This window comes from Dryas octopetala, chromosome 1 (assembly GCF_963921425.1).
Source record: "Dryas octopetala chromosome 1, drDryOcto1.1, whole genome shotgun sequence".
Taxonomy (NCBI): Eukaryota; Viridiplantae; Streptophyta; class Magnoliopsida; order Rosales; family Rosaceae; genus Dryas; species Dryas octopetala.
Genome location: NC_141366.1, coordinates 10,699,860 through 10,938,597, shown reverse-complemented (window position 1 = coordinate 10,938,597; position 238,738 = coordinate 10,699,860). Strand labels below are relative to the sequence as shown.

Here is a 238,738-nt window from a genome sequence, read left to right as displayed (position 1 = left end):
ATTTCATTTATATTTTTTCTTTAATTTTAGTCACTTATATCACATTGAGAGAAAGAAAAAAAAAAGGTGGTGGGTTATCATTTTTACCTTTCAAAAATAGGCTTACATGTTTGGCACGTGATTAAAATTGATAAAAAAAAAAAGTTGATGAAATTGATATAATGGACTTAAGTGATATACGGATGAAAGTTCGCCAACTATAGAATTCAAAAAACAAGTTTGTAGACCAAAGTGATATTAAGAGTGAAGTTCGAGGACCATTATTATAATTTGCTCTCAAAACTTATTTTTATATAATCCTCTCATTTATTATGTTTAAAATAATATTTTTGATTTTGTAATGGAGTAATTTGATAACAAGCACTCAAATTAAATGCTTTGCAAGTGATGAGAATATCAAAACCCAATGAAGTTTAAGGGTTTGAAATTTCCCCTTTCATGGGTAATTGAGTATCTTACACAGTTACACCCATTAAAAGGTAACACATTCTGACATTCTCACAAGTGTGTTTACTAAACATGGGAGTAGAATATCATTCCTATTATCAATCCCCCAACCCGCGAACAAACGGAGCCATAAGAAATGACTTAATTTACCCTTTTGGACAATTTTTGGGATACAAGCATTTAGGGTTTCATGGGCTTGTAGCGTGGCCCATTATATTGATCCAATTAAAGGCTTTGAATTTGACTTTCAATGTCGGTGTGATGAATTTTGGCTTATTTGTCAACCATGGCAATAAAAATATCAGTTTTACTATTATTAGATTAAACCAAGGAATAAAATTTCGGGTTTCGAGGAAATTTCGATGGAAATTTCGATGGAAATTTCGACGGAAATTTCGAAGATTTTTAAATTTCGACAAAAATTCGACGGAAACGACGGAAATTACTATCAAAATACGGAAATTTTGAATGAAACTTTACCATATGTTTATTTAACATATTATCTACTACATTGATAAAAAACATTGAAAAAACCAAATTATATGGTAGGTTTCATGTGATATGTGATGAATATAATGTGCGCTGGAGGCAAATACTGTTAAAAAAATGCTTCACTAATTAATAATTACTTCAATAACACCTCAATTTTATTTTTACTACAATATTGCCACATGAATTACAAAAGTAATCAATACCACATAGAGTTTTTAGGAGGTTCAAAATTTTCGCTGTCTTCAATATCATCATATCAGTATATCACCAAGAAATTAATATCATATTAGTTATTACTAATTACTAATTTCATATCATATTGATATTACCAATTGACAATTCTATATTACTGCTTTAGGCTTATCAATTGTATAATTGTAAATTGTCTAATAGATTTAGAATTATTAGTAAATTGTAAATTGTAAATTTGGGACCCATTTAGGCTTTACTGCTTTAGCCGTGATAAATTGATAATATACAGTATACTTACAATTGTTAATAGTCTCATATAACTTTCTCATTTTTGCAGTCTTTATCCACCATTCATTTGTTTATGAAAACATCAATTTATTTACCGATTATATTGTGTGATATATTGACTTGGTGTTACATATTTACACATATTATAATTTAGTTTAGTCTATACACTATGCTAATAGTGTGTGTTAGTGTGACACATAAAAATTTGAGTGCTACTATTATGACCACTCCAAAATACTTTCTTGACCACCCTCCTCATTTAAGAAAGGCTGAAAGGGTATACCATAATTGCATTAAATATTTAAAAGAAAAAAATCTCAAATATTCTCGGTTTAAATCACATACTGTATTTAAGAAAAATTAGGAAACGAGACGGAATTGCCCTTGGCTCCAATCTCCTTATTTGTCTTGATGAGTTGATGCCTAGTCTGTTAAGGACCACTAATAATTTATATTAAAGTTAAATTGTAATATTAATTGAAATTCTTAAAATAATTAGTTATTTGTCACTAGATAATGATCACCAAATTTATCTAAACAAAACTAATCAATTTTGTTAAACTTTCTGATTGATCAAGTGGTACATGTGGTGTCAGGAAGGGCTTAGAGTCCAAATATTTCTTTCTAACAATTAATAGGATAACAGAGTTTGTGTGGTGAGGAAGTCTCTAAGTTGATTAATCATCATTTCTTTTGGGAATGCCCAAATTGAGAAGAAAAAGACTCAAATGCCCTTAAATCAAAAACTCTTCAAAAACCAATCCTTTTCAGATTCTCTCCTCCGGTCCTCCCTCAAATCAAAGTCTTCACTTCTCAGTTCTCACGTTCTCTCCCCCTTCCTCACTGCAGATCTCTTTCTCACCTACGGTATAAAGATTAACATTCTTCTGTAATTTGAAACCAAAGATTAATTTAGTAACTTAAGACTTAAGAGAGAGAGAGGCCGAAGGCTGAGAGGTGGCCGGAGTTGGTGAGAAGACAGAGAAGTTCGAGAAGCCGAGAAGCCGAGAACAGAACAGAATCAGTGAGAAGAGAGAGAGATGAGTCCAGTCCAGCAAGCCAAGGAGAAGACGGAGAAGACGGAGGAGAGAGGAGAGAGCGGCGCGCGCTGCAGATCGAGTGAGATCGAGAAGGCCGAAGGCGTCACTGCGTGAGGATTCGGCGATTCGCTGGGCTGGGTTGGGTAAGTGTCGAAATTTCGCTAAATTTCGACGAAATTTGAGCGAAATTTCGACGAAATTCAAAAAAATTTGGTTGTTAGGGTGTTCTAAATTTCGCCCGAAATTTCGACGAAATTTCGGCGAAATTTCGAATATTTCGTCGAAATATTCCGAAATTTTGTCGAATCAGTGTTAAAATTTCGGACCCCCTCAAAATCGAAATTTTCGGCGAAATTTCGCCGAAAATTTCGAAATTTAAACCCTTGGATTAAACAATTTTAATATATAATTTAAAAATTAAAGTTGTTATAGTAATTAACATTTCCACACATTAAACCTACTTGCTCTCTTCCATACACGGTGGAAAGAGCAAGCTTGAAATAGTGTATGGGTTTAACAGTAATTAGCTATTTACCAAAAAAACCATGCCCTATTTATCAAGGTCTGATTAGCTTGGGGGCAAATCGGCTCGGACCAAAGCCAATCAGAACTAGACATTAGACATAGAATTCAATTCAATTCAATTCACATCGAATTGAATTGACTATTGAGTGTTTGTTTGATTAATGGTTTTAAATCGATGGCCATCAAATTGACTTTTTATCTATCATAATTGTAACCTATTCCGCCACACTTCCTTCACATCTGCTTAGTTTCATTAGGTGGAACTTTAGTTGGTTGTAGAGAACTAGAGATTAGGATTTGGCCCTCAACCCCAAGTCAAGTGGAGTTGAGTTACTCTCCTGGGGCTTGTGCTCGTCAATGCCACGTGTCTTCAAATAATAGGAGTTGAAAATGTACCCCACAAATCCAGTATTTGCTTCCCTGGCCACATGGCCCACATAACTGGGAACTCTCTATATATATATATATATATATATATATAAAACAAGCTTTGCTCTATTCAACTACTTGTTCCATTGTCTACTTTTATTTTCTAGGTCATAGACTCATAGTGGGCAAATGCTTAGCCAAACCAAACAATGGCTTATTACTTTACATAAATACTAATTAGTTAGCTAGCTAGTTTGCTTCACGAGGCATTGTGACTTCTTGAACCACTCGAATCAATTCAACTCCTTAACTTTCACATATTATATTGCCAACCCCTTTGATAATTGATGCATCCTCTCCTCCTTTTTATGCTTTGATACCTACCTTATCATTCTGTGACGTCTGTCATGCTTGTCTGATACAGTGATACACAAAAATATGTTACATGTCACATGTCACATGCACTATAATTGAAATGTTTTTTTAGTGGAAAATTCACAAGGATGGCGGCATTCAAAACAACAACAACAACAACAAAGAAAATCTACTAAAAAAATCTTTTTTTTTTGGTAAGAAAATCTATTATCAATGTACTTATATCATGGTTTATTGTTATTATTATGACTTTAAACTTTATGGTAGTGTCATTGTCCAGAACAGGATTTGTAGTAATGATTTGTACCTGTGAGGGCATTGAGTCTGATGAGACCACCCTAAAGGGGCAGGACCCTTACATTGTCCACCAAAAGGTGTGCCTGAAAGTGTTTGATAATTTATTTTGTTCAACAAACAAAAAGCACCCCATTAACTTTCTTTTTTCTGGTATAAAAAAAGGGTTTAGATAAGGAGGCTTTGATGGAATATGAGAGAGAGAGAGAGAGAGAGAGAGAGAGAGAGAGAGGTGTGTGGTGTGGGCACTGGGGATCACCCTAGTAGTTAAGCTGGGCCAGTGCGATATGCCATTAAAGCCAAATTGAGGGAGGTAGATAATGAAGAATTTGCTTCAAAGAGACCAAAGGGTAAGGGGAGATAATTAATTTAAGAACAAATTACACAAAAGTATTTCAAGTATACCCTATATTTCAATTTGGTAGCTTAAATTTAAAAAGTTGCATTTCGATACCTCAATTTTAATTTCGTGACAACCACATATCTCCGTCAAGTTTTCCGTCTGAGAGATCGTTAATTGGCTACGTGGCACACTGACGTGGCTTTAAAAAATGCTACATAGACAAAAAAAATAATAAAAAAATCATTAAACTTTTAAAAATAAAATAATTGAAAAAAAACACACAAAAAAATTATGCAAGTTCACCCCAACTCGTAGCCCACCTCCCTCCCTCCCTCCCTCCCTCCCTCCCCACCATCTCCACCTTCACCTGCAAATAAAAAAACCAAACCTAGATTCCGCCCTAATCCACAACCCTCCCCTCTCTCCAGCCACCCACCCCGCCACTGAACCCACCATCGACGACAAACCCAACACACCACTGACGGAAACCCCTCACATGCAAAAAACAAAAATATCAAAAAAATCAACACAAAATCAACAGTAAACCACCACCCCACTGCTGAACCACACCCCAAAACCATTAGTCACCACCCGAGACCCACCCCAACCCATAACCACCCGAGACTGAGATCAACCCCAACATCACACACTCTCGGACCCAATCTAAGCCCATCCCCCTTGCGCCCCCAGCCACCCATCTTCCCTCCCTCAACCTCGTTTTCTCATCTTCAATGACATTGGATCTCCCAGCGTTGCACGATGGGGAAGGAGGAGAAGATGATGGACTGGGTCGATGATGACAGAGTTGTCGCAATCTTGACGGAGCTGTTGAAGTCGATGAGGAAGGAGGAGAAGATGATGTACTGGGTCGTTAGGGTCCTTGTGAGATTGGATCTTGGCAGAGGGGTGGGTGGCTGGGAGGGAGTGAAGGGTTGTGGGTTGGGGTGGTTGTGGAAGCCGGAGCTTTTCCGACGACTTCTTTGATAGGATTAGACGACGGTGAGGGGGAGCTGTGGGGCTGTTGGGGTTGCTCGGGTTGGGGGGGCTGCAAGCTGCTAAGTGGGGAAAGAGGGCGGTGTTGGATTTTTGATGAATTTTTGTTTGTTTTTTTTTATTTTTATAATTATTTCATTTTTAAAAGTTTATTGATTTTTTTTTGTCTATGAAGCATTTTTTAAAGCCACGTCAGTATGCCACATAGACGGTTAACGGTCTCAGAGACTGGAAAACTTGACGAAGGTATGTGGTTGTAACGAAATGAAAGTTGAGGAATCAAAATATAATTTTTTAAACTTGAGGTACCAAGTTAAAATAAATAATATACTTAGGATACTTTTATGTAATTTGACCTTAATTTAAAGTCCCAGCAAATTGCAGAGTTACAGTAGTACATGATTTCTTTGGTCTGAACAGTAGTACATGATAAGATTTGCAATTGTTTGTATGTAACTTTTCCTTTTTCTGGCATGTGGCCTGAAGACAGAAAGTTTAATTTCAGTGTTTCTCTGATCAGTGATTCAGTTCATCATGGATTTATGGAACACTTTTTAATTTTGTTATTTTATTTATTATCATCTCTTGGAAGAAGCCTCAATTGCTGCAATTCCCATATATTTGCTGAAAAGGATAATAATGAGCTCCACCCCTATGAATGTGCTATGTTTTAGACCACATAAACATTGGGCATAGTACTTAATTGTTTTATAGGGCAACTCAGTACTCAAAAGTCATTGATTCCTAATATTTGTAGCAATGCCAATTCCAATGCCCAAAAGACTAAACTCCATTAAATGTGTTTGACCAAAACCTGCAGGCTACATAGAGCTAGGCTAGGCTATTGGGTGTCACTTTTAGTACTTGAAGTGCACTTCAATACCAAATTAGCAATTGGGTGTCAAAGTGTGTAATGCATTGAGGTCTATTTGAAATTTTTTTGCATATTCTGATGGGTGGTGCAATTTTAGTTATGTGTTTGGATTTTCTGATTCTGCTGCAATCTGTAGGTTTTGTACTGGCTGAGGCAAAGCTGCAGTAGCTGTTTTGACTGCATTGGTGAAGAGGAAGAGAGGGTGGGGCTTAAAGCTCAGTGATCTCAGAGCCTCACAGATGCCCCTCCAGGCCCTCACTCTCTCTCCCCCGCCAGCTATTCAAACCCTAAGCGTGGCTTGATAGGATTGATTTGAACCCTTTTTGTTTTCAAGTGTGTGTGATAGGGCATTAGCTACTGTAACAGTACTGTTGTTGCTGCTGTTGGTTTTGTTGTTGTTGTCACCTTCTTCTGATTTGTCACGTGATCATTTACCATCATTTCCACAACAATATCAATGGCTCTCATTTCACTCTGCATTTTCCCACAAACAAATTGTGCAACAAGTTATATTCCTTGCCATTTAAGGCATGTGCCCTTTGTCTTCTTGCACTTAAATTTTATTATTTTACTATTTTCATCCAATTATTCTTCTTCTTTCAAGAACCAATATCTAAGAAGAAGAATTTGAATTCAAAGAGAGATCTCACCCAAGAAAAAAAAAAAAAAAGAGAGAAGGCTGAGATTTGAATGGTGAAAAAACGTTTGTTTTACTATTATATATGTCGGAAAAAAAGAATATATAGTAAGATATGCTAGGGTCATGTACAAATTTCCTTGGTTTCTCTTTTCAACATAAATTAGACTGTTTAAAAGGACATAAATAATAATTTTAAAACTGAAAATTGTATGATAATTGTAGACCACTTCTTTCTTTTTTGGTACAAGACCACTTCATTTTTCTTTGTTTCTTACTTTCACTCATTCTCTACATACACTTATTTTTCGGACATATATTGCATGTGATAATTTTTTTTTTTTTTTTTAAATAATGATTATAGGATTACACATTTTCTTTTCGTCACAATTCTAGAAATTTTTTTGCCTACAACCGTTAGACTATATTAGCTTTGAAAATAAGCTTTAGCAATCGGCTAGCTCGAGGCCTTGGAAGGACTTGGTAGACTTCCACTGGGTTGGGCTCAGATAGTGGCTCGAGCCTACCAGGCTCTGTTTTTCATAACCATATAAGAATATGGGCCAGGGTACCTCATTATGCAGATAAAATAAATTGGGCTTCTACTATTGTTTGTGTGACCCAAAGAGACCCCATGATATTAGTCATGATGGCCTAAATGGTCACTACGAAGGGAAGAGAGAACTGCAAATTAAATCACATCTCTCAAAGTTTATCTAAATTTGAATTGGACCGGATTCTCTACCCATTTGTCTACCTATTTACAGGGGTGTGCAAAAATACCAAAAAATCGAGTTTTGAACCGAATTAAACATTGGTTTGGTTTGGTTTTTTTTGTTTTTTGTTTTTGTTTTTGGATAACAAACTAAACCAAACCAATGATAAGCGATTTGGTTTTGGTTTTCAATATTGAAATTTTCAGTTTTAACCGAACCGAACCACCACTTATAATATATTCATTTTTATATATTAATTTGTTTATATATAATTTTAATACCTATTATAGAGTAAACCAAATTTCCTATTATAGTTTATATATATTTGTATATGTTTATTATAGTTTATAGTATATGTTATACTTTATAGGATTAGTCTATAATTTATAGTTTGTATATACTATACTACTAGGATATATATATACTAAAACAATTATAGTTAAAGGTATATGGTTTAGGGTATATGAGTATAATAGTATAGGTAATTGGTATAAAGTATACTAATATATAGTATATGAGTATATGCGATAAGGTATAGGGTATAGGGTATGGCTTAGGCCAGACTTGGTTTGGTTTTGGTTAATCGATATTCTTGGTTAACCAAACCAATTGGCTTGAATCAGGCTTGGTTTGGTTTTGGTTCTCAAATTGGCTATTTCAAAAATATTGGTTTAGTTACGGTTATATTTTTGTAATTCGGTGGTTCAGTTTTTCAAACTATGCACACTCCTACCAATTTCCCTACCATGTTTTTAATGTTCCAAATTACCCATAATCTTGGCCAAATTACCTAGACTTGTGTTTGAATCTATGTTATCATAATCACTATATTCTAAATGATATAATATATGAGTGTTTGTTCTTCATTTGACAAAAATAATTTTCAATTTTTTTTATCAGAATATCGATATTTTTCATCATTTCAATTTAGAAAAATAGTGTAGTTTCCACTTTTACAAATTGATCCCAATTCCGCCGATAATTTAGATTTTACAACTTGGGTTTTAGGCCTTCCAATTGAGATGGGCTTGTTCCGGCAACATGTCGATTCCAATCCTTAAAAGGAGCTAAACAAAACCTTGCACTGCATTCAGAAGTATGACAAGCACACCAAGTCCTAAATCCCAAAACTTAACATTTTTATTTTATTTTTTTGAATACTAATAAATTTTGAAAATTTAAGATGTTTTTAAGAAGCTGAAATCTTTGGATGCATCACTAGACACTAGCAATAACAGAATTAATGATTGGGAAAGTAGTATTAGGCCATAAACCAAAATCGATCAATTCAAACAAAAAATTACAAGGAAGAAAAATAAAAAACAGAAAGGAATGTAAGCAGGGATTAAGTAACAGAATGCTTATGATTGAAGAGTCAAAAAGCAAGCTGTGTCGCAAGACCTGTTTTGGAAATCCATTTGGCCCATGAATTACGAAATGCCCAGCCACAGCAAAACAAAAAATTTATTGATTTAAGTCTGGGCATCAGATACCAATGGGCTTCAATAGATAACAATGAAATTTATGAACACATGAATTTTTAAAAATCAGAAGAACAAAAAAAAAGAGCAAGGCTTTATGTTTTGGTGCAAGTGAGATCAGATGGTAGTGCATGTAATTTGGTTTTAATCATCACACAAATTTGATTTTCAGGATGATTCAATGGATAAGTATCATCACACCTCCTTGCTTTTGCATATACAGAAGAAACTAAGAGAAAAAAAAAAAAAGATGGGAAATTGGTAGAAATTATTTTTAAGAGAGGAATCAGAAAGAGAGTCAATCACCACCAAGCATCAATTAGATGCTAGTAAGACTGGGGCGACAAAGCTTCTCATCATTTTCCTCCTAATGGCTAAAACACTAATTATTATAAAAGAACACAAACATAAACACAGTCGCAGACACAAACACAAAAGAGAACATGGAGAATAGGGTGAGCAAGACAGTGTCTTTTATAGGCTGATATTAGGGTTTGGTTTTCTGTTTTTCTTTCTTCTGGTCTGGGTCTAAAATCCAGGACGGCCCAATATTTAAGGCCCAAGCAAGTTTTAAGATGGGCTCTGACTAAAGTGTCTTCTGTCGGCCCATTTTTAACCATTCTAGTAAGAAAAAAAATATATGTTAATGGCAGATCATGCTAAAGTAACACTAGAGTTACAAAATTTGTTTATTTAAATTTACTCACCAAATGATGTGTCTGAACACGTTAATGAAACATATGTTAGTATATCTTTCTTTTTGTCAATGAAACAATGACACATTATTTGGTTATTTGGTCAACAAAATTTGATAAACAAATTTAGTGTGAAGTAATATTCATTAATTATCAATCCATATGCCTAGAAGTTAATTGTTAGGGATAGATTGATAGATACAACAGTTTTTGAGTGGAAGTAACTTCCCCATCAGATAACTTGTTTAAGTATTCAAAAAGTGGAAAAATGCTCAAGTGGACCACCTTGCTCACATTATGATGAACAACACACACTGTTTAAAATTCAAGCACATAGCCAATCTACCCAAACTGGCTTGAAAGGTAGGAAGAATCAAAGAACACAAGCAATAATTATTACTTTTTGAAACTAAGATACAACAAATGAAGAAAACAGATCTCATCTCTTAATCAAGATCAAAATATAGGGGACGGTGCCAACTTTAGCAAGCTTCCATTGTTATCTACCCAAACAACCACCATTCAACCCATTGAAACCCAAACAGCTACCCACTAATGCTCAATGTCCATAGCCACAGCCCACCATCCAAATAATCTCCTTCACTGTGCCACGATTCTGAATTCAAGCTCTACTTTCAGGTAATGTGTGTGTTCCAAATGACAAAGCATCCTTGTGGCTTTTCAGACTCCTCATATTCCGCCCAAGATGGCAAAATTCTTATTCAAGTGCCGACAAGGCAACACTCTAAGGTTGTCCCGTGCAGTCCCAATCTATGCTTGATCTTTTCTGGAGATAACTTGAACTAAAACGAAACCATACAACAGTTAATACTTCAGATAATGAGATATAGATTACGAATGAATACATTGCTTTCTTTAGAAGTCCAAGGGCCTACAAAACAATAACAAAAACTAACTTATACTCAATTACATCAGTTCTTCAGTTCTTTTTCCATCATGAGACCACCTTTTGTATTTTTAATCTATATATGATTAAGCACAGAGAATAACAAAAGGTCTCACCATTTTATCATCTAAGAAGAGAAAACGAAAGTTGTATTCTCTTGGAGCCAATCAACTTGAACATCATTAAAGACTCAACTGCCTCAGTTACATGCACTCATGCATGCATGCATGTACAACTGAATCCAGCATTACATTGTTTTAGTTTGAGCGTCCAGGCAGTCAATGTAATATTTATCACTGTTCATCCATTCCAACGATTATCTATAACTTATTGATGATTGTTAGCATGCAACACAAATATTTGTGCAAAATTCTAAGTTAATATTTTATAGTTGTCTTTTCCATAAGAAAGAAGAAATGTCTAGTACCTTCAAGACACAACTATGTTACTGTATCCCTGAATGTTCTGTGGCTGTCTTATCTGCAAATTAGAGCTAGATTTTTCAGCCACAATCATAAGTAGAGCAATGATGCAAATGTTGAAGCATAAAAATGTTTACCAATACATACACATGCCATTAGACCTTCCTATTCTAGTTTCATGCAAATTTCACCACACACACACACCAGAGTTCTGCAAATTAATTTTAGACACTCATCCAAAAAACAAGTTATGTACTTAAACAGCAAGTTAGACCCATGTTATGTAAAGCCAAAACATTAATTGCTTAAGCATATTGAAAGTCTCAAACTACTCCCAGTGGGAGCTTTATTAGGTACATGTACATGTCTATGACTCTATGGCACACAAATTAGGTATACAGATCAAAATTTCGAAGTGAGAAATCCTGAATGTAACTTTTCTATTCTTACACAATACTGACATGGATTATAACTATATAAGTATATAGCTAGCAGAAAATAGCATATTAATATTGATCACCATTTGCCAAAGACAAATTGAGAAAATCACAGATTTGTATGACCTATGTCTCTTTTGTTCTTTTTGATAAGTCACTTGTATGACCTGTGTCAGAATTTATTAGCTTCAAAATGTTTCAAAGTTCGGGTCCACATAAATTTTAGATACTCTGGAAGTTGTACTAATAGAAATGTGAACCTCAAATCAAATCAATCAACTTGTCTAATTAAGTTCTTAATCTAACTATCTAACCACATCTGTCCACACCCTTAACTTGATCACACAAGTCCCTCTTTCTACTTTTCTTCCATTACAACTCAATTATCCCAAGCAGACACATAGACGACAAGTTTTAAAAAGGGACAAATTTTTGTACCATAAAAGATGGCCTCCCAACGAATATCTGATATTTTGACTTTGAGTATTATCGCCTCTCTATATTATGACATAAATACAGTCTGCCCCTACTTAAAAGTTGTAGAAGCAGGACTGCTAAGGCCCTGATAAGAATGAAAGAATATCTGATAATAGCGACTCAGATTGTACTGAGAAAATGTAGAAATTTTGGACTCAATGTATGAAATAGTAGCAAATACATAATAACAAATCCTTAGGTTCCCAGTATAAGGGAAAAGAACAACAACACTTTTGTGTGCCTAAATTTAGAGGGTAAGTGCTGAAAGCTCAAGCAAGGACTTGAAACTCTTAATAAAACCAAATTGTTAACTTTAAGCATTACTAGAAGATGAAGATTTATAGCAATACCATGTTGATGGTGATGTTGGACCCCCACAGATAGCATGCGGTCTATATTATCAAGACGGCGCTGTACGGACTTGAGAACTGAATTCAGAGACGAAACTCTCTTCCTAACCACAGAAATCTTGGCCGCGTGCTGCATTATGAATGGCAAGGGCGCATCTTCTAATAGCTTATCAAGTTCTGTCCACAATGTTTCAATGTTCAGCTCAAAATAATTGCAAAAAAAAAAAAAAAAACAAGAAGATGAAGTTACCGCGGGTTAGGCGATCGAGCGCTTGAGTGAGGTGGTCTTGGCTTGTGAGGGTTTGCTGAGCTTTGGAATCGAAGTCTTTAATGACATTGCCCAGCGTCGAAGATAGTGCCTTTGCCAAAGCCTCCGATTCTAATAATCTCTTGTCATTCTCGTTCGAATTCACATTCACACTCACACTCTTCTCCTCCGATGACTCGCAGGCGCTTTCCATTTTTATCAGACTCACTCAGATTGATTCAGCTCTCGAGTACTAATTTCTTCACCCTCACTTTCCTACGTTTTCTCGCCAACCAAACAGAGAAACGGGTATTGATTGTTTTGGTTATCGGGCTTCTCTAGTTGGGCCTCGGGACACTTTCGCGCGAGCCCACTTAACCGCAATGGGGCCGCTCGGGCTGCCCGACCCGGCCCGGCCCATGTCTATATATATAAATAATGCAAGCCGCGCACAATTTTAGGGTTCCGAAGTTTGCATTCTGGTGACATCGGCCGTCGTTATCGAAGATGAGAGCCAAGGTAAAATTCTTATCTGGTTCTTCAATTCCCTTTCCCATCTTTGCGTCTGAGCTTTGAATGTTAAATCTTTTGGATGATACCATTAAACTGATTTGTTGTTTTTAACACTGTTTCAGTGGAAGAAGAAGCGCATGAGGAGGCTGAAGAGGAAGCGCCGAAAGATGAGACAGAGATCAAAGTAGGCTGGCACTTTTGCTCCTTCATCTGCATCAACTTGTGCCAATGTGCCATGGCATGTACTATGTCAAGTTTTGTACACTGGAGGATTCTACTATGTATTTTGGTTTTTCCTAGTTTTGGATTAAAACTCTGTTTCTGTTAAATGTTTTTTTTTTTGGTCAAGTTTACTTTGCATCTAATTGCATAATTTAAAGTCTTTTGCGTGTTTAAAACTGAATGGCTTACTTGTTGTGGCTCTACTTGTGGGATGTGTTTATGCAATTATATGAATAAAAAGTTGATTAGGTTGAGCAAATGCAGACATAATTTTTTAATTTGAATAAAAAGTTGAGCAAAAATGAGTAGATGAATTTTCGAGTTGGGTTGTAGAAATATTGTCCGGTTTTTGCTCAATCCTTAAACCTGCGCAATTCATTCAAGATATCATAAGTTGGGCAATCTAAGAAAATCCCAAGAATCAGTGGCCAAAACAAAGAAAAAGAAACTCCCAAGAATCTGATAAACTAATTTGGACAATACCTTTTATGACTTCCTCAAGTTCTTCAGGTAAAGTGAACAACCCTCCCAAACAAAAATGTTTTAACAAGGATGAGTTCTTGATAAGTTGTTCAATTCTTCCATGGCCCTGTAGTCTTAATGCTTCATCTAGCATTCCTACTGTGCACAACGCTCTCAAGTCTCAAACAAGAATGAATCTTAACATCTCTACTACACGCATTTTTGTCCCGAAGATATATGCATTCTGTTCTAAGTTCTAACTTTTATTGTTATAATACTTGGTCAGTTCCTAAAAGCACTGTTAATGATTACTCAAGTTCTCTACTAACAAGGAAACAAGTTTTGAGAATCAAAATCACCTAAATGATATTCAATATATTTACATCTGCAGTCAGTCCGAATAATAGAAACCAAGTACACAATCTCCAGAGCTATTTACACTTCAAAAGCAATCATGGTGATTTTTGAAGCTAGCAATAAAATGAGGAAAAATTTGAGAACCAATTTCTGAGTTTTTTTTCTCCTCCAAATGATAATAACAATTTTAGTTTGAACAAGTAACCAGGAATATAGTGTTAAAAATGGCGTTTATATCAGCTTTAAGGAAGAAGCTGAACCACCAAATATCTAATCAGTTGTTAGACTAACTTTACAAAACAAATTTGAAGAATTCAAGTTCGCTACAAAGTTACAGTCTTTTTCTTCTTTTTTTTTCTTGGTTCATACAAAGGTACAGTCTTTCACTAACAAAATAATTAACTTGAAGAAGATAAAGAAATAGTATAGAGCAAAACTTCTGGTGCTTGAACTTGTTCCATGCCCAGTTCCAAACTCTGCAAATATCAGTATTCATAAGGAGTGCTTTTTCTTTCATTCGCCCAATGATGATCTACAAAACACATGATTGAACAGCACTCTGGAACTGATTTGCTAAAGCTTCTTGGTCATAGAAATCACTTGTTCACTAATCTTGTTTGTTTTGCTTTCCTTTATAGTATTTCTTTTTGTTTTCCCCCATATTTCTATACTGGTAAATCCTCAAGGTCATACTGCATAACAAGTCTTTCCACTGTATTTGGACTCATAACCTGTCTCCGGTGCAACTCTTTCAAAACTTTGGCTGCCAGCTCCATTTCTCCTTCATGCGCAAGCCCTTCTACAAAAATGGTATAGGTCATTTCATTAGGCATACGCCCTTTCTCGATCATCATCTCAAAAACCTGGAAGGACAAATCTGTTCTTCGGGACTTGCAAAACCCAAGTATAAGGGCATTGAAATTGTCGGTATCAGGCCTAAGGTTATTTTCTTCCATTACCTTGAAAATCTCCATGGCTTCATCTAGCATACCCTCCAAACACAACCCTCTGATCAAAGATGAATATGTATAAGAATCTGGAGTGAAACCATACTTGGTCATTTCATACAAAATCTGAAATGCTGGATATGTGTTCCCTTTCCTACACATGCTTGTAATCACGTTTTTGTAGAACTCATTTGTGGAGAACTTTTGCTTATTACCGAGGCTTTGAATTATAGAGTATGCCTCTTGCACCATCCCTTGCTCACAGAGCACAGCAAGGGCATTGTATGTTCCCTCATTAGGATTACATCGTCGAAAAATCATTTGGTCTAGACACTTAACCACAAGATCCACTTTCCCCTTTTTGCAGAGATGAGCAATTATCGGATTGTAGCTGGCAGCAGTGGGCTTGAACCGACCTCTCACCATTTCATCCAAAACTTCAAGAGCATGCTCAGTTCTACCATGAAGGGCAAGTGAACTAATTAAGATATTATATGTAACTATGGAGGGGGACCGATCCTCACCAACCATCTCAGCCAGAAGTGCATTTGCCTCTTCCCACCTACCCTCATAACACAAGCTCCTCAGTACAATGTTATAACTTACAACATTCGGATGGAACCCCATCGAAGGCAAATTCCTAAAGAACTGCATTGCCTCATCAATCCTACCTTCCTTGCACAAGCCAGTTAGCAAAACATTGTAACTAACCAAATTTGGCTTTCCACCTTTAGAAATTATCTCTTCCAGGAGCTTCATGGCTTCATTGACCCCTCTTTCCTTATAAGCAGCTTCAAGCAAGAAAGAGTAAGTATATACATTTGGGACCAGCCCCTTCTGTATTAGTCTATCCAAAAGTTGCAAGCTCTGATTCAAGTTTCCGCGCACACAAAGCCCTCTAACAAGCGAATTATAGGTAATAGTATTGGTTGGGTAGCCATATTCCTCCATTTTTTCAACCAACTGCATTGCATATCCAATATTGCCTCTTTTACACAAATAATTCACCAAGAAAGTATAAGAAGCTGCATCAGGTATAATGCCTGAAGCAACCATCATTTCGATCACTCTGACAGCTTTTCTCATCTTATTTGCCTTGCAGAGGTCATATAAGAGCTGGGTTGCTTGAACCACATCAGGCTTTTGGCCCTTCCCTACCATAGACTCTAAGTGCAGAAAGGCATCAATTAGTCTGAGTTCCCTACTTCTTCTGTCATTCTTGGCAGACCTCCAGTTGGGCAAGGTGAAAACTGTGTCTTTTGGAGAAATGGTGATCTGGGTAGATGCCAATACTCTAGAAAATCCCTTGTTCAGGGTCAGGGAATGGATTTGCCGAATGTGGGAAAAGAACCCACAACCCTTTCTAGTACTTTCTGGTGATGGGTGTGCAATAGGAGACACAGAATTTACAAGAATTGCCATGGACAGAGCTAAATAGTTTTGCTACTGAGGCTTAATCAAATATACTGCTCAAAACTTGAGATTATTAAAACAAGTCTCCAATCAGAGACATGTTTCTAACATGAAGCAATCAAGAAACTAAGAGATAAAAAAAGAAAGGGACAGAAAAGAATCAACATACACTGGATATCACTTGTTGGGTTTTGTTGGTTTCAAGAATGGTTGGCTGGTCCATTTGCTCTCCCACAGCTAAAGAAAGACGGAAACAGTTCCTGTTTTTCCTGTTTCTAATTCGGTAATTGGTGTATATAAATTTTCATTTGTTAATATTTTGCAACTCCATTTGGCCTTTCTCCACCCTCCACTGTCATCACTCCAGTCCCGTCCACTACCATGTTTTGTTATCCAAGACGTTGAGGCGTTGCTTATGTCCACGCGCATTTGACCAGCTTGGGTAACACTCTCTCTTAATTGAATGGGCTTGGGCCGCTTGGCTTACTTGATCCAGAGCTTATTGGGCTGAAGGATTTTAATTTTGTTGAAATAAATTCAACTAGAATTCTTGTATGAGTGGGGCTATACAGACCACTCTTAACTGTTAAGTTGACTATCTTAACATATTTTTTCTAACTTTTTTCCTATTTTACTCTTTATTGCAAAAACATGATAAAATCACTCAGATCCATTCGGCGGTCATCTACCGAAACATCCACCAATGTTCGGCAGATAAGTGTCGAATAAATACAAATATTTTGACAGATAACTGTCGAATGCTTTTTTCATTTCTGTTCGGTAGTTATCCACCGAATAATCCACCAATGTTCAGCAGATAACTGTCGAATAACCATAAATATTTCGATAGATAACTGTCGAATAACCCGACAAACAAAATTAAAATTTTTTGTTTTAAGGGTAAAGTTGAAATTTTAAAATAGGGTGGTCGAAATAGCATTTTTCTTCTTGTATCCACAAGCAGGATGTTATTATGTGATCCGTATGAAATCTCATTCGAGTAATATATAAACGACCAATACTATATGCCAATCTGATGTCTATATGTATACATTGGTTTGGCATATAAAATTATCGTATTGCTGGTATAGAATTGCCTGTATAAAATTTTAAATGGATCATATATGAATGACCATGTGTGGATGCAAGAATTACACCTCTACAACAACCCAAAATGTGACCAAAATTAAAAGCAGCGAACAAGATGATAATCTAGAGAATAACCCAAGAAAGCCAACCATCAGCTACACAATTTTTGAGTTCCTTTGTACAATCCATATGCAATCAAAATCAAGAAAACAATACTATATATTTTTTTGGCCAATAAGAAAACAATACTATAATTCTATAATAATTTATAAAATACTATATCAAGAAATAGAAAAGGTACACAAAAGAATCATTTTCTTCAATAAGTACTTGTTAAATAGGTTTGTCTCGTCAAAATTAGGATATTTGTGTTCAACACTAATAGTCTAATTCGATCAATTTATTAGTCAACTAGTATATCATGTCATTAAAAATTCTATCAATCAAGCAACAATGAACAATCTAACCATCATTCAATACCCTGAATTCTAAAAATCACCAAAAATCTCGACAAGAACAATCCCCATCACTGAAATGGTGAAACCTCAAGGAGTCTCTGACTATAATCTGCACACCAACAATCTTGGCCATAAACTTGATGGCATTATGGCAGTCACCACATATCCTCAAATTCTTAAACACCCGAATTGTTGATTGCCCATTCAAATTCAGTATCCCAAAAGCAACAGCAAGCTTCTCACTGTGGTTGCAAAGACTCCCCACTTTCTCCTCTTGATCCACGTCTTGCAGAACAAAATCAGTGTTGGGCACATACCCTGCAATTCTCATCTTCTCACCCATATCATCCAAAAACTTGTATATCTCTTCACTATGTTCATTGCTCCTATCACCAGCAACAAAAGAGTAGACTCTATTTCTCAGCTGAACCCAAGAACACCCTGGTGTTTTTGTGATTCCTCTGTCTCTCATCAACTTCCTAGTCTCTGAAGCTTCTTCCCATCGTTTGGCAGTGACCAAAATGTTGGACAACAGCACATAGTTACCAGGGTTATCTGGTTCAATCTCAAACAGCCTGTTGGCTGCAAGTTTTGCCAACTCCACGTTTTTATGCACTCTACAAGCACCAAGCAATGCTCCCCAAGCACCAGCAGTAGGTTCCATTGGCATTCTCTGTATGAACTGATATGCCTCTTCTAGGCGACTGGCACGGCTAAGCACATCAACCATGCATGAGTAGTGATCTGCATCAGGTTCTACTGAGTAATCCCTCCTCATTGAATCGAAAACCATGATGCCTTCGTCAACCAGCTGTGAATGGCTACAACCACACAAAACACCAGTGAAAGTAACAGAATTGGGCTTCACCCCGGAGTCCAACATTTTTCTGAATAACAACAAGGCTTCTTCTCCATTCCCATGCATTGAGTTTCCAATGATCATTGTATTCCAAGCAACTGTATCCTTCCTCGGCATCATATGGAAGACTCTCCGCGAAAGTTCCAACTCACCACATTTTGCATACATGAAAACCAGAGCTGTTGTGGTTGCCAAATCCTCCATCAAACAATTCCTAAAGATGTAACTATGAACCTCTTTGCCTGCCCTCAAGCTCTCCAAATCTTTGCAAGCTGGTAACAAACTGGTAACTGTTATCTGATTGGGCTTAAATCCCGACTCTTGCATTTGCCCAAGCATCTTCAACGCCTGCTCGGTTTGCCCATTATTCAGGCACCCCCCAATAACAGCATTCCATGAAGCACCATCCAATCTGACACCTTCCTTTCTCATCCGAAGAAACAGATCAATACCCTTTTGGCATTCTCCGTTAAAGAAATAAGCTGTTAAAAGTGCATTCCAGGACACAACATCTCGTTGAGACATCATGTCAAACACCAGTTGAGCTTGCTTGATGCTTAGGCAACTAGCATAGATGTTCACAAGCGCGCTGCTGACAAATACATTCTCTGCCATTGCATGTTTTACCACATACCCATGAATCTCTCTTCCCGAATTCAAATCTTTCAATTCCGAGCAAGCGGGTAGGATAGAAGACACGGTCACCGCATTGGGTCTCACTCCATTCAACCCCATCTCGCGGAAAGCCACCAAACCTTGTCTGGGTAGCCCACAGTTGACATAAGAAGAACACAGAGAGGTCCACGAAACCACATCTTTCACAGGCATGTCATCAAATACCTGTCTTGCCGCATCAACATGTTTACATTTCCCAAACATATCAACCAAAGCATTGCCCAAAGCGATATCGGAACGAAACCCCAATCGAATTGCTTCGTCATGGAATTCTTCAGCATTTCTACGATCACCCAGAGCGGCACAAGCCTTAGCAACCGAGAGAAGTAGAAGATTATCGGGAACAATGTTGCGAGCTCTCAGTGAAGTGTAAAGCTTTATGGACTCCTTGAAGAACCCAAGTCGCGTGTGGGCTGAAATGAGCACGGTCCATACACGTAGGTCTGGATCGGGAATTTGATCGAACAGGTGACGGGCACGTTGTAAATCGCCGGAATTACAGTAAACTTTCAGGAACCTTAGGGTCAGGTGAGGTGGGAGATTGGTGGGTATCTTTGAAAGCATGTCGAAGTTTACTAGTGTCTTATTGAAAGGCTCAATTTCTTTGTGCCACGACAGGTAAAAATGGTAACATGACTGTTTTGCTATTACCACTCTGCGTCAGTTTGGTAGCTCATAGAGGCCTCAAATGAATTAAATTGTGTCTCACTATATTTACTATTACCACTCATGCGTAGGGGCAGTTCTAGCACAGTTGAATTTCAGTTGAGCTTGAGCTGAGTTAATGCTTGACACTAGCTAACTGCTAAGCTCATCATCGTCTTTTTCGTAAGATCGAGCTTGAGAATTTGTGATATAGTTCTAATTGATAATTACAATATGCATAAACCCTTGGGGTACATGTTAGCCCAAGTGGTAAGCATAGGTAGGGTAATGAATTATGATTAAGTTGAGTCGAGTTTGATTCCCTCCAATGTAACAAAAAACAAAATACTATATGCATGGCAAAATCCAGCTTTCATGGAAATATTACTATTTCCAAAGCTGAAATTGTTGTGGCCCAGAGCAAGTATGCGTGTGAGGGTTGTACTTAATACTTATACTCTGGCATGTAAAATTGTGTTCTACAAATAATGTTTCCAAAGCTTTCATTCGTGAACCAAAATCCATTTTTGATTTGGTCAATATGTTTACAGGAAGACATACATAGGATTTTCTGAAACACAAGTGAAGCTTCATAGCAGCTGGGAGAGGATAAAAACTTGCATGGGACGGTGTATATGCCTCTCCTACTCCTGGGAGAGGTCTTTGTCATATGAGTTCCCTTGAAAATTCTCGAAGGCTTTTTGGCAGCCCACTTTTGTTGTTCTGGTAAATTTATCAGCCTGTCAATTTCATTTAGTCTTCCTCTTGTGAACAACATGTCTATTAGTTTATGAATTTATGAGTTTATTTCAATGAAAAGATTTTTAAACCAAGGTGTCATGTCATTCAAGAAACCCAAGTCTGAAAATAGATTTAATAGCCCTGAAAGAAAAGACACTTGAAAGAGACATATAAAAAGAAGCATATTAATAGTTGACAAATGATCATCAGTAGGTAAACCAGTGACTAAACATATTGCGTCTTAAATTTCTATTTCATTGGCAATCTAGAGTACTGTCTGGTAGAAGCATCCTCTGAAAGAAAATTGGTAAAACGCATGCCGTACTCCTCTATAATTTTCACATTAGTATGAAGAATATATGCAAATAAAAGTACATCTACAGGTAAAGATGAAAATAAAAAAGGTAGGGCCTTATCATGGTTACTTTTAAATAGTATTTATAGAGACTAAGCCAAGCTAATAGACCAATCAAAAGCTTAAGATTTTCCATTTTTACTTCCTCCAACTCCTCTGCATATATTATGTATTACTTTCTTTCAATAAGACAGACTATAAGGCTACGTTTGGCACGCTGGACTGTGTTGGATTGGACTATTCTTATGGATTATGCTGGATAGTGTTGGACTGGAGTAAGCTGGACTAATGTTATCCTGTGTTTGGTGTTGTGTCGGACTATGAAGTTGGATAAACTAAATAACATTATCCTGTGTTTGGTGTATGGTCGGACTAAGTTATAATTATATTAATTTATAAATAAATAAAATATATTAATTATCAAAATAAATTTTATTAATTTTAATGCCTAAAAATATAAATTTATTTATGTATTTTATTAAAAAAATATGCTTTTATAACAAAAGTCTCACTCCCAAGACACTACCATTTCAGATAACAAATTGTAATTGATAACAAATAAGAAGGCAAAGCAAATAGAAAAACTCACTCCCAACCTCCCAGGCCGTCACTCTCACTCCCTCCCTCATTTATCTCTATTTCCCTCTCCCCAACGCCATCCTTCATCTCCTTCTTATCTCACTCAAGCAAAAAACCAAAACCATCATCTCTTTCTTCTTTCTGTCTCTCTCTCTCTCTCAATCTCTCTTTCTCTCCGCGCCATCTTCTCCTCCTATGTCTGCTGATGATGGCGTTTCAAAATCGGAGAAGTCGACGACCTCCGCTGTCGACCATTCTTTTTCGGCGACGTCGTGAGTCCCCGTTGGTACCAGCTTCTTCCTCTCATCGAGCTGGACCCAAAGGTGGCTTTTGATCATTCATCGGACCACCACAATTGCCGAATCGAAGCTCCAAAGCCACGACCTCCCTCTGCCGATCTCCGGCGACTCCGACGGCGGATGGCGACGATCTTCAATGGGCTTTTATCCTCTCTTTCTGCTCTTTCCATTGGTGTAAATGCATGTGGTCAATTGTGCTCAAATCAAAAAGCCCCAAATTGCAGGAACCAATTTTGGTATTCTGATTTGCAGGAACCAGTTAATCAACAAATCAATTGCCTCTGTTTTGGTCTTTCTGAGTTGCAGGAACAAGTTCTTAGATAGCGAGGTTCCTTTAGCGTTAATCCGGTTCTTAGATAGCGAGGTGTTTTCATCCCTCGCTATTTACCAACCCGGTGTTTTAGAAGAAGCGGTGCTAGATAGTCTCATTTAAAATAATACCGGGCCTTACCAAACGTGGGTTTACTGTGTTATTTAACACAATCCTAGCTAGCACCGGCTAGCACGGTGAAACAAACGTAGCCTAAGAGATATACATTCTGATCAGAAATCAGAATATCAATGCAAGCCTTGAGAATCCTTTTTGTGTGCTCGCTCTTATTCTCCTTCTTTACAATTTCAACTACAAATACATTAAACACAATCACTTCAAGTCAATATATTAGAGATGGTGAAAGTACTCTAGTTTCAGCAGGTGGAAGCTTTGAACTAGGATTCTTTACCCCTGGTAAATTAAAAGGCCGATACTTGGGAATATGGTACACTATTTCTACTGAGACAATTGTATGGGTAGCCAACAGAGAAACACCACTTGAAGATTTTTCAGGGGTTTTAAAGGTCACTGATCAAGGAGTTCTAGTCCTTCTCAATAGCTCAAACAGCATCATATGGTCATCCAATTCATCAAGAACTGCTGAGAATCCAGTATCACAACTCTTGGATTCGGGAAATCTTGTTGTTAAAGATGGAAATGAACCTAACCCTGATAACTTCTTGTGGCAGAGTTTTGATTATCCTTGTGACACACTCCTACCAGAAATGAAGCTTGGTTGGAACTTAGTTACTGGTTTAGAAAGGTATATATCGTCTTGGAAGAGTGCAGAAGAAGATCCTGCTCAAGGAGAGTTTTCACTACGGTTGGATCCTCATGGTTTCCCACAGATTTTTGTAATGAACGGAGCAAAGATACAGACTAGAGCAGGGTCATGGAACGGCCTTGAATTAACAGGATATGTAAGACGGCCAAACCCAATATCTGAGTTTGAATTTGTGTTGAGTAGGGATGAGGTCTATTATGAGTACATACTCCTGAACAGGTTGATGTTCTCGAGATATGTATTGAACCCATATGGCATTGCACAGTGGTTCACATGGAATAACCACACACGTAGTTGGGAACTTTTCTTTACAACCCAAGCAGATCAGTGTGAAAAATATGCCTTGTGTGGTCCATATGCTAGCTGCAACGTCAGTAACAATCCCCAATGTGCATGCTTGAAAGGATTCGTACCAAAATCTCCAAAAGATTGGAATTCAGGATATTGGTCTGATGGGTGTGTTCGAAAGACTCCGTTAGCTTGCAGCAATAGAGATGGCTTCTTTACGTACAGTAGAGTTAAATTTCCAGACACTTCTTCTTCCTGGTATGATAAGAGCTTGAACCTCAAGGAATGCAAGGGATTATGTTTGGGAAACTGCTCATGTACGGCATATGCAAATTTAGATGTCAGGGAGGGCGGAAGTGGCTGCTTGCTTTGGTTTGGAATCCTCACTGACATAAGAGCATTCACCTCTGATGCTCAAGACATCTATGTACGAATCGCTGCTTCAGAACTAGGTAGCTTTTACAATTTTATCTTATCTTCTTTTTGTTTTTCTTTCCAATAGTGGATAACATTATCACAATATTTTCTGAATTTAAGGGAAAATGAGTTTTTCTTCTATTTTTTTGTCTTTTTGTTTTTTCTTTTGGAGGTGGGGTTGAGGGGGCAGCAGTTAGGAGCAGTGTGGTAAAAATTAATGAGTTTTCCTAGATCTAGGCTCATAAGCAAGCAGAACTTTGTGTTCTTGTAGCCACAAGTAATACCATGAAAACCAGAAGTGGAGGTTGGTTCTGCAGTTGGACATGATGCTTAATTGGCAGTTATGCAAAGTATGGCCAGAATAAGTTAGTTTAGAGTCATAATTAACTGCAATATGAGAAATTGCTCCAAATCACATGCAAAGTTTATTTTACTTGTGATCTTTCAGATAATATTGAGAAAAGGAGCAAGTTCAAAAAGGAAAAGCAAGCTGCAATTTTAATCAGCTCCGCAGTTTTTCTCATGGGAATGCTAATTGTTGGATTGGTCTTGTATATAAGGAAGAAGAAATTCAGAAATCAAGGTAAATTTCTCAGACACAATACATGTTTGCAAGATTCTGGCACAAAAGTCTAAATCAAGGTATTTTGACTATGAAAAATGGATAAATAAGGTGGTCAATATTTAATTTCAATAGTGCAGCTGTCCACAGCTAGTTATTCATGCTGAAGAGACCTCCTACTATTTCAGGAGTCAAAAGACAGGATTACCTTGAAGAAGACAGGGAAGACATGGAGTTACCACTATTTGACTTGACAACAGTAGCTAATGCCACTAATGACTTTTCAAGCAGAAACAAGGTGGGAGAGGGTGGTTTTGGAACTGTGTACAAGGTAACATAAATTGGTGCAATTAAAATGAGCTATTTTGTGATTCAAAATTTATGACTTTTCTGAATGAATATCCATAGGGTACATTGATAGGAGGGCAAGAAATTGCAGCAAAGAGGCTTTCAAAGAATTCTGGACAAGGGATGAGAGAGTTCAAAAATGAAGTTATACTGATAGCCAAACTTCAGCATCGCAATCTTGTAAATCTTCTGGGTTGTTGCACTCAAGAAGATGAAAAAATCTTAATATATGAATTCATGCCCAACAGAAGCTTGAACTTCTTTATTTTCGGTATGATCCTCTCCAAATTCAACCACATGGCCTTTAATTCATAGCATCCTTCTTTTTTAAAATTATTCTACTAGGATTGAATGTGGCATTTAACTAATTAACATGCTAAAAAATTGTTTAGACGACGAAAGAAAAAAATTGCTAGACTGGCCCAAGTGCTTCCACATTATTGACGGAATTGCTCGAGGGGTTCTTTATCTTCACCAAGACTCTAGATTAAGGATTATCCATAGAGATCTGAAAGCTAGCAATATATTGCTAGATAACGATATGAACCCAAAGATTTCAGACTTTGGCCTGGCAAAAACATTTGGCAGTGATCAAAGTCATGCCAATACAAATAGAGTTGTTGGAACGTAGTAAGTATATATTATTAGACTTGTTTTATGGTTTATGTTTTACATTGTGCTGTTTTTGGAATTCCTTCTCACTGCAATTTTGTTACGCAGTGGTTATATGCCTCCTGAATATGCAGTAGATGGAATTTTCTCAACGAAATCTGATGTATTTAGCTTCGGAGTTGTACTGCTAGAGATATTGAGTAGAAGGAGGAACAGGGGATTTTGCCATCCAGATCATCACCTTAACCTTCTTGGACATGTAAGTATAAAGAATGAGATATACTGTTTTACTTTGAAGAAACTAGTGAATTAGACGGTGCAAACCAAGCAACCTCCTGCAATGGCATGACATATAACACTATAGAGAGTATGTAACATTGCTCTGTTTGTTATTTACATAGAGGGATACAGACATGGATCCATCCTACTAACATATATGTTTCAATTTTTTAAGGCATGGACACTATGGAACCAAAATAAACCACTGGAACTGATTGATAAGGCGTTATTTGACTCCTGCACCAAATCCGAAGTGTTAAGGTGTCTTCATGTGGGTCTGTTGTGTGTGCAACGAGTACCAGAAGACAGACCAAGCATGTCATCTGTGGTTATAATGTTGAGCAGTGAGATTATGTTGCCTCTACCAAAGCAGCCTGGTTTTTACACTGAACGGAGTCTCCCCGAATCACCATCAAGGATGCGTGACCCCTGTTCAGCGAATAATTTCAGCATTACGTTGCTAGAGGCTCGGTAGATCCTCATTCTGGTGCTTGTTAATGCTTTTGTCTACCATCACAAAGATGTGTTTGTCAGGTTGACTTGAACCTTGTAGGCTTAGATGGGACACAATGACTTGAGATTACTCATAAACATTTCTTTAATTATAAGTTTGGAGAAGTTCCTACAGTACAGCAAACAGAAAAGAAAGGATTTGGGATTCTTGGGTTATGGAAGAAAATTTAATGGCAATAGGCTTTGCCATTTAGTTTACCTGGCTCTGTTCTAATCACCCAGGGATAGTGGTAACAAACAACCAGAAAATTTGTGAATTGAAAAATAATGTGAGAGATTTAATCCATTTAGGTAATTTTATGTTTGTTTTGTTGAATTCATATTGGAGTTCTATTGCTTGATCGGTTTTCACTTTTCTATTGTTCCCTTAAAGTGAACAATGATGAGAAAATAAAACAACTTCTATTAAAGGTCTAATCTATGCTGAGTTCTGACTGCTGTCATTTTAGCTCTCAAAATGTGGGATTGAAAACATACCAAGCTGCCATCAAAGATACTAGCCTCCCATATTCTTTTAAATTTTTATTATTAACCTTGTAAGTTATATAATCAAAGTCTTCATTAAATTTGTGAATTGAAACTAAAGTTAGCACGGACCATGCATGTAGGTCTGGTTCGGGAGTTTGATTGAACAAGCATGTTGTAAATCGCCGGAATTACAATAAACATTCAGGAACCAAAGACTCAGGTGAGATGGGAGGTTGGTAGGTGTCTTTGAAAGCATGTCATTATTGATGAGCCAGTTTGCTAGCTCACATAGGCCTCAAATGAAATTAAATTGTTTCTCACTGTATTTACCATTACCACTCTGTGTACCGCAGTTCTAGCACAGTTGAAGTTCAATTTAAGTTCATTATTAAGTGGTGAATCCGATTTGCACAGCCAAAACAAGCTTTCATGGAAATATTTTTTCCAAAGCTGAAATTATTATGGTTTGGCCAGAGCAAGTATGCATATGAGGGCTGTACTTATACACAGGAGGATTGTAAAATGCTCTGGCAAGTAACAATTTCTGCTCTAGAATTAATGTTTCTGAGGCTTTCATTCTTCAATAAAAGTCAAATTTTGATTTGAAAATCTAGTCATTTATCTTGACAATCACGAGCATGACTGATCCTTTGTCCACACAATATTTGACATGATGGTGATCTTTGACTCTTTCAGGTTGAAAAGGTCAATATTGTGCATGAGTGAAGCTTCATTGCAGCTGGGAGAGAGGTATTTTTCATGAGTTTCTTTGAAAATTCTGAAAGGCTTCCATGCAATCCACCTCTGGTGTTTTTGTCAATTTCATTGAGTCTTTCCTTGTGTGAACATGTCTAATGGACTCATTGAGGGTCCAGTGTCGGCAGTTGTACTTGTCCCTCTCACAATTTGGTCCACTTCCCAACTTTCTCTAATGAACTATACTGTCTGTCTATAGTCCATGAAAGAAACAAGTTTTCAAACCCAAGTGTCAGGTCATTCAAGAAGCCCAAGTCAACAAAAGTACAAAACACTTTTAAGTTTTAATAGCCTTGAAAGAAAAGACATTTGAAAGGGAACTAAACGCCAAAACTGACATATAGAGGCATATTTTAGATTTATAGTTGCCAATTTAAACCAGAGTAACTATATTTCTTAGTTTTACTCTTTAGTTCTCCCAAGTTCTCTGCAAAAGTTATGTCTTACTTTCACAGGATAAAGATATACAGTCTCAGAAAATCAATGCAAATCTTGAGAACACTTTTTGTTTGCTCTTTCAATTTCTCCTTCCTAAGAACCTCAACGACCAATACATTAGACAATATTACTCCAAGTCAATATATTAGAGATGGTGAAACTCTAGTTTCAGCAGGTGGAAGCTTTGAACTGGGATTCTTTAGCCCTGGTCAGTCAAAAGGCCGATACTTGGGAATATATATGGTACACTCTGTCAATGAGACAGTTGTATGGGTAGCTAACAGAGAAACGCCACTTATTGATTCTTCAGGAGTTTTAAAGGTCACTAATCAAGGAGTTCTAGTACTTCTTCTCAATAGCTCAAACAGCATTGTCTGGTCATCCAATTCAACAAGAACTGCAGTAAATCCAGTATCACAACTCTTGGATTCGGGAAATCTTGTTGTGAAAGATGGAACCAACCTCTATAACTTCTTGTGGCAGAGTTTTGATTATCCTTGTGACACATATCTACCAGAAATGAAGATTGGTTGGAACTTTGTTACTGGTTTGGATCGGTATACCTCGTCTTGGAAGAGCACAGAAGATCCTGCTCCAGGAGATTTTTCACTGCGGATGAATCCTCGCGGTCTCCCACAGATTGTTGTCATGAAGGGAGGTAAGATACAGGCTAGAGGAGGGTCATTGAACGGTCTTCGGTTAACAGGATATCCAAGACAACCAAACCCAATACCTGAGTATGAATTTTTGTTGAATAAGGATGAGGTCTATTATGAGTACAGACTCCTAAACAGGTCATTGTTGTCGATATATACATTGAACCCATTAGGCATTGCACAACGGTTCACATGGGTGGACCAAACACACAGTTGGGAACTTTCCTCTACATTCCAAGCAGATCAGTGTGAAAATTATGCCTTGTGTGGTGCATTTACAAGTTGCAATATCAATAACTCTCCCTTATGTGCATGCTTGAAGGGATTTGTACCAAAATCTCCAAAAGATTGGAATTCAGGATATTGGTCTGATGGGTGTGTTCGAAAGACTCCATTGGCTTGCAGCTATGGAGATGGTTTCCTAAAGCAAACTAGGGTTAAATTGCCAGACACATCTTCTTCACAGTTTGACAAGAGCCTGAGCCTCAAGGAATGCAAGGGATTGTGTTTGGAAAACTGCTCATGTACGGCATATGCAAATTTAGATATCAGGGAAGGAGGAAGTGGCTGCTTGCTTTGGTTTGGTAACCTCACTGACATAAGAGAATTCGCTCCTAGTAGTGGTCAAGATATCTATATACGGATGGCAGCTTCAGAACTAGGTAGCTTTTAAACTTTTATTTGCAGTTATGCAAAGTATGGCTGAAATAAGTTATGTTAGAATCACAATTAACTGCAATATGAGAAATTGCTCTCCAACTCACATATAAATTTTATTTTGTGTGATCTTTCAGATCAAATTAAGAAAAAGAGCAAATTCAACAAGAAAAAGCAAGTTGGAATCCTAATCAGCTCTGCAGTTTTTCTGGTGGGAATGCTAATAGTTGGATTGATCTTGTACAAACGGAAGAAGAAACTCGGAAATCAAGGTTAATTTCTCAACAGTATGAAAAATAGATTGGATAAGGTGTTAGTATTTAATCATGATAGTGTAGCTGTTCACATCTTGTTTTCCTTGCAGAAGTCAGAAGAAAGGATTACTTTGGAGAAGACAGGGAAGACATGGAGTTACCACTATTTGACTTGACCAAAATAGCTAATGCCACTAATGACTTTTCAAGCAGCAACAAGCTGGGAGAAGGTGGTTTTGGACCCGTCTACAAGGTAACAATGTAACATAAACTTATGCAACTAAATTGAGTTATTTTGTGATGAAAAGTTCTATGCATTTTTCTGACTGATTATACATAGGGTACTTTGATAGGAGGGAAAGAATTTGCGGTAAAGAGGCTTTCAAAGAATTCTGGACAAGGAATGATAGAGTACAAAAATGAAGTTATACTCATAGCCAAACTTCAGCATCGCAATCTTGTAAAGCTTCTAGGCTGTTGCTTTCAAGAAGATGAGAAAATGTTAATATATGAATTCATGCCCAACGGAAGTTTGGACTACTTTATTTTTGGTATGATCTTCTTCAAAGCCAACCACATAAGTAATATCATTCTCCTTTTTGAACTAATCCTACTAGGATTCAATATGGCATTGAACTAAGTAATCTGCTTAAAAATTGTTCAGACCAGGAAAGAAAAAAATTGCTCGACTGGCCTAAGTGCTTCCACATTATTGACGGAATTGCTCGAGGGCTTCTTTATCTTCACCAAGACTCTAGATTAAGGATTATCCATAGAGATCTGAAAGCTAGCAATATTTTGCTTGATCATATTATTATCCCAAAGATTTCAGACTTCGGCCTGGCTAAAATATTTAGCGGTGATCAAAGTCAGGCCAATACAAATAGAGTGGTCGGAACATAGTAAGTATATATGCTTTAATGCTTAGAATTGCTTTATGGTTTTACATTTTACATTGTGGGGTTTTGAAATTCTTTCTCACTGCAATTTTATTTTGCAGTGGTTATATGTCTCCTGAATATGCAGTAGATGGAATTTACTCAACGAAATCTGATGTATTTAGCTTTGGAGTTATACTGCTAGAGATACTGAGTAGGAAGAAGAACAGGGGATTTTGTCATCCGGATCACCACCTTAACCTTCTTGGACATGTAAGTATTTTTCCCTCAGCCCTTTATACAACTCCTCCAATGAAATGCCGTGTAACAGTATAGAGGGTGTGTAATGCTTCATTTGTTATTTACATAGAAGGATAGAGATATGGAACCCTTCCTACTAACATATTTTTCAATTTGTTTAAGGCATGGATACTCTGGATCCAAAATAAACCACTGGAACTGATTGATGAGACATTAAGTGACTCGTGCACCATATCCGAAGTGTTAAGGTGTCTTCATGTGGGTCTGTTATGTGTGCAACGAGTACCTGAAGATAGACCAACCATGTCATCTGTGGTTCTAATGTTGAGCAGTGAAATTACATTGCCTCCACCAAAGGAGCCTGGCTTTTACACCGAACGAAGTCTCCTTGAATCACCATCAAGGATGCATGACTCTTGTTCAGAAAATAATTTCACCATTACATTGTTGGCTCGGTACTTCATCGATCATTCTGGTGCATGTTAAACTGTTAATGCCTCCTCTACCATCACAAAACGTGTTTGGCAGGTTGACTTGAAGCCTGTAGGCTTATCTGGGAAAGAATGAATTGAGAGTATTCCTTTTGGTTATTTTTTTAAGAATATGTTAAATAGTAACTTTTTTATTATTAAATAGTAACTTAGTAAGCTATATAATCAAGGATTTCAATAGATTTATAAATTGAAATTAAGTTCTCATAAATGTAATAGATGTTAAAAATGAAGAGGAAGATCTGACTTTTTTTTTTGGCCAAAGAGGAAGATCTGACTTTGATTGAGAAGGAAAGTAGTTCATACATCGGCACACAGGTGGCAGGAGAGCCAAAGAAGGACCCTCCTCCTGCAACTTGCTTGCAGACACTCAGACAGTCTGTAGAATGTATATTTGCATGGTTGATTGATTATAATATAATACTTTAACAAAAAAAAACTTATTTTCGAAAATTTATTTGGATTTGCATTTTATGGGACAGACCCGACAGTACAAGATCATGACCTAATAATGCAAGACAAACTATTGTTGTCTACATTGGCAGCAACTTGTGTGAATGATTAGTTGATTGTAATGAAAATTTGCAAACTTTTAATTTTTTAATTTTTTTATGGAATTATAGAAAGCTGAATCTTCATGAAAAGTATATGCGTATTTCTAGCATAATATACACTAGGCAAAAGGTTACAGAACCAATAATTCAACCAAGAACATCAGATAGCTAGACCCAAAATTCTAAGCTCTAAAATTGGGCAACTCAACAGAACCAACAACAAAATATGAGAAATTTAAAGAGCAGACTTCACTGCAATGGGTCCTGAGACAGTTGGATTTATAAAAGCAAATGCAAGAAGCTCCTGATCCTGTTCAAAAGCTGCCATGTCTTCCTCACTCAAAGTCACCCAAGCCTCTATGCCATCATCCTCTCTTGTACCCACCAAAGAGGCAACATTATTGTTTGAAGCACTTGGGATATTACTGAGCCAAATTGGCTTTCCCCACCCAAAATTTACCTCATATAATAACTTATAATTACACAAACCTGTGCACATATAGAAGTCTATGTCATCTCTTCTGATCAAATTATCAGCCACTTTTGAAGACTCACAGATCACCTGCAATGCCTGATCGCCTTGAAGTCTTTTGGCATAATTACAGCTCAATTCTTTGATTCCTTTCCTTAGTTGAGCAACCAAGCTTTGCAGCTCCAACTCCTTCTCATCTGTCTGTGCAGCAAAGTACCCTACAAGGTTCCCAATAGAGTCCTCTGACAATGACGGCGTGACCCTTCTGCGAATGTCCACAGATTGGGACAGGACAGACAGCTTGGAAGTCTGCAGTGAGTTTGATCTTGACGCTGCAGCTACTGCACATCTCCAAATAAGGGCTGTGACAGCTTCGGCATGTGTAGGTTGCTGCACACTTGCACTTGCTGCTTTAGTCCTCAGAGCCGTTATATTTGATGCATCAAACACAAACCTCTTTGTGACACAGTTCACTCTCTTCGAGGTCTTCATATCCCCTGCAGGCTGCTGGACAGTGGAATCTATTGGTGGGAATCGAAATGATGCAGTGAAATCCGGAAGCAGTGCTTGACTAAACCCGAGAGCGGTGGCTGCCCAGGCCATAATGAATGTGCTCAAAGAGGCTGCATCACCCAACTTATGTGACATACACACACCAATTGCCAACCCACCACAACCAAAGAAGCTGGCCTGAACAAGAAGCAGAGGCCCAAAACCTGCTTCAGGGGACTCAATCTCTATTGGAAGGAGTTGTCTCAGTGTCTCAGCATCAGGTTGTGCCAAAAGGGTAGAGAGAAGGCCACTGACTCTAGCTTCCACATAGTCAACCCCACCATCATTGCATTGGATGGAGATGTTATCTTTGATTCTTCCAGCAAGTGGGTAGAAGTGAGTCAAGGTTTTGGACAGTGATTTCTTCATCAAGAGGGAGCTTTTGGGGGCTGTAATGGTGATATCATTGTTGTTGGGGTAGAAGAGGACCAAGGGTTCATAAGCAACAGGACCAAGTTGATCCAAAAGGGAAAGCTTGAAGTTTCTGAGATAATGGGGGGTTGGAGAGGATGGTTTTATGGTTTCTCGCTTGATTATCTCAATCTTCATCTTCATCCTCTGGGCTAGTACTATTTGGTTGATCGCAAATATACTAGTTTGTAGAATTGGGTGGCATATATGATGTGGATGGTGCTCATAAGAAGAAGTTGGCTGACAGATGTGTGTGCGTTGTGTAGTTTGACTGTGAAAAGCAAGCAACAGTTGGGTGGCATGAAGAGCTGTAGCAATGCGTCTACAATATATTATGCAGTCGGCTGAATAAAGGTCAAAAGCTACCAAACGATGCTGCCATGGCGGGCTGGTGCGCAGAGTAAAAACGCTTTCGAAAAGTTGGAAACTCCCCAAAGGCAAGATGGTAGTTTATAAAATTGGATTTGGATTCTCTGCTATACTTAACTGGCCATTCCATTAATTAGTATCTTACTCTCAGAGTATACCAATATGTATATGTTCTATGCATGCACTACATAAACATATTTTTGTTTTCTAGTACAACATTAAAATATTTGTTTGGGTATAATATAATACATCCGTGGCAAGAAAACAGCAATACCTGCATTTTTATATGTTACATTAATACCTGTAACATATCCATTGGGATAACTTTTGATACCTCCTTCCCTTAGTCATCATACAATAATGCAGAATTGGAATACGACTTTGATTAATTGTCACCTTCATATGAGAAGTTATGTAGAAGAAAATTGAGGGTGTCTAAGATTTTAGTTAAATTAGCAAACTGCCCTCATAAACTTAAAGCGTGTTTTGTGAAATAAGCATCGTTTACATAAAATCGTGAATAAGCACTGTTTAGGGTTGAATATTAATCATCATGCAAATAAAATATTAAATAAAGTTTAGCTGAAGTCGTGCCCGTGTGTCTGTTTCTTTAGAGTTTGTATCAGTATCATTAGCTTTCTGAATAAATAAGATTATCAATTACCCATGGAGTACATTTTGTCTAACATATATCCTTAAGCTAATTGACTAGATCATTTAAGACAAATGTAGAAGTTGGGACATGATAAGGAAAGAAATGGCGTCGAATACGACTGTATAAACAACAGTTCTGATAAACAGAATTGAAAATTAAAAACTTCACAATAGGTTAATTTTGGTAAGACATTTGTGGGATTTGGTTGGAAGAAGCTAAACGGGATCTGTATAACTATAAATGCTTAATAATCAAATTGGAACGAAATAAAATCCTCTGCATATGTTTTAAATGAGGTCTAAAACGACATAGTTTTGGACATAAGCAAAATATATAGTAGAACAAATATCAATCAGCCTAGACTTTGAAATCAATGGAGACTGAATATATGTTGCAATATTGCTGTTATTACACTTCCAGAGTAAATTTTTTCTAAGGACACAATAAACAATGGCAGAGGAGGCTCTTTATCAGTAGTTGACACTAGGATTCAAAGAAGCATATGCAAGCAACTGTGTGTTGGTTTCAAATAAGGCCATGCTTTCTGCACTCAGAGTCAACCATGCTTCTATTTGATTGCAATCCCTTTTATCCATCAAAACAATTAAATTCTTAATTGCAATACTAGCAATGCTCACCCAAGATGGCTTTCCCCATCCAAAATCGGCTTCATAATAAGGTAACCTACACCAACTTGTGCAGCTATAATTCTCTATGTCATCAGTTTTTTTCTTTCTTTGCTTCTCTTCGATCCCTTGCCATGCCTCATTAGAATCAGATGGTATAGCATAATTTTCTTGCACTTGTTCAATCCCTTTCCTCAGTTTAGAAACCAAGTCTTTTAGATCTACCACACTCTCTTCAGTCTTTGATGTAAAATTACCCACAACATTCCCTGCAAAGTTCTGTGGCAAAGGTGGCACAACCCTTTTACGCAAGTTCACAGCTACACAAAACAGAGATGGCCTTAGAGGAGACCCCAATTGCAAGTTTGATGATCTGGATGATGCTTCCACTGCACATTTCCAAATGAGGGCAGAAACTGCTTCTACGCGTGTAGGTTTCGGCACAGCTGAACTGGCTACTTCAGATTGGAGAGCTGCAATCTTTGAGGCATCAAACACAAACCTCCTTGTTATGCACCTTTCTGCTTTGACAACTTCCCTGGCTGGTGGCTGTGAGTTAGAGAAGTCAATTGGTGGGAAAAGAGATGCAGCACCAAATTCAGGAAGTGTTACCTCACTGGAGTGAAGGGCTGTTTGGGACCAACAATTGATGAATGTGCATACTGTGGATGCATCAGCAATCTTATGTGAAAGGTTCAACCCAATTGCCATTCCCCCACACTCAAACATGTTGACTTGTACAAGCAGCAATGGGCCTGTGCTTGCTTCTTTGGATTCAATTTCAATTGGAAGGAACCGATTTAAAATATGGGCATGTGGGTGCTCCAAAATCTCTGATAATGAACAGTTGACTTGAGCTTGGATAAATTCAGCTCCATCATCATTACAATCGACCACGGCGTTTCCTTTAATTGTTCCTGCTAAAGGGTAGAAGTGAGTGAGAGTTTTAGCTAATGACTGTGTTAGATGCTCACATCTTTCATTAAACATGGCTTGGTGGCGATTCATCAGCTTACTAGTACTTGTAATGGGATAGAAGAGAAGGAGAGGAATGTAAATTGCAAAAGCCATCTGGTCGAAAATAGAGAGCTTAAAACTTGTAAGGTCATGAGGAGTTGGGGAAGATGGCTTAATTATTTGCCTCTGTATGATTTCAACCTTCATTTCTGTGCCCATCTTGCTTCATCTGATGCAGTCTACAATATCATGTGAACACTTATAATGAAGAGGATTCTACATGGAACAACAGCTTCTAGGCAAAATCTACAGGGCAGTCAACTTGACCATATCCTTCAAATATATTATTCTATGCGATTATTCTCTAACTAATTCGAACTATTTTCAAGTATTGTGGTCATTGATTAGATAAAAGAGAAAAAATAAATTGATTGATAGAAGAAAGAATGCCTTTTGCCACTCTTTTGGACTATTGGAGAGAAGAAACAGACTAAGTTAGACTTTGATAGATAGAGCCTCCCTCTTCAACGTGTTGCAGTTTCTTTCTTTTTTGGTTTTGATGGAGATGAAGAACGTTCAATTCTTTCAACAACAACCCCACAATTTGATTGTATTGAGTAATTATAGATAATAAATTGATAATATAAAATCTTAATACAAGTAAGAATTACTATTATTGGTTTTGTGATGGGTAAGATCGTCTTTCAATAAAAAATAATTTTCATTTGATATTGTAAATTAATAGTAATGTGTATAATCACATAAAATTAAGGGAGACTTAGAGTGCAGTCCATTTTATGAGTTTTTCTTAGACTAAGACCGGTAGTGATTTAAGGTTTTTAATTAAGTCCTTTTATTTTTTTTCTTTGATGGTTTTAGGTTTTAACTCCAAGATTTTGGGCTCCAGAGTTAAAACCTAATATGCAGCCTCTACAAAGCCCACTCTACACCCTAGAAGGGGAAATACCCTTTAAATAGAGGGAAATACCCTTCAAATCGAGGGAGGACTTTATTATGAATTAAAATAATTTTTTTATAAATTAAAAGGACTTTATTATAAATTAAAAGAATTTTTTTATAAATTATTATGAATTAAAAGGATTTTCTTATAAATTTTAAAACATCTCCAGTCTCCATCTAAAAACTGTTTTTCTAAAAGACTTAAGCCTAATTATCTCTAAAATTAATTAGTGATGTGTATTAATTAATTTTACCGCATAGGATTGAGGCACAAATTAAGGCACAATCATTGAGGCCCCAAATCTTTTCCCATGCATTAAGCCACATAGGATTAAGGCACAAATTAAGCACAAAATATTATAAATATGGTGGTCTTATTTAGACTGTCCCTTGTTTATTTGCAAATTAAAACTTTGCCTCTCCCCTTCTTGATCTCTAGCTTTGGTTGCAGAGGACGGCAAGGATCTACAATTAATCAGACAGCTCATTTTGTTTAAGGAATCCATTTGGCTAACTCGTTTAAAGCTTAAATCCAGCCGATCATTTCCAAGCAAATTAAAAATCCAACTCTCTGTCACACTACTACAACTACCTACAACAAGAACAATAATAATATACCGTACCTAAAACATTAAGTATTATCAAACCATTTGTCTTTTGGAGAAATTCTCACATCAGCACCTGATCATGAGGACCTCGTTCAGATTCGGATACTATATCACGATACATGATGCCCATTCTATACACAACATCCCTATATGGCGATACATGGTGCACATCCTATACATGCAAGAAAACATTCTCGTATAGGATGAGCATCATCATGAACGGACTCATATTAGGGCGAGTGTAGGCAATTGCCCCCACTCCCCCTCTCTTCCCACCCATTAAAATCTCATGCTCTTTAAATTTTTATTTTGATGTTTTCTTTAGAGATGGGGGCAACCTGTTTATTGAAATGCCTCAATGCAGGAGCAACAAGGGCAAGCATCAAGCTAGTCATTTTTTTAACTTTTTGATGTTGGAAACATTAGTCAATGTCTACCGTCTATTGGAGAAAAAATAAATTGATTGATAGAAGAAAGAATGCCTTTTGCCACTCTTTTGGACTATTGGAGAGAAGAAACAGACTAAGTTAGACTTTGATAGATAGAGCCTCCCTCTTCAACGTGTTGCAGTTTCTTTCTTTTTTTCTTTTTTGGTTTTGATGGAGATGAAGAACGTTCAATTCTTTAAACAACAACCCCACAATTTGATTGTATTGAGTAATTATAGATAATAAATTGATAATATAAAATCTTAATACAAGTAAGAATTTCTGTCATTGGTTTTGTGATGGGTAAGATCGTCTTTCAATAAAAAATAATTTTAATTTGATATTGTAAATTAATAGTAATGTGTATAATCACATAAAATTAATTAGTGATGTGTACTAATTAATTTTACCACATAGGATTGAGGCACAAATTAAGGCACAATCATTGAGGCCCCAAATCTTCTCCCATGCATTAAGCCACATAGGATTAAGGCACAATTAAAGCACAAAATATTATAAATATGGTGGTCTTATTTAGACTGTCCCTTGTTTATTTGCAAATTAAAACTTTGCCTCTCCCTTCTTGATCTCTAGCTTTGGTTGCAGAGGACGGCAAGGATCTACAATTAATCAGACAGCTCATTTTGTTTAAGGAATCCATTTGGCCAACTCGTTAAAGCTTAAATCCAGCCGATCATTTCCAAGCAAATTAAAAATCCAACTCTCTGTCACACTACTACAACTATCTACAACAAGAACAATAATAATATACTGTACCTAAAACATTAAGTATTATCAAACCATTTGTCTTTTAGAGAAATTCTCACATCAGCACCCGATCATGAGGACCTCGTTCAGATTCGGATACTATATCACGATACATGATGCCCATTCTATACACAACATTCCTATATGGCGATACATGGTGCACATCCTATACATGCATGAAAACATTCTCGTATAGGATGAGCATCATCATGAGCGGACTCATATTAGGGCGAGTGTAGGCAATTGCCCCCACTCCCCTCTCTTCCCACCCATTAAAATCTCATGCTCTTATAAATTTTTATTTTGATGTTTTCCTTAGAGATGGGGGCAACCTGTTTGTTGAAATGCCTCAATCAAGGAGCAACAAGGGCAAGCATCAAGCTAGTCATTTTTTTAACTTTTGATGTCAGAAACATTAGTCAATGTCTACTGTCTTTCCCCCACGAAGAAAAATTTATGGGTCCGCCACTGAGCATCATGTATCGCTGTACATAGATGTTTTGGTATAGGATGGGTGTCATGTATTGTTGTATAGTATCCGAATCCAGACCAGGTCTTGACGACCAGGTGCTCAAGAGAGAATGCCCCATTCCTGTTACTCTGCTATTAAGTTTCCCAACCTCTAAAATATGTTGAATTTCACATGTTCAGCTCTAGTCTTGTAAAATGGTTTCTGTGTTTGAGATTTTAGGAATTATATAATCGTAAACCAAAAAAATTTATTTATCTACAAGATTGCAAACATCAAACAGTGAGAGATCATCAAAGCTCCAACATTCATCTAAGAAGCACAAGAGGAAGCTTTTTTTTCTTTTTCCTTTTGCATAATGCATGCTAATTAAATGACAGTTGGCTTAAGAGAAGCATATGCAAGCAGCTCCTTATTGGTTTCAACTATGGCCATGTCTGCTTCTTTCAATGTCAAGGACGCTTCTATGCCCTCACCATCTCTTGAATCCATCAATAGAATTGCATTCTTGAATTCTACACTAGGGACACTCATCCATGATGGCTTTCCCCATCCAAAGTCGACTCCATAGAAGGGAAACCTGCACCAACTGCTGCAACTATAGTTGTCTATCTCATCATTCATCATGAGGTTCCCAGACTCTTTGATGGTTTGAAATATATCGTCCCCACTAACTCCATTAGCATAATTCACTTTGAATTCCTCTATGCTCTTCCTGAATTTAGCAACAAAGCTTTGAACATCTACTTCACTTTCTCCGAAACTGTTTGATGCAAAGTACCACACAAGATTCCCCAACAAGTTCTCTGTCAAGAGCTGCCCTGATCTTTTCCGCATGTTCACCACTTGGACCCACACGGATGGCTTAATAAAACCCAAGTTTGCTCTTGATGCTTCCATTGCACACTTCCAAATGAGCGCTGACACTACTTCAACCCGGGTTGGGTTTGGCACGGTGGCACTGGCAGCCTTGGACTTAAGAGCAGCAATCTTTGAGGAATCAAACACAAATCTCCTAGTAGTACAATTTTCTTTGAGGTTCATTTCAGCGACCGGTTGGGATGAGTTGAAGAAATCTTGTGGTGGGAAAAGGGAAGCTGCAGCACCAAATTCTGCAGCTGGAAGCACAACATCAATGGAGGCAGAGGCAATTGCAGCCCAAGTATTAATGAACGTGGTGAGTGTTGTGGCATCAGCAACCTTATGTAAAATGCTGACTCCAACTGCCATTCCACCACACTCAAAGAAGTTGGCCTGGACAAGTAGAATATAACCTGTGACTGCTTGTGTGGATGCCGTATGAGCCTGAAGCAATTTTTTTAGCATTTCGAGATCTGGTTTATCAAAAACCTTTGATATGGGACAGTTAACCTTGGCTTCAATAAATGCAGCTCCATTGTCATTGCAAGAGATTGAAACATTGTATTGGAATTTTCCAGCAAAGGGATAAAAGTGAGTGAGGGCTTCAGATAGTGATGTTTTTAGAAGTTTGGATCTCTCAGCAACCGAAGAATGGTGATTGCTTACCTCACTACTGCTATTTCCGGGATAGAAGAGAAGTATTGGGACATAAATTTCAGGAGAAACTTGATCAAAAACAGAGAGGTTGGAAGTTTTAAGGTGGTGAGGAGTTGGAGAGGATGGTTTAATTGTGTCCTTGTGAAAGACTTCAACCTTGATCTCTGATGGACCCATTTTGCTCCAATCTTGACTTTAATTCATAGCAAAGACCCTCCATATAAAGGCGAGGATTCACTATGTAAGGACATTAAACAATGACCAGCCTTAGTACCTTCTCCTTGTAATTGTCAACTCTATTCAGATTACTGTACTGTCCAAATGATATATGGAGAAGGCATTAAAACAATAACTGAAAATGAGCTTTGGTATTACCCACTAATCACTATACATGATTTTCTTTTTCTATCGCCAATGGTCCAGATAATCATTTAGTATTTATATTTAGGGTGATGTTAGGGGGCCTTAGTCGAGACTATATTTTGTGCCATAATCGCATGGTTTGTCTTTTGTTTGATTCCAAGTATAATTCTAACCAATGGCAAGGATGGATGTGCCTGAAGCGTTTGACAGAAAAATAAGGTGTGGCTGAACTGGTACCATCTAATTAAAGTTAATTAGTAGAGCTCTGCTATTAAGTTTCCCAAACACTTAAATATGTTGAATTTCAAGCTGGTAGCATTAAAGAGGCCAATCTATTTGAGCTTTTAGGAATTAAAATAATGGTAAACCGGCCAACAAACTTTATTTCTCAAACACGATTACAAACATTAAAACAATGAGAGATCATCAAAGCTCCAACATTCATCTAAGAAGCGCAAGAGGAGGCTTCTTTTTTCTTTCTTGGGTACTAACTTAAATGATAGACGGATTCAGAGAAGCATATGCAAGCAGCTCCTCATTGGTTTCAACTATGGCCATGTATTCTTCTTTGAAAGTAAAGAATGCTTCTATGCCTTCACCATCCCTTGCATCCATCAACAGAATTGTATTTTTGAATTCTGCGCTAGGGACACTCAACCATGATGGCTTTCCCCATCCAAAATCGACTTCATAGAAGGGAAACCTGCACCAACTGCTGCAGTTATAGTTGTCTATATCATCCTTCATCATGAGATTCCCAGACTCTTTGATGGTTTGACATATATCCTCCCCACTAACTCCATTAGCATATTTCACTTTGAATTCCTCAATGCTTTTCCTGAATTTAGCAACCAAGCTTTGAACCTCTATTTCACTTTCTCCGAAACTGTTTGCTGCAAAGTACCACACAAAATTCCCCAATAAGTTCTCCGTCAAGAGCTGCCCTGATCGTTTACGCATGTTCACCACTTGGACCCACACGGATGGCTTTATAAAGCCCAAGTTTGATCTCGATGCTTCCATTACACACTTCCAAATGAGTGCTGACACTGCTTCAACGCGCGTGGGGTTTGGCACGGTGGCACTGGCAGCTTTGGACTTAAGAGCAGCAATCTTTGAGGCATCAAACACAAACCTCCTTGTTGTACATCTTTCTTTGACGTTCATTTCCACGACAGGTTGCGGTGAGTTGAAGAAATCTTGTGGTGGGAAAAGGGAAGCTGCAGCACCAAATTCTGTAGCTGGAAGCACTACATGATCAGTAGTAGTAGTAGTGGAGTCAAAGGCAATTGCAGCCCAGGTATTAATGAATTTGCTGAGTGTAGTTGCATCAGCAAGCTTATGTGAAAGGTTGACTCCAATTGCCATTCCACCACACTCAAAGAAATTAGCCTGGACAAGTAAATAATAGCCTGTGACTGCTTGTGTAGATCCAATATCAGCTGGAAGCAATTGTTTTAGCATCCCAAGATCTGGTTTATCGAAAATTTTCGATATGGGACAGTTGACCCGGGCTTCAATGAATTCAGCCCCATGGTCATTGCAAGAGATTGAAACATTATATTAGAATTTTCCTGCAAAGGGATAGAAGTGAGTGAGGGCTTCAGATAGTGATGTTTTTAGAAGCTTGCATCTCTCAGCAGCCGAAGAATGGTGATCACTGACCTCACTACAGCTTTTTCCGGGATAGAAGAGCAGTAGTGGGACATAAATTTCAGGAGAAAATTGATCAAAAACAGAGAGGTTGCAAGTTTTAAGGTGGTGAGGAGTTGGAGAGGATGGTTTAATTGTTTCCTTGTGAAAGATTTCAACCTTCATCTCTGAACCCATCTTGCTCCAAACTTGAGTTTAATTCATGACAAAGAACTTCCATATAAAGGCGCAGATCCACTATACAAGGACATTAAACAATGACTGATTAGAAAGTTCATGACATCAAACAATGTAATGGTCAACTCTATTCAGATTGCTGTATTAAACAACGACCCAAAATGAGATTTCGTGCTACCCACCGGACATTTTTTTCTTTTAATATCGCCAATGATGTTAGGGGGCCTTAGTAATTTAATTGCATGGTTTGCCACGTTTTAATTAATAGAAATATTTAACATTTGTGGTGGAGTGTGATGCGCTGGCTGCAGTTTGATGCTTTCTCTCCCTTGCATGTTCCTCTTGCTTGTAACTTCGTACTCCGTAGTCCATGTTTTGGCACTGGCTGGTTTAGATTGTGAAAAAGGTTTACTTTTGATTGGAGATCGAGCCTCTTTGGCTTTCTCCCTACCTTTAGCATGACGTAATCTCTTGGTTGAAGTTTAATGCATAAGTAGCCTATTGGAATTATCCCCAAAAAAAAAAAAAAAAAAAAAAAAAATATATATATATATATAGTTGTGCTTGTGCATTAATGTAAATCTTTTATTTGTAAGTTGATATGGATGCTCAGCTCAGACATAGAAATGAGACGTAAATAGAGGATTTCTGCAAATACAATAGAGCATGGCAGAGGAAAGGCTCTTTGTCATGATCAGAGCTCATTGGCACTTGGATTGAGAGAAGCATATGCAAGCATGCAGCTCCGAGTTGCTCTCAAATAAGGCCATGCTTTCTTCAGTCAAGGTCAACCATGCTTCTATTCCATTGCCATCTCTTTTATCCATTAAAACAAATATAGTCTTGATTCCCACGCTCCCCCATGATGGCTTTCCCCATCCAAAATCGGCTTCATAAAATGGAAACCTACACCAACTTGTGCAGCCATTGCTGTCTATGTCACCCTTTTTGTTCATGATTCTGTACTCATTCAACTCTTGCCATGCGTTGGAATCAAGTACTAGTTTTGTAGCATAATTTTCTTTCACTTCTTCAACACATTTCCTGAATTTAGCAACTAAGTCTTTTACATCTGCCACATAGTTCTCTTAAGCCATTGATAAGAAAAACCCATACTTTTCTGCCAATAAGGGCTGAAGCCCCAATATTCTATTCCACAAGTTCACCACTTGACACCACGCAGATGGCCTTAGAGAACCTAAGTTTGATCTTGAGGCTTCCATTGCACATTTCCAAATGAGCGCAGACACTACTTCAACACGCATGGAGTTTGGCACAGTGGACTGGCAGCTTTGGACTTGAGAGCATCAATCTGTGCAGCATCAAACACAAAACTCCTTGTATGCACTTCTCTTTCATAACAAATTTCCCAGCAGGGCGTTGTGGTGAGTTGAGGAAATCCAGTGGTAGGAAAAGAGTAGCTGCAGCAGTAAATGCTGCAGCTGCAAGCACTACAGGATCAGTAGTAGTGGAGGCAAAGGCAATTCTAGCCCAGCTATTAATGAATGTGCGGAGTGTAGACGCATCAGTGACCTTATGTGAAATGCTGACCCAATTGCCATTCCACCACATTCAAACAAGTTGGCCTGGACAAGTAGAAGATGGCCTGCGACTGCTTGTGAGGATGGTACGTATATCAATTGGAAGAAATTGTTTAGTATAAGGGACATATTCACTCTGGCTTGAACCAATGCATCCCCATGGTCATTGCAACAGATTGAAACATTGTATTGGAAAGTTCCTGCAAAGGGATAGAAGTGAGTGAGGGATTTAGATAGTGATGTTTTTAGAAGCTTGGATCTCTCAGAAACCAAAGAATGAAGATCATTAATGACCACATTATTACTTGGATAGAAGAGAAGAAGTGGGACATATTTCAGGGGTGAGCTGATCAGAAACATAGAGGTTGGAAGTTCTAAGGTGGTGAAGAGTTTGAGAGGATGGTCTAATTGTTTCCTTGTGAATGATTTCAACTTTGATCTCTAATGAAGCCATCTAATCTTGTTATATAAAGACCCACGCAGATTCAACAGATTCAGTTTTTACTGTATTGTCCAAATAGTAAAAGAAAAAGTACCATGGTAATGTGAAGGAATCTAGGCATCAATCCCAAAATCAATTGGCAAATGGAGGAGTAGCCCAAACCCGTATAAGCCACTATACAATGCCTCACATTTTCAACATGTGATCTTTCTCTCAACATGCCCCCCCACGTGTGGCATCACTCAAGCCTAACACGTGGACAATTCATATTGGGTGATGTGAAAGCACATGTGGCCATTTGACACAACACGTGGATAGCCTGCTCTGATACCATGAAGGAATCTAGGACAATTCTATAACTAATTTGAACTATTTTCAAGTATTGTGTGTTGGAATTTTGAAGACCTGATACCAAATTGGAATTGCTTTGATACTAAGTTCGAATTTATGACCTGCAATTTAGTATCTAATCACTAGTTTATGAAAGAAAAGAATTTGCATAAAATATCTTAACTCATGGTGTGATGATTCATTGTCATCTACAACTCATAGAGGATTTTTTTTTTTTTTTTTTAATCATATATCATCGATTATGATTATCGATTGTTATGTGAAGCTTAGGACAAGTCCCTAAGTCTACAACATAAAGATCTCAACTTATGATGTGATGATCCATTGTCATCTATATATAACTCATGGAGGTGATGATCTCATGTTATCTACAGCTCACAGTGCATCTCGATCTGTCTATGTCTCTCTCTCTCTACTTCTACCATCATCTAAGTGATATTTATATCAAGTTGCATAGCACTTGACAACATAAATATCTTGAGGAGGTTTATCTCAGCCAATTACATGAGCTTGAGTATGAAACCTTCCTACTTAGCTTTAATAACATAAATATCTACGGTAATGATCTCAACCATCAATTATGAGCTTGAGTGTCAAATCATCTAACATATAAGTCAAAGCAAAAAACAAAACAGTAAAAGATATTTTTTGTCAAAGTTGGCTTAACGATCGATTGTTAGTGTCTTGACGATTGATTGTTCTCCTAACTTCCAGTTTTTTGGAAAAGTTGGCTTGAGCCACATTTTTTTCAGAATTTTTGCCTTTGTAGTCCTCCATGTGATGGTCACTATTTTTAGATTACTGTGTTGATCTAATAATAGTATTTGGAGAAGGCATTCAGGTTCGAACGCACGTTGGGAGGTAGGGGATCGGGCGACCCTCCAACACCGGATCTCCTAGCGATGAACCTCTTTTCCCAGCCGCCAGTGACCCCCCAAACCTCTGGATGGCTACCCCTCGACCTCTGGCCGGTGACCCCTCGCTGCCCACTCGCCCACCACCTGCTTGATGAAAAGCCTCAGTGGTTGCTGAACTTTCTCTCCATTTTCTCTTCTCTCCTCTTCCTCTCTTGGTTTCTCTCTCTTTCTTCTCCTCTGTTTTCTTTGTCTCGGGTAATATGGGGTTTGCCACACACCATTGCCTAGCACGCACACACACACACACACACACTGACACACATACACACACCTTACTCCCAACCATTCACAAGCTAGGAAAGCTCACACAAACGTAACCCCAACCGTTTTTCTGTTTTTGTTTTTAATAAATATATGTATATATAACATAAGTTTATATATATATATATACTATAACATAATTAAAATGTAATTAAAATTAATACTAATAAACACAACAGTAATGTTACACTTACCACATTTTCATACCATCTTACATGGTATTTATACATTGGACACTACAAATTAAAAAATAAAACCTAAAAAAGAAAAAGGAAATACCCTTCCAGTAAAGTAATGACACATCAGGTGGGATACAAATGTGGGAAAAAAATGTGGTACAACTAGCATTATTGTAAACACAAATATCAATATAAATAAATAATAATTTAAGTAATTAAATATAAATAAATATAAAGATAAGTAATTATTATAATAAAAAAACTTTTTTTAAAATTTAAAAATTAGGTTATTATATGTAGCTTGTAATATTGTTTATCATTTAATTTTTTATTGTTATTGTTGTCCAATTTTTTTTTTTTTTTTTGCTTTTACACTATAACCCCCCGGTTAGAGATCTTGGATCCATCACTGAAGGCATTAAACAATGACCCAAAAATGACACCTAATTTTTTTAACGTATTGCTCCACTAACACTACTTTGTAATTCTTAGAGGTCCAATACTTTATAAACAGTGGACTCCCTGTCAACATGTTACGGCTCCTTATCGATTTGTTATGGGCTGGATATTTAAACAAGAGATAGCTCAGCATTGATGATATTAAAATGTGTCATTTTGGGTCATTCTCAAAATTTATATATAAAATAGGATGGAACTGTTTTTGTTTATATATGGCTGGATATTTAAACAAGAGATAGCTCAGCATTGGTGATATTAAAATGTGTCATTTTGGGTCATTCTAAAAAATTATATATATGAAATAGGATGGAACTGTTTTTGTTTCGGTGCTCATCTTTTACATGCATATACTAATCCGGCCATGGAACTGTTTTTGTTTCGTGTTGGAGTCGGTGTACGTACCTACCCACTATACATTTTTTTTCTTTTAATATGGCCAAAAATCCAGATAGTTTTTGTACTTATATTTAGAATGACGTTATAGTTTGCAAAGACTATTTTATCCTTTGTATCTCCATACTTGGATAATTGTTTTTCTCCTAAAAGACGTAAATTTAGTGCAATTAATGATTTTTCAAGGACATCACAAGCTATTTTTACCAAAAAGAAAATAAGAAGAAAAGGCATCACATATTATTGCATAAGAGAAATATGTAGTTCTGATTGCATGTGCATTGATCTAAATCGTTTATTTGTATCAGTTGATATGGATGCTGAGCTCACACATATATAGAAATGAAACGTAAATAGAGGATGTCTGCTGATACAATAGAGCATGGCAGAGGAGAGGGTCTTAATTTGTCATGTTCATAACTAATTGGCACTTGGATTCAGAGAAGCATATGCAAGCAGCTCCATGGTCATTGCAACAGATTGAAACATTGTATTGGAACTTCCTGCAAAGGGATAGAAGTGAGTGAGCTAGGGCTTCAAATAGTGATTTTTTTAGAAGCTTGAATCTCTCAGCAACCAAAGAATGGTGATCATCAATGATCTCACTATTTGACGTAGGACGGATAGTGAAAATCGACTAGTAGAAATCATGGGCCACGAGGTTGGAATCGCGTGAACTTTGATAGGTTGATTGGGATCGACGAGTTGACCAAAGAATGGTTTGGGCCCTCAAATTAGCGATTTTGTCAATTTTTCCTTATTTGGTAATTTTTAAGACTTTTAAGAACCTTGTTATTTTTTGCCCTAAAAAATAGATTATAATTTCGTTATTTTGTTATCTTTGACATTATCAATATTCAGAAAATCGAGAATTTCTCTCAAAGTTGTGTTTTTGTTTCTAGTGGATTCTAGAGTTTATGGGATTTCGATGTTTGTTGGATCCTGAAGTAGTGAGACAAAAATTTCAGAGGTGAGCTGATTAAAAACAGAGAGGTGGGCAGGAGTTGGAGAGGATGGTCTAATTGTTTCCTGGTGAATGATATCAACTTTAATTCATAACAAGCAGCCTCCATATAAAGACCTGCGCAGATTCACCGGATTCAGTTTTTACTGTATTACCATAGTATACAACGGCACCATCAAAGCAATATGGTAATTATATATTGGCACAAACTTGGAAAACATGTGCTTTCTTGGTTTTATGTTGCAATGAGCCAGATAATTTTAATATCTATATTTGTCTAGCTAGGCTTGTAGCTTATTTTTTTATGCTCTTGGCCGCAGTATAATATGATACCACACATTAATGGGATAGACTGACAGTCTAGAACGATAACATGACACAAATGACCAAGTGGAGGGTTATGGACACTTCTTTATTAGTTTTTGTTCTTTTAATCTCATTCTATCACTTAAAATTTACCCTTAATTACTTTTAACATTATAGAATAGGACAATTGTTTCTTTTCATTACATCTTTAAGTCCAAATATCAAAATTTAATTATCTCAATTCTAGGAATAATAGATACATGCCAATTTACACATTGTTTAATTAACATGCATGATCTCATTACATCTTTTACCTTTTACAAACATTATTTATCAAACACAATTACAAACATCAAAACAATATTAAAGGTCCAGCATAAGTATTCATGTAGGAAGCACAACTGCACAAGAGAAGGTGGCTTCTTCTGGTACTAACTTAAATGACAGATGGATTCAGAGATGCATATGCAAGCAGCTCTTCATTGGTTTCAAGTATGGCCATGTCTTTATCTTTGAATGTAAAGAAGGCTTCTATGCCTTCGCCATCTCTTGCATCCATGAATTGAATTATATTCTTGAACTCTGAACTAGGAATACTCATCCATGATGGCTTCCCCATCCAAAATCGACTTCGTAGAAGGGAAATCTGCACCAACTGCTGCAGTTGTAGCCGTCTATATCATCCTTCATCATGACGTTCCCAGAATCTTTGATGGCTTGACATATTTCCTCCCCACTAATTCCATTAGCATATTTCACTTTGAATTCCTCAATGCCCTTTCTGAATTTAGCAACCAAGCTCTGAACATCAACTTCACTTTCTCCGAAACTGTTTGATATGAAGCACCAAATGAAATTCCCCAATAAGTTTTCTGCCAAGGGCTGCCCTGCAGACCTTTTCCGAATGTTCACAACTTGACACCACACGGACGGCTTCATAAAACCCAAGTTTGATCTCGATGCTTCCATTGCACATTTCCAAAAGAGCTTAGACACTACTTCAACGCGTGTGGGGTTTGGCACGGTGGCACTTGCAGGTTTGGACTTAAGAGCTGCAATCTTTGAGGCATCAAACACAAACCTCCTTGTTGTACACTTTTCTTTGAGGTTCATTTCCACAACGGGTTGGGGTGAGTTGAAGAAATCTTGTGGTGGGAAAAGGGAAGCTGCAGCACAAAATTCTGAAGGAAGCACAACATCAGTGGAGCCAGAGGCAATTGCATGCAAGGTATTAATGAATGTAGTGAGTGTATTGGCATCAGCAACCTTACTCAAATAAGTTGGCCTGAACAAGTAGAAGATAGCCTGTGAGTGCTTGTGTGGATCCAATATCAGCTGGAAGCAATTGTTTTAGCATCCCAAGATCTGGTTCATCGAAAATCGTTGATATGGGACAGTTGACCTTTGCTTCAATAAATTTAGCTCCGTTGTCATTGCAAGATATTGAAACATTAATTGTATTGGAATTTTCCGGCAAAGGGATAGAAGTGAGTGAGGGTTTCAGATAATGATGTTTTTAGAAGCTTGCATCTTTCAGCAAACAAAGAATGGTGATCATCATCATCGACCACACTGTTGCTATTACTGGGAAAGAAGAGAAGCAGTGGGATGTAAATTTCAGGAATAAACTGATCAAAGAGAGAGAGGGTGGAAGTTGTAAGGTTGTGAGGAGTTGGAGAGGAAGGTTTAATTGTTTCCTGGTGAAGGATTTCAACCTCGATCTCTGATGAAGCCATTTATTAATTCTTTCTCCACACTGGAGGAGTTCAATTCAAACATACACCCTCCATAAAAAGACCCGGGTAGACCAACCATACCAGGACAGTTCCTGTGTAATCAAAGTCGATCAACTTTACTCTGCTTATTGCGCATTGTCCAATTATATTATACCATAGTATACAACGTACGACACTAAGCATTGTACTAATTATATATTGTTACAACTTGGAGATCGAAACATGTTTATTTGTTTCTTTGTTGTTGGCCAAAGCATCCATGTGATATATATATTGATGGTTTAGAACTTCGATTGACACGCACTCTAAAAAGATAACATATATCAGATATATGATCACACAATAACCAGCAGGAGGGTGGGATATAGTCTATAGCCTAATTTTTCTAAATATAATTTATATATTTGTGATTTTTTAATACTTAACCAGCTAGCCCAAGTGCCCAACCTTTTGTTTAAACTTTTAATATTAGCCAATCGAATCTGCTCGTTAATTAATCTTTTATTTAAAAAAAAATTAAATATCTGCTTCGACTAACAAACAAATGAATACAACTATATTAATTAATAATGAATTAGGCTTCCAAATTAAAGAACTACATGAAAACTTGGATACAAGGAACTGTCTAAAAACATAAATTTCAAAATTCCAACTTCACCGAAAAATAATTGTATACGTCAATCAACTGAATTAATGAAAATATAATTTTACATTAATTCAATAACTTAAGAAACACGAGAGAAAAATCTAGCCATGGCGATTTTGGTGATAGTGACGGCATGCATACTGGAACAATAATAAAACAACCATAAAGAAATAATACTAGAGGCACCGATCAACTGTTATTCTAATTTTTTAGATCTTGATAAATAAAAGTTGGGATAATAATTAGTGTCTCTATACTATTATAATTGTAATAATGATAGTTTATTTGTATGATTGAATTGATAATTAAGCTCATACATAGAAATGACATGTCTGCACAAACGAGTAATTAATACTATTAATTTGTACACACTTAATAAACCACACTAGATGACCACCTTATGTGGCAGCTAATAGCATTATTCCATACAATACAGATCATGGCAGAGGATAGGCTTTTTGTCATGACCCTAGCTAACTAATGGCACTTGGATTTAAAGAGGCATATGCAAGCAGATCAGGGTTGCTCTCAAATAAGGCCATGTTTTCTTGGGTGAGAGTCAACCACGCTTCTATTCCTTTGCCATCTCTTTTATCCATCAAAACAAATAGATTCTTGATTTCAAAAAAAGCGCTCGTCCATGATGGCTTTCCCCATCCAAAGTTGGCTTCATGAAATGGAAACCTACACCAACTTGTGCACGCATAATTGTCTATGTCACTTTTTTTAATTAGGTTTCTGTACTCTTTCAGCTCTTCCCATACCTCGTCGGAGCCAAACCCTAGTTTTTTAGCATAACTTTCTTTCGCTTGTTGAACACCTTTCCTGAATTTAGCAACAAAGTCTTTCACATCTATCACGTACCTCTCTTCAGCCATTGATATGGAGAACCCCATAAGATTCCCCATGAAGTTCTTTTCTGCCAAGGCCTCCCCCAGACTGTTCCGCAAGTTCACCACTTGACACCACCCAGATGGCCTTACGTAACCTGAGTTTGATCTTGATGCTTCGGTTGCACATTTCCAAATGAGTGCGCACACTACTTCAACGCGTGACGGGTTTGGCACCGTTTCACTGGAAGCTTTGGACTTGAGAGTGGCAATCTTGGAAGCGTCGAACACAAACCTCCTTGTTTCACACTTGTCTTTCATAACAAAACTCGCAGCAGCAGGCCTTTGCGGCGGGCTAAGGAAATCCAAAGGTGGAAAAAGAGAAGCTGCAACGCCAACTGGATCTGTAGGAAGCACAACACGATGAGTAGTTGTGCCAATGGAAATAGCAGCCCAGGTATTGACGAATGTGCCGATTGTAGACGCATCAGCGACCTTATGTGAAATGCTGACCCCAAGTGCCATTCCACCACATTCAAAGAAGGTGGCTTGCACTAGTAGGAGATAGCCTGTGTCTGGTTGTGTGGAATATTTCATGTCATCTGGAAGCAAATGTTTTAGAATTCCAAGATCTGGTTTCTCCAAAATCTTCGATATGGGGCAGTTCGCTCGGGCTTCAACAAATGCAGCCCCATGGTCATCGCAACAGATTGAGATGTTGTATTGGAAAGTTCCTGCAAAGGGGTAGAAGTGAGTGAGGGCTTCAGATAGTGATGTTTTTAGAAGCTTACATCTCTCAGAAACCAAAGAGTGGTGATCAATGACCACACTATTATTGGGATAGAAGAGAAGAAGTGGGACATAAATTTCAGGAGTAAGCTGATCAAAAACAGAGAGGCTTGAAAATCTAAGGTGGTGAGGAGTTGGAGAGGAGGGTGTGATTGTTTCCTCATGAATGACTTCAATCTTAATAAGGTTGATCTGATCCTCATGATCTGAACCCATCTGATTATCACAACCCAATCTTAATTGCTTTACACTAGCTAGCTTGATGAGTTTTATAACATGCACAAACCTTCTATATAAAGAGGCAAAGTCACCATAAAACGACAGCTCTTGTGGAATGAAAGTCAATTAGAAACTCCAATGCTTTACGGAAGAACTTAACTGCACGGCACCTGCTATCCCTATTCCCCCCGCTCTCTCTCTCTCTCTCTCTCTCTCTCTCTCTCTCTCTCTCTCTCTCTTGTGATACCACCTATCCCCCAACACGGGATAGGTAAGTTATTTTCTTACGGAACACATGAGAAACCTGGACAGCTGCCATATATATCTCCAACTGGGCCATCAAATGTTGAATATCCATGACAATCAATTTGAGACACCAAGGTGTGTGGACTCTCAATCAGTTCCACGAGTTGCATGCATGCATGCAATCCTTTCTTTGGGAATTTTCCAATGAAAATTGTAGTAAACTTTTTCATTAAAAAGAGTATTATTACACTCATCAAATTTGTATATTAAATTTATGAATAATAATAAAGCTGTATTCGATCTTGTTTATTCAAATAGAACTCACTCTAATTCTCATAGATTTATTTCTAAAAAGGGTGAAAACTGATATATTTACCCACAATCATTTGCAAACAAATTTTAAAATTTAGTAGCTACGATATTATTGGTGTGGGCCACTCTGTGTGGAATCTACAAGTCGACAACCGACTAAAGACTAGCTATGTTGACAAAACTTGTATACAAACAAGCTAGCTTCCGCATTTGTGTGGGCCATGATCCAACAACTTGTCCACAGTGAAAGACAAAAAGTGTGACGGTCCATTTTTGGAAAATTTCATTAAATATACCTTTTTAATATCAAAATAACTTCCACAAAAAGTTGCTGGATATACATTAACCCATCCACAGCTGATCCAAGTCAAAAATTATAGAAGCCAAAAGTTGCCAAAACAGTACTATGCATCAATGAGAAGAAACAGTATTGTTCCAAAAGTTGCCCACGATTTGGAGATTTAGGAATCAGAGAAACCATGGTTTCGAAGAAGATCAAGGACAGAATCTGGTCTTTCTAGGGTTCCAAAGCTTACTTTCTTGTACACGGAGATAGCTTTTACTGGGAAGATAAAACACTGACGGCGGATCTGTGGAGAAGAAGATCGAAGATGATGGGTGGAAGAGAGAGAATTCTGAAAATTTGGGGAGAGAGAAGAGACATGTATATTAGGGGCATTTTTGTGTGCAAATGGACCAAGGTATTAAAAAAGTATATTTAATAAAATTACCCAAAAATTTATTATTTATTAAAAAGTGTGCACATCTGATATATACAAGGAATAAAATTTCGGGTTTCGACAGAAATTTCGAAGATTTTTAAATTTCGACAAAAATTAGACAGAAACGATATAAATTGCTATCAAAATATGGAAATTTTAAATGAAACTTTACCATATGTTTATTTAACATATTATCTACTAAATTGATAAAAAATATTGAAGAAACCAAATTATATAATAGGTTTCATGTAATATAAGATGAATATAATGCGCGCTGGAGACAAATACTGTTAAATAAAATTAGTATAATGAATAAATGAAATTAGTATATTCTTTATACTCTATAATCTATACACTAAATCCTAATACTAAACCTATATACTCTATATACATAAATACTCTTTATATTCTATAATCTATACATCAAACCATATATACTCTATAATTTATACTCTGTATTGTTTAGGATATGATATAGGATATTAGAGTTTAGGTCCTTTAGGATATATATTTTTAATTATTCTTTATATAGAAATGTATTAAGGTTTAAAAATAGTTAAACAAAACTCCAAAACGGCCAACGAAAACCCAAATTTTTTTTTTTCCAAATTTCCAATTGCCCAAAGGCTCTAAACCCTAAATTATACACTCCAAAGATACTTTTCTATGCTCATGATGTTCAAATCATGTTTTTCAAATAAAATATTATGTAAGAAATAAATAATAAAAAATAAATTGAAATTCATTGTGGGCCTTGTGGCATAGAAACTGACATTATAAATAAGTCCATTCAACATTTTAATTTGAATAAAATACCATTTAAATTATGGAATAAAGGCAACTTGTAAGCAAGGAATGAAATTTCGAAAATTTCGGCGAAGTTTCGCCGAAATTTTCGTTTTTTTGAGGTCCCGAAATTTTATCACGGATCCATTATTTTTCGGTATTATTTCGGCGAAATTTCGCTTAAATTTCGCCCGAAATTTCGCTTAAATTTCGCCCGAAATTTCGAACTCAGAATATGTTTATTTTTGTAAAATTTCGCCAAATTTCGTCGAAATTTCGCCCAGCCACAAACTGAGATCTTTCCCCCAAACTCAGATCAGCCCCAAATCTTCCCCAAACTCAGATCTCTTTCTCACTTGGGAGTTGAGGCCGTGGAGGGAGGAAGAAAAGAAGGGAGGAATAGAAGAGGGGCTGGGTTTTCGGTGGGTTTCGACGGCGGGGGGCGGTGGCAGAGGCGAGATGAGGGTGATGGTGGGCTGGTGATGGGGATGCCGAGAGAGAGAGAGTGAGACAGTGAGAGAGTGAGAGAGAGAGAGAAAGAGAGAAGCACGGGGTGGAGTCTGTGGAGAGAAAGGGAAAGAAGAAAAAAAAAAAAGAAAAAAAAGGGGAAATGGGGAATGGAGGAGCTGGAGGCTGGAGCAGTTTTACTGTGAGACTGTGAGTTTTTTGATTGCTATCAAAATAAAGAGCAAGAGGCTAAAATCCCAAGGCTGCCGCATGTCAAGCCCAAGCAATGGTGATCGATCACCAACATCTTTCGTAAAGCCTTGTCGCCAATAATGGTTTATATTTATTGTTTTTTTTTTTTTTTTTTCTATAATGATTCCAAACTTCCAATAAACTTTCTCTTGATACAGTACAAGTGTGGCTGACTCCTCCAAACAAATATCTAGCCAAATTGAGTATGAATTCTGAATAGTCATTATATAAAACCAAAATATCTAGCTATTACAGTAATTTGGCAGTTGGACGCAATTGTGTGAATGTGGGGTATCAAACAATATCAACCAAGTGTTTATTTACTTCACTAATTGGATATTATAAATTTATATATATATTTGGGCTGGATGATATATAATAATATTCCAACATCCAATAAGGCAATATCTAATATCTAATATTAGAGAGCTTGCCTATAGGCTCCTCACTATTAATATAGCAATGTGAGTGATATTGTCCTTTTTTTTTTTTTTTGGTAAAAGATATTGCCCTTCTTTAATTTTAAGTATAAAATAAAAACAAATAATTTGGAAAACAATGAAAAGGAAAAAAAAAAAAAAAAGGTTTAGAGTTGATTGAGGTTTGGGAACTTTGGGCAATTGGAAAGAAAAAAAAAAAGTTTCGGATTTCATTTGGCCATTTTTGTGTTTCATTTAATTGTTTTTAACCCTTATATATTTATATATAAAAAATAATTAAAAATATCCTAAAGGGCCTAAATACTAATATCCTATACGGTTATACCATATCTTAAACAATATAGAGAATAGATTATAGAGTATATAGGGTTTAGTCTATAAATTATAGAGTATAAAAAGTATTAAGGTATATAGAGTATATAGGGTTTAGTATTAGGATTTAGTCTATAGATTATAGAGTATAAAGAATATACTAATTTCATTTATTCATTATACTAATTTTATTTAACAGTATTTGTCCAGCGCGCATTATATTTACCTTATATCATATGAAACCTACTATATAATTTGGTTTCTTCAATGTTTTTTATAAATGTAATAGATAATATGTTAAATAAACATATGGTCAAGTTTCATTCAAAATTTCCGTATTTTGATAGCAATTTCCATCGTTTTTGTCTAATTTTATCGAAATCGAAATTTTAATCGAAATTTCCGCGAAAATTTCTGTCGAAATTTTCATCGAAAATTTCCTCGAAACCAAAATTTTACTCCTTGCTTGTAAGTAGTTGACTAGTAGTACACTAGTACGTGAGCATAATGTGGTTGGTGGGGGTGGGATCAAAGGACATGAAATTAGTTTGATTAACTAATGACATGATTGAGCCCGAGAGCCCAGCCAACCAAGAAGTCTAATATATCTAATCACTGGGAGTTGTAGGCTTTTCAGTAAGCTTCCTCTTTTCTTTTCTTTTTGTTTCTTTTCTTTTTTTTTTCCTTTCCTTTCATTCCCCGTGACTCCCCACTCCCCAGTACCCACTCTCCTATTCCTCTCAGTTCTTCTCATTTTCTCTTTCTCCCTCCCAGTACGCCTTCACTCCCTCCCTCCCTGATCTCTTCTTTCTCCTCTCTCTCCCTCCCAGATCTGTTCCTCCTTTCTCCTTCCCCAATCTCCCTCTCTTCCTCCTCTCCCTCCCCAATCTCTTTTCTCCCCCGATTTCTTTTCTCTCTAATCTCTTCTCGCCCCCTTTCTTCCCCAGTCAATAAAAACACCTCTCCTTCCCAGAACCTTTAAGGGAAAATGGACGATCTCTTCTCTCCACTGGGCGGATGACTGGGTTTATGAATTTGATCGAAATTTCGCTCAAATTCACCAAAAGATGCCGTAAAGATGCCTCGAAATTTCGGCACTCAAAATTTCGATAATTTTGGCGAAATTTGACGAAAAATGGATAAACATGTGATAAAATTTTCATGGCCCTGAAAAACGAAATTTTTGGCGAAATTTTGCCGAAAATTTTGAAATTTAACTCCTTGGTTATATACAAGGAATTAAATTTCGAATTTCGAGAAAATTTTAAAGGTTTAAAAATTTAAAAATTTCAAAAGAATTTTCAATTTTGTTGAAAATTTAAACTAAAACAATTAAAGCTTTTAACAAAATTTTAATAATTTCGTTTTGATAATATTTCGAAACTTCAAAAAAATGAAAAATTTGGAAGAAATTTGAAATTTAATTTCATGGTTATATAAGAGTTTTTCTCGTCATATAGGACTTCTTTCTCACGAAATTGATAAAATCCACATCTATATGTATTATGAGAGGTAGGTGACATCGACTGTTACGTACAAAAATTTGTAGAAGGAATGATCTAGCCATAGCTCATTAGCTCCGGCCATGTGAAGTGGCCCACCTTTCATTGATTATGAAATTGTTGGATACGCGCCCAATGCTCAAGGGCCTGCCCCTCTTTAAAGTATATATGACAAAGCGCAATCAATAAGGGCCACGACTCATTTTAACGTCGTGGAAACCAGCACAGGCACACACAATAAGTCCATTATACGTGGACATACATTCACTTAAGTCCAAGTTTCAGATGATGAACCAAACAAATTAAACAATAAGAAATCATCATCAAACTATCAAAGAATAAGAAGAGGAGTGGCTATTTGTACACACTTAATAAACCACATTAGCTCCTGGCCAAAAAAAAAATACCACGACCACGACCACCTTATGTGGCAGCTGATAGCATTATTCCATACAATACAGAGCATGACAGAGAATAGGCTCTTTGTCATGATCCTAGCTAACTAATGGCACTTGGATTTAGAGAGGCATAAGCAAGCAGATCAGGGTTGCTCTCAAATAAGGCCATGTTTTCTTGGGTGAGAGTCAACCACGCTTCTATTCCATTGCCATCTCTTGCATCCATCAAAACAAATAGATTCTTGATTTCAAAAAAAGCGCTCGCCCATGATGGCTTTCCCCATCCAAAGTTGGCTTCATGAAATGGAAACCTACACCAACTTGTGCACCCATAACTGTCTATGTCATTGTTTTTAATCAGGTTTCTGTACTCTTTCATCTCTTCCCATGCCTCGTTCGAACCAAACCCTAGTTTTTTAGCATAACTTTGTTTCGCTTGTTCAACACCTTTCCTGAATTTAGCAACAAAGTCTTTCACATCTATCACATACCTCTCTTCTGCCATTGATATGGAGAACCCCATAAGATTACCCATGAAGTCCTTTTCGGCCAAGGCCTGCCCCAGTCTGTTCCGCAAGTTGACCACTTGACACCACACGGATGGCCTCACGTAACCCGAGTTTGATCTTGATGCTTCCGTTGCACATTTCCAAATGAGCGCGGACACTACTTCAACGCGTGACGGGTTTGGCACGGTTGCACTGGCAGCTTTGGACTTGAGAGTGGCAATCTTGGAAGCATCGAACACAAACCTCCTTGTTTCACACTTGTCTTTCATAACAAATCTTGCAGCAGCAGGCCTTTGCGGCGGGCTAAGGAAATCCAAAGGTGGAAAAAGAGAAGCTGCAACGCCAACTTGATATGTAGGAAGCACAACAGGATGAGTAGTGGTGCCAAGGGAAATAGCAGCCCAGGTATTGACGAATGTGCCGAGTGTAGACGCATCAGCGACCTTATGTGAAATGCTGACCCCAAGTGCCATTCCACCACATTCAAAGAAGGTGGCTTGCACTAGTAGGAGATAGCCTGTGTCTGGTTGTGCGGAATATTCCATGTCAGCTGGAAGCAAATGATTTAGAATCCCAAGATCTGGTTTCTCCAAAATCTTCGATATGGGGCAGTTCGCTCGGGCTTCAACAAATGCAGCCCCATGGTCATCGCAACAGATTGAGATGTTGAATTGGAAAGTTCCTGCAAAGGGGTAGAAGTGAGTGAGGGCTTCAGATAGTGATGTTTTTAGAAGCTTACATCTCTCAGAAACCAAAGAGTGGTGATCAATGACCACACTATTATTGGGATAGAAGAGAAGAAGTGGGACATAAATTTCAGGAGTAAGCTGATCAAAAACAGAGAGGCTTGAAAATCTAAGGTGGTGAGGAGTTGGAGAGGAGGGTGTGATTGTTTCCTCATGAATGACTTCAATCTTAGTAAGGTTGATCTGATCCTCATGATCTGAACCCATCTGATTATCACAACCCATATCTTGCTTTACACTAGCTAGCTTGATGAGTTTTATAACATGCACAAACCCTCTATATAAAGAGGCAAAGTCACCATAAAACGACAGCTCTTGTGGAATGAAAGTCAATTAGAAACTCCAATGCTTTACGGAACACATGAGAAACCGGCCTGGACAGCAGCCACCTTCCAACTGGGCCATCAAATGTTGAATATCTATGACAATCAATTAATTTGAGACACCAAGGTGTGTGGGCTCTGAATCAGTTCCACGAGTTGCATGCATGCAATCCTTTCTTTGGGAATTTTCCAATGAAAATTGTAGTAAAAAGAGTATTATTACACTCATCAAATTTGTATATTAAATTTATGAATAATAATAAAGCTGTAATATTCTTGTTTATTCAAATAGAACTCGATCACTCTAATTCTCATAGATTTATTTCTAAAAAGGGTGAAAACTGATATATTTACTCCCAATCATTTGACAAACAAATTTTAGTAGCTACAAAGCCTACAATATATATTATTGGTTTGGAAAAGGAGATAATGTATTTGGACTAGCTTGAACAAAAAGAAAAGGCAATAATGTGTTTTTTTGTGGATGAAACTTTCCAGTAGAAGAAGCAAATTTATCTCGAGATATCAATTCATTTTGGAATTATTACTCTCAAGTCCACTCTGTGTGGAATCTAGCTACAACCGACTAATTAAAGATCAAGCTATCAGCTATGTTGACAAAACTTGTATACATACAAGCTGGCTTCGCATTCTCACCAACAAAAGATATAGAAAGAGAAGCTGGCTTTCGCATTTGTGTGATACCATGATCCCACCAATATATCTAACATAACCCAACTCCCTTCGACCAAAAAAAAAAAAAAAACCCAACTCCACATGAGAAATGAATTTTGTATGTGACGTTCCTATCAAAAAGTGCGCAAATCGGTTATGTGAGAGTTTTTCTTTTCTCACGATATAGAACCCACCTATATGAGAGGTACAAAAATTTCTAGAAGGAATGTTCCAGCCATAGCTCCGGCCATGTGAAGTGGCCCACCTTTCATTGATTATGAAATGTTGGATACGCGCAATGCTTTAAAGTATGACAAAGCGCAATCAATAAGGGCCACGACCCATTTAAAAACGTCGTGGAAACCAGCACAGGCACACACAAGAAGTCCATTATACGTGGACATCCATTCACTTAAGCCCAACAAGGTCAGTACTAAACTAAACTATATCAATTACTATGACAATTGACAATTTAATAATAATAAAAACATCACCTCCTACGGATGCAAAAATGTTGTCACTTTAATTAGCATTGATCCTCCATGACAATCGGATTCATAGAAGCATATGCAAGCAGCTGCTTATTGCTTTCAATTATTGCCATGTCTTCTGCCTTGAAAGTCAAGCAAGCTTCTATGCTAGTATCCATCAATACAATTATATTCTTGAATTCCATACTGGGTGTTGATGCAAATTTCCGTAAGAAAGTTACAACAACTTAGGGGTGATGACTTGGCTGATCAGAAGCCTTGCCGGATGATGACGTGGATGTTGATTGAGATCTTCCTGTAGACAAACACAAGATCAAAGGAGATGGACCGGTGTGGTACCAGCCAAACACGCTCCGATGATGAAGTCAGTGATGTGTGTTTGATGGTGTTTGAATGGAAGTGAGGAAGAACATGTGATGAACTTGGGAGAATGGGAAGAACAAGGCAAATGTTCTGGGTTTATTCTCAGCAAGTCCAAGTGTGTTTTTGGTAAGCCAAAGTTTGTGCAAGTGTTTGCTTTGTGATGGCTGGGTGGATGGGATTCTGGCTTTGTGCATATAAGTTGGTTTATATAGACAAGGGAAGGTGTGGAGAGTAAGTTACCTGCATGTGATTGAGTGGCTGAGAGAGATCCACGCGTTCGGTCATAACTAATAGCATGCAAAGCTACTCACCTCCTTTGCATTCAATGCTGCATTGAATGCAAGGATAGAAGATCAGGTGGAATGCCCCAATAGTCATGGCTGTGAGCTGGAATGTCTTATCTGTCAGAGAGTCACGTCAAGTGCACTTGAGTATGGCGGTTCGTCCCAACGTGATCTTCTTTAGGATGGCGGTGGGAGGCCGAGCCGATCCGAACATATGTCCTCACGTGTAGACGTGAAACCCATGTGTGATCGGATCGGATTTAGACAAGTCGGCCAAGCCGATCAGGTGGGTAGTGCAGTGATCCCCTCAAGTGAAATCCGGCCGCAACTAGGTTTTGAGATGACGATCACCAAAGCCGAGCCGATCCGAACTGGGAATGGAATGGACTGAGTTGATGTGGTGATGTGGAGATCCACGTCTGATCGTGATCGATCATTGGTCCGGGCCGAGCCGAACCAATGGTTGAGATGATCAGGTGGTGACAAGATTGTCGAAGCACGTCTGATCGTGATCGGTCATTGGGCCGGGCCGAGCCGAACCAATGGTTGAGATGATCAGGTGGTGACAAGATTGTCGAAGCACGTCTGATCGTAATCGGTCATTGGTCCGGGCCGAGCCGAACCAATGGTTGAGATGATCAGGTGCTGACAAGATTGTCGCAGCACGTCTGATCGTGATCGGTCATTGGTCCGGGCCGAGCCGAACCAATGGTTGAGATGATCAGGTGGTGACAAGATTGTCGAAGCACGTCTGATCGTGATCGGTCATTGGTCCGGGCCGAGCCGAGCCGAACCAATGGTTGAGATGATCAGGTGCTGACAAGATTGTCGAAGCACGTCTGATCGTGATCGGTCATTGGTCCGGGCCGAGCCGAACCAATGGTTGAGATGATCAGGTGCTGACAAGATTGTCGAAGCACGTCTGATCGTGATCGGTCATTGGTCCGGGCCGAGCCGAACCAATGGTTGAGATGATCAGGTGCTGACAAGATTGTCGAAGCACGTCTGATCGTGATCGGTCATTGGTCCGGGCCGAGCCGAACCAATGGTTGAGATGATCAGGTGCTGACAAGATTGTCGAAGCACGTCTGATCGTGATCGGTCATTGGTCCGGGCCGAGCCGAACCAATGGTTGAGATGATCAGGTGCTGACAAGATTGTCGAAGCACGTCTGATCGTGATCGGTCATTGGTCCGGGCCGAGCCGAGCCGAACCAATGGTTGAGATGATCAGGTGCTGACAAGATTGTCGAAGCACGTCTGATCGTGATCGGTCATTGGTCCGGGCCGAGCCGAACCAATGGTTGAGATGATCAGGTGGTGACAAGATTGTCGAAGCACGTCTGATCGTGATCGGTCATTGGTCCGGGCCGAGCCGAACCAATGGTTGAGATGATCAGGTGCTGACAAGATTGTCGAAGCACGTCTGATCGTGATCGGTCATTGGTCCGGGCCGAGCCGAACCAATGGTTGAGATGATCAGGTGCTGACAAGATTGTCGAAGCACGTCTGATCGTGATCGGTCATTGGTCCGGGCCGAGCCGAGCCGAACCAATGGTTGAGATGATCAGGTGCTGACAAGATTGTCGAAGCACGTCTGATCGTGATCGGTCATTGGTCCGGGCCGAGCCGAACCAATGGTTGAGATGATCAGGTGCTGACAAGATTGTCGAAGCACGTCTGATCGTGATCGGTCATTGGTCCGGGCCGAGCCGAGCCGAACCAATGGTTGAGATGATCAGGTGCTGACAAGATTGTCGAAGCACGTCTGATCGTGATCGGTCATTGGTCCGGGCCGAGCCGAGCCGAACCAATGGTTGAGATGATCAGGTGCTGACAAGATTGTCGAAGCACGTCTGATCGTGATCGGTCATTGGTCCGGGCCGAGCCGAGCCGAACCAATGGTTGAGATGATCAGGTGCTGACAAGATTGTCGAAGCACGTCTGATCGTGATCGGTCATTGGTCCGGGCCGAGCCGAACCAATGGTTGAGATGTGACTGGAGAAAGATGATCTCCAGATCTGAGCCGAACTGATGGTGTTCGAAAAAGATAATCTCTCGAATTCCTGGTGGATCTCAATGTCGGTTCGGATCGGACATGGGTAACCCGGAGGTAAGAGCCGATCTCAGATGTACATGTTGTTGGCATTTGCTGAGCTAAGATGATGACACAGATGGCTGGGTCTGACCAAGTTGACCATCAAAGAGTCTGAGCAAAAATGGGACTTGGTGTGCCACGTGTTGGTCTGTGATTTGGCCATTGAATCCATGTGGATTTATCCACAAACAGGAGTCCCCCAACTTCCGGTCCGAGCAGACTTGTGATGGATTGGAAGTTGAAAAAAGTGATGACCTGTAAGAAGTGACATTCGGCCTGACTTGGCCATTATGATAAAATGCAATGATAACTCTCAATTTATTTTCGGATCAGTCTGATGAGCATGACGAAAATAAGAAGAAACTATAAATCCCTGATGATCTCAGATGGGTTTGATGTGTCCATTGAGATATTAGGAATTTTGTTTTTGAGAAAAATATTCAAACTTACTTTCAGATCGGCTCGGTATGCACGATAAAAGTTTTGAGCTTGAAAATATTTTTCTTTTTGGAAATATCCTGTCGAACGTTAGGACTGTAGAAAGTCACTTCGGCTCGGCCAGGGATTTTTATAGACCTTTGAGTCTTTTCCTGTTGGGCGCCGGGACTGTAGCCAGTCGCTCCGGCTTGGACCAGGTGTTTTTAGAGACCTTTGAGTCTTTTCCTGTTGGGCGCCGGGACTGTGGCCAGTCGCACCGGCTTGGACCAGGTGTTTTTAGAGACCTTTGAGTCTTTTCCTGTTGGGCGCCGGGACTGTGGCCAGTCGCTCCGGCTTGGACCAGGTGTTTTTAGAGATCTTTGAGTCTTTTCCTGTTGGGCGCCGGGACTGTGGCCAGTCGCTCCGGCTTGGACCAGGTGTTTTTAGAGACCTTTGAGTCTTTTCCTGTTGGGCGCCGGGACTGTGGCCAGTCGCACCGGCTTGGACCAGGTGTTTTTTAGAGACCTTTTGAGTCTTTTCCTGTTGGGCGCCGGGACTGTGGCCAGTCGCTCCGGCTTGGACCAGGTGTTTATAGCTTCAAAATCTGAGAATCAATGTGGATCTAGATGTGTTCATCTATATTTGTCGAAAGAAGATCGGATCGGATAGTCCCCGATCTTGATCAAGTCAGAGGAAATGTTCAGAACACCATTGTAGAACCAGGCGAACACTTCAGTATTTGTGCGTAGGTATGCAAGTGCGTTTGAGCACTGAGCCGAGCTGATCTGAGTCTTGAGCCGATCCGAACAGGTTGGTCCGATTTCTCCTCGAAAAAACCGGGACTTCTTCCCAATCCCTAACAGGAAGAGGCCGAACCGATCAGGCGGATCATGCAGTAGTCCTTTCAAGTGAAATCCGGCCGTGACTAGGATTTGAAATGATGATCACCAAAGCCGAGCCGAGCCGAGCTGGGATAACTAAGAAAAGATGAACACTCAATTCTTAGAAGATTCTCAGATCGGGTCGGATTGGATGTAGGGGATCCACCGGGATGATCCGACCCGATCTGAAGGGCCAGAGGCGAAGTCGAAGATCTCAGCCCTCAACCAATATGAGCATCTCTGGTTTCAACGGTGTTGGTGGTCCTCCTTGGGTCAGTGATCTTCACCCTTGGGGTTCCGGTCAAGAACTGATTAATCTTGCCAGCGCAGGCGAGAGTCTCTATTGCGTCGCGAAGAGAGTAGCAGTTGTTCGTGATGTGACCATGGTTGGGCCGAGCCGATCCCGTGTAGGTTGTCTGCCGGTCTGGGTGCTGGAAGAGGAAAGTTCGGGCTCTTCTTCCGGGATTACGTTCGGCTGCGGACCAAGTCTACTCCTGGTTGGAGTTCTTTATTCGGCCGATCCGGTCCGTATTGGGTTTCCGAGTAGAGTCCCCAGTCTGGTTCGGATCGGCGATCTCGGTTCCTCGCTCGGATCATCACGGTAGCTTCCGGGAGGTGAAGTAGAGCCTCTGACATAGGCCTGGCGTTTTTGTTGGATGATCTGCCGAGCATCTAAGAACTCGAGCTGATCAATCAAGGGCATACTCTCGAAGCCAGGGAATGAGCAATCGATGTTCCGTCGGCAAGGGTGATTGTCGATGTCAGCCTGAGTGACTTGTGGGGGACGAGCTGGAGAAAGAACCTCGGGATCAGCTCGGGTCATTCTCGTGTTATTGCCGATCCGAACACTCATCCCTTGCTGAGCTCGGAGGCGTTGCAGTTCGGCGGTCTGTTCTGCCTGTTTGGTCAAAAGCTCATTGTTCTGCCTAAGAAGTTCGTTCCCAGCAGAAAGTTGTTCTTGATTTACCCTTCTCAAGAGCCTATTGGTAGCTCTGAGATTGGCTGGGTCATTGCTGATCCCAGCTCTTCCAGAGGGATTGGCTCTTCTCGTCTTTTCAGGTGTCTCAGGCTGATGTTGTTCATCATTCTGGGATCCTCCTGAGGAAGAGCTACTGTCGCGAAAGATGGTAGTCATGATGACTTGTGTGAAGGAAGAGCTTAGCACCTATGGTGATGAACACAACGGCTGAAGTCGATCTTCCCACAGACGGCGCCAATCTGTTGATGCAAATTTCCGTAAGAAAGTTACAACAACTTAGGGGTGATGACTTGGCTGATCAGAAGCCTTGCCGGATGATGACGTGGATGTTGATTGAGATCTTCCTGTAGACAAACACAAGATCAAAGGAGATGGACCGGTGTGGTACCAGCCAAACACGCTCCGATGATGAAGTCAGTGATGTGTGTTTGATGGTGTTTGAATGGAAGTGAGGAAGAACATGTGATGAACTTGGGAGAATGGGAAGAACAAGGCAAATGTTCTGGGTTTATTCTCAGCAAGTCCAAGTGTGTTTTTGGTAAGCCAAAGTTTGTGCAAGTGTTTGCTTTGTGATGGCTGGGTGGATGGGATTCTGGCTTTGTGCATATAAGTTGGTTTATATAGACAAGGGAAGGTGTGGAGAGTAAGTTACCTGCATGTGATTGAGTGGCTGAGAGAGATCCACGCGTTCGGTCATAACTAATAGCATGCAAAGCTACTCACCTCCTTTGCATTCAATGCTGCATTGAATGCAAGGATAGAAGATCAGGTGGAATGCCCCAATAGTCATGGCTGTGAGCTGGAATGTCTTATCTGTCAGAGAGTCACGTCAAGTGCACTTGAGTATGGCGGTTCGTCCCAACGTGATCTTCTTTAGGATGGCGGTGGGAGGCCGAGCCGATCCGAACATATGTCCTCACGTGTAGACGTGAAACCCATGTGTGATCGGATCGGATTTAGACAAGTCGGCCAAGCCGATCAGGTGGGTAGTGCAGTGATCCCCTCAAGTGAAATCCGGCCGCAACTAGGTTTTGAGATGACGATCACCAAAGCCGAGCCGATCCGAACTGGGAATGGAATGGACTGAGTTGATGTGGTGATGTGGAGATCCACGTCTGATCGTGATCGATCATTGGTCCGGGCCGAGCCGAACCAATGGTTGAGATGATCAGGTGGTGACAAGATTGTCGAAGCACGTCTGATCGTGATCGGTCATTGGGCCGGGCCGAGCCGAACCAATGGTTGAGATGATCAGGTGGTGACAAGATTGTCGAAGCACGTCTGATCGTGATCGGTCATTGGTCCGGGCCGAGCCGAACCAATGGTTGAGATGATCAGGTGCTGACAAGATTGTCGCAGCACGTCTGATCGTGATCGGTCATTGGTCCGGGCCGAGCCGAACCAATGGTTGAGATGATCAGGTGGTGACAAGATTGTCGAAGCACGTCTGATCGTGATCGGTCATTGGTCCGGGCCGAGCCGAGCCGAACCAATGGTTGAGATGATCAGGTGCTGACAAGATTGTCGAAGCACGTCTGATCGTGATCGGTCATTGGTCCGGGCCGAGCCGAACCAATGGTTGAGATGATCAGGTGCTGACAAGATTGTCGAAGCACGTCTGATCGTGATCGGTCATTGGTCCGGGCCGAGCCGAACCAATGGTTGAGATGATCAGGTGCTGACAAGATTGTCAAAGCACGTCTGATCGTGATCGGTCATTGGTCCGGGCCGAGCCGAACCAATGGTTGAGATGATCAGGTGCTGACAAGATTGTCGAAGCACGTCTGATCGTGATCGGTCATTGGTCCGGGCCGAGCCGAGCCGAACCAATGGTTGAGATGATCAGGTGCTGACAAGATTGTCGAAGCACGTCTGATCGTGATCGGTCATTGGTCCGGGCCGAGCCGAACCAATGGTTGAGATGATCAGGTGCTGACAAGATTGTCGAAGCACGTCTGATCGTGATCGGTCATTGGTCCGGGCCGAGCCGAACCAATGGTTGAGATGATCAGGTGCTGACAAGATTGTCGAAGCACGTCTGATCGTGATCGGTCATTGGTCCGGGCCGAGCCGAACCAATGGTTGAGATGATCAGGTGCTGACAAGATTGTCGAAGCACGTCTGATCGTGATCGGTCATTGGTCCGGGCCGAGCCGAGCCGAACCAATGGTTGAGATGATCAGGTGCTGACAAGATTGTCGAAGCACGTCTGATCGTGATCGGTCATTGGTCCGGGCCGAGCCGAACCAATGGTTGAGATGATCAGGTGCTGACAAGATTGTCGAAGCACGTCTGATCGTGATCGGTCATTGGTCCGGGCCGAGCCGAGCCGAACCAATGGTTGAGATGATCAGGTGCTGACAAGATTGTCGAAGCACGTCTGATCGTGATCGGTCATTGGTCCGGGCCGAGCCGAGCCGAACCAATGGTTGAGATGATCAGGTGCTGACAAGATTGTCGAAGCACGTCTGATCGTGATCGGTCATTGGTCCGGGCCGAGCCGAGCCGAACCAATGGTTGAGATGATCAGGTGCTGACAAGATTGTCGAAGCACGTCTGATCGTGATCGGTCATTGGTCCGGGCCGAGCCGAACCAATGGTTGAGATGTGACTGGAGAAAGATGATCTCCAGATCTGAGCCGAACTGATGGTGTTCGAAAAAGATAATCTCTCGAATTCCTGGTGGATCTCAATGTCGGTTCGGATCGGACATGGGTAACCCGGAGGTAAGAGCCGATCTCAGATGTACATGTTGTTGGCATTTGCTGAGCTAAGATGATGACACAGATGGCTGGGTCTGACCAAGTTGACCATCAAAGAGTCTGAGCAAAAATGGGACTTGGTGTGCCACGTGTTGGTCTGTGATTTGGCCATTGAATCCATGTGGATTTATCCACAAACACTGGGGATACTCTGGCTCACCCGAGCTGGCTTTTGTTAAGAGTAGTGATGTGTCATATCATCTAAGCAAAAGCTGGGAAATTAATAAATTAAAACTGTAATGAAAGAACTCGTTTTTATTTTTATTTTTGGTCATGTGTGCTAGGTTAATTTAGAGAAGACAAACAAAGCAAGCATTGATCAAAAACTGAAGCACAAACAAGAGGAGGCTTTTCTTTTTGTACTAATTAAATGACAGTGTGATATTTCAGAGAAGCATAAGCAAGCAGCTCCTTATTGCTTTCAGTTATGGTCATGTCTTCCTCTTTCAAACTCAACAGGCTTCTATGCCATCCCCATCTATTATATCCATCAATACAATCATATTGCTGAGCTCCATACTCTGACTCATCCAAGATGGCTTTCCCCATCCAAAATTGGCTGCGTAGAAGGGAAACCTGCACCAACTGCTGCAACTATAGATGTCTATATCATCCTTTCTTGTCTGGTTCCTATTCTCTTTTAACTTTTCGCATATATCCTCCACACTATCTCCCTCATTAACACAATTGTCCTTAAATTCCTCAATGCCCTGCCTCAATTTAGTAACCAAGCTTTGAAGTACATCATCGACTTCAGTACTTTCTAAACCTGTCTTTGCTAAATAGAACCCCACAAAATTCCCCAGTATGTTTTTATCTGCCAAGGGTCGCAGTGGCACCAGTATTTTCCGCATGTTAACTACTTGACACCATGCGGATGGCCTTATTGAACCCGAGTTTGATCTTGATGCTTCCGTTGCACATTTCCAAATGAGCGCTGACACTACTTCAACGCGTGTGGGCTTTGGCACGGTGGCACAGGCAGCTTTGGACTTGAGAGCAGCAATCTTTGAGGCATCGAACACAAATCTCCTTGTTCTGACCTTTGATTCAACAAATTCCACGGCGGTAGTTGGGGGTGAGTTGAGGACTTCTAGTGGTGGGAAAAGAGAAGCTGCAGCCCCAAATTCAACAAATTCCACGGAAGTAGTTGGGAGTGAATTTGGGAAATCCAGTGATGGTGGGAAAAGAGAAGCTGCAGCAGGAAGCAGTGCATGATCAGTAGTGGTGCCAAGGGCAATTGCAGCCCAGGTATTAAAGAATGTGCTGAGCGTAGATGCATTAGCGACCTTATGTGAAATGCTGACTCCAATTGTGATTCCACCACATTCAAAGAAGGTGGCTTGCACTAGTAGAAGATGTCCTGTGACTGCTTGTGTGGAACCTGGATCGGTTGGAAGCAATTGGCTCAGCATCTCAACATCAGGATTGTCCAAAATCTTGGATATGGGACAGTTCACTCTGGCTTCAATAAATGCAGCCCCATGGTCATTGCAAGAGATTGAAACATTGTATTGGAATTTTCCTGCAAATGGATAGAAGTGAGTGAGGGTTTCAGATAATGATGTTTTTAGAAGCTTGGATCTTTCAGCAACCAAAGAATGGTGATCAATGACCTCACTATTGCTATCACTGGGATAGAAGAGAAGTAGTGGGACATATATTTCACGCATAAGCTGGTCAAAAAAAGAGAGGTTAGAGCTTCTAAGGTGGTGAGGAGTTGGAGAGGAAGGTCTAATTGTTTCCTCCTGATGATTTCAACCTTGATCTCTGAAACCATCTTGCTCGGTCAATTGAGTTTCATACCAAAGACCCTCAACAGAAATAGTTAAATACATGGATATTTGAACATAAAGGACAGCTCATGTGCAATGGTCAACCTTTATTCAGTTTATTGCATTGTCCAAATAGTATGCCATAGTATACAACGGCATTAAGCAATATACTAATTGTATTTTGGCACAACCTAACATGTTTATTTGTTTCTTTGTTGTTGGCCAAAGTATCCACACAACCGCTTCTGTGAAATCAAAGTCAAGTTTGTTCATGAGTTTATTGTATTATCCAAATAGTTTACCATATGAAAACAAGAAAATTGGGCTAAAAGGCCAAGAGAGAATAGACAATAGCCAGTACAGAAAACCAAAATGCCCAGCAAATTAAGAATGGTCAATAGTCTAATGGTATGCATTTATTGAAAAAGATGGGGGAAGGGTTGGCGTGGTCACTACTGGTCTACAAGCAGCTCCGCCACGACAAGGAAGCATATGCAAGAAGCTCCTTATTGGTTTCAATTATGGCCATATCTTCTTCTTTGAAGGTCAAAGACGCTTCTATGCCATCACCATCTCTGCTATCCATCAATAAAATTATATTCTTGAATTCTGAAGTAGGATTACACACCCACGATGGCTTTCCCCATCCAAAATTGGCTCCATAGAAGGGAAACCTGCACAGACTTGTACAACCATAGTTGTCTATATCACCCCTTTTCATAAGGTTCCCAAACTTGATGAACATTTCACATACATCATCCGCACTAACTCCATTGAGCTCCTCACTACCTATCCTGAGTTTAGCAACCAAGCTCTGGACATCTACTTCACTTTCTTGGTCAGCCTTTGCTGCAAAGAATCCCACAAAATTTCCCAGTAAGTTTTCTGCCAAAGGCTGCCCCAATATTTGCCGTATGTTCACTGTTTGCCACCACACGGATGGCCTTACAGAACCCAAGTTTGATCTCGATGCTTCCATTGCACATTTCCAAATGAGCGCCGACACTACTTCAACGCGTGTGGGGTTTGGCACGGTGGCACTGGCAGCTTTGGACTTGAGAGCAGCAATCTTCGAGGCATTAAACACAAATCTCGTTGTTCTGAACTTTGTTTCAACAAATTCCAAGGCGGTAGTTGGGAGTGAGTTGAGGACTTCTAGTGGTGGGAAAAGAGAAGCTGCAGCCCCAAATTCTGCCGCAGGAAGCACTACATGATGATCAGTAGTAGTGGAAGCAAGGGCAATCGAAGCCCAACTAGTGATGAATGTGCCGAGTGTAAACCCATCAGTGATTTTATGTGAAACGCTGACCCCAATTGCCATTCCACCACATTCAAACAAGTTGGCCTGGACAAGTAGAAGATGGCCTGCCTCTGCTTGTGTGGATTGGATATCAGTTGGAAGCAATTGCTTTAGCATCCCAAGATTTGGATTGTCCAAAATCTTGGATATGGGACAGTTGACTCGGGCTTCGATAAATTGAACCCCATGATCATTGCAACAGATTGAAACATTATGTTGGTAACTTCCTGCTAAAGGATAGAAGTGAGTGAGGGCTTTAGATAATGATGTTTTTAAAAGCTTGGATCTCTCAGGAACCAAAGAATGGTGATCACTGACCTCACTAGTGCTATTTCTGGGATAGAAGAGAAGTAGTGGGACATAAAGTTCAGGGATAAGTTGATCAAAAACAGAGAGGTTATAACTTCTAAGGTGGTGAGGAGTTGGAGAGGATGGTCTAATTGTTTCCTTCTGAATGACTTCAACTCTGATGTCAGAAGCCATCCTCTTGCTCTTGCTCTTGCTCCCTGCTTGAATTGCATTACAAAGGCGACCCTCCATATAAAGACTCACAAGGAAAACTCCTGCGCGATGAAAGCCAAACTTCTGTTTGATTATTTTAAATGTGTATACTAATTAGGTTTGACAAATTTTCACAAGACTTGGACCCAAGAGGTTCATCATTACTTAACATGCACGCATATATGACCGGACCCAAAAACATAAATAATAAGAGATATATAATTACACGTTTAGTCAACTTATTATTTCATAATTTCCGTGTTGGTTTACGAATTTTTTTAAGTGCCAAATAAGTCCACGAATTAGTTGACGTTTACCATGCACCTTAGCGCATTCCATCAAAATATCTCAAACGGACGTCAAGTTTAGTCACGTAGGAAGCACATGGAAGTGCATAAGGGAGAGGAGGGGACATGAAATCACTGATTTGCCCCTCCATGTGCCCCCCCACGTGACAAAACTTAACACCCGTTTGGGGTATTTTGACGGAATGGACTAAGGTGCATGGTAAACGTCAGCTAATTCGTGGACTTGGATTTAACTCACAAGGATAACTTCTGCCAGATATATAAAAGTCAACTTTCTATTTGATTATTTTAAATGTGTATAATAATTAGGTTTGATCACAAGATTTGAACCCAAGAGGTTGATCATTACTTAACATGATCACATATATGACAGGACCCACAAACATAAATAATAAATAGGTCAGTGTGATACATACATACTTGCTTAAGTAGTATTGTTTGAAGAATATGACATTTTAATTTTCTAATTTTTAATAGGTCTGGTTGACATAATTATCTGTGTACCTTTGTTTTATGCCAAAAGGAATCTTTGGTTCCTATATTCCTTTTATATTTTGCTATAGTTAATTCATGTTCACACCTCAAATTGTAATAATAATGAGAAAGGCTCAAATAAGTTTTAACTCCAACTGCAAGGAGCCTCATAATTGGATTGGAGCACTGCATGTGTTTGTGTCTATTTGAATGGATGGCATTGGCAACCATTGTTGGTCTTCAATTTGCAGCTGATTTAGGCCTTCAATTTGTACCCACTAAACATTTTTTAGATTGGGATCATCCAAATAACTTTATTACTTAACTCTCTTGAATTGTTTTGTTTAGTATGTATTCGCTTTGCAGATGGTTTTTTTGGTTTTTCTGTTTTATGCCAAAAGGTATCTTTTTCTTTTTGTTCCATTTCATTTGTGCAAGTTAAAAGCATGTTTCACATTCACACTTCAAATTAGACAAGCCACATATAACTCCAACTTGTCCGACCAAATGATAATAAAATAAGAAGAAGAAAAGTCACACCATTAGCACATCTATTTACTCCCATAAAATAATATTACCAGCAATTATGAAGTTATGAACATTATGCATGTGTCCAGACGCTATAATATTAATTTTTTCTCTCTTAACTTCTTTCCCACACTCTCTCTCATCTCTCCCTTGTCATGACAGCTACTTCAAATTTATTTACAGTAAAAAACTAAAAATCATCTCTAAATAATAAATAGGTCCGGCCGGTCATCTCCATACATAATACTTGTTTAAGTAGTAGATATATTGTTTGAAGAAAATGACATTTTACATTTCTAATTTTTAATAGGTCTAGCTGGTTAGCTTGATTATCTGTTTACCATTGTTTCATGCCAAAACGAATCTTTTATACTTATATTCCTTTCATACTGTGCTAGAGTTGATTCATGTTCACACCTCAAATTGTAATAATAATAATATATAATAATAATAATAATGAGAAAAGCTCAAATAAGTTTAGCTCCAACTGCAAGGAGCCTCACTATTTGGATTGGAGCACTGTGTTTGTGTTTATTTGAATTGATGGCATTGGCAGCCATTGCTGGTCTTCAATTTGCAGCAGACTTAGGCCTTCATGATGTTATATTGGAGATGGATGCTGCAGGGGCGGTAATATATGTTAATGACCCAACTTTCTGTTTCACGAAGGATGGAGTCCTCGTTGATCCAGACTAATGTAATGAAAGCACCAGACTTCAATTTATTTGTACCGAAAAAAAAAAAAAAAAAGATATCATATATCAGAGACATGACACAATAACCAGGAGGATGGGGTATAGTATGTCTATAGCCTAATTTTTCTAAATATAAGAGTTAATTACACTTACACCCCTTGAGGTTTATCGTTTTTTCATATACACCTCCTGAGATTTTAATAATTACACTTACACCCCCTGAGGTTTCAAAATTATTACAAATAACCCCATAAAAGAAAAAACACCAATAACAGACGTGACTAAACTAACTAAAATACTGAAATACCCTTACGGTGTTATAAGACTGTTTGGATACTATTCACCTTGTTTCCTATAACCATCGGACAAGAAAAAAAAAAAAAAACTCTCCATCTTCCCCTTATGAGAACTCGTTGGCAGGAGGATGGGGTATAGTACGTCTATAGCCTAATTTTTCTAAATATAATTTACGTACATATTTGTTATTTTTTAATACTTAACCAGCCCAACCTTTTGTTTAACCTTTTAATATTAGCCGATCGAATTACAAAATTAATTAATCTTTTGTAATTTTTTAATATTTGTTGGGCTCGTTAATTAATCTTTTCTTTTTTAACAAAATTAATTATCTGGCTTCCACGTCTAACAAATTAATGAATACAACTATATTAATTAATAATATATGAATAAGGCTTCCAAATTAAAGAACTACATGAAAAAACTAGGATATATACAAGGAACTGTCTAACAACATAAATTTCAAACTTACAACTTTTCCGTAAAACAATTGTATACGTCAATCAACTGAATTAATAAAAATATAATTTTACATTCAATGGCTTAAGAAACACGAGTGAAAAATCTAGCCATGCATGTTGATTTTGGTGATAGTGACGGCATGCATGCATGCTGGAACAATAAAACAACCATCCATAAAGAAACAATACTAAAGGCATCAACTGTTATTTTAATTTTCTAGATCTTGGTAAATAAAAGTTGAGATAATCATTAGTGTTTCTACTATTATTGTAATAATGGTCGTTTATTTGTATGATTGAATTGATAAGCTCACACATAGAAATGAGATGTTTGCACAAATGGGTAATATTGCTATTTGTACACACTTTATAAACCAAATTAGCTCTGGCCGACAAAAATAAAATAAACCACATTAGCTGACCACCTTATGTGGCAGCTGATAGCATTATTCCATACAATACAGAGCATGGCAGAGAATAGGCTCTTTGTCATGATCCTAGCTAACTAATGGCACTTGGATTTAGAGACGCATATGCAAGCAGATCAGGGTTGCTCTCAAATAAGGCCATGTTTTCTTGGGTGAGAGTCAACCACGCTTCTATTCCATTGCCATCTCTTGCATCCATCAAAACAAATAGATTCTTGATTTCAAAAAAAGCGCTCGCCCATGATGGCTTTCCCCATCCAAAGTTGGCTTCATGAAATGGAAACCTACACCAACTTGTGCACCCATAACTGTCTCTGTCATTGTTTTTAATCAGGTTTCTGTACTCTTTCATCTCTTCCCATGCCTCGTCGGAACCAAACCCTAGTTTTTTAGCATAACTTTGTTTCGCTTGTTCAACACCTTTCCTGAATTTAGCAACAAAGTCTTTCACATCTATCACATACCTCTCTTCAGCCATTGATATGGAGAACCCCATAAGATTCCCCATGAAGTCCTTTTCGGCCAAGGCCTGCCCCAGTCTGTTCCGCAAGTTGACCACTTGACACCACACGGATGGCCTCACGTAACCCGAGTTTGATCTTGATGCTTCCGTTGCACATTTCCAAATGAGCGCGGACACTACTTCAACGCGTGACGGGTTTGGCAGGGTTGCACTGGCAGCTTTGGACTTGAGAGTGGCAATCTTGGAAGCATCGAACACAAACCTCCTTGTTTCACACTTGTCTTTCATAACAAATCTCGCAGCAGCAGGCCTTTGTGGCGGGCTAAGGAAATCCAAAGGTGGAAAAAGAGAAGCTGCAACGCCAACTGGATCTGTAGGAAGCACAACACGATGAGTAGTGGTGCCAAGGGAAATAGCAGCCCAGGTCTTGACGAATGTGCCAAGTGTAGACGCATCAGCGACCTTATGTGAAATGCTGACCCCAAGTGCCATTCCACCACATTCAAAGAAGGTGGCTTGCACTAGTAGGAGATAGCCTGTGTCTGGTTGTGTGGAATATTCCATGTCAGCTGGAAGCAAATGTTTTAGAATTCCAAGATCTGGTTTCTCCAAAATCTTCGATATGGGGCAGTTCGCTCGGGCTTCAACAAATGCAGCCCCATGGTCATCGCAACAGATTGAGATGTTGAATTGGAAAGTTCCTGCAAAGGGGTAGAAGTGAGTGAGGGCTTCAGATAGTGATGTTTTTAGAAGCTTACATCTCTCAGAAACCAAAGAGTGGTGATCAATGACCACACTATTATTGGGATAGAAGAGAAGAAGTGGGACATAAATTTCAGGAGTAAGCTGATCAAAAACAGAGAGGCTTGAAAATCTAAGGTGGTGAGGAGTTGGAGAGGAGGGTGTGATTGTTTCCTCATGAATGACTTCAATCTTAATAAGGTTGATCTGATCCTCATGATCTGAACCCATCTGATTATCACAACCCATATCTTGCTTTACACTAGCTAGCTTGATGAGTTTTATAACATGCACAAGCCCTCTATATAAAGAGGCAAAGTCTCCATAAAACGACAGCTCTTGTGGAATGAAAGTCAACCAGCAGAAACTCCAATGCTTTACGGAACACATGAGAAACCGGCCTGGACAGCTGCCACCTTCCAACTGGGCCATCAAATGTTGAATATCTATGACAATCAATTAATTTGAGACACCAAGGTGTACGTGTGGGCTCTGAATCAGTTCCACGAGTTGCATGCATGCAATCCTTTCTTTGGGAATTTTCCAATGAAAATTGTAGTAAACTTTTTCATTAAAAAGAGTATTTTTACACTCATCAAATTTGTATATTAAATTTATGAATAATAATAAAGCTGTAATATTCTTGTTTATTCAAATAGAACTCGATCACTCTAATTCTCATAGATTTATTTCTAAAAAGGGTGAAAACTGATATATTTACTCCCAATCATTTGACAAACAAATTTTAGTAGCTAAAAAGCCTACAATATTATTGGTTTGGAAAAAGAGATAATGTATTTTGACTAGCTTGAACAAAAAGAAAAGGCAATAATGTGTTTTTTTGTGGATGAAACTTTCCAGTAGAAGAAGCAAATTTATCTCGAGATATCAATTCTTTTTGGAATTATTGCTCAAAAAGTCCACTTTGTGTGGAATCTACAACCGACTAACGATCGAGCTATCAGCTATGTTGACAAAACTTGTATACATACAAGCTGGCTTCGCATTCTCACCAACAAAAGATATAGAAAGAGAAGCTGGCTTCCGCATTTGTGTGGGACCATGATCCCACCAATATATCTAACATAAGTACATAACCCAACTCCAAATGAGAAATGAATTTTGTATGTGACGTTCCAGAAAACTTATTATTTATCAAAAAGTGCGCAAATCGGTTATGTGAGAGTTTTTCTTTTCTCACGATATAGAACCCACCTATATGAGAGGTACGAAAATTTGTAGAAGGAATGTTCCAGCCATAGCTCCGGCCATGTGAAGTGGCCCACCTTCCGTTGATTATGAAATGACTTTTTAGTGAGATATATACCCACCTGAACTTTGACTCGATTTACATATTACCACCTAAATTAAAAATTGAAGCAAATTGCCCTCTGAATTAAATTTTGTTTGCAAGTTACCACCTCCATCCAAATCCTCATAGGTTTTTTGGTCTTTTCATATAGAAGAACTTGGGTGGGGAAACTTTTGCCACCTCACCTTGCTGAGTGGCAAGGCTCAACCAATTACAGGTGGCCACATGTACAACTATTTTTTTATTTCTCTTTTCCTATTTTTACAAACTTTGAAAATTAATTAAAAATAGTTCCGAACTCAGAAAAATACACAGAAAATTCTTACGGACTTGTATTGACTAATAGTAATTTACTATGGAGTCAAATTATCAATTTGCCCTCTGAGATTTTCCAGAAAATTTAGGAAGTCCAAAGTTATTTCTAAAAAATTAAAATACTCTGGATTCTTTAAAAATTCATAGGATAATCTCCCGAACTCCAAAAAATACAAGGTCTGCATCATTAAGGTCTTCTAAAAACTAACACTACCTTTCTCGTGAACACTTGCTTCAACGGGTGTGGGCTTTGGCACGGTGGCACAGGCAGCTTTGGACTTGAGAGCAGCAATCTTTGAGGCATCAAATATAAATCTCCTTGTTATAACCTTTGGTTTTACAGCAAATGCCACGGAAGTAGTTGGGGGTGAATTTGGGAAATCCAGTGATGGCGGGAAAAGAGAAGATGCAGCACCATATTCTGCAGCAGGAAGCAGTGCATGATCAATAGTGGTGCCAAGGGCAATTGCAGCCCAGGTATTAATGAATGTGCTTAGCGTAGATGCATCAGCGACCTTATGTGAAATGCTGACTCCAATTGTGATTCCACCACATTCAAAGAAGGTGGCTTGCACTAGTAGAAGATGTCCTGTGACTGCTTGTGTGGAACCTGGATCGGTTGGAAGCAATTGGCTCAGCATCTCAACATCAGGATTGTCCAAAATCTTGGATATGGGACAGTTCACTCTGGCTTCAATAAATGCAGCCCCATGGTCATTGCAAAAGATTGAAACATTGTATTGGAATTTTCCTGCAAATGGATAGAAGCTAGTGAGTGAGGGTTTCAGATAATGATGTTTTTAGAAGCTTGGATCTTTCAGCAACCAAAGAATGGTGATCAATGACCTCACTATTGCTATCACTGGGATAGAAGAGAAGTAGTGGGACATATATTTCACGCATAAGCTGGTAAAAAAAAGAGAGGTTAGAGCTTCTAAGGTGGTGAGGAGTTGGAGAGGAAGGTCTAATATATTGTTTCCTCCTGAATGATTTCAACCTTGATCTCTGAAACCATCTTGCTCGGTCAATTGAGTTTCATACCAAAGACCCTCAACATAAATAGTTAAATACACAAATATTTGAACATAAAGGACAGCTCCTGTGCAATGGTCAACCTTTATTCAGTTTATTGCATTGTCCAAATAGTATGCCATAGTATACAACGGCATTAAGCAATATACTAATTGTATTTTGGCACAACCTAATTGGAAAAACATGTTTATTTGTTTCTTTGTTGTTGGCCAAAGTATCCACACAACCGCTTCTGTGAAATCAAAGTCAAGTTTGTTCATGAGTTTATTGTATTATCCAAATAGTTTACCATATGAAAACAAGAAAATTGGGCTAAAAGCCCAAGAGAGAATAGACACACTACAAGAAAAAACACTTTGGGTGATGAACTGATTTTGTCACCCAAAGTCCAATTTCGTCGCCCAAGATTTTGGGCGACGAAATCAGTTCGTCGAGACTTTGGTCGCCTAAACCATGACACCCAAGACTTTGGGCGACGAACATATCATTTTTGTCGCCCAAAGCTACCTGGGGAGACGAATTTGGTTCGTCTCTTGAAGTGACTTTGGGCGACGAACCACATATTCGTCGCCCAAAGTATGTTTAGGCGACGAAATTGTTCGAAAAAATTAAAATTTTTTTTTTATCCCAAAAACTATATAACAAAAATGTATTAATAAATTTTTATATTTACAAAATTTATAAATAGCAAAATGTATTAATAAATTTATAAATAAATGTATTACACAAAGAAACAAAATGTATAAATAAATTTATTCAACCGCTTTGACCAATGAGCGAGGTCGGTCCAATATTGACATCTTTGTTTGCTTAAAATTCGTGTAGTACACATGTCATAATCATCTTCTCCATATGGATGATTTTTTGCAGAGATGATCTTTGAGTATGGAACTAAAAAATGAACGGTTTTGATCGTTGTAAACACGATCAAGATATGCCCATCTACATATAAATGAACGGTTTCAACACTTGATGAGTATAATTCTATTAATTCTTTCGACGACAAGGTTTCAATAATTGTGAAGACCACAATGTGATTTCAACGATCATAGCCGTTCATTTTCCATGTTCATACTCAAAGATCATCTCTGCAAAAATCAACCAAATCGAAATTCAGCTAGTTGTTGAATTATCATTATTAAACCCACTATCGTTCATTAATTTGAGCACCGTTACCTAACTTTTACATTTTCAATTGAGCTAAATTTTTATAAGGATGATCATTGAGTAGGGAACTAAAAAATGAACGGTTTAGATCGTTGAAAATACGATCGCATCGTATTCTTATACCTAAATATAAATGCAAATAAAAAATGAACTGGACTTTGGGCGAGGAATCTAGATTTATCTCCCAAAGTGACTTTGGGCGAGGAATATATAGATTCGTCGCCCAAAGTCATTTAGTTTAGTAGATGGTCCTGAATTAAAATTCATGAATAACAATTGATTAATCCAAAAAAAAATTCATTTTGTTCATATCTTTCTACACTGATTCTACATATCTTTTTACACTGATTCTCTTCATAATCAATTTCATTTTGTTCCATCACGCTGCATCAATATTCTTTGTTCCATGTACGCAACAGCTAGCATGCGCAGCTCCAGTGCAATGAAAATGAATTTTGTTGAGTTTATTGTATTTGTCCAAATATACATATATCATTTGCTGCCATATGGCATTAATTTGATTTATATATCCAAATTCCAATTATTGTGTTTGTATATTAAAGATAAGATGAAAATTTGATGAAAAAGTCTAATTAACACAATTGTAAGAAGGCAAGCAAGGTCAAACAATCAACAGTAGGTGGTGTCCATCCTCTTCCTCTTTGCCCTTCTTGAAGGTCGTGTCTTGTCATGCCTTTGCACGCATGCGTGATTCAAGGAAAAGTTAATCAAAAACAGAGAGCTAGGTTGGAAGTTGTAAGGTGGTGAGGAGCTAGAGAGGATCGGATGGTCTAATTTGGATTGTTGCCAATGGGGAAACCACATTTTAATTTTAATTTAAGGCTCAAACACATTTAATCCTAGCAGTTCCTTAATTACACATGCATCTCTGCTTGTGGAATATACAGCTAGGATCTGCCACATTTAATCCTACGTACAGCATTAGATATAGATCCTTGCCACCCCTTTACTAATATAATGAAAGCACCCCGACTTTTAATTTTATTTATGCTCCACAAGCCTCAAAACAAAGAGAGGTCGTCAAAGGTCCAGCATAGAATTGATCTAGTAAAAAACACAGGAGGCTTTATTATACAGAAAAAACACACACACACACTGACACACACAAGAGGCATTTTGTTTTTTTGGTACTAAATGATATTTGGATTCATACAAGCATAAGCAAGCAGGTCCTTGTTGGTTTCAATTATGGCCATGTCTTCTTCTTTGAAGGTCAAAGACGCTTCTACGCCAACACCATCTCTACTATCAATCAATAAAAATGTATGGTTGAATTGGGCAATAGGAGCACACACCCATAATGGCTTTCCCCATCCAAAATTAGCTCCATAGAAGGAAAACCTGCACCAACTTGTACATCTATAGTTGTCTATATCACCCCTTTCCATAAGGTTCCCAAACTCCTGGAGGCTTTCACATAGATCTTCCCCACTAACTCCATTAGCATAGTGTTCTTTGATTTCCTCAATGCCTTTCCTAAGTTTAGCAACCAAGCTCTGGACATCTACTTCACTTTCTTGGTCAGCCTTTGCTGCAAAGAATCCCACAAAATTTCCCAATAAGTTTTCTGCCAAGGGCTGCCCCAATCTTTTACGCAGGTTCACAGTTTGACACCACACGGATGGCCTTACAGAACCCAAGTTTGATCTTGATGCTTCCATTGCACATTTCCAAATGAGCGCCGACACTACTTCAACGCGTGTGGGGTTTGGCACGGTGGCACTGGCAGCTTTGGACTTGAGAGCAGCAATCTTCGAGGCATCAAACACAAATCTCCTTGTTCTGACCTTTGATTCAACAAATTCCACGGCGGTAGTTGGGGGTGAGTTGAGGACTTCTAGTGGTGGGAAAAGAGAAGCTGCAGCCCCAAATTCAGCAGCAGGAAGCACTACATGATGATCAGTAGTAGTGGAAGCAAGGGCAATCGAAGCCCAGCTAGTGATGAATGTGCTGAGTGTAAACACATCAGTGATCTTATGTGAAATGCTGACCCCAATTGCCATTCCACCACATTCAAACAAGTTGGCCTGGACAAGTAGAAGATGGCCTGCTTCTGCTTGTGTGGATTGGTTATCAGTTGCAAGGAATTGTTTTAGCATCCCAAGATCTGGATTGTCCAAAATCTTGGATAAGGGACAGTTGACTCGGGCTTCGATAAATTGAACCCCATGGTCATTGCAACAGATTGAATCATTATATTGGTAACTTCCTGCTAAAGGATAGAAGTGAGTGAGGGCTTCAGATAATGATGTTTTTAGAAGCTTGGATCTCTCAGCAACCAATGAATGGTGATCACTTTCCTTACTAGTGCTATTTCTGGGATAGAAGAGAAGTAGTTGGACATAAGTTTCAGGTGTAAGTTGATCAAAAACAGAGAGGTTATAACTTCTAAGGTGGTGAGGAGTTGGAGATGATGGTCTAATTGTTTCCTTCTGAATGACTTCAATTCTGATGTCAGAAGCCATCCTCTTGCTCTTGCTCCCTGCTTGAATTGCATTACAAAGGCGACCCTCCATATAAAGACTCACAAGGAAAACTCATGCGCGATGAAAGCCAAACTTCTGTTTGATTATTTTAAATGTGTATACTAATTAGGTTTGACAAATTTTCACAAGACTTCCTACCCAAAAACATAGTGTCCTATTTTTCCATCCACCCTATAAGTTCACCCCCTTTTAAATTTTAAATTTTAAGAAATAATAATCCTCTTTTTTCACCCCCCCAATGTCTCTAAAATACATTTACTAATAAACACTATTTCTACCCAATTTCTTCCATAAACCTTAAATTCTATTCACCCACCAAATTTTGAACTCATATACAACCTCATATAGTCATACATATTCTTAGATCATATAGGAAGAGAGTGAGAGAGAAGGGGGCAGGGTTAAATCAACTCATATATTGTAACTTTATAATATGCCCAAGAACTTCTATGTTAGGGTGAGATTGTGAATAAGTGAATAAATCAAACAAAACAATTAAAAAAATAAGGGGGATTTGGGAATATGAATGATGGAGACAAAACCAAATATTGAAAACAATATCTTAGAGTCAGATTGTGAATAAACTTTTGCAGAAAAAAAAAATTAATTATTGTTCATGAATCCAAAGTGGTTTTCTTTGTTTATGAATTACGTGGGTGTAGAAAAGTGGGTAGGTAGAGTAACTTTTTGTTTACAGGAGTCTTTAAAGGTTATTTCGCAAAAATTAAACAAGTGATTAATATTTTTATGAAGTAGTGGGTGGAAAAAGGACATAGGGTGGGAATAGTAGCACTCAAAACATAAATAATAACCCGTGTTGGATTAAACACGTTTGGTCCACTTATTGTTTAATAGTAGCACTCAAAATTAAGCACGTTTGGTCCACGTACTTATTGTTTAATAGTAGCACTCAAAATTAAACACGTTTGGTCCACTTATTGTTTCATAATTCTCATGTTGGTCCACAAATTTTTTTAAGTGCCAAATGAGTCTACGAATTAACTGAAGTTTATCAACCTAGTCTATTCCCTTAAAATATCACAAACATACATCAATTTTGGTCACATAGAGAGCACATGGAAGTGCATAAGGTAGAGAAGAGGACATGAATTCACCGATTTGCCCCTCCATGTGCACCCCACTTGACAAAACTTAATGCATGTTTAGGGTATTTTGATAGAATTGACTAAGGTGGTAAACGTCAGTTAATTCATGTCCTATCCCTGTTAAATACCCTATACCCTAAACATAATTAATACTCTAACCCTTTATATATTAATACCCTAAACCCTAAACTCTATACCCTATCATAACCCCTATACATATACCCTATACTTTAAACTCTATACTAGTGTACTCTATTCCCTATACCATATACTAGTATACTCTAAAGTCTAAGCCCTATACTAGTATACTATATACCCGATCTATACCATATACTAGTATACTCTAAAGTCTAAACCCTATATTAATATACTCTATACCCTATACCATATAGTATTATAAACTATATACAATATAAACTACAGGAAATTACAAATTTGGTCTACTTATTTTATACCTAGTTCAGTTTTGGTCCATGATCTTTTTTAAGTTATAATTTTAAATCCTTTTGGTTGTGTTTTCTTCAATTATAAGTTATATTTCATCATTTCTTAGTCATAGGAACCAATTTGGAGTATTAGAATCAAAGAGATCGAATTGAAGTTTGGTGAAGTTTGAAAATCTAAAAATTTTGTAGGAAAAGTTGGTAGTTTCGGGTACCCTACTTTGGGGCCAATTATCTTGAGTTTTAGAACTCCGATTTGAATGATCTTTATATAGTTGTAAAGATGATATGCATAACTTTAAAACAAGTATATGTTTGTTGAATTTGGCTGAGATTTGATAGGATAAAAGATGAGACAAATTTGAGAAAACAAATATGAACTTTTATTAAACAAGTGGATCAAAACAGAACTTAAAAAAGATCGTGGACCAAAATTGAACTAGGTATAAAATAAGTTGACTAAATCTGTAATTTCTTCTATAAACTATAAATAATAAATTATAAACTATAATAAACATATACAAACTATAATAGGGGGTTTGATTTTTTCTATAATAGGTATTAAAACCATATATAAAATCATATGACTAGGTTAGGTAGAAAAGTACTTATATTTGCTGGAGTAAAATAATTGAAACCTTATAAATATATTATTTGTCACTAAATGAACAAGTAGTGAAATCAGTTCAGGTGGGTGAGTGCTTCTATTTCACCTTGGAGGTCAGTAGTTCGCCACAATCACACTTCTTTATCCTTTTTAATTGAACAGTTAATTAAAAGTAAGTCCAATTTTGGAGAGTCATTCACACTAAAACCATATGAGAATTTAGATTTGTACTTAAATATAATCCAATTTTTAAGGCTAAGGTCCAAAAAATGAACTTTTTAAAAATTTTGACTCATATTTTCTCTTAAAATTAAGATAATTAATATGAATTAATTTTAAAAATTATGAAAGATAATATCCGTTAGGACATTTTTTTAATTAAAACATTTAAGATTATCTAGTTTTTATGTTTTATAATTTAAAATAATAAAAGATAATATTGTTTAAATTATACAAATATAAAAAACTGCATTAACCCAAAAAATATAAAATAATCAAACAAGTAAGAAAAAAGTATATATAGGTACATTTCAATTGTACCAATACCTAGGTTTATATATATAGGTACATTTCAATTGTACCTATATCTGGGTTGGTGTATGTGTGTATATATATATATATATATATATATACATGTTCATTTAGGTGCGCACCAACGAATATACGCACTTGATCCGAACGCTCAGTTTTTGCTGCTAATCACTCGGCAATATTGCTTCCTTCCCCAAGTTTTGAGGGTAAATCCTCATCTTTTCACCTCATCCCCTCTTAAGGTATAGAATGAGCTTGGTAGAGTCGTTATGTTAGGGTTTAACTCTGAGATTTTGCCCAAAATTCCAAAATTAAACCATAACAAAACGCTGACAAATCATCAATCGACTGGCACAATTGAAACGTACCTATAAATTTTTTTTTTTAGGAAATTTCAAATTTGGTCTACTTATTTTATACCTAGTTTAATTTTGGTTCACTTATTTTATACTTAATTCAATTTTGGTCCACGATCCTTTTTAAATTATGATTTAAAATCATTTTGATTGTGTTTTCTTCAATTATAATTGAAGTATAAGTTATATTTTATCATTTCTTAGTCATAGAAACCAATTTGAAGTATTAGAATTAAAGAGAATTGAAGTTTGGTTGAGTGTGATGAAAAATCTGAAAATTTTCTATGAAAAATTGGTAGTTTCAGGTACCCTACTTTTGAGACAATTATCTTGAGTTTTAAAACTCCGATTTGAATGATCTTTATATAGTTGTAAAGAGGAGATGCATAGCTTTAAAACAAGTATATGTTTGCTGAATTTGGCTGAGATTTGATAAGGTAAAAGGCGAGACAAATTTAAGAAAACAAATCTAGACCTTTATTGAACGAGTAAAACAATTAATGGACCAAAACAAAACTTAAAAAAAATCATGGACCAAAATTGAACTATGTATAAAATTATTTGACCAAATTTGTAATTTCCTCATTTTTTTTTTCTTATTTGATTGTATTTTCTATTTTATTTGCTGATGCATTTTTATTATATTTATATAATTTAAATCTCACAATTAATTTTAGGATAATATGATAATATTAGTAAAGATAAGATGAAAATTTGATGAAAAAGTCTAATTAACACAATTGTAAGAAGGCAAGCAAGGTCAAACAATCAACAGTAGGTGGTGTCCATCCTCTTCCTCTTTGCCCTTCTTGAAGGTCGTGTCTTGTAGTTCTAGACTTCTAGTGCCTTTCCACGCATGCGCAAAAACAGAGAGCTAGGTTGGAAGTTGTAAGGTGGTGAGGAGCTGGAGAGGATCAGATGGTCTAATTTGGATTGTTGCAAATGGGGAAACCACATTTTAATTTTAATTTAAGGCTCAAACACATTTAATACTAGCAGTTCCTTAATTACACATGCATCTCTGCTTGTGGAATATATTGCTAGGATCTGCCACTAGTCACTACCCAGTATCTCCTACGTACAGCATCAGATATTGATCCTTGCCACCCCTTTACTAATATAATGAAAGCACCCTGACTTTTAATTTTATTTATGGTATAAAATGAGTGTACAAGCATCAGAACAAAGAGAGGTCGTCAAAGGTCCAGCATAGAATTGATCTAGTAAAAAACACAGGAGGCTATACAGAAAAAACACACACACTGACACACACAAGAGACATTTTGTTTTTTTGGTACTAAATGATAGTTGGATTCATAGAAGCATAAGCAAGCAGGTCCTTATTGGTTTCAATTATGGCCATGTCTCCTTCTTTGAAGACCAAAGACGCTTCTATGCCCACACCATCCCTACTATCAATCAATAAAAATGAATGGTTGAATGGTGCATTAGGAAAACACACCCATAATGGCTTTCCCCATCCAAAATTAGCTCCATAGAAGGAAAACCTGCACCAACTTGTACATCTATAGTTGTCTATATCACCCCTTTCCATATGGTTCCCATACTCCTGGAAGCTTTCACATAGATCTTCCCCACTAACTCCATTAGCATAGTGTTCTTTGATTTCCTCAATGCCTTTCCTGAGTTTAGCAACCAAGCTCTGGACATGTACTTCACTTTCTTGGTCAGCCTTTGCTGCAAAGAATCCCACAAAATTTCCCAATAAGTTTTCGGCCAAGGGCTGCCCCAATCTTTTACGCAGGTTCACTGTTTGCCACCACACGGATGGCCTTACAGAACCCAAGTTTGATCTTGATGCTTCCATTGCACATTTCCAAATGAGCGCCGACACTACTTCAACGCGTGTGGGGTTTGGCACGGTGGCACTGGCAGCTTTGGACTTGAGAGCAGCAATCTTCGAGGCATCAAACACAAATCTCCTTGTTCTGACCTTTGATTCAACAAATTCCAAGGAGGTAGTTGGGAGTGATTTGAGGACTTCTAGTGGTGGGAAAAGAGAAGCTGCAGCCCCAAATTCTGCCGCAGGAAGCACTACATGATGATCAGTAGTAGTGGAAGCAAGGGCAATAGAAGCCCAACTAGTGATGAATGTGCTGAGTGTAAACCCATCAGTGATCTTATGTGAAATGCTGACCCCAATTGCCATTCCACCACATTCAAACAAGTTGGCCTGGACAAGTAGAAGATGGCCTACCTCTGCTTGTGTGGATTGGATATCAGTTGGAAGCAATTGCTTTAGCATCCCAAGATCTGGATTGTCCAAAATCTTGGACATGGGACAGTTGACTCGGGCTTCGATAAATTGAACCCCATGATCATTGCAACAGATTGAAACATTATGTTGGTAACTTCCTGCTAAAGGATAGAAGTGAGTGAGGGCTTCAGATAATGATGTTTTTAGAAGCTTGGATCTCTCTGGAACCAAAGAATGGTGATCACTGACCTCACTAGTGCTATTTCTGGGATAGAAGAGAAGTAGTGGGACATAAAGTTCAGGGAAAAGTTGATCAAAAACAGAGAGGTTATAACTTCTAAGGTGGTGAGGAGTTGGAGAGGATGGTCTAATTGTTTCCTTCTGAATGACTTCAACTCTGATGTCAGAAGCCATCCTCTTGCTCTTGCTCTTGCTCCCTGCTTGAATTCCATTACAAAGGCGACCCTCCATATAAAGACTCACAAGGAAAACTCCTGCGCGATGAAAGCCAAACTTCTGTTTGATTATTTTAAATGTGTATACTAATTAGGTTTGACAAATTTTCACAAGACTTGGACCCATGAGGTTCATCATTACTTAACATGCACGCATATATGACCGGACCCAAAAACATAAATAATAAGAGATATATAATTACACGTTTAGTCAACTTATTATTTCATAATTTCCGTGTTGGTTTACGAATTTTTTTAAGTGCCAAATGAGTCCACGAATTAGCTGACGTTTACCATGCACCTTAGTCCATTCCATCAAAATATCTCAAACGGACGTCAAGTTTGGTCAAGTAGGAAGCACATGGAAGTTCATAAGGGAGAGGCATGAAATCACTGATTTGCCCCTCCATGTGCCCCCTCACGTGACAAAACTTAACACCCGTTTGGGGTATTTTGACGGAATGGACTAAGGTACATGGTAAACGTCAACTAATTCGTGGACTCAGATTTAACTCGCAAGGATAACTTCTGTGAGATATATAAAAGTCAACTTTCTGTTTGATTATTTTAAATGTGTATAATAATTAATTAGGTTTGATCACAAGATTTGAACCCAAGAGGTTGATCATTACTTAACAGAGAGACTCTTCGGTGGGGCGTGCCCCATACAAGATTTAGTCTTACTTAACATGATCACATATATGACAGGACCCACAAACATAAATAATAAATAGGTCAGTGTCATACATACATACTTGCTTAAGTAGTATTGTTTGAAGAATATGACATTTTAATTTTCTAATTTTTAATAGGTCTGGTTGACATAATTATCTGTGTACCTTTGTTTTATGCCAAAAGGAATCTTTGATTCCTATATTCCTTTTATATTTTGCTATAGTTAATTCATGTTCACACCTCAAATTGTAATAATAATGAGAAAGGCTCAAATAAGTTTTAACTCCAACTGCAAGGAGCCTCATAATTTGGATTGGAGCACTGTGTTTGTGTCTATTTGAATGGATGGCATTGGCAACCATTGTTGGTCTTCAATTTGCAGCTGACTTGGGCCTTCAATTTGTACCCACTATGCATTTTTTAGATTGGGATCATCCAAATAATTTTATTACTTAACTCTCTTGAATTGTTTTGTTTAGTATGTATTCGCTATGCAGATGGTTTTTTTGGTTTTTCTATTTTATGCCAAAAGGCATCTTTTTTCGTTTTGTTCCATTTCATTTGTGCGAGTTAAAAGCATGTTTCACATTCACACTTCAAATTATAAAAGCCACATATAACTTCAACTTGTCCGACCAAATGATAATAAAATAAGAAGAAGAAAAGTCACACCATTAGCACATCTATTTACTCCCATAAAATAATATTACCAGCAATTATGAAGTTATGAACATTATGCATGTGTCCAGACGCTATAATATTAATTTTTTCTCTCTTAACTTCTTTCCCACACTCTCTCTCATCTCTCCCTTGTCATGACAGCTACTTCAAATTTATTTACAGTAAAAAACTAAAAATCATCTCTAAATAATAAATAGGTCCGGTCATCTCCATACATAATACTTGTTTAAGTAGTAGATATATTGTTTGAAGAAAATGACATTTTACATTTCTAATTTTTAATAGGTCTGGTTAGCTTGATTATCTGTTTACCATTGTTTCATGCCAAAAGGAATCTTTTATACTTATATTCCTTTCATACTGTGCTAGAGTTGATTCATGTTCACACCTCAAATTGTAATAATAATAATAATAATGAGAAAAGCTCAAATAAGTTTAGCTCCAACTGCAAGGAGCCTCATTATTTGGATTGGAGCACTGTGTTTGTGTTTATTTGAATTGATGGCATTAGCAGCCATTGCTGGTCTTCAATTTGCAGCAGACTTAGACAAAATAAATAAATAAATAAAAGAAAAAAGCAACATTACCTCTACGTCAGGAATCAAGAATTAAACAACCAAAACCCACTAATTACAATTTACAAACACTAAAAAATAATAGAAAAGTACAATGAGAGAAACTGAAAATAAATTGACAGTAAAACACATGCATACACTAAATTGAAAGTAATGCATACACATTTATTGTATTCAACACAGAATTGCTGGCCAATCGATACACCAAATAAAAACATATATATTCACCATTATCATTAGGCTATCAAAAGAGTGCAGCGACTCCCATCCCAATCAATTAATATATTTAGAAAATGCAAACCTGAATACAAATGTTGGATGATCTCTATGCCAACCAACAATCCAAAATCATCATGTGATTCCTGGCCAACCAATACGCTCTGTAATCACTTTTACTTTTACTCGATTCTGCTTCCAACACCACAAAATTTAGAACAATGCAACATGGGTAAGTCATAAAATAGAATTCATTTTTTAAAACAAAAGATGTGGGAATGACTTTGCAGACCAATTCTAAGCTTTATTTGATCATGGATTTTATAAATGGAGGAAAAGAAATACCACCACAAGTTACCTCAGATGCTTTTGTAATTTTCCATTTCTTGCATGAATATTTCAAGATAATGAAGTAACCATTCCCACAAATCTATGTTGCCATTCAGTTAAGTGCATGCATTGTCACCTATTTTAACAATTTTCCAAGAAGCATCACAAACTTCCTTTTGACAGTTAACCAAGCTACAATCTTTTAACACCTATTTATGTTACCCATGCATCATCGTCTACTGAGCTGTCACTGATGGCAACATGCAAGCCATGACATTGCCAAAGGCTCCTATATTAGCAGGGACTAATTATCACAGTTGTTAAGAATTAGATCAAAAGGAGAGGTATTTCATACAAAAGTTATGCTCTCTGAGAGGACCATCACAAATTAAAATTACAAAATTATTTTGGGTAAGTCATCTTTTTACCTGCCCAGATAGCATCTCAAACAAAAGTATACCAATGCTCCACCAATATGCATCTTTGTTATGGCCTTTAGACAGCAAAATTTCAGGAGGCATGTATTCGGTGGTTCCACACATTGAATTTGATCTGCTAGCTTCATCAATTTCCTTTGCTAGTCCAAAATCAGTTAGCATGACCTGTATCATATGTATCAACTTCAGAAAAGATAGATATCCTAGCAAGAAAAAGGATAATCTGTTTTTCATGTATGTTCCTACAACAGAAGTGAATGAATAAGATGTGAAACAGCACTTGTGAAGATGTGAAACAGCAGATATAATCTCAGCAGTATAAAATCTTGCCTGGTCCTCACTACTCAAGAAACATCCAAAGCCGAAATTAAAAACAGAGGAGCATATACAGTGATCATAAATTTTAGAATATTCAAAGCCAAATTACCTGAAGAGTCTCTGCCTGTATAAATGAAAGAAGAGATGCCCTCCATTAATAAAATTCATGATCAAATAAAGCTTAGAGTTGGTCTACAAAGTTAGAGAACATAATGCAACATAATGCAACAGCCCCTATACCAGGGGGAGTTTGATAAGATAAATATTTGGAGAGAAAATTATTAATCATAAAATAGAATTCATTTTTTTAAAACAAAATATGTAGGCAGTGCTCTGCTTCCAATATAAACCTCTGCCTCCACAGTCAAATGCTCGAACCGAACTTCAATTGTTGGCACATCAAGTCCAACCCAGCATTTAAATTTGGAAAAAACAGAGAAAGACCAACAGAAACACCTCAGTGGCTCATTTTAGCTTGGAAGTTGTCCAAAAACACCCAAGAACACCCCCCAAATTCGAATTCCAAAGGGAACCCGAAATGGGTTCTTAAACCACAAAATCAAAATCCTCAAAATCTAACAATCCACCAATAATTTCATATGGGTTTTGAAGCCCATGAAAATAGGAGAAGAAACCACCTGAAATCGCGTAAATTCGACGCCGGAGGTGGCCGGAATGGAGGAGAGAAGCGGCGGCAGTCACGGGCTTTCCGGCGTCGATTCTCTTCCCTGGGTGGTCAGCCGGCGAAAAGCATCAGATATTGATCCTTGCCACCCCTTTACTAATATAATGAAAGCACCCTGACCTTTAATTTTATTTATGGTATAAAATGAGTGTACAAGCATCAGAACAAAGAGAGGTCGTCAAAGGTCCAGCATAGAATTGATCTAGTAAAAAACACAGGAGGCTTTATTATACAGAAAAAACACACACACACTGACACACACAAGAGACATTTTGTTTTTTTGGTACTAAATGATAGTTGGATTCATAGAAGCATAAGCAAGCAGGTCCTTATTGGTTTCAATTATGGCCATGTCTTCTTCTTTGAAGGCCAAAGACGCTTCTATGCCCACACCATCTCTACTATCAATCAATAAAAATGTATGGTTGAATGGTGCACTAGGAGCACCCACCCATAATGGCTTTCCCCATCCAAAATTAGCTTCATAGAAGGAAAACCTGCACCAACTTGTACATCTATAGTTGTCTATATCACCCCTTTCCATAAGGTTCCCATACTCCTTGTGGCTTTCACATAGATCTTCCCCACTAACTCCATTAGCATAGTGTTCTTTGATTTCCTCAATGCCTTTCCTGAGTTTAGCAACCAAGCTTTGAACATCTTCTTCACTTTCTTCAGTCTTTGCTGCAAAGTACCCCACAATATTTCCCAGTAAGTTTTCTACCAAGGGCTGCCCCAATCTTTTACGCAGGTTCACTGTTTGACACCACACGGATGGCCTTACAGAACCCAAGTTTGATCTCGATGCTTCCATTGCACATTTCCAAATGAGCGCCGACACTACTTCAACGCGTGTGGGGTTTGGCACGGTGGCACTGGCAGCTTTGGACTTGAGAGCAGCAATCTTCGAGGCATCAAACACAAATCTCGTTGTTCTGACCTTTGATTCCACAAATTCCAAGGCGGTAGTTGGGGGTGAGTTGAGGACTTCTAGTGGTGGGAAAAGAGAAGCTGCAGTCCCAAATTCTGCCGCAGGAAGCACTACATGATGATCAGTAGTAGTGGAAGCAAGGGCAATCGAAGCCCAGCTAGTGATGAATGTGCTGAGTGTAAACCCATCAGTGATCTTATGTGAAATGCTGACCCCAATTGCCATTCCACCACATTCAAACAAGTTGGCCTGGACAAGTAGAAGATGGCCTGCCTCTGCTTGTGTGGATTGTTTATCAGTTGCAAGGAATTGTTTTAGCATCCCAAGATCTGGATTGTCCAAAATCTTGGATATGGGACAGTTGACTCGGGCTTCGATAAATTGAACCCCATGGTCATTGCAACAAATTGAAACATTATATTGGTAACTTCCTGCTAAGGGATAGAAGTGAGTGAGGGCTTCAGTTAATGATGTTTTTAGAAGCTTGGATCTCTCAGCAACCAATGAATGGTGATCGCTTTCCTCACTAGTGCTATTTCTGGGATAGAAGAGAAGTAGTGGGACATAAATTTCAGGGATAAGTTGATCAAAAACAGAGAGGTTATAACTTCTAAGGTGGTGAGGAGTTGGAGAGGATGGTCTAATTGTTTCCTTCTGAATGACTTCAATTCTGATATCAGAAGCCATCATCTTGCTCTTGCTCCCTGCTTGAATCCATTACAAAGGCGACCCTCCATATAAAGACTCACAAGGAAAACTCCTGCGCGATGAAAGCCAAACTTCTGTTTGATTATTTTAAATGTGTATACTAATTAGGTTTGACAAATTTTCACAAGACTTGGACCCAAGAGGTTCATCATTACTTAACATGCACGCATATATGACAGGACCCAAAAACATAAATAATAAGAGATATATAATTACACGTTTAGTCAACTTATTATTTCATAATCTCCGTGTTGGTTCACAAATTTTTGTAAGTGCCAAATGAGTCCGTGAATTAACTGAAGTTTACCACCTTAATCCATTCCGTCAAAATATGCAAATGGACGTCAAGTTTGGTCACATAGGGAGCACATGGAAGTGCATAAGGGAGAGGAGGGGACATGAAATCATTGATTTGCCCCTCCATGTGCGCCCCCACGTGACAAAACTTAACGCACGTTTGGGGTATTTTGATGGAATGGACTAAGGTGCATGGTAAATGTCAGGTAATTCATGGACTCATTTGGCACTTAAAAAAATCCGTAAACCAACACGGTAATTATGAAATAATAAGTAAACCAACCATGTAATTATCTCTAAATAATAAATAGGTCCGGTCATCTCCATTCATAATACTTGTTTAAGTAGTAGATATATTGTTTGAAGAAAATGACATTTTACTTTTCTAATTTTTAATAGGTCTGATTAGCTTGATTATCTGTTTACCATTGTTTCATGCCAAAAGGAATCTTTTATACTTATATTCCTTTCATACTGTGCTAGAGTTGATTCATGTTCACACCTCAAATTGTAATAATAATAATAATAATAATAATGAGAAAAGCTCAAATAAGTTTAGCTCCAACTGCAAGGAGCCTCACTATTTGGATTGGAGCACTGTGTTTGTGTTTATTTGAATTGATGGCATTGGCAGCCATTGCTGGTCTTCAATTTGCAGCAGACTTAGGCCTTCATGATGTTATATTGGAGATGGATGCTGCAGGGGCGGTAATATATGTTAATGACCCAACTTTCTGTTTCACGAAGGATGGAGTGAGTCCTCGTTGATCCAGACTAATGTAATGAAAGCACCAGACTTCAATTTATTTGTACCGAAAAAAAAAAAAAAAAAAAAAAAAAAAAAAAAACACACACACACACACATACACACACAAGATGCCTTTTTCTTTTAGGTACTAAATGATAGTTGGATTCAGAGAAGCATACACAAGCAGCTCCTTATTGGTTTCAATTATGGCCATGTCTTCTTCTTTGAAGGTCAAAGATGCTTCTATACCATCACCATCTCTACTATCAATCAATACAATTATATGCTTGAACTGTGCACTAGGAGCACACACCCATGAAGGCTTTCCCCATCCAAAATTAGCTTCATAGAAGGAAAACCTGCACCAACTTGTACATTGATAATTGTTTATATCACCCCTTTTCATAAGGTTCCCATACTCCTTGATCCTTTCGTATAGATCTTCCCCACTAACTCCATTAGCATAATGTTCTTTGAGTTCCTCAATGCCTTTCCTGAGTTTAGCAACCAAGCTTTGAACATCTTCTTCACTTTCTTCAGTCTTTGCTGCAAAGTACCCCACAATATTTCCCAGTAAGTTTTCTGCCAAGGGCTGCCCCAATCTTTTACGCAGGTTCACTGATAGACACCACACGGATGGCCTTACAGAACCCAAGTTTGATCTCGATGCTTCCATTGCACATTTCCAAATGAGCGCCGACACTACTTCAATGCTCGTGGGGTTTGGCACGGTGGCACTGGCAGCTTTGGACTTGAGAGCAGCAATCTTCGAGGCATCAAATACAAATCTCCTTGTTCTGACCTTTGATTTAACAAATTCCACTGCGGTAGTTGGGGATGAGTTGAGGACTTCTTGTGGTGGGAAAAGAGAAGCTGCAGCCCCAAATTCAGCAGCAGGAAGCACTACATGATGATCAGTAGTTGTGGAGGCAAGGGCAATAGAAGCCCAGCTAGTGATGAATGTGTTGAGTGTAAACCCATCAGTGATCTTATGTGAAATGCTGACCCCAATTGCCATTCCACCACATTCAAACAAGTTGGCCTGGACAAGTAGAAGATGGCCTGCCTCTGCTTGTGTGGATTTTGTATCAGTTGCAAGGAATTGTTTTAGCATCCCAAGATCTGGATTGTTCAAAATCTTGGATATGGGACAGTTGACTCGGGCTTCGATAAATTGAACCCCATGATCATTGCAACAAATTGAAACATTATGTTGGTAACTTCCTGCTAAAGGATAGAAGTGAGTGAGGGCTTCAGATAATGATGTTTTTAGAAGCTTGGATCTCTCAGGAACCAAATAATGGTGATCACTGACCTCACTAATGCTATTTCTGGGATAGAAGAGAAGTAGTGGGACATAAAGTTCAGGGATAAGTTGATCAAAAACAGAGAGGTTATAACTTCTAAGGTGGTGAGGAGTTGGAGAGGATGGTCTAATTGTTTCCTTCTGAATGACTTCAACTCTGATGTTAGAAGCCATCCTCTTGCTCTTGCTCCCTGCTTGACTTGCATTACAATGACGACCCTTCATTTAAAGACTCGGATTTAACTCACAAGGATAACTTCTGCGAGATAAAAGCCAAACTTATGTTTGATTATTTTAAATGTGTATAATAATTAGGTTTGATCACAAGATTTGAACCCAAGAGGATGATCATTAGTTAACATGAACACATATATGACAGGAGCCACAAACATAAATAATAAATAGGTCAGTGTCATACATAAATACTTGCTTAAGTAGTATTGTTTGAAGAATATGACATTTTAACTTTCTAAGTTTTAATAGGTCTGGTTAGCTTAATTATCTGTTTACCTTTGTTTTATGCCAAAAGGAATCTTTGATACTTATATTCCTTTTATATTGTGCTATAGTTAATTCATGTTCACACCTCAAATTGTAATAATAATGAGAAAGGCTCAAATAAGTTTAACTCCAACTGCAAGGAGCCTCATAATTTGGATTGGACTATGGAGCACTGTGTTTGTGTCTATTTGAATGGATGGCATTGGCAACCATTGTTGGTCTTCAGTTTGCAGCTGGCTTAGGCCTTCATGATGTTATATTGGAGATAGATGCTGCAGAGGCGGTAAATTATGTTGATGACCCATCTTTCTGTTTGGCGACGGATGGAGTCCTCATTGATAAAATTCTAACTCTTACTCTCCAAAAAAAAAAAAAAGTTGCTGGTATATATGTTTGCTGATGGAGAAAGAACATTTTAATTTTAAATTTAATCCTAGCAGTTCCTTGATTATAAATCACTGCTTGTGGAATACACAGCTAGGATCTGCCACTATACCCTGCATCTACTAGAGCATCAGATTGATCCTTGCCACCCCTTTACTAATGTAATGAAAGCATGTACCGGACTTTAATTTATTTGTACAAACTGAGTGTACAAGCATCAAAACAATGAGAGATCATCAAAGGTCCAGCATAACATTTGATCTAGCAAGAAACACAAGAGGCATTGTTCTTTTGGGTACTAAATGATAGTTGGATTAAGACAAGCATATGCAAGCAGCTCCTTATTGGTTTCAATTATGGCCATGTCTTCTTCTTTGAAAGTCAAAGACGCGTCTATGCCATCACCATCTCTACTATCAATCAATATAATCATATGCTTGAACTGTAGACTTGGAACAGTCACCCATGATGGCTTTCCCCATCCAAAATTGGCTCCATAGAAGGAAAACCTGCACCAACTGGTGCAATTATAGTTGTCTATATCACCCCTTTTCATGAGGTTCCCAAATTCCGTGAAGATTTCACATACATCACCCCCACTTACTCCATTAGCATAATGTTCTTTGAATTCCTCAATGCCTTCCCTGAGTTTAGCAACCAAGCTCTGAACATCTACTTCACTTTCTTCATCAGTCTTTCCTGCAAAGAACCCCACAAGATTTCCCAATAAGTTCTCTGCTAAGGGCTGGCCCAGTTTTTTCCGCATGTCCACCAGTTGACACCACGCAGATGGCCTCACGGAACCCAAGTTTGATCTTGATGCTTCCATTGCACATTTCCAAATGAGTGCGGACACTGCTTCAACGCGTGTGGGGTTTGGCACGGTGGCACTGGCAGCTTTGGACTTGAGAGCAGCAATCTTCGAGGCATCAAACACAAACCTCCTTGTTAGAACCTTTGCTCTAACAAATTCCACAGCTGTAGTTGGGGGTGAGTTGAGGAATTCTAGTGGTGGGAAAAGAGATGCTGCAGCACCAAAATCTGCAGCAATAGGAGGTGGTTCATGATGATCAGTAGTAGTGGAGGCAAGGGCAATGGAAGCCCAGCTATTGATGAATGTGCTGAGTGTAAACCCATCAGTGATCTTATGTGAAATGCTGACCCCAATTGCCAATCCACCACATTCAAACAAGTTGGCCTGGACAAGTAGAAGATGGCCTGCCTCTGCTTGTGTGGATTGGATATCAGTTGGAAGCAATTGCTTTAGCATCCCAAGGTCTGGCGTGTCCAAAATCTTGGATATGGGACAGTTGACTCTGGCTTCAATAAATGCAGCCCCATGGTCATTGCAACAGATTGAAACATTATATTGGTAACTTCCTGCTAAAGGATAGAAGTGAGTGAGGGCTTCAGATAGTGATGTTTGTAGAAGCTTGGATCTGTCAGCAACCAAAGAATGATGATCCAGGACCTCACTATTTCTGGGATAGAAGAGAAGAAGTGGGACATAAATTTCAGGAGTAAGCTGATCAAAAACAGAGAGGTTGGTAATTTTAAGGTGATCAGGAGTTGGAGAGGATGGTCTAATTGTAACCTCTTGTATGATTTCAACTTTGATCTCAGGACCCATCTCAGAACCCATCTTGATCTTGCTTGCTTCAACACTTACTGAGTTTCATGATAAAGACCCTGCATATAAAGAAACAGAGTTCCCACACAAGGACAGCCCCCTTGCGCAATGAAGTTTATTCTATTTGGCTTATTGTCTAAATTATACATTATGTATGTACCCACTATGCATTTTTTAGATTGGGATCATCCAAATAATTTTATTACTTAACTCTCTTGAATTGTTTGTTTAGTATGTATTCGCTATGCAGATGGTTTGTTTGGTTTTTTTGTTTTATGCCAAAAGGCATCTTTTTCTTTTTGTTCCATACTTCCATTTCATTTGTGCGAGCTAAAAGCCTGTTTCACATTCACACTTCAAATTAGAAAAGCCACATATAACTCCAACTTGTCCGATCAAATGGTAATAAAATAAGAAGAAGAAAAGTCACACCATTAGCACATTCATTTACTCCCATAAATAATATTACCAGCAATTATGAAGTTATGAACATTATGCATGTGTCCATTCCAGACGCTATAATATTTTTTTTTCTCTCAACTTCTTTCCCACACTCTCATCTCTCCCTTGTCATGACAGCTACTTCAAATTTATTTACAGTAAAAATCATCAATCAAATATATCCAGAAATATCATAATCATATATAGTTCACTTCAAACAATTATTTATTTCCAGATTAGTAGTTGGGAGTTGAGGTGTTTTCTTTGAGATATTCTATTTATACTTTTTTTAAAGGGTGGGGCAAAAACTGTTTGATAAAATGTCTTAAAGAGATTAGTCATCGCGAAGACAATTTTATGGCTCCGCCTTTTACCCAGGTTTCAAAAAATGCAGCCCCATGGTCATTGCAACGAAAAAACTTTTATGGGACATTTTTTAGTGCGGTGGAATGGCAATTGGGTCAAGCTAGCAATTCACATAAGGTTGCTGATGCATCCACAGTCGGCACATTCGTCAATATATTGTTGGGCCACAACAGCCCTTCGCTTCTAGAATTTGGTGCTGCATCGCTTTTTCCACCGCTAGATATCTCTAACTCACTGCCAGCAGCCAAGGCAGTCGTCAAAGAGAACTGCAAAACAACGATTTCGATTAAATGACTTTGGTGGATCATCCTTAAGAAATACTGTGGTCAGACTTTGACTAGGGGCTGGACTAATAAAAAAAACATGAAATTAGGGGGTGGCAACTGTGGTCAAACAGGCAGGGGGGTTTGCACTAGAAACGTATATCTTTTTTTAATTGGTGAACACTAGTAAAGTATTTCATTGGATAATTTCAAACCTAATGTACGTGTACGTACGTATGTTATATTCCATATGCATGTACAATTATGTTGGTATAAATAGGACAATTCACAACTATTGTGTACATAATCTCTAGACGTATATAGTTAGAGATTAGAGTACCTAAAGATGGCCACAGAAATGATGAAGGTTGAAATCATTGAGAGGCAAACAATCAAACCATCGTCCAAAACTCCTCATCACCTTAGAAGTTTTAAGCTCTCTATTTTCGATCAGATCATTGCTGCTGAAGCTTACATCCCACTCCTCCTCTTCTATCCCAATCCTACTACTTCTAGTAAGTTCATTGCTCAAGCTACCCACCATGCCATGGCCAACAAATTTAGATGTCAGCATCTAATAGACTCATTAGCCAAAACTCTCACTCACTTCTACCCTTTGGCAGGAAGATCAATTAAAGGTAATAATGTCATGATCGAATGCAACGATGATGGAGCCGAATTTGTCCAAGCACAAGTCAATTGTTCCTTATCAGAGATTTTGGAACACCCAGATGCCAAAATGTTGAAACGTTTCCTTCCAATTGAAGTCAAGTCTAGAGACGCAGCAGGCACGAGTCCACTGGTGCTTGTACAAGCCAACATGTTTGAGTGTGGTGGAATGGCAATTGGGTTGAACATTTCACATAAGGTTGTTGATGCCTCCACCCTATGCACGTTCATGAATTGTTGGGCCCAAATAACCCTTCACTACTCCAAAGATATTGATCAGCTAAGGCTTCCTGAATTTGGTGCTTCATCTCGTTTTCCACCAATAGATTTCTCCAAGTACTCCTCACAGCTACCAACCATGAAATTCGTTACACAAAAGTGCACAGCGAGGCGGTATGTGTTTGATGCCTCAAAGATTGCGGCTCTCCAATCTAAAGCAGCCTGTTCAGCCGTGCCCAAACCTTCGCGGGTAGAAGCAGTTTCGGCCCTCATTTGGAAATGCGCAATGGAAGCCTCTCTAAAGCCATCTTCTGTGTTCTGTCACTCCGTGAACTTGCGTGACAAAGTTGTGCCGCCATTGCCAAAAAACTTGGTTGGGAATGTTGTGGCTTTTTTAACAACAAAGGTTGATCATCATGAAGACTGTAGTGTGATAGATGATGATCTGAAAGACTTGGTTGCTAAATTCAGGAAAGGGATTGAAGGAGTGAAAGAAAATTATGCTACAAAAGTAGTATTTGATTCTAATGAGGCATGGCAAGAGATGAAGGACTATACGAAGCTTATGAGAAATGATGAGACAGACAATTATAGCTGCACAAGTTGGTGTAAGTTTCCTTTCTATGAAATCGATTTCGGATGGGGAAAACCAACTTGGGTTAGCTTTGCTAGTATGGGCAAGAAGAATGTGATTAATTTGATAGACAAGAGAGATGGCAATGGAATAGAAGCATGGTTCACTATGAGCAAAGAAAGCATGGCCTTATTTGAAAGCAACACAGAGCTGCTTGCATATGCTTCTCTGAATCCGAGTGTGTCATGTACTGACAAATAGTCTCCTGAAATGCTATATATTAATTGTTTGTTGCGTGAACTTGGTAATAAAAAAAATTGTTTATTGTGTATTCCTAAATAAAATTGATAGGCTTTTGATGATACCTTAATTTTCTTGCCCAGCACAGGAAAAAGGAAAAATCATAGCTTATTGTATGATCTTGTCTTTGTACATGTGTAATATATAGGAATTTTGTTATTTTTGTCCCTCGCACTTCATATATCTAGATTAAAACTTTATTGCTTTTTATTTCTTGACTAAAGTTCGTTTTTTAATTAAATATTTGCCACGTTATTTTTCTGCTGATGATCACATAGTTGATAGTTGGTTAGAGTGTTGGTCTTCCTTTACGTTTCCATTTGTCCAGTACTCCTCCTCCCTCTATTTTTACTATTTTAGATAATAACCTCCTAGGTTTGGGCAGGGTTTGTGTTGTGTAGTTTTTGTTTTTTTCGGGGTTAGCCCGCCATATTACCAAAAAAAAAAGAAAAAAGATTACTCCTTGTATCATTTAATAAAAGAGAAAATTACAGACTTAGTCCACTTATTTTATACCTAGTTCAATTTTGGTTCACAATTTTTTTTAAGTTTTGTTTTGGTCCACTAATTGTTTCACTTGTTCAATAAAGGTCCAGATTTGTTTTCTCAAATTTGGCATGCCTTTTACCCTATCAAATCTCACCCAAATTCAGCAAACATATATTTGTTTTAAATCTATGCATTTCTTCTTTACAACCATATAAAGATTATTTAAATTGGAGTTTTAAAACTCAAGATAATTGACCCCAAAATAGGGTACTCAAAACTGCCAATTTTTTCAAATTTCACCCAATCTTAATTCTCTTAGATTCTAATACTCCAAATTGTTTTTTTTATTAAGAAATGATGAAATATAACTTATACTTCAATTATAATTGAAGAAAACACAACTCAAAGGATTTAAAGTCACAAATCTAGACGTACCTTTATTGAACAAATGAAACAATTAGTGGACCAAAACAGAATTTAAAAAAGATCATAACCAAAATTGAACTAGGTATAAAATAAGTGAACCAAATATGTAATTTCCTTTTTAATACAATACCTATGGATAAATATCAATTCCAAATAAAGAAATTAGGTTGTGGAAAGAAGCTAGGAAGTCAGATTGACAAAATATACCCATATTTTATGGTTATAAACAATGTACTCCTAAAAATATGGGGACATACAATTGCAATAACAATGTTAAAAGAGAAACTCCTTAAAATTAGTAAAGTATGAAGATGAGTGAGATAAATGATTAGGATATCAGGATTAGGATAGGTCATGATTGATTCTTTCCAATTAATTAAGCAAAAAAAAAACACAATAGTAAAAGAAAAGCCTAAAAATTCAATAGAAAAATAATAACGGGTACGCAATTGAAGCAACAAAGTCCCAGAAAAACTTTATTAAAATCTTCTACTACAATTAATTAAGCCGCAAATGATGTAAAAGACCTCAAGGACAGAATGTAATAGCATAGTTAGGGCCACCACTACATGTGAAAGTGCTAGAACTATCATCATAAGCATAACTATAAGCCTGGGGACACTGGGTCTTGAAGATCTTTGAATAGTCAGTAGGAGGGCATGTAGTTGCAGAACCATAGTCACCAGTGCAGCAGTACTGTGGCGTACTGAAAGCCAAACAAGCACTTTTGCAAGCAATCACACCCCCATCTGACTCTTTCACTGACAACTCCGGAGGGCAGACCGCATTGACATTGGCGGGGCAGCTTGTGGAGCTGCACCCGTCAGACCCGCCCTGCGGGGTTATCATAACGGGCAAGTTGAAGCCATCAACGAGACTAACGTCGTAAAAATCTTTGCCTCCATTGGGCGCTAGGGTAAATTCCACCAGGGATGTTGGTGGAATTGCACCAGCGCCATTGCATGCAATTTGACCAGAGGCACAATCTCCAGTGGCGCAGTTGAACTTTCCTGAGGAGTCCGTGGAGCATAGGGTCCGGCCCCAGAAGCGGCCGGACCATGGAGCGGGGACGTCCAAAGATGACGAAGCATGGGATGGTAACTCGAATCCGGTGGACGACAATTGTGGGCTACCGCCGCCGGTTAAGGTCCCTGGCCATACTGTGAAGGGACAGTTGTTTGTGAATGTGAATGTGGCCGAGTGAGCCCCTGCATGCATGTGTATATACATGTCATGCAATACATAAGTAAGATCAATTAATATTGGTTTTATGCATGGCGAATTAATTAATTGATGACAATGATCATAAGGATACAAATTAATAATGCTTGCCTGAGAAGAAGATCAATGCAAGGCCGATAAACGCTTGAAATCTCATGTTGAGCGCTCTGGTTGCTTTTGGCTCTGATTTTCTTGTTTCTGACTGATAAATAATTGATGCTCTTGGGTTATGGTTTTAAGACATATATATATATTGGTGCGTACATAGCAAAAGATGAGTATAAGGCAAATCCAAAATTTTAATTACATGTACATTGTATCTTATGCCAGTAAATTCAAATCTGCAAATGAAGCTTTTTAGATGTACTATTCTAGCCATTGGCTGACCAAGGAACTAAAAAGGAAAGAAACCAATTAATGCTTCTTTTTTTTTTTTCCCTTTTTGATAACAATTAATGCTTTTCAATGGATAAACATGGTATTTTCGTTTTTTTAGATAAACACCTATGATATCCATATGGGATTTGGATCCTCTCCAGCCTAACCTCGATCCATTATCTCCTAATCTAGTTAATCTTTTAATTATAAAGTGTCATGTGTTAATTATAAGATTTCATGATTCAGATTCATTTGGGGCTATAATTTCAAAAGAAAAAAATTTAAAAAATAAGAAATGTCAGAGAAAAAAACTTCTGACTGACTTTTTTTTTTCTTTTCTGAACATGAGTTCATCTCCTCCAAAATTCTTTCTTTGTCTACCATACGTTGTTTTTTCTCTGCAAGTTTATAATTAAGAGACAAAAAGCTGTGGATAATAGAGATGACTCTCTCCCTTACAATTTATAATTTGTATTGTGTACAAATTTTTTTTTTCCTGTTGTACCTCTTGGTTGTTTGGTTGATCTTTTAATTCTTTGGTCATTTCTTTGTTCGGACTAATTGGTTGCTCTTTTGGAAAGAGAGGCACTTTATCTGCCATGGTGACCATATCGCCATATGCTTAATTTCAATTAGATCATTCAAATTGCAAAAAAAGTAGTGTGAGATATATGGAGATCGAGATATCAGATCAGAGAGTTATTAAGTAAGGCGTCTATGGCCTCCTTATATAACAGTCACTGAGAGAGAGAGCCTACAGATACAGAGAAAACATGGCTGCCAAGGGGTTGGTTCGCAGGAGAAAACTCACGTTTCTGATTTTAAGTTTTCTTTTTTCTGAAGCTAAACTCATGTTTTACAAATTAAATGAAAGACAAAGCCTAGCTAGAACGATTGTAGACCATAGAATTTAAAAATGTACACATGACATTTTATGATAAAAAGCTTAGCAAAATTAGGAGATTAGCTAGGTTCGGAGGGGATCCAAATCCATTTAGCCATGCCTAACTCGATCATCAATTCATCGGAAAAAACAACACACCAATCGTGTTTTTAAACCTTATTAGCAAACCACATTATACCATGTAAAGTTTTAATTTATAGTTGTTTAGCATGACTCAAATATCGTATATTTTTTAAATTTGTATCTCAATATACCATTTTATTCTCAACCTAATAATTCGGTCGAATCTTCAATATGATGTACAAAAGAGTTCACATTTTAAACTTAGACTATAAGATAGTGTCCTTTTGTAATGTGGGATTGAATTTTGAGTAGCATGATTAATTTGTTAACCGTTCAAATAAAAATCATGTTAATTAGAAGAGGTCTCAAGTTTAATTTTCTTTCTTAGATTAAAAACCTTAACTTTTAAATCCTTTAGGAGTAGATCAAGTGATGAACGTGAGTGGGAGAATGAGTTAAAATTAGGAATAGATCTAAATTTTCATTATTTGGAAATTGGAATGTAACAAAAAAATATCTAAATCTAGAACCCATAAAACAACCAGGCCTGGTTGCAAAAAATCGGTACCAAGCCAGTCCTCCTGGTAGTCGAAGTTGTTGAGAAGAGTAAAGCCGCCGTCTTTGACAAAGAAGAGGGATTTGGAGTGGTCGAAGTCTGGGGTACGTACGAAACTGGGTTGAAATACAAGCAAATGAACTTTTGGTCGGCGGTGACTAGAAATCTGTAAGAAAATTTGACGCGGGAAAGCCGAGTGATGGGGTACGGTACTTTATTGGCAGGGGTAGAGGAGGTCGGAGTGCTTCTCGAACAAGGGATGTGGTGTTGGTTTGGTGGACTTCAGAGGGGGAAAGTTTTTGAGTTGATATCTCCATTCCAACTTGTTATCGTATAAGTTGAATTTGTTGCCATAATAGCCACAATTAATTGTGATATCATCTACATGAGTGTATGGGGAATCGTCGGCCACGTGGACGATGAGGATGTGGAGGGAAAGAAAAGTGTTCATGTTGATTGACAGTGATAATTAATTATTAACTGTTACTGTTTGACAGTGACAATCATTATTACTATAGGACAGTAACTATTTAAATTGCTAAAAAACTCTATTAATTGTCACTGTTTGATAGTGGCAATCATTGCAGCGACATAGCCGGACAGTGCGACAGTGATAATTTGTTTAGTTTTTTTTTTTTTTAATTCATAGAAAAAAACATAATGTGAACTTTATTTGTACAAAGTAGACTTATTTATCATTTCAACTTTTTAGGTGGGTTTTTATTTGTATAAAAGGCTCTAAAATGGATTTTTTGTAATTTATTAAAAAAAAAAACCCACTTTTATTTTTTTGGAGGAATTAGTAATTACCCACTTAAACAACTAAGCACATAGGACCCCATGGAACCATGGAAGGTGTGAGAACTTTATCAGCCCGAAAAGACTTCTAGGCCCAACTGATTTCGGACCGTACGGATCAGGTCACCCGACCCGTTTTACAGCCTTTTTCACTTCATAGTCCTTTACTTCCAGGGTTTCAATAAACCTTTCCGTCTCGGTGTTTCCCTCGCAACATTCCTCTGCAGCGTCTCAACCCTTCTTCTTCCCTCTTCCGTACACTCGATAGCTTTAAACAGATCCGAACATCACCATGCAATCTCCAGTACTCGTTCTCAGTAAGCTTTCCTCTCCCTTTTCTTCTGTTTTCCCTTTATAGTGTTTGATTACTTTGAAGTTCAGATTTTGTAACCTTCATTTTGGGTATGTGAAAAGCTTATGCTTGGTGTTGTTTGCTGATTTTTTGATTGAGATTTAAGTTCTATGAAACCCATTTGCTTGGTTTCACTGATTTGTTTGTTTGAACTGATTTGAGCAGAAGACTCTTTGAAGCGTGAGTCTGGGAGGAAGGTACAACATGCTAATATCCAGGCATCAAAGGTAAGATAAAGGCCATTTCCTTTTATGAATCCAAACCTTAATTTTTACTACAATGTAAATCCCATATAGGTTTCTTTGTTTACGGAAAATGATATTTGTAGTGATGAAGTTTTGGAGAGAACTTTCTTGAAGGATCTTCTAATTTGTTAATCGGTTTGGCTTTTTTATGTTTATGGAGAAAATTAATTTGGAAAATTTCTTCTTCTTTTTTTGGCCAAAATTTGGAAAAACTCTTTAAGAGTATAGTTTTGTACATGTGCTGTGGTATGTGGGCCTTGTTTTTGTCTTGTATGCGTCTGTCTAGCTCAGTATTGGGTGAAAGATGCTGTGCCGTCTCTACATGCTTTATGAACAAGGATAGCTGAAACTGAGTTGAAATGAAATTCATCTGAAAATGCATGTTTAAGTATTTGTTTCGAATGTAATTTAATTTTTGGTTAATTTGACATGAGTGTTAGCCTTCTACATTTGGAATTCTAATTGGTAGATATACATGGATGTGCCCCCTTTAATGTTTTTGAGCGGAATATGTTTCTAGAAAGCTATGTAACAGAGATATAGAAGAGATGTGGGTAATTTATGATTTGAGTACATCAATATGAAAAGTAGAATAGCTTTTTATGAGAAAATACTAAGCATTTTGTCATAAAAAGTTATAAGCATCTAGGGCCTCATTGTGGATAATTTTTATGAGAAAATATGGTTATGTTTCATTTGTGTGTACCTTTTTTATTATTAGTATTTAGGATCTCAGGACCATAGAAAAGTTAAGCATTTTGATAATCGCAGGCTGTTGCTGACATAATCCGTACAACCTTGGGCCCTCGATCCATGTTGAAGATGCTACTAGATGCTGGTGGAGGTAATCCTTTTTCCCTTGGTGGATGGATTTATTTGTTTTGATCTGTATCTTAGAACAAGAAATAGAATATAATGCTTTATCTTCCCTCAAATGTTTAGGACCCAAAAATGCCCTTGTAGTAAGTGACAGTATGTTTGTTACTGCCATTGCATTATTTTGTATCAAAGAGGTTCTTTTTCTTTTTCTATTTTTTTTACAGGACATGGTACTATTTTCAAATAAATAATTACGAATTTGATATTACTGGTAGCAGCATCTACGTGTTTCATGTGCTTATGATATCCCCACAGCTTCTGTTTTGGGTGTTAATGAGTTTGCAGTACACTAACGAAGTTGTTACCCTGTTTGCTAACAGGAATTGTAGTGACAAATGATGGAAATGCAATTCTGCGTGAACTGGATCTTGCACACCCAGCAGCGAAGGTATGATATTTTTCTCAAACTGTTCCTTTCTGGATACTTTATCCTTTAATTCATTTCTTTCAGTTTAGCTCTTGCCTAAAAATTATAATTTCTGCTTCTTTTCCCCTTTATTTTAGCTTTTTTTTTTTCTTCCTTATCTTTTACTTTTTTATGCCCTACCCTCCCCACTTTCTTTTTCTTTGTTATTCTAACATTTTCTCTTTTAAAATTTGTGCTGATAGTCAATGATTGAATTAAGTCGCACACAAGATGAAGAAGTAGGTGATGGAACAACATCTGTCATTGTCCTTGGTATGGTTTGCGCCTTAATTACCTAAGACCAATTCACTGTTCATTTATAGGCTATAATATATTTGTTACTTATTGGCTAATGTCATCTGTCATCTTTGAAGCTGGTGAGATGCTCCATGTTGCGGAAGCATTTATTGACAAAAATTATCATCCTACTGTCATTTGCCGAGGTAACTTGAAAGACTTATGATAACATATTTCCTTCCGATTTTTCCTTCAATTATGGGTTTGGATTTGCGTTTGGTTTATGATTTCTTTTTCTAATTTGTTTTTTACTGTTTGGGTTCTAGCCTACAATAAAGCTCTGGAGGATGCTATTGCTGTGCTTGACAAAATAGCAATGACCATTGATGTAAAGGATCGTAAGTTTCTTTAATTCTTGTCTACGTACATTGTATTTGTATTTGGTATTCAGACTAGATCTCAAGCTCCCAGTTAATCTACTTATGAGTGTGTTATGCTTAATTTTAGAATATATAAATAAATTCACGCTGCTACTCCCTGTGCTCAATCAGATTCCTTTTGGGTTTGATGTTGCAGCCTTAGCTTTTTCTTATTATAAACTAGGCATAGCTTAGCTTTCCGACATATGGCACCAAAAGGGAAAAAGTCAAGCTGGTCACATAATACTATGTCCATTTGCAATTTTGGGTGTAACCTCTCATGTATAATGAATTATAAATTCAAATTGTGACTGAATTATCAAAATGATACCAAAACAGCATAAATGGTTTAGAACTGCAGAACAATACTCTCAGTGACAGTTCTTACTGATGATAATAGAAATTGTTGTTATCAAACTTATCGTTGCATACCTTTCCTTTGGACTTGAATGCGCTACTTGAAAGAACAATCTGCTTAAATAATAATTATTTGAAATGTTAAGTTTGTACTTCTGTCACCCAACTTATGCATGCATTACATGGCAGGTGCAACAATGTTGGGGCTGGTCAAAAGTTGTATCGGTACAAAGTTCACTAGTCAATTCGGGGATTTAATTGCTGTAAGTACTTTGTTTATATGAAGGTTTTGCGTTTAGGTTTTTCTTCTCATTTATAGGTGTCCAAGTGTTATGCTTCTTCATCTAGGAAGGCTATGGCATTGATTTCCAATTTTTTTCTAGAGCATTCAAGTTAGAAACACATGTATTAATTTATTTGTTGGGTTTTTTTTTTTGATAAAACTTAGGATTTAGCCCTTGATGCCACCACAATAGTTGGGGTGGACCTTGGCCAGGGTCTGCGAGAAGTCGATATTAAAAAGTACATTAAGGTTGAGAAGGTTCCTGGTGGCCAGTTGGAAGACTCCAAAGTTCTGAAAGGAGTCATGATTAACAAAGATGTCATTGCACCGGGAAAAATGAGAAGAAAGATTGTCAACCCCCGAATCATTCTTCTTGACTGTCCTCTTGAGTATAAGAAAGGCGAGAACCAAACAAATGCTGAGTTACTTAAAGAAGAAGATTGGGGAGTCCTGCTAAAATTGGAAGAAGAATACATTGAGAACCTCTGCGTGCAGATACTGAAGTTTAAACCAGATATTGTTATCACAGAAAAGGGGCTTAGTGACTTGGCATGCCATTACCTGAGCAAGGCTGGCGTCACTGCAATCAGGAGGTTGCGGAAAACAGATAATAACAGAATTGCCAAGGCTTGTGGGGCTGTTATTGTTAACAGACCAGATGAATTGCAAGAGTCTGACGTCGGTACTGGGGCTGGGTTATTTGAGGTTAAGAAAATCGGGGATGAGTTTTTTGCGTTCTTTGTTGATTGCAAAGATCCCAAAGCATGTTCTATACTCTTAAGAGGCCCTAGTAAGGATCTCTTAAATGAAGTGGAGAGGAATTTGCAGGTATATTTGAAGTTTTTTTTTCCCAATTACATAGAAGTAAATTATAGTACGCTGAAATTCCTAATTTTTTATTATATGGTCATAGGATGCCATGTCGGTTGCAAGAAATATTCTCAAGAATCCAAAACTTGTTCCTGGTGGTGGTGCTACAGAGTTAACTGTATCTGCTACATTGAAGCAAAAGAGTTCATCTGTAGAAGGTATCGAAAAGGTAAAAGTTCTTTTCCTAATCCAAAATTTGGTATTTCTTGTGTGAAGGTGATCCAAGAATCTGGAAATTATCTGTGGCTTTAATCACATGCTGTTTGACATACCAAATATTAAGAATTAGCTGTGGCTTCACTTTACATTCTTTTGGAAGAAGTTTTGTGGTTACATTTGTGTTTTGATGGTAAAACAGTGGCCATATGAAGCTGCTGCTGTAGCTTTTGAGGCTATACCAAGAACTTTGGCTCAGAATTGTGGGGTTAATGTGATCAGAACAATGACGGCCCTGCAAGGAAAGGTTTGAATCTCTGCTCTTTGGATTTGCTCTGTTTTGCTATCACTTATATACGTTCTAATACATCATTTATATTCTGACCACAATATTTTCCATAGCATGCTAGTGGTGAAAATGCATGGATTGGCATAGATGGTAACACTGGTGCGATAACTGACGTGAAAGAGAAAAAGGTAAGTGGATATACTTTGTTTTCTCATAGTCTTAACATTCTAGTGGTGCTCTCTTCTCTTTCTCCTAAGCCGTTCTACTCTCTTAATATTTTGAGTTGGTTGGGCGATTGGTATATATTTCAACAGTTTCTCATGTGACACAAACTGCTCTCTGAAGTTTCCATGTTTCACCAGCCATCCCCAGTTTATTACTTCAACGCTCTGTTTTACTGTCGTAGTCTTAACATGGTGTTAATTGCTTATACTTGTTATGTCAGATCTGGGATGCCTACAATGTGAAGGCTCAGACCTTTAAGACAGCCATAGAAGCTGCTTGCCTACTTCTCAGAATTGATGACATTGTAAGTGGGATTAAGAAGAAACAGCCTCCCGGTAGCAAAGCTCCTTCGAAGCCTCAAGTTGAGACAGAAGGCGATGCAGATAATGAGCAAATAATTCCTGAGTGAGTATGGAGAACATTTGGGTTAGCATGCTTCTAGATTTGACTTAGGTTTTGCTTTAAAGAAAGAAAAGAGGAACATTATGAGTTTGAAAGACGTTTTGTTGGCTTTGTATTATCACTTTGACGTGGGTGTAGTATGCGTGTGTCGTCTCTTCTTTCTTTCTCAATCCACGATGGATGGGGAAAGAAGAGAGGTTTTGATGGAGATGCTATCTTAGTTTGCCATGTTGTCATCTATGGATTTCAGTTTATATATGTGGGATTTACAGTGAGATTCATATGCAGCAACAGTTAACATGCAACAATTTTCCTTAATTTGTTTTACTTTTCAATTCTTGCTCATCTTTTGCAATCTTCAATTTCTCGCCCGTCTTTGTCTGACTAAAATAATTACAATATGGAAATAAATAACTTGTATGTATATATAATCTCACGCTTAACTAATATATTTTATATAAACAAGAACCATCCAAATATATAAGAAGTCTAAGGCTTAATCTTCAATCTTCATCTTGGATTGATGGCAAGGATTAATGTAGGCCTGTGATTTTAACTTGATGGGAAAGATTTGTCCTAGCTGTCGGGTTTTAAATTGGAAAGCAAGATAAATCCAGGCCATTCATTTAGGAAGCGAGGCTTGATCTTGGTCATTCATTAAGAGAGGGATTTCATATGTGAAGAATGATCACAGATAGAGATCAATAAAGTGGGAACAAATGGAGACAGCAAAACATGAGCACGCGTCAAGTTGATGATACACTTGTCACCCTCATCTGAAGCCAATCTGCCACGTAAACATAAAACATACAAATAGAGAGCTCAGCTCATATATAAATGAAAGCAGAGAACTCACACTGACTACAAAGAGAGAGAGAGAGAGAGAGAGAGAGAGAGAGTATGGGACTGCACAGGCGAGGCTGAACGAAGATGAGGCTGTGAGGACTGCATACAAGCATGGCACACCGCACACCTCTTGAAGGGGGCAAGATTGCAGAATCTGAGCCTGTTGATCTATTCCCCACTGCTCATAACATTTCCAGCTCATAACAGAATCTAAGACTGTTGATCTTTTCCCCACAGCTCATAAGATTTGGACAATAATCAGTCCCAGATGCAACGTCACATCTCTGAAAGCAGTAGACAAGGTGCTCCAGAATCCACCACCAACAGTGCTAAGTTTCCCAAGAAAACTCCACCTGTGCTCAATACTAAATAGATCATAGTCATGCACTTTTTCTTTTTCTTTTTCTTTTCACCTAATTATGTTTCTGCCTTCATTTCTTTGTGTTGTCAGCCTTCAGTTGTAAGTTGTAACTGTGAGTTGAATTTCATATGTGAGCAATATTACAAGGACAAAACTCAAACTGAAAAAATAAAGGCTGCAGGAATGGAGATTCTTCAAAGTTCAAAGAACAATCATTCATATTTTTAGAAAAATGAACTTGTCCAAGATTGCTATGAATTTTTATGCTAATATATATGCAACATGATCCCTCACTTCAGCCTCTTGACTACATTATCAATGGAGCATGTCTATACTCTTTTCCAAGGCACATATATCCTGGTCCTCCACCAAATGGGACATATCATGTGTAAAAGGCATTTGTACATGTTTCCTTCATATCTTGTGGGATCAAACTAATTATTTTCTGGGTTGGGAAGGTATTATTCTGCAGGGTTCTTATTTGTAGAACTAATGACCAATATATATCTAAACAAGGCAAAACTAATGTTCAGTATATATCTAAACTAGGCAAATAAGCAATAAATTAGTTGCTTGAGATCTTGTTAAACATTAAAAGTTGGTGAAAACTATTAATTTCTTGCAAGGTGACAATTGCAAAGATGAAAAATGTCATTTTTTGTTCACACCATATTGTTAAGACAGTTTCCCCCCAACTCAAAAAAAAAAAAAAAAAATATTGTCACAGTTAATTAGAATGGTATAATCATATGTCTGAACCTAAATTATTAATCATATTAATTCATATATGATATCATATATATTTGAATGTGTGATTCAAATTATCAACTCATTAATCGTATACAATCATATTTTTAGTTTTTATTTATAATTAAAGATGGGGAAGGATCATAGATGTGATGAAAATATGAGAAAACGTATGTGCAATAAAAGAGTCGAAAGACAGAAAAAGATAAATAGTTTTCTTAGTATAAAGGACCTAAAGGTCCTAAAGGTGTATGTTTTATGTGACTTCTGTCTAATTTGATAATTTTACATGGGCAAATGTCCTTCACATCTTCCATAAGTCATATCTCATCTCCTATCATAGAGATAGCAAAAATCAACCAAATTAGATATTATCATATTATTTAGCCTATTTATTATAGCCAATATTATTTCAATTTTATTTGACAAATTGTATTCATCTTCTGGAATATTATTTCAATTTTATTTGACAAAATGTATTTGTCTTTTGGCTGTTATAGAGATGATCCTTGAAGAACATGAACAGTTCCGATTATAAAATTACACTGCTAGGTGATACCCATAGAAGATGTTCTTACTTCTCTTAAAGTAAGGACATGCTTATTTGAATGAAACTATATACCCAAAAATGCTAAAGAATTAACTGGTTAGTAAAATAATAAACGCTAACTATTTTTTTGGACTTACAACACAACATAATTTCATAATTTGAACAATTAATTTTTTAAGTCCTCATTCAAAGATTATCATTGTAAAAAATTATTTATATAAAAAATTATTTAGTCATTCGATTATTATTACAATTACTTCAATGTTTTATAAAACGCTACATTCGTCAATTTATATAAGCAGAATAACTTATTAATAGTTGATTAAATAATTTTTCCATTTAATTAAACTTTTTGCAATAATGATTGTTAAATTGGGATCTAAAAATGATGCTGATGTGTAGACTTTGTTTCGGGTTTAGGCTTGTCCTTTTTTGGGCCTTCGGGTCTTCCAATTTCCATGTACCAAAAACAGTTCAAAACAGTTAAAAAGGGTTATAAAATTTTCCGGGAAAAAAAAAAACAGAGCTGTGGGAGGAGTTGGCGGTAGCGGTTCAGCAAATTCGAGAAACGTTAGACGCTTTCAAATTGGGCATCTCTCCTTCTAAAGACAAGAGAAAGATGGGACCGTCAAAACACGGAACAGAGAACAATCGGTGCATCAGTGGACACACATACACCCTCCATCAGCGTCTCAATCATGCTCTCAACCTCGGTACCAGGTCTGCCTCACACCCCTTTACATTCCCTTTTCAAATCCTTCAGTTTCATGCTTCGTTTTTTCTTCCATGGAATTAGAATGAATACAAGCTCTACCCTTTTTTTCTTTTTCTTTTTTTCTTTTTGGGTTTTGTTGAAAGCTCAAGGTTCTAAGCATGATGTGTTGTGTGAATCAAATTTAATCAAAGTTTACGTACTGTGTTAAACATGTGTGGCTTGTGTCTTGCAGATTTTCTGGTGACAAAGCAAGGAAATGGCAGTGTCTGGATATTGAGATACAAAGACATGTGGTCCGCTCAATAGCTTCATTTCTTGATTCTGTTTCTGGGGATGTGCTGCACCATCCACTTGTAAAGGTATAGGGTCCTCCTCCCTAATTGAATTTCTTTACAAAACATCATGTTAATTCTGTAATGTCTCATTTTAATGTGTATCAGTCTGAGCTGTGTCTGTTTCCACTTCAAAATATTATCATCATTTTTTTCCACCCATTTTCAGGATTCAGTTGCCGATATCGTAGGGGCATTGGTTTGGATTCTTCAATCTAACAATGGGGCCATGTTGAGCATGGCAGCAAATGTGACAGTAAAATTAGTCAGCATTTTACCCAAATCAACACTGCAGCTTTATGTAGTAGACCTTGTTAATCCTTTGCCATCCTTGTTATCTTCCCATCAAATAGAAGTTGCTATATTAGGTGCCACAGCATTGAATCTTATTCTTTCAAATCTCAGAACCAAGAGTGAGAAAGAAGTTTGGGATATCCTTAAGAAAACTGAAAGTGTATCTCAAGTTGTCAGTAACTTGCGGTGTTTTTCTGGATGTGCAAAGCCATTTGAATATTTCCAACAGATGGCTTCACTTTTGAGTACAATACTATGGTGGTGGCCTTCATCTAGGTTTTCTGTTTGGAGTGATGCTAAGCTGATGAAAGCTTTACATGATATGCTTATAAAGCTGGAAATTCATGGCAAAGTTGCCGTTTTGAAGCTGTATTCTGCTTTAGGTACTAAACCTTTAATCTTGAAAAACATCATTGTCCATGTTGAAAATCTATGTAGATTATATTCTAGAATATTTGGATTAAGTTGCTCTTACTTTTTCCAGCTTTATGTGGTAATGGGGCCAAGAAACTTTTAGAAAGTGGAGAAGCCCTTCTAGAACAGATGGTGCAATGCATGGACAACTCCCATCCTCATTCTGTTCGAATTGAAGGATTCAAGCTAGCCCAGTGTTTAACGGTGCTAATTCTAACTTAGTCTCCTTACAAGATATCCTGTTGCAGTAGTTAAAGTGGCATAACAATGTATTAATTCAATATTTCTTTTTTGCGGTTTTTTCTTTTTCAGATGAATGAACAAAAATGCTTACAAATGATGAGCTTATGTTGCAAACCTATTATTAAAGCCATAATTTCTGGAATGAGTGAGTGGAGATCACATTCTAGAAAGGTCACCAATGACCAGATGTTATTGCTAGTGGAGGCATGTCGCTTGGCTCTGATTACTCGTTGGGCAGGGGAGCATCACATTTATTTCTGGAAACAAGGGATTGACAAAATTCTTCTTGATCTTGTCCTTGAAAATTTTCACAACCAGCCATATCAACATTCCATGTCATTGGATGAGCTGATAGCTACTGCTAAGGAGGGTCTCAATGCCAATTATCTTTTTGTTCTGAGGGGTTACATCTGGGATATTCTTGGATGGCTTGCAATACATTGTGGGGAGGATTTCAACCCTAGAAGTGAACTCTACATTAACATCCTTATTACATGTGCATGGTAAGGTTTCATCCTTGAACAACCTTCCTCATTTTCCAGTTTTTTATTGTAAAAAATTGTCTACTGCAATTCTCTTTTGGATTTAACGTATTGTTTATATCTGGTGATCCAACAGTTATCATTTTACTCAATATCTTATTGATGGTTGTTACTTTTTTCTGACTGTTATTCTCCATATTCTTTGATAGCTTGACCTTTGTTGATGCAATTCAAAAATGGCATAAAATATCCGAAAATGATATTTCTGTTGCCTTCAAAAGTGAGTCAGCGACGAGGGCAGTTCTTATGATGATTTATTCTCCCTGCAAATACATTGCATCAAAGACCAGATTCATATTGTCCGAAATACTAGAGCCAAATGGCTTGGAGTATCTGAAACTCTTACTGCGTTTTCTAAGTAATCTGTCACCTGGGAATGATTTTGGAATGCCAAATAAACTCCAAACTATCATTTATTTAATGGGATTCACATGCTATTCAGGTTTGCCACAGTACCAAAGTTGGGTAGTCAAACATCATGGGGTAAAGATACTATTGGATTTTATGAGGTGGTGCTTAAGCAATAATTTCCATGTAGAAAGATTGAGCTGTGCTCCTCATTTGCATAAGACATTCCATGAGAGAATTTGTTGTTGGGTTTCTGCAGAAGACTGGGAAGGCAAAGATGTTATTTTGTTTTATAGTCTGTGGGGGCTTGCTGAGTTGATACAGCATTCTGTATGTGTAAGGGATAACCTAGACAGAATTGCTCCGGAGATGACATATATTGAAGCTGAATTAGTTAGCAAACTTCAGGAAATCTGTACTGACAATTGTACTCCTGGGCTGCAATGGTATGCTGCATATATTCTTAGTTATTTTGGATTGTATGGTTTTCCAAGTAAACTTACAAAAAGGATTGGTGATGCACTTAATGAGAAGGATTATGCTGAGATACAACTCATTCTCACAAATGGGGAATGCTTGAGTGTTCACGGTGTGGTTCTTGCAATTCAATGTCCATCATTGTTGCCTCCTGACGGACTGCTTCCTAGTAAGGTAATGTCTGATGATTCTTCAGTGACAGGCTCGATGATCTGTAGAGGGTTTCAGAAAGACATCAGATTATCTGCTCATGTTGATCACCAGGCATTGGCGATGTTATTGGAGTATATCTACTTGGGATATCTACAAGCAGGAGAAGAACTTGCAAAGAAGTTGAAGACTCTTGCCAAACGTTGTAATCTACAGCCTCTGTTACAGATGCTTTGTAGAAAACGTCCAAAGTGGGGCAGTGCTTTCCCCAGCCTTGATCTTAGTGCAGCTCTTGGTCCATCTGGGCATCGTTTCTCGTATGTTTGCCTGCTTTATTATCTACTTAAGAATATATTTTGTTGCTTCACATCAACATTATTATTCTTTTCCCTTTCTCTACCTAGTTCTGTGTTTCACATTTGTCTCCATTAGGAACAGTACAGTACTGTAGACAGTAGAGGAATCTGAGTGTCTCTTGAAATTGTTGAAATAGAAGGCAGTCTTGCTTTGACAATGCAATGAACAATTTGCAATCAAGCCAGTAAACATTTAAGTTTCTTAGTGCATATAGATATTTATGCTTGAAATATCATTCCGAACTGTCCATAAGAATTCTAAAAGCTAAAGGCCATTTTGGTAAATTTTTTGGTTTTTTTTTTTTTTTAAATAAATAAATAGAGAGGGCAGAGGGAGATGAGAAGGAGAAAATAATATATAGAATGGTTTTGAAATAAAACTAGAAATAGTTTTTAGTTCCAATATTATTTACTCCCACTCTTTTTTTCCTCACTTCTTTCATCTTTCGTCCGTCTCTCTCATTTCTCTCCTCCCTCGCCTATAATGTAAAAGGCAGAAAACTATAAAAATGTTATCCTTAAATGGGCCTTAAATTTTTTGAATGTTTTTGGCCCACCCATTATCAGCATTTTTCTTCCCAAGTATTCCAGTCTAAAGGGTCTCCTCTTATTGGGTGGAGTATTTTGGTGAATACCATGCATGATGAGGGGAACTGTTTCTCTAATGAGGGGGAAATGGTTTCTAGTTGAGAACATATTTTATATTATAAATTCATCTATTAATTAGTTTTCCAAATATGTAATATTAGTTTGTTTTATGCTTCAGGGATGTCATCTTAGAAGCTAAAGCGACTGAGCTTTTGGGTTGGACATGTGGTGTTTGCTCTCTTTCAGTGCCACATATGCATGTTCACAAAGTTGTATTGTCATCAAGTTGTGATTATTTGCAGGCCATGTTTAAGTCTGGAATGCAGGAGAGGTGCTTGGAAATATCTCTATCTCTCTCTCTCTCTCTCTCTATCTATATATATATGTGTGTGTGTGTGTGTGTGTGTGTGTGTGTGTGTCTATAAGCGCACGGACACACACATTTTTATTGAAAGCGTCGAAGCATATAGTTTCTTAATAATTTAATAATATAACAGAGATTTTTCTTGTTTATCTTGCATGTAGAAGTTTTAAAAAGTGATTTTTAACATTGGCTAATGGTAAAAATGGTTGCCAGTAGTTACTGGCATCTTTGCTAGGATGTGGTATAATGTTGTAATGTGCTGTCCCATACATAAAATTGTTTATAATGTTGGATGCATATTTATATAATGAACTTTCTCTTATTTTTATACCTTGAAATGTTCTTATTTAGGGCATATTATTATATGTCTATCATCTTATCGGTAATACTGTTTAAATTGTTAGATGCATGTCGTATTACCTTTTCTGTTTCTTTAGGAAAAGAAAGGATTGCCATTAAGAAATAGGTGGAAAGTGAGAGGTATGGCATTCACCAGATTTTGCAGCTATCGTTTGCTCTTATTATGAGGAAACAACATTTGGCCTTTGATTGCAATTGCATCTCTGGGGATTTAAGTGTGACACAATTACATGGAAGTGCTTGTGTGTTTTCTCTGTACCTTTTGTCATGGGTTGGGTTTTGGATTATTTATAATTAGTTTCACATTTGGAGTACAATTTATGATCAATTTATTTTATTTCATCAGTTTCGACTTTAGATGCTAGTTTCTTCTATCACTTGAATAAAAACAATAATATATCCTTTTCTTTCTTCCAGTACTTTCAGCTGTTTTTGTTTATATGTCACAATATATCGCTCTCCCTTAAATGGTTTTTCATTCTTGCAGCCATTCACAAACCATAAAGGTCCATGTTAGTTGGGAAGCAATGGTTAAACTAGTCTACTGGTTCTATTCCAGTAAGCTGCCAAAGCCTCCCTCTGGATGTTTATGGAATAATATGGATGCTGAAGAAAAGTTACATGAGCTACAGCCATATGTAGAGCTTTGTTGGCTTGCTGAGTTCTGGGTCATGGAAGATGTTCAGGAAGCATGCTCCGATGTGATCATATCATGTCTTGATTCTGCCAGAGAGTTGTCTATTAAAATATTGCATATTACTGCCAATTTCTCTCTGTGGAAGTTGGCCGAAGTTGCAGCAACTTATGTGGCCCCTTTATATCGCCAGCTATGTGATTCTGGTGAACTGGAAGCACTTGATGAAATGCTGGTTGAAATGGTTCGTGCCGCCTCTGTTCGACTCTCTCAACAGGGTGGTAATCACTCTTGGTGATTTAATATAATTCAGATGATTGAAAAGATTTGAAACTGTGATGAGTCGATAATTAAGAGTTTGCAGTGCAACAGAATGGAATGTCAGGTATATATGTTAATTTTGCTTGTGTCTCATGTTGTTCCTGGTGTTTTCACAGAGCAAACTTTTACTGTCACCTGAACATGTCTACTTCTAGAATATCTATGTTTTTTGTTACTAATGCATATGTCGCCAAGCAGGCCACTAGTAGAGACGACAACAAATGTCTAAAATTTCCAGTCCTCCATCTGGCACTCAGAGATCGCCCCTATGCACTAGGGACAATGTAGACTGTAGAGGATGATATACCTCTAGTCGTAGAAGAAACTTCATCCCATCAGCCTTGACTTTTTTCATCTGGTGACTCTTCTAAGTTCATTACTTTTTTTTCTCCTGCAAAAGAAATAATTCATAGCAAAAAGATACAGAGAAACAGAGTAATCTTCCACCTGCCTTTTTTGCAGGCATGATCATTTCTCTTGAAGTGAAATTAGCCTCAATGATCTTGTGTTAGATTGCAGCTCTCAACAATCAGGTACGTGTCCGTCATTTCTCATCAGGTTGAAGCTCAGATTCTCAATAAACTTGTTTTAAAACTTTTTCTTTTGGGAAATTTATCAAAATATAGATTTTAAAGGTTTCGAAAAACACAAGTTATGTAGTCATTTTATTCAATATTTTCCCAAAATCTGTGAATTTTTTAGCAAATGAAAACCCTTGATCTTGTTTTGATAACACAGACAAATCTATCGAAAAAACAGATCCAATTAGTTCAATTGAATGTCTACGAGATCAAGCAAACTATGTAAAACACATATCATTGTTATTAACTCAAAGCTCTGCAAAGAAAAAGAAAAAACATAGAGGTTTCTAAATAATTCCGTGCCAAGTTACTTCTATGTCAATGGTAATCCCGACATGAATGCTGGGGGAAAGAGATGGCGCTCGGTCTGCATTCTTAAATGATTGAACAAATAATTTGCTCTCCTAGCTTACACTTTCATAAGTAAATATGGTACATTTATCATTACACTTACAGATTTTCACTTTTTTTACAACTGCGCATAATAACTCAAGCCAAGAAATCAAATGGCAGGGGAGACACTGAAGGACAGGAGAGCCGAGAGCCCAAACCAAAGAAAGAGCCAATGATGCCCCTCCAACAAATAGATACCCATCAGCAGTTAAAGAAGGGGGCTTTGTGTAGCAATGAGCGTTTAGGGGATGTTGAGAATTCTGGTGAACCCATTTTTAAGAAAACAATTAGGGCCTCTCTGTGAAAGAGTACTGGTAGGAGTGGTAGTGCCTTAGTTACCTGCTATCTGTGTACGCTGTAAACTTTTTAAGTACTTAGAACACAGATTGTAAGCTAGAAGGTGCAGTAGTACCAAATGCCGGTACCTTCGCTGCTTTATGGATTATCAACATCGATAGTAGCTACTTCGGAAGCACTATTTCTTGAACATGCAGAGATCCAATTATGAAATGGTAATCTTGCATAATTTACTATATTTAATGGTGAATACAAGTCACTAGGTATAACCAAAATGTGATAGACAGATACAACTAAAAATCTAAGTAATATTTATACCTATTTTACAAATCTGTCCCACAAGAATACACCCCAGACAAAAATTGCCAACTTCATGCCCTTGAATGGGACATTTTGCTGGGTGACTTGGCATATCCAAAGTAACATGCAACAGGAAGTGTAATCATCACAAACTTTCTTTTGAAAAAAAAAACATAATCACAAACCCATACACTTGAAAAGTAAAGAATTGGCATTAATATCTGTTAACATAAGCGTCTGTTAGATGGGAATGTGTACCTAACAATCAGAACCAGGTAGCAATTTAAGGCATCTCCTTCACCCCAACTATTAAGAACAATAACCCAAAAATCATCTAACCCACAGCCACAGGTGATTCAATTTGGCATTCTATTGAACAAAATCATTTATTTTTCAGTTCAAGTTGGTATTCAGTTGTACAGGCTAAATTGATGTTAAAGCACGTTATCAACCCAACCCACCTCACCAACCAAAATAATAATAAATAAACAAACTTCCAAAACTACGGCAATGAAGGCTCGCAATCAATGCGTTGCTGTGAGCCTGTGACTTGGTTGGCTTGTGGGTATCCAGTAGAATGGAGGTGGCATTGTGATGGGAATGGGCATCAAAGAAGTTGTGGTTGTGGAATGGACTCATGGAGTGTGAGGAGTTTGACTGAGACTGAGCTTCATTTGATTTGTCACTAATTAAGGCGCTTTTAGCGACAGAATTGGTGTTTCTTGGCGGCTATTTTGGAGACCTGGCCTGACTAGTGACCCTGAGGCCCCTGACATTGAAATTCATGAGGACCATTAACTTTCAAATTTTGACTCTTAGCATGAGTGGGTCAAGCGCCACTAATTAAGGCCATTCCTAATACCCGGTTTCATGGGTGGTGTTACTGGTGTTTCAAGGATTCAAGGAAGGATAAAGTGCCTTTGAAATTTGAAGTATTTTGGGGTCTAATTCTTTTTCCCCATATTATGAGATTTCAAAGTACGTGCAGATAAAAACTATTGTAACAACAATTGCAATGTTAATAAAATTTTAACATTACAATTATTATGGTCGTTAAATTTTAGATATTCTCTGATATTTATTTCTAGACGTTCAAGTGAGTTTCATTATATAAAATTCATGTAAAGTTATTTTATATTATATAATTGAAAAAAGATTATAAAAAAACAAAAACAAAATTGAGAAAAGAGTCATGTTTTCTTTTATTTTTTTATATATTTTATATTTTCTACTTTTACGCATTTGCTTATTGAGTCTTGAGATCTTTTCTCTCACCATACTCAATCTCATGTCACTTTAGAGAAAGGAAGAGCTACCAACTTTAAGCATCTTGGTGCAAATTAAATTATTGTGACAAGCGGAAAAGTCTTTAAAATGGAGGGAACACAAAATCAAGGAAGCACAATTCCAACCATAATGTACACTTCAACGTTCTTTACTCACATAGCCATTCTTAAAGAGAGAAGAAGAGGAAAAAAAATCAGGCCACTACAAAGAGCATTATTTAAGTAGTAAAAACTACATACATATAGATAAAATGAAGAAGACATGTGCTTTTCAGTGTTGTTTGCTGATGATCATTGACCAAGACTGAGAGAAGCTAATATTGAGCATGACATTTATGTAGATTTAGATGCTCCAACCTAGTAAATATCTAGCATCTAACCCAGGAAATTTGTCTAAGAACCCAACTTCTCAACATAATCAAGGAGCATCTAAGTGCACTCAGACCCAAACAAAGTTTCCCTACATATTTACACATTCTTCTTTTTCCAAAAGCAAAAGCACAAATTGCACAAAAGACATTCAAAAACCACTCAAGCAGGGAAATCAAATGGCAGGGGAGACACCAAAGCTGAGTTGAGTAGGTCTGGATGCACAAACCCAAATCTCCTAAGCACTTGATTATCTGCAAAATTCAAAGCTTTTTGCATCCCATTCCAACAAGCTTTCCAAGTGTAAGTTGGGTTGTGCTCCCCACTGCATGGCTCACACCCAGTGAAGTGTGTCACAAAAGGCCTTCTGAAGTACTCTTTCCAAAATCCCATGTCCTTGAGATACTGCTCTCTCATGGCTCCATAGAACACACTCACCTTCTCTGCATGCCTCCTCCTCAAAATACCCACTTCTCTGTCAATCTCCATGTACCCTTTGGTGATGTTATCAAGCCCATCCACTATTCCCAACCAGTACCCTTCGAAGTTGTACTCACCCTCCAAGTAAACCTTGTCTGCCCATTTTTCTTTCTGTTTTAGAAGAAGATAAATCAGAGCAGACTGATCATCTGACCCCGGATATAACTTGTCTTGGAGCAATGACTTCTGGATCCGGCCCCATTTTTCATGGTCTGGGCTCTGTGGGCCCATTCTGGCCCATTCCTCTATGAGGTCCATGGACCACTGGCAGTTCCTGATCAAGAAGACCCCAGCATTCAGACTGGTCCAGCTCTGCTTGTATATCTCGTGCCACCAGCCATGTACAACCAAGTTGTGGTCTTTGTACCTCTCCAGTGGAAGCTTGAACTCCATGTCTGTGAAAACTGCATCCGAGTCGACCCACCAGATCCACTCGGCCTCCGGATGGGCCAACATGGCAGCTCTTAGAAGTGGGTATTTGGCCCAGAACCCTTTCCCTTTTGGATTCAACAAAACATTGTTGTAAAAGATGTCATAGCCATGGATTCTACAGTAGTCCACTTTGTTCTTGAACAGCCTCAGCTGCAAGTGATCACCAACTGGGTTTTTACACACAGAAGGCTGAGACCCAGTTACGAGGAGGACCCGATCACCTGCAGCACCGGCAGCAAAAGAAGGGTGGAGCTTCAGCCACTCTCTGCGCTTCCCATCCCAGTCCTCCACTGGTTGCCCCATGGAGTAGCTGAGATTTGGGTCGTCATAGAATGTGGGCTCAGATGGGTCATGGCCCAAGTCAAGGCCTCGAGTACCTGTGTTCCAGGTGATGATGGAGTCGAACCTTGTGGTGGGGTTTATGAAGGTGAGCAGAGCCCAAACCAGAGAAAGAGCCAGAGATGCACCTCCAACAAATAGAAACCCATCAGCGATTAGAGAAGGGACTTTGTGTATGGCTGAGCGTTTTGGGGATGCTTGAAACAGAGGGTAATCTGATGAACCCATCTTCAAGAAAACTACTAGAGCCTCTCTGTGAAAGAGTACTACTAGTACTAGTAGTGGTAGATTGCTATCTGTTTAAGTGCCTAGAAGGCTTGAACAGAGAGAGTGTAAGCTGGAAGGTGCATATTAATAGCAAGAGTAGTAAAGTGCTGCTCTTATTGTTTACTTATTTAATTACTCGTCTCTCTCAAACAGTACTGTGCGGCCCTAATACTACGTAACATATTTAATATTATACTACTAATTTATTTAAATATAAGACATATATAAATTTAAAGAGTATTATTTTAGAGTTTAAAATTTTAGATATTAATAATTGTGTAAGCATTATGATTTGAATATATTGGTAATACGACATAGTGTTATGATCACATAAAATAATTTTTTGTATTTTATTTATTCATATTAAATTAATTTTGAAGCACATTTATTTCTAATAAGTAATATACCACATGCATATTTGTATACTGATACATTATTTAATAAACCAATTAGATGAACAAATTTAGTTACTTTAGCATTATCAGTAAGATCAAGAGTTTGTTTATTGGTTGCTAAACTTAGATTTGTTTATTTGTTGATATTGTAGGTTGATCTTAACACGTAGAAAGAATACAATTAATAATTTACATTGAGCAACTTTTGGGCTAAAGTTTAATGGGTGGAGTCTAATTAATTAATCAATGCATACTTTGTTTACTCTTCTCTTTTTACGCTTGAGTGTCGGCTTTAATTTGACTAGTGAGAGTGTGAGACAAGTTGATGTCCCTTTATCTGTTTTAAAGTGGCACATTAGTTTCAAGATAATTACACAGCCAAGATTGAACAATGTGATTGGTGGCCAAGATTTTAAAAAACAAAGTTAGATCTCCAATATTTTGAAGCTAGCATGGACTTTTTTTCTTCTCATTAATTTCTTGTTTCTTGGGAGCAACAGCCATTCTATATTTAATCTAAAGTATATAAATTTAGCATGTCACGTAGACCATGCTTTATGTAATTTAATGTTTTCTTTTGCATTTCGTATGGAACTTGCACATGATGCTAATAAATGCAATGTTTTATCTTCTTTTTCTTTGTCCTCACTTCTTTTATTTTCAATCTTCGTGGCAGATTCTGAGTGATGTGTAGTACTATAACTTTTTTGAGGGCTTGAAATAGTCAAAAGAATGAAAAGGTAAAGAAAAAAACAAAAGTGCTTGGGTTGTATTCTTTGCAGAATGTACAAGTTTGCTAACCAACAATGGTTGTAAAGCATGCACTAAGTTTATTCGATTTGGCATTCATGCATACTAGTTCATAATTGGGGCCTTTAAGATACTAAGATAGTAAACTTTTGGAGTCTTAAGTTAAACTTGAAGACACCAAAAGTTGGTGTAGAGTGCTAAACAAAGATATGAGAACTTAAACAGTTAACTAGGACAAAAAGGAGAACAAAGGGGGCCTAAACCAATTGCCCAGTAAACAAATGGGACATACTTTTTCATATTTTTCAACCTGCACAGAAGTCTGCATATATGAAACATATGAAGAAAATATGATGATGCTTTGATTACTCAATGAACAAATGGAACATTGTGATGCTCTTGACGCATTGAGTAATTGATGACAATCTTCAAATTGGTCGCAATCTCTTAAGGTGTTTAGGCTACTAAAATCAAGTTCATGCTTTATTTATTTTTAATCTTAAGCTTATAATGTTATAGAAGATTTAAAATTTATCTTTAAATTTGGAATTTTAGTCTTTCGGAAAATATAACCATGATTAATTTAATTAAATTAAAAGAAAGAATACAAAGTCCATGTAAGTTAAGTTAGACTCATATCTTCAAGTACTTCTTTAGAATCGTGAGACTTGGTTCGTGTAATAGTGAATTTTTATAAATTCAGTTGCATTACTTTCTCATCTGTGTGGACACACAAATTAATCTCACTTGCTTAGGGCATATTTCTTGTGATATTGAATATTTAATATTTTGACATAAATGATAAATCTGAATTCAAGTCTGGGAAATCAACTGCTGCACCACGTCACCCTTTTTTTACAAGACTGGGAAATCAACTGCACTGAACAATGTACATACCCTTCCTACATCTCTATTTTAAGAATTCCACAACAGAGGATCAAAATAAGCCCTCCTACATCTCTATTTTTTAGAATTCCACAACAGAGCATCAAATAAGCTCCTAAGTCGAGGAACATCATCTACCCCATCCTTCCCCAAAAATATAAAAAGGTAACCTGTACCATCCACGGATTAAAAGGATTACAATGAGAGGCTTGCTTACAAGTTTTTCCAGAGAAGAAACATGAAATTAAGTAAAAACAATGTGAACCTAAAATACTAAAACTTACCCGAATCATATATGTGCCTTTAAACACCCACTTTATTCGCTTAAGATGTTGCATTCACTCACAAGGAAAAGCACAAGTAGAAAAAAACCCAACAACTTTGCAGTCCAATAGAATGCCCGCACTCTCAGCTGCCAAAATAGCATATCCTCACATGGTTTAGCATCAACTCAGCACAGACTCTGAACTCATGTGAGCACCATTTCCCCCATCTTGACTGTTGGATCCTCCAACGGGCATGGACCTCTGCGTGAAATCCAACAACAGCTGTCTCTGGTGCTCATCAGTGTGAGGAAGGCTTGCCCGCAACAGCTCAACTGGCATTTCATGACTAATAGCTCTGGCTGCATCTGAGCCAAGACCCTGCATTATCAGTGTCTGCGTTATACTATCATATTTATTTACACAATACTTGGTCAGAAGACCAAAGAATTCGTCAAAGGAGGCCTGCCAGAGTGCCCGATTGGTCATATTGTAGTTGCTGGCAGCATGAGGATCAGTTAAGAGATCAGTTGCCCTCTCAAGAACTGAATTAAGAATGAGGGAGGCCCCATCACCTGCAATGCTTCCAAGTGGACGAAGTGGGGGTTGCTCTGAAGAACAAACCACTGCTGCAAGACAGGCACTAAGTGCACCAAGGTCCATACCTCGAACACATGATGAAACAACCCTAGCAAGATTATTCGTAGTTTCTGCAGCCCTTGGATCAGAAGGAAGGCTACCAAACAAGAACCTTAAATGACGAAAGATGGCCATGCAGACTATTCGCATGAGCTCACCACCTGGAAAAAGGAGCTGAAGGTACTTCGCAAGGAGCTTCCGGCCCTTGGGTAGAGAGACTAACCTTAGAAACACAAGATCATCCTTAGGAACAAGCCCAACGGTGTGGCCATTTTTGCCAAGTGGATCTACCAATTGAAGAGATGATGCGAGCCCTTCCAACAAGGCCTGTCGCCTACGTCTCAATTGAGTTCCACCATCTTGGAGCTGATTGAACTGTAGAAAACGATCAATGTCATCCACATCCAGGAGAAGACAAAGCCCATCCTCAATTGTAACCCTAGCAGCAAGCATTGGCTCCTGCTCTAGCGGCTTCTCACTAACCTTTTGTTCAGTGTTGCCAGGACTAGATGAATTTGGAGGCTCAACTTCAAGAAGAGGACGAGGCCTACGTATAGAAGAGAAGGGAACCCTCCCAAGAGCATCAACCTGGAGAAAAGCATGTGGTTCAGTATTAGCTCGTGCTCGAGCAGGAAGATCCCTTAAGTGAGTTGGGCAGAAATGATGTCTCAACTTCGCCCCAGCAGATTTTCTTGCAAGGCAATACTGGTGGTAATAATCATCCACATATGGGTCATTGCTGTGTGTTGCAGCCAGCTGCATTCGAAGGATACTCTCAATTTCATCAGATGTCATATACTTGGACCTAAACTGTGGCCACCCACCATCACTCTTCTGGCTACCTGTATCAAATCCATGTTGAGGAAAATGCATATTCTGCCTACCTTTCTGAGCTGATTTTGGCCTTTGATCTCTAAGATCAGCCAAACCGAGCATTGCTTCAAACTTGTTCATCGAGGGCGGAGATGGAGAAAGACGGGGATTAAATAGTTGAGATTGCATCATCGACAAATGGTTAAATGATGGCTGAACTGGATGGTGCATTCTAGGATGCTGTGGCTGTGGCTGCGGCTGATGCATCAATTGTGGAGACACTAAACCATTCTGATGAGATAACTGTTGTTGCAATAGATTGTTTAAAAGACTAGAATGATCTCCATATATACCACCTTGGTTGGCCCATTGCTTTACGGGTCGGCTATTAACAGAGAGACCAGGAGTAATCTGAGGCAAATTTCCGCCGAAGTGTGATCCATGAGGTAATCCAGTCATTTGAAGTGGAGAGTTAGAGTAGGGAGAGAGGTTTGGTGAAGATAATCCCCCCTGGGGTCCACCAGCAAGATATGGGTTCAGGTGGCTTGATTGGCGGTTTGGCGAAGCCTGCTGAGATCTACCTGGAGGGGGATATGAAGTGAAAGAAGATTTTGGCACCAGAATTGGTTCGCTGGAAAAGTGTTGATGGTGTTGTTGTTGTTGCTGCTGCTGCTGCTGCTGCTGCTGCTGTTGGGGCTCAGGATATGAAGAAGTTCTATACAAAGGCATTGATTCTGCAGGACGAGCAGAAGAAGAAAATGGTTGCGAAGACCACCGTTTCCCATCCTGAATGCTTTCAGCATCAAATATCTCTTCATCAATCCAGTTAGGAAAACTTTCCTGCGCCCACTCAGCAGCAGATGAACCTGAAAGAAACTTGTCATAATTAGAAAAATTATCTGCTCATCCAGTGAACCAAAACCAGAAACAGAACAAAAAGGAAAAAAAAAAAAACATTATCAAAGTTTGTACAACATGATTTACAAAATGAAGGTGAGGGGAAATACAATAATTAAGATAGTAAAATACTCCCAAGACTCCTCAAAAAATGCTCAGGATTTCAATTATCACTGGACAGCAACACTGATGTACACCAGAACAGCATATTGCAGTAGATGACAAGATGTTACATTAACACAAATTATGTGTTGGTCCAAAGGGAAGAATGACATTCTTACAATGTTTCACTCAATTTCACTAGACTTGGAGAATTCCTATTTCCCATTACTTACAACTCTTCCTAAGTTTTGTAACCATATTAACTACTTATGTCAGAAATGAATACAAATCTATGATATATGTTACGGAAACATCCCAAAATCCTTCTATTTAAGTCCAATATGCATAGCAGCAGAAATAATTAGAAGATTGCAACTTTTTTTCATAAGAAACAAAAATTTTATAGAAGGAAAGATGTATCACTACAAATACCTTATGACAGAAACCAAAAACCTCAATCCATCACCATTGGACTTCAACTCATTAAAGCTTAAATACATAAGAATAACTTTTCAAAGGATAGAATGATGTACATGTCAAAAACAAAAAGTCAACAGAAAATATTTCACTTCTAGGTTTTGCACTGTAATATGGCATAAGATCCATCCAACAGGAACTTCTTGAATATCGCTAGCTATATCTATACCTTACATCGCTAGGTTTCAGCCACAAAAAGTATATAAAATAAATTTGGTTAGAGTAGAATAAAAACAAATAAAGTCTTTGCAATCAAGTGAAAAAGAATTATGAGTCTCGAAATGACCAGGTTTGAGGCACGGTTCAATAACGACAGCAAAATAACAGAAAGAAATACACAACATTTGCACTCACTTTCTCTAGATCCTCTATCACCAATTACTCCAGAACTCCTTATTCCACTTACATCCTTGTTCAACTGCAACAAAATAGAAACTTAGAACACAAAACAAAAAAGCCTCAAGATATACTAACAACAATGGGGAAACAGCCATGTGCATAATCATCATCAAAACAGTCGATAAAATTTTACTGCATAAACTTCCAACCGTAGACTAGCACAGAAGCAGAATGCTTGGACTAATATCAGATGTCAATTCAATCTCTACAAAAACATATTGATTTGGTAAAAAATTTTGAAAAAAATAAATAATTTCTATTACCAGGTGGCTACGTAGCATTATGTCAATACTATATGGTAATTTAAAACATTAGCAAGAAAAATGCCAAGGATAGCAGCCGCTATTTTTTGGGACAAGGTTGTCATGACCATAAGAGTAACACAAAGAATCTAAACCATGCAAATGTCGCATATAGTGCAAAAACAAGGCGAGATATTTTGGACATAACACCAGTCATAAAACCACACTTGGTTCTTTTATGTAAACAATTCCGAAAACATAACAATCATATTAACTAGAGCCAAGCCTATTTACTCCGGCTACAAGTCTACAGCAAGAAACCAATAAGGCTATATTTTATCCAACTATAAAATAATTTTTGGACAAATTTAAAAAAATATAACAAAAATAAATTGTGAGAGGTGGGAGAAGTAGGAGGGTGGAGTGAGTAGCTTTGGGGGAAACAATAGTGCCACTCTTCATGCTGTTTCTCAACATACACAAAATAACCGTCAAATTATTCAAATCCTTATTTTACCAACTGAATGGTCAGAATGTTGTGAGAAACTCTCGAGGAGAAATTTAACACTCATTGAGATAAAGACAGGCATGTGGGAGATGTTAAACACCATTTCCCCACATTTCTCTAGGCTCCCAACATAGGCAGATAACGTTGAGGCCATTATTTTACGTGTATTTAGTTGCACTCCATGTATATAGTTAGTAAGATTTCAAAACAGAAAATAGGACACAAATGATAACATTGAGCATCCAAAAGAAATTGACAAGTAACATTAAACAGAATTCATTTACAACGCGCTTCATCTTAATCCAGTATATAAATAAAAATCGTTCATCTTTACCACATGCATCCTCATATCTGTAGTAAACTAACCTTTTCAAAGGTTAAAGACAGATCATCAATATCAGATAGAGATACATCACCCTGCCAATAAGAAAAGAACAGTCAGTTATACCAATTGAAATTTCTTGCACTTGAGCACTCTCAATCAATATCAGAATGTACAACTGCATTTCCTACTATTGATACCTACTAAAGTGCAATTTTAGGAAGAGAAAAGGGACATGGGGAGAGGGGGAGGGAGAAGGGGAGGGAGAAGGGGAAGGAGAGAGGGAGAGAGGGAGAGAGGGAGAGAGGGAGAGAGGGAGAGAGGGAGAACCGACAACTCTTTTCCCATGCTGAAGCCCCATGTAATATCTAACTTATAAAAGTTATAAAGTAAAATACACCAGCATGTAAATTGGCCCAGAAGTCTGGTGTACCAAATACCTTAGCCAAAGCAGCTCGTCTAACAAGACACTATTCATCCAGTTCATTTATTAAATTGAAGCTTAGCCATCTGCTGAATGCATAATTAACTTGCCGAGATCACCCAGAGGGACTAGCTATAATGACAACACGAGACATACCAAAAAGCTATGTATGGCACACAGCTAACAGTATATGCATACGTTCTGTTTAAAAGATTTTTTTTTTTTTTAAAAGGTTGCACATGTATATTCCAAAGGGATTATCATAAACATCATACTAAAAAGACAATAAATCAAGAGATCAAAAGAAACAAGGACAAAGAAAAGGTGTATAACCTCTTCTTTATCATATAGAAACTCCTCCTCACCAAACCCAACCGCAGCCTCCTCTTCTTCTTCTAAGCCTCCCAACTCAACTTCCTCAACTGAATCTTTACCAAAAAATGCATATTGCGATGCATCAAATACCGCAACTTCTGCATAAAGGAAGAACACAAATCAACTTCAAATAATTACATCAATGAAGGGGAAAAATCACCTTTATAATAAAGCACCATCCAACTATATATTCAATGGGCCACAAAACTCATGAAGGATTACTGCTAAACACACATTTGGGCGTAGAATTGAAACTTGCATGCAATTCATTACATAATTAATGATGTTATGGTTTTCTTCTTTTAAGAGGAACTTTTTATGAAGTATGGAGACCTCAGATTGACTGTGAGTTTACTATAATTCTTTTGATTTAAAAGACATTCTTTTCTCTGTAGGACTATAAATTTTTTTATTTGAAAGCCATTCTAAATAGTCTAATCAAATCATATTAATACGGCTCAAGTATTGTCTGCAACTAGATACAGGTGAGCACGAGATTATATTATACCATCGTCCAAAATTTATTCCAAACCTAAGCTGAACCAAAAAGTAGTTAATAACTACATTCAAACATCCACGCATCAAAGAATGGTCCAATCACCAAATTGAACAACACATCAGAGGGTTACCGAAAACCCTTTAAAACATTCAACAATCTACACTCTTCCATTTGGTTTCTAGAAATAAGTTGCAAATTTTTCAATACCCAATTCACAGTTCAAAATTTCTCACTTTGATTCGTCAGTTTTCACAGCAGCTAAACACAACCCAGATCTATAAATAGACTATAAAACCAAATAATCAAAGCAAAACGTTAAATAAATAATACAAGAATCCCAGAAAGCTAAAAGAAGCGGACCTGATGAATTAAGTCGGCTGAGATCTTGAGGGATAGAACAGGGAGCCTCATGAATACTAGCCCCACTCTCGAACCCCTCCATATCCTACACTCCTCTATATATAATATCTATTATATATTTAGAAAACAGAACAGAACCCAGTAACTAAAAACCTAACAATAATCAACACCTGAATCCCCAAAGCAAAACTGTACCTAAATAATGAAGAAGCAAAAACCCTTTAAGCTGAAATTGTTGTGGGGTTTCTGCTAAGATGGAAATAGGAAGCTGGTGAGAAGATCTGTATAGTGGTTTGGGTTCACTTATTCATGGTTTTGGCAAAGCCTTCCTTTAGGGGTTGGATTTGTGAGATGAGAGAAAGAGAGAACCCTAGGCAGGGGATAAAGATTGAGATTTTTTTTTTTTGATATATATGTTTTTGGTTTATTAAGTGGAAGTTGGATCGATGGATTGATAAAATAAAGAGACGACGGTGAGGTGACTATATATTTATATTTTTCTGAAAATGGTTATTGGTTAAAAAATTTGTTGAAAATGTTTTTTTTTTTTTTTTCAAAATAAATAAAGAAGCAAAGGGCAGGTTGTAGAACTGTGGTAAGCAATTTTTTGTGGTTTTGTTGTATGCCCACAATTATGGGAGGGTGGTGGTGGCTTGCTTTCTATGCAAAGAGGAAAAGGGCAGGTTTGAAAAGGAGATGCATCCATCTGTCTATTTTTTACTTTTTTTTATTAATGGGTTCTCTTGTATATATGTTCTTATTTTATATGGATAAAAGTACAGATGATGAGATGTATGATGATAAGGAGACCAACAGTAGCGCTTAGGTGTAGAAATGATATTGCAATGAAAAATAAAATAAAGATATGAATTGACTAGAATCAAAATAAAAATGGAATGCTGAGGAGGTTTTTTTTTTTTTTTTTTTTTTTTGTTGCTATAGATGGAATGGTTAGAGTTGAGAAAAGTAAGTTTGAAATTTAAGGTATGGCGGGAAGTTTATGTACACTTTTATAACGTAACGTATGTCGTGTAAGTAAAAATATACTTGAATTGATATGTAAGAAGTACGAGAGTGAAATATGTGTTCAAAAAAATGAGAAATTATCAACTAATTATTAATATAGTGGTATTTATCTTTATAATATTAAAGAAATTTCAAATTCAAATATCCTCATACCCCTCTTAATTCAAAACACCTCATTTGTATGATGTACTTCTACTTAATAACATTTTTATTAATTTACACCATTTAAAAAAATTCATTCAAAACCTAATGGCTTCTCATGTTTCTACTATATAATTTCAAGTGCGTTGCACAGTATGGCAAGCAAATCATATATGGACTTGGGCTGCATAAGGTCATATTTAACAAGTTTTTTAGACATCATAATATCAACACACATGGAAAGTCTTTCGATTTATAGCAATTACAAATGAAAATACCATGAACATAAATTATTAATTTAATATATTATATCACATTAGAATTTATTGGAGAGAATCGAACTATTGACTTATCTTAGAGCATCTCAAACTATTCCTAAAACATATAAAATTTGAACGTTGAAAATTTGGGAGAGTTTAGAGTACCATTTGGAGAAACTTTTAGCGAAATCTCAAATTATGAGAGGTTTATGGGGGGAAGAGTTAGAGTTGCGTTTTATGTCATTTTCTCTAAATTTGGGGAGAATTTATGAAGATGCTTTTAATTCTAACATATTGCACTTCTCTTAATCCTAACAAGTTACACCTCCACATCAACTATTATATTTATATCTTTAGACATTTTTTTTTTACTTTAATGCATTTTATTTTGTATCTTAATATTTACCATTTTACATTGTTACATTTCTACAAATGTACCATTCTAATTAGAATTGTAGACTTGTAGTAATGTGTAAAAGTGTTATCGTTAATCGAATAAGCTAAAATATTGTAATTTTTTTGTGTCACACTTGTATATTTAGTCATCTCATTTTTTACTTTAATACATTACCTTTCATACCTTATTACACCAACAACTTTGCCATTGAAAATAAACTTATAGTGCTTACCAAAAGAAAACAAAATTATAGTAATGTGTAGGCATATAATTTCTATAGTACTATTCTAATACTATAAACATGCACTATTATTTTAATTTTTTTAGATTTTAACTATTTTTCTGTTTTTAGGTTTTCAATTTATGGGCTCTTTAAAAAAATAATAATGGGGCTAAAAGAAAAAATAGGCTCCATTTTTGCATACACACATAAAATAAGCCAAATGAAAATTCAATATAAAAAAAATATATAAAAAAGGATAGCAAAACGGAAAAATAATTTTTTCATTTTCCCTCTTAATATTTATACAATCATACGTCTCCCCGCAAACAGATAAATTGAACTGTGCTTTACTGCTTTCTCTCAGTCTCGTTCTCAATCTCTGTGGTTCCCAACTCCAATGGCTCGAACAGCACTATGCAGTCAGCTAATTCCGTCTCTGCTTGTTCCACTGAAGCAGAGGACTCATTATCAGCTCATGGGAGTCATAGGGACTGGTTTAAGCAGAGGGCGGCGATTCTCTGCTTCCTCGTCCAAGATAAGCATGAGCCTCAAAGCCGGCATCGTTGGCCTCCCTAATGTCGGCAAGTCCACTCTCTTCAACGCCGTCGTATGTCCCACCAACCCTCTTTCTCTGTTTGGTTACTGGGATACTGATAGCAGATAGTTCTATTTGGATTTGATATGTTTTCTGTTTGTCTGTGCACTCTTTTGAAATAGCATTGCACTAACTGTTTGGATGGTGTTGTGAACTTAATGAATTTCATTTTAAGATACACTGAGCTGCTATAACATGTTTTTCTTACATTCCCAAAATCTTAGACATGAAACAAAAACAAGCACCAAGCACATTCTGTTTTGGGGCTAAAAGATTATATTTTTAATCTTTCATTGCAGACTTGGCATCAATAGTTATGTACCCTTTTCATCTTTTCAGCCAAGAAAAAGGAGTGTTCAATTTTTCACATAAGTTTACTGACAACATTGTGTTGGATGGCTTTTTCATATCACTGTCTTCTATTACTGTTATAAGTAACACATAGTATTGATATATAAAGGATTTTTTATGAGTGTAGGTTGAGAATGGGAAGGCTCAAGCTGCCAATTTTCCTTTTTGCACGATAGAGCCAAACGTAGGAATTGTCGGAGTTCCAGATCCGCGTCTCAACGTGCTTTCGGATCTCAGCAAATCTCAGCGAGCAGTCCCAGCATCTATAGAACTTGTAGATATAGCTGGCCTTGTCAAGGGAGCCAGTCAAGGGGAGGTGACATAGCATAATCATTATAATTTTTTTTTTCTTTCTTTCCTTTTTCATGTTCTGTCTTTAAGTTCTATAGTAAATATGTTAGAATGCATCAGCTTTATTTTATTTTATTTTCATTACTGCAGGGTTTAGGGAATAAATTTTTATCAAATATTCGTGAGGTGGACTCCATACTTCAGGTTTCTATCCATTAATTTTTTTTTTGGTGTTACTTTGCGATTACCATCCTTTTCTTTACTGAAAATCCTGCATGTCCTAGTGCAGTTGTTTGTTATGTTGCTTAATATATGTGTGTGAGTGTGTTTGTGTGTGTGTGTGTGTGTGTGAGAGAGAGAGAGAGAGAGAGGTAGGGAGCACAGCTTCTGCTCTATGTTTAACTTAATATAATCACTATTTGCATTGTATGAGTAGGGAAGTGAATTACCATGTCTCTACATAGGTGTTTGAGGATTCTCCTTGTCTGTGCAATGGATGTGGCTTTTGTAAAAGAAAATTTCAAATTAATTTAAGAACACATTTTTTTTTGTTTTTTTTTTTTCTGTTAATTGAAGGACTACTGAGTTGTAAAATCTTTTATAAGTTCGAATCTAGAGTGGAAGGACCATGTTTTGGAAATCCTTCATATCTTTTTGTTAAGTATGCAATAGTGCTTTTTGTCAGTACTTCTCAGCTCAGCTCAGCTCTACATTATTATTGGCTGATTGTTGTTTCAGGTTGTTCGTTGTTTTGAAGATAATGATATTGTTCATGTAAATGGGAAAGTAGATCCTAAGTCTGATATTGAAGTTATCAACTTGGAGCTTATTTTCTCAGATCTTGACCAGGTTTGCTAATTAACATTGCTCTACACAGTTAAACTGTCTTTCTTGTGAAAGTTTTAGTGCTCATTTACCTGTTTCTTGTGATGTGGTACGCCCTGATTTATTGTTCGCTTTGGAAGTGTTGATTGATTCCACCTCCCAACTGAGAACTTTCTGGATATTAATCTTTGTTACATTGTTTTATAATAAATCAGTTGGTCTTTTGGCCATTGGAGCTTAGACTCCAATTGATTTGAATTGGCATGCATGATGGGTACAAGGACTCATAATCCATTCGTGAGCTTGTTAATTTATGATTTATGAGAAGTTCTTTAGGTGAACTATCAGAGAGCTTATCCTAGCTGTAGATGGCCTCCTTATAGTTGTTTTCGGTTTAAGCAATCTATACCGTCCAAATGCCCGACCATTTTATGGTTCAAAGTTGTTGATGTACTTAACATTTTTTTTTGATGCCTCAGGAGCACCTTTGCTTTTAGATACACTGTTTGAAAGTTCCTTGTCCTGATATAATCTCTTATTTGTCTTTAATGAACAGTAAAAAAGCTTAGAATGAGATGAGCTGATTGAACTAAATTGTATTATTCACAAGAAATGCAGATTGAGAAAAGAATGGAGAAGCTCAAGAAAAGCAAGGCAAAAGATTCACAATCCAAACTTAAGGTATGGTATTATCCCATGCTATGAACTTACTGTATGTACAGTGTACAAGTATGTGCCATCATCTCCCTATGTCTCCATTTTTTTCTCCTTCATTTAAAATATATTAGCCAGAAGTATTATGGTTGTCTAAAACTCATAGAAACAAAGTATTCTCATTTCAGGAGGATGCAGAAAGGTCTGCCTTGGACAGAATTCAGCATGCACTCATGGACGGAAAACCAGCACGATCAGTCGCTTTAACAGATTTGGAAAAGGATGCTGTAAAGCAACTTTGCTTGCTCACAATGAAACCTGTTATATATGTTGCTAATGTTGCAGAATCTGATCTTGCTGAACCTGGATATAATCCTCATGTCAAAGAAGTGATGAATCTTGCTTCTGAGTTGCAATCTGGACTAGTCACAATTTCAGCACAGGTTTGGTGATACATAAGAACAGAAGTATTACAGTTTGAACTTGAGCTATTTTTTCACAGCATGTGCCTGTCTCTCTGCATGTAAAGTTTGATAGGGTTTTAATGCTACCTTGTTTTAGACTAGCAGATTTGGCTTCCTACTATTTTGTGAGCCTTAATTATCACTCTAGGCATGTGAACTAGGAAGTTTGCACTTGCAGGTTGAGTCTGAGCTTACTGAACTACCATGGGAAGAAAGAACAGAATTTTTGCAATCTCTTGGTGTTAGTGAAAGTGGTCTTGGAAACCTTATCAGAGCAACATATAGCGTTTTGGGGCTCCGCACTTACTTTACAACCGGAGAGAAGGTGAAAAAGATGAGTTTGTGAATTTTTTTTGAATGTGATGAATGTATTCCATTGTATTAAGAAGATTGTTCTCATGTTGTACACAGGAAACAAAAGCATGGACTATACTTGCAGGTGAGCTTTGCTTGTGTTAAATATAAAATGTGTATTATATTGTATAGAGATATGGTAAAATACCTCTGACTGGACCTTGAAATGCTTCAAGCAAGTGCTAGCAGAGGCTATGCTGTTCTTTAATGGATTCATTTTTGCTCACCACCACCTTTTTGTGGTGAGCAAAAATGGACTTGTTCTTTATATCATATTTGGCAACATGTTTTCATAGAATTCATTTGACTGAGGGTTGTAGGCAAGAAAAATTTATGTTTTCAATTTTCTTTGCTATCTTTCTTTCTTTTGGATGGAAAAGAAGTTTCCTTGGTGCCATGAAGTAAACGTAGATAGGTTAAAAAGTATGATGGACAACTTTTTCATTATATCATGTTATTCTCTGAATTTTGTTCTCTGTTGATTTAGGAATGTCTGCACCTCAAGCTGCTGGGGTCATCCACTCTGACTTTGAGAAAGGTTTCATTCGAGCTGAGACAGTAAGCATCATAGATAGAAGTTTTAATTTTCTTTTGATTTTTTTTTTTTATGAGAAGATTTGATAATATTAATATTCTTGCAACTTTGAGCAATGCAACTCTGATAATCATGATTCATGAAATTTTTTGGTGTCTAGGTTCTTGATATGCTACCACTTTAACAATATTGATATAAAGTATAGTGAACAACTTTCCATTTGGGGGGAAGGGGGTGGGAGAGTTTACTAAAGTATGAGAAATTGAAATAATTCAAATCTTTGTTTTTCTTCATGTTTGTCCATCTCTGTGTGGCTTGGTGATCCTCTATGGAGGAGCACTTACTTTGACATCCTATAACTATTGGTAATAGCTGTTTAATTAAAGAATTGATCTTAATTTCTTCAATAGAACTGAGCTTCAGAGTTCAGACCACCCAATTCTATATAAATTTTGTTCAATATTGAAGACAGCATAATCAGTTAATTTGGAGAACTCATCTATAATGATGGAGTGCTAAAATGCTAATTTTATTTTCTTGTTCTTTTTAAAGATGTAAATCACTATTAAAATAGTGGGATCTTCGCTGTTGATTAAAGTAACTGACAATGTTACTGGAACTAAGAGATCATGCCCTTGCACCTTTAAATGATACCTGGAAAATTCAAAAATAAATTCTATTTTTGTCCTTTAATTTTTAGGTGGCTTATGATGATTTTGTTGCTGCTGGCTCACTTGCTGCAGCAAGGGAAAGAGGACTTGTAAGTTGGCTGCTTTATTACTTACTAGCTTTAATTAGAATACCATGTACATGCATACTTTTTTTTCCCTGATCAAATAGAGGTGCAAAACAGTCTCTTTCCCCATGGTTTCATTCTAGATGAAACCAATTCACCTAAGCTACTTTGATTTTTGCAGTTGAGATCTGAGGGTAAAGAATACATTGTGCAAGAAGGAGATGTGATGCTGTTTCGTTTTAACGTATAACAGCTCATAGGAAGCAGCTTATTTCTAAGTCGGGGAAACAATTAGATGTAGCTCGCTTCACAAGATGGTTTTTGATTTGCATGGAAGTCCTGAATATGGGATGATAAATTATTCCTTTGTTACAGCCAAGAATACTATAAAAAATTTTGCTTGTCGAGTAAATAGCTCAAGTGATTGTTGACATTATTGGAAACTTGATTTTGAAATTCAACATGTTGAAGAAAGCGAGGTGGAAATTAAAGGACAAGGAGGTGACCATATGTCACTAAGCCTTTCTCTATTTAAGGGATATCATTGTATCTGTAACCTTTCCATATACAGATAGACGAATTGGAAAGTGTTTATAGGCAATTTTCAAATACTATAATTAAATTAAAATTTTGCTAATGTTTTGCATTTCTTGCCATGCTATTGTGTTTATAGGCAGTGTAAGATTCTGTAATATTGTATTCTTAAGAATGTGAGGTACTTTGTAAATTTTATATGAAAGTGTAATTAAAATCTTCAACTCCAATTGAGAATTGGTAAAGAATTAAGGGGCAGCCGTACTGCAAAAATCCTTGATTAGTAAGCAACGAAGATCAGATGTCTCTATCTACAAATAAGCATAATTTGTCTTGATTTTGGGATCAATGGGACAAGGATTTAATTATGTTGGCAAAAAACGAGCTGTTTCAACACTTCATTATGTGATAGATGATATGCTTTTGCTTCTAAGCAAGTGAAGACCAGCTGCTTTCACTTGGAACCGACAGTTGGAGAAAAGGTTCATTGTTCTCCACTAGCACACTCTTAGCAGGGTTTGCCATCGCCAGGTCCCACTTGTGCTAATTATTTGATGTCGACCAAGTGGGTTTATAGGTGATAATTTTTTTGCATAACATAATAATACAATTGAAATCGACACAAAATTAACATATTAGTAGTGAACATCATAGTGTTTGTGTAATTAGAACTGTGCTGGCACAATTAACACGATTTATAAATAATTTGTGTTTTGGATCTACGCACTTAACTCAAAAATGAAACGAACTGATTGTATTGATCCAATAATTAGTCGAATGCTTATATCTCAACCTAACACCAATGCAACACACTAACATCAATTGTTGCCCCTAAATAGTTTTTGAAAAAAAAAAGTCCCCTGAAATGCATTTTATTATCATAATTTATTCTCCAACTACACAAGAATGTAGGTAGTATAGCAGATAAGATACTTAATGTGACATTATCACCAACAAGCTTTGTCCATATACTGGAGTGAGATCATACTAGTGATTTCAGCAGGATGATAAGATCCTCAAGAAATGGTGTGGCTGAGCATGTTTTCTGGAATTAAGAGTCAGCAAGAAGCAGTTTTCGACATTGCCATTTCACAAACAAGACAGCAGCGCTGTTGGCAGCTAGCTAGCTATATATGACCATATGTAGCTAAGAAAATATATGATGACACTGCTGCATTTGTCATTCATTACCAATGCAAGCTCATAGTTTAGGTGTCTTGACTAGTGCAGACTACAGGACATTAGGCTACTAACATTACATATGCATATGGGTGCCTTGACTAGCCAGTGACAGAAGCTTGTGCTTTTCTGTCTGTTGTGAAAAGCCTCGACCAGGCACACCATTACATACATATTCACAAAACAAAGAAAAGAAAAGATGACTTGTTTATGTCACTGAAAAACGTTTCGGTTGCTACTTAGACCCCACACTTTCTAGCACCGGAAAACAACGACTTTACACCAACCCAACCCCTCACTGCTTCAAACACACTTTTAACATTTGTGTTGAATTTGTGAGTGTACTTCAAGCCTCCTATATATGCCAACCCTCTTAATTTCTCTGCATCATAATCAATAAACCCATCTCCCTCTTTTTCTTCTCTCTGCTCTCTCTGCAGAAAAAGATAAGGATCGATGAAGAAGATCAATTTGCTGCTGAGGAAGTGCAAGAGCTTGTCAAGGCAGCTAGGGAGGTCCTCATCATATAGTAGCCTACGGTCCAAATCCATTAGGGACGATTTATGGGGTACTAGTACTACTGGCCACGGTCATGACATGCATGAAAATCATCATCATCTTCATCACCAAACTATAATATTTGTGGGAAGCACAAGAAAGCGTTATGTGATTAGCTCCAAGTACCTGAACCATCCTTTGTTAAATGCCTTGATCGACAAGTCGAAGCAAAACAAGCAAGGAGCTGAGGGTGATGATCATGATCATATCTTGGTGAAGTGTGAGGTGGTTCTGTTTGATCACTTGTTATGGATGCTGGAGAACGCAGATCCAAGCTTTGTTACATCGGAGTCTTTGGAGGAATTGGCTGCACTCTACGTGTTCTAATAAGGCTAGCTGCTGGGGCATCATGTTTGATATGATAGCAAATTCAAAGCTGATATATGGAATCATATATGATATATATATATATATATATATATGCGCTAGCTAGGTTGAGAAAGCATATATGATCTTGAAACCTGTAATCCTTGGTTTCTGTTTAATTAATTCTTTTTTTTTGTTCTGACCCATTTCGTTTAATTTGATGGATCATGCTAATATATGATCATATTTGTAATTGATCATCATGGGGTTGCACTGTTGTGTTTTATGATCCTTGATATTCTTATATGAATAAATAAATGTCCCTAAGGGTCTCCTTGGAAAGGCTGTAAGTTTTTTTTACATATTTCAGACATTTTAGGTATTTATGTTATTCTTTTCTTCTAATCAGTACCCTACTTGTAAGTATCATATTCATTTCCAAGTGACAAAGTATGATACTTAGGTTAAAGATACAAATTCTGATACTTTAGGTTTGGGTACAAAAGTCTGGTACTAGGATTTATTGTGTGCAATGAGACTTCATTGGAAACAAACTTTGATACCTGTTTTTTAGGCCTTTTTGCACATATACCATCCTAGTACCAATTTATGTTGTATTTTAATAATCGGAGTCGTCTATTTTTTAGATTTATATTTATATATAATCTCTGCAAAAAATTAGAGAAATTGAAAATCGTTAGTATATCTAATTTGTTCCAAATAAATAGACAAACAATATTCAATTTATCTAATTTTTTTTATAAAAATGATTTTTAAATGAATAATTAGAAAATAGACAGTTCCTATTGTTGACTTATAATACGGATTGGATCTCATAAAGAATCATCTATTTACCCTTAAATGAGAAGGATCCTTCATTAGGAGGGGTTTGATATATATTATAAAGAGAAATGTTATTCACTTTCTTCAATCTACCTTCTCAACTGAATTTCTCCTATATTATTTTTATTCCGTAATGTATTTTTATAATCTGAACCGTTCATTTTTTATTATTCACCGTTTGTTTATTTGATAATAATTACATAATCAAACGATTTATGATTTAATTAATTTTTACAGAGATGATTTTTAAATAATGATCTAAAAAATGAACAATTTTGATCATAAAAATACATTACGGAATGAGAATAATAAAGAAAAAAATTAGTGGAGAAGGTAGATTAAAGAAAATGGATAATATTTTCCTATTATAAATATATATACACAAAATTGAAAGTCTGAAATTATTTAAATTTGTATAGGAGTGTAAGTGTGTAACAGTGTAAAAGTTGTAATTTGCCCAAAAATAAAAAATTACATATGATTTTAGCCTAGAAATAGAAAGTTCAAAGGATTGGAATAAAAAAACCTAAAAAAAAAAAAAGTTCAATAAATTCCCTTGCTTGCGCGTGGGAATAATGGTGGGATTCGTCGTGGAGTTTTTTCGCAGAATTAATCGCACACATGTTTTTTTTCCTTCGCACACGTCACCGAAGACCCCCAATTTGTTGACTTCATTTCTACTTCTCTGAGAGAGAGAGAGAGAGAGAGAGAGAGAGAGGAGATAGTCCCGATAGAATGAGTATTGGCAGTGCCAATTGAGCTCGAAGAAGAAGCAGACCAACCAACCCAAGCTACGAGGTGGGAGACTGTCACCGTCGGTGGATTTACATTTTCTAAACCGCAGAGGCCAGAGGGCTATTGATTTCTGGGTATTATTGCTATTTCAATACATTTTGTAGCTATGAGCCTATGACTCCTTTTTTTTTTTTTTTTGGAAATCTTTCGCTTAGTTTCTTTATGAAAATGGGCTTTCTTAAATTATATTTATGTGGGTTAACATTTTTTTCTGCTATTATAAAGGTTCTTAATTTCTTATATATGGGTACGTAATATTAGAAAGTTACAGACTTTTACAGACCCATGCTTATTAGTACCTGATTTAGAATTCAAGCTTGTGTATTTGCAGTCTTGGAATATTACATTCACATTTATCCTTGTGGAGTATTCAATCTTGTGAACATGGGTGTTGTGTACTTGTGTTGATGTCCAAACCCATAACAAGGGATAATTGCTTTATGATAAATACTCTTCTTTTTACCATGGTTTATTATTATTATTTTTATATCAATTTTTACAATGGTTTATCATTTATGTAAAAGAGTTGAGAAAAAACTAAGAAGAGAAAGACCAGCATTTTATGATAAAGTCATGGATTTGTATATGGTGGGTCAAGATTAATTTCTGATGGTATGCTCCTTTCTCCACAAAGAGATGATTTAGTAGTTTATTCTTAGAATGTTAATGGTGGCATGAAGAATAAAGTGAGGGAATTTTGTGTGTGTGAAAATTCTTTCCTATTTAATGCAAAAGTAGAAAATGTTGGGTATGAAAATTAGTTAGGAATTGGTAAATAACTGATTTTGCTTACTTGTTTGGGCTTTGGTGCATACCAGATTTAGGTGGCTCAAAGTTACTCACATCTGATATCGCAATGTCAAATGAAGTAGGCATGCCAGACCTTTCACCAGATATCATTGTGGACATACTCTCTCGGCTTCCTGTCAAGTCTGTGTGTCGATTCAGGTGTGTGTCGAAGTCATGGCTCCATCTTACAACTGAACCCCACTTCATCGAAACCCATCTCAACCGAACCCAGAGGCAGAAAATCATTCTCAGTTCTAATAATTCTCTCTTCTCCTTGGACCATGAAGCACCTATAGATGATGATATGTTGCCCGTGGAGCTTGATTTTCCACTCAAGGGCGAGCCCTGCCCTAGGTGGGTTCAAATGTTGGGTTCCTGTAATGGTTTGGTCTGCATCATGCCTGTACCAGAAAACATCTTTATATTCAATCCTTCCACTGGAGAGTCCATGAGAGTACCAGATTGCCCCATGCCAATCCAGGATGGGGATCCACCAGTAGATTTTGATGTACACAGTTTTGGTTATGCTCCTTCTATCAATGATTACAAGTTCATCAAGATTACTTGTGGATGCTTTTTATTCATCTTTTCGTTGAAAAACAATTCTTGGAAAAGGCTTGGAGACTTTCCTTACAAATACCTTTCGGATGATTCAGGGACGGTTCTCAACAGGGCTGTTCACTGGTTATGTGAGTGCCCTGGAGGTCCCTGTGTCATTGTTGCTTTTGATTTAGCAGAGGAGAAGTTCTCAGAGTTGCCCCCACCTGAATCTGTCACAGATCATAAAAAATTTACAACTGGCATTTTGAGAGGGTGTCTTTGTTTACTACACCAGCATGATAATTGGAAGCGTTCATTTTGGGTTATGAAAGAGTATAATGTGAAGGAGTCTTGGACTACGATTTGGATAACCGACTCATATTTTGCTTTGAAGCCATTGTGTTACTGGAAGAATACCAAGATATTACTGGCGAGAAATCAAAAACAATTGCTTCTGTGTAATCCAAAGGATGGAACTTGTAAAAAGTTAGTGGCAAATGGCCTTCCTGTTCCATTCTATGCTATTACGTATGTGGAGAGCCTCGTCTCTCCAAACTTTCTCAGCAGAACTAATGGTTGTATTTAATCTGGTGTATACCTTTCTACTTCTATGCATATGCACTACTTAATTCTTGTTATGAACTGAGCAGACTTTATATCTTGTGGTTAATGAAGTTGTTCCCTTGTGTATGATTCTTCACTTAGTTTTGGTGGAATTCTCTGCTGATTTGATGGTGGAGAATAAAGCAGGTGATTTGTTATTACTTGTTATGTGATTAGTTCATTTGTACACAAATTTGGTAATTGCTTTGTAGTTGTTGAGGTTCAAGAATGACAATGACTCTATGAAGCATACTTACTTAGTTGTCTAAAGTTCAAGTGTGGTTCAGGTTGAGCTAGGACTGTTCAAAAATCCAATTCAATCCATCAAATTTAACCAGTTCAATAACTTCAACAGACGAAATTGGATTTGATCTCTAAATTCAAAAATTGACATATTTAGATCGGTTGAGGGATTTTCAGTGAAAATTCAATCTAAGCTGGAGGTGTGACCGTGTGAGTATACAATATAGTATATAACCATCTATATGTTATATGTATCATTATTCATTAGTGATTAACAAATGCATACGAGCATACCGCATACGTGGCCTAGGAGTATAGGATTTCTTGGGTTGTTGAAGAGAAGAAGAAATAGATGAAAATCAGAACCCCTTGGAACCAACTTTAGCCCATTAAGAGTAATAAAAAAGAATCCACAGTAGCTGAAAACCCATATTCTCCTTAAATATTTGGATCTAATCTCCAACATTTACTTAAAACGAGTGACATTACATTTATAAAAATATATTATTTCATGACGTGACACCGACAAGTATTCTATTCGGTACTCCGTAGGCGCGAATGTGATGCTACGTACGGAAATACAACAGCTCAGACCCAAGAGAGACACCTCTTTGGGTATTTGCATATAGCCCCTTACACAATGCATTATTTCCCACCAAACTCCTCTTCCCCATAAACACAATAAAGTTCATTAAAATAAGCGCACAAGCTGCTTACTTTACCAGACTAATTTTATGGGTTTTTATAGCAACGACAACCACTCTGCTGCATTCGAGCAAAGTGGCAATCCCAGTGGCTTTTGACCAGATTCTTGCTCTAATTTGGCTGAATTGCTATGTGGGTTTGTTTGTTTTGGGGTGTTCAGTGACTGTGAGGTGCCTGCAAAAGAACCCATATAGTATTTACTTTCTTCTACACCACCTCTACCATTGCTGACCAGTGAGCTTTCTTCTTTCTAACCCATTTTAAGTCTTTGCGTTTTTGTTCAAGTTATTTTATGCATGAAATTATGACTGTAGACTGTAGTTCTCATATCTGAAAAAAGTTTGGTTTTTTGGTTTCTGCTGGGTTTTTCTTTTTTCTTATATACATGAGCTTAATGAATTCCCTGTTGTGTGTTGCCTTTGTGATTGGATTTTGGGTATCCATTAAACACCGTTTGGAAATAAGTTTTTTCTATTCGGAGTAAAAACTGAAACATTTCGATCGTAAGTTACAAAGTATTCATAGCACCTGGGCTTTCAGCTAGCCTCCAAGGCCTCTGCTATGTTTGGCTGGTGAGACATAAGAGGACAATGGAATGTAGAAGATGTTCTTTTGTTTTTCTTAGATTTCAACAGTGAATGTCTAAGTGAATCTTTGTTTAACATTATTTTTGAGAGCTAGAAAACGGAAGATTTTAGATTATTTTTTTCTTCATTTCCTCCATTTTCTAGGCAACTACATAATTGGGGAGGATAATCATTACTTCGTCAAATCTCATGATTTCATTTTAGGAATTTTTTGTTTTAGTCTTCAGATGATGCTAAAAGTTGTTTAGGGTTTAGAGAATGCCTTTCTTTATGTGTAGTGGAAAACATCATAATTATGAATTATTTTAACTTTTTAAGTTTATTATCCCTGCTGTTACTGTAGAAGGACTTTCCACTTTTTTTTTTTATTTTTAATTTTTTTTAATGTATAAATCAAGCAAGGAAGTTGTATTGCTATTTGTTGCAAATTTGTAATCCCGATCTCTCCCTTTGTTCCACCTGTTCATAAGTTGTAATATTAAGACCTTAGTATTGGCTTCCTTCAGTTTTTTTCTCAATGTTATCGTGCTAGGTGAACTGAAAATATGGAGCGGACCAGATTTAATATGAGGATTCGTTGTTCTGGTTCAACACCATCAGAGGAGTCAGCTTTAGATCTTGAGAGAAACTGTTGCAGTCATTCTAATTTGCCTTCGTTAAGTCCACCAACACTTCAACCTTTTGCGTCAGCTGGACAGCATTGTGAGACTAGTGCTGCTTACTTCTCATGGCCTACCTCAAGCCGATTGAATGATGCTGCTGAAGAGAGGGCAAACTATTTCACAAATCTACAGAAAGGGGTCCTGCCTGAAACTCTTGGTCAGTTGCCAAAAGGGCAGCAAGCAACTACATTGCTTGAACTGATGACTATAAGGGCATTTCATAGCAAGATTTTGCGGTGTTACAGTCTTGGAACAGCAATAGGGTTTCGTATTCGACGGGGTGTGTTAACAGACATACCAGCTATTCTTGTTTTTGTTTCCAGAAAAGTTCACAAGCAATGGCTCAGCCCGTTACAGTGTTTACCCACTGCCCTAGAGGTCAGCAAATAATGCTAACAATAATTTGATTTCTCGTTCATTTTTTTTATTCAACAATTATTGTTTGGGGGTTACTGGTGCCTGTTCTATCTGATTTTACTTGTGTTTTAAATTTTAATTGAAATGACTCTTTTTAACTTAATCAGGGGCCAGGAGGTGTATGGTGTGATGTGGATGTGGTAGAATTCTCATATTTTGGGGCACCTGAGCCAGCTCCCAAAGAACAGTTGTACACAGAAATTGTAGATGACTTGCGTGGAGGTGATCCATGCATTGGCTCAGGTTCTCAGGTTACCTTCCGACCTTACCTTCTTTCTATGAACTAATTTATCAAATGGGAAATTGGGAATGCACTAGATTTAATTTCGTACAAAACATGTGCATCATTTTTGGTGGAATTCCTAATATATAATGATAATTAATCGCAATATGGAGACTAGTTAATTATTTCCAGCCTTGATTGAGGTTTCATATTCTTCTATCTCATGTACCATGTCATTTTTAAGTCTTTAATCTTTTATCAAAGTCAATGGCTCAGACCAAAAGAGAAAAAAAAAAAAAAAAAAACAAAGTCAATGGCATATAGGGCAAGGCAAGAGCCATTAGCTTGTAAGTTTCAACTTAGCCTTCTGATTTCTCTCAAGACTCACTTTAATATGTTGGAAACACATAGTTGGCACTCTATTGAATTGCCACACTACTAAAATCTGGTACACCATTGTTAGGTACTTAGTAAATCCATGTCTTATTCTGTTACTGTCTACCGCATCACTGTTATCCTGCCTTATTCAGGGAATTTTTCTAATCTGAATGCTGGTAAGTACACTGTTGAATGTTTCTATTGCTTGTATTCAGGTGGCAAGCCAGGAGACATATGGAACCTTGGGTGCTATAGTAAGGAGCCAAACAGGCAATCGCCAAGTTGGTTTTCTCACTAATCGGCATGTTGCGGTTGACTTAGACTACCCAAATCAAAAGATGTTTCATCCCCTACCCCCTTCACTTGGACCTGGGGTGTATCTTGGTGCAGTGGAGAGAGCTACCTCATTTATCACAGACGAACTCTGGTATGGCATATTTGCTGGAATTAACCCAGGTAATGAGGATTCAAAAGTTGGTAATGTAACTTACATTGCTTTTGAATATGGATTTGATAATACTCTTTTCTTGAGAGTGTTCTTCAAATTTGAGTAGCTTGTCTTTGTTTCATTGACCAGTCTGTCAATTGATGTCTACTTCGCTAAATTGAGCAAACTCAATTTATGGTTTTTTAGCATTTACATTACAGGTATAGGTCCCAATATAACTTAATTGTCCCATTTCCCTCCTTTTTTCACTATTAATAAGATTCCTCCCTTTCCCCTTCCCCCCTTTCCCCTTCCCCTCCCATAAAAAAAGGGAAGGAATAGAAACACATATTTATGGTGTTTTCACATTGCTGCAGAGACGTTTGTGAGAGCAGATGGGGCATTCATTCCCTTCGCTGATGATTTTGACATGTGTACTGTTACTACATCCATGAAAGGTGTAGGGGAGATTGGTGATGTTAGAATAATAGACTTGCAGTCTCCAATAAGTACCCTTATTGGGAAGCAGGTGATGAAGGTTGGAAGAAGTTCGGGCTTAACTGCTGGAACTGTATTGGCCTATGCCCTCGAGTACAATGATGAGAAAGGCATATGCTTCTTAACAGATTTTCTTGTTGTTGGTGAGAACCAACAGACATTTGACCTTGAAGGAGACAGCGGAAGCCTCATAGTACTAAAAGGTGAGAATGGTGAGAAGCCACGGCCAATTGGGATCATATGGGGTGGTACTGCTAACCGAGGCCGACTTAAATTAAAAATTGGTCAACCTCCTGAGAATTGGACAAGCGGAGTTGATCTTGGGCGTCTTCTCAATCTCCTTGAACTTGACCTCATCACAACTGATGACGGGCTTAAAGGTTTGTGCTTTGGAAATTGTCTTCTTTGCTGGTTCCCCCAGGATTAATGCATTGTATTTGTGTATCTTTGACTTTTTATTTGTTGTTGGTCTGCATATTTATTCTTTGTAAATGTTACATGTAGTGGCAGTACAAGAACAAAGGACTGCCTCGGCAACAGCAATTGGATCCACCGTTGGTGACTCTTCACCTCCTGATGGGATGCTTCCAAGGGAAAAGCCTGAGGAAAAGTTTGAGTCATTGGGTCTCCAAATTCAGCATATCCCTTTACAAGTTGAACCCAGCAGCCCACCTAGGAATCCATCATTAGTGGAAACTGAGTTTCATCTGGAAGATGGGATCAAGGCGGTTCCTAGTGTAGAACATCAGTTCATACCAAGCTTCATCAGAGGGTCCCCACTACATAAAAAGAATCAGATGGATAGAACGGTTTCTGAGAATCTCTCGTCGTTGAGGAATGGCTGTGACGAAGATTTTTGTGTTTCACTGCAGTTGGGTGACAATGAAGCCAAGAGAAGACGCTCGGAAGCTTCAACTAGTACTGAAGATCCAAAATGAACATGATCAAGATTACTGGCTTTAAAGCTTGGGGAACCGACCCATGTCCGGACTTTCTAACCCGCAGTGAGATGTTGTAAGTATAAATTTCAGTTCAAACAACATGCTCGAACTACATATTTTTAGAAGTGAGTACAATGATGTCTGGTTCACTTGGGTCCAAGTTTACAATTGTAATTTTGTTATACAGAGCAATCGTGAATGCAATCCAGCTACCATGTTTTGAGAATTATTTATCTTTTCTTATTAAAAAAAAGAACACCCTTTTTTGTCCTGGCTTCCATTTACTTTTTTTCCTATTTGGGTTTTGAACTTTCTAAAAGAACGTAATTAACATGAGAGTGAGACAATTTTTTTCTTGGTGAGAAAAAGGGCTACCGTCCAAAATTGCAACCCAGGTGAAGATTAAGGCCAAAGTTGGCTAGACTGTCTGAGTGTGACTACAAAATTGCATCCCTGTACGTGTGAGGAATTCTGCACTCCATAATAAGACTGGAGAGGATGGAAACTAATCACTATCAGGACTTTGCCGTACAGAGCCAACTGCAAGGGACAATCAATCATCTGAACCTTTCCCAAGTTGTCAGTACAGCACAGCACCCAATACTTCCTCTTCATTTCTAGAGGCATAAGTATAACTACTCCAATTTCTCTCATTAAGTCAAAGAGGTACATGGTTGCCTAATAACCTTGTAGGCTGTAGCCTGTAGCTAAGACTTGAATTTTGGGTTTACTTCCATGACAACTCACCATAATTTTTTATCTATCATGTGTAGAATGATAGAATCCCTTCAATTTGACAATTGTATGTAAGACATTTAGACGCCCTTTTTTTAAAAAAAAAAATTATGATTAATCAACTGTCATGTAAGAGATTTGAACTCATTCTCTGACAAAGAAAAACTAATATATCATATCAATGAAATGTTCTTTGTAAAAATAAAAAACAAAACCTTGATGAAATAACAGAAATGCATTAAAAAAAATTAAGAAAGGAAAAGATAAATCATGTCAAATAAATAAATTGATGCTAAACTGAGGAAAATAATTAGTAGATTAAAAGCATTAGCGGTAGTGGCGGTACAGGTACTCGGTAGTGGATCCGAGTCAAAATAAAAAAGAAATAAAAAAGAAATAAAGACGTCAACAGGTAAAAACTTTTTTTTTTTGTGGATCCGAGTCAAAATCCCCAAACTCATTGGCGGTAGTGGCTATCAAAAAGAAAGAAAAAAAGAACTTATTGGCGGTAGTCCGTCACAAAAATAACATAAAAAAGAGACTCTCTCTCTCTCTCTTAGCCACTTCCCAGTCTCTACTCTCCCGGGGGTTTATCTAGGGTTTCGTCTTTCTCTCTTTCTCTGTGTCAGCCATGGCGAAGCCAATCCGAGCCCATCGCTCGCCACCTTCAGGCTCCGGGTCCGGCTCATCCTCCCGCTCGCCCTCGCGCTCCTACACCAACTCCGACTCGCGCTCCTCCTCGCGTTCTCGCTCTCGATCTCGCTCCAGGTCCTTCACCCCCACCTCCTCTTCGTCCCGAAGTGGCAGCTCTCGTAGCCGGAGCCCCCCTCCCTCCAGAAAAAGGTTCGATTCTTATTTCGCGCTCTTATTGACACTACGGTTTTTGGATGTTGTGCTATTTGGTTGCGGATAAATTCCGGGAAAAAAGTTAAAGAGGAACATCAAACAATGTATATGAGTTTGGATTCAAGGCTTCTTTTTTTAAGTTTAAATTTTATTTCATTTATATTTTCTGCTGATTTATAGCATTCACTTATGCATGTTTTGAAATGATGCCCTTTTGTTTATTTTATCAAACACTGTTGCTGTTAGGGTTTTGGTTAATAGGCTTTCTGATTAAATATTTTTCGTTGTTTGTATTGGTCAGTGAGAAACTGTACCGATCGATATTAAACATTCAACATTGCTTCAAAAAATATGAATAATTTGTTAGTTGGCGGAGATTAATTCCAAATAAGTTTAAGAATATTGAGAGATGAACAACACAAACTGCAATTATGAGTTGATTAATTGAATAAGTGTTTTTTTGGCTGAAGATTAGCTGAAGAGGTCAGAGCAAACCAAAAAATATAATTTTCATATCATTTAAATTTTAAACCATATGCCTTTCCTTTTTTCAGTACTTCTGTCCCATTTGAATGTCATTGTGGCGTTGCGTTTTGTTTTTTATGCCAAGTAAATTAATTTGTTTTCCAGTCCTGAAGTAGCTAAGCGTGGTCGTTCTCCACCACCACAATCTAAAAAGACATCTCCACCTCCAAGGTAAAGATAGTGTTGGCCTTGATTTCAGTTTTCTTTGAACTTCTGGTTTTTTTAGTGGTCGTTAGAGGTGAATGCACATCTTGCATCTGCTAACATGTAACCTTACAGGAAAGCTTCTCCGGTTAATGAGTCCCTTGTTCTTCACATTGATGCGCTTACGAGGAATGTGCATGAAGGCCATTTAAGAGAAATATTCTGTATGGTTTTGTTTTATATCTTTTATTATTTGACTTCATTTTGCATCATGAGGATTTTGTTGGTGGTTTTAACTTTTACTATACATAATGCTGGAGGAGTTGATTCCTCTGTTATTTGGATTTATAAATTTTGACTTATTAGTCTTGCTTTTTGCCACATATTGCAATAACTTAAAAATCAAGCTGGAGGGGTTTCAATTTAGAATTATGGCAGATGTTAAACTTTTAAATGTTAAGTGTCTCTACCCAATGAGATTCTCATATTAGCCATCAGACAAACTTTAGAGTCTTTCAAAGATTTTTTATCTTTATGTAAAATTGCCCAAGGATCTATTCCAAGAAACTGTAAAAGTAGCAATTATGACTCCAAATTCAGGCAACATTTGTCATACAAGTGTTTTGTCTCTGCAGCCTGTGTATGAAAAGTGCTTACATCATTAGTTCATATTGTAGTTGTTAAATGCTGATAAATAAACAGGGTTGTGGCAGTGTTTCTTATGTTGTTTTGTATTATTTTGTAGGTAACTTTGGTGAAGTTGTCAATGTAGAACTAGCAATGGATCGTACTGTAAGTTCATGCGAGATTTTATTCTTGATTTTAAAGTAACTTGTCTTGGTACAAGTTTGTGACACTGGCTATGTGTGCAGGTTAATCTTCCAAGAGGATTTGGATATGTTGAGTTCAAGACGAGAGCAGATGCTGAAAAAGCACTATTATACATGGATGGCGTAAGTTTTCTTGAAGTGTGGTGGTAAAAATGGCACTATTATAATATGACCATAACATATTTTGAATATAATGTTTTTAATTACCTTGTTGCAGGCTCAAATTGATGGTAATGTAGTTCGAGCAAGGTTTACATTACCTCCACGTCAGAAAGTATCACCAGCCTCTAAGGCTACTGCCACTGCTCCCAAGAGAGATGCTGTGAAAACTGATGGTGTCAATGCTGATAAGGATGCACCAAAGCGACCGAGGGAACGTATGATCCTTATATCTGATACCTTTTATGGCATTATTTATGTATTTTGTCTACTGTCAGTGATATATTTTTTAACTGAATGATAACAGCTTCTCCTCGTCGGAGACCACCTCCCTCACCACGAAGGAGATCACCTGTAGCACGCAGAGCTGGATCTCCAAGACGACTACCAGATTCTTCACCGCGTCGTCGTGCTGACTCTCCTCCTCGTCGTCGTGTAGAGTCTCCTTTCCGCCGCGCTGATACACCTCCAAGGAGGAGGCTTGCATCTCCACCCAGAGGTCGTTCCTCATCTCCGCCACCAAGGCGGCGATCCCCTGCTAGGGCCTCTCCAAGAAGGATTCGTGGCAGTCCTGTTCGTAGACGCTCTCCTCTTCCTCCAAGGCGCCGGTAACTATTAGTGTTAGAGCAATTACTTAGAATTCTTCACTCTTTGGGTGCTTCAAAAATAAAGATACTACTTTTCACAAACAATGACTTTTCACAAAAATATAGTATGGGTTCTGGTCATGTTTTACTGGTGCTGCATGCTGGCAGTCCAAGTAGAAAACGCTGTTGATTGAGTACATGTTGATGCCCTCATAACAATACTATTTATTCCGGCAGTTTATTGAATATCATCTTGAATATTTAACTCACTGACGTATTATATGTCCCTTTCCTTGTGGGCCTGCCCTAGATAAATACTGCCCATGTAAATTGTGCAATGGCAAAAATGAAGTCTGGTTATTAGGTTTCAATTATGGAAATTTCATGTTCTAGAAATATTTAAGTTGTGGAATATATTTATGAAATGCAATGGGAAGCACAGATTGTCCAATTTCAGATATGCTTGATTAATGGAGGAAAAAAAACCTATAGGACAACTCCTTAAAGCCAATGCTATTTGGACCCCCAGTCCATCTTTTAATTCTAATTGAGGTGAATGTCTATATTTACTGGTGGAATGTGCAAATATCGTGATATTTACTGTTCAAACAGTTAAAGGAGGTTTCGACCCATATCTATTGGATTGTAGCTAGTCGTGAATTGCAGTAAAATGTAGATGTCACTCTATCAAGTGTCCTTACAAATATGAGTTTGTTGAAAGCTACTTTGTGTCTATACTTTTGGTCCAATCTTATAAACATATTTACTTTTCATTCAGTTCACCTCCTAGACGGGTTCGCAGTCCTCCCAGAAGGTCTCCAATCAATCGTAGGCGTAGTCGTTCTCCTATTCGTAGGCCTGCTCGATCACGTTCAAGATCAATCTCCCCACGGAGGTAACATTTAAATATCTAAGTCTTGAAGCCAAGCCTTTTGTTCTTAGAATTAGATCATGTTTCTTTTTTATTTTGTTTCCTGATTTCTTTTTTACCATTTTTAATGATCTGGATACATTGGAATTGGATGGAAATTGTATTTGTTATGTTCACTGAGTTTGAATCTTATGATGCTTATTCATATTTGGATGGACATATCTATGCTCAAGGATAGGCAGTTTGTCTTTTATGTTTGCTTACCCATGTCTGTATGGGTTCAAATGTATGTAGTGCAATAGACGTTTGCCACCATCTCATTATCGACCAAAGTAGATATTGCTTGTTGAATCAAGTGATATGCCAGTATTATATTCTGGGAGCTGGTCTTTTTAACTCCAGGCATCTCAATGTTGTATTGTTTACTATGTATGTTTCTAATTATTATTTATTATATACTAATTTTTTCATGTCCTTTTGTTTTAGATGAGTTATATTTTCGTTTAAATACTAGGTTCTCCTTATTAGTTTCCTGTCATAAGTTTGTTGTTACTCTGTAACCTAATATGTGTGCCTCTTATTGATTGTGCTTGTCTTCAACAGAGGTCGAGCACCAGCTACAAGACGTGGGAGGTCATCATCATATTCTGGATCACCTAGTCCACGCAAGGTTTGTTTTTGATAGTTTGTTAGTTTGTTTTTATAGAGAAATTGGATTGTGCGATACCTTACATGCCTTATTTCTTTCCAATCAAACAGGTAACCCGAAGGATATCTCGTAGTCCAAGAAGGTAATTTTGTTTATGAATTTTTCTTTTTTCTTTCTTTGATGTTTTGATCTGGAACGGTTTCTTTCCGTGTTCGTTTAAATCTATTTTATGCTCTCACCATCCTATAAAGTATGCATATTAATGCGAATAACTGTAATGTTTTCTTAATCTCGTCCTGAGTATGCATTCCTTGCTAGTGTACTTTGGTTCTGATTTATGCATCTCTTGCTAGTATTAGAGCTGTAAGATCTGCTTGGCATGGTTTGAGATTTTCCTGCTTGTACTCATGTTGGTCTAATGCTGACTCTAAATAGCCAAACGGATTCTCATGAATTTTTCTGAGTAGTTCCTTTGCATACGTGTATGTCTAAATCATATTAAATACCCCAATTTGAACCACATAATTTGGGCTTAATACATAGGCTGTGGCTTCAAAATGATTATGTTTCATGGGCTTGGTGGGCTGTTTGGTTTTTAACAGCTTTGGTCCTTGGCTGTAGCTTGTTCTGATGAGAGGGTGTTTTATGTAGGCCTTTGAGGGGAAGAAGCAGTGGCAACAGCAGCAGCAGCAGTTCACCTCCTCGTAAGCCATAGGTAATACATGTCTCTTTCCCTCTCTCTCTCTCACTCTCACTCACTCGTATTAAGCAAGTATGCTTTATGTTTTTCCTGCTTGTACTCATTGGTCTAATTCTGGTTCAATAGCCCATAGCAATGCTCAGGAATATGTCTGACCAATTTTTAACAGTTTCTTTGAATACCTCTATATCTAATTGTATTGAAAACGCACCTGCACTACATAATGTAGACTTAATACTTGTTCTTGTGCAGTAGCTTAAAAATTGCTCATGGTTTTCTGTGGGTCAGGTGTATTGTTTATAATCGATTTTGTATTTGGCTTTTGCCTGTTCTGATGGAGGGTGCTTTATGTAGGTGTTTGAGGGGCTGAAACAGTAGCAGTTCACCTTCGCCATAGGTAATACCCGCATCTCTCTCCCTTCCCCCCCTCCCTCTTACCTTACTCTTCGCTCCTTCCCTCCCCCTCTCCCCCTCTCCCTCGCTTACTAAGTAGCCATGGATATGTAGTATCAAAATTCTCAAGAATGACTGATATTCAAGGAGTTGATATTTCTGTGTTGGTTTATGAGTAACCAGGGCCAAATTGTAGTGTTATTTTCGGCTGATTTTTTGCTACTTATCTTGTTTACTTTCATAACCTGTATCCGTACAATGTGGAAATGACGTTTTGTGATTGAATATTGGTAAAAAGCTATTGTAAAAACAGGTGTTTGACTTGAATTTAACATGGTGGTGTTATGAATTTTATGGTGGAATTTCCAAATTGCCATTCCAATAAATTGAGCCAATCTGATTATGTGGAAGGAGAATGACTGTTTATGTGGAAGCAGTCACATCAAATATGTTGCTTGTTTAAAATGAACTAAATATTTTCTTGGTGTGATCTCTCTAAGCAGTTGATTTGTTTGGAGAAATCAACTACAACTACTACTGTAACTTGTAAGAAACTTAAGTGGCACGGTGCTTATATTTGGTGGAACTAGGGGTGTGATTTGGATTGGAAAATCCGAATCCGACCGATTCCTATCTGAAAATTTTCAATTTTATTCTGTATCCGAAATTGTCGAATCCGAAAATGCCGAAATTCGAAAATTCTGAAAAAAATTGGATTGGAATTGGAATGTTTATGTAAATTCCGATTCCGATCCGAATTCCGATTCAAAAAATTTCGAAATGTTCCGAAGGCATTCCGATTCAATATTTCCAAAATTATGCCAATTTATTTCATATTATATATTTTATCATTTATTTAGTATGATACATATAACATATATTTTAAAAAAGATGACTAATACTATTAATATAAACATATGTACATTATAAATATATGTGTATCATAATAACATAAATGGTAAGTTGGTAACACAAACACCCACATTTTTTCGTACATGTAATTACTATTTTTTTTTTTATTAGGGAAGGGAATTGAAGATATGGAGCAATTCTACAGTTATTCCAACTAGAATATCCCACTAGTTGTAATTACTAATTACTAAATATTTAAACTTATTATTTTCAAAATTTCAAACATGATATATATATATATATATGTGAGTAACGTATCTACTAATGACATTTATTCTAACAATGTTGGATGAGCTCCAAAGATTAATCCCCCACCTCTAAGATATGTGCTATTAAGCCTATTATACATTCATAGTGACATTTATTTCTCTTATATAATATGTATGTTATAATATATAATATATACCATTAAACATACACAATATATATCATACATAATTTATTTCTTAACATACATAATCTAGCAATGAAAAACTTGCTAAATTGCATCTTTTTTTTTTTTTTTCCTTCTTTTCTAGATTTTTTTTATGGTAATGGTATGAGATGGTATGGTTCTAAATGTTATTTAAATTAATATTTTGAATTTTCTTTTTAAATTGGACATATATTTTAATTACATTTTAATATAAATATTGAAATGCATCATAATCTATTGTCTTTTAATTTTTGTTTGTTTGTTAATTTCATCATTATTCTAAAAAAAATCAAAACATGTTCTAAAAAATATTATGAAAATGTGAAAATTTCGATTTTTTATTCGAAAATTTCAAATTTTATCCGAAAGTTCCGAAAATGTTATATTCCGAAAATTCCGAGAAATCCGAAAATTCCGAATCGGAATGAGATGTTGAAATTCCGATTTTTTGGAATGGAAATTGGAACATAAATTTCATTCCAAAATTTTTTGGATTGGAATTTGAACACCCTATTTCCGATCCGATCCGGCCGAAACACACCCCTAGGTGGAACTGGCCCAATGGAGGCTGTCAAAACTGTTTACGGGATTGCCTCCATAGACCATACTATGACTAACCCCATCTCCAATCATAGTTTTGGGAGCTTGAGAGAGCGATGCATGGTGAAATTGTGGAGTCAAATTATCGCTCTTTTATCATTTGACTTTAATGAGAGAGTGATTATAAGAATATACACATGTGATAGAGAAGTATTAGGACATGTCTAGAATGATAAACCTGAATCCTTTCTCATTGAATGGGTGATGAGAACTCAAACGTTTTATGTGGAGACTATAGGCATGCAATGTTGAATCTCATATAATTAGATGAAGACCACATAACCGTGAAGCGACAAGTAATTCCGAGACCTTCCTATGATAATCACAACTGTCATAACATTGATCGGACCGTCATGATTTTGCACTTAAAGAATGATATATTTACTATAATTTCACTTTCCATCTATCGCCTTTTAGACATGATTTTAACATAGCCACCTATTTTTGTCTCTAAAAATATAGAACATTCGAATTATATGTATGATGTGTCTTGAAATTACCTTAAGCACCCATTTGATTTAGGTTTTGGAAGCTTAGGAGTAGAAAAATAATTACATTTTCATATTTGGTAAGTGCATGCATTAGATGATATTCTCATAGTCCGATATTGTGTACCCCACAACGAGGTTAATAAACAAATAAAAGCAATGAATTTGAGGATGAGAGGAAGATGAACATGCTCCAAATAGGCTTTTTTTTTTTTTTTTTTTTTTCTACTTATATCTCTATAAGTTATAACTCTGCGTTCCCACCCACACAGAGGAGCAGTTGAGGTATCTCTTGAATGTTGGACGACAGTGACTCTGCGCCCAAAAAATTTCGAAAATTACATCGAGCCATTAGCTCTCAATATGGCTTCGGTTGGTTTTTGTAAAGCTCTACTCGAAATAGTTATTTCTCTACAAATAGAGCATTATAATGGAGGGAACCATATTCAGTTTAAATTTGAAGGAGATGAGAGAGAAAGGTTATACTCCATTATGTGGGAGTATTTGCCAGCCGTAAAACTACCATGTTAGGTTTTGGGTGCTCTGTGAGGGAGCCTTTTTTTTCTTTTTCTTTTTTCCGGTATGCCTCTCCGGCTCTCCGTGAGCAAGTAGACTCGAGAAAAAAGGAATGAATGGTTCCTCTGTTCTTTCTTAGCTCATGGGAATTTGATACCCCAAAAAGTGAAAAAATGAATCATTTCTCTTAGCTTGGATTTGGTTTTCCTTTCGCATGGGAAATCATTCATAATGTTTTTTCAAAATCGTTTTACTTCATTTTATTTCCTATTACTATTTACTACAAAAACCAAATAGGGGAATTGAAATAAAAAGGTATTTTCTGCTTTACTTTTCAAGCATTACCAAACACAAGAATCTTACATTTCATTCTCACTAAAAAATGCATAAGAATTAATTTTCTAATAATTCAATTTCGTAAATCAAACGGGCTCTAAAATCTTATATTAGATAAGGGAGTGTTTCCTCAAATTACTAATTATCCTTTTAATAGGAATATCGTTAATATAATGGAGATGGATCCATGAAACTATATTTTTTACACGAGTTTTTTTGGGCCCTACTTCATATAAGATTTCAACGATCCTTATAAAAAATTAAATAAATCGAAAACTATTTACCTACAAAGATTAAATGATCAACATTTCAAGTGTTTATTTTATTGACTATTTAATTTTTATAAGTAAATGATTTCTGATTTATCTAATTTTTGCTATGATAATCCTTTAATAATAACCTAAATAATAGACAGTTTGGATCGTTGAAATCTTATGTGGAGTGAGCCTCATTAAAAACTTGTGTCAAAAATATAATGTCACGAATCGCCCCCTAATATAATAACTCATTCTTACAATCTTACCTGAACTGTTTTCTTAAAGAAAAAACCCAATTTTTTTTTTTGGCCACTAAAAACCCAACTTTCTTTAAAACCAAACTAATGCTCGAGCAGCTTAAAAATTAAAGAAAGAAGAAAGAAGGTAGTACCCAAAAAAAAAAAACAAAGGAAAGACTGGGCCGAACAGGACTAGGGATACTGGAATAGCTTACTGCCTCTGCCTAACCCGAGCCCAAACCCATATATGGTTTGATACTCGCTAGTATGATAGTATCTATCCACTATATTTTCTCTCATCTTCAAAACTCTGTGCAACCGTACCAATAGAGCAACAATGGCGGTGCCCGTTACTCTGTCTTTCGGCGGAGCTGGCGCCGGAAACCGATTCTCCGACGACCTCCAGAAACTGGGTCGTCTTCAACCGAAGCTCTATCAAAGTCCCACTAAGCTTTCTTCTCATAAATGGTTGCGCTGCAAGTGCTTTTGGCAAGTACCCAGAAGCAGGAACCTAAATATGACGTCCAGAGAATTGCTAACATTGCGTTCCGCTAATGGGAAAGGAGCTGAAGATAGTTTCATTCCGGTATGCTATTTCAATTTTTGTGCCATGTGAGCTGTGTTTTGGTTTTGAATTGTGTGGAAGTTCTGCTAAGAAAAGAACAAAATTATGAAACAAGTTTTGGTTTGGTTTGGTTTATTATTATTATGTTTGGTTGGAGAACTGGTAAAGAGCAAAAGAGAATGTATTTTTGAAGCGTATCTTGTAGATGGTATACTCAAGTAAGCCACATTGGAGACTTAAAAAAAGCAGTGGTTCTTGTTTGTGTGATTTTCATTCTGCTTTCGATATGATTAGTTGTATTTGAATCTATCATAGGAGAGTTGGAGACTTATCACTTTTGACTTGTGGTCTCACTGAAAGTGATTAATAGTTTGCTCCCATTTCTCCTTCTTTCAGAATTAATATATTAAAAGCTTCTTGGTGAAATCTGGTTGAGAAAGTATATACTTTTGACAAGGGTCTTTATTGTGTGATTGTTTGACAGTGTTTCTAGCATGCGATAATGTTACTTGTTGTACACGAGACCTTGACTTATTATGCTTGCTTTGTAGTGAAAAACACCTTCCAGCCTTGTCTTTGATGTATTCTAGAGTTAGAATAATTAGCACACAATATAAAGCAGCAAAAGTAAACACAAAGAACACCAAGATTTGTTCTCGAGGTTCGGCTAACTTTGCCTACGTCCCCGTGTGATCCTTTGAGAATCACAGCTGCACTATGATTAGAAAAGAGTTACAAGAGTGTGTTGATATAACCCTAGAACTAACCCAACCCGCAGCCACTTCTTCTCTCTCCCTGATCACGAAAACTCTCACCCTGTTTCTGGTATTCTATATGCTTTTTCTAGCCTTGCAGCAGCCTATTTATAAGCTTATAGGCTGCGGCATACAATAGGTTACAGCTGGGAAATCCTATTCCTAGTAGAATTAGGTAATAGGCCTAATTACTAATTCTAACCTTGTACACTTAGGAAAACTTAGAACTTCCTTCCTTAACTAGGAAAACCTTGCGCAAGCTTTTTAGCATTCCTAAGAAAACTGTACTCAACTAGGAATTATCTAAAACAGCTACTTTCCTATTTTAATCAATTTCCAGAAATATTCCGGCGAGCCAAACACAACAATCTCCACCTTGGTGAGTCGGAAACAAAGCTACGAATGTTGTACCTTCGAGATATTCTCTAGTCTTGAAGTAACCTCGAACAAACCTCTAAGAACCCTTTCACATTGGCAAAAAACCTATTGCCTCAATGCACCTTAAGTGAGAAGGTGCTTCACCTCAATCAACTAACTTTGAAGATTGAGCAAGCTCAACCCGAGCTTGTACCTTCGAATCTTAATTGCAGCCTCAAGATTCTCTTCACCGTTTGTTCCATAAACCCATTCATAGCCAACGTTCTCCTTGGATTTAGGAACTAACTTCCAACTGAAGTTCCTTTGTAGAGACAACCTAGCACACCTCCGACGTTCCCATTCCTTGCTCTCACAAGCCCCCTTGAATGTAGCCGGATTTCCCTTACTAACACCATAGTAACCTCTGTCCTTTTCCCACCAAAACTTGTGAGTTAGCTTGATGGTACTTTTGGGCTTGGACTGCCTTGTGCTCTTTTGCTCCACCTGTTCTTGAACCTTTGTTGATTGTTGTTGCTGTCCAAACTCTTCAACCCTTGTGTCATGCTCCACTAGCTCAGAGTTGGCCTTCTCTTGAACTGAATTTACCTTCATAACCACCTTGGTTGCCTTCATGGTTGCATCTTCCTTAACAACAATCAAACCTTCCTCATCTTCCTTGACTTCCCTTGTTGCATCTTTGAAGTCAATCTTTGATGAATAACTAACCAAGCAACAATCATGGTTTGTTGCTTCTTCTTCCTTAGCCGTAGCACTTATTTGATGAGACTCTTCCTTTGTGAGATGATGCCTTTGCTCTCCCTTGTTACAATGCTCCATGAGCTCAACATCCAAGCTCTCTTTGGTAGACGCAGCTGCTCCACCTATCACTGTAACCCCGGAAAGCTTGTAGAGATTATTAGATTGCACAACTCCCTTCAGGATCACACTTGATCCTTTTAAGACTTGGAGCTTCCCTGCTCTAGACTTGAATGCATACCCATTCTTCTCTAGAGCTCCAAGAGAGATAAGATTTCTTTTCAATGTAGGAATATATCGCACATTCCCAAGCAACCTAACAATTCCATCTTGCATCTTCACCTTGACTGTGCCGACGCCATGAACCTTGCACACAGAGTTATCCCCCAACAAAACTTTGCCCTCACTAGATTCCTCATATGTATGAAACCACTCCTTGTTTGCACACATATGAAAGCTACATCCGGAGTCCAAATACCAAGCATGTGGAGTAGAATTACCTGAAGATACCACCAAAAGCTCCCCATCGTCGACCACGACGTTACTTGAGTTTTCAGCTCTTTTCTTCTTCTTCTCCAGCCATATATGGCAATCCCTTTTCCAGTGGTCTAGTGAACCACACTCGAAGCAACCACTTTCTTCATCGGAATCATTGGACTTCCCCTTTTTGCTAGATCTGCCCCTCCTTTCCTTCCCTCGACTCTTCTCCTTGCCCTTAGCGTAAAGGCCTTGTGATGACTGAGTGCCTTCAGTTAAATCATCTAACTTTGCATATGACTGGAGCGCTTGCACCACGTCATCAAGCTTTAGAGTCTCCTTTCCAAACATCAAAGTTGTTCGGAAGTGCTTGAAAGAAGATGGCAGGGATCTCAGCAAGATGATAGCCTTATCATCATCCTTGTAAACTTCTTCGACCTTGTCGAGATTAGCTATGCAATGCTGAAATTTGCATACATGATCCGCTACATCTCCACCTTCTTCTAGTCGAAGTCCGAAGAGTTCATCCTTCAAGAAGAGTTTATTGGACACCGTCTTGCCCATATAAACACTCTCTAACTTGTCCCATGCTTCTTTTGCTGTCATCGCCTCTGTGATGTGAGACCTCACGGATCTTGTGAGGTGGATCTCTATTGAACTCTTGGCCTTCTTGAGAACCTTGTTCCATGTTCCTTCTGACGTGGTTGTCGGCTTCTCACCAAGAAGTGCATCATCCAGATCCTGCTGCACCAGCACGTTCTTCATCATCCGTTGCCAATCTGTAAAATCATCCTTGCCATCATATGGCTTCAAAGCAGGCCTTAAATCTCCTAAGTCCATGCTTCGACCTCCTCTAGACATCGCAGACACCTATTAGCCAACCTGGCTCTGATACCAATTGTAGTGAAAAACACCTTCCAGCCTTGTCTTTGATGTATTCTAGAGTTAGAATAATTAGCACACAATATAAAGCAGCAAAAGTAAACACAAAGAACACCAAGATTTGTTCTCGAGGTTCGGCTAACTTTGCCTACGTCCCCGTGTGATCCTTTGAGAATCACAGCTGCACTATGATTAGAAAAGAGTTACAAGAGTGTGTTGATATAACCCTAGAACTAACCCAACCCGCAGCCACTTCTTCTCTCTCCCTGATCACGAAAACTCTCACCCTGTTTCTGGTATTCTATATGCTTTTTCTAGCCTTGCAGCAGCCTATTTATAAGCTTATAGGCTGCGGCATACAATAGGTTACAGCTGGGAAATCCTATTCCTAGTAGAATTAGGTAATAGGCCTAATTACTAATTCTAACCTTGTACACTTAGGAAAACTTAGAACTTCCTTCCTTAACTAGGAAAACCTTGCGCAAGCTTTTTAGCATTCCTAAGAAAACTGTACTCAACTAGGAATTATCTAAAACAGCTACTTTCCTATTTTAATCAATTTCCAGAAATATTCCGGCGAGCCAAACACAACATGCTTGTTGAGGGAGCCAAAGGGTATGGAACTATGGTTATCAGTCCTTTCTAATTCTCGATGAAATTGCTCCCTAAAGAGAATGAATTAAATTGTCTATTGCCATCCTTATTTTTTATGTTGTTTTGTCTATGTGTGGCTTTGAATCGATATGAGATTTAAGCTTGGAGCTTCTACATGTATGTAGCATATATATTTATAATATATATATGTATATATAAATATGATTCATATGATTCTTCCTGTGTTGTTTTGTGTATGTGCTACTTTCATTTATGTTCTTATGAGATTTTCTATTGTCATCCAGTCATGGCTGAGATAATTTATATCCCCCCTCCCCCCCCCCCCCCCGCGCTCTCTCTCTCTCTCTCAAACACACACATGTATGTATATATACGTGATGTTTGATCATAAATTTTAATGGTGATTAAGATAATCAGTGATCAATGACCTTAGGAAACTCCTCTCCCTTATGAATGAGGGGCCGGGTGAGTTTTGGGTTTCCACTCCTAATTGGTGCATGTGAAACTTCCCTAAAAGAAAATGAAAAAAAATTGTAAGCAATGTTTATAAAATCTTGTAACGTGTAGTTTGTCATTTTTAACCTTGAATGCTGATTTGTGAATCAATGGCATATTGCAGAATGTGAGTGAAGATACCGATGATATGTTTGATGACTTGTTTGATAGATATGGAAAGGTAGTATATCAGAGAAATGACAGGAAGCCTTCTAGCACAGAGATTGATGACGACGCCGAAAGCTTATCATGTAAGTTCATATCACAATCAATCTGATCAAGATTCTTTCCAGTGATAGATGTAGATTTTGTTTTTGTTTTCCTCAATTTTGGCCCTAATGTTGCGTCGTGCCTTTATATAAATATTCTTTCTGGTTTTCATGTATATTCAGTTATATTCTTAAATCGTTGTCTAAGGTTTTGTGAATTCTCAACTTTAGAGAGAAGGGGTTGTGTTAGGTAATACAAGGGCAGATACGTAGTATGAGGGCCCAATAAGTGGAGCAGGAAGCTTGAAGAAGAGAGGGGGGAGGGAGGAGAGCATGGATTGGCTTTTGATTATCTAATGTAACTTGAATTATCTCTCTAACATATATAGGAAGCTGTATATGTTATGTATTGGCCTTTGATTATCTAATGTACCTTGAAATGATATTTTTCAAATGTACTTGTATTTCCCTTTTTTGTTGACCACTAAAGTGAATTAAACAGCAGGAAGCTCTTAGTGAAGGTAGTATTTGCATTAATATCCATAATGTCCAGACTAAATGGATGCAAATGGACAATTGATCTGCATTATTGAATATCTGCAAGTAGTGTGTAAAATGAAAAATGATTCATACATGTGTTTATGATGGATTAGCATCTCTTTGCAGGCTTATGCTAAAGGATTGGTTTGTGTGTACTATGGTTCTATTACAATGTCCAGTCATTGAGCATGGTTTTTCTTTTAGATGGATTCTTCCTTGCTGATTATTTACTTAGAATTAAAGTCAAACCATAATCTCTGGGTGCATGAACCTGAACCTTCAAAATGCGTGATGTACTTACTGTTTGCAACTTATTAATGATTTCCTTCAATCTCTTTAGTTGCTGTAGAAATGGCCAATGTTGCAAATGACGTAAAAGCAGGAGATATAAAGGTCCTTTTTGTGAAGCCTCTTGTATATTGGACTCGGTTTTTTATTATTGCCACAGCATTTTCTCGTCCTCAAATTGATGCAATTAGGTAAGGGCTTCACAATTAACTTTATGATTGCTTTATGTTTGAATTGCATGCTAAATTATGAGTCAGACTTGGCAGCAATATTTGACCCTCCTTTGATGTTGCAATTTAGGTCCAGGATAAGAGATCTGGCAGAGAAAAAGTATGGAAAAGTTCCATCTGGGGACTCAAAACCAAACTCATGGACCCTGTTAGACTTTGGTAAGTATCATTTCTTCACAATGTGGTGAAACTTGGTAATTTTGGATTTAATTCGGAACAAACGTGTTGTGCATGTGTTATTTGGGTATCTGGGATTTGACCTTCCGCTCATTTTGATCTACATTAATAAAGATGCCATGGGTAATATGGACCTACACTGACCTTGTGTGGTTGGAGCGTCTTTCTAGAAATTGTTGATCCTGCAAGCCAAAAAATTCTTCTTTATGAATTCCTAATCTAACACAGAATGCTTGAGTTGGGTCTTGATTCCAGGTGATGTTGTTATCCATATATTTCTTCCGCAACAGCGAGCTTTCTACAACTTGGAAGAATTCTATGGTAATGCTACGCCCATTGAATTGCCTTTTGAAAACCATCCACCATTTCGAGGCTGAGAAACGTCTTTGATTTTCCAAACAATCAAACTCAGTTCTGATGGATGCATTCTTTGGATGGCTTATGCGCCTCTTTCAACCTCTGCCATTTTTGGATGCTTGATCTACTGTCTCACTCGCAGAATGAGTGACAGAGTGTTACTGAACAGAGTTTCTGGGCCCAGCCTGGTTGCTTTGGATGACCAATTATCAGTGAGGGAGCAGTAGGCATGGTTTAACTGTGTAAGCATTATTACGACTTGCATTCTAGTTTTGGTTCTAAGGAATACTTATGTTTCCTCAGGGCATCAAAATGAACGGTTATGTTAAGAAGCTTGCAAAATTACTAGTAATAAGTGTATTTTTGTATAGTTCTTTATTTATTTATTTACTGTGATATGTAAGTTGCTTTCTTAATCTAGTCTTTCAGTACCATCTTTAAAATCAATTAAAAATATTATGTGAAACTTTTCACGTAATACCCCCATGGCATGCTCTAATTTTGCCACCCTTGTTAAAAAAAAAAAAAAAATTGCCAGGTGGTTTGGAAGGTATCATTTTACCATAAATCCTATAATTTAATGGCATGCATTGAATTCAGACAAACAAGAGTATAAGAAGACTTAGAAGAGTTGTACAACTTTACAACAAGAATCCGGTGCTCTCTTTATTCATTTATAACTCGTACTTCTCTCTTTATTCGAATAACAAGTGTGGTAATATAGCATCAAGACTCACAACATAAAGGAGGTGCAAATATAATTCCAAAATCCCCCCTCAACTCCTATTCTATCTAGATGATCCTGATTATTTCTTCACTTCTTCTATGATCCTCTTGGTTTCTAACACCCTTCTCAGAGTGCAGTACAATTGATATACCAGTATATGAAGATCCACCTAATAAATCCAGGAGCTCACTTTGTCAATTATTGAAATTAAGGAATCTTTTCTCAAAATTGCCTATTTACATTCAACCGAAAACTGGATCATGGGCAGTATGTCATGATTATCATTTCCTGCAAGAATCACACACTGAAGCAGGACCATACGCTTCTGCATTGGAAATTACAGGTCGGCCATGGAACTAGTCAGAAGTTGATCAAGGTCGGCCGTGGAAATCAAGGAGATTGATTCCTGCAGAAAAGGACAATGAATATTAATTCACATAGTAGCTCTCAACGAAATGGGAAAAAGATAAAAATGCAACCCAAATGATTTAAACTTGAAAAAAAGAAAAATGGGATGACAACCAAGGTTAAAAGGTGTAGCCATTTTGGTGTACTTGAATTGAAAACTGCTTAAAACTTCAGAACTTTATCATGGATGAAATGAAACTGAGTCAACTGACCACCATACCAGTGGAAGTTAATAATGGAGGTCACTGAATTTAGAACAAACTTTTTCTCCCTTTCCAGTTTCTACCTCAGAGTATATAACTTCAATTCAAACACAATCTTCAGACATTATATTTCACTGACACATGTATCATATTAAAAATTTCACAATCAGGAGGCAGCTAGCATTTTATTTATATTCTTAGAAAGCATGCGTAATTCTCTGCAAAGCATTCAATCCAAAGAGGCATAAAATGCATAAGTATGAATGATTATTCAGATACGAACTTGATAACTTGAATGGTACTCACAATTACAGTTAGCCAAGTGTTGACTGGCCTGTCCAGGTTCAGTAAGACTTAACTCCATATCATGAGTAGCCGTCCAACCAGGTTCATATGCTTCAAGAAAACCAATCTTTGCCTTATTGGGTAGATCATGGGGATGAACAAATGGCACTCCATGTGGCCACCCAATCTCCATTCTTATATTGGCGCATGGGCTATCAAGCGTGTGAATGTGATTCTCACACTCCTTCAGGTTGCAGAACCTCAGCTTGATTCCCTTCTTGTCTGCAATGTCCTGAACCCTCTCCTTCAGAACTCTTTGGGCCTCAAGCCGTAATCTCTTGGAAGGTGGCAGAGGTTTGGATCTCGAATCATTCTTCCTCCTCCTTAACAAAGGCTTCATAGATCCTGTACCAGCATTTCATCGATCCAAGGACCTGCTGTTAAAAACTTCTCACTAAGAGCTACTCACACAGAGAACACAATGACATCCAACATCAAGACGATGCATCAGATGGAGTGAATTGCTAGAAGATAATATTAGATTGAAGATCCTTGTTTCTGACAACAGGATTTGCAAAAACTGTTAAGTAGGCACAATAGGTAAGTTATATTTTCCTTTCTTTTTCCATTCACTGAAATAAAGTAGCATCTAATATTAATGATAACAAAATCTATGTTTTCTCATTCAAACAAGCACAAAGCCTACACAATAGAGTTGCAGTTAATTTACCTATTCAATGAATATCAATTATACAACACGTCAACAACCCTTCTAAGAGAAATCAGAAGCCAAATTCACTGTTTAATGTTATCTATCTTTTGGTGTGTACATGTGCTTCTGTGAGTAAAACCAGTCATGTCTGAAAGAAAAAAATCTTTCGACTTTCACACATATATGACATGCCTGAACAAAGCATAATAGGCAATCAAGGTAATTAGCTGTCATGAAAAGGAAAAAACATTCATGAAATTAATTTACAGTATATTAACAAGATCTTATTATGCAATTTCTACAAAATGAGCAGGCAATGATGAAAAAGATTAATGCAGCATACCATCTTGGGTTGCATGAAAATTGAAACTTTGAAAATTGTGTCTATTAAAGAGTTGATCGGTTGGGTGAGATCTCTGCATAAAATCATCAACTGGTACTGGAAGCTGGAACTCTGCTTCAACCCCATGGCCAGCAGCTCTCATCTCTGAACAACTGAGACTGGTCATGGATTTAGGCATGAGTTTAAAAGCCAATGAACATCGTCCAAACAAGTTGCTCTGTATATTGGTAATCTCTGTTCTCTGTAGTGCAGGGTTGACATATCCTGCAGTTGCCTGATAGAGTGCAAGTCCAGGGTAAACAATAGCTTCTTGAGGACCAAGATCTTCATCCACAAGAACCCAACGACCCTGAAAGTCCTTTATGTGTAGACCTGCCTTATCTGACTTGACAAGAGATATCAAGCTTTTGTCAACTTGATGCTCATGGTCAGAAAACATAACCAACTGGCTATCCTCTTGGGTTGTAAAATTATGGTGCTGTGCTCCCTGAAATGATGGCCGTGCATGGCAACAGACAGACAGTACTGAAGAAGATATTTCCCGATTTCTTAAGGGAACATTATCAAGTACTTCAGTAAATGGTGAACTCCGCAAGTTCAAATAGAAGCTGATAGCATCCAATATATCCCGAGCTGCATTTCCGAGCAGTGAAAATATATCTGGCAAACCTGCTGGAGGAAATTCCATTGTGTTGTTGGGCTCTAAAGGAGTGAGTCCAGGTCTGTAATCATAGGTTTCTAGCCACATTTGAGAATCTGCATAGTAACCAGAAGTCTTGCACCAGTCACGAGGGTCATTGGTATCAACCATATCTGCAGGTGGGAATGATGCTCTTTGGTGGAAGTAGAGGCGAGCTGAATCTAGCGCGGACCTCAAAAGAGCCCCATCACTCAACGGAAATTGAATGATGGCAGCGGAATATTGAGCTAGCGATTGTGACAAAGTTGAAACAGATAGTTTGTAAGAATCTGATGGAAGGCCTTCAGCAGGTGCAAGATCAGTTAGCTTCACACGACCCAGAGATGGCAGGCCATTACCTGCCATGAAATCCTGTGGATGTACTCGCTACCTAATTTTGAACAGAGGTATGTACCCAATTTAACTGCATAATTTACAATTGACATAAGCATAATGTCCAAAAAGCAGTCTTTCTTGATATAGCAAAGTGAAAATCTTAAAGAACACTTGGGTAACGATGAGCCTCTCTATTAAGATTTATCTAATCGTTCAAATGCTGGGTTTGTTTCAAAAATTACTATTCCCTCAACTTTTTAACAAACAAATCATAAGGAAGAAACCCAATAACACCAATGGACAACAATTTCAATCCAAATTTAGCTTTAATTAATAGTATCCATGAAAGTAACCCAATTCCAAAGTGGGTACAACCGGACCAATTTGTCACCTTTATTTCCTGTCATTTATACATAAATGTTTAAAAGCAGGAAACATTCCCAATTCTCAAAACAAGCCCAGCAAGAGAGAGAGAGAGAGAGAGAGAGAGAGAGAGAGAGAGAGAGAGAGAGAGAGAGAGCATAAACTGACCTTCTTGAACCAAAAATGCTGCAGAAGGCAACCAAGAAATTTCAACACAACGGACCTTGAAAAAAGAATGCTGCAGAAGGTAACCAAGAAAGTTGAGTACAAGGGAGATTAGGGTTTTGCAAAGATAGATCATGTGAGCATGGTGCTCTTTTTATCAGAGTGACGACAATGGAAACTGGGTGCGGTGGAATTTTTCGATTTTGAACTGACAGAGCTCGCAAATGCCATCTCAGCAGCAACTAGCGGTGCTATTCGGTGTTGAACTGTTGTGTCACAAATGACATCCAAGTCTTCAGTCTCTTCAAAAACACTTTTATAGTTTTATACTTTTATCTAATTGATGGAAAATTTAGACAAAAAAAATTGATGGAAAATTTCGAACTTTTTACCCCCAATTCTCTTACATGAGGTGGACCTATCATGTTGTGAGAAACATTTAAAATTGAAAGGCTTGGAAAGAATTGAGTATTGCTATTCTTTCTGTAGAAAATATTAAGTATTTCTATTGTTAAATTATCCCATCTCTAACCATCTTTTTAATAGAAATGTGACCAATTATATTAGACATATTTCTGTTTAAAATATAAGGCTTTTTGGGGGGGTTTTATTTTGTTAGGCACACATTTTTTGTTGTTTCATTTGAGTCTCATTTTAGTGTTTTTTTGAAGACAAAAAACTTAATAAAATTAGGTTTGAGCCCCACATTACAACCAATTTTCAATTTAATTAGCAATGTGGCTCAATTTATTATTTGGGTGACATGTGAGGTACCCCACCCCCCAAAATTGGAATTTCAGTAATTCCGGCGCATGATCAGAATTGTTTATTTTTTAAATCATCTATTATAGATCATCTCTGCAAAAAAAATCAACTCAATCGAAAATCGTTTACTTATATAACTATTTGTTTGATTGTGCTAGTTACCAACATTTATCTAGAGTATGTAATCAGGCAGAGCGTACCTAGCTAAGAGTGCGCTTGTGTTTCTTGATTTCCAAGTGTAGGTTGAAAATGGCCCAATTTGGTTATCTAATATACAACATTATGATATTATCTAAATAGAGAGAATTCAATGGTTCTTGAACTTTATCTCGAATATCACTTTGATTCAGAAACTTGTTTTTTGAATTATAGTCCACGAACTTTAACATGTGTATCACTTTAGTCTATTCCGTCAATTTTCTTTATATTTTTTTGTTAATTTTAGTTATGTATATCACGTTGATAAAAGAAAGAGATGATGAGTTATCATTTTTATCTTTCAAAAGTATCTCATATGCTTGACATGTAACTAAAATTAATAGAAAAAGTGGATAAAATTGACGGAATAGATTCAAGTGATACATGGGTGAAAGTTTGCAGCACTATAAAATTCAAAAAAAAAATTTGTGGATCAAACTGATAGTAAGGGTAAAGTTCAAGAATCTAAATAAAAATATAAAACATATCTATTCTATAAAAAAAAAAGTAAGAATAATAAATTGCAAAATTATATTTAAACGACAATGTTTCCAACATAAAGCACGACATAATAAGTAGAGGATCCATTTCCGGTTTAACGAACATTCTTAACGTTAGATATACAGGTGGTATGCAGTGTGCTCTTCTCTCCCAAAAGACCCACACCTCTCTCTCTCTCGCTGATCACTGACTCGGTTCAAGCACAGAATCAGCGCAGCTGCTTTGAAAGCGTTGAGGTACAAAACAATGCGTGAGAGAGCTCATTTTAGTTAAAATTCAAAGTGGTTTGCTATTAATTCTCCAATTGCGTTGAATCGTTGCCATTAATTGTTTGTTTTCTGTCGCAAAAAGAATAAGTTGCTAACTTGTTTGTCGTCTTCAAGGAAAGGAAATGAATAAGCTATAATCGGTTCACTGGGTGGAGCTGTGGTCATGGAGTTTGTTTGGTCTCTTCAATAAAAAGGTTCGATTTTTAGGCTCAATATCAAAATCCCACTATTTATTTCTGGTTTGTTTTGTTTTGTGCTTTACATTAATTGGTTTGACTGCTGCCATATGCCTTATATTAGATTATGGTTCTTCTTGGTTTGACTGCTTTGAGTGCTTTCATTATTTGGATTTTATTTAGCAATACATTGATTGGTCATTCTAAACAACTCAAAATTCAAACTATTTACATAGGAAAGCCTATATAATAAAGCAAGCATAAAGATAAGCAGAGAATAATATTCTAGAAACTCTCTTATTTAACTTAGCTCACTTCAACAGACATCGGATTAAGTTAAGAAAATATAAACACAAACATGAAAATTCATTTAGCGAGCTTCGAGGTGTGTAAAACTGACTTCATTAGCTGAACATGCTTTAGACTCGTCTGTAGAGGGATCGACCTGGAGTTCAGTGAGATCCCTTTCACTATAAAAACCAGGTTTTTGAGGTTGAGGCAATGCACCTTCACCACTCAACATTAGAACTACAGCTGACATATTTGGCCTGTCTTCTGGATTTCGCTGCACACATAAAAGACCCACATGAACTGATCGCACAACTACTTCATGCAGATTGCTGGAGTCCCCTACTGATGCATCAAGCAGTTCAATGGACCTGCCTTCTGTGTATAACTTCCATGCCTAAAACATCAAAACCATTGATTCATTTTACTAAATAAATAGAAGAAGCATAATCAAGCAAAAGGAAAGTTTTTTAACTTGACAGTTGACTCTCACATGTCCAAGAAGGTTGAAGCTGTGGCCTGGATGAGAGAACCCTCTGTTTCTCTTCCCACTCATTATCTCTAGCACCAAAACACCAAAGCTAAAGACGTCGGATTTTATCGAGTAGAACCCATCAATTGTATATTCTGGTGACATGTAACCGCTGCAAACGAATGAGTCAAAATCTAATTTTATAAGCAAAGCAAGTAGACTATACATCAGTTCTTTTGGGATACTTACTATGTTCCAACCACTTTCTTTGTTTTTGCATTAGTTTCATTTCCTCCAAAACTTCTAGCCAGGCCAAAGTCTGATATTTTTGGGTTGAATTCACTGTCTAATAAAATATTACCTGCTTTGAGATCTCTATGAATTACTCTTAGTCTAGAATCTTGGTGAAGATAGAGAAGCCCGCGAGCAATACCATTAATAATGTCAAAGCGTTTCTGCCAATCTAGTAGCATGCTTTTTCTTAGATCTGCAAAATGGCATGACAAATGGGGACACTATTAGGTGATTAGAAACTTAAGTGGACTACTTTTGCATCTTCTTAAGGCTTCTGAGAGGTCAAACCAAAAATAAAGAAGTCTAAGCTTTTGTTAGGCATGCATTCGTAGATGAGCATCATTTCATCTGCTTCAATGCAGCATCCTAGAAGCTTCACTAGATTCCTGTGCTGAAGTTTGGCAATATGTGTAACCTCATTCTTGAACTCATCCAGTCCTTGTTTAGAATGTTTTGACAGCCTTTTCACAGCTATATCTTGTCCATCTTTCAATATACCCTGAAATCCATCAGTCCATGTTATGACCAATATTCACTCTGCAGTCTGCACATGTTCAACATACTACGTACTTGTATAGTATTCATCAGTCCATATATTGGCCAAAGCTACATGTACCACACGACTTGGAAACTGTCAACTTAATTTGTATGGAGGACTATCTAATTTTACCTTAAAGACAGATCCAAAACCGCCTTCTCCAAGTTTATTGTCATTTGAAAAGTTATTGGTTGCACAAACAACAGTGGCCAAGTCAAATAATGGTAATTCCAGATCTTTCCTTTGGCTGCACGTCATTTTTCCTGCAAAGTATGTAGTGAAGTAAATAATCTAACATAGAACTAAACTACCTAGCTAGAAAAAGGAGGGGCAACAGAACTCCCTAGCTTGGAGAACGAAGGGCAGATGAGCACAAGCAACTTACCATCTTTTTGGTGCTGCTTCTTCCAAACATAAAAGAGCAGGGCTAGGCTCAGGATCAGCAGTCCAGTTGACAAAGTACTGCTTACTATGATTCTCACATTCTCCACATCAGATTTAGCATTGATCTTTACATTATTTTTGTGATCTAGGAAAGAAAAATTATGTCATGTCTATCATCCAATGAACAATGCTAGTTTCTGAGACAATTCTAAAAGAAGATTATGCTAACTGTGTCAGAAGTCAAAATTTTAGAGTTAATAGTTAATACAACCTTTCAGTTTGTTATGCTTTGACACTATTTTGTGCATATGATCATGAATAAATGCATAAATCAACATTGGGGTGTTTCAGATCAAAATGTGTTTTTTCATTGCTCCTCTCTACATTGCTAGTTGGCACATGTACTGGGGAATTGTTTTCTTTTTGCGGTGTCTTTTCTTTTCTTTTAGCATTGTATAAAACAGCAATATGATTCCATACCTAGTTCTGATGCTGCCATTCTTATATAGATATCTTGCCCGTTTTCAGTGAAATTCCTTATATCAATGAGGTCGCCGAACCACAGCAAGCACCCAGTTCCTCCTTCCCTGATATCCAAATTTGCGTAAGCTGTGCAGGTGCAGTTTTTCATGCACACTATCTCACATTCCTTGAGGTTCATACTTCTGTTAAACCAGGATTGTTCTGTGCTTGGCAGTTTCACCCCAGAGTACTTCTGAAACATGTCTCCTTTGCAATTCAGCGGAGTCTTTCTCACACAGCCATTTGACCAATCCACCAAATTCCAATACTCTTTTGGAAATTTGGGTACAAATCCTTTCAGGCAGCCACACACTGGGGAGTTCTCAATATTACATGCACTATAAGCACCACAGAGTGCATAATTGTCACAGTTATCAATCTGTGCTGTTAGATAAAGGAACCAACCTTGAGTTCTATCAATCCATGTGTAGCGCTGCACAAGCCCATCTACAGTTATCACCATCTGTGACAGAGTTGAGCTGTTCAGAAGTTTATAACTATAATATATTTCATCATGATCAAAAACAAGACCATATGTGTATAAAGGGTTTGGACTTAAATGAGGTGTTCCGCTAAATCGGATTCCATTCCATGGTCCAGTTCGAAATTTTGTGACTGGACCCTCCCTCATTATTAGTTCCGGATATCCGTTGGGATCAAGTTGATATGTATAATTGCCATGAGAAGGATCCTGGGGACTTTTCCATGATGTAAGATGCCAGCTGAAGCCTGTAATTGTGTTCCTACCAAGCTTCATACCTGGCAGAAATGTGTCACCTGGGTAATCAAAACTTTGCCACAGAAAATTATCTGGACCATTATCGCTGCCATCTATCACAACAAGATTTCCTGAATCCAAAAGATATGCCACTGGATTCTCTGCAGATCTTGATGTGTTGGAGGACCAAACTGTGCTCTTGTTATGGTTGAGAAGGACAAGAATTCCAGGGTTGGTGACCTTCAGTATACCTGATGGATCAATGAGGGGTGTGTCTCTGTTGGCAACCCATACGATGGTGGTAACCGATATCTTCTTGTACCATATCCCCAGGTATCGTTTATTAGAAGCACTGGGACTAAAAAATCCAAGCTCAAAGGTTCCACGAGCTGAAACTATGGTCTCGCCGTCTCTGATGGACTGAAATGTACCTGTGGTGTCTTCTGCTGTGGAAACTATTGCTGTGATGAACAACAGCAAGGAGGAGGAAAAAAGATGCAAGCACATCTTAAGCCTTCAATGGTTTTTTCATTACATGCACTCGGAATGAAATGAATCTTGAAGACCTCATTTGTCCCCCTAGGCCCCTTACTATAATAGTTGAAATAACATTGAAGGCTTGAAGCCTACCTGTATGATTTATTTGGCTCTCATTTTCCAACCATGCATTTATGAGCGCTCTCTTAAAATTTTCTATGAAGGCTTGAAACTGGCTACGTATTTGGATATATTTGTTTTTTGGGTGAACCAGAAGAGTATGCAATTAGTTTACAGTTATTTGACATGTTTTTGGTGAACATAAATAGAGAGTTATGAATGCAAGCAATTAATCATTCATTTTCTTCTTATATATTTTACACCTGTAAATGGATAGATTTGGTACACTGTCCTTTTCTTTTAGTTTGCATTATGAAGAGTTTGACTTGCATTTGTCTGACTTTTATTAGAAGATAATTGAAGCAATAATTTGGTAAAACCTTGTCTGCATAATCTCTCACCATTACTGTTGCAGCATTGGCAACTTGATTAGGTTGCAGTAATGGAAGGGCACTTGAATAGGCCACTGTCGACGTCTGTGGACCTTTGGTTAGTTGTCTCTAATTAATATATTCATGCATGCATGACATATTGACATGTCTAGCTCGATCCATAAGTGGGCAAGTGCATTAATGACAATGTACGAATAATTGAATATTACCTTGAAACCAAACTTCTCCTCAAGAAGATAGAAAGGCGCGTTTCAGGTGAGACCCTAATAACCACAGAATGACAAGTGCTTTTTCTAGACAGCTAAAAACCGCCAGAAAATAACATTTTTTTAATGTTAAAGAAACGCCATCAAGAATGCAACTATCAAGTAAGGTGATTCAAAATTTTGCCGAAACCATAAGGAACAAACACTTTGTTGATGGTGGTATCCTTGACGACTAAAAACAAACGAGTATTATATTGAAAGCTGCTATTTGAACACCTTTTTTTTTTTTTTCTTTTTGCACACTCCTATAATTTAATTTGTGAATTTACCTAATTAACACAAAAGAAAAAGACATTAAATGATAACCCTTACACACCTATCAACTTAGACAAAAAAAAACACACACACACACACACACACCACACCACCTCTACCTGACCCACACCTTCCTCCCTCCCCCCGTTTCACCTGACCCACCCAGCCCCTCCTTCCTCACCAGACCACTTCCCTTCCTCCCTCTCCTTCTCTCTCATCCCTGCATGCAGCACCACCTTCCTCGATCCCTCTCTCCTCCCCGTATGCAGCATCACCTCACTCCTTCCCCCCGTTTCACTCAACACACCCAGCCCCTCCCCCCCTCACCCGACCACCTTTTTCCCTCCCGCATCCTCCCCGCATTCTCTCTCTTCCCCCGCAGCACCACCTCCCCGTCACATGCCATTATGAACTGGTCCGCCGAAACGGTTAGCTTCGTTCAGCAGACAGCCACCGAACAACCAGGAAACTTTGGGCGGATGACTACCAAACCGAAACTAACCGTTTCCCCCGCAGCACCACCTCCCCGTCATAGGTCATTCTGAACTAGTCCGCCGAAACGGTTAGCTTCATTTAGCAGACAGCCATCGAACAACCAGGAAACGTTGGGCGGATGACTGCCGAACCGAAACTAACCGTTTCGGCCGACCAGTGCCGAATGGCCTGTGACGAGGAGGTGGTGTTGCGGGGGAAGAGAGAGGGAGAAAGGTGGTGCGGGGAGGGTGCGGGAGGGAATGAGGTGGTCGAGTGAGAAAGAGATGGGCTGGGTGGGTTGGGTGAAACGAGGGGATAGAGGGAGGTGGTGTTGCATGCGGGAAGGTGAGGGGGGGATTGGGTGTTTTTATTTTTTTGGTCTGAGGTTGTCCGGAGAGGGAAAGGGAGGGAGCTGGGTGGGTTGGTGAAGGGGTGTGTTTTTTTTTGTTTTTTTTTTTTGTCTGAGTTGATGGGGGTGTGTTGGGTGATGAGTTGTGGTGATAAATTTTGTGAAAATATAAAATGAGAAAAAGTGTGAAAATTGTGTGCAAAAAGAAAGAAAAAAAAAAAGTGTAAAGGTGTGCAAATAGTAGCTCTCATTATATTTTGATAATTGTGTGAGGTTGTTTTGGATTGTACAAGAATCACCACTCCATTTAAAAATAATTACACACACCATTTGTTGTTAGTGGTTTTTCAAAAGAGATTCTATCAGTTTGCAAAAGGTTTGAATAATTTTTTTTTTCTGATAAAAAAGGGTTTGAGTATGTTTACACGTAACCTTCTTGTTAGTTAACTGTTTTTTCTGTTGGCGTCAGTCTAACAACGTTTGTGAATACTAAAAAACTACCCTTGAACAATAACAACGGTTAAGATCAAGTATTACATCCAAATACCCCCAAAAGCCACCGCAAATCCAAAATGATAGGAACCAAGGATTGAATAAACTTGAGGAGAATAGAGGTCTAAAATGTCAGCTTGCAAACCAGTCGCCTATCAATGACCTCTTGGTCAAATCATCGAATGTGCCTGATCAAATGCGCCAATTTCCTCAATATATATGCATCATGATTCATACCAATTCATCTATATACATTTTTTCTCTAGGACGGAAGCCCGCAAATCCGCAATTTATTTTTCACGGATTTCCAGTGCCGAGAGCTTGGCAGTGCCATTTTCTTCTTCTCAAAAGCGCTCGGCACTGGTTTGTCAGCTTTATGTCCCAAAATCTCAGAGTTAAAACCTAACATGCACCCTTCACAAGTCTCATTCTACACCCTATGAAGGTATGGGGTGAACCGTCGGGAAAGTACTCATGACAGAGGAAGCGATGCCGAGCACGTACTTGTTGCAGCCACTCTGGAAATCCGCAAAAAAAAAAAAAAAAAAAATACGGGTATCCGCCCTAAAGAAATACAACAGTGGCCAAGTCAAATAATGGTAATTCTAGATCTTCCTTTTGGTTACCCCTCACTTTTCCTGAAAATTAGGAATTGAAGTATATATAATGTAACATAGGACTGAACTGCCTAGCTAGGGAAATGAAGGGGATGAACATTACAAAAACAACTTACCATACTTTTGGTGCCGCTTCTTCCAAACATAAATGAGCAAGGCTAGGATCAGCAGTCCAGTAGACAGCACAGTACTGCTTACAATGACTCTCACTTTCTTCGCATTGGATTTATAGGATTTAGCGTTGATCTTTGTATCGTCTTCATGATCTAGGAATGAAGTATTTGGAAGCAGGAAACTGAGAGTCAGAGATTAATAAAGAAGAATTAGTTCAAGAAGAATTTTATGAGTTTATGAGACAATTCTACAAGAAGAATTTTTTAATTGTGTCAAAAGTCAAACTGTTAGAATTAGTTCAACCTTTCAGTTTGTTATGCTTTGCCACTATTTTGAGCATATGATCACGAATAAATGCATAAATCAACATTGGGGTGTTTCAGATCAAAAGGTGTTTTTTTCATTGCTCCTCTCTACGTTGTTGCTAGTTGGCACATGTACTGTGGAATTGTTTTCTTTTTGGGGTGTCTTTTCTTTTCTTTTCTTTTAGCATTGTATAACAGCAATATGATTCTATAACTAGTTCTGATGCAGCCAGTCTGATATAAATATCTTGCCCATTTTCAGTGTAAATTCGTAAATCAATGAGGTCGGTGAACCACAGCAAGCACCCACTTCCTCCATCCCTGATATCCAAATTTGCATAAGCTATGTAGGAGCAGTTGTTCTTGCACACCATCTCACATTGCTGGAGGTTCATACCTCTGTCAAACCAGGATTGTTCTGTGCTTGGCAATTTCACCCCAGGGTACTTCTGAAACATGTCTCCACTGCAATTCAGCGGAGTCTTTCTCACACAGCCATTTGACCAATCCACCATGTCCCAGTACTGTTTTGGAAATTTGGGCACAAATCCTTTCAAGCAGCCACATAATGGAGAGTTGTCCATATCACATACACCATTTGGACCACAGAGTGCATAATTGTCAAAGTTATCACTCTGTGCTGTTGGATAAAGGAACCAACCTTGGGTTCTATCAATCCATGTGTAGCGCTGCACAAGCCCGTCTTGAGTTATCACCATCCGCGAAAGAATTGAGCTGTTCTATGAAATTAACCTTCAAACTGGGCTACATTTTTGAATATATTTTTCTGTGGGTACCCTGTCCTTTTCTTTCAGTTTGCATTATGAAGAGTTTGACATGTATTTGTCTGACTTTCATTAGAAGAGAATTGTAGCATCAATTTGGTTGGTAAAACTTTGTCAGCGGTTTTGGCAACTTGACTAACTAGCTTGATCATGCAAGTTGACTAGTTAGCAGTATTGGGAGGGCACTTGAGTGGCAACTTGACTAATATATCCATGCATGCATGGCATGTCTAGCTCAATCCATTGGCGGATAAGTGCGTTGATTACAATGTACGAAAGGCAATTAGTTATAAAGCATATGGGGGGTGAGACTTTCCAGGATGTGTGTCAATTTACCCACAAGCAGAAAAATTGAAAAAGACCTTCTATACAGCTAGAATCGCTCAAAAAACCAAAAAAAATTGTATTGAAGAGAATCGAATATTAACCTAGCTTAATTCTAACTCATTATCCTACTTACCTTTACCTAATGAGCTAACCGCAAGGGGCTGAGCCCTTGTGTCCAAGGGAAACACCCCACACCCCAAACTTACTTACAAATAAAATAGGCTTAATTGTGTTTTTACCACCCAAAATTTGGGGTGATTCCCACTTTACCACCCAGAACTTTATTTGTCCCACTTTACCACCCAAAGTTTACATTAATTCTCACTTTACCACCCAGAACTTTATCTGTCCCACTTTACCACCCAAAGTTTACATTGATTCCCACTTTATCACTCAAAGTTTACATTGATTCTTACTTTACCCCCTGAATCTAGAGTGACAGAATAGACGGAAAAAGGTTAACTGGGACACGAAAAATAATTTTGGGTGGTAAAGTGAGAATCAATGTAAACTTTGGGTGGTAAAGTGGAACAAATAAATTTCTGGGTGGTAAAGTGGGAATCAATGTAAACTTTGGGTGGTAAAGTGGGACAAATAAAGTTCTGAGTAGTAAAGTGGGAATCAAAGTAAACTTTGGGTGGTAAAAACACAATTAAGCCAATAAAATAATAAAATCACCTATTAAAACCCCTATATAAGCCTAGTAGTTTGGAACCAAGAATTGGAGAAATTATTAAGTATATCGTAACACTATTATATAAATTTATCTTAAATGTATAATCTAATCGTCCACCTATAATATAACACTTGATTTGACCTCTTAATTGGTCAAATCATCCAAGGTTCCTGATCAAATGCGCCAATTCCCTCAATATATAATATATAGATCATGCCAATTCATCTATATATACCGGATAAAAATAAATTGGACCAGACTACTACTTACCTACTTGGTTCAACAATAAGAGCTCAAATCAATCTGGACTTAATTGTTTGGGCCAGGGCCCACATCAACACCTCTGATTAGACCTTATAAGCTTATAATTATTTGAAGCCATTGGCCTCCTGCCCTTCATAGTTTCCCCTCCTTCAGCATGATTGGGGATTATGGGCCCAAAAGATTGGATTATGAGCCCAATAGGACTCTGTTGGTCCAGTATTAAAAATTTCTTCTATGTGTAGAAAATTCATAAAGCTCCAATAATCTTTGAAGATTATTGAATGTGTAGCATATTTGTAGAGGTTTTTCTTTCTTACTAAATTGCACATGACCTCTAAGGTTTTGAACTTAGCCATTAAGGTGTTCCCTAAGATATCATGTTACTAGAGCTTTGAAGAGTTGAGATATCATGAAAATGCTTAGGGCCAATTTGATATTGTTGTGAATCAGTTATGAGAAAGAGTCTTGAAGCAAAACAGTCCCCCACCTGCTTATCTTGAACTCTCAAAAATAGTTTATTTTGACAATAATTTTAAAAATAAGAAGCTTCTAGTTTTTTACTAAACACTTTTGGGTTGAAATTTTTTAAATAAGTTGCTTATTTTGATCACACCTCAATCTCAAACTGGCCTTAAGTGTGAATCCACCCCTAATACTAATATTAAAACAATCAAATATACGGTATATACCTTGAGAAGGGGCAGGGCTAGCTAGGTATATTTAAGTAATTAATGGACAGATGTTGTAGCAAGATATGATATACAAGTTTTCTTCCCTGTAGTTGAAAGCAGGAAAATTTTACTTCCAGATTTAAAATTGTCACCATTAAAGCAATAGTTCTGCTTACAAAGTCTAGGTTTCATGCACCTAAACAAATGGGAACAGAAACATTTTATATTTAGCTAAATAAAAAAAGGAAAAATAATACTTTCTTGTTCACTGACAAATGCAATATTGTCCTGTAATGGTTCAGGCCTACATTATGGCTGACTGGTGAGGTAGTTTCCATTGGGACAAGTATCTCTACTTGAATAATTGTGAATGCATTAGCCTGCAATTAAATGTGAAATTGACTTGTCCTAAAGTTGGAGAAGCATTGAAATGCACATGGGGGACTCTAAATATTAAGCCTGGCAAACCCCATGAGAAAATACAGAGAGATAGATGGCATTGGGAAATGAATTTCTGAGCAGATCAAGCATTTCTTCTTTTTTTTACCCAAAACCAATTCTTACTTCTTTTTTTCTTTCTTTACATGTCTCTTATTAAATGTTGGAAACTTGAAAGCAATTTCTTACTTTATGGGTAAATTCAATTGACGGTAAAATTCACATTTTTTGAATAGTAAAAGTGGTAAAGAAAACTTGGAAGAAGACTTGGAGGTGAATTAATAATAGGACATGACATGGCCCATGAGGCAATGAGTAGTGCAGATATACAGATATACAGATGGATAGAATCATGTACAGTGAGTGGGGTCCATGGGGGCAAGGGGACCCACCTAAAGACCCCATAAATGAGTGCCACTTCTCCCTCACTTTCTCCAACCAAACGGTCAAATTTCTGTTTGGCAGGAAGAGAGAGATAGATATGTATATATTTAAAGCTGACAACTTTCCAAGCATCCTGAGCACAAGTAAGGTATGTTTCCAATACAAGAAATAATGATAGCCCATCAGACTAATTCAGACCCCATCAGCAGGCAGCAGGCAGCTGCAGGCTAACATATCACACTTAGTTGTCATGACAATTGTTGTTGCAGCTGCAGCAGCTGCTCCAAAGCCAAATGGGAAAGTGCTCTTTCATTTGCTTTGCTTTAATGCTATTATGCTATGCTATGAGAAGTTGAGATTTGAGAACCATATATATTCATTTAATTAATTATATACCAATCTCTCTCTCATGCATGAGCATGAGCATGAGTTTGGTTTTATATGCATTGTTGACAGAGACGAATGAAACTGAGGCATATTCAAAGGTTGGTTTTATATATATGTTTGTTGGGGTCATGAATGAGATTCCCAAAAAGGAAAAACAAGCTGTAAAGACTAAAGATATGTAGAGAGAGAGAGAGATCAATGAGAGTGAGAGATTCTCATAATGTGAGAGTTAAAAAGGGTGTAGAATATATAACACCACCACCAGCTTTAAGTTGAATGGAAGAAAAGATAAAGAAATAAACTATCTCCACAAGTCAAGGGGGTGAAGCACAAACACACACATGATTCCCGATGTATCTTTTTATTTTCCTTTTTTCTTTTTTACTTTTTAAACTAATTTTGGAATCCTAACTTATTTATTGGCATAGCATGCCTCGAGTAATAATCTAGGCCCTCGGATTTGGTATCTTTTTGTTACAAGAAAGCAACAAAATGTAATGTATAATATTATGTTTATTTTTTTCTCTTTTATAATTTCCTACTGTTTATTACTTTTGATGTATGCTTTTTAGATTTGGGTAGTGGTTGAACCATAGTATGGTCGATGCAGTTGGGTTGATGTGTGAGCAATAATAGAGCTTGAATGAAAGAGAAAGGTGATGAAGAGGGAATCACTCTCTATGCTCTACTTTTTTCCATATCTACTTTCCTCTTGGTGAGGTGGTATCTTTCTCTTCTCTCCTTCATGAAGTTTCCAAGCAATTGTTTAATTGCATGATCGAATTCTAGGCTCAAAGAGTAGGACTATTAATTACATAACTTTAAACTAATTAATTACTAGAAAATTTATTAATATAATGAGCATCAGATCGATCAAGCTCAATTTTCCAATTCAATAATGTAAAATGAGGCAAATATTCAATTGAAATCATTTTCCCTTGTTAAATTGACAATCAATAATTCAATATTTGTCTTAATATGTACGTAATTAAATTGACGGTCTGATAACAATCTTAAGATAAACTAGTAGTAGACTATGTGGTGATGAAATATTAGTCTTTTATTGCATGCATTATATGTATCTTCCAATCTTATCAACAACTCATAAAAAGACCAAATTGGTGTTTATGTCTAGTCCAACATGTGTAAATGTTAATTACGTTAGTAGTACGTGCTAGTTAAGCAGGCTGAAAATGCCAAAGCAAACTTGGAAAGATCGAAGATGGGGATAAGATGCTCTATATATTAATTAATGCCTTGTGACACTGTGTCCGTACGCCCTGCTAGCTCATGCAACATTATATCTTACGAAAGAGGGTATGTACTATGTAGTTTAATAATCTTGCCCATGTGGGTGTATGAAACTAATAAGACTAATTTAATATTATATTTGTACTGAACAAGGTTAATTGTTAATAATTAATTAACGTATGATATCATTTAAACAAACAAAAACAAATAAAAAACTGGTTATAATTAATGTCTGGTTATGCCTCCTCAAATCTTCCGCAAATGAGATTATGTAGGATCAACTTGTGGAACCCTAGTTGGCTATCTATACAATTAATTAACTTAATTAATTAATGACAATGTTTTCGGTCACTAATTAAATGACAGATCTACTTGTCACTTTGTCCCCTTAATTGAAGCTACTTTTCCAACCCTTTCATAAGTACCCACTTAGAAAATGTTACAAACTGTTAATTAATTAAAAAACCCAGTTGCTTAATCTTAATGCATTTTGCCTTGAGAATATCGTTCTTATTTTATGACTGTAGCTAAAGCTAGGTAACATATAATGAATGCAATTAATTGTCACCTATTTGTCTTATGCACTGCATGCACTAAAAAATGCATATATATGTTTATTGGAAAGGTACATCTCCATGTCTTGGTACGATGATAATATCAAAGTATATATTAAGTAAGAGGAGAGAGAGTAGAGCATGGCCGTATGGGCAAGAGAAAGCAAGAAGGTAGATGCATGGAGACAAAGTATTTTTGGAATTTAACTACTTTGAGGGTAATTATTCCAATAATGTATAGCATCTCCAGATATATATATATATTGCTAACTATTTCATATGAATAATTAATACTAGTAGCTAGCTCTTTGAATATATCAGCTTGCCATATAGGACTTTTTGTAACATTTAATTTTCTTAATAGCCTGAGCAAGGTGGCAAGATCTAGGTGAATGGGGGTGCATAGTGGAGGAGGAGTGGGGGGTGAGACAGATTTGAGAATCGTCGGGGCCAAAACCATCGACTTTTAGTGGATATTTTTGGATTTTATTATCTTCAATTTTATTGCTTACGTTTATACATTTATATATTAGAAATGTTTTTTTGTCCTAGATTATATATATGACATGCTATTTTATCAAATTATTAATTATTAATTTTACTTATGATTGTAGACTTTTTCTCAAACTGTATATTGAAATAAGAATCATTTTATTAATAATTCAGATGGATAAGAAATTGTATATAATTAATTTCTCTAAGTTAACAAAAGACTACTACCCTTCGCATTGCATATGTTCATGGCCATTTGTGTTTATTTTGATATTTTGCCTTTGTTTCGGGTCAGCATGATGACTGCAAAAGTTATATCCTTAGTCGAATCTTGGCAGCAGAGTTGTTTCTAAATTAACAAATCTTGACTACTAATTTGTAATTACTTGGATGAAAACCAAGCAATCTCAACAGAAAGTGTGTGTTGGATAAGTCTAGAATTGGCTCAAATTTTATCCACTGTGATTTCTTTTGGTCACAGCTGCTAGCTTCTGCTAATATGACCAGAACATGAATTTTGAAAATCAGGAATTAGTTGGGATTGATAATTGGCATGCTGTCATATTTGGATGTGGTCAAGATGCTTTGTACCAAATGAAGGGAAATCAATCAGAACAAAAAATATAAGCACTTATGAATTAATAAAGCTCAAATCTTTTTGTTAAGGAATAAATACAAGAATCAATTATATAAAGCCATAAAGGATGCATGCATGTGATCAAATATGGGGTAGATCAACAAATAGTGAATTGCATAGATGGTTTTGTTGGTTAGGCAGCAATAATTTTATGCACTAACATTCTAGCAGGGAACATTGAACACTAATAATACTTGTACACTCTACATATATAGACATAAACATGGTATGAATTGATTAATTATACCCTTTAAGGTTTGTGAATCAGAATGTGTAACACACAAGTTGATGCAAGGGTTTATGCGAAGTACTCTATCTGTTTACATAAACATTTTTATGCAATATACTTGATGAAATTATTGAATATGTAGCTCTCCCATACCCCCTCATAATCCTTTAAAAAATCAACGAGCAACAATATTGCAATAAATTTACTTAAATCTACATCCATACGTAAACAAGATTGTCAATTATTGATGTGTACGAATCTCAAATCCAAAGCATTAACGTACAAGAGCCCATGTACATATTGACACAGTTAAAACTGAAAGCTATATAATAGTTTATGATAACACACACATGCATTGATTTAAATTTAAATGAATCTAATTCACACTCGAGAAAATCAAATAATCAACTAATTTGCAGTTGTCAAAAGTAAAATTTTTAATATTTTATGGTAATTAGGCATGCACTAATAGAAACTTAAGTGAGTCAAATCCACACATATATCAACAACGACAATCACTAATATCACTAGAAGTGGGCGTGGTGCGATTCCGGCCGATTCATCCCCAGATTCGTGCGCCGCGCCAGATGTCCCTATGCGATGCGGTTCAGTACTAAAAACCGAGAAAGTAGGAGGAAAACCAAATCATTCAAGGTAAGGTAAGGTAAGGTAAGGTGCGGTTCTCCACTACGGTTCTGGGCCTAATGAGCTATTATTCAGATTAGTACTTTGGGGCTTTAGATTTGTTTTTTAAAATATAAGCCCAATTATTTTAATGATACAAACTCAACCTAATTAACAAGTTTTGGGCCAAAAAAAATAAGTTTATAAGTTGATTCAATAAATTTAACCAAAAAGGGTCACACATTAAACTTTGTTTAACCTGCTTAATGCTTAATGCTTAAAACTTAAAAATTAAAAACAAATATCATTATACAACCAGTTACTACAACTACAAGTTAAACAAATTACAAGTTAATAAACATAAAAATGTGTATAAAAATATATATAAATAGTATATATATGTATAAAAATGGTATAAAATATAAAAATATATATTTATTTTATTTACGTGATCTGGTTAAATGAAGTGTGGAATCAGAAAGAATCGGTGCGGTTTGATTTTCTTTGCGATGTTGACTTTTTTTAATCAACACATTTTTTTGTGGTATTTTACTATGCGGTTCGACCGGTTTTGACAGTAAAATGGCCACCCCTATCTGATATCACGAGTGAACAACAGTTGAAAGCGAAGCTGGTCAATATTTGATGATAAACCTAGACATGCAATGATGAAAACTTAGACGAATCTGACGGTTATAATTAGCCTATGAAGGAGGTCTCATCAGAGTGATCGTGGAGGAGCAGGCACTTTATTTGGTAGACTCTAATAAAGGGTTGTTGCCAGGTGGCAGAAACAGTCGAAAGCTGAACCAAACAAAACGAAACGTATTCATGCGAGACGCATGAGCTTAGCGTAGCTGTCCTCACTGGCTCAAAGTAAAGAAACTGCCAAAAGGACCAGTCCCATGGTACACCGTACCCATCCCCAAAAACCCAACGGCCCACCACTAAAATCCGTAACATCAATCCCTTTTTTCTCTAATAAATTATTATTATCATTTACTTTGTATTTGACAAGATCACCAGCAATGGGTCCCACACATCCACGCTGGCCCCTCGCACGTGTTAGGACGGATCACTCCTGTCGTGTTCTTTGCCCACCCTGCCCCACACGTGCTGCTGCTGCTTCAAGAAAGAGAGAGAGGGGAATTGTATGAGTAAAAGGTAAGAGGCGGTGATTTGGCGTTTGGAGTGTAGCTGTGCCTACGTGGCGGCCCCTGGCAGGCCCTAGTCGGCAAAGTGCTGCGTGGCAGATGCCCACAATGTCAGTTATCAACTCCCCACCTCACTCACTCACTAATTCACTATCTCTCTCTTCTTTCTTTTTCAGTTGATTAATAATCAATTAATTAAATATTGAAGCAAACAGATACGGTCAAGACGCCGGGCTCATGTTCCGGATATGCCCCTGGGGAGTCGCTGGAATTACGGACTGACCGGATCTCTGTTACTGTTGCCTGTTGGTTACAAATTGGGAGTCAAGTAAAAAAACCAAGGAGAACATGGAAGGGTGTTTCTGGTCACCGCATCCTAAAATAGACAAAACGGTCAAAACCCCCAAATCTTTTCTTCTACTTTTTATCTCTCTAATTTTCCCTTTTTACTTATCATACTCTCTCTCAAAAAAAAAAAAAGGGTATTTTTTATTATTTATTATTTAATTATTATTTTGTCTCTCTAAACCAACCAAACCCTAAATAAACCTCACCATACAGATTACGGGCTTGCCACCTCTATTGCATGCCCTTTTGTTCATTTCCTCCTCACACTTGTTCTCTTCCTTCTTCCTATCTTCCCCTCTAAAAACCAAAAACCAACCCCAAAACAAGAACAAGTACCAAAACTAAAACGCATATATACATATAGACACCAAAGAGATACATAGAGTCGTCGACCACAAAGGCTAAAGAGAAAAACGCTCGCTTTGCTCTTGCTTCCTTTAATCCTTTTCTTTCATCATCATCAACATCATTCATGGCTGTTGAAGCTCGGCATCTCAATCTCTTCCCTCCTCAACTCATAGGCAACAGGTACCCATCATCATCTTATCTTTGATGTTTGTTCTCTCTCAATAATATGTATATGGGTCTCTCTGTATGCATGTTGTGTTCGTCTCAGTAAATTGATGGGGTTGTTGGTGTGTGATTTTTACAGGGAAATCATGAACCCAATTCAAGGAAACGCAGTCACGGGCATGTACAACAATACCCAGATAGGGTACGGAGTGATGCCATTGTCATCATCAGGAGGAGTGGGCGTAGCAACCGAGGCTCTGCTTCCGACGTACAATTCTGTCATCACCGATTCGATGCCTCCCAAAACGACGACGGCGACGGCAGCTATGAAATCCGATAGCGGCCTCACCTACAATGTTCCGATAAGTCTACCAAGAAAGCGTTCCAGAGACTCCATCAACCCCTCCTTCTCCTACCCAACTCCTCCAACTTACAAGAACTGTAACAACAACCCCTTCTCTTTTCTTGGCGAAGACATTTCGCTGCACCTCCAGCAACAGCAATTTGACATCGACCGACTCATTTCCCAACACGTACGTATCAAATTCGAAACAACAAAGAAAACCCATTTGGTTTTTCTTGGTATTTTTTACTAATTTTTGTGGGGTTTTTTTTATTGGATTTTATAGATGGAGAAGGTGAGGTTGGAGATAGAGGAAAAGAGGAAGAGGCAAGCGCGGAGGATAATCGAGGCGATAGAGGTGGGCATGGTGAAGAGGGTGAGAGCCAAAGAGGAAGAGATTGAGAAAATTGGGAAATTAAATTGGGCTCTGGAGGAGAGGGTCAAGACCTTGTGCGTAGAGAACCAAATATGGCGTGACCTGGCTCAGACCAACGAGGCCACCGCCAATGCCCTCCGGACCAACCTCGAACAAGTGCTCGCCCATCAGGTCAAAGACGACGGCCGCAGAGACGACTGCGTCGCTGCCGCTAATGCACTCATGGACGACGCGCAGTCGTGCTGCGGAAGCAGCGGCGGAGACGAGGGGCAGTACGACGACGTCGCGGTGGGATTGGGCGGGTGGCGTACGGTGAAGGGTACTAGTGGTGAGGAAGGTACAAGCGGTAGATGCAGCGGTAGATGCAGCAGAAATGGTAGTGGGTCATCGAGTACAAGTAGGTGGTGCAGGAATTGCGGGAAGGAGGAAGCCTGCGTGTTGCTGTTGCCGTGTAGGCACCTTTGCCTGTGTACGGTCTGTGGGTCATCGCTCCACACTTGTCCCATCTGTAAATCCACCAAGAACGCTAGTGTGCATGTTAACATGTCTTGATAATTACTAGTTTTCAATTTTCACTCAAAAACACACAAAACACAAGTTTTCATCAATCATCAATAGAAATTGTTTCATCCCTATTTTCTCTTCATTTTCCTCTCTATTTTAACCGTGTTCATTCTTAAATTTCTTGTCAGTAATTAATTTATATTCCCTTTTCTTTTTGGGCTCATTGGTTGGTCTCAAAATCTACCTGATTGCTGCATTAAGGCTAATTTATTTACCACATGCAATTGAAGGATGAAAAAGACCCACAAAAAATGGCTGGGTTTTTGGTGCTTCAATTGTTCATTAATTGTGGCATTCGTTTTCGGGTCGAGAGAAGTGGATAATATGGCGCACGTTAGCGGTGGTAGGAGCGCATTTTAGTAGAGGTGGTTCAGAGTTTATTGCTGAAAGGCGGGATATGTGTGTTTGTGTACGTATTATGTGGGACGTGATATATATTGCCGGCGTGGGTCCCACGGCGCATCTACCCCCTACACTGCTACTAATACTAGTAGTCTAGTCTTTGATTTCTAGAACAACTAGGTAACACGAATGGAGAGCGTTCGTGCACGCGCTACAATAAAAGCGTGGGGTCAACGGAGCGAAGAAAGCGACAGGTGTGAAACAAAAGCTGACACGTAGGACGCGCGCGCAAATGTTGCTGTGGCTGAGGCTCGGCAGCACTCATCACACTACTGGCTTGCAAACGGCCACTATTTCTGAAAAGCTAAAAAAAAAAAAAAAAAAGATAAATAACAAATTGTGGAAAAGTAGGGAAAAGTCCAAGCGTGGCACCATCATCAGTGCGAGTCTCCACCAATTACTGTTAGCATATATTTGTTGCGTAATCGGGACGACGACGTATTAGCAGAAATATCGTGGAGAATGGGGCACAATAATAAACTGTTGGGATTCCCGAAGCCTGGTGGTGGTTGAGCGAGGTGTGTCCTACGCACGTTACTATGTGCCTCTCTCTTTGGTCGCTGTCAAATGGGGGGGACAACAGCACTCAGCAGGACGAACCACAGCAACATAGAATCACCACTATTTCACATTTCAATTAATTACTAATTTACTATTGTATTTTGCTTTTCTTGGAATTACAAATTTACAGCTACAGATTATAGGTTACAGTAGAGCTGAATAAAAGGTCGGTGGGTTTGCCTGCCTAGTTTGGAAGGTAAAGCAATGAATAGAGATCAATGTGGTTCTGCTCAATTTGGCAACGGAAGCTTTTGGGTAATTTGACAACCATAAAATGGTCCACTTTGTGTAAAGTTGTCCTTCCCTATTATTACCACCACAGTCGCCTAATGGCTTCTTCCACGGACGACACCTTTGTATGGTTTAATTGTTAATATCAATCATGCATCAGAGCATGAATTCTTATTTAAATGTATATATAACTTGTCCAGAACAATATCTTAAATGGGTTAGCTAAAAAAAGAAAAATATTATGGTTGAACTTTTATACTGTATAGTAAAATTTATATATAACGAGTATATATATATTTATTAAGTCTTTATATTTCTTTATGTAAATCAAATAATAAGAAAGCTATACAAAATACATACATATATACTCTTCATATCAAAAGTTGTGTTTTTTTTCTTAATACGCGGGTTTTGTTAAACGAGAGGGGCATGTGATATACTGATATTCGGTTGTGTTTTCCTTTTCAAGATGTAGGGAAGATAATCTGAAAAAACAAAAACAAAAAGATGTGGGGAAGATAAAGTCAATGATAAGATAAGCAGTGTGGTGATCTCATCTGGCATGGCACCTGGGTTGCGAATTGCAATGTGAATTCATTCCCTCTCACTCACTCACCAGTCACCACCCTTTGTGGGACTTGGAAGTTATTTTTGCCAATATTTATATTTATTTAATATGAGAGAGAGAGAGAGAGAGAGAGAGAGAGAGAGCTTTCATTGATAGAAAATGAAAACTGAAATAGGGAATTACGTAACTCAATGGGAAATATACGCAGCCTTCACGAATCATGGCGATATTTTTGTTTGCAAGTTAGACTTGTCATGAATTGAAATATTATATAATTGGGTTGATGACACTATGCTTTGCTGTGCTTAACATGCTTGCATATTTATATGCAAAGCAATTTTGATTTGTGGTTAATTTCCTTTATTTTATTTAAGATCCATCACAACCTTGATCACCAACCCCAATTGCAATTTGCAACGACCTAAATTGAAATCCCAAATGCTCTTCTTTTTGTCTTTCACTATTGACTATGAATTATACCATTTTTTTTTAAATGACTTTTGTGCATCTATTTCGATGCTGATGATGATGCCATTCAATATGTGGAGAACAATAATGTACATTACATATGCCTATTCAGTCTCAAAAGGATTCATAAGGAAGATTAGTCAAGAACAAAAAAAAAATATAAAAGAAGTTGTTATGTAGTTCTAGAAACGTAATCAATTCAATCCAATGAAACTTTGAAAACGTGAAGTCAATAATAACATACAAAGGTTCAATAATCCCATGAGAAAAAAGGGGTTCAATACTTCAATCATCTATATTGAAAATCTTGGCTAAATCAATCACCGAAACGACATTTGGCCAATACGACAAGATATAGTAAGGGTCAATATTAACAAAATTATTTATCTTTTTATTTTCTATTAACAGACTATTATAGCAATTGATAAGGAGTTTTTGTTTGAGTCCCTTAACTTATTGCTACATCCTTCGGACAATAACTTTCTCAGTTCTCTGTCTTTGGCCTGGAAAGGGAAGAAAAAAGAAGGTAAGTTTGAAATAGGCATACAGGCACTGGGGGGGCATAACCAAAATGGGTAAAGTTAATTTACTTTTATGTTCAATCATCAAAGATTATATTCCTCATACAATTGACAACGAGTTTAAGGTTACATTGTAATTTCAACATTTTTGGATCAAATGAGGCCTGAGAAAAAAGATGAAGATCATGAGAGTCAAACTTTTATCGTAACTATTGTAAGATAATTAAGTACTTTTCCCCGGAAAGTGTAAGTCCTAGTCCATCTCAAAACTCTTGAAGCCATCTACTCGTTCACTTTCAATATATGGGGACATGATGTAGGGCATAAGGCAATTGCCCAGGGTTTCATGTTTGAGCATTAGAAGCTTAAGATTTGATTCCAATGCTAATGTACAGGTTCGTGGCCTGGATCTAGAGCTCAGACTTAGAGGCTTAAGGCTCAAAGTTTTAGATTTTGAGAATCGACTTTAGAGTTCTTAATTTGAATCTAGTCAGGGTCGTCCCTGAGAATTTGGGGCTCAAGGCAAACCAATTCTTTCATGTACATTCACATAATTTATTTTATTCGTAAATACTCATATTATTTAAATCTATAGTATATAAGGGTTTACAAAATTTAGGAGTTTTATATATTTAGAAGTCCGAAACGGTTATCTATTTTGCCTACCCTCATAAATGACCATGAATTTAGCATCGAACGTTCAACTCTCTTGATATTTGTGATTTGGAATTGGAGTTTCAAATCTAAAATTCGAGTCATAAATTTTATTTATTAGCATTAATTTGGGGTTTATAGTCCGGTGTTTATTGCTTGGGACTAGGGTTTGATGTTTGAAAGTTGTTGGATAGAATCTTATTACCAAGAACAACTTTTTTTTGTTCCCCATATTTTTGGCTGTTTTGATGAGCTAAAGAAACCGTACATTCAATTAGAGCCATGAAATATCTGCCGTCAATTTAGGAAAGAAAAAAATCAAAGTTTCAAAATTGACAAAAGACTCGTACATATTGTCACTTGGGCATCAATGCATCATCTCCAATAAATGTTAGTCACCTTCACTTTTTTTTATGGTTTGTTCAACTGCACCTGAACCGTGATTCTTTCTATGATACAACATGTGAGAATCACGCAGGCTGTCACCTCATTAAATGCAAAATAGTAATCACCTTCACTTGGGTAATTGAGTTTGGGCATATTATAAATAAAATAAATTAACTAATTATTATACCTCCAAGAAAAAGATTATAATAATAATAGTCACTTATTCAGAACCTATTTACTAAATTAGTCTATTATATATTTATATAAAGGTGCCCAAATTGTTCAGAGCCTCAGAGGTCCTATTTTTCAATCCAATTCAAGCAACCAAATCAAACTTCAAATTTGTCCTACTAATGGGCCAATTAGGAACAACCGAACAATATGTCCCATTTGAGAAACAATATAAAAAGCCTCGTGGGGCCCATAAAACAGGTGCCAAACGCCAAAATTAGCATTTAATGAGGAGGGTAACAAAAGACATCACAAAAATAATGGGAGGATTTTGCTTGTGGGGATTGGATCTTTGGGCCCACGATTGGGCCCCCACCAGATCAGGACCATCTGTCCCTTTATGACCCAGCATGCCCTCTGTAACACGCGAATCTGATTCCCACCCACTTCTCCTTTCTCCTTTCTGTAATTTAATAATAATTTATCATTATCCTTGTCACTTATTGTCTATCTTATTCTTGCTTAATTAATTAACTCATTAATTATACATTTAAATTAAAAACTGATTAATTAATTGTTGATGATTTAGTTGGGTTTCTCTATCAGCATAAATAATTGCCATCATAAGTTGGGCAATTTTTTGTATTGACTAGTTTTGTGATAATGATGCACTACTTTAATAATGAAAGACCTCTTTTTTAGTTGTTTATTTTATTGGGGCAATTGGACTTGAGCCAATTTTAAAAGGTGTTTCACTGTTTCTGCCTAGGAATATAATCACAAGTTAGGGAACGTTGTACCTAAAATAAGAAATGATGCTCTTTTTGGTGTGTATTCAAAAAATATTTATCTCTTTGTGACTTGTGGTGGCATAATAAACCACCATTGTGGCACTAGTGGACATAATTCTTGATGTCTAAGTTTTGACCCATCCTTTTTTGGCCTGCATTTCAACACATGCATTTAGTAAATATAATATCAAAATTTATCTGTAAAAAATAATATGTTTTTGGGTACCGCTATTCGGTTCCAATTTTTTTATGAGTAGCCTCAACAATTTAATGACATGTTAATTTTCAATTTTATCTTAATAAAAATTGACTGTTGAGGACAAACATTTAATTTCACATTTCCATAATTTTAAACCACTCTTGGACACTCATCTCTCTCTTTCATGGGTCTCGTAGATCACTGCCAAGCATAATGAGTTGGCAATGGAAGTTAAGGTATTTTAGGGTCAGGTCTTGTAGTGGGCCGATGCCAATTTGGTCAGTCCGTCGATGCAAAGCAGGTGATTGGGATTTTGAGGAAGAGTTGTGAAGGAATGCGGTTTTCGACATCAGATATGAAAATGTTAATCGCATTGGTAGGTGAGAATAGCTATGGGATCGACTTGGAAGAAGAAAGCCACTAAATTGCTTAAGAAAAAAGATAAAAGAAGGAGAAGTGGGTTATGTAAAAGGGTCTTTGATTCAAAATTTTGGTGTTAGGGTGTAGGCTTGGGTTTTTTTTAGTATCGCAAATGGTGTAGATGATTCAATATAGATAGTGTTTGAAAAAGTGTGTTGGGGCTACTGTTAAAAAAATTAGGTCCGAATAGCGGCATCCTATTCTTTTACTAGTCGGTTTATAACATAATTATGTAGTCAGATTGTAAAGTTGAATCATTAATTTGATTATTATGACTTGAATATTAGTTCAAATTTATTGTGGCAAGAAAATATTATGTTAAGCTGACTTTGAGATTGTAGGGTCCAATGTGTCATAAGAATAAGGCCTTTGACTCTTTATATGTTCATAGTAAGTTTTTTTGGGTAATTAAGTACTTACAAAAATCATCACAATATATAAAAGGTTTACAAAATTTAAGAGTTTTAACATTTGAGGGCTTGATACAATTGCCTCATTTGCCTATCCTAAAGACTGATTGTGATATTACGTAATATATATATATTAACAATTGATATATTAATCATTATATTATTAATTTAATCCTTAATTATGTAAATTCTTATTTGCATATATGATTGAAATTAATTAACTGTGTAACAACATAATATGCTAGACTAATTAACAAAACTATTACCTTATGAAATGAGAATATCTTTAATTAACAACTATTTTCAATATCACTAAATATTATGAAATTCCTTTAAAGTAGAACCGAATAACAAGTATACAAACCTAATTAAACATTGCAAAGAATTTTATCCTTTCTTGCTCTAGTTTGTATCTATGCTCAAGTTGGATTCCGAATGGCATCTAAATTTTGGGCAGCTAAACGTGACTTATGCACCAAATTTTGTTGACCCTATTAACCCAAAATTAAATGAGTCCCATCTCATTTTGGCCATGATATGGGTTTTCTTGTCCCTTCCACATTTTTGTAGTTAGGTTAAGTTTGTTTTCTATTCAAACAAAATATAGCTTGCACTTGTATATCACAGATATAAATATTGGTTTTACTTGTATAGGATTATATTGTGTTTATATTATATGCGTCTCATGCTATCCACATGCAAACAATAATAATACAAGGCCAAGAACCCTTCATTTAGTGGACCATCATTTATTCTTAGGCCAAGAAATTGACCAATTAATTGTTTGAATATGACGACTCTTTTTGTCCAATTGGGAGTTATATAATTCTATTTTGGCAATAATTGGCGTATGCATTTGTAATTGTCCAAAAGAGTCCTATACATTGCATATTGCTAGGGTTTAGTCTCATTTGGTGAAATTTCAATGGCAATGCCGGTTGGGTTTTCATCAAGAAAAACATTTAGGTCACTCTCAAGGCTGTGTCAGATTATGCCCATATCCTTTCATTGCCTTTGGGAAGACAAATAAGAAAAGTCACAAAACAAAAACTTTTTTTAAAAAGGGAGAAGGTTGCCTTTGCTTGAATCATGGAAGATGGCTGACAAGAAATTAATTAATTAGTTTCAGCTAATTTTAATTTCTTGAACTTTCGGTAAACTCAAAGTGGGTGAAATTTGAGAATGGAAATTAATTAAAGAGGTTGAACAAAAATCTTGGTAAGGGGGGGTTGAGAAGTGTATTGAAAAGTGCTATATAAAAAAAAAAAAAGTGTATTGAAAGTGCAGGTTAACTCTTAGCTTAATTTGTGGTTAACTGAAGCTTACGCAATTGCAGTCATATTGCTTCATCTGGCAGCAAAAAACTGTGGGAAATTACTTTATTTTTGGATTTTGTTTCCCTGATAATTATCCTATTTTTTTGTCTAATTAATTCCAAAAACCCAAGGTTAAAAAAGAAGAAAAAAAGAGAGTTGACTTTCTTATTAGTTTCATACTCAATTAAAAATGTTTTGATAATCCTTGTTGTTATTGTAAGATTTGAACTAGCTAAGCATGAATGCATGATTGTGCGTTTTGCTCAAATTCATTGGTTAGATAACTAAAAAATAATTTTTTTTTTCCAATAAAAGCATATAATGTAGCATGATCACACTGAGGAATGATAATTACAATTAAATCACGGGTTTAATAAAATTAGGTATTGATAAAGATTGGTTATATATGGATTACACGGATTAAGCATGATGGCGCTTAGTGCATACTCATGGTCATGGGACCACGTTGTTGTATTGTAGCATCATTAGATTTATTCGAAAGTGACTAACGACCATGTAACATTACATGATGAATATTTTTATAGGATTTTATTCTTTTTTTATTTTACATAAAGAAAAGTAAGTTTATAGAATGGTATCTTTGGAGATAATTGGGATTGTCAAAGGGAAGTTAAGTAGTAATTTAATTTTGTGAAAATGGCACATCTCATGGTCATCAAGTGCTTGGTTTGGTGGAATGCCTGCATTGCACATTGGAATTCTAACAACCCATTTGAAATATGGTGAAGCTAAAAAGAACCTACTTAATATAAAATGCAGATGTAGAATGTGAAAAAGTGTTCAAATACTTGTAGTACAATACTCGAATAATTATTATAAACGTTCAAATACTTTTTCACAGTGTATATTAATCTCATATTTCTTATTTTGTATCGAAGAACTCTTGATTAAAAATGTCGTCCGTCGGTCTAGAAAGGGTACAAATAGTTTTGATAAATGCTTTTACCCAAATCACCAACTAGAGCACACATGTTATAAATGCCAAGGAGAGGCAACAAACAAAACCCCTTAGGGGGGGTCATCTCTCCCTTCAATGAAAAAGATGAGTGAATAAAGTAAGAGTAACCCATAGAATCACACATCCACTTCATGTGGGTCATGATCCCATCCCTACCTTGTTCCTCTTCTCTATTCATTGATATAAATGCATACCAAATACATGTGTGTAGGAATTGAATAATTAAGGGCATGCTCAACTCAAGCTCATGGGTCACGTACACACTACCCACAAAGCCAACAAAAATGCCGACGATGAGGACATTTGACACTTGACCCAATGGAATTGTTTTTTGAGGACCCAAAAGAGAGAGAAAGTGAAAGAGAAAGAGAAAATGAAAAACCTCCCTCTAAGTATCTAGCCTATCTAGCTAGCTAGCCCCATGCTTTGTGCTTTCTTTTCTATTTTATCTTTTACCTTCTAAGGTGTGAGACTTGGTGTAAAGGGATGGAGATGTGTGTCACATAAGTTGTCCACTTCGGTGATAAAAACCATATTCCAAGCTTCAGTTGAGTTGAGGTGGGGCTGCCAAGCAATGGACATTACAACAAGGCATAGAATATGGATCCAATTAAGAGGGGGCATGGGAGGGGCCATGATGGGAACCCCAACTTTCTTCCCTTGTGAAAAGGGGCACTCATGTACTAGTCCATCATCTTAGAATTATGTTGCTTTGCTCTTTTCCTTTGTTCTCTCCTAACATGTATGTGTGTTTATCTTTAGACAAAGGACCCCACATGGCCCACTCTCACATATCACAATTCACAACTCATTTGGAGAAAAAAAATTGATAAGACCTAGGGTCTTGTCAGATTAGGATTTAAGATGCATGGCCCCAATTTAGCATTTCTTAATTAAAAGCATGAAACACAAGTCTAAAACCCACCCTAGTTACAGCTAGCCTACCTAATTACAGAGATTCAGATTTCAAGTTGTTCAAAATCACTTTCTGTGGACATTAATTACTCTGTAGGTAACATTGTAAAATTGCAGAGGACCTTGGTAAAAACAATACCTAATAGCTAATGCCCTTCTCTTTTTCACATTCTCATTTTACTATGTAAAGGGTAATGGGTTATATGTTATCTTTTGAAAAGGCATTGGGTATTGTTTGTGGGGGGGGGTGGTAAAAGATAAGATTCCACAACCTCCCAAAAGAAAGAAGGCATAAACCAGTCACGTAGAAAATCATATCTTAGCAATCAATTTATTTTTTCCTTTATGTAGGAATTTCAATGACCTGCCATGAGTCTACTTTCAAGGTTGGGTTGGATTTGGTGTGATAGATGATGGAGTAAGTCTAAAGATAGAGACATTATTTATTGCATATTTGAATCCAGAAAACCCCACTATGGATGAAACATGGAAAACAGAAGTTAAAGAAGAAGAAAAGAAGAAAAGAGCAAAGGAGCAAAGGAGCAAAGGAGGAACAGTTGCACAACTATTCTTTTTTCTGAACTTGACAGATTGGTGTCTTCAAGTGTAAACATCAGCCTCTTCCACTAACACAATATCCATGTGCTAACTGCTGAGACAAGTCCTACTCACCCCATTGATAGGTCCTTGGAGATTGTGGTTGCAAACCCAACCCTCCCCATCTTGGGTAAAATCATTGTGTCTTTTTTTGCTCTCTCTCTCTCTCTCTCTCTCTCTCTCTCTCTCTCTCTCTCTCTCTCATTAGTGGGTACTTTGTCTAAAGTAGCATGTAATAATCCCTTGTTGTCTACAATAGGCACCACTGCAAAAGCTAACCAATAAAATCATTCATGTTGTATAGTTGATGTGAGTGGGCACACACCAAGACGGCAAGACCAGTAGAGGAGGATGAATTTTCTATGTGAATGGACAGCATGCAGAGGATAGGTTGGTTTGGACTAAGTGTTGGCTTAAAATATATAAAGTGATTCTACTGAAATGATCTCTATCACGAACCAAGACACAGATATATATATATATATATATGAATGTACCATGTTTTTTATCTTCTTTTCCCACTTTTTCTTCCCCACTTTATGAAAGTTGCACATTTAACAGTGAAGTAGACATGAACTTGGAGTTGAAGGTGACATTACAGAGAATCAGCTATCACTTTGAACCAAGAAATGGAAGAGATATTTGGTATTGTAACCAATATGGCAGTGCACAGCATCGAGTTGTCGACAATTCATGAGGTGCATGACAAATGGGAAAATTGGGCCCATTGATCATGGAGCACAAAATTTTCTCAAGAAATTTCAAATCAAACTCCAATTGGATGTGATTATGAAACTAAACAAATTGCATGCTTCCTTTTCCACCTAAATCCCAATCTTTGGTTGGTATCCAAAGTGCACTAAATCAGCATTTCATGTAAACCATTTTCAATGTAGCACTTTTGGACAGTGTATATGATATCACTCTCCAAAGAGAAACCTCTATTAGTATGTCTAATATATAAACTAATTCACAATTGATGGAAAGATTGTGTCCACCATAACATCACTGACCATGAAATCCATTACAATGAAATGCAGATGCTTTCTTTATGTCATCTATTTTTCTAAGATTTGGAATTCTAAATTGTTCATCAACCAACAATAATGTGCAAGGAAGAGATGAAATAATCAAGGCAATTATGATAAGAATCCCGCAATAAATTTCTTACATGTGTGAGATTCAAGGCCAATAAACTTAATACAATTCACAAAGAGTATGAGAAAACTGAAACTTTGTCAAAATATTTTAACATCACTAATTTAAACGTTATAATAACTCACTTCAAACAAGACATTCAGAGCTCCCAATCAGTTTTTTTTGGGTCAAAAAATATGGTTTATTTCTAATGTTTACATCAATGAGCAAAGACTATAATGATTAACATAATTGTTTTTTGTTTTCAATTTGAGTTGGGGGGATTGAGATGTACCAATAATTGTTCTTTGGAATACAATATGAGATGTTCCAACCTAGCCCTATACGCCACTCTAACCTTCCCACATGTATTGAAGATAATTAGCAAAATAACATATGATAAGAACAAGACTTTAAGGAACATCTCATTTTCAGATTGACAACTCAAGTAACAAGCTGTACTAGTACCATAATGCCAATTAATGGTCAGCTGCCAACCTTTTTTTATGGTTTGGAAGCTACCTTATTTTACAACACAGAATGGGCCACAAGAAACAAACAGATCAAGACTGAGTTAGGATGTTAAGCCTGTTACTGGGCTCCACAATGAACCCTAATGCTAATCAAAGACCCTATAATCAATCAAATCTGACTTCTTAAGTTCAAAATGAATGGATAGTGACTTCACAGTAAAGACATGTACCACCATGTCATCTTATACCAAACGAAACATGGATGATCCCTGCATAATAATGCATTCTCACACTAGTCGACAGAGATATCCTAGCAGGCCTCATATTATTAAGGTACAAAGGAACTTTTTTGCTTGATTTTTCGTTTTCAATTGAGGATGAACAAATAAAAATGATTAAAACAAGGAGTAAAATTTAAAGAATACTTCTCAATGTGTCGGCACACTTTTTTGTCTTATCTGATTTTATGTAGTGACAGTTGAACCCATTAAAAAGTCTGAATTCTAAACTATACATGCACATGTATACAATAGCATTCCAATGAGGACTTAACTTGAAGACTTCTATTGATCTATTAGATCAAATATGAACCAATGAGATATATGAGTGGATAAAAATAGATGAAATGCAGCACAACCGTTCACATCTAATCTGATAGTTTATATACAAGTCTTCAACTTAGGTCCTCATTAGAACACTACTCTACATGTTAGTATATTAAATAGCCTGTCATGATGTACATAATTTGAATATGGGATTCACAAAAATTACAGGACTACCAAACACTTGGGTGATTAGATATAGTTGCAATGGCTTAGGAAGAAAGGAATTGTGTATGGTAACAATGAATCCAAAAAGAATAGACTTTAACCGTTCCAGCAAAAGCTGTAAAAGAGTCACTCAAGTAAAATAAGTAGCTGGAAAGAAAATGCGAAAACTGCATAGCTTTGTTTCCTGGAAAAGACAGTTTGGTGGGTTATTACTCAGCTCACGTTCAACATTGTAGACAACAAATGAGAATGAAGAAGGAAATAGGGGGGGTTTCTTTTCTTACTGGTGCCTTTAGCATTATATAAAGTGATATTGGACTGAAGAAGGAAAGCAAATCATAAGTGTGCTATGATCAACCAAAAATCATAGGGCTATGAATTAATCATGTAATTATGAAAAGTCATTCAAAAATACTCACCATCATTTAAATAGAGCTTGTTTTGAGTTTTGATGATGCCCTCAAAAGTGCACAACAAGAAGTGCATGCTTACTTTTTCCATGTGACTCCTAACAAACTTTCTCATCCTTTCAAATCTTAATCTTCCCAAGTCACCATTTGAACAAGTTAATCAATTTTCAGGGGAAAATTTCAGAAGTTTTTGAGAGTTCTCTTTATCCTCAAAACATGGCCCCCCAAAATGGATCCCCGTGAGAAAGCCAATTCTTTGGAACTGTAGTCGAGTATGGCATTATATGTGATCCACTTTCCAGAAAAGGAATTACTGATAGGCTTATTCGCGCCAATGCCCCCTGAAAGTAACTTCGATTTTCAATTTGCCCCCTGAAACTTCATTCCTCCCACTTTGCCCTCCGAACTTTACAAAATACTATATTCCGTCATGTCCGTCTATGGATCCGTCAAAGCAGCTGACGTGGAGGGACAATTAGGTCTTTTACCTGATGCAAAGCTGAATCAGACTGACAAGATGCCAAATCAGCTCCACATCAGCATTAAGTGGGACCCCTTTGTTCTTCGTCTTCTTCAAATGCAAGATCATGGGGTTTTTCCCTTTTATTTTGGGTTGCTGGGCGAGATGCATGGGTATTCTTTTATTTTTGTTTCTTTTTTGTTTGCAATTTTTGCTGGACGATCTTGACGATGGCGAAATGAGAAGCCGACCACAACCACCTGGTGTTTTTCCAGAGTTTCGCAGAGGCAGTGGACCATTACGCCGCCGTCTTTGACTCGAGGTAACGCTGCCGCCGAACAAAGGGAACAACTAGCGATGGTTCAGGAGGGAGATCTCGAACATGGCAGTGGCAGCAAGGGAAGGAGACAACGTATCATGATCGTCATCGCAACCAAGGAGGAGGAGGAGAGAGAGAGAGAGAGAGAGAGAGAGAGAGAGAGAGAGAGAGAGAGAGAGGGGGTTACCGGTCAGCGCCGGAAAGGGGGAAGGAGGTCGGTAAGTTGGGTAGCCATCGCGGGGGAGGCAGGACTGGGGGCTGCGAGGTTGCTGGGCTTTCACCCTCTTTTTGGTTTTTTTATATTTAATTATTTAATTTTTATGTTTTATATCATTTTTTTAAGTTTAATTAGTTTTTTATATTAATTTTTAGGCTTATCAACTTTGCATCAGGTAAAAGACTTAATTGCCCCTCCACGTAAGCGCCACGTCAGCTGCTTTGACGGATTCAAAGACGGACATGACGGAATATAGTATTTTGTAAAGTTCGGGGGGCAAAATGGGAGGAATGAAGTTTCAGGGGGCAAATTAAAAATCGAAGCTACTTTCAAGGGGCATTGGCACGAATAAGCCTTACTGATATGATGTCATTCTGTACTCACATCACAAAAGGGTCCACCTAAAGAATGAACTAGAAAACAAAAGATACCACATTTAACAAATTAAATGCATAATGTCATTTCTTAATTAATTTAAAAGGTATATCAGGCTTAACATGTTTTATGATCAAGCATTTGAGTGAACAGGTATATGAATAAGTTTACGATGTATAAAAATTAACTTACCTTAAACATCTAAACCACATAAACAACATTAATAGAGTAAACAACAAGAATGACAGAGAAAATAAATTGTACATACCTCTTAAAATGATTCCAAACAGGATACAAATTGATTCACATGTTAACAGAGTTAGAACAGATACATCAGTCACAAAGTTCCCAAACTCTACATCAAAGGTCAGAAAGCATACTATTTGGGTATACAGGCAACCGTTCAGTATTCTGAAAGAGCTAAAAAAATGGAAATACTCTCAAAGTTTGTCAGAAGAACATAGTGCACTTAGAAAATCTCAGGATCACAGAACAGTTGATTAAAAAACGTTGTCATCTGATTCATTAGATATCTTTTTTAAAAAAGATTCGGGTGTTCCTGACAGAAACCTAAATCTCTGCAAGTTGATGGACCTGGATATAGCAAATGGCAAAAGAATATTACTGAAATCCAATTTTAAGAGTAACTGATATTAGCTTATTGAGAATAATCAACAGGCTCAAATTTCAGACATAAGACGGGAAGATGCTACTTCTTTTTCTAAGTTCTACAGTTCTATCTTTGAGCTTTGTTAAAATTTGTATTGGGAAGTGAATTGATACAAAGATTTGAAGTTTTAGGGGCCTTAGTAGCAGGGGTTGCAAAGACTCACATCCAATAACTCTCAGTTGAGAGCTGACGCAAAGTTTCTAGTGTGTACTTGTTATATCAGTACAAATATATTGGACTAGAAAGGGTTTAAGGGCACTCTAATTTGTTCTCCAGTGAAAGCCAACAACTAAAGATTGGCGCGGACATTGTGAGGATCAAGACTCGAAAGATGATTCTAGATCAATCAATTTTGGAGCTTGACTAGGAGACAGTCCAAATTGTTGTGTTTAACCAAATTTATCAGTCACGGCACATGAAGTTATCTTCAGTTTGCACCTTCAAGGTTTTAAGGTTGGCTTCAATAACTTTCTGGCCCTAATTATGAAATTTTCTGCTTCTTGTTTAGCATCTTTAAGTAGGCATCTAATGAGTTCAGACATGATAGAAATAAGTTGTAAACTATATCCTTCAGCGTTTAAATTTCAGTTCGTTGTTCTTTTAAATGGTGAAGATGCAGTGCATGAAAGTTGCAATGACAAATATCAATAAAAACAACCAAATCTACATTTCCAAGAAACAATCTATGAAGAATGCATCGCATTACATGAATTGATCACTCTCCTACCGCTAAGTGCTACAAATTTGTCATTGAATAACAACAAGGGACATTTGTTTATCAAATTTGATCCATCATAGCCGTCTTTAAGAAAAACAGTGCTCCTTGCACCTTTATTAGTTATGTAAAAGATACCATGATGCTTTATCAGACAAAGCAGCAATTTAGAAGGTAAGAAATACTCTGAATGAAATGCATCCAATTGAGCAGATGTCATCCTCTTCTCCATAGTCAAATTGAGGAGCTCATGAAGCACTGCCACCACTCGCTTCCTTGCTTTAGTATCAGCAATGTCAAATCTCCTTGCATTCAAATACGGAGAAGGGAATTCCATCTTCTGCCACCTTTCAAGTTGCTCAAGATAACTCATGTTTGGCCTAAAACCAACAGGAAAACTCATTCTAAATGCATGTGGACCTAGAAAGTTACCATCTTTTGATATTCTAACCTTCTTTCCCAATCCAGCAGAGGCCAAAATCCCATTACCAGCTAACTGTTTCTCACGAGCTGTGACTGCTAGTAAAGCATCCCAATTCTCCAAATGAAGATAAGCTTTTCCATTGACATCCTGAACCGAAAAAAATTCAGGGTACTTGGGAATCAATGACTTCTTGAAATCACCAGGCAAACCCAATTCGTGCTCAATGAATTCAATCTTTTCTAGTGGAACCCGGCAATCAACTGACAACATTAACAACTTCCTTAAGTTGTCAACCAAAATGGGTTCCATCAACTGCTTAGCTTCGGCTTCTTCACTAGCAACCTTTTCAGCTTTTTCAGTGAGTTTAACAAAAGGGGGCGTTCTGTCACCACCACCCACATGGAATATTGAAGGGTATTTTTCTATAACAGCCATGAAGTTCCACTTCTGAACGAACCCAACTTCTTTCTCAAGGTCCCTGAGAAGGAGATATCGATGTTTCTGTGACTGGATAATGGATTTCAGCTGTAAAATTAAGGCTGGCTTTTTCTGCAAGTCCATGGCTTTGTCAAGTTCATGGACTCTGTGGTAGACTTTCTTCTTGGGTCTTCTTCCTCCGCCGGATTTGTGCCTTACTGGGACCCACATAGAAGCTATTCTCTGACATGGGGTCGGAGACGAAAGTACATGTGCGTGTGTTTCGCACAGACGAGAGGTTTTGAGAAGTTGGTGAAAGCGCACCAACGTGGTTTTCCTATGCATTCTGCAATAACAGGTGAGTCTCTTTGGTGCAAAACATCGAACACTTGGCGTGCAAGCTCTAACCAACGCCCGACGGTCACTTCATGGGGACTGATCCGCCCGCGTAGGAGATGGAAGAGCCATAAGGCTTCATACAAGGCATGGTAGTGAACTGGGCCTTGAAAAATAAGCCCAATCGGCCCACTTTAATTTGTATCGTTGTACATGGTAAGTTAGGAAGTTGTATGGTGGCAAATTAGGCATAATTGGCTTGCAAATAACATATAAGATCGTGGCCACAAAAAATACCAAACAAGAGTTTTAAGGCGTATTACAACACTTCTTTTACAATATTTTTTTGCATCGAAGATATCTCATTTTTTGATTGACAACTTAGGCTCGTTAATATAGGACAGAGTTGGGACCAGCCCTTAGCTCCATGCTGTCACTAGAGGGCATTTCTTCCCGTGATTGATTGTTTAATCCTATAATTTCAGAAAATAACTTACCTATTCCATTCCCATTCCCGTGTTAGGAGATAGGTGGTATCATAAAAAAGAGAGAAAGAAAAAGAGAAAAAGAGAGACGGGAGAATAGGGATAATAGGTGGCATCGCCTGCGTTGTAGGTAAGTTCTTCTCATAATTTCATGGTAAAAACTAAAAAGTTACGGTTCCGTTTGATTTGGATTCTTTTAACAAAACAGAAGATTGAAATAGAATACATTATTTCAAAGAACAAGTGCAAAAATATTTATGTATCTCATGCTTACCAATTTTCATATAAGAAATATATACATTTATTATCTCGTGCAGCTGGTTTCACCGAGGAGAATGGAACTTTAGGTGATATATGGGAAACAGTCTCAGACAGTAATCTCGTGTTGCTACTAATTTCTGATTCTGTGCAGGTCTGTTGATTGTAATCTGAGAATTGCGTACGTTCATGATGATATTGACTCTAACTTGTAATAGTGTATGCATGGTCCTACTTTTCTTTCTTTCTTTTTGCCTGTTCTGTTCTGCTTAAAAAATAAAAATCTTTTGGGTCTGCTAATCCATTTACCACTTTCAACTCCATCTCCCCATCTCTGAATCCTGTCTGGTTGTACTTTCTAATAAGTCACTTAGGAAAGAAGGCTATTCCTCTTACAATTCATAATGTGGTTTCACAATTATATCGTTTTGTTTTTAAGGTATTTTGTGATATAACATTGCATAGACTGCATCTGCATAAAGGTTTTGAATGATGGTATAATGGCTTAGTTTCCTTTAAGTTGTGTACTATGTAAATACTTTACAAGCCAACTTGTTGAGAGAGAGCGAGAGAGTCTTCTATTTGCTGGGTAACCTTCAATGTATCTTTGTAATAAAAGAGTTTAAAATTTGGCTCATGTTGCAGGCAGATAATTATACGAAAGTATTTTCACACATGAAGCCAAATGGTATACTTGGTCTTTCCCATGGTTTTCTTCTAGGGCATTTGCAGTCACTGGGGCTTGACTTTCCCAAGAACATCAGTATAATTGCTGTTTGTCCGAAAGGGATGGGTCCATCCGTATGGAGACTTTATGTCCAAGGCAAAGACATAAATGAGTGAAGATTTGGCTTATAAAAACACTGTTGAATGCGTAACAGGGATTGTTTCAAAGACGATCTCAACTAAGGTTCTGCTCAGTTTGAATTCCATTCTTTGTACTTTATCTGTATGTGTGCATGTGTGCTTGCATATGAATTGGACAACAATTAAGTTATTGTTTGTATTGTTTGTTTCAACAGGGCATGTTGGCTGTATACAACTCTTTGTCTGAAGATGGCAAAAAGGAATTTGAGACTGCATATAGTGCTTCGTATTATCCCTGCATGGACATCTTGTATGAATGTTATGAAGATGTAGCCAGTGGTAGTGAGAATGAGTGTTATGAAGGTGTTTTCGTTGCCTTGATGATGGCGCAGGTATGAGCCTAACTAACCCTTTAGAATGAGTGAGAGTGTAAAGATTTTAGGGAAGGAGATAAATTGCCGTCAGAAAGTTACATACATATCTGGTTGAACTCTTTTTTTAACCCTGATTTTATCAAATTCAGATTGAAGTCTTGAGGAAGAAAGGGCATTCATATTCAGAGATCATTAATGAAAGCGTTATTGAGTCAGTGGATTCTTTGAATCCTTTCATGCATGCTCCTGGAGTTTCTTTCATGGTTGATAATTGTTCAACAACAGCACGGTTGGGATCAAGGAAATGGGCACCACGATTTGACTACATCCTTGCTCAGCAAGCCTTGGTAGCCGTGGACAATGGTGCTCCCATCAACCAGGACCTCCTCAGTAACTTCCTGTCAGATCCCATTCATGGAGCCATTGAAGTATGTGCCCAACTGAGACCTACAGTTGATATTTCAGTGCCCGCTGATGCAGACTTTGTGAGACCGGAGTTGCGCCAATCTAGCAATTAAAGCTTGAAGAACCTACTGCTTGAGCTGGCCTACAGAATCCCTTTTGGCAGCAATGTTTGAGTGCTGTAGTTTTACCTTGTTTGTTCTATGTTTGCATTTTCACATGTACTTCCATGGCATTACACAACTTAGTAGTTAAGACTTTTTGAGCGCTTCTTAGTTGTTATTGCACATGGGATGGTTTCTTTGAAGCCCTGGTTCCATATGTAAAGAGACATCAGTATCTTACTTGTTGCTAGGTGCTTTCAAGGATGGAATAATCCAGTTGTTAATAATAAATGAAGTTGATATTTAAGTTTGAATGAATGAGACGCAGTTATATCATTCAGTGAACAAAATTTAGGGAATGTAACAAAATTTAAACGGTACTACCAGCTTAACTTGTATGCATGCATTTGAACAATTGCACTCCCCTTTCAAGGTTCTGGTTCAGATAAACTTGGATGTTCTAAATATAACTGCACACATAGAGGTTGGCTACTCATTGACTTAATAGGGGTTATTAATGGAGGTTGTTGCCACTGCTTTGTGTCTGTTGGAATCCATAACTCTGCGTCCTCACTCGTACTCGCCTGAGGAAGGGATCGAAAGTATGCAGTTATCTCCCACCTGCAATCTGTTAGAAAAGAAAGGGTTACACACTTAGCAGCAATCTCTAAATGAAGGAAAATATGAACATCCAGACCATAGTTCATGAACCCAGCAACCACCCGAACATCTGGTCAATTTTCAACCAATTAAAACCAAAGAATTTGATAGAAATGAAATGTTTAAAATGAAAAGCCAACGAGTAAAACTAAATCAAATAGTATTCTAAGACAAAGATACAACATTGAAGCATAATACTAATGTCAAGTTGTCAACTATGAAATTCAAGACTTACTCTGGGGAAGAACCCTAGTAAGGGCTTCTGTGACAGGAAGCTTGACAAAAAATGACCGAAGTGAGAACTCCAGGTCAGCTTCTTCAACCCTTGAGCCAAAAGACTGATTCACAGAGAGCTTAAACATAAATCTTTCCACAGGGGTGTTTTCACTGTTGAAGAAAATAACTGCTACTCTTTCCACCAGACCCTAGTTTGTAAAATGTATGTCTGTTTCAGTGAAATTGAATGGTACATTAATGGAAAAATAAAGAAATTAAATGAATAAAAAAGAGTACATCATGTTAGTTCATTTGCACAGGAAATAAAAAGTGTCAGACATGAGTATGGCTAAAAAAACCTGGATCGTAATCTTGATTCAGTTTTAATGATCAGAATATGAAAATTTGAATTTCTTTTCAAAACACATATGAACTTTTGAATTTTGTACCCAGTAGAGAAATCAAATTGCCCTTCATAACATAAAACCAGCAAAACCATGGCAAGTGAATCTGCAATTTACTACAGGCTGCCTGCTGTATAGGTAGTCCATTTGTATATGCCCAATATATACTCCCCTTGTCTTTAGCATGAATTACCTTAAAGAGATGCAATCCCAGAAATAATTTTTATCCATTTAGATAATCTTGATAAGACTTATATCTTCTACGATACTAATCAAGTAGTCGAGTCTTCTCTGTACACCCCAAAGTCACAAACTTTGGTTCAATTAGAACACAATCATGGCCTCTTGTAACAATACACAATCTTCAAGCTTACTACCGAATTTGGTTTACATACAATTTCTCAGCATAAACAGTAACCTCAAAAATGAAAGGAAATATATAAGTAAAAGCACCAACCTTTTGGATAAAAGGAAGAAGTCCTGAAACAGCAGAATGGATATAATCTCTGAGCTCAGGGTGGCGAGCGCTGTGAACCACCAAATTCATATATTTCCTTCTTTCAAAAGCACCTTCGCCCAAAACCAACCATCAGTGAAAGCAGTTCCAAATGAAAAAGCAATAATTACCCATTATTCCGTTAAGCTGAATATGCAGTTTTTCCAAGGCTTTTAGTTAAGAAATGGGTTTCGGTTTCTGGGGTCCCAAAATAATGAAGAAAAAGAAAATCTAATACCATAAATTTTCTCAGCAGCCAAACAAGAAATGGGTTTATGATTGAGTGAGATTAGAAGAAACCTGGAGGGTAAATTCCTTTTAGGAAAACAATTGAAGTGATTGCCACCTCCAGGAATTCAACCAGAATCCGAGCTGTCTCACCTGCACAATTTTTAATTTGAATTAAACTGAATTTTCAAAAAACCAAAAACCATTTGAGAAGTAAAGGAAAATAGAAGAGATCAATAAAAACCTTGAGGAGACTGATTATCCCTGCGGTCCATCTTTACAGAGTATGTGCAGAGTATGTGCAAAGTATGGAAACTTGGAAGTTGGAATTTTGGGAAATTTGAAAGTTTCGTACCTTGGAACTTTGGAAGTTAGTTGAATAGTAAGGCATGTAAACCGCTGTTTATGGGCCTGACCTCTCAGGGTCCATAAAGAATCTACTACTCTTATGAATGTTCGTGTCGCCCAATATATGGTAAGGGAGCAGATCATTGGGCCAAACCTAAAATCGGGTTACGCGGCCCAAATCATTTTTTTTTTCAAAACATCCCAAATCATTTAATTATTTGTTTTTCAAGTTATGAAATTAAACTTATTTAAAGTTTAACTCATCTAAATAATAAAAACTAACAAAATCCATGACCAAAGACCCAGATCTTACTACAATAAGAATGTTACACACAATCCAAAATTTGGGATCTGATTCTCAAGAAATTAGTTTTTTAGACAGTAGGTGAATATCAGAAGGTCAATTCTAATTTTGTGAAGATCGATACAAAGTAGTGTGAGTCAAATGGTTGCATTGGCTATAAAGACATGGATGGCAAATGGCAAGGTTAGAGATAGAGGAGAAAATGGTTGACCTGTTTGGGGTTTTGTTTGAAATAATTTAGAGGCTCTGTGAAAGCAATGATTGCTTGTCCGTCAGAAGAACTAAGCTTGGAAGCTAAATAGCATTCTTTGAATCTGTGCTTTACAGCTTTAATCAGAAGAAGAAAATATGCATCTCAGTTGTCAATCACAAAATAAACACTTGAGGCCGTTGGATAAGAAACAAAGAAAGACAGACCTGGGGAAGATGAGAGAACAGTGATCTACCTCTGTTATTAGAAACAATTCATTAGTAATTAGAAAAGAGGCATAAACCAAAGTCAAGTAAGAAGCAAACTATAAGAAATGCACTCCACAACCCAGAATGTAGTAAATAGTAATTGTTCAGACTTCACGGGAAAGTAACAAATATGAAAAGAATGGGTGACAACACCCATAAATGACACTAACACTACTAGTCCATAGCAATAACAGAGAACCAACAGACATTTCTAAAGGTAAAGATAAAAAATATTGTAGTGGCCGCGCCATCAATGGTATATCCCTCCCGACGACAGTTCAATTCACATGAAAACAATAAAAAAAAAGTGAAACTTATAGCTTATCCTCAAACTCAGAAAGCGGGGTCATTTGCTCCTTCAAGCCCTTCCTCTTACGGATGTCAGCAACAAGTTGTGAAGCTTGGGAACCAGCTTCCAATGGATCAGAAGACATCATCTCCCAATGATCAAACACACACTGTGGGAAAGCCTGCCCTGAAGTTGCAGCCCTCAATTGACCAGAGAAGCCGAAAGATTCGATGACAGGGAGATAAGCCTTGATGTTGTAGAGTGGAGTACCAGGCCTCTGCATTTCCTCAAACACATGCCCACGTTTCTGGTTAAGAACACTGTAGATACCACCAAGGGCATTCTCTGGAGCTTGGATTTCAACAAGATAAATAGGTTCGAGGAGCCTTGGCTTGGCTGTGAGTTGAGATGCATAGATGACCCTCCTAGCAGTTGGAATGACCTGACCACCACCCCTGTGGATGGCATCAGCATGAAGAACCACATCACAGACTTCAAAGCAGATACCCCTCATGTTTTCTTCTGCCAAGGCACCTTCCTTTGATGCCCACTGAAACCCAGCAACAACAGAGTCCTTAATTTCATTAAGGTACTGAACTCCCTTACACATGTCCACAACCATGTTAGGACCGGTAGTCTCAGGGCCAAAACACCAGATTTTCTTAGCAAGATCCTTGTCCCAACCAAACTCCTCGGCCAAAATTTTAGAACGAACCTTAGGATCATCTCTTGGACCAATACGACCATCATCAATGGCCTCAGGTAGACCTTCCTCCAAGGGACGTGCTTCCATGTAAAGACGGTTGTGCTTATTGGGTGATTTGCTCATCACAGTGCGACAAGACTTCTCGAGGACTGTCTCACGGAAGGACACAACAGGGTCAGATTTTATAATCTCTGCCCCACCCATGAAGTCATCTTGAAGATCCTTCAAACAGATCTCAAGGTGGAGTTCACCAGCACCAGCAATAATGTGCTCTCCAGACTCCTCAATGGAACAGACAACCATAGGATCCGACTTGGCCAAACGTTTGAGACCTTCAACAAGTTTAGGAAGGTCAGAAGCCACCTTGCACTGAACAGCAACACGCACAACAGGTGAGACAGAGAACTTCATAGCTCGAATGGGGTGCGCATCCACTTCCTTCTCATTTGTCAAGGTAGCATTCTTGGTGATAAACTGATCAAGACCAACCAGGGCAACAGTGTTACCACAAGGCACGTCCTCAACGGTTTCTTGTTTCTTCCCCATCCAAATAACTGTCCTCTGTACGTTCTTAACATACAAATCCTTCTTTTCTCCAGGAACAAAATTGGGACCCATGATTCTAACCTTCAAACCTGTCTGGACTTTACCAGCAAAGACACGGCCAAAGGCAAAGAACCTACCCTTGTCAGAAGCAGGAATCATCTTAGACACATAGAGCATAAGAGGTCCTTCGGGATCACAGTTCCTGATAGCATTAGCATATTGATCATCAAGGGGACCCTCATACAAGTTCTCAACACGATACCGTTGCGCCGTTGAAGGAGAGGGAAGGTGGAAGATCATCATTTCCAACAGGGCACTGCTAGCTGGCAGCCAGGTCTGCATGACACGCTTCATCAGTGCCTTCCCCATCAGCTCCTTCTCATCACTCTTCATGGTGACACCAAGCTTTGTCAACATGGGCCACAACTTATCCTTCTGGTCATTCATGCAGGTGTTGATAATCTGCTTGATGGGCTCATAACAGAACTGAACGAAACCACGCTTACAGGTAGCAGAACCAGTGTTCTTGCTTGTCCATTTCTTGGTAGCTGGGTCAAAGTAGTTCTCACCCCAGAGCCTCTCCATCATCTTGGACTCATCAACTCCAAACTTGGATGCATACATCTTGGCAAAGTTGGTGAGGGTAAAGGCCCAACCGTGCAGACCAGCCGAGAAAGCAACTGTACCTTTCTCTGGGTAAACCATGACATCACCAAGAAGGGGGTCTTCGTATGTAGCCATAATGACATTAGCATTCTCAATAACCCTTTGGAATGTTTGGTAAGCCTCCTCTCCATCAACCTGGAGCTCAAGGAAGCACCTGTCCATCTTGTTAACTGTCAAAACAGGCCTGATCCTTTCTCCCAATGCCTGACGAAGCACAGTCTCTGTTTGGACACACACACCTTCAATGCAATCTACGACCACAAGTGCACCGTCAGTAATACGAAGAGCAGCTGTGACCTCAGAAGAAAAGTCAACGTGCCCAGGGGAATCAATGAGGTTGATAAGGTACTCATTTCCATTTCTCTCTCCCTTGTAGCTCTTCAAAGACTCATCAGTCATCTCATAGTAGAGAGAGATACCAGTAGATTTAATTGTGATACCACGCTCTGCCTCATCTGCACGGGTATCCGTCATCCGGACATCACCAGCAACTTCTGTTGCAATGATACCGGCAGCAGCAACAAGGGAGTCGGTAAGGGTTGACTTCCCTGCCATTTGAAATTGAATACAATCATAAATTTGAACCAACCCACAAAAGGACATTGGAAAATGGCAAACTGGGGGTAAAAACAAAATAAATGACAAATACAAGTAGACATCTAATCAGGGAGAAAATTATGAACAAGAACAGATGGTTTAGAAGGTCAGAGTAACAATGAAAAAATTGGTCAGAAGTAGATTATAACAAAAAACCATGATTTGAAACAGTAGACTAATCTAATCAACAAAAACTTTATTGCAACAATCTCTGTGCCCAACTACTAGACTATATGATTAAATATCTATTAGTAGGCACCTATCACATATTTGCAGCAAATCACAAATAGGGAAATAGCACAAATTGACTCAAACATAAAACTATTAAACACTATTACAAAGAAAAAAATTAACAAGAGAAAAAAGGATCAATACCATGATCAACATGTGCAATAACAGACATATTACGAATGTTGTGCTTGTAGTCCATAATACGACGAAGCTCCTCTGCTGTAAACTTCACCTGCACACATCAAGAATAACTCTCCTTAAGAATTAAGCAAATAATGGAGCATCTTAACAACCAATTGGCTTAGACTGATATAGAGCCACTTACCATCTTGTCTCGTCTTTAAGAGTAACCTGCAATTTGTATTTATTAGGAGGTGTTTCTCTGACAAGGAACCACCTGAACACTAAAACCATAGAAAGAATGAGCTTAAACATTTGAAAGAAAAGTTATAGATGTGACAACAAGGCTAAATTGGTTGAAAAAAACCACCTTTTGAACAATTATGTATTTCTTGTAATTCCTAAACAAATACAATCCTTTTTTCCATAGCTAACATTCCATTCTAACAATTTAACTCTTAAAGATTGACTAAAACCCCTAGAATTTAAACTTCACAATCCAAACAGACCAGTGAATAACTGAAGAGAAGTAGAGAACCATTATAAATAAACAAATTACATATAAATATCTATCTATAACCTCTACTTTGAATATTATATTTTCAAGAGAATTTAATACTGTATCAAGGTAATAATTTTATTAATGATAAGGAAATTGATCAAATCTGAGGACAGCTTCAAGACAGAAAAACAGTAGATAAAAAACAAATCTCAATGGAAAATAATGAAATTAAGCAAAGGAGAGAAAATTTCTCTCTGGTAAAATTTTATGTTGTTTGGGAGATTTTAGAAAAATACTTTCTAGAAGATATATTTTCAGCATGCATTGGCAAAACAATGAATTCATTGGGTGGAAAAAAAATTTCTTCTTAAGAAAACAAATTTACTCACAAAATCTAAGGAAATTCTGATAATCATATGCTACGTAAAAGCTTTCCACCATTGAAAAAAAAATATCAGAAATTTTTTCCACGTAAATATTTTCCGGCGAAACAGGCAGAGCCTAGTGTGATCACTGATCGTTATAAAAAGCAAGGATCTAATACAAAACATTTTGATAAATAAATAACGAAATTCTCATAGGTCATGTAAAAGTTTTCCAACGTCGTAAGAAAAAATTTTCCACGGAACTATTTTCCGAGGAAACAAACAGAGGCTTAGTGTTATCAACGGAGAAAAACAAGGATCTAAACGAAGCATATGTGATATATCAATACATGAGGGAGTTCAGCAAAAATGTAAAACTAAATCTAATTAAATAATATTGAATCAAAAGCATGCATAATACAAAATAAATCGAAGGCATGCATAATACAAAAACAAATCAAAAGAACTGAATCTAACAATCGGAATAAACAATAAAATAATCTGAGAGAGAAAATCAAAGGCAGGAAGTGAACTGCATTGAATAATAGAAAATAATACAAAGACAAACCTCGAGAGGAAGCGAGAGCGTGAGAGGGACTCTCCGCAGCCTACAAGAGCAAAAGGAACTGAGAGAAAATGTGAGGGTTCCGAATGCGTGTGTGAGTGTTATATAAGGGTAGGGTTTTCGTTTCATGGGTTGGGCTCGGCAACGCTTCATATGGGCCGAACAATGTCAAAGATTTGTGGCCCAGTGTTAAAAGAGAAGGGAGCTGCTAATAATACCCCCAATTGCTTTCTCTACCCTCATTTTTTTTCATGAATCTTCCATCTCTACCCTCAATTGTAAAAACAAAAAAACCAAAAAACTAACCCAAGTCTCACGATTTAGTCTTCAATAGCGCGTACTTTCATAATAAAGTGGGTCTCATGTGTTGTGGGTCTTATCTCATTGTGAGATGACGCCCATTAAGGGTGTGTATGGTTCGAAAAATTAAACCACAAAGAAATAACCGTAACCAAATCAACATTTTTCAAAATGGCCAATCTGAGAACTAAAACCAAATCAAGCCTAGCTCAATCTGACTAGTCTGGTTAACCGTGAATAGTAGTTCGGATGGTTTGATTATCCGGAAACCATATAACAATTGGGCTAAAATATTAAACCCAACTTTGTGAGTTTTTTGGATAATTGGCCCACTTTGCAAGCCTAATTTGGCTAGCTAAAGTCTCATTTTGCACACTTCATATGGTTATATAAAGGCTCATTTTGACAATTTAAGCATTTTTCAAAAATTCAAACACAAGTTCTAACAAATTCCAACACAAACAAACAAGTGACAAATTCTAACACAAACAAACAAGTGACACATTTTAATATAAACAAACAAGTGACAAATTCTAACCAGTTACACAACATAAAAAACAAAATAAACAGCCAGCAAAATGAACAAGTAATAAGTGCTTACCTTTCTATAGTTTAAAAACATATATAAACTATAATAGAAAATTTGGTTTACTCTATAATTAATAGGTATTAAAATCATATATAAAACAATTAATATATAAAAATTAATACATATTATCAGTGGTGGTTCGGTTCGGTTAAAACCGAAAATTTCCATATTGAAAACCAAAATCAAACCACAAAGTTCGGATGGGAAAAATGCATTTTTAGTCCCTGTATTTTACCTTGTAATCAATTTTGGTCTTTGTGTTTTCAAAATTGCCAATTTGGTCCATGTGTTTATGTTTGCAAGCAATTTTAGTCCACCACCACCAAAATCATCCATCTATTCCCTTCCATCACCGACAGCAACACACCACCACCATCCTCACCCTCCCTTCATCCATCTCTCCCCCATCAGCTTTCTTTCTCTTTCTCTCTATTGGGCATAATAAGTGAAATCCACCACAAACCTGCCGCCACAATTGGTGGTAGTGGACTAAAATTGTTTGTAAACATAAACACAAGGACCAAATTGACAATTTTGAAAATACAAGGACTCAAATTGATTGTAAGGTAAAACACAAGAACTAAAAATGCATTTTTCCCAGTTCGGATTGATTTGGTTTGGTTTGATATCCGAAAACAAAAACAAACAAAAAAAAGACCAGACCAAATCGATCTGGTCGGTTTGGTTCAGTTCGAAACTCAATTTTTCGGTATTTTTGCACACCCCTAATGCCTATGAAAGATTGTCTCTGAACCCCACTTACCCTTGTTGGCCAGCCCACCCGGGATCAGTGGCCAGTGACCCCCTCTTCCACTCTCTATCCCTTTCTCTCTCTCCACCATGTAACAAGGAAAGGCCGCAACCTTGACCGCCTTTACTCGTAAAAAAATAATATAAAAAAATAATAAAAAAATGTTAATCTAGTTTCTTTTCGGAGAAATCACTTTCTATTTTATAAGTTCCCAATCTTTTTAGATATAGTTCTATGTCTGTCAAAGAACATCATTCATATACTTTAAGAATATACTTTTTTTTTTTAACCAAAAAGAATATACTTTTCCTTTAGAGCATGTACAATGGTTTTTTGCTATATGTTATATTTAGCATGACTTTTAGCATTTAGCAATAGCTTTTGTGCTTTTTGCTCCGGCACAAAAGTTATTGCTATATGTTAATATGTTTATATTTTTAATATATTTATATTTATATATATATCCTTATAAATTAAATTTAATATATTAAATTATTCTAATAAATATATCATTGTAAATATTTTAATGAGATCTTTAATATGAGCCCAATATTAAATATATTTAAATATTATTATTTTAATACCCAAATTAATATTTTATTATTTTTCATGTCAAAATCAAATTTAAGAATTGTAAAATTTGAATACATGGCCAATCAACTCATGACAGTTGCCCCTCCTCATGTCTCTCTCCTCATGGTACCTAGCACTTTTTCAACCAATCACTTTTTTTTCACTTGGTTTTTTATTCTTTATTTACTCATACTTTTCAAATGGTGGGTCCACTTTTTTCTTGAGTTCCTTAATAGCAATTGCTAAATTTTATGCTATATATAGTGAAAAATTTAGCAATAGCATAGCAAATGCTAAATTTAGCTATGTCATTGTAGTGAGCTTTTTTATCAATTCTGCTATATTTAGCATATAGCATATCATTTAGTCATGTCATTGTACATACTCTTATACTAACAAACGTACACAAACAAAAAATAGAACTCCAATGTAAAATCTCATATTGAATTCAAATATCTACATTCAGTCCAGAAAAGAATTCAAATATTTACATAAATTTCAAAATAGCAAATATGTTTATAGAGTAACAAATATTAAATAAATTTTCTACAAAAATTGAAACAGAAAATTGGTTAATTTTAAAACTTTCCATATAATCTTGGAAGTAACCGAAGACAATATTCAAACAATCCAGCCCCTGTGCCTCACGTAACCCTTAGTAGCATTCATTGCATTGCATTGGGAAGATGTTTGTAAACAAATACAAGCAAACCAATACAACAGAGACCATATGCAATAATAATAGTTTGGTTATTGATCAAGCAAGAGAATACAATAGAACCTCAAATCAAACAATGCAAACATTCACCAATCCACATTCACATTTGCTTGCATTCAGTGACTTTTTAGTCTTATTTGCCACTGCTTCATGAATTACTCATGTCAATAACCTCATGAGGCTGCCAGATTTCCACTTTGATTACTTGCCGGATTTGTTTGCTGGGGATGCGACTCTGCTGTAATTGTTTTTCCTCCAAGGCTCCAATAGCTTGTTGCTGCCACAGCAATGCACCTTTTCATTCTACTTTTTGGTCTGGACCTTCTCAATTTCACTAGTAGGCAATGAAATCAAAACAAGGCAACAGCTAAAGCAATCAATTTTTGAGCACTTGTAAAAGACAATAAATTTTAGAAAGAACCAATCCGCTACCAAATCCATGAAACAAACAGAAGCGTATATCTTAAAATTCAAAAATAGCAGGTACCAAAGTTGGCTGAAATTGTTAAGTAAACAACAAAGTTAACAACAAAACATTACATAATCTTCATGTTTTGAGCATGCACAAAACATAACTCGCACAGGACACTGACTACGACAGGGTAAAACCATAAAACAAAATCAGAAAAACTGAAACAAAAATAAGCAGTGCAATCGTACTACTGTCTCAAAGTAACCCTCCCAATTCCAATTGGTTGCTAACATCAGACAAGTTTCTCAAAGCTTGTCCTCAAAATCGGAGAGCGGGGTCATTTGCTCCTTCAAACCCTTCCTCTTACGGATGTCTGTAACAAGCTGTGCAGCCTGGGATCCAACTTCCAATGGATCTGAAGACATCATCTCCCAATGATCGAACACACACTGTGGGAAAGCCTGCCCTGAAGTGGATGCCCTCAACTGACCTGAGAATCCGAAAGATTCAATGACAGGAAGGTATGCCTTAATGTTATACAAAGGAGTACCAGGCCTCTGCATTTCCTCAAACACATGCCCACGTTTCTGGTTAAGAACACTGTAGATACCACCAAGGGCATTCTCTGGAGCTTGGATTTCCACAAGATATACAGGTTCAAGGAGCCTTGGCTTGGCTGTGATCTGGGAAGCATAGATGACCCTCCTAGCAGTTGGAATAACCTGACCACCACCCCTGTGGATGGCATCAGCATGGAGAACCACATCACAGACTTCAAAGCAAATACCCCTCATGTTTTCTTCTGCCAAGGCACCTTCCTTTGAGGCCCACTGGAACCCAGCAACAACAGAGTCCTTAATTTCATTAAGGTACTGAACTCCCTTACACATGTCCACAACCATGTTAGGGCCAGTAGTGTCAGGGCCAAAGCACCAGATTTTCTTGGCAAGATCCTTGTCCCAACCAAATTCCTCGGACAAGATTTTAGAACGAACCTTAGGATCATCCCTTGGGCCAATACGACCATCATCAATGGCCTCAGGTAGACCTTCCTCCAAGGGCCGTGCTTCCATATATAGACGGTTATGCTTATTGGGTGATTTGCTCATCACAGTGCGACAAGACTTCTCGAGGACTGTCTCACGGAAGGACACAACAGGGTCAGATTTTATAATCTCTGCTCCACCCATAAAGTCATCTTGAAGATCCTTCAAACAGATCTCAAGGTGGAGTTCACCAGCACCAGCAATAATATGCTCTCCAGACTCCTCCATGGAACAGACAACCATAGGATCCGACTTGGCCAAACGTTTGAGACCTTCAACAAGTTTAGGAAGGTCAGAAGCCACCTTGCACTGAACAGCAACACGCACAACAGGTGAGACAGAGAACTTCATAGCTCGAATGGGGTGGGCATCCACTTCCTTCTCATTTGTCAACGTAGCATTTTTGGTGATAAACTGATCAAGACCAACCAGGGCAACAGTGTTACCACAAGGCACGTCCTCAACGGTTTCTTGTTTCTTTCCCATCCAAATAACTGTCCTCTGTACGTTCTTAACATACAAATCCTTCTTTTCTCCAGGAACATAATTGGGACCCATGATTCTAACCTTTAAACCTGTCTGGACTTTACCAGCAAAGACACGGCCAAAGGCAAAGAACCTACCCTTGTCAGAAGCAGGAATCATCTTAGATACATAGAGCATAAGAGGTCCTTCGGGATCACAGTTCCTGATAGCATTAGCATATTGATCATCAAGCGGACCCTCATACAAGTTCTCAACACGATACCGTTGCGCTGTTGAAGGAGAGGGAAGGTGGAAGATCATCATTTCCAACAGGGCACTGCTAGCTGGCAGCCAGGTCTGCATGACACGCTTCATCAGTGCCTTCCCCATCAGCTCCTTCTCGTCACCCTTCATGGTGACACCAAGCTTTGTCAACATGGGCCACAACTTATCCTTCTGGTCATTCATGCAGGTGTTGATAATCTGCTTGATGGGTTCATAACAGAACTGAACGAAACCACGCTTGCAGGTAGCAGAACCAGTGTTCTTGCTTGTCCATTTTTTGGTAGCTGGGTCAAAGTAGTTCTCACCCCAGAGCCTCTCCATCATCTTGGACTCATCGACTCCAAACTTGGATGCATACATCTTGGCAAAGTTGGTGAGGGTAAAGGCCCAACCGTGCAGACCAGCCGAGAAAGCAACTGTACCTTTCTCTGGGTAAACCATGACATCACCAAGAAGGGGGTCTTCATATGTAGCCATAATGACATTAGCATTCTCAATAACCCTTTGGAATGTTTGATAAGCCTCCTCTCCATCAACCTGGAGCTCAAGGAAGCACCTGTCCATCTTGTTAACAGTCAAAACAGGCCTGATCCTTTCTCCCAAGGCCTGACGAAGCACAGTCTCTGTTTGGACACACACACCTTCAATGCAATCTACGACCACAAGTGCACCGTCAGTAATACGAAGAGCAGCTGTGACCTCAGATGAAAAGTCAACGTGCCCAGGGGAATCAATGAGGTTTATAAGGTACTCATTTCCATTTCTCTCTCCCTTGTATCTCTGCAAAGACTCATCAGTCATCTCATAGTAGAGAGAGATACCAGTAGATTTAATTGTGATACCACGCTCTGCCTCATCTGCACGGGTATCCGTCATCCGGACATCACCAGCAACTTCTGTTGCAATGATACCGGCAGCAGCAACAAGGGAGTCGGTAAGGGTTGACTTCCCTGAGAGTTGGAAAAATTCAACATAATTAGTTGATCATGACAGCCACAGATGCAACATAATAAGAAGAAAAAAAAATCAAACTCCAGGCAGCAATGCGCCTCTCTACATGACTTTACTTTAAACAGGCAATAGCATAAATATCCCTACTTAGACAATATATTCACCAACTCCCTCGACTGCACTCCCAACCCATAATTGATAATAGCCTTCACACATTTCAACATATAAAATCATACTAAACCAGAATATGTGCTCAAAACTTAGGAACAATATATCAACTCAAGAATGTAATACTTTTTCACCTAATTGATATTTGATAAGAAAAACAAGTGCAGTATAATGTATACCATGGTCAACATGCGCAATAACAGACATATTACGAATGTTGTGTTTGTAGTCCATAATCCTACGGAGCTCCTCAGCTGTAAACTTCACCTGCACATATCAAAAATATCTCCCGATTAAAATTAAGCAATTAATAGTTATTAAGCAACACAGTAAACTAAAATTAGAAACAAGTGACTTACCATCTTGACTTCTCTTAAATGTCACCTCCAAAAAATATAAGTAGCACCTGCTCACAAGAAACATAAAAAGAATCCAGTTAGATAAAAGAACAAGAAAAGATCAAAAAGATCCAAAATAGTTTATTACAAACTGATAAAACTACCCATCAAGAAAGAAAAACCATATATGAAATACGCAGCATAGTAATAATTAGGTACTTACAAAATGGTTCTCTATATAATAATTTTGATATATATATATATATATACATGTGCAGTTTAAATCTGTTATGGGTGTATGCCCATAAATCTATACGATATTTGCTTAAATTTAATCTGGGTTATAATAAAATAAGCTCAAAAGCAATTTTTTTTTTCATTGAAACATGCTATAACAAAAGTCAGCTACAATCAAAGGCATATAAACAGCAACTAAGCATAAGTAAATTCAATCTGATCGATTCCAAAGAAAAGAAAATAAAAATCGAAATATACTAGTTTGCCCGTCTGATTACAGATCCTGAGGCAGAAAAATCGAAAAACATGCGCTAGAAATGATTTGGTTGAAGTAAACATGCAAGTCAATTAGTTTCATACAAGTTTAAGTTAGGAAATTTCAGATCTAAAAATAGAATTTGAGAGAACGAACCAGGTGACAAGCTGCGAGAGAGGCGGCAGCTGAGTGTAGAGCAAAATGAGGCAAGCACTTCGCACTTGTCCTTTATATATAAAAAGGTACTGAGTGAGAGAGGATAAAATAGTAAGACTGAGGTATATGCGGTTGTGGCAAGTGCTTCGTTATCTAGGGTTTTGGAATGAAGTGGGCTGGGGCCGCTGGGCTTTGCTTTTCTAAATGGGCCGAAGGTCCAGTTTGGATGCTAACAACCAGTGTGGCAATGTCCAATTTGGAAAAACTAAGTTAACTAACAGCAAAACGAAAATGGTAATGTTACGCTGATCAAACTTATTTACCAAAATGATGTATTTGTATGCAGGTCAGCATTTACTTTAGCCGTAGTGAGTATGAAATTGAATAAATGAAATACTGTTACATTATTTAGTAAACAAAATTAAACAAGTGAAGCTGCAGTCAAAGACTCAAAATACAAATTCTTTTCATTTCATAATAATTTTATCTTTCGCTAAAGCGATAGTGTAATCCTACGATAAGCTTCGGAGTGGGTTAACTTGTCAACCTTACTTGGGATGCCCACCTAATGGTGGTTGAATGGTAGTCATATGAGTAGTAATGAAAGGGTTAGTAACTTAGTGATGATGAGCATATGCAATGTCATATTTATTATGCCTAAATTTATTTGATAACTATAGTTATTTGCGTTATGAATAGAAACTTCATTCTAATTGACTATGTCATTCAATTTTATATCCAGGTGAAATGGAGTTTCAAAACAGTAGAGTTGAAGCTAATATTTTTCTGGGTGCATCATTTCCTTTACATGAGAGGTTCTATTTGCACTCCCCATGAAATGGGATGCATCGATGCATGCATGTATGTGGGAAGGCCCTCAACGCCACGCAACAGTAGCTGCACAATTCCAAGGCTAAGTTTGACAAAGTCGATGAGTTTGGACCCGTCACTTTCTGGTTCAAATCTATATCATTATTTAAGAGTTAAACAATGCAACAAAACAACAGAAGAGAAAATAAGATTCAAACTAATGAGTTAAGTGGTCAGCAAGAAACGTGGGTCAAAGGAAAGGTAATTAATAGGAAAAGAAATAGGAGTGGGGCGCAAGAAAGAGTTACACTATTTAAAGGCTACATGTTGGGAGATTTTAGGGGAGGGTCACTGTACAACACGAGCAAAGGTGGTGGCAATTCACCTTGGTTATCCTGCTTGTAGGGTTGAATCAGATTCTGAGATGGCGATGGCCGACCCTTATTTCAGTTGGTCCAAACCACCCTTATTTCAACCTAATTTATTGTCATCAACAGTTTATTAAAAGGAATTTGAACTGCCCCATTCAACATAGCATAGGTGAAGTAAGGTCCTTCCTTAATAAAAATAAAATACCAAATTTGAATACCAAATGAAAGTTAACAAATAGAGATCCTTAGGTATAGTCTTTTGTGCATCAAGGATTACCACTAAAGAGAAATCCAAATGATAATTTAACCCAATACAACAGCAATCAGTACCCTACCCCAACTGTCTCATTTTGCAATACAGATAGAACAAAGAAAAGGGAAAAACTGCAACTTCGAGTAGGTTAATGGAGACAAGGGCTACGTGCTCAAGCATCAAATGATCATGCCATTTAGAAACAACTATTTTGCCTTCTTTGAAAGGTTAGACGTCCGGTACTTCTTTACGAGGTTAGAGGTTTGGAACTCAGCATCGTCTCTGATGAAACTCCACCAAACGTACGTTAGGGGGATAGTGATGGCATGCCAGGCAGCATGAGCATCCACAAATCCTTGGTATGGAGGGAAATCAAAAATTTCTAGGAGCATTGCAAGGGAACCTGCCACTACTACCACCCACAACTTCCAACGAGATGGATGGCGAGTGACACCAGCCCAAATCGCCCAAAAAAAAAGTTGAGCCACACCCATGACAAGACAAACTTGCATGTTCCACCCTGCAAAGTGATGATTAATTTGTCAGATTGTCCTCATAAACACTAGGAAATTATGTTCCAAAAAGAGAGAATAGAGATTAAAGGAGCCTACAATGTCAAAATAAAAGAAATTAAGCATTTCCTAACAGTTCAAATTTTTAGGATAATCAGTCATCTATAATGAAATCAAAGCAAGAGATTCTGTGTCCAATGTAAAGACTTTCCACCTGGTATAAAAAATAAATTCATGTGTAAGGTCAACTTGTATTCATAGATAGTGTTCCCTTTTCAAGCCTACATGTGGGGATTGTAGAACAAGATAGTGTTCATAGTTTCCTAATAGCTTAAATTGTTGGGATAACAAGTCATGTATAGTTGTATACCCTATTCGATGAGGTTAGTCCTATCAAAGTAGGGAAATGGTATATTACAAAAATAAAATTGAAGATGAAAGGAAGCACAAAATATCAACTCTCCCTCTCTCTCTCTCTCTCTCTCTCTCTCTCAGAAAAATATAACCTTGTAAGAATATAGATACCACATATGAATCCTTGGTTCATTACCGTTACTGAAAAATAAAAAAAATATGGAAAGGAAGGGTAAAGATACCATAATCCAGTTTATAGAAGTTGAGATACAATATGTGAGTGGTTACAAAAGCAAGCAGTGGAGCAGCAATCATGACTCTGACAGCAGAATCCCTCACGTCGAAACTTCTTAGTATAGCCAGAATGAGCGAGTACCCAAGTATTGCCACTGCAGATGAGTAGTCTAATTTCTCTGTCAAATCCACGTCTCTGTAGTTCAATAAGACACAGTAATGATCATGAAATGTGCTAAATGGCCCAGCTCCCAACCCCCCCCCCCCCCCCCCCAACAACCCACCAAAAAAGAATAAAAAAAATTATGAAACCTAATTTAGTTGCCAAGAAAAGATCAGTGCTTTCTAGGTTTTTTTTCCCCTTTTCCTAGTGGGGCGGAGTGTGAGGGGAAGAGTGTGGAGGAGGGTTAGGTGATTTTTAGGACTAGTACAATTTTGCTTGTATATTACTTTTAAAATGATCAGATGAGGTTTTCAATGTATAAGCTAAACCCATTCAATGTCAGTCTTTCATCCATTGCTTGTCTTCAAGAAAGATTTACAAGATGTTGAAATGTCACATTAATAGCATGGTACTATATTAATTTAATGAATTAAAAATTCTGTAATTAACGTTATGAACACTCACAATTATATTTATAACTCATCCATGTATGATACCCAAGTCCCAATAAACTTCCTTTTAAGCCTTTTTTGACATGGCTGGCACAAGTTAGACTAGACTAAAAATAACCTCTTGTTCTGAAATTTTTATAGGGGTGAGGAAAGATTAATTTAGTCACACGCCATTCAAACATTCAACAGTAAATGCACTTTTTAGGGCCAATGAACCAAACAAACCTTTGACATAGAATGAGAGTCTGAAAGCAAAGTAAATGCACACACAAACTTGTAATGTAATTGAAATAAACAAAGATAAAGCTTATCAAAAACCAAAACAGCAAGCAGACATTCATTCCCACATATTGTAGTTAGAAGATATACATAAAGAAAGAGAAAAGCTTACCTACTGTGGAAAACAGCACTCCAGAACCAGGTGTTGAATTGTAAGAGAGCATAGATGTGCCACAAACTGGCATAGTCATAGTATGCCTTCTTATCTCGTCTCAAAGGCAACTTATAGTACAAAAGGATGAAAAAGGATATCCAACCATGAAAATGCATTGCAAGGTTGAGTGCAGAGAAAGCTACAGAGGCAGGCTCCTAAACAAATGGATAACATGTTAAATAGCACAAACCACAAAACTATGGTAACATTAAAATCTAACTGCAAAAAGGGTAAAAATGTTTTGACCGGACCATGACCATATCTTGTCACAAAGACAAAGCTATAGCCTGTCAAAAACCTAACCTGGATCCCATAAACACGCTTGAAGGGCCATTTTCCATGATATTTGACCGGACCATGACCGGCTGCTTCTCTTTCTTTCTCTCTGTCAACCATACAATTGTAACGGCAATCACTTTGGCAATCCCATTGTTTCCACTGCAAATAAAGAGGTTCTTGCATGTACCATGAACCATCAATGGAGACACCATCCGAAGAGAAGTTGCAATGTGGAAAGCATCTCTGCCCTACACATCCAGTTGCTTCACATTGTTTTACACAAGCCCTAAAATTACAAGTAACTATGTAACACTATTCCAACGGCACAATGTAAAGTCCACATAGTTGGTTACAAGTGTAGGGAAAATACCCAAAACTAATTTACTTTACAACATAGACCGAAAAGTTGATTCCACTAGATAAATAAGAAGAGCTCACACACACTCAGGCCACTCGTACAACTTAGCTATAATCCAATTATACAGATTAATTTCAAGACAGGTACTTACCAAAATTCAACTTCCACAGAGGAATTCTAACAATTTACACAGTTCTACAGGAATAGTCGTTACATGAATGCATTTGAAAAAATAAAGAATAAACAACAAACAGAGGAAGTCCTTTATTCTAAAGGTTTTAATGGGGCTGAAAAACGAACTGCTTGGGGCTAAATGTATTGTAATCTTATCCAGCCTGATTTAAGCTCCATAGTTCTTAAGGATGGTATGGTTTAACTTTTAAGATCCCATGCTTGAGCTTGGGTAATAATATGGACGGTAAATGACATAATGGCCTACCAAATGAAAATAAGAAAAACAGAACTCCAAGCATGTCAACAGACCCACATGAATTATGTCACAAACAGGATTGGTAAATTGGTTTGGTGAGCAGCTTTCTTATTCAAGGAATACTTATTATGTAATAATTCTTCCACTAAATTACTGATTAGTGTATTACTGATTTACCGTATATTGCAAACACAAAGATTCAAGGGAAAAAGATCCCCTCTATTTGAACTTCAAATGAGGAGCACTGATTGCTAATGAATGGGGAGAAGCCCAATGTGGGGCCCACACTCCTTGAATGGTGTGGATCACAACCAGCCCTTTTCATTCAAGCTTCAAATGAAGAGAACCCGGATTGTTTTTTCAAGTCCTTCAGTTGAAATTTTCAGTCATTTAGAAGATAAAAGGCTCATGCAGGCCAAGAAAGCCTCCGTAGGCGGCATTGTGTTCTAAATGATGAATGAGCAGAGATGAAAATATATAGTCTTTACAGAAAAAACAATGAGGACTTGAAGCGAAAGCCTAAAAAACAATAAATGTAGCTATAACAAAAGAGTATAACCAAAGCTAATCAGTAGCATAAAGAGTTATTGGAGAAGATCTAAAGAAGATAAAGCAATTACCCATAAACTGGATCACGATCACCAGCACTGGCATCTATAACTCTGAAGCTGACAACCCATGAAACCACCACAAAGAAGACGACCCAATAGTGTTTTAGCATCTGAAACACAAAATCACTGATTGGTAAAGGTTTTTAATGTCCCAAAATTACACTGCAAGATCTTGACTTCCATAATCAACACATCATCTCACTCCAAACTTAAAACTTTTGTCGACTAATTGTTTGTGCAATTTATTCAACCCAAATACTCAAAAACCCACAATCATTTTTTGGGTTCATGAAAAGCTTTGTTTAAATGCCTTATTTTTGGTAACTTCCTTCTTTTTTTTTCTTTTTTTTTGTGGCTAAGTTCAATTAACTACATATCTGTTCAAATAAATCCATTCATATAGAATTTTATTAAACGACATCGTTTAGATCGGGCCGAGGAAACTCACCGTAGCAGCTGAACCACGTGACCTCCTCCTCTGTCACTCTCTTTCTTCTTCTTCCTCTTCACAACATTGACAGTCCCCTCTGCAAAATAGCTGACCTCGTAGCTCAACAGCTGCTTGTATATATTTTTTTTTATTGTTTCGTTTTGGGTCGTGGGTCTTCGGGTTTGGGTTGGTATTGGGTTGAGGAGGGCAGGAAATCTTGGGCTTTCGCTTAAAATGCATAGGTCAAATACCATTTTGGGCTTGAAATTCGTTCAGTTTTGAACAGGTCAACCCAAACCCTTGACTAAACTTTTTTTTTTTTTTTGGGCAAACAAACCCTTGACTAAACAACCAGGCAATAAATGTAGAACAGGTCCGACCATGTTCTAGATATTGTTTTGATATTTTCCCTTTTTTCCTTAATAATTTGACTTCCTATTCATTGTTCCATACTCTCTAGAACATTATTAAGAACTCAATGCATGAGTGACATAATTAATATAAAATATATTAATGTAATAGAATTATTTTTGTACATAATATAATAGTATTTTAATTCTTGAATCAAACATATATGGCTGACTCACTTTTGCATATTGGGCACGACACAATTGCTCGGCTCGGCCACGTAAGGTGAGGGAAAGAGAAGGGCGCCGGCTTGGTTGACCCACAAGGTGAAAATTTCTTTATCACCGATTGATATGTATGTTTATTTATCTTATTATATTATATGATAGATCAGGTGATGATTAGAAAAATAGTCATAAAAAATATAAACATCTGTTAAGTTTTACTTGTCATTATGAGTGTATTGTGGCACAACATATATGACTAACCCACTTTGCATATTAGTGGCACAACATAATGGGGTCACGTAAGTTGGGAGAGAAAAGGGCATGTTTGGTTGACCAACGACAATTATTTTTTTTCTATCATGAGTATATATATATTCTCTATGTACATGTATATCTCTTTTATCATGTGCTAAGTCACAAGATAATGAGAATGCTATATAAATTTATAAGTTTTACACCTCGTGGTACATGATATATTTTGAAATATAAAGTCCAAATCGTAACTACCTTAAATTAATTAAGAAGTGAAACTTTAATTTAATAAATTAATTAAGAAACCCTCTGCAATTTGCAAGTTTGTATACAGTTTTGTCAGCTGTGGAGTTTGATTTTGCTCAAGGTTCAAAATAAATTAAGCCTTAACTGAGCCTTAAATTAAGTTCGTCATGTTAGTATTATAATTAAAGATCAATAAACAAATATAAACGACCACAGGTCTTGCGAGTTTCAAGCCAGATGAAAAGAACCTGGGACATGTAATTTGCAGCCGCCCCCTCGATGACCTTAACCTTTTTCTTAGGGGTAGGCGCCGTGCGATTCGGTCTCGTTCTCCCCCGAAATCGGGCGTCGCGCCGGATATTCATATGCGATGCAGTTCGGTGCTTAAAACCGTGAAGGGAGTAAAAAAATCAAACCAAACCAAACCAGACCATTCCATGCATGTGTGGTGCGGTGTGGTTCTCCACTGTGGTTTTGGTTTTTTTATTACATTTACATATGTTTTAAATTTTTTAATATTTTATAATTTATATAAAACATATGTTTTGGGGTTTGGCCATGTTGGGGTTTCGTCTTTTTATTACATTTACATATGTTTTAATGTTTATAATTTATATAAAATATATGTTTTGGGGTTTGAGCAATTGGGTTTGGTTGGGCAAACTAGTTTATGTAACTAGACTATATATATAGATTATATAGAATATATAAAATTTTAAACCTTAGGGTTTAGCGTTTAGAGAATGAGAGATGAGTTGCAACCAAACCCTATACCATAAGTTTTAAATCCTTATACCATAAGTTTTAAATCCTTATACCATAAACCCTAATATCCTATAGGACCTATACCATATCATAAACCTTATACCATAAATTTTAAATCTTATACCTTATATGGCATATACCCTACACACTTATATAGTATATAACTGTATATTATACCCTAGAACTATAAACAAGTAAAAAATTTAGTATATAGAGTATAAACTATAAATAATATACTAATTTTTTTTATATAGAATATAAAGAATATACTAACTTTATTATATAGGGTAATGGGTATAACTAAAATTATATACTAAAATTATTAATTTATTATTATATTATATATCTAGAAAATAGGTCATATGGTTATAGAAAATATATTTTAGGGTCTAAACTCTAAAATATAGCTAGATTAATATTAATTTTAATATTTTATTAGGGTTTAGGGTCTAAAGTGTATAAAAATGTGTACAAAAAGTGTATAAAAAGTATATAAAAATGGTATAAATATGTATAAAAAAATATCTAAAATGGTATATATATATGTATAAAAATATAAAAATATATTTTTTTTACAATTATGCGGTGCGGTTCGGTGCGGTGCGGTTAAATGAGTGTGGAACCGGAGAGAACCGATGCGATTCGGTTTTTTTGATGATGTTGACTTTTTTTAGTCAATGTAATTTTTTACGATTTTTTGACGGTGTAGTTCGGCCGATTTTGACGGTGCATGGTTAAAATGCCCACCCCTTTTTTCTCATAAGCCCTCAATGCATGTGCATTAATAAATTATAATATAATAAATAAGATTAATAAGAACATCTAAATTTTGTAGACAAGACAACAAGAAGTCATATCATAATTAGTACTATCCTACCCCTCTAGGGTAAAGGGTCAAATTAAGGGACAAGAATTAATTTCTGTAACGTATATATATACTAACTATCCAAACAGTTCCACACTATAGTACTACTGCTTTAGTATCATTTCATTTACATATATAACATAGAAGTAGAGTTACTGAAAGGTTGGATCAAGAGCAAACTGTACAACTGATCTGAGCTCATCCCAATTGGCATTTAAAAACTCATTCTCATCTGCATATGAAAAGTTGGTGAAGGAATCCATGTATGGATATGTAGCCTGTAATTGCATGGAGCTGATCGACTGGTTATTATTACTATAGCTTGCATTAATATTAATATTATGATTCATGACAACATGAGGCTTCGTCTCTTCGTAGGAAATGGCTGAAGCACCAAAATCGATATTATAAGCAGCTTCTGATCCATTAATGTTAGGTTCCTGTAGATGATTAGCTTCACTGCATTTCTTAGAGCCTAGAGTTGTGTCCAATGGATGACGTTTAGTAGCAGCAGATAAATCTCTCCAATCAGCTGGTGTGTACTTTCTGTATGACACATTTCTCTTAAATATCCGACACAATGTCCATATTTCCTGTAGAATCATATATACCAATGAAAGAATTTAGTATGACATTTAAAACATAAACCTTCAATATCATATGGGAAATGGATCGGAAATGAAAATTATATATGTTTTTAGGACTATACCATCAATGCTATGTTTTGAGACATGTAGTTAGCTAATTAATTATGTAGGGTATTTATATTGTTAAAATATATATATGCAAATGTACTATTGTTTGAACAAATTGTGTCAATTAACAGTTTAACCTACAATACCTGAATTTAATAACATAATATGTCAAATATGTGATAAAAACAAAATATGTCTCATACATAATTGTACACATGTATAAACAAAACCATGACTCTGAGTATTAAGAGCGTAGAAAATATTCAAAATAAGAGTGAGATTTTTCAGTACTTACAGCTTCTTGAGGATCAGTAGTAGTGTTATTCTTGACGTAGGAGCGGTACTTAGTGTTATTAATTTGATTGGTGGTGGTGGTGGTGGTGGGAATGGCAGGAAGGCGAAACTCGTGCATCATCCAATCAGTTTTGGTGCCTTTTCCTGCACTTCCACGATAGTAAACCAATGTCTTCTTGAGGCCAATGCATAGGTGGCCTTGGCAATTATGAATGGGCTTGTCGATGCCGGTTGCTTTCCAAAACCCGGACCCGGTTACTCTGTTGGGTCGGATACTGTTCTTGTACTTTCTCCCTCTTTTGCAGAAGAAGTAACATTCCTTATCTCCTGCAGTACTTGTGGCTTCTGCATAAATACACATTCACAAAACCACACATGTGTGAGAGAGAGAGAGAGAGAGAGAGAAGAAGAAGACAATTATAAACTTATAATTGGAGATATAGCTACACTTGTTAGTAGAGTTAGGCTTTATATATATATTGTCTATAATTATGGGAAAAAACTAAATTAAGGGACTCTCATAATTCTCATTACAGAAACCAGAACTATATATAGTAATTAATAATTAACTTAATTAAAAGAATTAAGGTGCGCCATGTCAGTGCAATTTTCTTTTTGTTAAAATATAAAATTTGTTTTTAGGCTGTACCACTTCCACCAATCATGATGTCGATCACTTGAGTTAAAGTTAATATATAGACACTGGTGTTAATTAGCTCAAGTACTAATCGATCATGCATGCCACTTTTTGCTCAAAAATTTTGAGTCTTAATTTGAAGCAAATTAAGTACCCTACCTAGCTACGGATATATTAATTGGCGAAGAAATTTAAAGAAAGCAAAATTAATAATAAGACAAGTATATAAAGATGCATACTTGGAAGATCCCAAGGATCATGCTTGTAGATATCAAGTGATTTGATGAGCTCGAAGCTGATGGGTTTCTTCTCAACCTTCCGGCGAAGATAGAACCCTACAAGTTCCTCATCTGTAGGGTGAAACCGAAATCCTGGAAGTGGAACATCATCATCATCTTGATCATGATCATGATCATCATGATGATCATCCTTGTCAGTATATATTCTATCCATCTTCTTCTCCAAGCTCATCGATCGATCTATAGCTCAATCCTTATTAATTAAGTACTTACTTAGTAGTTGTATTGATTTCTCTCTCTTAATTCCCAGGTCAGTGGAGGAAACGTCTGATATTGATAAACAGTTTGAAATATGTGGATGTATGAAAGAAGCTTCTACAATAAGGTGAAGAGTAGTACCACAAGTCTTCCCATATATATAAGGTGAAGAAGTCATCAAAAATGGTTTTTATTAGGTCAAGTCATGGGGTTTGACAACTCTGCCTAGCTTATTTGGCCAAAAGTCTTGCACACCACTTAGTAATCAATTGTATTGATCCACCATATAAGACTCTATCCTCATATATATATATATATATATATGGTAATTAAGAGGAATATTAAATGTATTGTGATGGAGTACTATATATATATATATATACAGCCTCCTTCTATTGATGTATATACCTCAACTTATTTATGTTGAGGTATACTTTATTATGGCTCACACGAGTCGTTTTGTGTCGATCCGAACCGTTCATTTTTTACATTTCCATTGATAGATCTTCATTGCAAAAAATTAGCCAAATCGGAAATCATTTGTCTATTTAACTTTGATCAAATAATGGACGAACCAAATATTTTCGATAAAACCGTCAATTTGTTTTATCAAAGTTAGATAGGCAAATGATTTCTGATTTGACTAATTTTTTGCAAGGATGATCTATCAATGAAAATGATCCTTGCAAACGGTTCGGATCGACACAAAACAACTCGTGTAGGCCCCAATAAGGTCATACCTCAACTTATTTATGTTGAGGTATACTTTATTAAGGCTCACACGAGTCGTTTTGTGTCGATCCAAACTGTTCATTTTTTACATTTCCATTGATAGATCTTCATTGCAAAAAATTAGCCAAATCTGAAATCATTTGCCTATCTAACTTTGATCAAATAAATGGACGAACCAAATATTTTCGATAAAACCGTTCATTTATTTTATCAAAGTTAGATAGGCAAATGATTTCCGATTTGACTAATTTTTTGCAAGGATGATCTATCAATGAAGATGATCCTTGCAAACGGTTTGAAATCATTTGCCTATCTAACTTTGATCAAATAAATGGACGAACCAAATATTTTCGATAAAACCGTTCATTTATTTTATCAAAGTTAGATAGGCAAATGATTTCCGATTTGACTAATTTTTTGCAAGGATGATCTATCAATGAAGATGATCCTTGCAAACGGTTCGGATCGACACAAAACAACTCGTGTAGGCCCCAACAAGGTCATACCTCAACATAAATAAGTTAAGATATACCTCAATAGAATAAGCCGATATATATATATATATATATATGCACTCCTTTCGCCTCAATATATTGAGAACAAATATTGGCATGTATGATAACTAATTAAGCCAGCAGCCACTAGTCATAGAAAAAGAGAGACACACCAACCTCAAAACATATCTCAAATTTTTTGACACTAACATATTAAATTAGACATATATACTAATATATCTCAGATTTTATACTAAAATATCTCAAATTAGACACTAACATATCTCAGATTTTATACTAAATAAATTGGAATAAATTAGAGTTGACATATTAAATTAGACATATATATATATATATCAAAGTTCATAACTGTTCGTATGATTAATCATCTGGGCATAACGACAAGTCACACAAGGCTTAACAT

The 238,738-nt window shown here is 37.3% G+C and overlaps 31 protein-coding genes, 2 long non-coding RNA genes, 2 other non-coding genes and 15 pseudogenes across 61 annotated transcripts; 16 read left to right on the top strand and 34 right to left on the bottom strand.

Moving 5' to 3' along the window:
* Positions 1-9,177: 9,177 nt before the first annotated feature.
* On the bottom strand, positions 9,178-9,272 carry LOC147297756 (small nucleolar RNA Z195/SNORD33/SNORD32 family). Its single transcript, XR_015120103.1, has one exon. It is a non-coding gene; the product is annotated as a small nucleolar RNA Z195/SNORD33/SNORD32 family (small nucleolar RNA).
* A 77-nt stretch (positions 9,273-9,349) lies between these two features.
* Positions 9,350-9,430, bottom strand: LOC147297755 (small nucleolar RNA U31b). Its single transcript, XR_015120106.1, has one exon. It is a non-coding gene; the product is annotated as a small nucleolar RNA U31b (small nucleolar RNA).
* A 702-nt stretch (positions 9,431-10,132) lies between these two features.
* Positions 10,133-12,815, bottom strand: LOC147297754 (SNARE-associated protein-like protein). Of its 2 annotated transcripts, XM_086228654.1 has the most exons (4): positions 12,605-12,815; positions 12,355-12,531; positions 11,096-11,148; positions 10,133-10,564 (listed from the first exon to the last, which is right to left on the bottom strand). In XM_086228654.1, the coding sequence occupies exons 1-3, from the start codon at positions 12,813-12,815 to the stop codon at positions 11,114-11,116; spliced, it is 423 nt and encodes a 140-aa protein (XP_086084780.1). In that variant the 3' UTR covers positions 10,133-10,564; positions 11,096-11,113. The 2 variants fall into 2 exon arrangements, with proteins under 2 accessions (XP_086084780.1, XP_086084783.1); XM_086228657.1 differs by lacking the exon at positions 11,096-11,148.
* A 169-nt stretch (positions 12,816-12,984) lies between these two features.
* Positions 12,985-13,595, top strand: LOC147297753 (uncharacterized). Its single transcript, XR_015119817.1, has 2 exons — positions 12,985-13,120; positions 13,237-13,595. It is a non-coding gene; the product is annotated as an uncharacterized LOC147297753 (long non-coding RNA).
* Positions 13,596-14,138: 543 nt separating this feature from the next.
* Positions 14,139-16,894, bottom strand: LOC147297752 (Pentatricopeptide repeat (PPR) superfamily protein). The gene is made up of 2 exons (XM_086253206.1): positions 16,685-16,894; positions 14,139-16,578 (listed from the first exon to the last, which is right to left on the bottom strand). The coding sequence occupies exon 2, from the start codon at positions 16,522-16,524 to the stop codon at positions 14,821-14,823; it is 1,704 nt and encodes a 567-aa protein (XP_086109332.1). The 5' UTR covers positions 16,525-16,578; positions 16,685-16,894; the 3' UTR covers positions 14,139-14,820.
* A 1,154-nt stretch (positions 16,895-18,048) lies between these two features.
* Positions 18,049-20,444, bottom strand: LOC147297751 (pentatricopeptide repeat-containing protein At1g20230 pseudogene; annotated as a pseudogene).
* A 1,497-nt stretch (positions 20,445-21,941) lies between these two features.
* Positions 21,942-27,981, top strand: LOC147297750 (G-type lectin S-receptor-like serine/threonine-protein kinase At4g27290). Of its 2 annotated transcripts, XR_015120592.1 has the most exons (9): positions 21,942-24,052; positions 24,466-24,600; positions 24,768-24,910; positions 24,988-25,198; positions 25,320-25,557; positions 25,648-25,798; positions 25,994-26,289; positions 26,940-27,019; positions 27,496-27,981. XR_015120592.1 is itself a non-coding variant. In XM_086233523.1 (7 exons), the coding sequence occupies exons 1-7, from the start codon at positions 22,777-22,779 to the stop codon at positions 26,291-26,293; spliced, it is 2,454 nt and encodes an 817-aa protein (XP_086089649.1). In that variant the 5' UTR covers positions 21,942-22,776; the 3' UTR covers positions 26,294-26,774. The 2 variants fall into 2 exon arrangements, 1 of the variants encoding a protein (XP_086089649.1); XM_086233523.1 differs by lacking the exons at positions 26,940-27,019; positions 27,496-27,981 and having other exon boundaries at positions 25,994-26,774.
* LOC147297749 (G-type lectin S-receptor-like serine/threonine-protein kinase At4g27290) lies at positions 26,971-31,446 on the top strand. 4 transcript variants are annotated; one of them, XM_086233503.1, is made up of 9 exons: positions 26,971-27,329; positions 27,496-27,549; positions 28,169-29,311; positions 29,444-29,578; positions 29,671-29,813; positions 29,901-30,111; positions 30,225-30,462; positions 30,561-30,711; positions 30,862-31,446. In XM_086233503.1, the coding sequence occupies exons 3-9, from the start codon at positions 28,234-28,236 to the stop codon at positions 31,183-31,185; spliced, it is 2,280 nt and encodes a 759-aa protein (XP_086089629.1). In that variant the 5' UTR covers positions 26,971-27,329; positions 27,496-27,549; positions 28,169-28,233; the 3' UTR covers positions 31,186-31,446. The 4 variants fall into 4 exon arrangements, with proteins under 4 accessions (XP_086089629.1, XP_086089620.1, XP_086089614.1 ...); XM_086233494.1 differs by having other exon boundaries at positions 28,011-29,311; positions 29,674-29,813; XM_086233488.1 differs by having other exon boundaries at positions 28,011-29,311.
* A 533-nt stretch (positions 31,447-31,979) lies between these two features.
* Positions 31,980-33,317, bottom strand: LOC147297748 (cocaine synthase pseudogene; annotated as a pseudogene).
* A 1,096-nt stretch (positions 33,318-34,413) lies between these two features.
* LOC147297747 (cocaine synthase-like) lies at positions 34,414-36,118 on the bottom strand. 2 transcript variants are annotated; one of them, XM_086233555.1, is made up of 2 exons: positions 35,442-36,118; positions 34,414-35,378 (listed from the first exon to the last, which is right to left on the bottom strand). In XM_086233555.1, exons 1-2 carry the CDS (start codon positions 36,003-36,005, stop codon positions 34,674-34,676), a joined length of 1,269 nt encoding a protein of 422 aa, XP_086089681.1. In that variant the 5' UTR covers positions 36,006-36,118; the 3' UTR covers positions 34,414-34,673. The 2 variants fall into 2 exon arrangements, with proteins under 2 accessions (XP_086089681.1, XP_086089672.1); XM_086233546.1 differs by having other exon boundaries at positions 34,414-36,118.
* A 3,270-nt stretch (positions 36,119-39,388) lies between these two features.
* LOC147297746 (akuammiline synthase 1 pseudogene) lies at positions 39,389-40,717 on the bottom strand (annotated as a pseudogene).
* A 675-nt stretch (positions 40,718-41,392) lies between these two features.
* LOC147297745 (BAHD acyltransferase At5g47980 pseudogene) lies at positions 41,393-42,782 on the bottom strand (annotated as a pseudogene).
* A 642-nt stretch (positions 42,783-43,424) lies between these two features.
* On the bottom strand, positions 43,425-44,725 carry LOC147297744 (akuammiline synthase 1-like; annotated as a pseudogene).
* Positions 44,726-48,979: 4,254 nt separating this feature from the next.
* LOC147297743 (cocaine synthase-like) lies at positions 48,980-50,279 on the bottom strand (annotated as a pseudogene).
* A 1,119-nt stretch (positions 50,280-51,398) lies between these two features.
* On the bottom strand, positions 51,399-52,760 carry LOC147297742 (BAHD acyltransferase At5g47980-like). Its single transcript, XM_086238868.1, has one exon. The coding sequence runs from the start codon at positions 52,758-52,760 to the stop codon at positions 51,399-51,401; it is 1,362 nt and encodes a 453-aa protein (XP_086094994.1).
* A 5,500-nt stretch (positions 52,761-58,260) lies between these two features.
* LOC147297741 (BAHD acyltransferase At5g47980-like) lies at positions 58,261-59,660 on the bottom strand. Its single transcript, XM_086238802.1, has one exon. The coding sequence runs from the start codon at positions 59,658-59,660 to the stop codon at positions 58,281-58,283; it is 1,380 nt and encodes a 459-aa protein (XP_086094928.1). The 3' UTR covers positions 58,261-58,280.
* Positions 59,661-60,959: 1,299 nt separating this feature from the next.
* LOC147297740 (akuammiline synthase 1-like) lies at positions 60,960-70,488 on the bottom strand (annotated as a pseudogene).
* A 455-nt stretch (positions 70,489-70,943) lies between these two features.
* On the bottom strand, positions 70,944-72,269 carry LOC147297739 (akuammiline synthase 1 pseudogene; annotated as a pseudogene).
* Positions 72,270-75,404: 3,135 nt separating this feature from the next.
* Positions 75,405-76,913, bottom strand: LOC147297738 (BAHD acyltransferase At5g47980-like). Its single transcript, XM_086229087.1, has one exon. It carries the CDS (start codon positions 76,908-76,910, stop codon positions 75,549-75,551), a length of 1,362 nt encoding a protein of 453 aa, XP_086085213.1. The 5' UTR covers positions 76,911-76,913; the 3' UTR covers positions 75,405-75,548.
* Positions 76,914-78,503: 1,590 nt separating this feature from the next.
* LOC147297737 (vinorine synthase-like) lies at positions 78,504-79,321 on the bottom strand (annotated as a pseudogene).
* Positions 79,322-81,355: 2,034 nt separating this feature from the next.
* LOC147297736 (cocaine synthase-like) lies at positions 81,356-83,000 on the bottom strand. The gene has a single exon (XM_086252533.1). It carries the CDS (start codon positions 82,989-82,991, stop codon positions 81,657-81,659), a length of 1,335 nt encoding a protein of 444 aa, XP_086108659.1. The 5' UTR covers positions 82,992-83,000; the 3' UTR covers positions 81,356-81,656.
* A 4,352-nt stretch (positions 83,001-87,352) lies between these two features.
* LOC147297735 (BAHD acyltransferase At5g47980 pseudogene) lies at positions 87,353-88,690 on the bottom strand (annotated as a pseudogene).
* Positions 88,691-90,741: 2,051 nt separating this feature from the next.
* On the bottom strand, positions 90,742-94,263 carry LOC147297734 (cocaine synthase pseudogene; annotated as a pseudogene). 5 transcript variants are annotated; one of them, XR_015123512.1, is made up of 3 exons: positions 92,070-94,263; positions 91,634-91,982; positions 90,742-91,067 (listed from the first exon to the last, which is right to left on the bottom strand). The product of XR_015123512.1 is annotated as a cocaine synthase pseudogene, transcript variant X1 (transcript). The 5 variants fall into 5 exon arrangements; XR_015123516.1 differs by having other exon boundaries at positions 90,742-91,021; XR_015123513.1 differs by having other exon boundaries at positions 91,634-91,807.
* Positions 94,264-95,477: 1,214 nt separating this feature from the next.
* Positions 95,478-96,812, bottom strand: LOC147297733 (akuammiline synthase 1 pseudogene; annotated as a pseudogene).
* Positions 96,813-97,818: 1,006 nt separating this feature from the next.
* LOC147297732 (BAHD acyltransferase At5g47980 pseudogene) lies at positions 97,819-99,306 on the bottom strand (annotated as a pseudogene).
* A 1,260-nt stretch (positions 99,307-100,566) lies between these two features.
* LOC147297731 (cocaine synthase-like) lies at positions 100,567-101,943 on the top strand. The gene has a single exon (XM_086238418.1). It carries the CDS (start codon positions 100,567-100,569, stop codon positions 101,941-101,943), a length of 1,377 nt encoding a protein of 458 aa, XP_086094544.1.
* A 1,482-nt stretch (positions 101,944-103,425) lies between these two features.
* Positions 103,426-104,290, bottom strand: LOC147297730 (thaumatin-like protein 1). 2 transcript variants are annotated; one of them, XM_086230107.1, is made up of 2 exons: positions 104,230-104,290; positions 103,426-104,105 (listed from the first exon to the last, which is right to left on the bottom strand). In XM_086230107.1, the coding sequence occupies exons 1-2, from the start codon at positions 104,273-104,275 to the stop codon at positions 103,426-103,428; spliced, it is 726 nt and encodes a 241-aa protein (XP_086086233.1). In that variant the 5' UTR covers positions 104,276-104,290. The 2 variants fall into 2 exon arrangements, with proteins under 2 accessions (XP_086086233.1, XP_086086232.1); XM_086230106.1 differs by having other exon boundaries at positions 103,426-104,127; positions 104,243-104,275.
* A 2,707-nt stretch (positions 104,291-106,997) lies between these two features.
* LOC147297729 (TCP-1/cpn60 chaperonin family protein) lies at positions 106,998-112,228 on the top strand. The gene is made up of 13 exons (XM_086230105.1): positions 106,998-107,134; positions 107,335-107,396; positions 108,186-108,258; positions 108,614-108,681; positions 108,903-108,972; positions 109,074-109,142; positions 109,263-109,334; positions 109,902-109,975; positions 110,161-110,823; positions 110,909-111,034; positions 111,224-111,328; positions 111,424-111,498; positions 111,756-112,228. The coding sequence occupies exons 1-13, from the start codon at positions 107,110-107,112 to the stop codon at positions 111,942-111,944; spliced, it is 1,671 nt and encodes a 556-aa protein (XP_086086231.1). The 5' UTR covers positions 106,998-107,109; the 3' UTR covers positions 111,945-112,228.
* Positions 112,229-112,656: 428 nt separating this feature from the next.
* On the top strand, positions 112,657-113,041 carry SMP1 (seed maturation protein). Its single transcript, XM_086238327.1, is given in 3 exon segments — positions 112,657-112,682; positions 112,785-112,905; positions 112,907-113,041. Coding segments are annotated over 3 exon segments (282 nt in total).
* Positions 113,042-114,968: 1,927 nt separating this feature from the next.
* Positions 114,969-123,183, top strand: LOC147297727 (BTB/POZ domain-containing protein). 2 transcript variants are annotated; one of them, XM_086230103.1, is made up of 11 exons: positions 114,969-115,161; positions 115,389-115,515; positions 115,658-116,165; positions 116,267-116,400; positions 116,509-116,942; positions 117,131-118,273; positions 119,079-119,231; positions 120,112-120,643; positions 120,778-120,937; positions 121,042-121,112; positions 121,674-123,183. In XM_086230103.1, exons 1-8 carry the CDS (start codon positions 115,061-115,063, stop codon positions 120,554-120,556), a joined length of 3,045 nt encoding a protein of 1,014 aa, XP_086086229.1. In that variant the 5' UTR covers positions 114,969-115,060; the 3' UTR covers positions 120,557-120,643; positions 120,778-120,937; positions 121,042-121,112; positions 121,674-123,183. The 2 variants fall into 2 exon arrangements, with proteins under 2 accessions (XP_086086229.1, XP_086086230.1); XM_086230104.1 differs by having other exon boundaries at positions 121,655-123,183.
* A 363-nt stretch (positions 123,184-123,546) lies between these two features.
* Positions 123,547-125,430, bottom strand: LOC147297726 (putative glycosyltransferase 7 pseudogene; annotated as a pseudogene).
* A 1,865-nt stretch (positions 125,431-127,295) lies between these two features.
* LOC147297725 (topoisomerase II-associated protein) lies at positions 127,296-134,199 on the bottom strand. 2 transcript variants are annotated; one of them, XM_086247990.1, is made up of 6 exons: positions 133,869-134,199; positions 133,674-133,768; positions 132,773-132,912; positions 132,060-132,110; positions 130,899-130,962; positions 127,296-129,934 (listed from the first exon to the last, which is right to left on the bottom strand). In XM_086247990.1, the coding sequence occupies exons 2-6, from the start codon at positions 133,753-133,755 to the stop codon at positions 127,800-127,802; spliced, it is 2,472 nt and encodes an 823-aa protein (XP_086104116.1). In that variant the 5' UTR covers positions 133,756-133,768; positions 133,869-134,199; the 3' UTR covers positions 127,296-127,799. The 2 variants fall into 2 exon arrangements, with proteins under 2 accessions (XP_086104116.1, XP_086104126.1); XM_086248000.1 differs by having other exon boundaries at positions 133,674-133,758.
* A 1,860-nt stretch (positions 134,200-136,059) lies between these two features.
* On the top strand, positions 136,060-140,961 carry LOC147297724 (GTP-binding protein-like protein). The gene is made up of 11 exons (XM_086257130.1): positions 136,060-136,327; positions 136,794-136,982; positions 137,108-137,161; positions 137,696-137,806; positions 138,401-138,463; positions 138,625-138,879; positions 139,079-139,225; positions 139,312-139,339; positions 139,742-139,812; positions 140,490-140,549; positions 140,707-140,961. Exons 1-11 carry the CDS (start codon positions 136,118-136,120, stop codon positions 140,773-140,775), a joined length of 1,257 nt encoding a protein of 418 aa, XP_086113256.1. The 5' UTR covers positions 136,060-136,117; the 3' UTR covers positions 140,776-140,961.
* Positions 140,962-142,694: 1,733 nt separating this feature from the next.
* Positions 142,695-143,295, top strand: LOC147297723 (SAUR-like auxin-responsive protein family). The gene has a single exon (XM_086229788.1). It carries the CDS (start codon positions 142,695-142,697, stop codon positions 143,121-143,123), a length of 429 nt encoding a protein of 142 aa, XP_086085914.1. The 3' UTR covers positions 143,124-143,295.
* A 1,202-nt stretch (positions 143,296-144,497) lies between these two features.
* On the top strand, positions 144,498-146,762 carry LOC147297722 (F-box/kelch-repeat protein At3g06240-like). Its single transcript, XM_086236066.1, has 2 exons — positions 144,498-144,814; positions 145,559-146,762. Exon 2 carries the CDS (start codon positions 145,597-145,599, stop codon positions 146,653-146,655), a length of 1,059 nt encoding a protein of 352 aa, XP_086092192.1. The 5' UTR covers positions 144,498-144,814; positions 145,559-145,596; the 3' UTR covers positions 146,656-146,762.
* LOC147297721 (Trypsin family protein) lies at positions 146,675-151,982 on the top strand. Of its 2 annotated transcripts, none has more exons than XM_086236052.1 (6): positions 146,675-146,819; positions 148,740-149,247; positions 149,394-149,537; positions 150,103-150,343; positions 150,692-151,192; positions 151,317-151,982. In XM_086236052.1, exons 2-6 carry the CDS (start codon positions 148,753-148,755, stop codon positions 151,748-151,750), a joined length of 1,815 nt encoding a protein of 604 aa, XP_086092178.1. In that variant the 5' UTR covers positions 146,675-146,819; positions 148,740-148,752; the 3' UTR covers positions 151,751-151,982. The 2 variants fall into 2 exon arrangements, with proteins under 2 accessions (XP_086092178.1, XP_086092173.1); XM_086236047.1 differs by lacking the exon at positions 146,675-146,819 and adding an exon at positions 147,628-147,854.
* A 1,026-nt stretch (positions 151,983-153,008) lies between these two features.
* On the top strand, positions 153,009-158,556 carry LOC147297720 (uncharacterized). Its single transcript, XM_086236059.1, has 12 exons — positions 153,009-153,331; positions 153,965-154,030; positions 154,139-154,227; positions 154,749-154,795; positions 154,876-154,956; positions 155,051-155,210; positions 155,300-155,600; positions 156,358-156,474; positions 157,054-157,120; positions 157,210-157,241; positions 157,751-157,814; positions 158,154-158,556. The coding sequence occupies exons 1-11, from the start codon at positions 153,120-153,122 to the stop codon at positions 157,812-157,814; spliced, it is 1,236 nt and encodes a 411-aa protein (XP_086092185.1). The 5' UTR covers positions 153,009-153,119; the 3' UTR covers positions 158,154-158,556.
* Positions 158,557-162,226: 3,670 nt separating this feature from the next.
* LOC147297719 (Lojap-related protein) lies at positions 162,227-169,074 on the top strand. The gene is made up of 5 exons (XM_086230053.1): positions 162,227-162,541; positions 166,982-167,108; positions 167,947-168,085; positions 168,195-168,283; positions 168,557-169,074. Exons 1-5 carry the CDS (start codon positions 162,293-162,295, stop codon positions 168,676-168,678), a joined length of 726 nt encoding a protein of 241 aa, XP_086086179.1. The 5' UTR covers positions 162,227-162,292; the 3' UTR covers positions 168,679-169,074.
* A 224-nt stretch (positions 169,075-169,298) lies between these two features.
* LOC147297718 (2-oxoglutarate (2OG) and Fe(II)-dependent oxygenase superfamily protein) lies at positions 169,299-173,145 on the bottom strand. 5 transcript variants are annotated; one of them, XM_086253987.1, is made up of 4 exons: positions 172,883-173,145; positions 171,337-172,439; positions 170,303-170,686; positions 169,299-169,791 (listed from the first exon to the last, which is right to left on the bottom strand). In XM_086253987.1, coding segments are annotated over exons 2-4 (1,431 nt in total). In that variant the 5' UTR covers positions 172,382-172,439; positions 172,883-173,145; the 3' UTR covers positions 169,299-169,789. The 5 variants fall into 5 exon arrangements, with proteins under 5 accessions (XP_086110113.1, XP_086110132.1, XP_086110127.1 ...); XM_086254006.1 differs by having other exon boundaries at positions 171,337-172,406; XM_086254001.1 differs by having other exon boundaries at positions 172,938-173,145.
* A 1,296-nt stretch (positions 173,146-174,441) lies between these two features.
* On the top strand, positions 174,442-177,572 carry LOC147297717 (uncharacterized). 2 transcript variants are annotated; one of them, XR_015120048.1, is made up of 4 exons: positions 174,442-174,579; positions 174,727-174,806; positions 177,293-177,368; positions 177,462-177,572. It is a non-coding gene; the product is annotated as an uncharacterized LOC147297717 (long non-coding RNA). The 2 variants fall into 2 exon arrangements; XR_015120047.1 differs by lacking the exon at positions 177,462-177,572 and having other exon boundaries at positions 177,293-177,430.
* LOC147297716 (G-type lectin S-receptor-like serine/threonine-protein kinase At4g27290) lies at positions 175,067-178,745 on the bottom strand. Its single transcript, XM_086230052.1, has 7 exons — positions 177,245-178,745; positions 176,766-176,909; positions 176,513-176,643; positions 176,131-176,341; positions 175,798-176,035; positions 175,570-175,720; positions 175,067-175,473 (listed from the first exon to the last, which is right to left on the bottom strand). The coding sequence occupies exons 1-7, from the start codon at positions 178,509-178,511 to the stop codon at positions 175,159-175,161; spliced, it is 2,457 nt and encodes an 818-aa protein (XP_086086178.1). The 5' UTR covers positions 178,512-178,745; the 3' UTR covers positions 175,067-175,158.
* A 2,648-nt stretch (positions 178,746-181,393) lies between these two features.
* LOC147297715 (G-type lectin S-receptor-like serine/threonine-protein kinase At4g27290 pseudogene) lies at positions 181,394-182,584 on the bottom strand (annotated as a pseudogene).
* An 8,720-nt stretch (positions 182,585-191,304) lies between these two features.
* On the top strand, positions 191,305-192,964 carry LOC147297714 (putative BOI-related E3 ubiquitin-protein ligase 3). Its single transcript, XM_086243514.1, has 3 exons — positions 191,305-191,614; positions 191,739-192,132; positions 192,229-192,964. The coding sequence occupies exons 1-3, from the start codon at positions 191,559-191,561 to the stop codon at positions 192,868-192,870; spliced, it is 1,092 nt and encodes a 363-aa protein (XP_086099640.1). The 5' UTR covers positions 191,305-191,558; the 3' UTR covers positions 192,871-192,964.
* A 14,669-nt stretch (positions 192,965-207,633) lies between these two features.
* LOC147297712 (ketol-acid reductoisomerase, chloroplastic-like) lies at positions 207,634-211,860 on the top strand. 6 transcript variants are annotated; one of them, XM_086248400.1, is made up of 5 exons: positions 209,590-209,810; positions 209,998-210,092; positions 210,584-210,848; positions 210,961-211,137; positions 211,269-211,852. In XM_086248400.1, the coding sequence occupies exons 3-5, from the start codon at positions 210,774-210,776 to the stop codon at positions 211,635-211,637; spliced, it is 621 nt and encodes a 206-aa protein (XP_086104526.1). In that variant the 5' UTR covers positions 209,590-209,810; positions 209,998-210,092; positions 210,584-210,773; the 3' UTR covers positions 211,638-211,852. The 6 variants fall into 6 exon arrangements, with proteins under 6 accessions (XP_086104539.1, XP_086104526.1, XP_086104547.1 ...); XM_086248413.1 differs by lacking the exons at positions 209,590-209,810; positions 209,998-210,092 and adding an exon at positions 207,634-207,756; XM_086248421.1 differs by lacking the exon at positions 209,998-210,092.
* Positions 207,952-209,383, bottom strand: LOC147297713 (Ubiquitin carboxyl-terminal hydrolase family protein). The gene has a single exon (XM_086248391.1). The coding sequence runs from the start codon at positions 209,202-209,204 to the stop codon at positions 207,987-207,989; it is 1,218 nt and encodes a 405-aa protein (XP_086104517.1). The 5' UTR covers positions 209,205-209,383; the 3' UTR covers positions 207,952-207,986.
* Positions 211,861-211,915: 55 nt separating the features above from the next.
* REV7 (DNA-binding HORMA family protein) lies at positions 211,916-213,974 on the bottom strand. Its single transcript, XM_086248440.1, has 5 exons — positions 213,874-213,974; positions 213,702-213,782; positions 213,363-213,475; positions 212,521-212,710; positions 211,916-212,253 (listed from the first exon to the last, which is right to left on the bottom strand). Exons 1-5 carry the CDS (start codon positions 213,902-213,904, stop codon positions 212,054-212,056), a joined length of 615 nt encoding a protein of 204 aa, XP_086104566.1. The 5' UTR covers positions 213,905-213,974; the 3' UTR covers positions 211,916-212,053.
* An 823-nt stretch (positions 213,975-214,797) lies between these two features.
* On the bottom strand, positions 214,798-219,389 carry LOC147297710 (elongation factor 2). 2 transcript variants are annotated; one of them, XM_086255710.1, is made up of 4 exons: positions 219,331-219,389; positions 218,101-218,179; positions 217,920-218,007; positions 214,798-217,495 (listed from the first exon to the last, which is right to left on the bottom strand). In XM_086255710.1, exons 2-4 carry the CDS (start codon positions 218,101-218,103, stop codon positions 215,055-215,057), a joined length of 2,532 nt encoding a protein of 843 aa, XP_086111836.1. In that variant the 5' UTR covers positions 218,104-218,179; positions 219,331-219,389; the 3' UTR covers positions 214,798-215,054. The 2 variants fall into 2 exon arrangements, with proteins under 2 accessions (XP_086111836.1, XP_086111838.1); XM_086255712.1 differs by having other exon boundaries at positions 218,101-218,172; positions 219,331-219,384.
* A 3,309-nt stretch (positions 219,390-222,698) lies between these two features.
* Positions 222,699-226,681, bottom strand: LOC147297709 (elongation factor 2-like). Its single transcript, XM_086240759.1, has 4 exons — positions 226,573-226,681; positions 225,945-225,991; positions 225,765-225,852; positions 222,699-225,416 (listed from the first exon to the last, which is right to left on the bottom strand). Exons 2-4 carry the CDS (start codon positions 225,945-225,947, stop codon positions 222,976-222,978), a joined length of 2,532 nt encoding a protein of 843 aa, XP_086096885.1. The 5' UTR covers positions 225,948-225,991; positions 226,573-226,681; the 3' UTR covers positions 222,699-222,975.
* Positions 226,682-227,940: 1,259 nt separating this feature from the next.
* Positions 227,941-232,406, bottom strand: LOC147297708 (Per1-like family protein). Its single transcript, XM_086229812.1, has 6 exons — positions 232,281-232,406; positions 231,842-231,942; positions 230,458-230,719; positions 230,113-230,309; positions 229,115-229,302; positions 227,941-228,526 (listed from the first exon to the last, which is right to left on the bottom strand). The coding sequence occupies exons 2-6, from the start codon at positions 231,940-231,942 to the stop codon at positions 228,213-228,215; spliced, it is 1,062 nt and encodes a 353-aa protein (XP_086085938.1). The 5' UTR covers positions 232,281-232,406; the 3' UTR covers positions 227,941-228,212.
* Positions 232,407-235,034: 2,628 nt separating this feature from the next.
* On the bottom strand, positions 235,035-237,193 carry LOC147297707 (NAC (No Apical Meristem) domain transcriptional regulator superfamily protein). The gene is made up of 3 exons (XM_086252293.1): positions 236,831-237,193; positions 235,956-236,299; positions 235,035-235,558 (listed from the first exon to the last, which is right to left on the bottom strand). Exons 1-3 carry the CDS (start codon positions 237,060-237,062, stop codon positions 235,118-235,120), a joined length of 1,017 nt encoding a protein of 338 aa, XP_086108419.1. The 5' UTR covers positions 237,063-237,193; the 3' UTR covers positions 235,035-235,117.
* Between the last annotated feature and the right edge of the window lie 1,545 nt (positions 237,194-238,738).

Bases quoted from the DNA above. Each gene is read 5' to 3' on its own strand.
- LOC147297754 (XM_086228654.1), bottom strand. From the start codon at position 12,815: ATGGAAAGCGCCTGCGAGTCATCGGAGGAGAAGAGTGTGAGTGTGAAT. The intron at 12,532-12,604 runs GTAACTTCATCT...CATTGTGGACAG, and splicing joins GCTCGATCGCCTAACCCGCG to AACTTGATAAGCTATTAGAA. The intron at 11,149-12,354 runs GTATTGCTATAA...TCTAATTTGCAG, and splicing joins CCAACATCACCATCAACATG to ATAAGACAGCCACAGAACAT.
- LOC147297752 (XM_086253206.1), bottom strand. From the start codon at position 16,524: ATGGCAATTCTTGTAAATTCTGTGTCTCCTATTGCACACCCATCACCA.
- LOC147297750 (XM_086233523.1), top strand. From the start codon at position 22,777: ATGCAAGCCTTGAGAATCCTTTTTGTGTGCTCGCTCTTATTCTCCTTC. The intron at 24,601-24,767 runs GTAAATTTCTCA...CTACTATTTCAG, and splicing joins GAAGAAATTCAGAAATCAAG to GAGTCAAAAGACAGGATTAC. The intron at 24,911-24,987 runs GTAACATAAATT...GAATATCCATAG, and splicing joins GTTTTGGAACTGTGTACAAG to GGTACATTGATAGGAGGGCA.
- LOC147297749 (XM_086233488.1), top strand. From the start codon at position 27,229: ATGGAAATATTTTTTCCAAAGCTGAAATTATTATGGTTTGGCCAGAGC. The intron at 27,550-28,010 runs GTATTTTTCATG...TTACTTTCACAG, and splicing joins TCATTGCAGCTGGGAGAGAG to GATAAAGATATACAGTCTCA. The intron at 30,712-30,861 runs GTAAGTATTTTT...AATTTGTTTAAG, and splicing joins ACCTTAACCTTCTTGGACAT to GCATGGATACTCTGGATCCA.
- LOC147297747 (XM_086233546.1), bottom strand. From the start codon at position 36,005: ATGGGCACAGAAATGAAGGTTGAAATCATACAGAGGCAAATAATTAAG.
- LOC147297742 (XM_086238868.1), bottom strand. From the start codon at position 52,760: ATGGGTTCAGATCATGAGGATCAGATCAACCTTATTAAGATTGAAGTC.
- LOC147297741 (XM_086238802.1), bottom strand. From the start codon at position 59,660: ATGGGTTGTGATAATCAGATGGGTTCAGATCATGAGGATCAGATCAAC.
- LOC147297738 (XM_086229087.1), bottom strand. From the start codon at position 76,910: ATGGGTTCAGATCATGAGGATCAGATCAACCTTATTAAGATTGAAGTC.
- LOC147297736 (XM_086252533.1), bottom strand. From the start codon at position 82,991: ATGGCTTCTGACATCAGAATTGAAGTCATTCAGAAGGAAACAATTAGA.
- LOC147297731 (XM_086238418.1), top strand. From the start codon at position 100,567: ATGGCCACAGAAATGATGAAGGTTGAAATCATTGAGAGGCAAACAATC.
- LOC147297730 (XM_086230106.1), bottom strand. From the start codon at position 104,275: ATGAGATTTCAAGCGTTTATCGGCCTTGCATTG. The intron at 104,128-104,242 runs ATCTTCTTCTCA...GTATTGCATGAC, and splicing joins CGTTTATCGGCCTTGCATTG to ATGTATATACACATGCATGC.
- LOC147297729 (XM_086230105.1), top strand. From the start codon at position 107,110: ATGCAATCTCCAGTACTCGTTCTCA. The intron at 108,682-108,902 runs GTATGATATTTT...TTGTGCTGATAG, and splicing joins TTGCACACCCAGCAGCGAAG to TCAATGATTGAATTAAGTCG. The intron at 110,824-110,908 runs GTATATTTGAAG...ATATGGTCATAG, and splicing joins AAGTGGAGAGGAATTTGCAG to GATGCCATGTCGGTTGCAAG.
- LOC147297727 (XM_086230103.1), top strand. From the start codon at position 115,061: ATGGGACCGTCAAAACACGGAACAGAGAACAATCGGTGCATCAGTGGA. The intron at 116,166-116,266 runs GTACTAAACCTT...TACTTTTTCCAG, and splicing joins GAAGCTGTATTCTGCTTTAG to CTTTATGTGGTAATGGGGCC. The intron at 118,274-119,078 runs GTATGTTTGCCT...TTTATGCTTCAG, and splicing joins CCATCTGGGCATCGTTTCTC to GGATGTCATCTTAGAAGCTA.
- LOC147297725 (XM_086247990.1), bottom strand. From the start codon at position 133,755: ATGGAGGGGTTCGAGAGTGGGGCTAGTATTCATGAGGCTCCCTGTTCT. The intron at 132,913-133,673 runs GTCCGCTTCTTT...TCCTTTATGCAG, and splicing joins CAGCCGACTTAATTCATCAG to AAGTTGCGGTATTTGATGCA. The intron at 129,935-130,898 runs GTGAGTGCAAAT...AGTTTCTTTCAG, and splicing joins TGATAGAGGATCTAGAGAAA to GTTCATCTGCTGCTGAGTGG.
- LOC147297724 (XM_086257130.1), top strand. From the start codon at position 136,118: ATGGCTCGAACAGCACTATGCAGTCAGCTAATTCCGTCTCTGCTTGTT. The intron at 136,983-137,107 runs GTGACATAGCAT...TCATTACTGCAG, and splicing joins AGGGAGCCAGTCAAGGGGAG to GGTTTAGGGAATAAATTTTT. The intron at 139,813-140,489 runs GTAAGCATCATA...TTTAATTTTTAG, and splicing joins GTTTCATTCGAGCTGAGACA to GTGGCTTATGATGATTTTGT.
- LOC147297723 (XM_086229788.1), top strand. From the start codon at position 142,695: ATGAAGAAGATCAATTTGCTGCTGAGGAAGTGCAAGAGCTTGTCAAGG.
- LOC147297722 (XM_086236066.1), top strand. From the start codon at position 145,597: ATGTCAAATGAAGTAGGCATGCCAGACCTTTCACCAGATATCATTGTG.
- LOC147297721 (XM_086236052.1), top strand. From the start codon at position 148,753: ATGGAGCGGACCAGATTTAATATGAGGATTCGTTGTTCTGGTTCAACA. The intron at 150,344-150,691 runs GTAATGAGGATT...ACATTGCTGCAG, and splicing joins ATTTGCTGGAATTAACCCAG to AGACGTTTGTGAGAGCAGAT. The intron at 151,193-151,316 runs GTTTGTGCTTTG...TGTTACATGTAG, and splicing joins AACTGATGACGGGCTTAAAG to TGGCAGTACAAGAACAAAGG.
- LOC147297720 (XM_086236059.1), top strand. From the start codon at position 153,120: ATGGCGAAGCCAATCCGAGCCCATCGCTCGCCACCTTCAGGCTCCGGG. The intron at 154,957-155,050 runs GTAAGTTTTCTT...ACCTTGTTGCAG, and splicing joins CACTATTATACATGGATGGC to GCTCAAATTGATGGTAATGT. The intron at 155,601-156,357 runs GTAACTATTAGT...CTTTTCATTCAG, and splicing joins CCTCTTCCTCCAAGGCGCCG to TTCACCTCCTAGACGGGTTC.
- LOC147297719 (XM_086230053.1), top strand. From the start codon at position 162,293: ATGGCGGTGCCCGTTACTCTGTCTTTCGGCGGAGCTGGCGCCGGAAAC. The intron at 162,542-166,981 runs GTATGCTATTTC...GGCATATTGCAG, and splicing joins CTGAAGATAGTTTCATTCCG to AATGTGAGTGAAGATACCGA. The intron at 168,086-168,194 runs GTAAGGGCTTCA...GTTGCAATTTAG, and splicing joins CCTCAAATTGATGCAATTAG to GTCCAGGATAAGAGATCTGG.
- LOC147297718 (XM_086253987.1), bottom strand. From the start codon at position 172,381: ATGGCAGGTAATGGCCTGCCATCTCTGGGTCGTGTGAAGCTAACTGAT. The intron at 170,687-171,336 runs GTATGCTGCATT...ATGCTGGTACAG, and splicing joins TTTTCATGCAACCCAAGATG to GATCTATGAAGCCTTTGTTA.
- LOC147297716 (XM_086230052.1), bottom strand. From the start codon at position 178,511: ATGTGCTTGCATCTTTTTTCCTCCTCCTTGCTGTTGTTCATCACAGCA. The intron at 176,644-176,765 runs GTAAGTTGCTTG...CATACTTTGCAG, and splicing joins GAAGCAGCACCAAAAAGATG to GAAAAATGACGTGCAGCCAA. The intron at 176,036-176,130 runs GTTTGACCTCTC...GCCATTTTGCAG, and splicing joins CTTAGACTTCTTTATTTTTG to ATCTAAGAAAAAGCATGCTA.
- LOC147297714 (XM_086243514.1), top strand. From the start codon at position 191,559: ATGGCTGTTGAAGCTCGGCATCTCAATCTCTTCCCTCCTCAACTCATA. The intron at 191,615-191,738 runs GTACCCATCATC...TGATTTTTACAG, and splicing joins CCTCAACTCATAGGCAACAG to GGAAATCATGAACCCAATTC. The intron at 192,133-192,228 runs GTACGTATCAAA...TGGATTTTATAG, and splicing joins ACCGACTCATTTCCCAACAC to ATGGAGAAGGTGAGGTTGGA.
- LOC147297713 (XM_086248391.1), bottom strand. From the start codon at position 209,204: ATGCATAGGAAAACCACGTTGGTGCGCTTTCACCAACTTCTCAAAACC.
- LOC147297712 (XM_086248413.1), top strand. From the start codon at position 210,774: ATGAGTGAAGATTTGGCTTATAAAAACACTGTTGAATGCGTAACAGGG. The intron at 210,849-210,960 runs GTTCTGCTCAGT...TTGTTTCAACAG, and splicing joins CAAAGACGATCTCAACTAAG to GGCATGTTGGCTGTATACAA. The intron at 211,138-211,268 runs GTATGAGCCTAA...TATCAAATTCAG, and splicing joins TTGCCTTGATGATGGCGCAG to ATTGAAGTCTTGAGGAAGAA.
- REV7 (XM_086248440.1), bottom strand. From the start codon at position 213,904: ATGGACCGCAGGGATAATCAGTCTCCTCAAG. The intron at 213,783-213,873 runs GTTTTTATTGAT...AAAATTGTGCAG, and splicing joins GGATAATCAGTCTCCTCAAG to GTGAGACAGCTCGGATTCTG. The intron at 212,711-213,362 runs GTTGGTGCTTTT...TTTACAAACTAG, and splicing joins TTCTTCCTTTTATCCAAAAG to GGTCTGGTGGAAAGAGTAGC.
- LOC147297710 (XM_086255710.1), bottom strand. The intron at 217,496-217,919 runs GTATTGATCCTT...TTCAAATGGCAG, and splicing joins TATTGCACATGTTGATCATG to GGAAGTCAACCCTTACCGAC.
- LOC147297709 (XM_086240759.1), bottom strand. The intron at 225,417-225,764 runs GTATACATTATA...TCCAACTCTCAG, and splicing joins TATTGCGCATGTTGACCATG to GGAAGTCAACCCTTACCGAC.
- LOC147297708 (XM_086229812.1), bottom strand. From the start codon at position 231,942: ATGCTAAAACACTATTGGGTCGTCTTCTTTGTGGTGGTTTCATGGGTT. The intron at 230,720-231,841 runs GTAATTGCTTTA...TTGTAATTTTAG, and splicing joins GATCGTGATCCAGTTTATGG to GGCTTGTGTAAAACAATGTG. The intron at 230,310-230,457 runs GTTAGGTTTTTG...CCATTTGTTTAG, and splicing joins AGCGTGTTTATGGGATCCAG to GAGCCTGCCTCTGTAGCTTT.
- LOC147297707 (XM_086252293.1), bottom strand. From the start codon at position 237,062: ATGAGCTTGGAGAAGAAGATGGATAGAATATATACTGACAAGGATGAT. The intron at 236,300-236,830 runs GTATGCATCTTT...GTATTTATGCAG, and splicing joins TGATCCTTGGGATCTTCCAA to AAGCCACAAGTACTGCAGGA. The intron at 235,559-235,955 runs GTAAGTACTGAA...ATGATTCTACAG, and splicing joins CTACTGATCCTCAAGAAGCT to GAAATATGGACATTGTGTCG.